At 49.4% G+C, this 238665-nt stretch overlaps 2 protein-coding genes and 1 long non-coding RNA gene across 11 annotated transcripts; 2 read left to right on the plus strand and 1 right to left on the minus strand.

The window, feature by feature from the left end:
* The first annotated feature begins 311 nt into the window (after positions 1–311).
* PSMB7 (proteasome 20S subunit beta 7) lies at positions 312–62730 on the plus strand. Its single transcript, XM_520247.9, has 8 exons — positions 312–865; positions 1294–1387; positions 2227–2324; positions 3741–3881; positions 10812–10927; positions 31617–31675; positions 59275–59426; positions 62486–62730. Exons 1-8 carry the CDS (start codon positions 804–806, stop codon positions 62595–62597), a joined length of 834 nt encoding a protein of 277 aa, XP_520247.2. The 5' UTR covers positions 312–803; the 3' UTR covers positions 62598–62730.
* LOC134807717 (uncharacterized) lies at positions 32065–32682 on the plus strand. The gene is made up of 2 exons (XR_010148857.1): positions 32065–32196; positions 32323–32682. It is a non-coding gene; the product is annotated as an uncharacterized LOC134807717 (long non-coding RNA).
* A 1030-nt stretch (positions 62731–63760) lies between the features above and the next one.
* Positions 63761–159475, minus strand: NEK6 (NIMA related kinase 6). 9 transcript variants are annotated; one of them, XM_016961628.4, is made up of 11 exons: positions 124084–130189; positions 123159–123323; positions 114118–114236; positions 103536–103676; positions 102202–102264; positions 94530–94640; positions 89668–89776; positions 88661–88768; positions 76465–76559; positions 68349–68462; positions 64741–65368 (listed from the first exon to the last, which is right to left on the minus strand). In XM_016961628.4, exons 2-11 carry the CDS (start codon positions 123229–123231, stop codon positions 65258–65260), a joined length of 1044 nt encoding a protein of 347 aa, XP_016817117.1. In that variant the 5' UTR covers positions 123232–123323; positions 124084–130189; the 3' UTR covers positions 64741–65257. The 9 variants fall into 9 exon arrangements, with proteins under 9 accessions (XP_024201644.1, XP_016817117.1, XP_063644407.1 ...); XM_063788337.1 differs by having other exon boundaries at positions 123633–124100; XM_024345876.3 differs by lacking the exons at positions 123159–123323; positions 124084–130189 and adding an exon at positions 158944–159132 and having other exon boundaries at positions 63761–65368.
* Positions 159476–238665: the final 79190 nt, after the last annotated feature.

A 238665-nucleotide genomic window follows, 5' to 3' on the forward strand; every position in this document is an offset into this window, starting at 1 on the left:
TTTTAGCTAGTCCTCAATTTGGTCAGGTATCTCAGCCCCATCTCTGAATGGAGGCCTGCCTTCTACCTCACCTTTGTAGAAGTTTTTGTGAATACATGTCTTCAACCCTCTCGGGTGCATATCTAAGAGGATACTACTTTTTGGGGAACTGCCAAATTGTTTTCCGGAGCAGCCGCACCGTTTTGCATTCTCACCAGCCGTGTATTCGGGTTCCAATTTCTCCACACTCTCGCAACCCTTGCGCTTTTCTGTCTTTTTGCTTATGGCCATCCTAGCGGGTGCGAAGTGGGATCTCACTGTGGTCGTGCTTTGCATTCACCCTATGACTAATCATGTTGAGCCTCTTTTCACAGACTTAATGGCCATTCTACAGCAGCCTTTTGAGCTAGGTTGTAATCTCCATCTGATAGTGGAGGAAACAGATTCAGAGAGTTGAAGAGACTTGCTTAACGCAAGGGGGTGGTGGGGCTGTGCCTGGGACTTGGGTGTGTCTGTCTCTGAAGCACCGCAGAACCAAATTAACGGTAGAAACAAGTCCAGTCTGAGCGGCAGGAGACCTGGTCGCTGGTGCGTTCACCTTGGACAAGTCTTTTCCCGGTTCCGGGTGTCACTTTCTCCTCCGTGCCACTTGGGGCGATATACTTCACACATCGCTGGCCTCTCTAGGAACCAGAATCTCTAAGATCAATCGTTCTAGTGCGGCGTTTGCCCCGCCCCTTCAGCCCCAGTTGCCAGCGACGCCGGAAGTGCTCGGCTTTTTTTGTTTGCACCCGCCTCCGGCCCGGAACTGTTTTCTGGGGAAGATGGCGGCTGTGTCGGTGTATGCTCCACCAGTTGGAGGCTTCTCTTTTGATAACTGCCGCAGGTGCCGCCTTGCTTGGGGCTTGGTTCAGGGAGGGAGAAGAGTGCGGTGCTCGGGTGGGAGCTGGGCCAAGGTGTGATACGAGAATTCTGAGGGAAGAGTGCATGGCGGGGCCTGTGGCCCGCGGCTAGTGTGACTCAGGGGAATCAGGGCCTGGGCGTGGGTTTCTCCTGAAGCCAGGTCTGCTCTCCCACCTTCCCAGCGCACTCGGCCACCGTTTATCTCCGTCTCCTAAGGCACGTCACGGCCCCTCTGTGAGACTGTCTTCGTTGGAAAACGGGAGAACAGTGCTGATGGTGGGAGGATTCATTAAACAGATGGGCGTGAAAACAAGTAGCAGCTTTCCTGAGTTCTTTGTTAGGCACTTTTCATGCCAGTGCTGTGCGATGTGGTCCTGCCCTTCAACACTTGATTCTCTCATTTGCTCTTAGGAATGCCGTCTTGGAAGCCGATTTTGCAAAGAGGGGATACAAGCTTCCAAAGGCCCGGAAAACTGGCACGACCATCGCTGGGGTGGTCTATAAGGTAAGCCGGGTTAGGCTAAGAGCAGCAGTGACTGAACCGGCAACAGGAATCAGAACACTTGGCTTCCTGTGTCTCTCCCGGCTCGGTCTGGAAAGGCAAATACTATAGAATACATCAGGAGACCGTCTTTCAGGAGCGACTGCTTTTGTCAGGTTTTGTGTGCTTCTTAACAGTTTATGTTCTTTCCTCACTTTGCTGAGGTTTTGTTTTTTCTTTCTTTCTTTTTTTTTTTAAACAGGTCAGTTAGCTTCTTAATTACTAGTTTAGGAAGCTGAAGTATGTGATGGGAGATCACGAGATTTGGGGTCAGACAGGTCTGTCTCACCTTTGAACTCTATAATGCTGATTCCAACTTCTGGCAGCTCACTTTCCTTCTCACAGGGACACCTTCAGATGCATCAAATGGAGATAACTCCTGCCTTAAATTGTTGCAAACGTCAAAAGGGATAATGATTACCGGTGCAACATGTTTTAAAGAAAAGCAACATGTTTTAAAAGGAAATTGATAGTGATGGCTAATTTAATGGAAAGATTCCTGAGTCTTAATCCAGGTTTTTTCCAGATTAGCTCTGATTTACAAGGAATTTACCCGACACCTGAGCCTCACTTGAAAATGGGAATAATTCTTAACTACTCAGGATTCAATTAGTAGCATTTACTAAGAAACCTTTTCTTAAATCCTGAAAGTGTAGCACAATATTTTTGCTATGAGTTTTGGCTGGCGTTTTGAGAATAGGGGAGCATGTGGTATGGCCAACATAGTATTCCCTAAAGTAGAATGGAGAGTTGTGGTTGGTTTATATTTGTAAAATTGTTTAAAAACTGGTTTTTTTAAATAGGATGGCATAGTTCTTGGAGCAGATACAAGAGCAACTGAAGGGATGGTTGTTGCTGACAAGAACTGTTCAAAAATACACTTCATATCTCCTAATATTTAGTAAGTATTGATTCGTTTGAATAACTCTTATATTTTCAAACATGTCAGGGCTAAAAATTGACCTTCCTGTGCTCCTTACTAAAACCTGTTTTTCAACCTGTATTTTCTATCTCCCTTAAATGGCATTTCCATCCACCTGTTACCTAAGCTAGTAACTTCAAGTCCTCTCTTTGCTTCAGTCTCCAGTTGAATTGGTAGCCAGTTTTGCCCTCTCTGTGCCTCTTGAATCCATTCCCTCCTATCCTTTCCTTTGCTAAGGCTCTAGTTTGGGTTCTTTTTTCTTTTTCTTTTTTTCAAACATTAACTTGAACCATAGAGGTTCTTTTTTCTTAGCTGGACTATTGCAGTTACCATTTAATTGGCCTTTCGTAGGCATCCTATTGTTCACTCTTCTGCCATATTGGATTTTGTAAAACATAGATCTGATGGCATCCCTTTCTTAAAAAGCTTTTCAAGAGACTTGTCACGTTTCCACATGGCTTTTAGGATAAAAATCAAAATTCTGTGGCCTTGCACAGTCTCATAGAAAGCCTACCCTTCAAGCGTCTTTTTCAGTTGCCATCACCCTGTGCTCCAGTTACGTCTGAACTGTCCCTATTTCCCTCATCTCCAAGCTATTCTACCGTTGCTTATGTGAGATTCTATTTAGAAACACTGCCTTCTCTGCTTGTAGAGTGTTTTTATTCCAGCTCATACATAACCTTTTCCTTTTTTTTAAACATTTTTTTCTTTTTCTTTTTCTTTTTTTTTTTTGGGAGAGATGCGGTCTCACTATGTTGCCCTGGCTGATCTTGATCTTCTGGCCTCAAGTGATCCTCCCGCCTGGGTCTCACAAAGTGCTGGGATTACAGGCATGAGCCGTCATGCCCAGCCTGAAACCTTTTCTTAATGATCAGAATCAATTACCTTCTCCTCCAGTTTCCCATAGGATTTTGTACCTATGCTATTACTGTGTATTAAATTATGTGTTATAATTTTTGTCTTCCTGTGTATCTTACACTCAACTTTGAGCACAAGGCCTCTCATATTTTCTTTATTCCCAGTGCTTAGTGTAATTACTGGTATCTGATAGTAAATACTTGGTAGATGTTGAATTGCAAGAGTTAACACACCTTGCACTTCTGTACAACTTGAATATATTTGTAGCATTAATGAAATGCACACTCTGTTATCACAGAAACCAATAATTTCATGTGTTCCATTGGGCCATAGATAATGTATTTGCATATAACTAGATGCATATTCTCAATTTTCTGTTTATTTAAGGTTGACTAAACAGAGAAGTTACAGCATAGATATACTCAAAACCATCTCTCTGTGTACCTGAACTTCATGGAAGTTATCCAAGAACCCACTACTTCTAATTGAGCCCTCTGGTAATTGGATTTCAGCTAAGTTTCTAATTGGATTTTTCAGTTGTTGTGGTGCTGGGACAGCTGCAGACACAGACATGACAACCCAGCTCATTTCTTCCAACCTGGAGCTCCACTCCCTCTCCACTGGCCGTCTTCCCAGAGTTGTGACAGCCAATCGGATGCTGAAGCAGATGCTTTTCAGGTAAGTTTCCAGAATGGGGATTCCTATTAGTATCTTCTTCTCATATCTTAGATTTTTTTCAGCCAAGAGAAGCCTGGAAAGTAGCAAAAACACATTCAGAAATACACATTTTGTTCCGGAAATCAGTTGTTATATTAAAGAGCCATTTTAAATGGTTTTTGATAGTGCATTTGAATTTCTGGGGTCTGATTTTTTTCATGAGTAAATCACATGTCACCAGTTGAGTCATTTCCTGGAGCATAGGGATATTACTGGATAAGAGAAACTTTTTTGTTCACAGTAAGAAAGTTATAGCTGGAGGAACTATGAATTTGTCTTGTGAAACTACTCTCTCCTCCCCATAAACACTAACCCAAATGATTGTCTCTCCTTCCCCCCACCCACTCCCTTTAGGGGCAAAATAACAGTGAATGAAAAGTGATATTTATAATTGGCTGTCAGTGGGTATGATAATATTAATATTAACCAACCTTTATCTACCTCTTACTCTGTTCCAGGACCTATGCTAAAGCACTTTATGCACGATCCCATCCTTTTAACTCTGAGATAGGGACTATTAGCGTCTCCTATTTGTAAGTGAAGAAATTGAGGTTTAAAGAGGTGCAGTAGCTTGCCTGACCTGACCTTCATTCTCTGCTGACTCACAGCTCATATTAGTAGTTTTGTTTCTCTTTCTCCTTTAATAATTGCATCATTACTTTATGTTCGTATGGGTCTTGGCAGTTTTCAAAGTGCGTTTTCTCATTTGCTTCTCATAAGAGAGGCAGTGATTATAGGAGAAGTAGCCTGGGCATTTAGTCTTGGGTTGGAATACTGGCTTCTCCTTTTGGGACTTGCCTTACCTTTAACAAATTCTTTGCCTTTTTCCTTCTGTGTAGAATGGATATCATAATACCTGCCCCTAGCGGGGTGGTTGTGAGAATTAAAGGGGAGCATGGGTAGACAGTAAAGATTTTAAACTGGTGGCTCATAGGCCATCAGCTTGTAGGGAAATTTGTTTGGGTCATATGGCCTTTTTTTTTTTTTTTAAATAGTGGCTAACAATTATAAATGGGGAGATTTGAATTAAAAGTCTAGATTTTGGCTTGGCACGGTGGCACACGCCTGTAATCCCAGCACTTTGGGAGGCCAAGGTTGGCAGATCACCTGAGGTAAGGAGTTCAAGACCAGCCTGGCCAACATGGTGAAACGTCTCTACTAAAAGTACAAAAATAGCCGGGCATGGTGGCGCTCGCCTGTAATCCCAGGTACTTGGGTGGCTGAGACAGGAGAATCGCTTGAACCTGGAAGGTGGAGGTTGCAGTGAGCCAAGATCACGCCACTGCACTCTAGCCTGGGTGACAGAAGAAGACTCCGTCTCAAAAAAAAAGAAAAAAAAAAAAGTCTAGATTTCTGTCTTTTGAAAACATTGGAAACATGTGGCCGTAATCTTCGGGACCTCATTGGTGGTTATTGCCTTAGAAGTGGGAGTGGGTGCTCTGTCACTTTCTCTGCCTAGCTCACTTCACTGTTCCCTTCAGGGCCCTGGCCTTCCTGATAATTTGCGGGTCCTCATATATGTGTCTAGCATGGCCTATGGGTTTTCAGTAGTGTATATGAAGTTGTAGCAAGGCCAGTAGTATAGTTCCCATTTTACAAATGAGACCAAAGCCTAGAGTCATATGGATAGGAAGCCTAGTCTATCCAATTGCTGCTTTATGTTTGTGTACGTATCATTATTCTAATCCAGGAGAATTATTGCCAACCAAATTCTTCCAGTACAGTGAGTAGAACTTGTTAAAGCACACCTATTGATCAGATTTCTGAAAAGATTTGTGGATTTTAATTTTAAATATAAAGCTCCCTCTGGTGGCTTGCTTGGTACATTATATATAAGGCTTTTTTGAAAACTTTTTTTCTACACAATGTGTCTATGTAATAAAGGCAATTTTTAAGCTTGTAAAATTGCTGCAAATAGGATGTTTCAAGATTCTTTGTAATGTCATTTAAAACAATTAGCAAAAATATCTAGCAAATGTTTCTGTTAATCACTTCAGAATGTTTTAAGAATCCTAACGTCTCGGCTGGGCGCGGTGGCTCATGCCTGTAGTCTCAGCACTTTGGGGGGCCGAGGCAGGCAGATCACGAGGTCTGGGATTGAGACCATCCTGGCTAACATGGTGAAACCCCATCTTTACTAAAATTACAAAAAATTAGCCGGGCGTGGTGGCGGGCGCCTGTAGTCCTAGCTACAGGAGAATGGCATGAACCCGGGAGGTGGAGCTTGACAGTGAGCCGAGATTGTGCCACTGTACTCCAGCCTGGGTGAAAGTGCGAGACTCCGTCTCAAAAAAAAAAAAAAAAATTCTAAATTCTCTTTTTTCAGTGTTTTGTCATTTTTTAGTTCAAGATACTTTGTAAAAGTTAAATTTTATCAAAATTTGAGGACCATTTAAAAATATAAACCAGCATAATTATAGTCTTTTATGTCCTCTTAACATTTTTGGTGAGTTACATAAAATGAGAGTGGTATAAGGAAAGAGTTTAGGACTTGATTTTAGAACTTTGGTTCATCTCCCACCTACAGCACTGACTGTCGTTTAAATTTGGGTGATTCTTTCTCAATAAAATGAGGATAATAGTTTCTTCTGTCTGACTTTTGAGGAGGACAGGAATAAAGAAGCTAGGCTCTGACCTTGCGTACTACAGAGCCTACTGTGTAGTTAGAGCCCCGTAAAATTCAGTCTGAAAAAGAGTACAAGGTGTTCTTGGTACTGCTGTACTTTTTTTTTCTGAACAGCCCATTTCCTTGTATGTGAGTCAGTGAGAAAATAAGGTTTGATAAGCAGAAGTGATGTCTTTTCCCTTACTTAAGCACTGCCTTTATCTCACACCTATCCTGGCTAGATGTAGTTGATGTAAGTAATGCTTGTTCTGTGAGCATGGAACCTCCTTGTTGAGTTTCATAAAAATGTTAGTGAAATGCTGTTCTGTGTTCTAGAAACTATTACTTCAATACGTAGAGGCTCTTATATTGTAACTTTTTTTCTTATAAACATAATGTACATTTATTGTAGGAAATTTAGAAAATACTGAAAAGCCCAAAGAACAAAATGAAAATGTTGCCATTCAGGGAGCATCACTCTTGGTTTGGTGTATGTTATTCCAGTCTTCTGTCTTTTAAGTTCTTCCCTTCATCTCTTCCTTTTATATTGCTAGTACATGTTCATGGTAAAAACAAAACAAAGCTGGAAGATATGAACAAAAAGAATGTAAAAAACTACCTGGATTCCTGCCATCCACAAGCAGTTAGTGCTAAGAGATTGTTACACACCCTTCAAGGTTTTAAAAATAAGTTCAGTAATATTTAAAAAATGGGATTATAGTTGTACTGACTATTTATAGTATAGCCTAGTCTTTTCACCTAACAGTGCATCTTGAATGGGTTCTATACTAGGGCATTTCAACATGAAAATAACTGTTTTTAAAATTATAAAAATAATATAATTGTAAAAAACGTAGACACTAGAAACCTGGATAGAAGGAAGTAAATGCCACCTGATGTTCTGCCACTTAGACACATACACTGTAAATTTTTGAAGATCTGTTTTTTCATACCTTTTGTTCTAGATATATATCCTTGTATGTGTTGTTTTGTAATTTCCCTTGTTTACATAATAGTATGTTACAAATATTGTTCCTGTCAGTAGATGAGTTTTTCTCTTGAGCCCATAGAGAAGTTCTGAATACTTGTAACTCTCCTGAAATCAGAAAAAATGTTTGTGTGTACTCTTATGGGGGAAAATTTCCACAATTTTAATCAATTTTTAAGAGGGCTCTGTGACCCATAAAAGCTTAAGAACCATTAATCATTATCATAATTTTTGGTGGTGTCATAGTATCCGTTTTGTGGCTATGTTACAACTTAACCAATTTTTAAACATTAATGATATTGCCCATTTTAAGGTATTTAAGGTATTATTAGGTATTCTATGAACCTTTGAAACATAGAAGCCTTGGGTACTCATGTGATTTAATTCCTTAGCCTGTATTCTAGAATAAATGCACATTTATTTACTTTTGCACATTTAACATTTTGAGAGATGTTGTCAAAGCTCTCCCTTGACAAACGTTGTACTACCATCAGTAGCGCAGGAGAAAATGCAGCATGGTTGTTAAATTTTATTTTAGTTTAGATAGGGTCTTTTTCTGTTGCCCAGGCTGGAGTGCAGTGGCATGATCATGGCTCACTTAAAGGCAGTGCATGGTGGATGACTTGAGCCTTAAAATTCTAGGCTCAAGTCATCTGCTCGCCTCAGCCTCCTGAGTAGCTGGGACTAAAGGCCCACGCCACCATGTTTGTCTAATTTTTTGTTGTGTTTGTTTTTTTAAACTTTTTGTAGACGATGTCTCACTGTGTTGCTCAGGCTGGTCTCAAACTCCTGGCCTCAAGTAATCCTCCTACCATGACCTCCCTACGTTTTGGGATTACAGGTGTGAGCCACCACACTTGGCTTAGCATGATTTTTAATGATTGTGTGATGTTCTGTTGTACAGTTGGATCAATTTAGCCATTTCTCCCTGGCTGTTTCCACTTTTTTAATCATCATAAACAATGCTGTTGTAAACATCCTTGTGCATTCATTTCTGTACATTTGGCTGTTTATATCCTTAGAATAGAGTCCTGGTAGTAGAATTTGTGGATCAATAAATTATTAAAATTTTAATGACTTCAATAATTTGCCAAAACATCTTGATTATTTTAAAGGCATCTAACAGTTGATATTTTAGCTTAGAAGGCAAGTAGCTGATTATTATTAACTTTATTTAAACACCCTGTTCAGTAGACAGTTGGTATAGTGGAATAGGCACTGGACTAGTTGGGGGTGGTGGGACTGGCGATTGTGGCTTCTCTTCCTGGAGCCCTTGGCCCTCGTCTGACCCTGCTGCTAGCTCACATGTGTGGCCTTGGACCAGTTTCTTCCCTTGTCTGGGGCTCTATTCTCTTTTTAGGCTACTTCTAAAATCTTTTCCTAGGAAGTTTTTGAAGTTTTTACTTATAAATGGAAGGTTCTTTTTGAAATAACAATTTGGTAATCAAGGAACAGGGCAAGTATTGGACCACTGTTCTGTTTACTTAGAGCACTTCTGGATGTGTGGCTATGTCTCAGACAGTCTAAAGTTATGACTTTGGTTCTCATGTTAATTTATTTGTATTTTAATGATTACATCGTTTGGCAAATTCAGTATGTGTCAGTTTTGTTTTCCTTCCCAAAGAGCTAAAGGCTCACAGTGGAGAATTTTAAATCCAGCATGTTTATCTAGCACAGCTAGATAAATTGAGAGCAATTTATGTTGACGAATGTAGATCTAATTCTTCTTTTGATTTTTATTTTTTTATTTTTTGAGACTAAGTGTCACTCTGTTGCCCAGGCTGGAGTGCAGTGTTGCGACCTCGGCTCCCTGCAACCTCGGCCACCCGGGTTCAAGCGATTCTCATGCCTCAGCCTCCCACATTAGGAGTAACATTGGCCTCCTAATGTTAAAAAGCGGTACCAAATACAGGGAAAGGAATCTATGGAAATGGAAAAAAAGGGTCCAAAAGAACAAATATGTGCACAATTAAGTGGAGATGGTGTGGGTGGAAAATATATTCCTGTGATGTTCCTGAGGAAGTGTAAGTTTATCCTATGTGTAGTAGCAGTGGTTTCTTAGGCTATCATGGAGTTATTTTAATATTCACTTTCCTGAATGATGAAATACTTTTTTTTTTGATACGAGTTCATATATGTAATTATAATATGGGTTAATTCAAAGGCAGAGGTGTTTCGACATGAGCCATTTTTCTGTTTGGGCTGTGGTGAGGTTGATGCTTTTTTTTTTTTTTGAGACAACTCTTGCTGTGTCCTGGCTGGAGTGCAGTGGCGTGTACATGGCTCACTGCAACCTCTGCCTCCCAGGCTCAAGGGATCCTCTCACCTTAGCCTCCCAAGTATCTGGGACTACAGGTACATGCCACCACGCCTTGCTAATTTTTTGTATTTTTTGTAGACAGGGTCTCACCATATTGCCCAGGCTGGTCTTGAACTCCTAGACTCAAGTGATTTGCCCACCTCGGCCTCCTAAAGTGCTGGGATTATAGGTGTGAGCCGCCATGCCTGGCCTTTGTGGCCAGGTTGATAATTTGAACAGTGGAACAGCTGAGCTTAGCACCTCCTCATTGTTAACTGTGGAGGTAGCTTATGTGCTGATTGCAGAGAGGTGTGATGGGAAAAGTGCTGATAATCTTTGGAGTCAGTCCAATTTGATTCTGAGACTGGGCAAGTTCTTAATGTCTCCAGGTTGGTTTTCTCTTTTCTAAAATGGGAATGATAATGTTGTCTTTTAAAGGGGACTGTGGGCTGGGTGTGGTGGCTCACACCTGTAATCCCAGCACTTTGGGAGGCCAAGGTGGGAGGATTGCTTGAGTCCAGGAGTTTGAGACCATCCTGGGCAATTTGGCGAGACCCCATCTCTCCAAAAAAAATACAAAAATTAGCCAGGTGTGGTGGTGCACACCTGTAGTCCCAGCTACTCAGGAGGCTGAGGTGGGAGGATTGCTTGAGCCTGGGGAGGTTGAGGCTGCAGTGAGCCATGATAATACCACTGTACTGCAGCCTGGGTGACAGAGTGAGACCCTGTCTCAAAAAAATAATAATAATGGGGGCTGTGAGGCTGAGCTGAAATGAGGTGTGTGGAGTGCCTCACATAATTTATAGTTTATACTGGCTGACAGTAGTTGTTCATCTAATGTTCCCTTCCCTTTTTTGTTCCCATCAAAACAATAACCCCTTAATGAAACAGTCTTAAGGAAAACTTTTTGTTATCTGACTTCTCATGCAACTTTTGGCTAAGTTACAGTGATGCTTTGTGGACTCATGTTTTTTTTCTTATGCATACTCTGATCACCAGGTATCAAGGTTACATTGGTGCAGCCCTAGTTTTAGGGGGAGTAGATGTTACTGGACCTCACCTCTACAGCATCTATCCTCATGGATCAACTGATAAGTTGCCTTATGTCACCATGGGTGAGTGTAATGTTTTCCTGATGTTTAAGAGTACTCTTACTTACCAAGATGGTCTCTTGAAGAGCTGGTCTGTTCTCTCTTAGAAGAGGAGGTGCAATACAATGCTTTGATTCATTCAGCAAATATATACTGAGTTCCTGCTATAGATTAGGCCGTGTTCTAGGTGCTTGCTATATAGCAGTCAACACAATTCTGATAGTGATTCCTGCTCTCGAGGATTTTGTATTTTAGTGAGGGTAAATAGACAATAAACAACTGTGAGAAGTATATTTATAATACACAGGTATTCTAAATTAATACACAGGTATTATAAATGTATATAAATATAATACACAGGTTATACAACCTGTGTATTATGAATATATTTTTTATAGTCTGAAATCTGAAAAGCTCCAAAATCCTAAAGTTTTTGAGTGCTAACATGATACTCATTGTAACATTTTTATTTTTATTATTTTTTCTTTTTTGAGATGGAGTTTTGCTCTGTTGCCCAGGCTGGAGTGCAGTGGCATGATCTCGGCTCACTGCAACCTCTGTCTCCCGGGTTCAAGTGATTCTTCTGCCTCAGCCTCCCAAGTAGCTGGAATGATAGGCACACGCCACCATGCCCGGCTAATTTTTTGTAGTTTTAGTAGAGATGGGGTTTCACCATGTTGGCCAGGCTGGTGTCAAACTCCTGACCTCAAGTAATCTGCCCACCTCGGCCTCCCAAAATGCTTGGATGGATTATAGGCATGAGCCACTCTGCCCAGCCTCATTGGAGCATTTTTGATTCTGGATTTTTGGATTAGGGATGCTGAATTGGGTGAGTATAATGTAGATATTCCAAAACCTGAAATCTGAAACACTTCGGGTCCTTGGCATTTTGGATAAGGGCTACTCAGCCTGTATTAGAAAGTGATACTAAGAAAAAAAGTAATACAGATGGTATTGTACTATAGTTACACAAGATACTATCTTTGAGAGAAACTGAGTCAACTTCATATGGAAATGCTCTATTTTTTACATCTGCATATGAATTTGCAATGATCGTAAAACAAAAAATTAAATTCACACATGATAAGGGGACTTGGGAGTTGTGGGCAGGGGCTGGGGTGGAGGCAGATGGCAGTGTTAAATAGAAAGATCAGGGCCAGGCACGGTGGCTCATGCCTGTAATCTAGTGCTTTAGGAGCCTGAGGTGGGAGGGTTGCTTGAGGCCAGGAGTTTAAGACCAGCCTAGGCAACATAGCAAGACCCGGTCTGTGCCATATATATATATAAGCTGAGTGTGGTGGTGTGTGCCTGTAGTCCCAGTTGCTCGGGAGCCTGAGGCAGAAGCATTGTATGAGCCCAGGAGTTTGAGGTTGCAATGAGCTGTGATCAAGCCATTGTACTACATCTTGGGCAACAGAGTGAGACCCTGTCTGTTTTAAAAAAAAAAAAAAAAAAAAAGTCAGGACAGGTCTTATGAAGAAGGTGAGATTTGAGTAGAATTCTAGAGTAGAAGCCTTACATTGAAACTTGGCAGGTACATTTTGACCTAGAGGAGTGATTGTGGTCCTTCTTTACTACTTAATCTCTGAGGGATTGGGGTATTTGATTTCTGTCTGAACCTCAATTTCCTTACCTGTGAAGTGGTATTGGTAACACCTACCACACCAAGTTGTAATGGTTGGAAATAACGTATATAAAGCATGTGCTCCAATGCCTGGCCTGTAAATAGTAGTTATTTTTTTGCCCCCCTCTCTTCCTCATTTGCTAACCAGCTTTTTGCATTTATGTTTTAGCTCTAGCTGCTAGATTAGGAGATTTTTTGACAGGTTCTCACTCTGCTGCACAGGCTGGAGTACAGTGGTGCAATCACAGCTCACTGCCACCTCGACTTCCCCGGGCTCAGGTGATCCACCCACCGCAGCCTCCTGAGTAGCTGTGACTACAGCCATATTCTGCCATACCCATCTAATTTTTGTATTTTTTGTAGAGATGGGATTTTGCCATGTTGCCCAGGTTGGTCTCGAACTCCTGGGCTCAGGTGATCTGCCTGCTCCAGCCTCCCAAAGTGCTGGGATTACAGGTGGCTGATAATTTTTTTTTTTTTAATGACTGCAAAAAATAGTGATAAAATTATATTTAGAAGAATTGGGATTTTCAAGTTCTAACATTTACATTATTGCTTCTGGGTCAAATTGCATAGGTCCAGAAATTCGAACAGGTTGTGTGTATCGTGTAGCTGGTGTTTTTCCAGCTGTCATTTACCTCTTAATATTTTCTGTCTTGGTGTCTTGGCTCCACATCTAGGAAAACTGCTGCCTTGAGTAGTTTGGAAATTGCCAGTTTGAGACTTTGCTATGCCATTGTGTTGTTATCTAGCCTCTTACAAGGTTTTTATATAACAGATGTTCACTGTTCGTTGGGGAGAATGATTTACCCCCAGATACCATACGGATGAATCTTTGCAGTTATTCTAAAATGAAGATACTTATGGTAATTTTAGAATTGTTCTGAATTGCTTTATTCAAAGGTATTAGGTATCTCCATCAAAGTATTGCTTTTATTTCTCCCCATCTGATACCTTTAAATGGTGGTAAAGGTGGAATAACCTTTTCTATTAAGTAGTTTTTATTTTTTCTTTTTTTTACTTAAATTTCAGACTTGCAGAAAAGTAACAGTAATGTTCAACAAACACTGATCTGTCCTTTACTCAGATGTGTCAGTTGTTAGCATTTTGACACATGTGTTCTGCCTCTCTCACACACATTGTTATTCCTATCATTGTTTCGTGTGCGTGGGGAACCATTTGAGGGTAAATAGCAGGCACCACAGCCTTTCACCTCTGAATCCTTCAAGATGTTCTCTTCTATCACCTTGATAAAGTCATCAAATTTAAGAAGTTTGACATTGATACAAAGCAGCTTCATTTGTAAAATGGGAAAATTGGTTTCTCTTGCCAGTGAACTGTGGTAATTTGTGTCATGAGCATAAAGCTGAATTAGGAAAAGTTGTTGAAAGTGAGTAGGTAAACAGCTTTGTGTCTGCCCATTTCACTTCTGCCGCCCACCTTTGTGCTTTTTCCTGGCCAAGAGTGACCTCCTGTCTGTCCAAGTCTCATTTGAGTTCCAGGTGATGGGTCCACAGCTCTTGAGTTTATAGAAGAATTCTGTTTAGAAACCACTGACTCCACACAGACTGGTTTTGCTGCCCTAAAATGCCAGATTAAGGAGAATGAGACATCAGTAACATCTGATTTTAATACCCAAGTAAATTGTTACTTTGAGGTCTTGTTTGTTCCTCCACTCATTTATCAGCTTTTTTTTTTTTTTTTTTTTTTTGAGACTGAGTCTCGCACTGTCACTCGGTCTGGTGTGCAGTGGCATGATCTCTGCTCGCTGCAACCCCTGCTTCCCGGGTTCAAGTGATTCTCCTGCCTCAGCCTCCCGAGTAGCTGGGACTATAGGCATGCAGCACCATGCTCAGCTAATTTTTGTATTTTTAGTAGAGAGGGGATTTCACTGTGTTGGCCAGGCTGATACGGAACTCCTGACCTCGTCATCTGCCGGCCTCTGCCTCCCAAAGTGCTAGGATTACAGGTGTGAGCCACTGCACCCGGCCTCATCAGCTCTTTAGTGAGTGCCTTCTGTGTAAAGGCACTATAGCAGGCAGCACAGATAGAAGTGAATATCAGGGTCTTTGTCCTCAGATACTCAGTCTAATGGGGGAGACAGATGTACACACTGAGGAGGGCAGGAGGGGACCCAAGGGAGAAAGGGTCACTTCCAAGCTGGGATAATTCAGGAAGAACTTCACTTGAGCTGAGTCTTAGAATGAGGATTGGATCTCTTCATTCATTTGTCTGATGTGTATTTAGCATCACTAGTGCCGAGCACTTTGCTAGGAGCTGGGAAGATTAGTGGTTAACACAGCGTCTGCCTCAGAGCCTATAGTCTTGTGAGGGAGACAGGTATTAGACAGGTAAATTCACATGAACCTAGAAGAATGCATTGTGATAAGTGCCCCAGAGGAAAAGAACAGTCATTAGAGAGGATAATAGGAAGGAGTGTGTGGCTGGTGGGTGTTGGGGAAGTCCTTTCTGAGCAAGTGACATTCAGGCATTTTCTACTGAACATAATTTATGAACATGACAGAACATTCAAGTGGGACAAAGAACTATAAGAAAAGTCTCCTTCACATCCCTCCAGAGTAACCACTGTTAAGAATTGTTTGTATTTTTTCCAGAAAATGTGTTATGATACACTTTCACGTATCTCCTTCTCTGTCATCTAGTTACCCCTTTAAAAAAAACACACAAATGAGCTCATGCTATACATAATATTCTTCCCTTACTATTAACTTGTTTTGAAGAAGTGTTTATATCACCTTACGTGGGCCTATAGAATTTCTGTAATAATAGCAAGCTGTACAGAATTGTATTATGTGGCTACACCATGCTTGCTGACCCATTCTTCTTCTGATGAATATCTTGTTTTTCATATTTTGGTAACAAATGTGTCTTGGTCTACTTGTATAAATACGTACTTCATTTAGATAAATTCTTAGCAGTGGAATTTCTGGATTAAGGTGTACACATGTTTCGGCCAGAATTCTCTGTTGCAAGCAGTTGAGTCACTGGATGATTTAAGGAAGAGAGGGATTTTTGAGAAAAGTATAGCAGGTGGCTCACAACGTAGTTGGGAGGGCAAGAACTGGGTTTGGGGCCAAGAACAGTGTCTCAGTCTATGCTGCGGGCACAGCCGGTGCCGGACCCTGGCTGCCGCAGAACTGAGCCTTCCTGCCATCCCTTCCACCACCAGAGAGTTCCTCATGGGGAAGGTGGGTGCTTCTGATTGGTGAAGCTCAGCCTCAGCTCAGATGGCAGTGGAATTCTCCGGACAGAGGCAGGAAATACAGCTGCTGGGCAGCCCAGAAAAGGGACAGTGCATTTTACCTTTTGAGAGCTATTGCCAAATTGCTGTCCAAAAAGCTGGCACGAGTTTATACTCCCACTAGAGAATACAAGGATGCTTGTCTCCCACCACCTCACGGATGCTGAGTATTTTTGCCAGTCTGATGGGTGAAAGTGGGAAGAAAGAACACTTAAATGCCTGAGGGATGAGTAGGAATTTGCAATGCACCCCTTACCCCCGAGGGATAGACCTCAGGCCTGTGGTGCACAAGGGCTCCGTGTGGTTAAGCACTGAAAGGCCAGAGTTTGCTGCATGGGTGCGGCAGGAGCAGTGAGTGGGGGTGGGGCAAGGGACCCATGCAGGGGGTGCAGCAGAAGCAAAGATGGGGAGGGTGGAAGAGGGATGGATGTTGGGAGTTTGGAGCAGAGGCAAGGCTGGAAAGCAGGCCTCGGGGGTCCAGACGCTGCAGGCAGAGCTGTTTTGATTTTGTCCTGGAGGTCTCCTGCTCTTTCAAGCCAGGGAACGAGAGGATTAGGTTCGCTTGTTAGAAGGAGCAGCTGACAGCTGTGGGGAGCAGTGGCGTGAGAGGCCTGGGGCAGGGAGGGAGCTTGCATCCTGGCCAGAAATGTTGAGGGTGAGGATGAATCCAGTGGTTGTGGCGGTAGGGATGGCCACTGTCATTACAGAGACCTCTCAGATAGCAGCTAACCCCTGGGCCACATCCTGGGTTTCTGTCATCATTCTCTCCTGGCGTTCCTCAGCGCCAGCTCCTTGCGGCTCTTGGCTGCAGTGTTGCAGTCACGCCTTCATTTGGGGCCATCTCCCTTTTCAGTTGGGCTCTAGGCCCTTTTTCTCATCTCATTTCCTGTTCTTCCTTCCCTTGTGCCCTGGGCTTCAGTGGCAGCAGCCCCCTCGCCCTCCTCTGAAGAGAGCCTAACAGCCGTTGCTGCCTCCTTTCAGAAACACATTTTCTGCCTGGAGTGTTCCTCCTCCTCATCCTGAGTGTGGCCCAGAAGCCATTCCCTCCTGGCTGCCCCTGGCGGAGTTAGCTAGCAAGTCCCTCCCAGGAGTGAAGCAGGATCCCAGGACTCCCGCCTTGGCCCCACTTTGCTTCCCCTAGGCATTGTCCCTCCTGCCCCTGCACAATTCTAGACCTCTGAGAGCAGCTTCTGTGCCTCACTCTCAGGGTCTCACGGAGCCCTGTGCAACTCAGTGAATATTTGATGGTGAATTGATTTTCTGATTCTCCAACTTGTTTATGCTAAAGAATGTCTGAAACTTAGTGTTAGAAACCTTAGCCGCTGTTCATTGTTTGTGAACTAGCAGTTTGCAGCACCGCTGGAATGCAGTTGGTTTAGATTGTGTTCCATTTGTGTGGTCCCAGTTTAGCTGTTAAGTGTTGTAAATGTGACAGGTCCTTTTACTTTTTTTTTTTTTTTTGTTAAAGCTTAGTATTATTTTGAATTTAAAGCATATTTATGGGAACGTCTCTGTGCCAGAGTCTGCTGGGTGCTGGCACATTATTTTCAGTTAAAATTCAGTGTAAGGGATGCTATTATTGCTATTTTACTGACGAGAAACCTGAAAGTTAGAGAGATTTAGCAACTTACCTAGTGTCACTCAGCCCCATAAGTGACAAAGCTGGGATTTGAACCCTTGTCTTCCATCTCTGGCAAGCCCCAGTACAACACAGCTGCTGTGATTTTATCATCCTACAGATGTGATTTCACTTAGCTATTAAGCCTTGCTTCTGAATACTAAAAATATTTATACAGATTCCCGAAGGGCACTTACTGGTTTTTGTATTTTTGACTGTTCTCTGCATAGGTTCTCTGTCCTGCATGTTGAAAACAGTATTTACTGAAACAGCCTTATTGCAGCAAAGGAAATTAAACTATATATATGCATATATATCTCCACAATTTTACTACCCAAAAACAACGTGATTTTTACTTTTTGTTTCTTTCCAATCCAAGTCCATTGTGAAGAGGAGCTCTTTACAGAGAACGTAAGATCACGGTTTTGTACTGGCCTGGGCTTTGTCTCTGTGGCTCTCTTAGTTTCTTTCAGCCATTGTTCCGTGGTCGTAGCTGTGCAGGGCTGGCTTTCTTCCTAATCTGAGTTTGATTTTTGTTATTTTGTCTCTTTTTTCTTTCCCTTCCCTTCCCTTCTTTCACCCCTCCCCTCCCTGCCTTCTTTACCCTTTCCTTTCGAGGGAGTGAGGAGTTGGATATTGAGAGAGAACTCAGAATTGCTAAAATTTGGTGGTTTTTTTTTTTTTTTTTTTTTGAGATGGAGTCTCACTCTGTTGCCCAGGCTGGAGTTAAGTGGCTCGATTTCGGCTCACTGCAGCCTCCACCTCCTGGGTTCAAGTGATCCTGCCTCCGCCTCCCAAGTAGCTGGGATTACAGGCGTGTGCCTATAATTAGCCACGCCCTGCTAATTTTTGTATTTTTAGTAGAGACGGGGTTTCACCGTGTTGGCCAGGCTGGTCTTGAACTCCTGACCTCAAGTGATCCACCCGCCTCGGCCTCCCAAAGTGCTGGGATTACAGGCATGAGCCACTGTGCCTGGCTGGATTTTGTTTTAATTCATGCTTATTATTTTGAGTGAGCTACAAACCAAACCTCACACTCCAGATAAAATAGAAGGTCCTCCTAAATGAAATGCCTCCATGGAACATTAGCATTCACTGTGGAATCAAGGCTTTCTGTAATTGTAGCTTAAGTGAGAAAATGAATATTTCATCTGAATTCTCATGTTTTAGTTAGATTGTGAGTTTTTTATTATGAAGAATAAAAGCAAAACTTTGTAATTAATCTTTTTTTTTCTTTTTTCTGAGTGATTTGACAGTAAGAGCTGGAAGCTATAAATTAACCGGAAGACAAGGGTGTCTAAATTTTGTCTACCCATGGGCCTGTATTGGCTACTAGCCAGGCGCCTGAAGGCTGCTCTTAATTTACATTGAATAGAAGACACCTGTCTTGTCTTGCGCATCTTTAACTTGAGGCACAGCTGATCTGCATTGAGCGTTGGGTCCAGGAGCCTCCTCTCTGAGGACTGGCCTTCCTGAGAGTTTATTTGGGAGACTAATATATCAGACTCCTGGTGGTGTGGCCCCTGGACAGCTTCTGCCCTAAAACCTTCTTTGTGAACATCACATTGACCACAATGAGAGCAGCGTTCATCCAGCTATAGCACCTACACCTATTGTGGGATGCTTTACTGATACAATCTTTGCACCACTGTGAGGTGGGTGCCATCATCCCTGTCTTAAAGATGAGGAAACTGAGGCTCAGAGAGGTTACTTGAACCACAAGTAAGGAAGTATGTGAGTGGGAATGGGAACCTCAGTTTCTGACTTTTTCCTGTTGGTACATGGCATGTGGCTTATTCTCCAAAAAGAAAAAGGATCCCTTCGGTTTCATTTACTTCTTTTTTAAGAGAGTAATTTGGAAGAGGCTACTGGTGATCGATTCATTTGATTGTTAAAAGCTAGGCAAGATTTTTTGACTTTATTAGGAAAGGGAAAGCATTTTAGTTATGTTTTTATAGACATAATGTGGATTCTTTTAATTCTCAGATTAATTAGCTTATTCTTTGAACTTGCCAGCTTTTCTTTATTAGGCAAGCTGAAGTAGTGTCAGAAGAAGCTTGGGGACCATCTTTTGCTATTAGCTTGGCAGTGTTCCTTGTAGCAGCATTGGCAAGGTATATAAAATTTTTGTTTTTGCCTGCTTATCCACATAGAGAATTAACATGAATAAAATTTCAAGCATGACATTCCTGAAAATGAGGTCCTTGGACAATTTAGGAATACTGACTTAAGGAATAAACATTGCTATGCACCATTAGGGAAGACTTGGGGTCACTGCCAGGGCCATCCAGGTAAAATTCTCTCTCCAGATAAACTGGTTATACAGTTTCCTAATTACTGGAATGCACCTACTAAGTCCCAGTTTACAGGGCCTCCGAGCAGTGAGGAAGATGTGGGACAGAGTAGTAAGCATGCTGGATGTCTCACCTTGTGGGCAGAAGAATCTTACAATTAAGTGAGAACTTAGGAACATGGATAGGGAGTTCAGATTTGCCATTGTTACGCTAAAGTACAGCCTTTTCTGTATTTTTACACTAAAGTACAACCTTTTCTGTATTTTTATGCTAAAGTACAACCTTTTCTGTATTTTTATACTCAAGTACAACCTTTGTATAGATATTTTGATACCTCCACGACTTGATTTTGAAAGTTGTCCTGCACTGGATCAAATTAGTGCACTTTAAGATGGCAAATGTTTCGTCAATATTCATTTTCAACTGCTAAATTGGGTGCAAATTTGGCAGCATGTTTACTTCATAAAAACCTCAGAGGGCATGTATATATGGACTTCATAGCCGTGTGTTGCTGGAAATTCTTCTGCCTGCTCTGGGGTCAGCCATGTGGTTGACTGTGTATAAGAGGCTTTAGAAGCATGTGTCTCCATAGGAACTGGATTGCCCCTGTGTCCCTGCTCTCCGTGGGCCAGGGGCTGGGCAAGGGAGGAGCTGTGCTGGTGTAGGAGACCCTATTCCAGCAGGAACTTTGTCCACACAGCCAGTGACTGCCTTTTCTGAAAACCCCTGAATGAAGTATCACTTAGGATTCTAGAAAAAGAGGTGGAAGCCCTCGCTTTGGTCCCAGCTCTGCTTGACCAGAGAGCCTAGTCACCTAACCTCTGGAACTTCATAACCCCTATTTCTAACATGAAGCTACTTTTTTTGACTTGGGAAGGTCACAGGGTTATTGGGGTGCTGAAGCGTTGCGTGTTATGTGTGCACGCTCTGTACATCACTGTGTGCTTTTTATGTGGATATGTTGCTTTTGGCCATTTTTTGAGGCAGTGTGGCTGCATGAAAACTGGTTTTTGAAGTCAAATAGGGTTCAGATCTTTTTAAAAAATAATAATTATTTGTTTTTATTTTTTAGGGGCAGGGTCTTGCTCTGTCGCCAGGCTGAAATGCAGTGGTGTGATTATAGCTCACTGTACCCTCAAACTCCTGAGCTCAAGTGATCCTCCTACCTCTGCCTCCCAAGTAGTTGGGACTATGGGCACACCACTACTGATTTTTTTTTTAAATTTCTTTCTTTTTTTGGTAGATATGGGGTCTCACTGTGTTTTTCGGGCTGGTCTGGAACTTCTGGTCTTAAGTGATCCTCCTGCCTTGGCTTCCCAGAGTGCTGGGATTATAGGCATGAGCCACTATGCTTAGCCTGGGTTCATATCTTAAGTCTAACATTCATTTAGCTGTTTGACTGTGAACATTGATTTCTTCTGTAATGCTTACTTCATGTGTGAGCATGAAGTGAGATACCAAACATAAAAGTCTTTTGTATGTAGCATGTAGTAGATGTTTGGTGCATAGTATTTTGATAGTTTTAGTGTCAATACATTTTTCTGTGTGTAGCTCTCTGTGTCAAGATTTCTCTGGCACTTTTTCCTGCTTTGATTAATATAAGATGCATTTTAGAAGATTTAAAATGTGCAGTGAATGGATTTTATATCTTAAAATTATGTTGCGGTGGAGTGCCAGGAATAAAACAGCTGGGAACCAAAAGCCTGTGAAAGTTGAATGAATGCATCTTGTTTCTTGGTTGCTGCAAAAGTGGTACTAAGCCAATAGATGGTGCCGTGATATCAGGAAATGAGAAAATATTTACTTCTAAAATTCATATTGTTACAGGAAATGTAATATAGTCAGTCCTTGCCAGTTCTTAATTTATTCTAATTAGATTGGATTTTGTTCTTGATTCTGTGTAAAAAAATATTAAACACCTTTTATAGACAAAATGGTGAGGTATTGAATTAATGTATGGGTGCTCTTCCTCCTTTTTTCCCTGCTCTGACATTTTACCACAAAGTCTCCTGATTTGAATTGTCCTCAGCCTACAACCAAGTAAAAGCCCTTGCCAGAGCACTTTTCAGAACAGTTAAAGGAAATGCTCAGTTTAAAGTTCTTTGCTTTAAACCCCACTGAGAGAGAGTGAGGTTAACCAGCTCATCTTTATCTGCTCTTGTTTCAGAATTGGACCAGAGTCGCCTCTGCTAAAGGAAAGTGCCTTTATATGCTTATGACCTAGTGCTTGATGCCTTTTACTTCCTCATTGGTCAGACTACGTGGAAAGTCATCTTAGCCATCGGAAGGCTTTTCACTGTGTAGTTCACAGAATGAGGGATTTGCTGTTAACCAGATCTGAGTTCATGTACCCATGCTGCCATTCCTGGCTGCATGACTTTGGGTAGCCTCCTTCCTTTCTGTGAACTTTAGCTTCTTCCATCCATACAATGAAAATAATACTGTCTAGTCCATCAATTAAAGTGGAATGCCCTGAAGTTTGGGAAGTTATTTTGAAATATGGACCTGAGTAAAGGGGACCTTTAAGAGACTTGCCAGCTCCCACTGCCCTGTGTTCCTGCGGCAGCAGGGCAGGGTGTATGCCTTGCACTCAGCTTCGGTTTCCCGGTGTGGCCTCGTGGTGCAGGGGACTGATTAAGATAGGTGCATTTTAGGGTCATTTTCGTCCTCCATTTTGTCCTCTAAACAGGGGTAGGTGACACCTATGTTTTAAGGAAAAAATGTTCTCTCTCCATATCTTGTGGCATTAATGAAATAAAACCTTTCACATTTTAGGTCCTGATGCTGTGATTGTTAGTCTTTTCTGAAGAATAAGTGTTTATAACCTGTCAGGTCAATGAGATGTTGCAGTTGCAATTATAAGAAAAATCCCTGTTCCCTTCAAGTGGTGTTTTAAATTATTAGGGTAAAATGTAACTCCTCTTTGACTGTATTACATTTAGAAAAGGAACTCCGTTTTTTGAGGAATTAGTTTTTGAGTGAAATTGTTGGATGCCTTACAAATATTTTTAGCAAATTAAATGGAATACTTTTTTTAATTCATTGGGAATAAAAGGTAGACTTTGACATTGAGGTACATTTGCTGATGAAAAGGAAGCATTCTTCTCCCTCATGAGGGGTTTAAATGTAATACTCAGTGCTTACTCAGGAGTGAAAACATCAAATTAAACTGTTTATGCTGACAAAGGACAAATCTGGATTTCAGCAAGCGATGCAAGATTGTCTGATTGCTTGGCTTGCCTCGCCAGGAAGCTTTTGGCCAGGACTTATAATGAAATGCATGCATACAATTAAACCATTTAAAGCCTGCGTCTGTTTTACCGAGCAGTGAGAGGTGCTCCACTGCTCTCTAGTGGCTGGATATGGTCCCCTGGTGCCCGCCTTATTTTATATTCATCAATCAGCTCTGCACACGTTGGCATTGTTAGCCTCCAGAGCAAGCACCAGTACTAGGAGATGAGGCCTTGGAGGCAGGAATGGAGTGAAAAATGATCCCAGTCTGTGGGTCTGTGGAAAGCACCAAATTTTACCCAGGATGAGTGGCCAGTTGACTAACAATGAGCAAGTGTGAGTAAGCGCTCTGTCAGGGAGAGCTGACACTGATGGATTAGAAAGTCCTGTGTGTGACTCTGTTATCGCCGCATACATCTTACACCTTGGCAGGCCATGGTGGCAAACAGGTCCTTGGCTGCTTAAAATGGACCGCTCTTTAGCAGAAGGAGCAGCTTTTTTTCCTGAGACGATCTGGTTAAATTGATTTGGGAAAAAGCAGTAGAAATCCATTTCCTGCTGCCTCTCATAACTTCATGACTTTGAGAAAGAAATTCTGAAGACCTCTGTTTCCATGAAAGCTGCCAACCCTGGGACTTGCTGAGAGTGATTGTATAAAATAGCTGCCTGGAGGACCAGGACCTTGTCGGGGAGGAATTTCATCAGCCAGCTTTTCTTGAACTTTCAGTGTCCCCAGCATTTTGCTTTACACGCGCCATCTTGTGTAACCCTCAGAGCCACCCTTTGAGGAAGGCACCTCCTGTCCCCTGCCTCTTGTGCGGGGAAGGAACCTAGTTCAGTAGGGCTGCTGTGCCCCTCGGTTTCCGGTTGCATCATTCACGTTGTGCTTGATGCAGTTGCTTGTGCCTCCTGGAGCAACTTTGGCAGCTTTGCAGAGCTCGGAGTGATGTGCCCAGCTAGGGAGCGCCAGGGCCGGGCCACCTCTTGTGCCTCTTGGTGTTCCCAGAGCCTGCTGCTGCTGCGTGGGCACCTGGGAATGGGTTGTTTGAAGAAAGAGTGGGAAGTTGCCCTTCTGAAGAGTGCATGAGCTTGAGAACCCATGCTTCAGAATAGGACCTAGATTTAAAGCTTGGCTCCGCTTCTCATTGACTCTTGCCATGGGCAAACTATTTGGAACCAATTGAGTCTCAATTTCCTTGTCTGTAAAAGGGCCAAATACTCCCAGTACTTGAGTTCAGGGTCCAGGACCTAAGACCGTCAATGAATGTTTTCCCCTTCTGCAGTTTGAGAGTTAGTGAGCACCTTATTAGAAAAAGTAGATTTCTACCTTTCAGGTCCTTCCTAGCTTTTGACTTAGAAGCAGCAGGTTTTAGGAAATTATTTCAGTCTTTTACTGTTTCTTTAGCATATCTAATAACATAGATTATAGAATTGCTAAATTTGTTGAGTATTTTAGTGAACTCTGACATAGAAAAATAACACGTTTAAATGTACAGAACAAGTAAAAGCAATATCTAGATTGTAAAATTTCAGATTTCATCCTGAATTGGATTGTTCGCTCAGAAAAAGTTAGTTTCAAAGTGAATTACTAATCCTGGTAAGCTAAGATCGAAACACCTTCAGAGGTTTTAGAAAATGGAGACTAATTTTAGGTTTTTTTTTTTTTTTGAATGAGGCTATTTTAAAATAAATGCTGTTATAACAGATACTTGAGTGGCATTGCTAAACAGTGAATGGCATATGTTTAATCATTTAAAACATTTAACTAAATTCCAGTCTCATTTGAATTTCCAAGCAAAACAACACAAATTAACTATATCCAGATGTGTGTGGTAATCGTTGAGCTGAAATCTAAAGAAGAAGCAAGTTTGAAAGCATGCTTTTTTGGGGTGGGGAGCTAAGAAAAGATAGCTCCATCTCCCAGGCTTACTTGCTAATCTTGATTTCAAGCATTTGGCTTTGCTATTTAAGAGGCAAACGTGGTGGAATGGAAAGAACATCGCACACTTTAAATTCAGAAAGATCTGGCTTCAGAATCCCAGATTTGCTTATCACTGGCTGTGTGATCTGGGCATGTTCCTTATCTTTGAGCTTTATTCTCCTTTTGTAAAATGGGACTACTACTACTTGCCATGCCTGAAGAGCAAACAAAACTGATGTGACTGTGCTGTGAAAGTTCTTAAGTACCGTGTGCATCTGTTGTAGTTTGTTCAGTGCTGTGTTTGCCAAGAGTACACTTCTGGATAAGTGGGGTCTAGCCCCATGCTGAAACGCTCAGAGGACTTCATTATTAAGATGATTGTATCTCTAAGACGGTCCTAAGGAAGCCCTCCTAAGGACGGTAGGCAGGAGAGACATGGTGTATTTGTTTGTGATGATTGATTGCTGTTGTTCTTTGGGTCTGTTGACTCATGCATGGATTGACCTTTAGGCCCTTGTATACAAATGTAAGGAATAAGCTGCCTGCTGCTGCTGTTACACGGAGACTGTGACAGCTAGCAAAGTCTTGGTCTTTTGCTTGTTTTTTCCCTCCCCTCACAATGTTGGATTTTCTCCAATTTTTTATACCTTAAAAAATTGCTATTAATGCCTGCACTTTGAAGAAAAATTTAAAAATACAAGTAAACAAAAAGAAAATAGCACCACCCAGAAATAGGCTTAATATTTTGATTTATGTGCTTCCAGGTTTGTATAATATATAGTGCATAAGCATGTCTGTTAATTTTGCTTTAGAACATGTTTTTCCCCCACTAAATACTATAGCATGGATATCTTCCCATTGCCAAAAAAATGTACTTCTACTTTGTCATGTTTAATGTCTGTGTGTACAGTATTTTATTGTTTATTTTCCCTGGCTCCTGATTGTTGAACCTTTACATTTACTTCCAGGTATTTTTTTTCCCCCCTTTAATCTAAACAATGATCTTTTAAGATACGTGACTTGGGTACTTGTCCATGTGTTTCTTTAGAATAAGCCCCTAAGAGATTTGCTGGTTTGGTGGGTATGTATAGCTGTATGATTTCCAATCGATGTTTCTACATTGCCCATTAGAAGAGTTCTATCCATTTCTGCTTCTCCAAGTGTGTCAGAGTACCCATTTGATCACACCTTTGTCAGCACTATTATTCTTTTTAATCTTTGCTAATTAAAAAGGCAAAAGGTAGTTATTTTACTTCAATTCATATTTCTTTGATTGCTAGTGAACTTGGTCAGTGTTGCTTAATGTATGTAGGCCTCTACCTTTTCTCTTTCGTAAACTACTGTCTTCTCTGTTGGAGTCTTGATGTATTTATCTGTGAGCTCTTTTTAGTTATTAATGTTCTGCATGTTGCATGTATTTTTCGGAGTTTCAGGGCTTTTATTTTACATTCTTAAAGGAGCTAGTAATTTTGTTTATAAGCCAGTGGGCCTGCTATTATAAGATGTTTCATTTTAACAGACTGGCTGGAGGTGTGGTCCTTGTGGAACTGGTGCTTGGGACTCCTTCTTCTGGGGCTCAGCAGATGTGGGTGACAAGAGGGTCTGTGGGTGAGTCCGGCCCTGACAGAGCTGGGAAGCAGGCCAGGTGCTCTTTCCAGGACTCCACAGGGCGTTGGTTGCAGGAGGAGCTTTGAATGAGGACCTAGCTGGAGCAGCTGTGGAGTGTCTGCAGTGGATGGGGGAGTGCCCTGCAGGTGAAAGGGAAAGAGACATTTGTCCTCCCTGCCTCCCTGTCTCTCCACAGCCCGGCTTCTTGGTGGGTTGGGGTGGCGGGTGTTGAGCAGGGTGTGTAGGTGGGCTTGGGGGAGGGCAGTGGATGCAGGAGGTCAGTCTGAGGGGACTAGGTAGCCATCATAGTGTCCTCACTTATATTCACCTAAGTGCTGGTCACTGAATTGCACCTTGTTTTTCTGTTTTAAAGAGCTTTGTTCTGGAAGCAATACTGGGTACTCAGTAACCGTGGGTGTGCTGAAAAGGCAGGCTTGGTGAAGGTTGCTAAGGAGCAGCTTCATGGAAACTACTGATGAGACCGAGAGCGTCAGTAGTATTAATATAGTGCAGAAATCCAGGAAAGGCCGTTCACTCCTGTGATATCACAGCGGTTTGGACTGGACTAGGACATATAACAGGACTTGGTTTTGCGGTTTTTAAGGCCCTTTTTCCTTTTTGAAAATTGAACTGGCTCTACACTTGAGTTTGTCTTATATTCAGCCTAGTATGGTAAACTAGGCGATAAATATTGCTTTACACCTTATCCAGGCATTTACTGCTATCCTCACGCCTTCAGGGGCAGCTTAGAGTTTTTTTTGGCTCCCTCATTTGGGTAGTTGGCCTCACTTTTAGTGCAGCTTAATTCAATAAGCGTCTCTCCTAATGCTGCCATGTGTCAGAGACTGTTGGGGATGGAGGCTGCAGATATGAAAGGATGGACAAGTTGCAGAGATGAGAGTGATAAACCCTGTGGAGGGGGGTGACCAAGGAAGGGTTCTAGGAAGAAGTGATCTCTCAGCTGGAGTTTGAAGGGTGACTGGGAGTTCTGTGGACTGCCATGTGCTCTGTGAGATAGGCTTGAACTGGCATGGGCATTTAGGAAATCATGGGCAGTGTGGTGTTGGTGGAGTATCAGGGGTGTGTATGGGAGATGGGAGGGAGCCGAAGGAGGTAGAAACCTGGTCATGGAAGGTCTTGCCTGTTCTCTCTCAACTGTATTGTAGCATATAGGACTTTTTGTATGAGAGCGCGACATAGGGTCAACAGCTGAGACAGGAATCCCACCCCTGTGCTTGTTTCCTGTAGTCCTAGACAAGGAGCTTTCTCACGTTAGTGGGTTGCTATGAGGATGATGAAATGACCTAAAATAGGCCGCGCGGCACCTGGCGGGTGCTCAGCAGAAGGCCCTTGTTCTTCTCTTTGGCTTCCTTCTCCTCCTGACTGGAGTAAGTTCTCTGAGGCCTCACCCTTGCTCATGGAGCATAGCCTGCATTTGTGGAGGGCACGTCCTCTCTGACATGGCTTTCCTTCACTGGCATACTCGAGTGTACAGCAGAGGCCCAGTCCTGGCCACGCTGTCCCCTGGCTTTTCTGTGTATCTGTTCTTTAATGGGAAACCAGACAGTTCTGATGTCTAAGATGTCTCTGCTTTTGGAATAAAAAATCAGAGCAAATGATCCTTCAAAAGATTTTCACCTTGGTTTTGTTTATGAAGAGAGTGCCAGCTTAGGTAGTTGATGCTGAAATAACAGAATGTCTCAGGGCATTATTAGTGGTTTATAGGGAAAAGAGGATATAATATATTAATGTTTTACAGGTCACATGGTGGCTGTACTAGAATGGCATTTGACTGGTGATTTATTGTATATAGTTTTGGATGTTGGACCAGTATCTAGGAAACTTGAATGAAATTATCTTTAAAGAATACTGGCCTGAGTTTACCATCTTTTTTTTTTTTTAAATGGCCAACTTCTTGTTCCTTGTGTCCCCCACTGCATTGCCTTGAAATTATGTTCTCTTGTCACTTCAGGCAATTGCAGTTGTATTTGAAATTCTCACCCCAGTTTTCTAAATGGCAGACACACATTCAGAGGTACCTACAAACCTGTTGACAGGTTTTCTATCTCCAAACACTTCTGTGTATTTCTGAAAAGGGGGCGCCAAAGTCCTCCTTTCCTGAAAAGCTGGGAGCAGGAGCTAATTTGCAAGTGATTTAGAAATTATTTTTAATGTTGAATTTCCCTTTCTTTTCAAGTTTATTTTGGGGCCCTCTTGTCTTTGATTTCATGGGAAGCAGAATCAGGTTGGGAAGCTCCTGCTTTTCAGAAATTTTCTCAAGAGAGAGAGAGAGAGTGTGTGTGTGTGTGTGTGTGTGTGTGTGTATGTATGTATTTTTTGAGGTATAAAAAGGGGAAGCCAGAAATACAGTGTAGTAAAAGCCCCAAGTCCTATGTTTACTTGTCTTACATGCCTGTCTGATAATGTAGAGAGCCTCCCCACATTGGAGAAACTCTTTCGTTCCAAGAGTCTGTGGGTTTAGTGTGTTATTTCCACTTACAGAAATTTTGTCTGTAATATTGTTTCTAGGCAGGAAAAAGGTTTTTTGTTTGTTTGTTTTTTTGTTTGAGACAGAGTCTTGCTCTGTCGCCCAGGCTGGAGTGCAGTGGCGCGATCTGGGCTCACTGCAAACTCTGCCTCCCGGGTTCATGCCATTCTCCTGCCTCAGCCTCCCGCGTAGCTGGGACTACAGGCGCCCGCCACCATGCTCGGCTAATGTTTTGTATTTTTAGTAGAGACAGGGTTTCACTGTGCTAGCCAGGATGGTCTCAATCTCCTCACCTCGTGATCCGCTCACCTCGGCCTCCCAAAGTTCTGGGATTACAGGCGTGAGCCACCGCGCCCGGCCAGGAAAAAGGTTTTAAAGAAATAATTATTTGGGGAGGGAAATATTTTTCATTTCTTAAATTATTGAGTGAAGCTGAGCAGAAGGAAATATATGTGCCTAGGAAAAAGAATAGAGCAAAAAAAAAAATTTACTGTGCAACTGCCAGGGAAAGGAATGGCCCCGGAGAAATAAACAGCTAGTGATTTTTAAGGAAAAATGCCTTTAAGGTAAGCTTGTTTTTCTTTTTTAACAATTCATTACAGTTTTCCACAAGTTGTTAGCTCCTAGCTAAATACCTGTCTTCTCCCTGTCCTTTTTTAAATGTTTATTTCTGGCCTCTGGTTGATTACCCTTGTGTTCTTCGTGGAGATATTCTTGGACTTTGTTGGAAGAGGCCAGTCTGCTCACCAGTGCTGTGCAGGATTGGTCTATATCTAGGAGTATTTTTTCCTGAGATTCTTCATTTGCAGTTGCCTCGTTCGTTCATGGCAGCTGTCTTTCGCTTTCCACACAAAACCAGCTTGCTTTTACTAGTAAGTCTGAGACTGGTTCTCACCTGGGCCTGAAAATAGCAACTTAGGTTAACTTTCCCCCTTGACCCCTGAATCTCAGAGTAAACGTGTGACTCACAGAACATTGGTGGAGTTTGACCCTGTTTCCACATCTTCAAGGACATGTTTACTTTGAAATTCAGAGGTTTGTTTTGCTGAATTTGCTCTCGCATATGTGCTAGTTTTATCTGAGTGTACTAGTTTTATATCTGTTTAATTTCTATCTTCTTTTCAGAGGGCTTTTAATGTCCCTTTAGATCACCATTTTAGTTTTTTTTTTTTTTTTTAAGGAGAAAAAAATTGTGAGGAGGGGAAAATGGGGTTGCCTTTTGCTCCCAAAGCCTAAATGAATAGTCATTGCTTGTAATGCTGGTTTACACTTGACGCTTCCTACGGCTTTAGATGTGATGTATCCAGTACTGTGAAGGTAATGATCCTCAACCGCAGCAATATTCCCTAACAGGAGTATCTGTCATATTCATCGGGATTACCATGTTCATTGATTTGTGTCTGTAAATCTGCTGTTTCTACCCTTTAAATTTGATCTATAATTGGACCTCCTTAAATGGTTCAGATAAGGTAGTCTGTATTTTCTCAATGCGGCGTTGCTGTCAGCTTCTCCTTTTTCATTATACATTCAGCAGACTTGATAAAATCAGCAGGACACCTCATTTGAAACTGTTTAATCGCTGCCTTTTTCCTTTGCTAAACCATTGAGGTGGTCAAGCGATGTACACAAATCATTTTAAATAGAAAATATGGTTTTCTCTGTGACCCAGCTAAATAGATAGTGTTATGCAAAACAAGTTAAAAAGTAATAAATGCCAAAAAAATCTTCTAATTGGAGTAAAAAATTGTGGGCAACTCTATCCTCTCTCCAAAAGTGGAGTATCCTGAAATATTGCCAGGACCTGTAAAGACAAGATGATGATTTTCTAAAGATTCTCTGGTTTTTGAACAAAGCAAATTTAAATTTTCAAGGAGTGCTTAGCTGCCTTTTGCATCCATTCAAAGGGAGCCCACGCTTATTTGTAATGGCTTTACATCCTACTTTTGTAGGGATAAATTTGCTATCCGTTAATACCTATGTGCATAACCTTTCAGCCATTTGCTATTGTGATAATAAATTTTTGTTTCTTTGTCTGTCATTTTGTCTATTCAGCTGTTACTCTTCAAAGTACAAACTAAAAATAATAGCTCCAAATAAATGCCACATAATAAAGTGTTTTACAGTTGTAGCTGGAATAACCTGGTGGCTGCTGCTCACAGTCCTATTAACCATTGCTGGTGCGGTAGTTTCTTCCCTGCGTGTCAAGGTGACTCTACCAGGGCCAGCTCATTAAAACAATCTTTTCTTTGGAACTGGCTTGGTATTTAGCGCTATACCCAGCAGCCTGCCAAGGCACAATATGGAGCACTAGACTCACAGCATAGAACACGGGAAATTATGTGGCAGTCACTGTTTGAAAAAAATCCAAATTCTCCATAACCTCATTTTCATGCTTCAGCATTTTATTGTGAATAATTTACAATTATACCTGTCAGTGGTGGAAGTAGGACCAGTTGCAGATTTACCTTAGATAGTGGTAAGTGTGACTCCAGGCTTTTGAAGAGCACTGTTTTTACCTGGTTTATGTGGCCCTGTAGAATTAATATTTACACTGTACTTGAATGAGACACTGGGCATGTTTTGCTGTTTTTCTTGCCCCTAGGTAAACTTGAGATGGATAAGCTGGGATATCATAAAATACACTAAAAGTGCACCTTTTTCTTGCAGGTTCTGGCTCCTTGGCAGCAATGGCTGTATTTGAAGATAAGTTTAGGCCAGACATGGAGGTATGTAAGTCCCTGCAGTTTTATTCTTTTTCAAATATTTTTCTGGTTTTATCTTGAATATTTACAAATTGATTGCTGATTCCTCCCGAGCTTGTACAGCACTGTTGTTAGTTGGAATGTTCTTTGGCACAGATGGTCTGTTTGCCGAAGAGACCAGCTTCCTTTTGTAGTGGCCCAGCTGTGCCCTTCCTTGGGCTTGAGGCGCCGGCGCTATCCAGCTTTTTGCTCTGGGCTTTGGGCTGTCTAGGAATCTTCTTGACTGTAAATGCGGTGGTAACGTGGAATGTTTTCTTGCGCACCAAGCTTTCTGTGTCACGATATCTCAAAATGACAGGTTTTTCTGTTCTTACTAAGAACAGAAAAACTGTGTATGTCTTTGCATGTTACAGAGACGTGACCTGAAAATGGAGGCAGTTTTAAAAATCCCTGTAGATGATTCTGCATCTGGCAGAAGATGGGGACAAGACCACACATGTGGGGGAATCATCTCAGAGCGTAATGATCTAGTGTCTCAGATACATGTATGAGAGATTCTTTTATTGTGTTTTCTTTGGTGGTGGGGGAAGGTGATATCTTCTGAATGATACTCCACTTAAGTCTACTTTAATGATAGATTGTCTCCACCCCGCCACCCCTTACATCTTCAGGACAAATGCACAGCTCTTCCATGGTCACTGTCGCAGGAATGTTGAATATGCCTGGATCCATCATGGTACCACGTTACTCCTCCACGGCACTACATCTGGCCGCTAAACCAGCATTCAGCACATAAGCTTTTTTGATGGTTGTTAATTTTTTGATGGGGAGTATCAACTTCTTTTCAACAATTAATAGGTAGTTTATGAGTGGTTTACCCTATTTCTTAGTATGTAGGTTTTTGCCATTTCTGACTTCGCAGTATTGTTTAGGGACCAGAGGGTGTCTCTGGGAATTGCTTTTTGACAGTGCCTTATGTCCAGTCATCTTTGGAAAAGATTGCTTATTAAAAATATTTTGTTCTTCCATCATCTCATTGTCATTGGAGCACCAAGTGTCACTGGAACTCTGAAGCTCTCTCTGCCCTTTAGGTTTGGACCAAGTGCTGTCAAAGCCAGAGAAAGTAGGATTAAAGATACTGATCAGCCAGGACAGACAGGGGTTTTCTGCTGGAAACTGCGATACCTACCCTTGGTACATGGGGATAGCTCATATAAGTGACTTGGTCACTTGGCAAGATTTCTTCGCTTCTCGGATAGCTGCAGGAATTAAAACATAGTGTATAGAATTTAGGTGTTTTACACTAAAAATGATAGTGTCTTGTTCCAATTAAGAATAGTAAACAGGTCCAAGTATAGACAATAAATGAGATTGGGATTCTGTTCTCATTTCTCAATGTGAACAGTTACTCCCATATCAGCATTATTTTCTATTTGGCCTTCTTAAATACAGAGAAAAAATAGGATATATTAATACTAGGTCACTTGAAAAAGAAGAAAAAAAGTTCCCCAGTTTTCTAACTATAGGAGAGGAGTTCCTAAGGTTCTACGCATCCATTAGAACTCACAGAGGTACAAGGAGGCGTACTCTTGAGTTTTGTTTAGAAAATCACCTCAGTAATGCCAAACCCTTCTTTAAAACACATTAATCTTTTCAAATCTTCCTGAAAGCTTTGTCTATTTCCAGTTGATTGGGACTTCCGTATGTTAAAGAAAAATGAGAATTGTAGGAAAAGTTGAGAGTATGAGGTACATTAGAAGTGACTTTAACACTCCACCAAAGTAATTTTACCTTATTTAGAGTTTGGATTTGAAATGGTTCAAAGGCTGTGAATTCAATATTTGATGTGATTTTGGGAAGTAAAGGGGAATGTCAGCATCCTTTCGATAAAATTGATATTATCAATCTGAAGAATGTTTCTTAGATCAGTTGTGTCCATAACTTGGGAGCATTAGCTGTGAGACCTTGAAACAGATTGGCCATATTCTTATTTCACATTGATTATTTAAATGGACAATTTTAGGTTACTGGTCTTTATTCACTTGTTATTGAAACCACATGCACACTGACAATCAGTGAAAATCTATTTATTTTAGAGACAGAGTCTCGACTGGGCGCAGCGGCTCATGCCTATAATCCCAACACTTTGGGAGGCTGAGGCGGGTGGATCACTTGAGGTCAGGAGTTCGAGACCAGCCTGACCAACATGGTGAAACCTGTCTCTACTAAAAATACAAAAAATTAGCCGGGCATGGTAGTGGGCGCCTGTAATCCCAGCTACTCGGGAGGCTGAGGAAGGAGAATCACTTGAACCTGTGAGGCAGAGGTTGCAGTGAGCCGAGATCATACCACTGCATTCCAGCCTGGGTGACAGAGCCAGACTTTGTCTCAAAAAAAAAAAAAAAAAAAAAGAGGGAGAGACAGAGTCTCACTCTGTCATCCAGGCTGGAGTGCAGTGGCATGATCTCGGCTCACTGCAACCTCTGCCTCCTGGGTTCAAGCAATTCTTGTAGAGACTGGGTTTCACCATGCTGCCCAGGTGGGTCTGGAACTCCTGAGCTCAAGCAGTCTGCCTACCTTGGCCTCCCAAAGGCTGGGATTACAGGTGTGAGCCGCCATGCCCGGCCGAAAATCACTTTATTAAGGTGAAGGTGATACCTTCTTCTTTAGTGGTTGAGTTTAAAAGTAAACAGAAGGCACATAATAGAATAACAGCTGTCAGCAGATTAATTGTTTAAAAATCTAAAGAAATGTTAATAGTAGGAAACATTTATTGTGAAGACCAAGCCACTAACTGTGCTAACCACACTGTTTGCTTTTGGTGAATATTAAATGAAGGCTGAGACTGCCTAGCAGAGTTAAGAGGACACCATTTTAGATTCAGCCAAAGTGTCTGTCATTTCTGGTTCTGCGTCTGTATAGAACTCATAACAACAAAGACAGTTTGGTTTAAAATTTCCAAACTTTTAATTTTCCTTCTTTCCAGGGAGACTTTCTTTCTGTGTCAAAAAGCCCTGGATAACTTTTCTTGCCTAATTAGAGACCACAGAATTGGGTGACTAAGCCTGCTGTTTCCTTTCAGTGTGGAAAGGCTTCTGGATGTGTCTCAGACAGAAAGCCAGGAGAATAGCACTGCTGCCTTTCACACCTCGAATGGGTTGCCAGGACAGTAACTGCCACTCACTCACAGAGAATTGCTTTGCAAAGTGGCAGTTTTAGGCTGTTGTAATAACAAATTGTTTAACCAACAGTAATTTTTAGGCCAGACTTATGAAATAAACTCTTGACTTTATCGTTAAAACAAATAACAAATTAGAGGAAGCCCAGAGTCTTTCTGTTTCCTGATCTCCAAACCTGTACTTTGGATAGTGCTGGGCCTTTGGACTATAGTATTTATGGAATACAAGTTCCTCCCTCCTTAAAAACCTGTCTTGTGTTCCCGTCATCTCTAGCTGCACTGTCCAGCGCTAACCTTATGTGGTTATCGAGCGTTTGAAATGTCAGTTGAGAGGGTCTGTAAGTGGAAAACGCACACCAGGTTTCAGAGACTTAATACAAGAAGCTTTTAAAACACCTCAATAACTTTTATACTGATTATATGTTAAATGGTACTGTTTCAAGTATATTGGCTAAATAAAAATATTAATAAAATATCATCTAATTCTGTTTTTTAAACTGTAACTACCAGAACATTTATTGGGCAGGGCCAGCCTATCACTGCGTTTTGAACTTGTCATTTACACGCTACATTTAAGGTTTCTGCCATATCCAGGTGCCACCTGCTCTATTAATTTTTTTGAAAATTAAAATTAACTCAAATTAAGGTATAATTTACATATAATAAAGTGCACAGATCTTGAGTGTAGAGTTCAGTGGGTTTTGGCACTCAAATGAAGATAGAGAACGTTTCCTTTACCCCTGAGGGCCCCTTTCCAGGCAGTTCCATTCTCCATGTTTCCAGCAACCACTTTGATTCACCTTTTTAACTTAAATTTATTTTTAAAATACAGTTTATATCTGAAATCCTGGGTTTGATGTACTGGTTCTATTTTTCTTTTCTTTTTCTTTTTTTAAGACAGGATCTTGCTCTGTTGCCCAGGCTGGAGTGCAGTGGCATGACCAGGGCTCACTGCAGCCTCGACTTCCCAGGCTCAAGTGATCTTCTCGCCTCTGCCTCCCAAGTAGCTGAGACTATAGTTGTGTACCACCACGCTTGGCAGATTTTTTTGAATTTTAGTAGAGATGAGGTCTCACTATGTTGCCCAGGATGGTCTCAAACTCCTGGGCTCAGATGAGCCACCATGGCCAGCCTATATTTTTCAAGACACATGAAAGTGGGTACATACTATTGATAGAAATAAAAATGGTTCATATATCACCATCACATGTAAGTCCAGGGATTAAACTTTGGGGGAACATAGTTCCCTTTGGCCATTCTTGTCTGCTCACCGTTCTTTGAATATAGGGTGCACTGGCTGGCCATGGACTCCTTACCACTGGTGCCCACCAGCAGTACCCTGTTGCTGCTTCATTTATTTGTGTCCCTGTGCTGCACTGTACACACCTGTCCTGTTGTTTTCTGGCTGTTTTCAGAGGCATCTCCTCCATGCCAGTGAGAGAGGGAGCTCCTTGAGGGCAGGGGCCATGAAGTCATCTCTGTTCTTAGCTCCTGAGGTTCAGTATGTGTGTGTTGCCTTGAGACAGTAGGATAACCCTGAGCTTAGTCTGAGTTATGAAAACCACCTGGGAAATGGAAGGGACCTTTTCTTCTTATCTAGAAAGTGCTGAACATCTTTTCAAGGTAACAGAGGACGATAACCAGTACACTTCTCAAATAGCGTGCAGTATTGGGGCACAGAGTCAGCCAACCAAACACCCCATTAAGGACACAGGGAAAATGAAGATGGGGCAAAGGGCAAATGCTCATTGGGAAATTATAGGCCGAAAAAGCAGAAGAGTGAAACCCAGCTGGGATTCGTAAACGCCCAAGATGGGCTTCTGCTGTTTTAAGTTATCTGAGCTATGACTTGCCTCAAGTAAAAGTCCTCAGTTCCTGAGTTTCAACTAACCATGTGAGTTTAGGGCACATTAAAAATCTTCAAAAAGTCTCACCCAGTTTTGGCCTAAACGCTACCTTGAGTGGTCTTCTAATTTTCATTTTTTTGTTTGTTCCCTTGCTGTGAGCCTGAATTCTTCTTGGGCAGGGACTGTGCGTACACCTGGTCGTTTCTATTCCCTTGCCCTAGCATGGTGACTGGGGCATAGTAGGTATTCAGCCAGTGTGTGTTGAATGGGTGGATAAAAAGGTGTTAAACACAACTTTACTTAGTGATTCTGAGAGTAACCTTCCTTTGAAACAGTTTGATAATTTCACCTTTAGCGTTCACAGTACTTAGCTGTGATGGAAATGAAGGCATAAAAAATTGTATTACTTACTGGTGATAAATCTCGTGCTTTATTTTTATCAGTGAAGGTGCTTATTCAGACACTGTACCAATGTATTACCAGAATAGGGGATTTTGAAATGTGTAAGTTGACCTGATGACAAGGGGTCAGTTATATGAGAGGTTTTTTTGGTGATGATGAATTGCTCAGAGCATTCCCCCAGATTTTTTCTTCTCTATTGTTAAGGCTGGTATAAGAATTCAGCTCCTGGTCCTGGTTCTTACCCACAGGCTAGCTTAGCTGGACAGGAAAACTAGTGATAACCATGCTGGGGCATTTTCAGTCCATTTTCCAGTTAAAAATAAGGAGTTTGATCATGATACCTGGAAATATGGCATTAGCTTGGCAGATATGTATCTTGAAAATTGCTAAAATTGCTAAAATGAAACATGGATTTTATTTAAGGGGGAGAGAGAATTAAATGAATCCGATAATGTAGGTTAGTTTTCCTTCTATTCTATTTCTTTGTAAGAAGGGATGTTTTCATTTGGCCTAGTGAGAAATTTAAACTCTTGGAGATTACAATTTATTAAAATGGGTAGAAGATTAATATTTAGTCTGTCAAGATCAATACTGCCCCCTCTTTGTACTAATTGTCAGAATATCTTGCGAGGGCTGCTGAAGGGTAGTGGTGTGCGCAGGACCCTCACATCACAGGGAGATGATTCAAAGGCAAACTGTCCTGCACCCTCTGGTATCGACTTGCAAATTAGCATCTGGAATCTAATTAAACAAGCTTAATGAAAGTAGCAGCTGAATGCTGCTGGAAAAGACAATCAGCTTTTTTCCCCCTTCTCTGATACATATTCTGTACTATTGAAGTTGGTCACCAAACACATCGTGTGAGCACAGTTAAAAAAAATTAGCATTTATTTGAAGAATAGAAACTGTTTTTCATTCTGTTATGCATTTGGCATGCTCTGGCGTCCCATGAGAGCCATGCCACAGCAGATAGTGCACAATATTTATAAATCCATGACAGGCAATAATAGCAACTTGAAAAATTCTTTTGCTAGAATCTCAAGTTGAGAGCTGCCAAAAGCTGAGAGGATCAGATCTGCAGTGGCAGCTGCTGTGCCCTACAGTTAGAATTCTAGACTTTGAAGATGCTCAACTTAAAGAAATGAAGACTGCAGGCTTAGCCAATTTTTGCAGGTTTCTAGAGCTCTGGCTCTCTGCCTTTTGAAGATGAGTTGCTGAAGCTTCTGCCACTGCCTGAGGCGTGCTAACACCAGCAGGATCTTTTTTTTCCCTAGTCTTAGTGTGTCTTCAGTTTTAAGTAGCACATGCTTAGTCAATGCCAACTGTGATGGTCCTTTCTCTGGTTGCAATACCGAGGGATGAGCTCCTACCCTATACCCTTCAGAGAGAAGCTATGAAGATAGGTGGTGACGTATACAAGCGCCACTTCAGCCATCTGATTTATGGAGTCATATTTCATCACTCGGCAAGTGTTGGCCTCTAGAGAAGCCCTTATAGATTGCTAAAGATGTGAGCAGCTATCGCCCTAAAGGCTTGTGGTTACCTCACAAACGTGATGCCAAACACCTAGCTACTGAGGAAACAGAATTAATCTGTCATTGCAGGCAGCTATAGATCCACTTTAAATAATGAGAGTTGATACCAATATGGTTTTCTGACAGCAAATCTTAGAAGTAACTGTGTGTGTGTGTTTTTTTTGTAAGTCCAGTATTAGGAAGACACTGAGTTGCAGGTTCATTTGTGTTTTGCAGATGGACAATAGTGTGAGAGATCTGCATTATTTTGATTAAAAAATTATGCTATTTGGCATATAGAATGGTCCCAAAAGAGAACATAGTATGAGTTCAATATGGTTGCATGGAAAGCGGGATGGGGCTTGGGAGCTAGAGGATTGGGCTGCAGGTCTGTTTCCTCTGTCCTTACAGCAGGACTCTGGGAAGAGGGGCATCCTTGTCTGTGCGATCGGAACAGAGACCTGCCTGCACGTTGCTGTGAGCGTTAGATGCGGCCTGTAAAAACACCTTAGATGGTGGCTCACACAAAATTGGCTCTAAAATATGGCAGCTGGTTTTATTTTTTTAGTTATTCAATAGTAGGATACAAACATCGCATAGCAACGAGTAATGTGATTATTTGTGCTGGCATCAGGCTTGGTGAATTTATAGCGTGATATAGATAGATAGAGGCCTTCTTATCTGAAAGCGTAATATTGGAGACAGGCATATGTGGTGGTCATAGACAGTGGTATATTATTTCATTTACTTTTCAGCAATTCCTTGAGGTCGGTACTTTGTTGTCTTCATTTTGTAGAGAAGAAAATTGGGCCGTAGGGAGATCAAATAACTGGCCAGAGGTCACACACTCAGTGGAAGACTCAGAGTCTGAACCCTGGTCAGCCTGACGTTAGAGCCCTCCGATGGGTTCAGCCACTGGGCTATATCTGCCTCTTTGTCATTCTTTCACAACAGGGGGGGAAAGACATCTTATTCCTTTAATTCTTTAACACTTTCTTATTCCTGTAATTCTTTAACAAGACTGGGAAAGACATCTTATTCCAGGTGAGCAGAGGTGTGGGCTGCTTGGGCTGTTTCTTTTCTCTGATGAGGTCTTGTGAAGACGGCAGAAAGCCAAGCAAGTGTCAGACAAGGTGTGTAAAGCTCTTTGGCAGCTCTGTGATTGGAGGGAACCCAGGAACAGAAAAGTTTAAGGAAGTCAGAGATAGAGATGTTAGTAAATGTAATAAAATCACTTGGCTGTGGAAGGTCATTTTTTTCTTTTAATTCTAGATTTTTTTTTCATTTTTAAACTGCCCTCCACCCTAAATAGCTTGTGATTGTTATATTCCCCTAAAATTTTCAAATATTATTTACAAGAGAGCTGTTTTACAGGAGAGCTGTTTTCTCCATATAGCTGATGTACAGGCAGCACAGCCCTCTTCAGATTTAGTAATGAGACCAAGAAGTCTTTAAATATTGGTGAATGGCATTTGTCCATTTGAGGTGAATCATGAATAGCTTGAACAAAAATAGAAAAAAATAAGCAAGACTATCATATTTGAATAATGAGGTGCTCTTTTTTTCCCAACTGCCAAAACTTTTTAATCTTCGTCAACGATTGTTCTGTCCTCCGTCTTATTTAGGTTGCATCTGTGCGACTCTGAGCTCAGGAGCCCTGACAAGCGGCATATGAATTCTGTATTCATTAGTGATCTTGATCCAAATGCCTCTGTCCCTGCCACGGGGGCTCAGGTGTGGAAGCTGCTGGCTAATCCCACCAGCTGACATTCAGAGGTTTAATGACTCCATAGGAAGGTGACCACTCGCTGGGAGGTTTGCTGGTGGAACCCACACAGCAGACAGTGGAGATCAAGGAAGACTATCCGTGTTTAGCCGAAGCACCTTCCTGTGCAACTTGAACCCTGTTGGCATCAAACACAGAGTTTTAAGTAAATGCAAAATTAAACCAAAAAAACCTCGACCTTCGATAACTATTATAAACAATGATTTTCTTATCTGTTTTGATGGTGTTTCAGGCTGTTTTTCTTATGGCGCTTTAATAGGTGTCAGCTTAATGAGCTGAACTTGACTCACTTCTCCAGATTTTTAGGTTTTAAGGTTATATTTGGTTGTTAATCTGTTTCGGTATCTCGTTTGTCTGGGGGGAAAAATGTGTATTTAGACCCCAAATTATTTTCTCATTAAATGCTTTTAAGGATTTATGCTAGGCCAGGCGCCGTGGCTCATGCCTGTAATCCCAGCATGCTGGGAGGCCAAGACGGGCAGATCGGTTGAGTTCAGGAGTTTGAGACCAGCCTGGGCAACATGACGAAACCCTGTCTCTACAAAAAAAAAACCAGAAAAAATTAGCCGGGTATGGTGGTACATCCCTATAGTCTCAGCTACTCAGGAGGCTGAGGCGAGAGAGGATTGCTTGAGCCAGGGCAGTCAAGGCTGCAGTGAGTTGTGCCATTGCACTTCAGCCTGGGGCGACAGAGTGAGACCCTGTCTCAAAAAGAAAAAAAGGATAAGGATTTATGCTGGTATTTTTGTTTATTGTGATCCCTAGCTTTTTTTTTTTTCTTTTGAGATGGAGTCTCACTCTGTTGCCTGCAACCTCCACTTCCTGGGTTCAAGTGATTCTCCTGGCTCAGCCTCCTAAGTAGCTGGGATTACAGGTGTGCGCCACCATGCCCGGCTGATTTTTGTATTTTTAATAGAGATGGTGTTTCGCCATATTGGCCAGGCTGGTCTCGAACTCCTGACTTCAGGTGATCTGCCGCCTCAGCCTCCTAAAGTGCTGGGATTACAGGCATGAGCCACCGTGCCTGGCCAATCCCTAGCTTTTATTTATTTATTTTTATTTTTTAGAGATGGGATCTTGCTGTGTTGCTAAGGCTGGAGTGCAGTGGCACACTTAAAACTCACTGTAGCCTTGAATGCCTGGGTTCAAGGGATCCTCCTGCCTGAGCCTCCCAAGTAGCTGGAATACAGGAGGGTGCTACCATGCTCAGCTAATTAAAAAAATTTTTTTAGATAAGTGGTCTCACTATGCTGTCCAGGCTAGTCTTGAACTCCTGGCCTCCAGTGATCTGACTGTCTCAGCCTCCTCAGTAGCTGGAATTACAGGCACAAGCCACGGTACTGGTGTCTTAGCTTTAAAAAAAATTAATATTAAAGTGTGAGTTTGTTGGTTGACTTGTAACTAATCAGATGTTTTGACTACTTTTTTAGGTCTACTGTTCTAAAAGTGTGGGATACCTAGTTCTATTACTATGTAATAACAGCTTATTGATAATTCACACCTATGCAGTTCACCTGTTCTAAGTGTGTAGTTCAGTGGTTTTTAGTGTATTCACAGAGATGTACAGCTATTACCACAGTCAATCTTAGGACATCTCCATCACCTTAAAAAAATAATAACTCCATTCTTATTAGCTATCACTCCCCATTTTCCCCCAACCTTCCCAGCCCTGGGCAATAACTAATCCACTATCTCTGTACACTTGCCTATTCTGGACATTTCATGTAAATGTAATCATATAATATGTGGTCTTTTGTGCCTAGCTTCTTTCACTTTGTGTAATATTTCACCCGTGTTGTAGCATATATCAGTATTTTATTTCTTTTTGATGGTCAAATAGTATTCTGTTGTATGGACATACCACATTTTACTTATTCATTAGTTGGACATTTGGATTGTTTTCACTATTTGACTATATTTATAATGCTGCTATGAACATTGGTGTACAAGTTTTTGTATGGACATATGTTATGATTTCTCTTGGGAAGAGAAATTCTAGGAGCAAGATTGCCAGGTCATATAGTTACTCTATGTTTAACCTTTTGTGGAACTACCAGAGTTTTCCAAAGCGTCTGTGCCACTAGCAGTGTGTGAAGGTTTCGATTTCTATATGTCCTCCTTTCCATATATCCTTCCATATATCCTCTATCCTTGGTTGTCACCAAGACTTATCATCCTTTGGATTGTAGTCATCCTGGTGGGTGTGTGTGACTTGGTATCTTATTGTGGTTTTGATGGATTTTTTGTTAAGAACTAGTGCAACTATGGAAACGTTTAGATGGGACAATTGAAACATTTGACGTGCTTCCTTTATACACTGGATTTGTGCCGTAATTGGGTTGATGATTGTACATTTGTTTAAATATTGAAAGGGCCTTTTCAGAGGCTCCCCCTGAGGCTATTTCTGTCATTTGCTTTTGGTCATAATTCCTGCTTATTGGCTTTCCTTAAGACCTGAAGCATTAGACATAATAAATTGTCTTTATTATTGGATCAAAAGATGTATCAGTTTTCCCCAATAATTTTCTCTCTGGCTTTATTTAGCATAAAACGTTAGGTTTTAGAGATGTCTGAACCCTAACATACAATCCCTGGGGTCCTGTATGGAATTATTCTAAGTAGTGATTTCTAATAGTGCTATTAACCAGTTAATTTTAGAAGTGAACAGTTATTGAAGTTGGCATTTATGGTTCAGTGGGTGATTCAGAAAATCACCCATTATGTCTTTAGAATAGATGATGATGAGAAGCTCTGTTGAAGGTGAAAGGTTCCCACCAGCACCAGATATTTTGAGTTGTCCCCCTTTTAAGAAGTGAGCTTGCTCTGTGCATTGGAGCCCACTGGTGGCCAGCTTTGGAGAGGTAGGAAGGGACTTCTTGAGTTAAGGCTGCCCTCTTCAGTCTTCTTGCTTTTTGAGTTTTGTGGCATCTTACAGAGCAGATAGAAATTCTATGCGGTCTTTCACCTGATTCAAGAGGAGGACTTTGCTTCCTACCATACAGGGTTTGGAATTTTAGAAGTAATTGCTTCTTTCTTTCTTGATTCTCTAGGATTCGTTAGTCTTCCTGGACTTAGAAGTGGCCACTGAATGTGTATTCTTCTGTTCAAGTCTGTGTCTTCCTCATCTCTCTATCTTCAGAACCCCAGTTAATGGTGGTGGCTGGTCCTCATTTCTACCCTTGCCATCGCATTCTGCCTTTATTAAAAGTCGAAGTTGAAAGTGGCATATTTTGGGGAAGGGTTGAAGGAAATTCTAGGAAGTGTGACTTATTCCCATTTAATTTCAGGAAATAAAAGGGGGTTAGATGGAAGGAAACAGAAAAGGAAAGGCATAGTTTACCAAAAATCTCTGTAAGCTTGGAATGGATTCTTCTTGGGGCCAGGTCTCTGGAATTCAAGAATCAACAAATCTTAGGAAAGTGACTATATACATTTTGAAGGTCTCTATTTCCAGTTCTTAGAGGAGTAATGAAAGGATATCAACAAATGGTATATTGGCTTTGTTATTGACTTTGTTGATTTTTCTCCCAAAAATATTTCTGAAAATTCTGTCATGTCTTCTGCCCTGCTGTGTAAACACCCAATTTCATATTCTCATGTAACCAGTATGTCATCAGCAGAATGTCATCAGGTTCCAAGTGATTACAAGCTGTTAGGCTTGGTGCTGTAATGCAGAGGCAGTACTGAGAGAGGCTGTTGTGGGAATTCCTTGTGCAGCTATTGGCAAAGTAGATAGAAAAGAAGGGATAGGTATTCTATTGTAGTTGATAGGTAATTATTTATGATGCATTTCTTTGGAGCAGGTGTTCCATTTGAAATGTTTTTGCTTTACGTATTTCCTAGAACTGAAATGTAGGGGGACATACACCATATAGGAGAAATATTTCATGAAGTATGTTGTCTGCTGGCACCTGTGGCAAAAGTCCAGCAGCAAAAAACTTCTGGTCTTGTGACCAGAGACGAATCAGAGAGAGAGGTGAGAGCTAGATTCAGAGATAGTGTTGAATTCATAAGTGTTTGGAGACTTTTAACTGTATAGGTGGAATTGAAAGGGAGATATTGCTAATGAAATGTTCTGTGTCGTGATATCAAAGAGAAAATGGGACTTCACCGCTCTCTTCAAATTGAATTGCCTTTGCTAACTTGGGTCTCAGGTACATAATAAGCACTAAAAATCCTTCCTTTATCTAGGTTGTCTTTTTTCGGTTACTTGAGCCAAGCCAAGATTTAGAATGGGAAGATTTTCATTGGGAAAAGAAATAAAAGATACTCTTTTGTTATTCACTGACTTTATTTCATTTTAGAATTCTATTTGGTAAAAATTTGGAATCATAACCACTTATTGAACAGTGGCTTTCAGGGGGAGAGGAGGAAACCAGCACGAATTTCACCATCAAAAGTGAGGCTCTGTTACAAATCCAAGAGGTCGTCTGTGGTTAGAGTTTCGCAAGCTCTTGGAACAATGGATTTCCACTTTCTTGTATATGGGTTAAAGAAATACAAGAAATGAAATATAGGACTGAGTGTTACTGGTTTGTAGCTTAGAATCTTATAAGTTTTGCCTTGGCAGGTAATTTGGCATAAATTGTTAATGTAAATCTGGTTTAGTGGTGAAGACATTATTTTAGTAAAAAAGATAAACTGCTGATTAATTCAGCATAGAACTCAATTACAAATTGAAAGTGTCTCTGCGGGACTCCCGGACCCTAAAGACAGCAGATGTTGAATTGATAATCCAGCATATTTCACAGCGGTATGAAATATTCACATGGTTTATTGTACTTGTGTGTTGTGCGATATCAGAAAGGGGGGTGGTGGGCTCATGGGTGTGCAAGACAGTCACACACTGCACATTTGCTAATATACACGGAAGCATGATGAAGAATTTTAGCAAAGATTCTTCTTCTTTTTATGAGCTCTGTGGAAAATTAAGTTTAAAATAATATTTGGGGCGAAATATTTAAATGTAGTACCTGTGTAGGTTTCCATGATATATGTAAATTAACCTAAACTATAAAATGGTAAACCTTCTAATGCAGGGCATTTAGGTGTTAATTGAGACCACTGCCTACAAGAATTGGGGGGCGTGAGGGCTTGGACCGTATTTCACTGAGTTAATTGTCAGCTTTCACAGGCTGGAAGGTTTTAAATTGCTACTGTACTGTTTTTACCTTCTGATCTAAAGCATATGGTAATTTAAAAATGCCCCTGTATTTTACACAGGCAGGCAGAGAAGTTTTGTTTCTAGCCAAGAAAAAAAAAAGCTTTGCAGTTTTTATGTATCTGTATCAACTCAAGGGGGGAAAAGTCAGCAAATTTTATATATCGGAAGATCTGAATAAATGGAACTGCCAATATTTGAAGGGATTGGCGATTCTCAAGAGGGATGAGAATAAAGTTGGCTTGGATGAGATATTTCAAAGCCATTACTACCTTTATGACAGGTTTTTTTTTTTTTTTTCCATGACAGCCTATATCAAGTGTAGGTTTTGCTAGCTGAAGTAAAAACAGTTCTAAAAATAGCCAAATGATTATGGTAGGAACAAATATACCCTGGATACCTTCTGCTATTGTGAAAGCTTTAAAAAAAAAAAAAAAGGTGCTCTTTCTCAAAAACTCCTAAGGCACATCAAAACTGGCAAAGGCAGAGTGTAATAGGGGAAGTTTCTTGGCATCTGCGCCACCAGAAGAGATCTGTGTTGCCACTGGAGTTGCCATTAAGCCCTCTGTAAACTGTTGATAGACGGTGGTCCTTCAGACATGTGAAGGGTGGGCTTGCATGCCATTCACCTTGAGTTTTGTTGATCAGGCCTGTGCCTGGTTTTAAGACATGGTCCCTTTCTTAGTGACTTTACAACCTAGAGAGGGGTGCACAGGCCCACAAGCAGGGACTATGTCATGAAAAGTCGAGAACGGTACCCATACAGTGGGCAGTAGGGGTACGGCGGAAGAGGAGCTGATGGACTCTATCTGGGGGACTATAAAGCCACCTCAAATTGCATGTGACTCCTCACATGAATTGTTTTTGGTCTTGGGGTGTGAGGAAAGGTGGGACAGGGAGGCAGAAGAGAAGGAGACCATTCTGGACAGGAATGTTAAGTCTAGAGGCACGGGGGCCCCTGCTCTGCCTCTCAGTCGTGCAGTCCTGGAAGTTGGGACAGCTGGGAAGGGAAATGGCAGACAGTGTCTAAAGTTGTCTGGGCGGTCATTTCCCGAGTCAGTGTGGCCTTTTAATTAGCATCCGCTCTTCAGTGTGAGATAAGGCCGGAGCTTAGCATCCCTGTCCCTGCATGTGAATATTTAGTTTAGAAAGCTGCCACGTTCCATTAGAGGTGCTTGTGTTTCAGCAGTGGGTGCAGGAGCTGTGTAGACTTTTCAGATGTCCTTTGAGATTTACGTTGCAGTGTAATTGGGAGATGCTGGTACTTAGTGTGTTGTGCATGGCGGAATATGAGATTACCTGCTGTAATGAGACCCCAGCAGCATACCTCAGGAAGGTAGTTAAAGTTTTAACCTTAACAGATAATGTTACTTGTGGGTGTCTGTTAGGTAATTTATACTACCCTCCCCTAACCCTGAAATTGTGCAGAAACCAAGAAATGATAGGAAGTTGTACTAAATAGATATTTTAAAATTCCACCTAGTGGTACAGATTTTTAAAAATATTTGCAGTGAATATTTTATCTGTAGAATGTGGTCATTCTCGCCGTCATTGTCACCCTGTCATGTTAGAATGTAGTTTTTCTAGAATCAGAACCTTGGTGATAACAGAATATTAAAAAGACATAAAGACTCATTAACTTTGGTTCCTTGACAAATACACTGGCTTTTAACTCAGCTGAATGGAATTAGGGGATAGAGCGGTAAGAATGGGCTGGGTGGAGCGTGCACACGTGGGCTCTGAAGAGGCCTGGGTTGGAAGATTGATTTTTGCCTCTTGTGTAACCCCTGTAGCCCCAGTTTGTAAGATGTAAAACTCACTCTCATGAAATGGCCTGAAGTTGGTACTTGAAGGGATCATTACGAGGACCGTGTTTGTAAAATGCTCATCAGGTGTAACGAGTTTACTCTCTGAGTCTCTGACTACCTCTTGTCCTGAAACTTTCAAAGAAAATTAAAGTGCTTTTGATTTCTTGGTCAGTTTCAGTTAAGATTTACAATCAACAAATGGCCAGATGGGAAAATTAAATGATATCTTTTTGATTGACATACGGGGTGGCCGAAAATAATTTGACTGATTCTGTTTGCTGAGAGTTTTATTACATGTATTTTAGGGAAATGTCAATGTTTGGATGTAGTTTTGATGCAGTGAATTTGATAGCTCTTTGCCATGGGATTCGATGACTAGATTCTGTAGTAGAGGAATTCATCAGGATGTGTTTAATTTTACCAAATGTAACAAGCCAGATGAGTGTTGGAATGTTAGGGTAGCATAATTTAAGCAATATATTTGCAACTATGAAATAATTTTAGAGGTAAAGTACTTTAAAAAGAGAAACCCGCAAGTGATTTATAAATTAAATTTACTTAAAGACTTGATGGTATCATTTGTATTTTTGGAGACTGGAGGTTTTGTTTTCTTGGGTGGAAAAAACCAAACCACCTTAAAGCGTTGTTTGGGTAAATGTGTGGAATTGGGTACTTGGCACAGAGCCTGCACGCAGTAAGTCTGCCTTCTTTTTCTGTGTCTTTTTAGAATATAATTTTTGGTGAAAGAGAAGAAATGAAAATGTGGTACTTACACTTCTCACCGAAACGGTGGTAATTCTACATGGAAGATGTGCACATGAACAAAGATTTTATGGCAATATGTTGAATTTCATTTGCAGTATGATGGCCGCTGTCATAATTGATTTGCTTTTAAATGGGGGTTGAGAAAAAGAAGTACTAAGTTCGTATCAGTTGCCTATCACATTGGTAGCCCTGAAGCCTTTTACCTTGGTAATTGTGTTTGTGAGCGTTGGAGATGGGTAGGATCAGGTGAAGTTAGCATTCATTGTAGATTTCCTGCACTGCAGGCACCGTAGCCCAGCATCTCCTGTGCATGACACTTCGTATCATCCTCATGACCATCCTGGTGCTTGGGGGTTTTAGGTCCTCCTTTGCAGATGGGGAAATTGGAACTTAAAAATGTGGAGTGACTTTTATCACTGAGGTCACACCGCTGGTAAGAAACAGGACTAGATTCATATCTTTATTCTGTCAAATTCTTTGCCTCTGTCAAGCATTGCCTCCCCCGCCCCCCATGACCACAGTCAATATAGTGACTATATTCATCAGTTCCAGAGCCCTGAAGCTTCCTTATGCCTTTTTGAGACCCCCTCCTCCCACCTAAGTAACAGAGAGTTTATCTGAATGCTGTGTGTGCCTGGAGGTCTCATGGAGAAGATCTGCGTTAGCTCCTCCTGGTGCAGTGGGGGGAAATAGAATCATTTCTATTTGGGTGGGTTGATGAGAAGTCAGCCATTGTCTTCTCATCAACCACCAGAAAAATAATTGCCAAGAAGTTATGAAAGGCCTTTGTGTAAAGGCTGTGTTTGTTCAGAGGGGTGGTCAGCACCTATGACTGAGGCTAGAAGTCCAGGTGGCACCCTCCACATCTTTCCATCCTGCACTTTCACCTGGCTGCTGCTTCCTCCTCACCCACATCTGCTCTGCTGCTGATCCTCCTCCCTGGCCCTGCTGCCCCGCCACCATCTCTCATTGAGAATATTATCATCAACTCCTCTCTGGTCTCCTGCCTTTGGCATTTCCTCCCCCACGGCTTCCCTGTCGTAGTTTCAAAAAGCACAAGTCGAACTATAGTTATGTGTTGCTTAACAACGGGGACACATTCTGAGAAATGCATCCTTAGGTGATTTTGTCATCACATGAATGTCATAGGATGTACTTACACAAACCTAGATGGTCTGGCCTTCCGCACACCTATACACTATGGTGCAACCTGTTGCTCCTGGGCTACAAGCCTGTACAGCATGTTAACTGCGCTGAATACTGTCAGCAGCTGTAACACAGCAGTAAGTATTTGTGTATCTAAACATATAAATGGAGAAAAGGTACTGTAAATGTATAGTATGAGATAAAAAATGGTGTATCTGTCTAGGGCACTTACCATGAATGGATCTTGCAAAACTAGAAATTGCTCTGGGTGAGTCAGTGAGTGGGTGGTGAGTGAAGGTGAAGGCCTAGGGTGTTACCGTACACTACTGTAGACTTTATCTACACTGGACACTTAGGCTACACTAAATTTACACACAGAAAAATTTCGGTAATTACCGTAACCTTTTTGCTTGTTTGTAAATTTTAAAAACTTTTTGACCCTTATAACGCTTAACTTAAAACACAAGCACATTGTACAGCTGTACAAAATATTTTTCTTTATATCCTTAGTCTATAAGCTCTTTTGTTATAGACTTTGTTTTTTGAGACAGAGTCTTGCCCAGGTTGGAGTGCAGGACATGATCTCAGCTCATTGCAACCTCCACCTCCAGGTTCAAGCGATTCTCCTGCCTCAGCAGCTGGGACAGCAGGCGCGCATCACCACGCCCAGCTAATTTTTGTATTTTTAGTAGAGATGGGGTTTCACCGTGTTGGCCAGGCTGATCTCAAACTCTTGACCTCAGGTGATGCTCCTGCTTTGGCCTCCCAAAGTGCTGGGATTACAGGCATGCACCATCATGCCCGGCCTATAAGCTTTTTTCTATTAAAAATTTTTTTTTTTAATTTTTTTACCTTTTAGACGTTTTGTTAAAAACTAAGAAACAAACACACACACATTGGTGTAGACCTTTGCAGGGCCAGGGCCATCAGTATCACCGTCTTCTGCGTCTACATCTTACCTCACTGGAAGGTAGAAAGTGATAGTAATCTCTCTCTCTTTCTCTCCTTTCTCTCTCGTTTTTTGAGACAAGGTTTTGCTCTGTCTCTCAGGCTGGAGTGCGGTGGCACGATCACAGCTCACTGCAACCTGAACCTCCCAGGCTCAAGTAATCCTCCTGCCTCAGCCTCCCAAGTAGCTGAGACTACAGGTGCACATCACCACACCTGGCTAATTTCTTTTATTTTATAGAGACAGGGTCTCACTATGTTGCCCAGGCTGGTCTCGAGCTTCTGAGCTCAGGACTCCCAACGTTACAGGGTCACAGGTGTGAGCCACTATAGCCAGCCTGCAGGAGTTTTTTTAGCTTCATGATAATTTTATGGGACCACTGTTGTATATGCAGTCCGTTGTTGTCCAAAATGTTACATGGTACATGACTGTACATCATTTTCCAGGTAGAAATTTTCGTGTCTCCCTGCTGCTTAGCATAAAGGGTGGGCTGTCTGTATAGCCTGTGAGGTTCTCTGGCAATCAGCCACACTGAACTACCTACTCGACCACACCTTTCTCCTTCCCATGTTCATGGCTCTCTTCCTGCCTACACGTCTGCCCTTTGACTTGGCTACCTTTAACTTGTATTACAAGACCCTGCCCAGTCTCCATCACCTGCACCCCACGAGACCCGTGTCCATCTGTGGCTCCTTTGTCAGGCCTGTCTCTAGCTAGCTCTTACCTCATTGTAATGAGATTATCTCCTTGTTTCCCCTTCTGGGCTCCACAATTCTCATGGGCAGGCTCTGTGTTCAGGCCTGTCTCCATTGTTCAGCACAGCGTGTGCGGTGTGTTCATAGCAGGCCACTCGTGATGCTTGCTGAGCTAAGCTAACCTGGCCGTTTTGCAGGAGTTTTGCATCATTTGAAATTTGCCTCATTTTGGCCATCTTTAAACTTCCTAGAACAAGGGCACTCTGTACTTCCTTGGATCTCCTTCTGGTTCTGCCTGGGCCTTGTCAGGCTGTGGAAGAAGGATCATGTCATATAACACAGTGCCTGTGATAGCCTTCTGACATGTGCCCAGCATCTAGCAGTGGTTTTGTCCTATCCAGATGTTGGAGGTGGGAACGCGGCTCTTCTGCTGGTCTCAGACCCTGATTTCAGTCTCTGCTTCTGACAGGACTGGATTTCTGTCATTGCTTACTCTCATCCTGAGAAATTCTAGTGCTGGCTGCTGCTTTGTTGTGACCCATGGAACAGATTCACTTCATTTCTCTGTGTTTTCAGGTGATAGCCCTTTCCGTGGCTCCAGGAGTTTATTGCCAGAGTTATCACTGGCCACGTTGTTTTTGCAGAAAGAGAGAAATGTGATGAGGATCTTATTAGTATCTGCCACAGCCTGGTTTTCATTCTGAGGATTGTTGAGCATATTTCTCACTTTTCTTTAAACCCAGGCTTTCTTGTTTTTTTTTTTTTTTTCTCTGATTACATTTGATTCAGTGTAGCCTTGGAAATATATATTTGTATACACATATGCTGTGAACATTGATTTCTTCTCCTTGTGGAAAGCAATATGTTCTTGTCTGTTTTGGTTCTTTTCCCTCTGGAAGCTTAGGTATTTTTCCTTCCATTCACTGTCACGGATTCCAGCAAAACCACTTGCCCGCCACAGATTTTCCTAATGGTGGGATAGGAAGACAGGCTTTGGTGGTGCCAGGCACTAACCTGGCATGCATCCCCGACTCTCCTGCTTGTACACAGCCTTGTGCCTTTGAATGCATCAGCCAGCCTTTCTGAGAGCCCCAGTTTCCTCATCTGTACCAGCAGTTGGGAATTCAATAAATAACGCAAGTGTTTGGCTCAGACCCGGGGGTGTGGCAGGTGCCTGGTGTTAGTTCTCTCATACCCTTGCCTGTTTTCTTCGACCCTAGGACATGCTGACCGTCCTGTTTGTGAAATTGCTGTGTTGGGGTCATTTCTCTCATTTTATTCCTTGGACAGAGGCATTATTCTCATACTTACGAAGGGCACTCTTTGGCTCAGAGAGTGACCCGCTGTCCAGGGCTGTCCTCATTCTGGGCTACCCTTTTCCAGCCCATTGTGGCCGTGCAGCCGCTGACATCTCTTCCTGGCTGCGAGTTCTGACAGGCATCACTCAGTGACCTAGGACAGACCTGGCTGGCAATTTCGTGAACATGAGCACCCCTTCCCATTCCCACTTAAAACCCCTAAAACTCCTGCACACACAGCAAGTTTTTCCTTTATTATTTGTGTCACCCAGATCCTGGTACCAAAAAAAAAGCTATCAAGGAAAGAAATGGCAACACCAGCTAGGCGTTAAAGATGCAGTCACTGGCTCACTCCCGGCTCTAAGCGTGCCCAGCACCAGCTGCAGCTCGGCTCTGCTGAATTCCTAGGTATTCACACAGGCAGGCGTATTCACCCAGAAAGCTCAGGCCAAACCCCAAACTCTAGACACCTTTGCTCTTGTCACACAGCCCAGTCCGGAAAAAAAAAGTTTTCTACCGTAAAATATGTGGCTATACATGGGATACGTCAAGTCTGTGACTCAGTGCAGGGAGCATGCTGCTTTCGCGGAGACTGTTTCAAACACTTTTTTGAGCTCTTTCAATTGTATTCAACCATCAACCATTAATGAGTCTTCAGGCCGCATCAGTGGCAGAGTCAGAGCCTTAGCCTGTCAGCAGGCCCCCAACAAACACATCGTGTTCAGACCTCCTCTCAAGCACTTGTCTTTGAATGGTCTCCAGTTGGGACTGGTGCAGTTTGGGAATTGCCCCATTTGGTAGGGGTCTCTCTCATGATTTCAGAGTCTTTTGAGTTTGGCAGAGCCATGCATGCATTTGAAGTGAACGTTTCGTTTTTTCATTTGTTGACCTACATGCCAAGCACCAGGCTAGTTCCCTGGGATACAAAGATGGAGAAGGTGTAGGGCGGACCCCTGATGTTCAGAATTTTCATCCTCTCTCTTTAGAGTCCAAATTCTCATCACACCCAGACTTTTATCTGTTCTGCTCTAGATCATCAGAGGAATGGAATTTTTTGCTATTTCAAATCAAAGTGACAAAAGATAAGATTTTCCAAGCTGCATTTGGATTGCCTTCTTTTTAAAAAAATTAATTATTTGGCTTGGCAATAAAATCTGTATATACTTACCATATGCAAATGATGTTTTGAAATTTGTGTACATTGTGGAATGGCAAAGTCAAGCTAATATATTAACATGCATTACCTCAAATTTTTTTTTTGTGGTGAGAACACTTAAATCTTTCTTAGCTGTTTTTCAAGAATACAATACATTGTTATTAACTATAACCACTATGTTGTGCAATATATCTCTTGAACTTACTCCTTCTGAGATGTTGTATCCTTTGGCCAGCATCTCCCCAACCCTCCCCTGCCTCACTTATGAGTTAAATCCTTAGTGGTTAATGAAGGAGCAAATGGTTGTGAACTAATGGAACTAAATATAGACTCAGCAAGACACAGGGAAATGGATGAAAGTTGTGAGGATTCCGCCGTGATGCCATCCGCATTCTTGCTTCCCTCAGCAAAGGCAGGAGAGCTGCACCCCTTCCTCCTGGCATGGAGGTGGCGCAGAAGGCAAGGGACACTTGGGTGCTGCCTTGAAAACCCTTGGAGCTGGGGGAGGCCTGTTCCTCAGGAAAAAGGCTGAGTATCTCTTTGTTTTCTGCCCCCCATGCCAGCTCTTCAGCTACATAAACAATATATTTGCTGGCAAATAACCAATTTTATTTCTTTTTAAATTATTTTAAAAATTTTAGTTACAAATCGGTTATGTCAGATGACTTGCCATATACATGAACTTTCACATTCCAAAGCTATGTATAAAATAGTCTGTTAGGTTTTCAGTCAAGTGCATATTTAATATTTTGCCTGCCTCCAGTGTAAGTAAAGCAGTGTTGAGATGCATAGCTGAACAGTCAAATGAAGAGGGTGTATTTAAAGAGTATTAATTTGATGCTGAACTGTCCAGAGTGCCCATTGGCTGGCACAGCTACATTTTTCTCTGGTGACATTCCCAATCTAAAAATCACTTAAGTGAGAAGAGAAATTCGATTGTAGCTGTAGACAAGAATAATGCGGAAAAAGTTTCTTGGCAGTACTATTTTGGACCTGCACTGTAGTGGATGCCGAGGTAATCTATCAGTTTGTGAGTGTCTACAAAATGCAACTCTCTAGATAACAGGTTTAAAGTAAAGATTTAATGCAGTCTCCATCTCCTATGATGTTGCAGTGACAGTTTAAAACTCATTCTCTAAATCTCAGCAGACTTTATAGCTAGCAGTGGGCCAATATAAAGTTTAATAGCATTACAACACATAAATCATCTTTTAAAGATGCTACTAGTAGCTCCAATATTAAATGCAGACAATCGCCCGTGTTATAAATAATTTATCAAACACCATTTCAGATTTGCCTTCCATGCTGAGTTATTTATTTCAGCCTTTTCTGTATGATTCCTAAGGCACTTTTTGAAAGATCCATTACTGGTCAGTTTAATGAACTTGGGGGTCTGTTTTGTCCCCTCAAGCACTCGGGTACAGCTGTGGTGACCATTACGTGGCCGATGTGGACCTCTTTGTGCCTTTTACAAGTGCTGCCCATTTGTCATGTAGCGGTAAATGGAACTGCACATTGGAGTCCAGGGACACATTGTGCGATGCGGTGATGGAGACAAACAGATAGCTCTATAAAGTGCTGCTTGTCACAGCTGACTTGTAGTACAGTACATCACTCTTATTGTAATCTCATTTAAGAAGCAGGGGTGGCCCGGGGGACTGATATTCCCAGTTAGTTTGGTCTTTGTAGCCATAAAGCAGGAAGTGTTCCTTTTATATTTTCTGAACTTTTAGGGAGTATGCTTTTTGCTTGGATTAATTATTATAGGAACTTCTCTGTGGCACTGTGTGAAGATTTGTCAGCAGGTTTGTTTGGCCCTCCTTGTCCTGGCCTGGGGTTTGGTATAGGCAGTTGCTGCTTAGAGATAAGTTGTGTTTTTAGGAGCCCTCTGGCTTGCTTTACTAAATAACTTACCATTTATTAAGCAGTAGCTATGTGCCAGAAACTATAGCAGGTGCTTTCTGTACCTTTATTTCTAATTTGTTAGTAATCTTGTGAAGTTGGATTTATTATCATTATATTACAGAGCGGGAGAGTAAACTCAGAGAGGTGTAGTGACTTGTCCAGGGTTGCCCAGCAGTAAGTAGTAGACTGGGGATTCAAACCCATTCTGTCTGCCTCCATGTCTCCTTGAACCTGGGTTCCCCAGCTGGTGTTTAATCATCAGGGTCATGGTGATCTTTTAGCTGAGCGTCTGAAAGCAAAAGGAAGCTGCTGTTGGCCTGGAGGGCCATTTTTTGGTAACGGGGGTAAGGCCTACTCGCCCATCTCCACACTGAGGTTCCCTTGTGACCTGCAACATAAATGCATAGGCAGCTGGTTGGGGGCAGATGCCTCCCTGGCTGTGGGAGAGAGCATCGCACCTGGGCCTGACCAGCTGGGGTCATGGGCTCTGCAGAGCCCTTGTCAAGGCCCCTCTGTAGCAGCTGTCCCCGGACAGATGCTGCCCAGGCCCTAGGTCACTCTGCATCTTCCAGAAAAGGGAGGTGCAGTTTCCCTACGAAGAACTAATCCTAAAGGAAGAGACAGTGCTTCTTGTGCTTATTGTGGGCTGGAGACAGATACAAATGTGGTGTTTTCCCCACCTCTTGCCTTTAGTTTGTGGTTTTTCTTGATAGTTTTCTTAAATATTTGGTAGCACATGTTAAAGACAAAAGTTGTTTAATTGTGAAATTCCACTGTAAAGAAAACACAGTATGAATATGCCCAGTAGCATATTTGCATACGTGTCTAGAATTCTGTGTATGGAAATACTGTAGTCAGAGACACAGTATTCAGCATTGAAGCAGTTCCTGGAACATAGTAGGTCCCTATAGGTGTGTGTTCAAGACATTAACTGTGTAAGTAGTGGGTGGACAGTAGAGCCTTTGGTCATTTCCACGCTGTTTCGATTATGAGGGTTTGGGGTGTTAAGGGAGGGATATGTTAAATAAGACCTTAGATCTTAATATTGATCTGGCGTGGCATTGTAGAGATGTTGCCCTAACTTGGTTGAGAATGAAGAAGGCCCTTGAAGTGGTAGTCTTGGGTATTTTGGGAAACACTGCCCTCCAACCCCCAATGGGAGTGACCATCAGAGGAGCTGCTGGTTGGCCCAGAGAGAAACTGGCAAACACCATCCTCCTTCTCTTAAATTTACCCAGGTCTTAAGGCTCTTTGGTGGTGGGGCGTGAATGACACAGCCTTGAGTCAGGGACTAGCTGAGGAGCCCCCGGCCCAAGGAAGGTTACTTGCGAGTTGGTGTGGTGCTGCGGCCTTGTGGCTCTGGGGCCTGATGGGCCTGTTTTACTATTTTTTGTTTACCTGCTGTGTGACCTTGTGTAAGTCATTGACTGTCAGCCAGAGTTTTTGACCATACCAACATCAAAAGATGGTTGGGGGCAGGGGTGAACATGATGATCATCAAAGTGCCCAACTCAGTGCTTGGCACGTTAGAGTGCTGGTAGATGTTGATTGATTGATTGATTGTTTTAGTGAGCATATAGGTGCTCCATAAATCTAAGTTTCATTCCATCTCCTGACGTCTTCAGCCATGTGTATATGAGACATGGAGTGGGACTGGGGGGAAAAAAGTGAGAGACTTGAGATTTTCTTCCTTAAGGAATGATCTTCCCTAGAATTGATGGGGAGGAAAGGAATTTAAAAGATGTATTTTCCCAATTTAAAAAAGCCTTTATTCATACTTAAATAACAGCATACATGATAATTTGATGAGTAAATCAAACTATATAATTTTAAAATTTGCATATTTTAAAGTTTTATCAGTTACTTACAGACTGTTTGCAAAATAGAGGGAGGATCACTCATAATCTTACATAGCACTGTCAGCAGTCTGCTGTCCTGTGCCCAGTCGAATGGATTGACACTAGATATGCATGTCTCCTGTCATTCGTATATTTCCGTTTCCCCAAGTCTTCACCTGTCCCCATCTACCCAGATCATTTGGGAAATGTAAATGTGCAGTCCTAAGCGCTGCCCGCAGGGTCGCGATGTCCGCTGGGTACTGCTGGCTGGCTCTAGACACCAGCAGCAGTGATGAGAAACAAAGCAGAGGAGATAGTTAAATGGTAGAGAAGGGGGAGCAGAGGTGGTAGGCCGGGAACAGGGGAATAAGTATGGTTCTCCCCGCATGTGCCCATGTGTGCACACACTGAAGGCCATTTAAAGGGAAGCGGTTAGGTATGAGGTTGTGTTTGCTGAATTAGTGGTTGGCTTTTGCTGTCTATCTAGATAGCAGCTGCTGCCAGCCCCTCGTCTAAGAGGCTTTCTTTGCTGCCACCTTCACTGGTTTGTGGAAAGCTTCTGGCCCCATAGACTGTTGAGAATTCCAGGAGAAAATTCCTAATTAGCGGATCCCGTTGGAATGCATTCTTACAGGACTGCATATGTACAAAAGAAGAATTGGCTTCATTGGCCCCACATAGATGTCACGTGAGAGTGAAAAAACCTGGGGTATAAATATCAAAGAAACCCCTATCTGCTGGTTTGCTGAGGAGCCCACTTCCAGCAGAACCTTCTCTGTCCTTCTGAGTCTGTAGAGGGCGCTTATGTCACTGGAATCCTAGTCTGGCATGGGGCAGGCAGAGGAGCAGGAGCCCCCAGTGGGTTCAGATCTTCTGAAAACTTGAGGTTAGCGGATCTGCCCTTTGAGGGTCTCAGGCTGGATTTGGGCCTGGAGTCCGTGTTTCTCCAAGGGTGTTGCTTGGGTGAGCGCTGGAGTGCACTTGCATGTGTATGTACTCTCACACCCTCGTGGACTGGGAAGGCGCCGTAGCACAGGTTAGATTCCCTGCTTTCAGGGAGCCTGGTTCATTTTTGTCCTCGTTGTATATAGAGCTTGAACTTGGTGTTCCCCAGGTCCAGTACCACTGCCGTTGCTGCCTGCCTTCTGTTTCACTGCTGTTTTCTGAGTGCCTCGTGTGCAGCCTGTCCTTCAGCCCTCCCTGAAGCTCTGCTGACCAGCTGTGTTCCCAGCTCCTTTTCACGTGCTCTTTAGCCAGCCTTACCCTGCATTGTACTTACTTGGGTCAGGTGCCCCTGCTAGACTCTTAAGCCCCTAGGGGGCAGGGATTTGGGGGCGTCATCCACCTCTGCAGCCCTAGCTCCTGGTATAGCATGTGATAGGACATAGCCTGTGATGGGGCTTCTTGGATAAGAAAGGGATGAGTCCATCTGTTCACCAGTAACTATTAGGGATGGGGATTTGTGTTTAAAGGTGGGGCAAAGGAGAGAGTGATTCAAAGTAATGGATTACTTCAGTGAACCTATAGGTTCCTTAGTAGGAGAGAGAGATTATTTTGGGCAAGAGGTCCCGCCCTTGGTCTGCCAGCATTTCCCCAGAACTACTGGCTTGTGTTTTGGTGTTAGTTTCTTCCCCCTACAGTGCTGACTTTCTCAAGTAACTTTCAGCTATTGTTGGACATTCTTGATCCAGGGGATAGTTAGTAAACTGCAGTCAGTGGGCCAGATCTGGCCCACTGCCTGTTGCTAATAGAGTTTTATTGGAACACAGTTGTACCCATTTTTTAATGTATTTGTGTGTGGCTGTTTTGTGCTAGCGTGACAGAGTTGAGTAGGTGTGGTAGAGACTTTTGGCCACAAAGCCTAAAATATTTACTACCTGGCCCTTTTAAAGATAAGTTACTAACCCTCTAGTAACTGTCAGCCCATCGTTTTGTGGTGATTGTCCGATGTGGTCAAGAGGCGGTGCATGCATAAAGAGTTTTAAAGGCCTGGGTCGGGAACTTTGGGTAAATCATCAAGGTACTTTGAGATCTTTTCCTCATCTGTGAGATGGGCATTAAAAACAACACCTGTCTCTCGGGAGGTCTTGCGCACTGCTGGTGGACGTACATTGCGGATGTCAGAGCAGGCCCTAGTTTGGCCGGGGACATTATTGCTGCCGTTCTGTTTCTCAGGAGGAGGAAGCCAAGAATCTAGTGAGCGAAGCCATCGCAGCCGGCATCTTCAATGACCTGGGCTCCGGAAGCAACATTGACCTCTGCGTCATCAGCAAGAACAAGCTGGATTTTCTCCGCCCATACACAGTGCCCAACAAGAAGGGGACCAGGTGAGTGAAGGAGACAAAGTTCTTCCTGGGTCCCCTGGCGTCGTGGCCACCCTTGGTATCTCCATGGCATCTGGACGGAGTTTTCCTGGTTCTTTCCACATTAAGTACATCCAGTGTTCCCGAATCAGCCTCCCACACAGACCTTCGGCTTGTTACTTGCTTTATGACAGTGGGCTGCTGTCAGATGTAGGAAAGTGATTTAATTTGATGGGAGAGGTGGAGGGTGGCCCAGGAAAGAGCCCTAGGCTGGGAGGTAGAGGGGAGAGGTTTGGATCATCTGCTGTCCTTTCTCAAGTGTCTTAAAGAATCCCCTGATTTCTGGGAGAAGGCGCATTTTTCAGGGCAGTCCCAGCACTTTCCCTCAGAGTGCCCCGAGATTCCTAACTGGGTGTAAGTCAGCAACGCTAACAGCCTCCCAGAGGTGGCCTTGGGAGCTAGTGTGTGTGCTGTGCTACAGGGAGTTGTGCCATTGAGCCTGAGCCTACATGCCGAGTGGGCCCCTCGGCTCAGTAGTGCAGCCCAGACTCAGAGCAGTGGGAGAAGGTTCTAGCTGATTTGCTGAGCAGAACTGGGAGGTTTCCAAACCTGGTGGCTAGCATGTGCCAGAGGAGCAGCTCGTTTGCAGTGTCTCGTGATTGTCTGGCTGCTTGACCGTCCTGTGGCTCCTGACCTCTTCTGGGAGCCCGGGCAGCTCAGGATGGGCTCCCTGAGTGCTGCTTCTAGTTGCAGCATCTGGGTGCAGCACAGGGCATTTATAAACTGCGGCTCCCACCCAGCTCCACGGCTAGCCCAGAGGAAGTGAGCACCACCTTCTGCAGGCTTGCTTCCATCTCCCACTGCACACACAACTCCACATCAGGAGTAATTCACAAGGAAGGAATGGAACGTTCAGAACCAGCAGGTATTCACTGTGGGCTGCACTCAACCTTGCGGAAGCTCAGTGGGCTCCTGATGGGGTGGGGCAGCACGGGGCCAGAGAGCTCTGGCACTGGGGTTGGGGAGTGTTGGTGGCTGGCTTGGTGGCTTCCAGCAAATCAGTCTGTCTTGGAAATGGAGCTAAACCAGATGACCTCTAATGAGCCCACGAAGTCCCTCGGGCCTTTAGCAGGAAGGCAAGCCACCTTTCAGGCCCAGAGCTGTGTTGGGGAACCGGGCTTTGCCGAGCTCCAGGTAGGCAGGAGCCAAGTACTCCATGTAGCCTGCTTCGCTGGTTATTTTGCAAGATGCGTGATTTCAGCAAGTCCGTGGTGAAGCGGTGATGGGGTAGGGAATGGTTACACCATTCAGGCTGGCCAGGGTCCTGGGCGAGGACTCTGAAAGCCACGTTTGGGCCAGTGAGAAGTGGTTGCCTAGGGAACCTGTGCTGAGCGCAGGAGTCCTCATCCACAGGGAGTGCAGCAGTGGCACATCCTACTTCCTGGGACGTGGGCTGCTCCGCTTGTAAACAGAGGCTCTAAACACCCAAGAACAAAAGAAAACCGCCTTGCGGCTGCTTGGGAAGAATCAGCAAGGCGACCCAGAAGCTGCTGGGCGTGTGGTGGGTGTGCAGTAACCTGCAGGGAGTCTGCTCCCCATCGGTGTCCTGGGGCCAAGGGCAGCAAGTGTCCAGGCTCCCTGGACTCTCCCTGTTGTCTTCTTTGCCAGTGACTGAAGATGGGGGCACTGCCTGAGTTAGGGGAGCCCTTCCCAGGGTGGATGCTAGGGTGCGGGCAGGGCGATAGGCCTGAGGAAGCATCCCGTGCCATGTGCCAGTGTGGGCCTTGCCTGGCAAGTCCCTGCTGCCTCTCTGCCCGCAGCCCTCCAGCACACGGTCTTGCAGTCCACTGGCACGTAAGGCGGAAGCTCGGAATGCGTGCCGCCAAAATCGGGCACTGTCACCACAGTGGTGAGGAGGCTCTTGTGTGTCCAAGCTTCCCGGAGACACTGAGGGGTGGTTCAGAGGAGTCAGGCACACAGAGGCCACGTGGGACTTTGGCTCTAAGACTGCACGCTGACACCAAGGTTCCAGCGTGTGAGGAATGAGAGGCATCCTCAAACTGATGGGGTGGGGACACATTGTTCAAAGGTACTTTTGCTTGGATTCTTTAAGAGGGTGGGGGTCGGGGGAGGCTTGGCAGAATAAAGGCAGGCCGCTCTGGGCTGACCGTGCTCCTGACCTGGATGCAGAACTGTGGAAGTTGCCCTCCTTGTTCTGCTTCCTGCTCCCTCTTTTAGCCCATGTGTCCAGGGGAGAGGATGGGTGTTCCTGGAGCACAAGGTCATGGCACAGCCAGCAGCCTTCTGGTAGTTTCTGAAGGACAGCAAGTTTGACAGAGATATTACCCCAGCTGGGGCTAGAGCAGAGGAACAGTTGGTTGTGTGCTGCCATTTGACAGTATCCTAATTCCTGACCCACTGTGAGCATTAACAGCCCAAATATGTATCTTCTAGACGGTCTGGTGCTCAAAGAAACCTCTGCCAGATTCACTCAAGGAAGAAGGTGTTGGGTGTGTCCTAGTGGGGACCCACTGTGTCCCTGAAAGGGACAGTTAACTTTTCTTGAGACTTGAGAGTGGTCTGAAATGACAAGCCCAGAGTCTGGCTGCACATTTTTTTACACTGTTTATGCTTCCAGATGTTTGTGCAGTGTCTAAGGTAACAGTTAAGTCATTCTTGTTGCTGCACGGAAGAGCAATCATGCCCTTCTCTTGTGTAATGATGGGATTTGCTTCCTGCTGTCCCTGAACAGTATTGTAGGGAGGTTGAAGATTGATGTCAAGGGACCAAGTGCTTCCCAGCACTTGCTGGGGATGGTGGGGGTGGGGGGAGAGTCACGTGTCCACCAAGGGCCAGGTGCCGTGTTCACTAATGACACTCTTTGCCTCCCAGGCACCCCCATTTTGCAGCACTTGAGAACTGAGGAAGTTGAATCCCCCAAGATCACAGAGCTGGGATCGGGAGAGCCAAGATTCCAGTCCAGCCTGCTCACTGCCTTGCCTGAATATTTATTTTCACTGTCTTCTGCCCTCTGGCACCTTCAGGAGAATCCTAACTCTGTGCTTTTGTTTTTCTCTTACTAGGCTTGGCCGGTACAGGTGTGAGAAAGGGACTACTGCAGTCCTCACTGAGAAAATCACTCCTCTGGAGATTGAGGTGCTGGAAGAAACAGTCCAAACAATGGACACTTCCTGAATGGCATCAGTGGGTGGCTGGCTGCGGTTCTGGAAGGTGGTGAGCATTGAGGCCCAGTAAGACACTCATGTGGCTAGTGTTTGCCGAATGAAACTCAACTCAATAAAAAACAAAAACCAAACTGGGCAGCTGAGGTCTGGGCACTGTGTGGTGTTTTTGGGGGCGGTAGGGCGCTGCTAAGGCCATTGGCCTGGCCCTTCAGGGTGCTGATCCTCCTTGAGCACTGGCCTAGGCTCAGAGGAGAGCGTAGGAGCCATGCGCCCCTCCTGGGGACAGATAGGTTCCGTCTGCTGTCAGAAGTCAGAGTGGACTCCCTTGAGGCTTCAGGTGACCATCGATACCTACCCTTTTTGCTGGCTGAATTTGTTTGGGGTGGCCTCAGGTTTGGTTTGGTTTTGAAACGAGGTGATAAGTGCAGCACAGCCTCCACCTCAGCAGCCAAGTAGGAAAGAAATGGCAAAGCCAAAGCTGTGTTCTCAAGCCCAGCTCAGTTCTGAGAACCAAGAGAAGGTGAGCAGGTGCACCGCCAGAGCTGTGTGAAGGTGGGTGGACCTCACTTTGGCCGGTTTCACAGAAATAAAAGGAATGTTTTGGGGTTACGGTTTTGTAATAAGTAGGACATGATCATTTCACAAACACTCCGGCCTGGTGAGTGGCTGAGATCGTGCGCCTCCAGAGGGTCCAGTTGGGCAGATTGTTCTCACAGTGTGGAAAGCGGGTGGCATGCACAAAGTAGGTTGATTGCGTGCTGGGGCTGGCAGTGTTGGGGAGACACGGCAGGGGCTCAGAGAGCTGGAAGCAGAATATTGGCAAAAAGTTGGTCTGGAATCAGAAAAATCTTCAGTGGTAAGCACTAGGCCGGTGACAGGGACTTGATTGTTCTGTGGAGAGAACATTCCAGGGTGAATCTGCTCTCAGGCCAGCTCGTGTGTTACAGCTGCCAGGAGCAGGCTGGGGAGAACCTGGGGAGAACGATGGAATTACCTCATGAGGGCAGAAACTCGGCTGATGAATTTCAAAATTATTTGGGGAGCTTAAAGAAATCCTGGGATTACTGAATGGGGCCTGGGAAGTTGTGTTTTTCAAGGTTCCTCAAGAAATTGTGCTGCAGACGCTGTTTAAGTTTCGAATCTACTAGTTTAAAAGCAAAATCTCCAAAGCCATTTTAAAATCTTCATGAATTCTAAGTAACTCCCAGTCACCCTGTTTTATTTCAACCATGGAGAAAAGTACAGAGGAAAGGCTGCATATGGAGAGACTGTCGGGCTGACGGTGTCACAGCAGATCCGAGTCCACGCGTGGAAACAGCAGCCGCCCGGCCCTGGGTGTTTCCTCCAGGAAAGGCCTGGTCAGTGAATGCCTGCAGGCAGCAGGTGTCAGGAATCACCTGCCCGATGCCAGCGCTGCTCTTGTCTGGAGGGCCAGACTGTCATGAAGTCAGTGACGACAGCTCAGACAACTGGAAGGTTAACTTTACGTACAAAAACAAAATTCAAATGATTTCCTTCAGAGCTGGAGTTTTCTTAGGTTCACATTTATAAATTAGTCTTCACAGTTAATCCTGTTTGGGAACAAGAAATAAGGAACACATTTCTGGTTTCCTACACATGATACAGGTGTACATTAATTCTCGACTTCCGTGGTCCATGGACTTCAGTTTGTGAAGCGTGAGTGGCTACCATTTTTGGATCATCTACTTTTTGTATTAGCTAACTTGCATATTTTATTTCAAATTCTGTCAGCAATCCTGAAGGTAGATGATAGGTACTATTAATCTCATTGTACAGATGAGGAAATGAAGGCTCAGAACAGCTAAGAAACTTGCCCAAGCCCAAAGTCACGCCAGGAAGTTGCAGAACCAGAATTTGTAAAGGACAGCCCTTCGCTTTTCTATATCCCATGCTTCCTTCCCATGGAGGAAAATGCTTAACACTGATCATGAAATGAACCGCCAGCATTCAAGGAGGTGACGAAGTTCCTGGTACACAGCAGGTGTCCAGGAGAAGATGGCCCAGCCTGGCTGCCAAGAAGATGCTCCTGCTTCCCGACGCCTTTTGCCTGTGACACTCTGGCCAGGTGTGGGGCTCTCATCGTCACTCACCAAGTTATAAAACGTAGATAAAAATGTTAGCAGAATCACCACTCCACGGAAAAAAATGATTTCCACTTTATCCCTTTACAACAGAGTAAATTAAGCACACAGCTTGATTGAAAAGATACTAAGAACTAAACTGAACTCGGTACTAACCATTTTCAAAGGCTCACTACACAAATCACACAGTCTCCTGCAAGTCTCCTGTTAGCATAAGCCTTGACAGGTCACTGGAGGAATTACCCTAAAGAAAGATTCACATTACAATCCAGATACAGGGGGCTGCCGTGGCTCGCTGAACCACCTGCCCTTATTGACCCAGCTGAGATTGTCCACAACAGTATAAAGAAAGGACTTTTTGGAATTTGACCATCAGTGACATGTGGCCAGCGCCCCTCCCTCAGCTGCTCTGCCTTCAGCATCTGCTGTAAGGCTGGGCAGCCTTTTGGGGAACCTGCTGAACCCTGTGGTCTTAGCTGTTCTAGGCTACCAGGTGGCCACTCGAAGAGAAGAAGACTCAAGTAAGGCAAAGTGGTGCTGGCTTTGATAAGGCACGGTGCATCCACGCTCAGGTGCTGGACATCCAGACGTGCATCTGCTTGGCCACCTGGTGCACGTATCCGATGTCAGGTCTCTGGTCGGGGTCAGGGTAGATGCACATGCTGACCAGTTCTCGTAACTGCAGGGGAGAGAATGGTGTGTTATTCTCAAGAAAGCAGTCTTACTGAGGCTCCGCACCCCACAGTCTGTCTGCATGAAGGCACTTCATCCTCAGAGCAACTAGACGGTCCTGTTGTCCCCGTTAGAGCTGAAGAACGGTGTTTAGCTGGGGCAAGTAAGGGGTGTGCAGCCACATGGCTCCCAGGGGCTAGCCAGTACCCCTCCCAGGCCTCTCTAGTCCCAAAGGCTGTGCTTTGAGACCCTAAGAATGGTTAACCTCCAAATTATTTTGAACTTGTAGCTGTCCACGCCATTGGGCAAATTGTGTGTGTGTGTGTGTCTCTGCTGGGCAAATTGTGTGTGTGTGCGTGTGCGTGTGTCTGCCGTCAGTCACGCAGATGCCCAAACCAGAGGACAAAACTCAAGGCAAGGGCTTATTGATCATAATAAACGCATTAACATGCAGCGGGGCTGCAGTCTGCCCACCCCTGGCCCCTTTATTGTGCTCATGAAAGATGGAGCTTTTAATTATACAGACACTGAAGGCTGCTCCCGCCCCGAGGTGGGGGAGGGGCGCCTTGCGCCTCTGATTGATAGCCGGAGTGCCAATTATTTTAATGGTAATTAAAATAATGACCTTAAAATGCCTACATCTTACCCTGCATCACGGGCTCACAGCCATTGGTTTTCATTTAAATACCTGCTGCTGGAGGGGTGGTCAGCCCCGCAGGCCACAGCAGCCGAAGCAGCAGCAGCAGCAGGAAGCTGGGTGGTCCTGAACCAGAGGGGGCTCTGGTGGTCTCAGTGGCCACACTCACTCAGGGACTGGGAAGGGCCCACGGGACGTTCTGGAGGCCCAGGGTCTACTGCGCAGGCCCCTTAGGCTGAGGGATGGGGCCTGGGCTTCCTGTAGACTAGGGCTCCTCTCAGCTGATGGGGCATTTTCTCCCTGGGCCACAGAGCCTTAGGGTATCCCCTCGCACCTGCGTGCATGCCTTACAACCGAGAAGCCCAGGTGACACAGGGCCTGCAGCCTGCTAGGCCACTCCCGGAGTCCGAAGTCGCCTGTGGACAAGACAGCTGTTTTCTGAACCTTACAATATTCGGGGGAAGGTACCTGTGGTTGGCCTCTGACAGGTTAAAATACCCAAGAAAACCAGATTCAGGTGAAGTGTCTGTGACCCGAACTAATTTATGAAGTAAACGCACAGTTGTCAATAAGTGCATGTTTGAAATTTTCAGAATTCAAGAGAAAAATAATAAAAGTGTCTTATTTTCATTTCTAAGCGGCGATATAACTTTAAAATAGGGTGTGCTGGGGGCTCCTGAGCACCACCTCTCACTCCTAAGCATGGGGCCCGGCGAGAGCCAGTGCTCCGGGGAGGTGGGGCTCGTGGCCAGGAAAGGGCTGACTTGGGACAGGGGCTTCAATGTTCATTTCAGCCTCATCACTGAAGTAGAGAGGGCGACTCCCATTTCTAGACTGACAGCCAAAGCACAGAGTTGTCACCAGCTCCCGTTGCACAGCTTCAAGCTTCTGAATCATACACAAGTCGGAACTCAGAAGATGAGAAAGGAAAAAAGCAAATGGCAACTATTAACTTTGTAAAGAGATGCAACTTGTTTTTCCTCCCACTGGGGAGCAGAAATACTTCCTCCAAAGGTGCAGGTCAGAACTTGGGAGCCAGGAGAGGAAGGGCACTGTGCAGCGCCCGACACTTGAGCTCCTCTAGCCCTGGAGTCTGCAACGCCAGCAAGCACAGGCTCAGCACAGGTGCCCCGCGAGGAGCCTCCCGCCTGGGCACAAGCGCAGCACCCAGGACCTGCCCTGTGCACTCCTTCCAGAGCCTCACCACCAGAGACATGCCATCAAGAAGCACGATGGCTCCGTGGCTGCGCATGTGGGTTCAGATCCTGCCTCACCGGTCTTTTTAACTTGCCTGTGTCTGTCTGTTCCTTATTGGTAAACGGGTGAGGGGAAGATTCAACACAGGAAGTCTGAACATGAGCTGTTATTATCGTGAGGTGATGGCCTGTGGTCCTATGGGGTGGGCCCAGGGAGGCCCCAGACTCACCCACTAGCGTTGACCTTGAACAGAAATAAGGGTCACATGATATTTAGTGAGCACTGACTGAGCCAGGCCCCATCCATTGGCCACTTTGGATGGTGGTGGCAGTGTTAGCCTGGTGCCTTACCTTAATCCTTATGCTGATCCTGTGTGGAAGATTTAATATTATCCCCATTGTATAGGTGAAGAAACTGAGACTCAGGGAGGTTAGGTGGCTCACCTAGGAACAGTGCAGAGTGTGTGAACATGCATCTACACTTTTGACCCTGCTGTGCCAGGAAACCTGTCCTTTCTTCCTCACGATTATCCACCAAGGAGATTATTAGTCCCATCTTCAAGGTGATGGAGCCGAGGAATAAGATATTCGCACATTCCTAGTAACTGGTACAGCCCCATGCCAGACCCATGGGAGCTGTGTCCATGGCTCCTGCAGCCAGTGTAAAATGTTGACAGTAGAAGCCCAGGGTGTTAAGTCTGTTATATAAGGAGGAAACTGACCAGTCCTCCTGCCGTAGTTTCCTGTCATGGGAGCAGAGTGGCCACCACTGGTGGTATGGGGACGCCAGGCCTGCCGCATCCTGCCCCTGTATCTGTTCCCATGTCTGGCACCGCACAGACCCTGTCCTGGGGACCTGCAGCAGAGGGCCTCCCACTGGAGCACCAAGTTGGAAGCTGAACAGGTGGAGATGTGCCAAGGGCCACGTCCCACTGGTTCCTACCTGGGGGTCCCACACTGGAGCTGCATGGTGAAACCCCTTCAGTGCAATCACCTACTTTCCCCTCTCCAAGTCACTTTTCCAGAAAGCTCCCTTTCTGCACCGTGTAAAGTGAGCCTAACCTCAGCCCCACAGCTGTGGTGTTTTGGAGCGGCCCTCATAAGCCTCGGTGGCCTCCTGGGGCTGGCGAGGCCTCTGGCTCCTGCAAACTCACCTTCTCGGAGTAGTGCTCCCCGGGGAGCGGGGGGTAGTCACACTGCTCAATCTTCTGGCACAGGGAGAAGAGATTCATCTTATCTCCATAGAAGGGGCTCTGGAGGGCTGCCATCTGCAAGGGACAGGAACAACGAAGATAAGCTTTCGGCCTCAAGGCTCAGAAGGACTAGAGAGGAGGAGGCTGCTCCAGATCCAGATTGGGGCATGGGTTATCTCTGGTCCCGACCGCGGCGAGTCCAGCAGGACTTCTCCCCCGAATCACCGAGCATGCTGGGGTTCAACAGAGGAGCAGGCGCAACACTACCCTGATTCTGTCACTGGATTAAATGGGCACGAGGGTTTCGGTGACAAAACTTTCAGGGCAATAAAGAAGGGCAGCTGGACGCTGCAAGCTAATTCCCACCTTGCTCCCACCTCAGCCCGGGGGACCCAGGCTCCATGTGGCAGGTTGCCGAGTGCCTGGTCTTATTTCCATAAAACGCGATTTCCAAGATGCCCGCAGGGGCAGGTCTCTGTGCCCCACATGTTCAGAGAGCTTTCCTTACCTATGGACTGACATTTTGGGGTGGGGTGGGCCGGAGAAGGGTGAGGCATTTCACTGTGGCTGTTCTTGCCAGCCCCTCGCAGAGCTGCTGCCTGTGGAAGCCAGCTGCCGGTATCAGGGCAGGGGGAGCAGGGTTCAGGAGGGAGGGAGGCAGCCTCCTGCCCCTGGATAGAGGTGCGCAGCAGCATGTTGGAGGGAACCTTCAGGGTGGGAGGGAAGCGCCTGGCTCCACAGCCAGCCCTAGCTCTGTCCCGGCCCCAGCTCTGCACTCGCTGTGTCTCTGGACTTCAGTTTCCTCATTTGTAAAATGTCCCCACCCACAGGCCTGTGGCGAGGTTTGGGCTGGCACACGGAGGAGGCACCACCAGCAGGGCCATGACCACCTTTGATGAGGTGAGGCCTGCGGCACCGGTTCTGCCCTGAAGGCCGGCCACAGCCACGGGGGATCGAAAGGCCTGTGGGGCGGTGGCCCCCTGTGAGTTCTCAGCTGTCAGGGTGCTGCCAGGCTGCCCCACCACTCAGGGCACTCACAGGGGACTCCTCAAGGGGGTGTGCAGGGGCCACAGTGGCCCTGAGCGGTGGCGCAGCAGCCCAGCGTGGCACCTGCTGGCCCCATTATGAACCCATAATGGGAAAGAGCTTCTCGTCACTCCAGCTCACTGTGGCTGCCTGCCTCCCGGACCGCCTCCCGAGGCCCAATGCCTCCGGCTAGTGAAGTGCCGTCGGGCGAGTGCCCTCCTGCTGTCTGGCCCCGGTTCCCCCTCGGAGGGTCCACCCTGCTCTGGCTCCTTGGCCAAGGGCTCCTGGGCGCCTACCGAGGGGCCCTGGGATACCTGGGGAACTGTCACCTGTCCTCGCGCCCCAGAGGCTGAGCGGGGAGGAGTCCTTGGTAGCAGGGTTTGAGGGTGCCCGTCAGCTTGGGTTTCCTGGTCTTGCCCCATTCTCTGTTCATCCATGAACAGGTCTGGTGACCCGAAGGGCCTGCCTCCTTCAGGAGGGCGTGGAGGAGCTTCAGAGCCTGGCACCATCCTTGGGTTTGCAGGTGGCCTTTGGGGAAGCTGCTGAGTGCAGCCTGGAGACTGTGGGCTTTCCTCAGCCCCAGGTTCAGCACCCTCGGGACCAGGAGCCCAGGCCAGGGAACCCATGTGGAGCCTGAAACCCACCCTTGGAGGAGGGCTGCAGGGAGGGTCTGGCCAGGCAGGGGAAGTGTGAGGATGCAGAGGCCCTGCCCATTTTGGGGTCTGCTGACCTGACCAGGAGCGGGCTGGGAGCCTGCCAAATGCACCACCCAGGTGACGCATGTCCAGGAATTAAAATGAGACTCTCGGGTGCAAAGGGTTAATCGGGCATTTTCAAAGGACATCTGTTGCCATAACAGAGAGCAGCTGAGACTCCAGGACAGTCACCTGGGGTGATCTGGGTGCCCCTGAGTTACAGCTGGAGGATTAAGGTGGATTTTCCTGGACTGTTACTGTGCAGCGTAGAAGGGACATTTTGAGTGTTGGTCCTGTGAACGCAGGCCCTGGTTTTTCACGTGGCTGACCCCGGAGAGGAATCAGCCGATCTTCAACTTCAGATCATGCCCATTTGATCTGAATTTTATAAACCTCGCTGCTGGGAACTCCAAAGGCCCCAGGACGCTGAGGGGAGCATTGAGCCCCCAAGCTGGCATCCACTTCCCATCATGTCTCTGCTCTTTCCAGCACTTTCTCCACATCGTTTCAGAAAAGCCTTTTGAATGGGGTCAGCAGTGAGCTATGCCAGAGGACCCCTCTCGGCCTTCCCCAGGAACAGGCCTCCTCCATCCGCCCCAGCCTGCCCCCACTCTGCTGCCGGCCATGGGCCTTCCACCCTCATCAGGGCAACGGGCTGTGAAGAAAGCTCTGGGCTGCGGGGATTAGAACGATTACCCTGGACGGCGAGATCTCCTTCTACCAGTGACCACCCAGCCTCTGACTGGTCGAAACAGAGAGGACTCACTGTCTGGGGCCTCGTTAGAACTGCCGAGGCCATGGCTCTCAGCGCTGCTCCTCAAATGCCAAGCCCTTCTCTCTGGTGTCATCAGGGTGACATATAGCCGAGGAAAAGGGGTTGGGTGGGCCCCGGCCCCCACCGGGAGGGCTCAGAGAAGCTGGTGTGTGATCTGAGATGTCAGAGGGACAAGGGGAATCTGACTCCTGCCTGTCAGGGCCTCAGACACCCATCTTGTCACCCAGTGTCTCTCGAGCACATCCCAGACTGAAGGGTGACTGGAGGCCAGGAGGTCTGCAGCCCTGCTCCTCCACCACGGAGGGGCGTCCAGGCCGCTCTGCCGTCCAAGCAGGATTCCAAAGCGGCGTCCCGGCCAAGGCTCCGCAGATCTTCCCCTTGAGTCCGCTGTCTCGCTGGGTCTCAGTCCCAGCTGGGCACCTCAAGGCTGCTGCGAGGAGGCCCCCCATGAGGATCCTGGGACTGGCACTGAATGAGCCAATTCCTCTAGCTCCATACTTGCAGCTGAGCTCCCACATAGATAAAAATCAATCCTGCAGAGCGGGCAGCCCGCTGGGCACCTCCATGGGCATCTGGGTAACGAGAACAGAGCCCAGCCTTCCGATATCCCAAGCTCGGGCATTGTTGCTCCCAGCTCCCACCGGGGGCTCCCCACCGCCTGGCCTGCGAGTCATGATTCACTCCATGTTCGGGCCAGCGCTCCTGATTCCAGCCTCTTCAAGACATCCGCTGGGGCCCCACCCGAGGGCCAGGTGCGGGGCTTTGTGGTGGCTCCCACTAGCTGGGGTCAGCGCCAGCAACTCCGGTGGCCACAGGAGGTCCTCGGTAATAGCTGATGCCCAAGTGTGAGAGAGGGTATGGGGGACTCAATGGTGGGCCCCAAAGACATCCATCACCGAATTTTTGGGACTTGTAAATGACACTTTATAGGGCAAACAGGATTTTGCAGCTGTGATGAAATGTTGGCTCCTGAGATGGGGGCATTATCCAGGTGGGCCCCAACGTACCCACAAGAGCCCTCATGACAGGGAGCCCGAGAGAGAAGGGCACAGAAGAGGGGAAGACGCCAGGCTGACGCACACCAGAGGCTGTGGTGACACGAGGCGGGGACCGAGGACCGCGGGTGGCCTCTCCATTTTCCATGGAAAACACAAGGAAACAGATTCGCCCCCAGAACGTCCAGAAGGCGCCTGCCCGCTGACACCTTGACTTAGCCCAGCGAGACTGATTTTGGACATCTGGCCTCCAGAATCCACGAGATCTAAGAGAGTAAACTTATGTTGCTTGAAGCCATCGGCGTGGTGGCATCTGTCACTGCAGCCACAGGGATGAGCACAGGGGCTTTTGAGCCTTCCAGGCTGCGCTGGGGCTTGGGGAAGGGCAGTTTTTCTCCGGCTGTGTCTGTCACCAGGGCCCAGGTGACCTGGGTATGTGCCCTGTGCAGGATCCTCAGCTGTTGTCCAGAGAGGGCAGGGGGCTTTGTCACAGCTCTTCAGGCTGGTGCCCCTGGAAGACACCACAGGCTGTGGGGTGGGAGGCTCCGGGCGTGACTGCGGGAGGCCTCTTTCCAATTACATGGCCGTGGGCTCAGATGTGGCTCTCCTCCCTGTCTGCTGGGGAAATGCCTGCTTCACCTTCCCCTTTAGGGGCTGCAGGAGTGGGGAGGGGGTCACCTGGCACACAGCCCCCTGCCCCGTTACCCTTGGATGGGCCGGCTATGGGTGGCCACAGCAGCCTGCTGCTGTGTGAGGCCGGGGCTGCTAGGGATAGGTCAGCGCCTGACGTCCCTGAGGACGCCAATCCCCTCAGGGCTTGACTGCTGTGTTTCATTCACTTCCTACTGCTGACTGGTATCCACCCCTGGCTGCGATCTGTCCCCCCACACCACCCCTCGCTGGGATCGGTACCTCCCCAGCTGCGATCCATCCCGCCGTACCACCCCCCGGCTGCGATCCGTCCCCTCACCGCCCCCCGGCTGTGGTCCAGCCCCGCCAGCTGCGAGCCGCACAGCCCCACTCACTCCAACAAATGAGTCAGCTCGGCATAACCCGAGCCTCAATGCCAGGGAGTCACGAAGGCGGGACTGCCTTGTGAGATGCACATTTAGGTGCCCACAAATGAGGACTCGGAGGAGGACTGCCTGACCCAGAATTCAGTGAGGCCTGGCACAGGATGGGCTGTGCCTGCCTCTGCAGAGCCGAGACAAAGACTGAGGCAGGGAACGGGGCTGGGAACCACAGGGCCGGTTCTCAAGTGGAGGGCCTGGCACAGGCAGAGGGAGCCAGCTGCTGGCCTCCCGGCCCCAGCCCCGGGGAAGTGGGCACAGCTCTGTCAGCCTGGCCAGCCTGTGTGTGTGTTCATATGCTGTGTGTGTGTTTATGTGTGGAGAGCCCATGGTTCATGGGAGACAGGAAGCAGCTTACAAAAACACAAAGCAGAATGGAAAAAGAAAGGAAAAGCCATCTGACCCAGGGACAAGACACATGAGGAAAGGAGGACAAAGTGGAGCCTCCTCGGGGCCTGAGGCTGGGCTGCACTTTGGCTTCCCGCTGGCCAAAGCAAAAAGGGAAATGTGGCAAGCTGCAGGAGCCTCGTGCCGGAGGCGGGCAGAAGTGCCCGTGCTTGGCCTGCGGCTGGTGGACAGGCCCGAGGGCCTTCTCTGACTCGGGCACCTCACCCCTAGGGCCTCATTCCTTCCTCACTATGACAAGGTGGGCTGGCAACTCATTCTACATATGGGACACGTGAAGCCCACCCGGGAGGGGCTGACTTGCCTGGATCCTTCCGTGGGTGGGCCCTGGAGCTGGGATTTGGATGAAAGTGAGTTGGTAAGTGAGCTGCCTACACACAGACACGTGCTCTAATTCAAAATTGTGCTCCCCGACCGTCCACTATGCTGCGGGCATTAGCCCGGGCCTTGGGAGACCTAGAACGCCTGTCTCTGCCCCTCAGGATCTGACACCGGGTGAACGATGCCCACTTACAGGTGGGTTTGCATCCCCTCCTCAGACCTTAGGGCAGGTGGGGGCAGGGCGGTGACGCTGGAGCCCTGAGCCCAGGGACAGCCGGGTTAGCAGGTGACATGGGCGTGACTCTACTGCTAGCCTCAGCGACCTTGGTGGCCAGAGTGGCCACCTGCCTGGACTTAGAGGAGTCCTGGAGAGACTGGAACTCACGACTCCTCCTGGGGGACACACACCGCAGCACAGTGGCTCTGCAGCACTCAACAACTCTCCACACCCGGGGCTTTCCCCACCTGGATTTAACGTCTTCTCCGCAAAATAACAGGCACGCACCCTCCCCGGGGCTGTTCGGAATGTGCAGGCACACAGGGCCCTACACCAGCAGGTTTCCTCCTGTCTCTTAGAAGAGTTTGGACTTAACATGTCTTATCTCCTATGGCTAAAGACACTGACTTCCCTCCAAATTCTCTCCTACATCCACTGCCCTCCCCCGAGCCCACCCACACACCCTGCTCAACACTCGCCGCCCCAACCCACCCAGGAGCCGGGCTGTGGAGAGACAGGGAGGCAGGGAGGACAAATGGCTCATCCCCCTTTCACCCGCAGGGCCCTTCCCCATCCACTACACACTCGCCACGGCTGCTCCAGCTAGGTCCTCATTCAAAGAGCTCCTCCTGCAACCGATGCCCTGTGGAGTCCTGGAAAGAGCACCCGGCCTGCTTCCCAGCTCTGTCAGGGCCAGACTCACCCACAGACCCTCTTGTCACCCACATCTGCTGAGCCCCGGGAGAACGGGTCCCACCCTCTTGTCACCTGCATCTGCTGAGCCCTGGGAGAAGGGGTCCCACCCTCTTGTCACCCGCATCTGCTGAGCCCTGGGAGAAGGGGTCCCACCCTCTTGTCACCCGCATCTGCTGAGCCCCAGGAGAAGGGGTCCCAAGCACCAGTTCCACAAGGACCACACCTCCAGCCAGTCTGTTAAAATGAAATATGGCAGGTCACTGGCTTATAAAGAAAGATGCTGCCAGCCTGGCTAACATGGAGAAACCCCGTCTCTATCAAAAAATACGAAAATTTGCCGGGTGGGGTGGCGGGCATCTGTAATCCCAGCTACTTGGGAGGCTAAGGCAGGATAATTGCTTGAACCTGGGAGGTGGAGGTTGCAGTGAGCCGAGATTGCGCCACTGCCCTCCAGCCCGGGCGACAAGAGTGAGACTCTGTCTCAAAAAAACAAAAGAAAGATGCTGTGAAGTTTAAACCTTGCAAACAGATCAGAGTTTTGAACTCATAGTCTCAATCTGTAATGTGGGGAGGGGAAATCTCACCGCCAAAAGACCCTGGCCACAAGACCCCCTGGCCATGAGAGCGGCCGCGGGTCCCACGTGGCCCAGCGGTGGGCAGCGTAGCCCTCAAGTTCATGCACAAGGGCTGTGAGGTCAGCCTCAGAGTCGACAGTCCCAAGGGGACAGAGCAATTAGGCTCTGTGGACAACTGCGCAGCACTCGAGGCAGGCCCTGGACATGCTGTCCTGAGCGTCACTGCTGTGGGCTGTCACCGGACACAGCAGCTGAGACTGAAGTTCTTTCAGTGCGTCAGCTCCAAGCCAGACCCCACATCTGCTCAAGTCAGCTCCAGGGAAAGGAGAAAAACAATCAGGGTTCCAACTGTAAAACCAAGCCGGGCTTGGTGTCTAACAGCCTGGGGGGGTTTCCAGAGCCCTTTCCTGTCTGTCATTTATCAGGACTGAGGACAATGCAAGACAGGTGGTCCTGTTCCCATCTTATAGATGCGGAGGGGCTCAGCCAGGTGGATGGAATCCCGGAGCCACCCAGCCTTTGGTGGTCTAGGGACAGTGGGGAACTTGTGTGGCTGCCAACCTGGACACCGGAGAACTTAGGCCTCCCTCCTGCCGGTGGCTGCAAGAGCTTCATGGCCAAGAGTGGCTCACGCTCCCCACACCTCTCATCACCTGGGGCCCCAGTGTGGCTGGACAAAATGGGTGGGGGGCTTCCATTTATTCTTATTGTCTCACGTCTGGGCTCACTGAAACTCAGAAATGTTCCTGTCCCTTTGTCCAGGCAGGCCACCAGGTCTGAAAGTGGCCATCCCCTAGCTCCATTTCACAGCTCAGGGGAGAGGTGGTGGTCTTTAGGGAGACCCACATTTCTGGGCCTGGAGGGGGTGGCCACCTGTCAGTGGAGAGCGATTCAGGGGCATGAGGCAAGTCTGACTCCTCTCCTGACCCCAGGTGCCCTGCACCGGGCCTGACCCATAATAAACGATGAACAGAATCGCCAGTGTGTTAATGTGGTTACCAGGGTGACGGGGGCAGGGGCAGCTGGGGATCAGATGCCTGGCCTGTGCTCCCTCTGTCTTCCCTTCCCGGACCCCACCCACTGCTGTCCACCCCCTAACAGCCTCCACCAGCCTGGCCCTGCAGAGCAGGCCCCACGTGGGGCTGAGGAGGGTGAAGGACAGGGCCCTGGTGGTACCGATGCCTCAGGCAGACGTGACATTCCTGGGTTCCAACCCTGAGCTGGTAGGGTGAGCCCTGTCCTAACTGGGCACCCCCCATGCATGTCCCACCAAATGCTGCTGAGCCATGGACAGAGACTCACCTCGTACAGCAGACAGCCCAGCGACCAGATGTCGGACTTGAAGTTGTAGCCGTTCTCATGGATCCTCTCCGGTGACATGTAGTAGGGCGTCCCCACTGCAACACAGCAAGGGGGGAGCTGCTTATGCTCCATGTAGGGCAGGGGCAGGGCACAGAGGTGAGGTTGGAGGGAGGGCACACGGGAGCAGGGGAGAGACTGTGCCTTGGTCTCTGAGCAGCCCTTCTCCCTCTCTGGGCCTGTGCCTTCCTCTGTCAGATGAGCAGTTGGATCAGATTAGAGGTTCCCATGCTAGCAGGGCACTAAACACCTGGGGTGCCGGGGACTTGAAGCAGATTCCCTGGACCCACTGAGACCAAGAATCAGGCTGGGAGGCTGGGCGCCATGGCTCACGCCTGTAATCCCAACACTCTGGGAGGCCAAGGTGGGTGGACAACAGGGCAAAACCCCGCCTCTACTAAAAATGCAAAAATTAGCTGGGCATAGTGGCAGACACCTATAATCCAAGCTACTCAGGAGGCTGAGGCAGGAGAATCACTTAAACCAGGGAGGCAGAGGCTGCAGAGAGCCAAGATCGCGCCACTGCACTCCAGCCTGGGCAACAGAGTGAGATTCGGGCTCAAAAAAAAAAAAAAAGATTCAGGATGGGGCTGGAGAGCTGGGGGTTGGTGTTTCTGCCAGCTGCCCAGGGGAAGGGGATGCCTCGGCCCGGCTGGGGGAAGCAACTGACCACATGTCCTTTAAGGGGACTGTCTGAATCTGCAAGAGTCAGGATCAGGCTCTGAACAGTGAAAAAACCATCACTGTGGAGGCTGACCAAGATCTTCCATGTGTCAGCTCATTTCTGTTCCCAACAGTGCTATGAGGCAGTATCTCCATTTTCCAGATGGAGAAACTGAGGCTCAGATGGGTGAAGAGGTTTGCACGAGAGTGGCAGGAATTAGTTCAAACCCAGACCCTCAGGCTCCAGAAACTGAGCACTTAGCTCTGCCCATGGCCACCCGCCAATTAGCCGGTCCAGACTCGGGTTGGCCGAAATCTCTTCAACAGGATGGAAAAGGCACTAACCAAAAAGGAAACGTGTGCAAGGCATTAAAACTAGGAACTTCAGTTCATCAAACCACACCAGAGTTAAAAGGCAAGTCACAGACTGGGAGAAAATCATCCCAACACATACACCTGACAATGGACTCTTCACAGAACATATTTCAAAGCTTCTGCAAATCAGTACATAAGAGACAAACTACCCCCTTATTCAAATGAGCAAAAGCCCCGAACAGGCACGTCACAAAAGAGAATATCCCAGTGGCCAAGAAGCACACGAAGTGAGGCTACTTTTCTTACTACTCATCAGGGAAGGGCAAATTAAAACACAATGAATGGCATGGTGGCTCACGCCTGTAAACCCACCACTCTGGGAGGCCGAGGTGTGTGAATTACCTGAGGTCAGGAGTTTGAGACCAGCATGGCCAACATGGTGAAACCCCGTCTCTACTAAAAACACAAAAATTAGCCAGGCATGGTGGTACACACCTGTCATCCCAGCTACTCAGGAGGCTGAGGCAGAAGAAACCCTTGAACCCAGGAGGTGGAGGCTGCAGTGAGCCGAGATCATGCCACTGCACTCCAGCCCAGGTGAGAGAGTGAGTGAGACTCTGTCTCAAAACAAAAACAAAAACAAAAACAAAAAAACACAATGAGGTAAAATTACGCACCCATCTGAATGTTTAAAGTCATAAAAACCAAAGTTAAAGAAAAACAAGGTCGATGATGTGTGGAGCACCTGGAATGTCCATGCTTTGCTGATGAGAAGGTAAAATGGTACAACTACTTTGGAAGACCATCGGCTGGTTTCTACCATGGCCAAACACTGCCAACACTATAACCCAGCAATTCCACTCCTAGGTAGATGCCCAAATGAGTGCTTCCGTCCATCAAAAGACACAATCAAGAATGTGCAGAGTGGTTTTGTTTGTAACAGCAAAAACTGGAAACAAATGTTGGATCAATTGATAAACTGCGGTCTGTTCACCCAGTGGGATACTGTACAGCACTGCAAAAGAACAAACCTCAGTTATACACGACAAAATGAATGCAGCTCGTGGACATAATGCTGGGTAAAAGAAACCAGGCACAAAACAGCACATTATTGTATTTCATTTATGTGAAGTTCAAGAACAGGAAAAGCTACTCTATAGGAGTGGTGACCAGGAAAGGGCTCCAGGAGCTTCACTGTATGTATATTATAACTCAGTTAAAAAGTGAAAGAGGAAAAAGGTGTTAATGGTGAAGATAGGGCTCTGCTGCCAAGAGGGAAGCCAGAGGGCTTCAGGGCCTGTCCTCAGGGTCCCTCTTCTCCCCGCAGGAAATGCCAACACTGAGGAAATTGTGGAGGGCTGTGCCCTGACCTCCCAGCACCTGTAGGGTTATCTCTGGGCAGCAGGGCACATATTGGATGAGCTGGAACCGTGCAAAGATGGGAGGATTTCCTGAGGCAGTGAGCTCTCCATCACCAGAGGCATGAAAACCTCAGCAAAGAGGCTGATTTAGCAGGTCTGGAGTGGAGCCCAGGAATCTGGTCCTGTAACCTGACATTCTCCTATCAGACCATTGAGTGGATGGCTATTCTGGAGGCACAGGCCCGGAATTCATTTTTTTTTTTTTTTGAGACAGAGTCTCGCTTTGTCACCCAGGCTGCAGTGCAGTGGCGCGATCACCTCTGCCTTCCGGGTTGAAGTGAATCTCATTCCTCAGCCTCCTGAGTAGCTGGGATTACAGGCACGTGCCATCACGCCCAGCTAATTTTTATATTTTTAGTAGAGACGGAGTTTCACCACGTTGGCCAGGCTGGTCTTGAACTCCTGACCTCAGGTGATCCGTCTGCCTCGGCCTCCCAAAGTGCTGGGATTATAGGTGTGAGCCACTGCACCCAGCCTGGCCTGGATTTTTAAGGTTGCTAAACTGAGAACATTTTCACTGGCCTGGAGACACCATGTCATGTGACAGAGGCTGCTGCTGTACTAACCAGTCTCTGTGGTGAGCTGGAGTCCCAGCGTGGCAAAGGCTGGCTGAGATGTGGCCTGTGACACGAGGAAGAGGGGATCCAGGACCCTGGGAGGAGAATGGACCATTCAGGGGCTGGACTCAGAAGGCACCGGGCCCAGGCCTCAGGGTTTCACGGGTCAGGAGATTTCGGGAAAAACACAGGTAACTTTTAATTTCATGAAGGAAGCATTTAAAAAACACAAAGCCCCCAGCTACCATTTAGTGTCAGTCACTATGATTTTTAAAGAAAAGACAGCTTGGCATGATTGAGAAAACCCATTTCTCAAAACTGAGGACAGTTCTTTACAAAACTGAACAAGTTTAACATTTTGAACTTGATTATATTCGTTTTTTCTTTCTTCTTCTTCTTTTTTTTTTTTTTAAGACAGGGTCTCACTCTGTTGCCCAGGCTGAAGTGCAGTGGCGCGATCTTGGCTCACTGCAACCTCTGCCTCCTGGGTTCAAGCGATTCTCCTGCCTCAGCCTCTCTAGTAGCTGGGACCACAGGTGCACACCACCATGCCTGGCTAATTTTTGTATTTTTAGTAAAGATGGGTTTTACCATGTTGGCCAGGCTGGTCTCAAACTCTTGACCTTGGGTATCTGCCCGCTTTGGCCTCCCAAATTGCTGGAATTACAGGCATGAGCCACCATGCCCCACCTAAAATTCTTTGTAGAGAGAGGTTCTCACTATGTTGCCCAGGCTGGTCTCAAACTCCTGGCCTCAAGCGATCCTCCCACATTGGTCTCCTAAAGTGTTTGGATTACAGGCCTGAGCCACTGCATCCGGCCTTGTTTTTCTTATCTTAATGGAGATGGATGAAGAACTACCTCGCAGTTTTTGGAGAGGCTGTAATGGTGTTGGAAATCTCTCCTCTGGGCTGTGAACCCCCAGGGGCAGGACCTTGTTTGTTGCCGCATCCCAGTACCCTGTGCAGGACGGCTCATAGTGGGTGCCTTGTGGGCGTCCGCTCACTGGATGAATGAATCCGCCTGCCTGTGAGCTATGTGGCGGCGCGTGCCACTGCCCACAATTCTTCCTTGCAGCTGAACACACTGCTTATTTAACTGATGGCTGCCCGGAGCTCAACTGTCTGAAATGTGATTATTGCTTTATCAGGATACCAAGCTCCTTTTCATGGCAATAATCCCCAAACAAGCGCAGCAGCCCTCACTTAAAGCCCTGCTTATGAGAAAGGTGTCATCCTCTATGCATACTTGATGAGCGGAGCCAGGGGCTAACCGCTACTCAGCAGAAAGGGCTGTCAGTCAACATATGAATACGTGTGGGGTTCTTTTGGGACAGCAAATCGCAACTTCCAGTAGCAACACCTTGTATATTTTGGTCACGAGGGAGCAAAAGTAAAGGAACAGCCCAGTGTGAAATGGATGGCTTGTCGTAGCCAACCATGGGATGAAACACACAGTTCTCGGTGAACAGTGGGAACCTCAGGACAAATGTAAGTGGATTCCAGCACCTGGGTGCTATGGATGGATGTGCCTACAGGTTGGACAATGATGTAGGGCTGATGGGGTGCACACAGAGATGGCAGGGGACAGATGCAGGCAGGGAGTCTTGTCCCCAGTGAGAGACCCCACTGTGCACTGTCTGGCTAACACTGAACCCTTCAGACCCCTGGCCAAGCCCCTTCCTGTCTGACCTTACAGGCTCTTCCCACCCTGAGTCTCCTCTGCTCACTGTGGATCTGCCTGGGCCTCTACAGGAGGGATGCTGTGGGGAGAGGTCACCTACACTGGGGCCGGGGTGTGGCCTGGCGCTGCCTTGGCCAGGACCATCGGAAAGCAAGGGCTTGGAATGCCTGGCCCTCAGCCCGGGTCCTCCCACAGCGGCCACTCCAGCCCCAGCCCCAGCCCGCTTTTCCACTCGCCTCTGTGCCTTCGCACGTGCTGTTCCCTTTGCCACCTTGCGGGCTCCCTGGCCAGGGAGAGCCGGCTGCTCAGCAGGACCCAAATGTTAGGTTTGTCCCTTTGTTCTGTCACCACCTCCTCCCTCTGCTGGAGCTCCAAGGCAGGCCGAGAGATCCCTGTCTCAGCCTGGCTTTATATTGAAAGCCTGGGCACGGGGGCAGAGAGAGGTTGGGGGCACCAGCCCTCCGTCCCCTCCTCTCTTCACCTCATTCCTCTGCCACCTCACTGCTCTCTCTGCTTACCCCATTTCCACTGGTGTACGGAGAAAAGGCAAACATCCAAATGCAATTTGGAGCTTTCTTCTAAGATGCTAGTGTTGCAAATTGCCATCCATTCATCATCCACCCAACTGTCCAACCATCCATAATTGTCTATCGTCCATCCATCCATCCATCCAACCCCCATTCATTCATCCATCAGTCTGTCCATCACCCATCCATCCAGCCAGCCACCTGCCCACCTCCAACTAAGATTAACTGAGCCTTGACCCTGCTGGGACCTTGCAGGAGTGGGCCCATCAGGAGGCAGGGAGTTAGTTGCCTGTCCCAGGAAGTATTCAGAAACAGCCAGTAGACCGTGTCTATCAAGAATGGACTTGGGCCGGGCGCGGTGGCTCACGCCTGTAATGCCAGCACTTTGGGAGGCCAAGGCGGGCGGATCACGAGGTCAGGAGATCGAGACCATCCTGGCTAACATGGTGAAACCCCATCTCTACTAAAAATTAAAAAAATCAGCCGGGTGTGGTGGCACGCGCCTGTAGTCCCAGCTACTTGGGAGGGCAAGACAGGAGAATCTCTTGAACCCGGGAGGTGGAGGTTGTAGTGAGCCGAGATCGCACCACTGCACTCCAGCTTGGGCAACAGAGCGAAACTCAGTCTCAAAAAAAAAAAAAAAAAAAAAAAAAAAAGGACTGAACTGATCCATGCTGCAGCTGAATTGCCTGGAGAGGCTGGTTAGAAATCTGGATCTCCAGTCCAACTCCAGACCTGGGGGCCACAATCTCCAGGGGTGGAACCTGGACCCTGTATCTCTTACAAGAGATGTTACTGTTAGTTCCCGTCTAAAAGGAGCTGCCAAAAGGCCTCACTCACCCACCTCACTTTTCAGACGCTTGGTGAGCATCTGTGCAACGGAAAGGTAAAGAAAGTGAAGGAACTAGTGAAGCCTTAACTGAGAGAGGCTTGGCCCATCCTGAGCCGGGCAGCACAGGGTCCTCAGGTCCCTGCCTCCCGGCAAGTTCCCCGACCCCCTGACCCAGGGGAGGGGCTGCTCCCCCTTCTATCTTAAAGTCAGGGTGCTGTGTCTCACTGGGGGCAGGGTGTCCTGGACTGCAGCTAGGGCTGTGTGAAGCTACAGGAGCAGATACAACACCTCTTCCTGTGATGGCAACTTGTCTGGGAATAAGTCACGTAAAGCCTGGTGTCTACGCTGACAATAGCCACTCAGACACTACAGAGCACAATGCCCAACTCGCATGAGTTTTGAAGATAAAACAAGAGATTTCAAAGAAACCCCCAGCTTGCAGCGGGCCACTGGAGGATGCATCCCCAGACGCCAGGGGAGCTGGGATTCTGAGGAGGAGTCGGGGAAGCTGGCAGGAGGAGGGGCCTCCACAGACAGCGGGGGTCCTGCCCAGGGCGACCTCTGTGTGCAGCGCAGCCCGGGCCTTATCCCAGCCCATCTCCTGGCGATGCCGAGACACAGAGGCAGAGCCCTGTGCAGCCTGGGTTTCCATGCCCCTCCCTGAGACTCCCACCACCCCCTCCTCTTGGTGGCGGACGGAGCTGTGTGTATGAAAGAAGAGCCTGACAAACCCTGACCTTCCCGGAATCTTTACCTAGAACTCCCGATTTCAAACCCAGCAGATATCAGAGGAGAATGCGGGATCTGAAAGAGGGAGGCTGATTAAAGGGGCCCCGCTTCCCCAAGATGCGCCGGTCCTGTCAAAACAAACTTTGCCGTGTTTTGAAATGCTCTCGGTGTTTGAAACATGTTCATTAGCTACGAAAAAGGCAGATTTCACAGGAAGGGGAGGCTGGTGTCTGCAAGCTGCCCCTCTTCCCCAGATGGTGGATTGGAAAGCAGCTGGAGAAATGCGGTCTCCTTGCTGACATCTGTCCAGCCGGCGGGACATTGGGCTGGGCGGCTGGGCCTTGGCACTGAATCCTCCATGGGACAGACAGGGGCAGGTGGGGACAGCAGTGACATGGAGCTGGAGCTGGCTGGGCTGCACCTGCTTCCTCCACTCCCTGGCTGAGAGCAGAAACTCTCTCTCAGCCTCGGTCTCCCCATCAGGAAAACAGAGGGTCCCCCTCTGACCTCTGCAGACTTGGTTTCCCTCTCTGGAAAATGAGAAGCAATTGTTGGAGGAGTGTTTGGTTCATGGTGAAGACTAAATGGATTCTCCTACCAGGCTGTATCTTCCACAAAGGCAGGGGCCAAGCCAGCCTTCCCGGGGAACGGCCCAGGCCCAGCACAGATCCTTGTCGAATGGATGAATGAATGAATGAACCAAAGAGCTGGAGTTTACATCCCAGGTCCAGATTGACTCCTCACTTGCTGGCCCCTTAAGGCCCTTCCCTCTCCTTCCCTCCCCTCTTGGCATCAGCTCATCTCTTCCTAACAGTCTGTGCCCCTGAAAATGCCAGGAACGTGGCAGACCTGTGACTGCCACCCAGGGGTTAGTGCTCAGAACCTCGGCTGAAACTCAGGCCTGAGATCCATCTGCTGAGGCAGGGAATCTGGGCCCGAGGGACTGACAGGATCATTCCCAGGCATCCTGCACTGTTGGGATGGGACGCAGGGTGGGGCTGGGGCAGGAGGCGGCCTGGGATGCATCTGCATGGCCCTCTGCACCTGCACTGACAGGTGTCCCCAGGGATGCCTGGCCATGAAGGTCGTCCATCCACTCAGCAAATGTTCCACAAGGGCTCCCATGCCAGGCCTGGGCACAGACACATCACAGCATGGTGTGATCCCCTGCAAGGCAGCGCTGACACACACCATGAGAGGAGGCTCTGTCCTTCTCTGTGGGGCCCAGGATGAGCTCCAGGTCCTCCACCAACACCTGCTGCTGGCGAGGTCAGGTGGGCTTTTCCTCAGGGATGGAGCGCTCAGAGCCCTAGGTGTTCCTTGTACCTGAGGTCTTGCTGGGCATCCTCTCTCGACCCCTTCCCTGGGCACCCACAACCCAAACCCTCCCTGGGCCATGCTGCAGGCTGATGCCTCGAGAAGGGCTCTTCAACTTGAGCTGATTTCCCGTGGGGCTCTGGTATCTGGCTGCTGGGTGACCACAGGGATGTGGTCTCTCTTACTTCCCTGGGCCTCAGTTTCCTAATCTGTAAAATGGGATAATAATAAGCCTTGTGATGATTTACAAAAAAGCAAAATGAGCAAAATGTTTTTTTTTTTAAGACAGAGTTGCTCGCCCAGGCTGAAGTGCAATGGCACCATCTCAGCTCACTGCAACCTTCGCCTGCCGGGTTCAAGCAATTCTCCTGCCTCAGCCTCCCAAGTAGCTGGGATTACAGGCGTGCACCACCACGCCTGGCTAATTTTTTTGCTATTTTTAGTAGAGACGAGGTTTCACCATATTGGCCAGGCTGGTCTCAAACTCCCGAACTCAACTGATCTGCCTGCCTCGGCTTCCCAAAGTGCTGAGATCACAGGCGAGAGCCACCACGCCTGGCCAACGAAAAAGCAAAATGTTTTTTGAACTCTTTTTTCTCCGTCTTTAACTCATCTTTTCAGTGAGTTCAGTGGCTACAGAGTAATGAAGTGAGGGCGGCTCTGGGAGGGGTGGAGCCACCCTGGGCTCCCTGGGGCTCTGTATAGAATCACAGAGCCCCACGCCTGCCCTGCCTGCCCACAGTGGGCCCCAAGAGGCAGTCCCACCTGTCCCCTCACCATGCCACCTGGCATGGACTGTGTCTGTCCCCTCGAAAGCTGCATAATCGCATATCCCCAGCACACAGCCCAGGGCCAGGCAGTTTGCTCAAGGAAGAAGAAGGAAGGGGTTTGCGCCTCAGGGCCAGGCTAAGCCCTGGGAGACCCAGCGGGGCCCTGACCTCGAGTACCTGATGGGGTCACCCCCAACTAGACTTGCTCCCCCAGCCCCCAAGAGGCAGCACGGGCCCTGCATGGGCCTGGGTGTGACCAGCCGCCCTTCCTGCCCTGTCACCCGTGGCTGCCTGTCACCGAGACTGTCCTGTCACTACAGTCGAGGAGCCAGGCCTGCCCGCCCGCTCTCCCAGCCCCGTGATTTGTCTTGCAGCTGCTGCCGTTGCTCGGAGCGAGACACTTGCTTGTAGCTTGTGAGCTGTGTATAGGCAAATCTTTCATTTTTCCTGCATTACGCCGGCGTGTACTGTCACTTAATTTTTATGTATGCAATCCTTCCTGACAAATATGATCTGCTGCCTGGTAATTCGTCTGACGCTCATTCTGTTCCGCGCTCTAATTACGGCTCCTATTTCTGACACCGAGGCAGCCACTCTGCCACCGCTGGGTACCGCACCTGTCAGCCCGACCATGGCACTGACTAATGCCCTTTCATGCCAGCCTCGTGTTAGCAAATACAGAGGCGGGGAGGGGGCCCAGGGAGGGGGGAAGTGGGAGGAGACCAGATTTGCATAAGCCCAGCTCTTGGGTCAGCAGCCTTAGGAGATGAGGTGGTTGCTGGGGCAACGTGGCTGCCACCACAGCATCCCCACATAGTAGGTGCACATGAGATGCGGCAGATGCATAATTCATCCCCACGCACAGGGCGTGAAGTGTCCCTGGCCCCTGTGCCCCTCCTGAGTCACGATGCAATGGTAATTAGTTCAATCTCTTGCCCAACGAAACGTGTGTGCAAGACTTAGCTGTTTGCAGAACCTCTTGGTGGAAGGGGTCTTTCCCCTGGGTCTTGGAGATACAGGTCCTGGGCTTTAGCTTGGCACTGTCACCATCCTAGAACCTGGTGGGTGCAGGCCCTTGGTTCTGGGAGCTTGTCCTGCTGGCAGGGACTTGCTCAGCTCCCTGCAGGCCTCAGCTCATTGGGCATCTCTCCTGGATGCCGGGCACAGAGCCCAGAGTGGGGACAGGCCCCAGGAGGGCTCCTTCCACCCATCATGTGGCCTGGTCGGCGCTCGGAGGGCTTGGGAAGAGCCTGGCTTATGAGGGCGGCCTTCTCCCAAGTTCCAATTCCTTCTCATTAATATTATAAGTGCACCAGTCCAAGTCAATAAAATCATACTGTCGGATGAGACGCATCTCTGCCCATTCCTAATGATGCGATCCTAACCTGCTCTGACGGAGCGCCGCAGTCTTTTTTCTGCAGTGGGACAGAGAAGGGCTCGGTGCTGACTGACAGGGGACAGGAGGCAGCGGTTCTAACTCTTCTCTTTGACAGCTTCCCTTGAATTTCCTGGTCTTTTCGAAGCCCTTCAACCACACAGGTAAACAGTCCCAAACTGACCGAAACACTTGGTTTTTCACAAGGGAAGTAAATGTTTGAGGGGACAAGGAAAGATGAGGCTTCCTTCCAGCAACGGAGAGTCAGTGGCCCGGGTCCCCAAAGGGGGACTCCAACGGTATCTGCTGAGGCCCCCGGCCCTCGTTTCCTGGAAGCAGCATGGGTTCTGAAGGAGAGGCCTGCTGCCATGTGACCTCGGAAAAATCTCTCGAGCGCCTGGATTTCTGATTCTTCCTCTGCTAAAGGGAAGGATGGCTGGATGCCTGGGGCTGTCAGGGGCATGAGTGGAACGTCCCATACTCCCTGGGGGGTGGGTCCCTACACATCTTCCCTTTGGGGCTAAAGGAAGAGCTCCTGAGGCCTGGCCAGGTGGGGACAAGAGTTTCAAAACAACCCCCTCCCCGCCAGCCCCGCTGGCTCCATCAGCTGCTGGGAGTCGCTGGTCTCTAGGCTCGTACATTTCTCCTAAGTGTGTGTGATGCGCTGAGAGTCTCTCTGGAACCTGTATGAACAGTGACACTTTCCACAGGACACTGTGACTTCCAGAAAGTGCCTCCGCCCAGACAATGCTGCTGTCTGTCACACCCTGCTTGCCGCAGGCACTCGGGGGTCTGGGGATAGGAGACGTCCTGGCTTGAGCCACGGAGTGGGGTGGAAATGAGCTGGAATGGGGCGGTGTTCAAGGAGGCGGCGGGCAGCTCCTGGGGCCCAGCTCCCTCCTGGGGAAGTGGATGCTGGTGGGCGCAGCACACAGGGGGTGGGCCTGGGGGCACCTTCCACTGCAAACACACCTCAAAGAGCCAGGAAATAGCCCTGAGAAAGCAGGGGCCCTCGCCCACTCCATGGGCCTCTGGGAAATGTTCCCACAGATGGGCGTGGTGAAACCCAGACAGCCTTGTAGTAACGCACAGGAGACCCTGCTCCTGTGTTCCACTGGTGGGGAAGCGGGGGCTTTCTTGGTTCCTTTGTTCTCACTAAATGAAAAATCCCCCATCGTACAGCATTCCAAGTTTCACATTTGGTTACATACCCAGTATGTGGATACTGAAGCTTGCCATTGCTTCACCTGTCCCCAAAACACATCTGACCAAGTCTCTTCCCAAGTCCAGCCCTTCAGCACCCCCCGACCCATAGGGTGGTGTCCAGCCCACTGAGCTCAGAGTTCAAGGCCCTGCCCGCTTTTCATGCCGCTCCTGCAAGGACCCTGGTCTGTGGCGAAGCCAAGCTCAGCCGCACACCGAGGCTCACCCACTCTTTCCTGGAATGCTGCTCCCTCCCCTTCCCTGTCCCAACAGCATCTGGTCTCCCTTTATGGTCCAGCTACAATGTCACCTCCTCCCTGGCAGGCACCTGGTCCCCACAGCCTCAAAACCGCCAGTTGAAAAGCCAAAAACTAGGAACAGTGCAAATGTCCACCCCCTAGGAGGGATGGACCAAGGGTGCTGCCCGTGAACGGGACACTCACAGCAGTGGAAAGATGACCGCCCTGTGCCACAGACACGCCCCCTGCTCCAAGCAACCGGCTCAGTCAGCTTCTCCTGCAAGGGCTGGGAGGTGATCAGAGGGTGTGGGAAGCCCCAGCTGGGCTCCTCTGGCCACAGCTGATTCCCTTCTGGGTCACTATTCTGAACAGATGAGAAAACTCTGGGGCTTAAAAAAGGCATCTTCCTGCACTAACTGACCAAACACACGTGGGGAGAATGTTTGCGTCTCCCTGCATGGTCACCAGGACCGCTGGGGGCTGCTGGGGCACAGACAGGTCCCCCTTACCTAGGGAGTGGGCTGCGGTGGTCTCAGAGCTGAAGAAGCGGCCCAGACCAAGGTCACCGAGCTTCACGACGCCCGTGGCTGTGATGAACACGTTGGCAGGCTTGATGTCTGCAGGGCGAGGAGAAGGAGATTGGTGTGGGGTAGGAGGCTTGGGGTAGGTGGGGCAGGACGAGAGGAAGGGGGAGGAAGGTGAGGCCTAGCCCAGGTCCTGCTCCCTCAGGGCAAGGCCCTGTCCTGGCTCTGGCTGTGGGACCTCGGGAAATTGACCATTTCTGAGCCTCAGTTTCTTCATATGAAAAATGGGTCTCCCTCCACCAACTTGACAGAGCTGCTGTGAGGGTTAAGACAGCAGGGGTTTCTGTGCTCCTGTTTCCTGCTCTAGAGCTGTATCCTCCATGCCTAGAACAGTGCCTCGCACACAGGAGGCCCTCAGGGAAAATCTGCGTAATGAATGAACGGAGTGCTCAGTGGAGCACCCAGTGCCATACCCCCCGGTGAGGGCGGGGCCTCCAATACAGCAGACACCGAGAGATACAGGTAGAGTGAAGGAACGGAGGTGTCCATGAAGCAGCCTACGTAAAGGACCTCGTGCCCTGCCAGGCACCCAGCAGGCTCCTTTCTCACAACTCGGAGTGATGTCAACTGTGGAAACACCCCTCTCAGGTGCCTCCCCTTCTCAGCCCAGCCCGCTGAGACGGCAAAGCCCCCATGAAAGTCCCTTCTGTGCGAGGCTTCCCCTGACCTCCCTCTCAGGCTGCTGTGGGGAACTGGAAGTGGTGTGCCAAGCGGGGCCCCTGCCCCCTGGGGCTCATGTCACTTTCCACCTCGGGAGGTTCCTGACCCGGGCGCGTGTGTATGCGCGGTTGCTGGGCAGCCCCCCTGCCTGGGGAATACAGAGCGGTCCAACTTCCTCAAGGGGCTGCCCCTGAGGACCCTGGAGGAGCCATAAGGAAGTGTCTTCCTGGGCTCCAGGTGGCTCCAGGCGGCTCCTGGCGGGTGGCACGTACCTCGGTGCATCACCCGGCGGGAATGCATGTGCTCCACGGCGCTGCACAGCTGCACGAAGTACTTCCATACTGTCCTCTCCGGGATGAGCCGCTTCTGCTTCTTAAAGTACTGCAGTGGGGGAGACAAGCAGAGGGATAGGCCCGGGTGAGCAGGCTTGGAGGTGGGTGGCCACAGGGCACTGCCTCTGTCCTTTCCCCAGTGGGTAACTGGTGCCTGGCGGGGGCGGGGGGGGATTGAGCCACTGAGCAAACAATAAGCCCAGAACCAAGAGTGCTGTGTCCACGCCTCTACTTCTGCCTGAATGGCACTCTGCGGCCACCCTGTCCCCACCCAGCAAGCTCCGTGAGGGCCAGGCAGGCCTGGCATGTCCGGATGGCTTTGCTGCATGGACACGCAGCTCAAACATGCTGAAAGTGGCCCTCAACTGCATTTTTCCAGAACCTCCTGGACACCCCCTCCACAGGGCACTCCTTGCAGGACTGAAATGGGTGTGGACTCTCCCTGTCCCCAGCCCCAGCCTGGCCCAGGAGGGTGGCACCCAGGACACACGTGGTGGTTAAATCACAGCTGCCCCCATCTCCTCGGAACCAGCAGATCTCAGTGCACTGGAATTCTTAAACGCGGCGAGAACCTTGAGGAAATGGGCTTGACGCACTCAAAAGGAACCCCAGTTCCAACGGGCATCAGTCTGCTTCACTGCCTGGGAAAACATATTTAGTGCTCCAGGAAGAAAACAAAAACTAAAGGTCCCCGGCCGCACTGAGTGAGCTGTAAGTAACAGAAGGTCCTGGAGAGGGCAGGCCCAGAGCATGTGACAGCCACGGCTCAGCTAGAGACGGGGGTGGCTCTCAGGTGCCAGGCCCATGCCTGTGGGGCAGGACTTCTTCACCAGCTACCTGCATACCAGCTTTTTGTGCAGGGGCTTTTTGCTTCAAAGCAACCACCTTTCCCCAAAGCAGGCAGAGGCGGCGCTGTGGGCCTGCTGGTCAGGGCAGCTGCTCTGGTGCTGGGAAGCTGGGAACTGACCAGGACACACTGGCCTGGAAAGGGGCATGGGTGGAGGAAAGGACCTGGGCTGGCACTTTCAGACCACCTGCAGGGTGTGGCCACCATGCCGGGCCTATGACGGAGGGCTAGGCCCATCTTACAGACAGGGAAACGAAACTGAGGGCCACGTAGAAAGAGGCAGAAACACAGCTCAGCCCCAGGCCTCCCACCTAGAAAGCCCAAGTCCTTAGCCCACTTCTTTTTTTTTTTGAGATGGAGTCTCCCTCTGTCGCCCAGGCTGGAGTGCAGTGGCGTGATCTCAGCTCACTGCAACCTCCACCTCCTGGGTTCAAGCAATTCTCCTGCCTCAGTCTCCCGAGTAGCTGGGATTACAGGTGTGCACCACCACGCCCAGCTATTTTTTGTATTTTTAGTAGAGATGGGGTTTCACCATGTTAGCCAGGCTGGTCTTGAACTCCTCACCTCAGGTGATCTGCCTGCCTCGGCCTCCCAAAGTGCTGGGATTACAGGCGTGAGCCACCACGCCTGGCCCCCTTAGCCCACTTCTAATAACACCAGTAACCATTGATATGGGAGACTGAGCTCAGAGGTTCAGGAGCATGCCCAAGGTCACCCAGCACCCAGCTGGGACCCAGGTCTGGGTGCTTCCCATGGTGGGACAGTCGCAGTGGGGAGCCCCTGACCTCGCCGTAAATCCCCTCGAGGCTGTTCTGAGGTACAATTCTGGGAGGCCCTCTCAGGTGAGCCGTCCCAGGTCTCAGCACAGACCCCACCCCCAGGCTACCTCCAGGCCTGTGGCGGGCCAGGCCGGGATGTTATTCACGCTGTGATGTGAGTGAATCCTCATTACAGCATTTAAGCAGGGACGCGCGTGGCCGAGAGTGGTGATTTTCTAAATGTCACGTCCTATAAGCGCTGTCTGACATTTAGCGGGGAGGCGCAGAGTCTCTGGTGGGTTCTGGGGCTACGGCAGCTCCTAGCTTCACTCTTCCTCGTAAATAACTCGGGCACCATGGCTGTGATGGCGCAGCTCAGCCCTTGAGGCTACAGGCTCTCGGGACACAAGCCCTGCTGCCTGACAGCCTCTGAGGCCAGTGGGGCGACCATGGGGTATCCCCTGTTCCTCTGGAAACCCACAGGTGGCCTGAGAGCAGGCGGAACCAGGGGAACCGAGCTCCCACCAAACCCCAGGCATTGTGCTGGTATGTTACAGATGAGGCAACTGAGGCACAGGGACCCGCCTGAGGCCATCCAGGGGACGTGTCTTACTCGAGTGGGTCTCTGCACTGCCAGGCCTCCCCTGCTGGCGGCTGTACCGAGCCAGCTCTGCAGGTGAGGGCCCCTGAGCTGGGTTGGAGGGAACGGGAGCAGGCAGGGACAGTGGGGGGAGAGAGGTGGGGACTGTGGGAGGGGGAACCATGCCAGGTGAGGAGGAAGGACCCGAGGCGTGGGGGGCCAGGTGGCTGCTCAGAAACTGAGGCCACACCCATCCTAGACTCAATCCTGCTGGGTTCATGACTGACTTGAACCCTGAGCCAGTGTTGGCTCTGGTGAAGCCAAGGAAGGGGTGCACGGGGAAGGAGACACCCCATCCCAGGCCTGGCACAGAGAAGGGATGCTGGATAGAATGCCCCCATGTCTCCTCTTCTCTCTCAGCTGACGGAGACTGCACCTGGCCTGGGTTTCCCGCAATGCTCCCTCCAAGAGGTTCCCGGGGACAGGGTGGAAACTGAGGTTCAGGGAAGAGGGATTTGCCCAGCCCTAGCCCCCCATCTGCCTGTCTGACTGCAGCCGCACTCCATGGACTGAGAGGCCACAGTATCTGGGCTCCACTGGGGCTGAGAGGGTGAGTCGTCCTCTCCACGGGCTGCGTTCCCATGTGGCAGCAGGGAGAGGCCTCTCCTTCACCTCCTGCTCCTCCTCCGTCCCTGCCCTCACCTCTCCTTCCACCCGGCCTCCAGTCTTTCTTCTAGAACACAGAGCTGACCACGTTTGTTCACCGCCATGAATCTTAGGAAGCTTCTCTGACCTTAGGGCCTGGTCCTGGACCCCGAGCCTGGAGCAACAGGCCCTCCGTGATCCAGTGGTCTCCATCTCAGCTCCCTTCCCTTTCCCATCCCTGTTGGACCGTTTCTGCTTCTGGACAGCCCACCTCCCCTAACAGCTCAGCTCAGTGTCACCTCCTCCAGGAAGTCTTCCCTGACTCCCACAGGCCCTGCACATGGCTTGTTCACACTGGCTCCTAACTACTCATTCGAGGGTCTGTTTTCCTGTTAGAATCCGGGATCCCTGAGGGCAGTAGCCATGCTGGCGGCATCCCTAGTTCTTGGCATGAGGGCTGGCACACAGTGGATGCACGATGCTTGTATGTTCAGCAAGGGAACGTGTGAAGGAGAAACAAGTAAAGCGGGGGTGGGGGAGAGGAAGAGCTAAGACATGATCTAGCACATCTGTTCCCACCAGGGATCTGTGTGCAGATTAACATCCCTGCAAAGGCATTAATATGTCAACGGAAATGTAAGAGCAGGTGATAACAGCTCAAGTAATGCCACTTCCCAGTGACGCCTGTATTCCTAGGAGCCAAATTTCAGAAGAGCACCAAGCAATTGCTCAATCCCCAGTGCCTGATGGGAAAGACAGAGAACCCACATCCGGCCCCGTTTCCAAGTGCGGCTGTGAGCAGGGTGGGGGCTTGAGTGGGGCCCAGCCTCACTTGCGAGCAGGCAGGCTGCATCCAGGGGAGAGAGGTGATGGGGCCACAGCAGGGCCCTGGGGACAGAGGTCCAAGCCAGTAGGGACGTGAGGACCTCCACTAAGGAGCAGTGGGGTAGGGGCTGAGGGTTTGGGCCTGGGGGTCAGGCAGGCCTGGGGGCCTCCACCTAGAGGCTGAGGTGCCTTGGGCAGGAGACTAGACCTCTCTGAGCTTTGCTATTTGAGAACGGCGGGGACTCAGTGAGGGACACATGAGCGTACTGGGCTGGGTGGAGGCTGGCAGGAGGTGCTGCTGTTTCACTGAAGCTGCAGTGGTCCTGGACACCAGACTCATGGTGAACCCCGCCCTGTGCCCTGGGTGGTGGGATGAGGCAGGTGAAGATGTATGTAGGGGTGTGGAGCATGAGCCAGTCCTGGCGCTGAGCCTGCCCATGTGACTCGAACAGTCACTCAATCTCTTGAAGACCCCAGGCCTGGGTGTCAGCCATAACATGGAAATGAAGTTCCCCCTCTAGGGCTGGGGAGAGCATCTTGGGACCATGTCCACCAAAGGGTCCCAGGCCAGGAAAAGAGACCTGGGCCACAGGCATGGCTCTGTACCCACAATGCTGGGTATCCTCAGGCAAGTCTCTTAACCTCTCTGGGCTCAGTTTTCCCCTTCTTTAAAATGAGGTAGTGGATCTACAAGATGCTTTCCCAAGAGCTGGGGTCTGACCAAACGGGGTGCTGCCCCTGCTCCTTCTGTGAGGCAGGAGAAGTGGCTCATGTGCCTGTGGTAGGCTGGGGCACTGGGGGTGGCCAGAGGGGTTCCTTCTGCCCATGGCTGGCCCCCTCCCAGCCACCATCCTGTCTTGGCGCCACCTTCGCCTTGCTTTTGCATATGGGCTCTTTTGAGCTGAGCTTCCCTGAGGCCAATGGAAAGAAAGAGGCCTCCAGCAACAGCAGCTGGGGACGGACCCTAAGAGGCCCTCACCAGACCGCAGCTGAGGCCTGTGGGCATCTGCAGGGGGGGCGCCCAGGGTCCCCGGGTGGCCGCCTCTGGCTAAAGGCAGAGCACTGTGGGACTGGGCTAAAGGCAGACTGCCACCTTTGGCTCCAGATCTGCGCAGCCCCCAGCACCCCCACCCCGCCAGGCGCTCACCTTGATCATCTGCGAGAGGTCCCCTGCGTCAGCCAACTCCAGCACAATGTTCAGCTCGTTGTCTTCGATAAACGAGTCCAAATACTTGATGATATTTGGGTGGTTCAGTTGCTGCATGAGGAGAGAAAGAGGGGAGGGGGCACCAGTGAAGACGGGACAGACCCAGTGCCTGCCTGCCACCGGCACCCTGCTGGCACCCGGTCACTGAGGCCCTGGCATTTGCTAGAGAAGTGGGTCCCAGGGAAAGAAAGGCCTGTGCTGGGGAGTCAGGAAGGCCTGGGTGACACTGGGAAAGCCACTTTGCATCCCCAAGTCTCAGATTCCTCATCTGTAAAACTGGCATAATGTTTTGAAGCATAGTTGTGAAGACGACATGGGTCAATACTCTTGAAATGTGTAACAGGGCAGCCGCACAGAGCTACGTGAGACTCAGCATGGACTTGTGGAAAGGACCCTCCCCCTTCTCCTCACCACCCAGACCCTGAGGGCGGCATTGGGCCCCACCTCTCTGTCCCTGTGCCCAGACACGGCCAGCCTGCAGGTGCTCCTCAGAAGGATCATCTCCTGCCTTCATCCTTCCTACTCTTTCTCAATCCCTGACCTATCTCTTGTAAAATCATTTTTTTAAAAAAAATATTTTTTTGTAGAGATAGGATCTCACTATGTTGCCCTGATTGAAACTGAACTTCTAGGTTCAAGCGATCCTCCCACCTCACCCTCCTGAGCAGTTGGGACTACGGCTGCATGCCACCATGCCTGGCCCTTGTGAAATCTTGAAAAAAATCCCTGAAGGCATGAGAGCTGCCCGGCTGATTTGCTCATGCTGAGACCCTGCCTCTGTCCTTCGCACCACCGCCTGCATGTTTGCTGCAGTGGAGCATGGAGCTGGACAGAACAGTGCCCCCCTGGCTGGAAGTCAGGCCCTCCAGGCTAAGAGGAGCCCCTGGCATCTGTTCATAACAAAGCTGACTGTTTATATCAAAGAGACTCCAGGATCTGGGAAAGCAGAGGGGACTCGAATATCCTGCCCTGGTGTGGGTGTGGTCAGCCTAGTCCAGACACCAGGCAACCACCAGAGGCCGATAGTGAGCACATTTCCCAAAAGGCCCGGAAGTCGTTGGGAGAAGGATGCACTGTGCCCATCCGTGGATTCTAAAATGAGGGGAGCCTGGGCAGATGTTACAGAGCCATGCAAGCCCCTATTCATTCATTCATTCATTCCCCAAGCCAGCCCCCCATGTGTGGGCCCTGGGGGCCAGAGCAGGCTCAGCCACTGGCCCCAGCTCCTCCCCATGTGTCCGTCCTCTCACCAGGTCCCCCCAGAGACTGATCCCTGTCTGCTATGGCGCCCACTGCCTGTCCAAGTCCTCAAACCCCTACTCTGGACCAAGGTCTGGCCCTGAGGTGGGTGTGCTGGCCCCTGCCTGCCCCTCAGCCAGCAGTGCTGTGGCTCAGTGAATATCCAGACACCACTCCGAGGAACCAGGCACCCTGCACAGCTGAGGACGCAGGTGCAGCACATTCAATCCTGGTTCCCAGGGGTGGCTGGGAGGGAGCCCTGTTGCCATCTTAGCAGCAGGCTACCCTGTGGAAGAACCTTGGTCAGTAACAAATGTAGGTAATTTACACAGGGTGACTACACTTCAGAAGGCAGCACACAAAGCAATCCTAAGCAAAAAGAACAAACCTGGAGGCATCACGTTACTGGACTTCAAACTATACTACAAGCCTATGGTAACCAAAACAGCATGGTACTGGTACAAAAATAGATACATAGACCAATGGAAGAGAATATGGAACCCAGAAATAAAGCAGCATACCTACAACCACCTGATCTGCAACAAAGTTGACAAAAATAAGCAATGGGGAAAGGACTCCCTACTCAATTAACTGGCTAGCTATATGCAGAAGAATGAAACGGAACCCCTACTTTTCACCATGTGTAAAAATTAAATCAAGATTGATTGAAGACTTAAATGTAAGACCTCAAACTATAAAAATCCTAGAAGAAAACCTAGGAAATACCTTTCTCAGCGTTAGCCTTGACAAAGAATTTATGACCAAGTCCTTAAAAACCATTGCAACAAAACCAAAAACTGACAAGTGGGACATAATTAAATGAAAGAGCTTCTGCATGGCAAAAGAAATGATCAACAGAGTAAACAGACAATTGACAGAATGGGAGAAAACATTCATAAACTATGCATCTGACAAAGGACTAATGTCCAGAATCTATAAGGAACTTAAATCAATAAATAAAAAAACAAACATTAAAAAGTGAGCAGAGGAGGCTGGACATGGTGGCTCACGCCTGTAATCCCAGCACTTTGGGAGGCTGAGGTGGGCGGATCATTGAGATCAGGAGTTCGAGACCAGCCTGGCCAACATGGCAAAACCCCATTTCTACTAAAAATACGAAAATTAGCCAGGCATGGTGGCAGGTGCCTGTAGTCACAGCTACTCGAGAGGTTGGGGCAGGAGAATCGCTTGAACCTGGGAGGCGGAGGTTGCAGTGAGCTGAGATTGTGCCACTGCACTCCAGTTTGGGTGACAGAGTGAGATTCTAAAAATAATAAAAATAAAAATAAAAAATAAGTAAATAGGCTGGGGGCAGTGGCTCACGCCTGTAATCCTAGCACTTTGGGAGGCCAAGGTGGGCGGATCACCTGAAGTCAGGAGTTCAAGACCAGCCTGGCCAACATGGTGAAACTCCGTCTCTACTAAAATACAAAAATTAGCCGAGCATGATGGTGGGTGCCTGTAATCCCAGCTACTCAGGAGGCTGAGATGGGAGAATTGCTTGAACCCGGGAGACGGTGGTTGCAGTGAGCCAAGATCATGCCACTGCACTCCAGCCTGGGTGGCTGAGCAAGACTCTGTCTCAAAATAAAAAATAAATAAAATAAAATAAAATAAAGAGTAGGAAGAGGACATGAACAGTGATTCTTCAAAAGAAGACATACAAGCAACTAACAAACAGGAAAAAAATGCCCAACATCACTAATCATCAGAGAAATGTAAATCAAAACCACAATAGGCTGGGTGCAGGGGCTCATGCCTATAATGCCAGCACTTCATGAGGCTGAAGTGGGAGGGCTGCTTGAGCCCAGGAGTTTGAGAACAGCCTGGGCAACAGAGTGAGACCTTGTCACTACAAAAAAAAATTAGCTGGGCTTCGTGGTGCAGGCCTGTAGCCCAAGCTACTTGGGAAGTTAAGGTGGGAAGATCACTTGATTCTGGGAGGTCGATGCTGCAGTGAGCCATGATCACACCACTGCACTCCAGCTTAGATGATAGGGTGTGACCCAGTCTCAAAAAAAAAAAAAAATTACAATGAGATACCATTTCACACCAGTCAGAATGGCAATTATTACGAAGTCAAAAAATAACAGATGTTGGTGAGGCTGCGAAGAAAAGGGAACACTTCTATGCTTTTGGTAGGAATGTAAATTTGTTCAGACACCGTGGAACAAAGTCTGGAAATTTCTCAAAGAACTAAAAATAGAACTACCATTTGACCCAGCAGTCCCATTACTGGGTATATACCCAAAGGAATATAAATGGTTCTACCAAAAAGACACATGGGTTTGTATGTCCATCACAGCGCTATTCATAAAAGCAAAGACACCGAATCAATCTAGGTGCGCAGAAATGGTGGGCCGGATAAAGAAAATGTGGTACATGTATACAATAGAATATTATGCAGCCACAAAAAAGAATAAAAGTCATGTCCTTTGCAGCAACACGGATGCAGCAGGAGACCATTATCCTAACAGAAATAACACAGAAACATATCTATACTGCAGGTTCTCACTTTTATAAGTGGGAGCTAAATCCTGGGTACACACAAACATAAAGATGGAAACAGTAGACACACTGGGCTCTACAAGAGGGGGCGGGAGTGGGGCAAGGGCTGAAAAACTTCCCATTGGGTATGATGTTCACTATCTGCGTGACGGGATCAGAAGCCCAAATCTCAGCATCACACAATATACTCTTGTAACAAACCTGCATGTGTACCCTCTGAATCTAAAATAAAAATGGAAATTTAAAAAAGAAGGTGGGCCAGACGTGGTGGCTCATGTCTGTAATGCCAGCACTTTGGGAGGCCGAGGCGGGTGGATCACCTGAGGTCAGGCGTTCAAGACCAGCCTGGCCAACATGGTGAAACCCCGTCTCCACAAAAATACAAAAATTAGCTGGGTGTGGTGATGCACACCTGTTATTCCAGCTACTCGGAGGTTGTAGTGAGCCGAGATCGCACCACGGCACTCCAGCCTGGGTGACAGAGTGAGACCCTGTTATCAAAAAAAGAAAGAAAGAAAAGAAAATCCTCTTGCCCAGATTTTGTGTTGAAAAGGACGTCCTGCGCGAACACTGGCCATCACATCGCTGCCCTCAGCACACATCATGCTCCATAGACATGTTTTTCAGTTACCAAAAAAAGTGTCAAAGCAAGTGAATGGCAAGTTGAAAGTGCCTTCAAATCTCTGAGACATGACCTACGGCGTGGGCAAGCTGCTATGAGGATAAATGGGAACACCCTGCTCCTTCACCCTCCTCTTGAACTTCACCTCATTATGTCACCAGGAAATCTCACACCCTCTCAGGGAGGACTCCCCAAAAACTGCCCAGGTCATCAGCAGTCCAGGCATGACACAGTTTCTCCAACAAGGGAGAAATTAGAGGGGTTGGGTAGGAAGTAAAGCCCCATCAAGGAGGCGCTGGTTCCTGGGGAGGGGAGGAGGGAGACTCCTCCCCCATTTCCCTGCACGTCTGAGGGCAGGGGGTTAAGGAAGGGCTCCCTTAAATGCCCAGGCAGTCTACACAGGCACAGGCAGAAAGGGGCTCCAGACGTCCATTGGGCTAAATCCCCAAGGTCCAGAGAGGGGAAGGGATCAGCCACGGGTCCACAGCAAGCAGGGGCCGAGCTGAGTCTAGAACTGGGTCCACATGGAGTCCACTTCACAGCCTGTGGCCTCTTGGTGGGCCCAGGTGGGTCTGGAAGGGGACACACTTGGGTCAGGGACAGGGAAGGTGCTGCAAAGACGCAATGTGGTTGGGCTTTGTCTGGCTGTGGTGGTGGCCAGAGGGAAGGGAGGGAGAGCTGAGAGTAAGGGTCCCTGTCCTTTGAATCTCTGCCATCAGGGGCTCTGCTCCCAAGCTCCAGGCCCTCCCGGATGTAACACAGAGTGTCTATGATCTGTCTTCTCCACTGGGCTGCACCCTGGTGTCCAGCATTCAGTGGTGATCAGAAATTGCACAGAATGAATGAACACACGCCTGCGTTCCAACAGGACCCACCTTCTTGTCCCACGCCTGGCAGCTGCCGACCCCACCAGCCCCTGCACTTGAGAGGTTTTGGGTTTGGGTTCTTTGCATGAATGATGTGATATGTCAACAGTCACCCCTCCGAGAACCACGTTTCCTTTTGTTTTGTAGGAAGCACCTTGTGCCCTGGCACATCCTGTTGACTTCCCATGGGCTACCTGTGGAGTGGGACCCGTGTTCTGGAAGGCGGCTGGCATTGGCGGGCAGAGGTGGCAACCATGATGACTGGGCTGCCTTGGGCGGCGAGCGTACCACACACCAGCGCTGCCCTGAGCTCGTCAGACATGCTTCCTCACTGACTCCTCCAGCATCCCTGTTGTCATCATGCCCCCTTTACAGATGAGGAAACTGAGGTCCTGAGAGGCCCATGGCTGGCCTGCAGCCACACAGCTAGTGAGCGAGGGGTGTGTCCTCTGAAACCCGGGCTTGGTGCCCTTGGCTGCATGGCAGCCCTGGAGAAGGGACCAAATCCCCTCTGCAGCCATGTGGGCTTACGCCAGGCTCAGGCTCCTGCAAGGCAGGGGCTGCGGTGGCACATCTGTGTGACCAGGGACCAGACCAGGCTGTGCTCAGCATGCTCACCTGTGGGTTCCTTCACTCGGGGAGAAGGGCACATGAGGTGGGGAGGGGGCAATGGGTGATCAGGACAAACATTCCTCAGGGCTGGGTAAGTGGCAGCAAGCTGACCATTACTTAAACATTTAAACAATGTTTTCGAGGGATATTTTTTGACCTATAATAGTTAGTGGTAAGGACACCTCCTGCCTCCAGCCTTGACTCCCTCACCCACTGTGGCCGGGGGCCACCAGAGCAGGCACTCACAACTCACACCCAGCCATGGCCCCCTGACTTGCAGCCACTTCAGGGGCTCCCCTTTTGTTCTGAGTGTGTATCTGGCCCTGCTGCCATGTCCAGCCTTCTGTCTCCCCAACCTCCCATAATCCACGGTGCTGCGGTGCCTGGAAGAAGGCTCACTTCGGCCTTCCAGATTCTGGGATGGTGCCCTGCCCTCTGTGAGGCCTGCCCAAGAAGCGGGTTTCCCTGGGGCTCCTGGCCCACCAGTCAATCTGCATCACCCTGGAAGGTCACCATCTGCTTCCTACCTGCTTCCCCACCAGCCTGGAAGTCCCCAAGAGCAGGGCCAAGGCCTGAGAACACAGGGCAGGGTGTGGCAGAAAAAATTGCTAATCTGAAATTCTGCAGCTGTGGCTTCAGCGGGCATCACTGCCACCAGCAGTCCCACTTTGCTGGAAACTGCCGAGCAAATCCAATATGTTTCATGGGGGGCCGGGTGCGGTGGCTCCCGCCTGTAATCCCAGCACTTTGGGAGGCTGAGGTGGATGGATCACCTGAGGTCAGGAGGTTGAGACCAGGGTGGCCAACATGGTGAAACGCTGTCTCTACTAAAAATATGAAAATTAGCTGGGTGTGGTGGTGGGTGCCTGTAATCCCAGGAGACTGAGACAGAACTGCTTGAACCGAGAAGGTGGGGATTGCAGTGAGCAGAGATTGTGCCACTGCACTCGAGCCTGGGCAACAAGAGCAAAACTCTGTCTCAAAAAACAAACAAAAAAAAAACAAAACCAAGAAATAAAAAATAAAAATCAGGTGTGGTGGCATGCGCCTGTGGTCCCAGCTACTTGGGAGACTGAGGCGGGAGGATTGCTTGAGCCCAGGAGTTTGAGGCTGCAGTGAGCTATGATCATGCTACTTGGGAGACTGAGGCGGGAGGATTGCTTGAGCCCAGGAGTTTGAGGCTGCAGTGAGCTATGATCATGCCACTGCACTACAGTCCAGGCAACAGACTTTGCCTCTAAAATAAAAAAAAAAACACCACCACCACCACCACCACCACCAAGAAAACCAAAGAAAAAGGCTGAGAGGAGAGATGGAAAGAGGATGAGAAAGAGAAAAACAGGGAGACAGACATAGAGACAGAGGCAGAGCCAGACAGGCTGCAGTCTGGATGTGGCCCCCACAATGAACTCCTCCCCTAGCCAAGCCTGGTCCATAGGCCACTGCGAGGCAGGGTCAGGGCTGCCCTGGGGGGAAGGACTTCTATGCCAGGTACTGCCATGTACAAGCAGGAGGGGCGTGCAGCAAGGAGGAAAGGCTGTAGGCAGCGACGCAGAGGGCTGGGCAGAGCAATGAGGCAGGGGCCGCTCCTGCCTGGCCAGGAGAAAACTCACCAGCCACTGCCCCTAGAAAGCTATCGTCTGTTAACTTAGCAGGGGCTATGGATTCCTGGCACCCAAGGGCTGTGACGGACATGATGTGGCCCAGCCGCGGCCCCAGAACCTCCCCGAGGAGGCAAGGCTCCCGCTCGGCCCAGGGCGCTCACCTTCAAGAGGCCGATCTCCTTGACGCAGTCCTGCCTCGCCTTGGCGTCCATCATCTCAAAGATCTTGGGCGGGAGGAAAAAGAGAAATAGAGTGGTTACAATCTGTGTCCAGTGCCCCAAAGGGGGCCACGGGGTCTGCTTTCCAGTCCCGGCTCTCCCACCTCCTCACCGAGGGACTCCGTGACCCCCCTGCACCCCCAGCCCCTGTAGGGCTTGCTTACTGTGGGTCCCCCCAGCACTGTCCCACCACAAAACCCATCGTGGCACTAAAGAACCAAGACAGAGAGCCCAGGTGAGCCCCTCCCCAGAAGATGGAGAGGGCGGGCCAGGCACAGTGGCTCACACCTGTAATCCCAGCGAGGCTGAGGTGGGTGGATCACTTGAGGTCAGGAGTTGGAGACCAGCCTGGCCAACATGGTGAAACCCCGTCTCTACTAAAAATATAAAAATTAGCTGGGTGTGGTGGTGCACGCCTGTAGTCCCAGCTACTCAAGAGACCTAGGCAGGAGAATCGCTTGAACCCGGGAGGCAGAGGTTGCAGTGAGCTGATCACGCCACTGCACTCCAGCCTGGGTGATAGACTGAGACTCTATCTAAAAAAAAAAACAAGATCAAGAGAGAAACTGGTCCTTTTTTGGACAGAGAGGACCCTGCTACTCCTCCAGCGCCCTGAAGCTGCGGGTGTTCTCTCCCCATTTCCCCAACGCCATTCTCTCTCCCGGGCCTCTTCTGCCCAGGCTCTCAATCTTGTTCTTTAAGGACAAGTAAGCAAATCAAGGGGCTTGGGAAGCTTTGCTGGAGGATTTAAAGCCATTTCCTCCAGCAAAGCTGTGTTCTGATGGGCCCAGCGGCTCTCATGGACATGGCTCCTGTCCTGACTTTGCCGCTTGACCTACTTCCTCCATTTAGGAGGGACGCAGAAGGCAGGAAGCCCAGAACTGTGGAGCAACCGCAGGCGCAAGGATGGGTGGACATGGTATGAACCTCAGCTCCCCCAAGACTCACGCTAGGGCCCTGGCAGTTATGAGATTTTCCTCATCTGAGAGACGAAATGACAATCCCCACCCACGGGACTGTTGAGAGGCTCCATGTGCTCCTTGCATGACCCAGTACACAGCAGGCGCTCAATGCATGCTCGTTTTTCTTTTCCTTTGCAGTTCACAGTGAACTTTCATCAATAGGAGTCCACCTGGTTCTCTCTGTAACCCAGTGAGTTGAGTGCTGTTTCCCTCGTTCACAGAGGAGGGGAGAGAAGGGACTGGCCCGGGCACCCCGTCCAGATGCAGAGACCGCCTCCCGAGATGCAGGTTTGACCCCACGGGTCGTCAGCTCACCTGCACCTTCTTCAGAGCCACTGTCTTCCTGTCCAGCAGGCAGGTGGCCTTGTACACCTCGCTGAACTGTCCTCGGCCTATCTTCTTTTCAATCTGGAAGTCCGCCAGCGAGCAGCGAAAAGACAGCGTGTTGGGATGCCTCTGGAACGGGGGACAGAGGGCCTCCGTGAGCAGCCAGGCTGGAGCAGAGGCCTGGGGACGACCCCTAGAGGCCCAGCACCCCAACAGCACCCTCTAAGGTGAAGGAGGGACTCTGCTGCCAACCCTGCTCTGGGAGCCTCCCAGGCACCCCCCCAGGGGGCTTTCTGCACAGGGTCCCCTGGGTCCCCTCAAGGACCCCCAGTGCAGGTGAAAAACTGAGGCTGTTCACGCTCCCCACTGCCCTCATCACCACCTTCATTGTCTGACCGTGTTTGTTTGCTGTCTCTGAGTCCCATCCCCGGGGGCTAGCTCCTTGGGACCACGGGCGTTGCCCATCTCATCCTCTCCTGAATCCTTGATGCCCAAACTGGGGTCCGGTAAGCCGGGTGCAGCTCATGTATCCCCAGCCCGTGGCCACCATGCAAAATGCCCCAGGTCATCATAAGAAATGGCAAGTTCCCTTCCTGGGGCAGCCACTCCCCATCTCAGACAAGAAAACCAAGGTTAATATTCATAGCCTTGGCCAGGTGTGGTGGCTCACGCCTGTAATCCCAGCATTTTGGGAGCTGAGGCGGGAGTTCGAGAGGTCAGGAGTTCGAGACCAGCCTGGCCAACATGGCGAAACCCTTTCTCCACTAAAAATATAAAAATTAGCTGGGTGTGGTGGCCCATGCCTATAATTCCAGCTACTCAGGAGGCTGAGGCATGAGAATCGCTTGAACCCAGGAGGCAGAGGTTGCAGTGAGCAGAGATCATGCCACTGCACTCCAGCCTGGGTGATGGAGACTCTGTCCCCCTCTCAAAAAAATGTGCAGCCTTACACTCTGAGCCCATCCTTTAGATAAACTGCCTTTTTTAGGGTGTCGTGAAGAAACCAGAGCTCCACAAAGACTCTGCAGGGGCCAGCATTGGAACACATGATCCTGCGCTAGGACCTGCCCAGGGATGGAGCCTCCAGGTGAGACTACAGTGGCCAGGAGGGCCCCAGGACACCTGTGCAGTGAGCTCTCAGGAAAAGGCAGGAGGGGGCGCCAACAGTGGGCCAGGGAAGGAGGAGACAGACAAGGGGAGAGGATGCCACATCTCTGGCCTGCCCTATGGTGAGATGGGCCCGGCTGTGTCTCCATTTGCCTGATGAGGAAACTGAGGCCCAGATGGAGCCATGCCCACATCACCGGCTCCATGCCACCGCCCCTAGTGAAGCCAGAACAAGCAGTTCAACTTTCTAGCATGAAGTGGGTCTTTGGTGAGGGTCACACTGAGCCGGGCACCGTACCGAGGCGTCTTTAGGAGCCAGCACCCTGGCGGAAGGCATCAAGACCAAACCGAGAACTACAGGACTGGCCCTTCTGACAGCTGCTTCCCCCACCTGGAAACACCAGGAACTGCTGGCCGGACCAGCTGCGTCTCAGCCTGAGATGCCTGCGGAGCAGGGGCACGTCTCCTGGGCAGGTCTAAGCTGGGTCCATCGACTTCTCCTCTGTCCTTCTCCCAGAGTGCCTGAGGGGAACCTGGTTATGTGGTGATCCCTACTCTGGGACTCTGAATCATGACTTAATGAATAATAGAAACTCACTGGAAAAGCAGGGAAAAAAGTAAAGTGAAAATGTCTCTTCTAGGCCAGGCGCGGTGGCTCACGCCTGTAATCCCAGCACTTTGGGAGGCCGAGGCGGGCGATCACTTAAGGTCAGGAGTTTGAGACCAGCCTGGCCAAAAAATTTTTGTAAAAACACAAAAATTAGCCGGGTGTGGTGGTGGGTGCCTGTAAATCCCAGCCATTTGGGAGGCCGAGGCAGGAGAATTGCTTGAACCTGGGAGGCAGAGGTTGCAGTTGGCCTAGATCGTGCTACAGCACTCCAGCCTGGGTGACGGTGAGACTCCATCTCAAAAAAAACAAAATGTCTCTTCCAGATTTGGCTGAGGGAACTCTACAGAACACCCTCCTGCGGGAGTGAGTGATGGGAGTCCAGGCCTCACAGCACACAGCAAGGTGAGGGCTGGGCCAACCTTGACTTTGAAGCCTCGAGGCCTAATTACCTCTCATGGTGGGTCCTGCCAGAGGACCCGATCTGGAGGGCTGCTGGAGGAGGAAGATGATGATTTTATCCACCATGTGCCAATGTCTGTCGGGTAAATACACCTGTACACAGAGCACCCACCTAAGAAGAGCAGGCATCCCGAGTGTCTACTGCATGCTGGGTTCTGTGCAGACACCGCCCACGTGCCCACTCTTTGGGTCCTCAGAACAACCCTGTGAGTGGGCCTCACTGCTGTCCCCATTTCAGGAATCTGAGGCTTGGAGGGGTAGCAGTGACCTGTTCTGATCAGGCAGCAAAGAACAGCAGAGCTGGGGTGTGACCCCAGGACTGGGGACTGTGGTGCCCAAGCTCTTGCTCCGTATCGGGTGGGCTCTCAGCTCAGATCCCTCCTCGGCTTTTCGCTCAAGACCCCCTGACCGGCCAGGCCTGCCACTTCCTGCTCCAGCCTCCATTCTTTCAGTCACCTGAGCCCTGCCCCAGGCCCCGCCCCAGGACCCGCCACCGGCCTCTTCAAAAGGGGGCCCCTGTCTAGTCCCCTCCACGTCCTCTGCACTGAGGCTCTGACCCCAGAGCAACTGCTTGGAGCATGTTTGTGGAATGACACATGGAATGTGCCTGACACGACCTGGCGCACAGTGGGACTCTGTGACTCAGACGCCGTCACCTCTAGGAATGCAGCCAAAATCACATACCCTCATAAACAGCCAGGGCGGCTTTCTGGGCACTTAGAGGAATCGCACGTACTCATAAAAATAACCATGAGGTGTTGTACGTTAGACACCTACTATGTCCTAGTTTCCAGCTGCTTAGACAGCTCTATGTCTCCAAACTCCTAAGAGCTTCATGAAGCAAGGGTTATGAATCCCATCTCGCAAATCAGGAAACAGGCTAGAACTCCCTGTCAGATCTAGAGCCAGCTGCACTGCTGGTGATGGGGGTGGGCTCCCTCCCCTCTTGGGCCTCAGTTTCCCCCAGGCACAGTGAAGGGTTTGGAGGAAGTGGTCCCTGAGGGTCTTTGCCCTGGAAGACCAGGCTTCTTACTGTGACTAGTGGGAGTCTGGCCGGGGTTCCCAACACTGCCCGTCCTGGGAGGCTACACTGTGCAGCTCCACAGTGGGGCCGAAGCTCCTGGTGGATGTGGGTGGAGGTGGCTGGGGCTCCAGCTGCTCACACGCATATGGATGACCCAGATTTGCATTTCTTGTCACAGTACATCCGACCCAATTAGAGGCCAGCTCCTCTGGTGGGGCAGCTTCCTAGACGGAGCACGTGTGCTGGGGACATGGTCCAGCAGGCTCTGGGGCACCACTGCACTCCCAGGGCTGCCACAGGACGCTGTCCCCAGGGTGGCCTCTGCTCAGGTGTGGGGCACGTTGAGACACCAGGCTCCTGGGGGCAGCTGCCTGGGCCAGCAGAGTCCTGGCCCTGGTGCACCTGGGGGCTCTCAGCAGAAGGGAAAGGGTGAACTGTGTCCTTGGCCTGGAAGGCCTGGCTGCTCCGTCGCCACCTCCAAGACCTCCCCCGCTCCTGGGTCAGCTCCCCGCAAGTTCCACTTTTGCCCCTGCAGCCAAGTGACCCTGGGCTGGTCGTCCACACACAGGCACAGTAACACTGGCTCCAGGATTTCTCTGAGGACTCTGGGAGATGATGTTGGTGATTAGTGTCTGTGTGGCTCTAAACTGCAAGACGGGCGTGGGGCTGGCCCCAGAACAGTGCGCCCAGGGTGGCCCCAAATGTGATCACTGCTGACTAATGACCGACCACCCCGATGGCCTTTCAGAAAACTGGTTTTTTTTTTTTTTTTGAGATAGAGTTTTGCTCTTGTCACCCAGGCTGGAGCGCTGTGGTGCGATCTCGGCTCATTGCAATCTCCGCCTCCCGGGTTCAAGCGATTCTCCTGCCTCAGCCTCCTGAGTAGCTGGGGAGTAGCAGGCGCCCACCACCACACTGGGCTAAATTTTTTGTATTTTTAGTAGAGATGGGGTTTCACCATGTTGGCCAGGCTGGTCTTGAACACCTGACCTCAGGTGATCCACCTGCCTCGGCCTCCCAAAGTGCTGGGATTACAGGTGTGAGCTACCTCACCCAGCCCAGAAAACTGGTTTCTGTTGCTCACTGTCCCTGCTTTGTGTGAAACCCTGTTGTGGCTCCTGGGGAAAATAACACTCCCAACCCCACCCCAGGGCACAAGTTGGCAGAGGGGTAACCACTGCTCTGGCTCTGATGTTGAGACTCCAATGCTGGAGCCTGGAGGCTGGGGCTCAAACCTCAATTCTGCCACTTCCCAGCTGTGGGCCTTGGGCAAGCCTTCTGGGCCTCAGTTTCCTCTTTGGAAACTGAGGAGATCATAACAGTACCCCCTTCAGGGGGCTGCTGGGGGTTAAATGGATAAGCAAATGCAAGCCCTTGGAAGAGGGCCTGGCACTAGGTGCTGGGACATGTCATTCTCCAGTCGTGGTGACGGTGATTGTGCTGCTATCTGTCGAATGGGCCTAGTGGTGGACCTGCTTCCCCGGGGGCTGGGACGGCCTGAGCAGTGGACAAGCCCAGGGGGTTCTTGGCTGTTGATATCATCACCCTGCCGTTCCCACCCCTCGGCGGCTGGCGGTAACCTTGGGGGCTGCAGTGAGGTGGTGGGGCTGACGACGTGCACCCGCGGGCAGGTAAGAGACACAACCTTGCGACTTTGTCACCCAGGACCATTTGTCAAGGGACCATGCTAGGCAAGAGCTGCCCTCAGCCTCCCTTCCAGGGCTGCGCTGTGGGGCAACACCATAGGAGGCCACCTCTGACTCCTCAGGCTCCTCTGCCAGGGCGCGGAGGCCCTCAGCTCTCCCCAAAGGCAGAGGAGACTGATCGAGGGGCCGGGGGACAGGGAGGCTGACCCTGCGGTGTCACCACTCGCTGTGCTGCCTGTCACCGTGGGCACGAGGGAGGAGGCCTGGGCTGCCTGGGGCAGGCACATGGGATTTGAGAGGAGGAGGGTGGAGGAACCGCTGGAACAAGGGCCCTGGGGAGCAGCAGGAAACTGGCGAGCAGGAGCCAATGAGATGGCCAAGGTCCCCGAGCCACCGCCATCCCAATCCCACCTCCCAAGAAATGTCGCTGGCCTTCTCAGGAAGGGGCAGGGCATGACTGGGAGACTGGGGGGCAGGGAGGATGCCTCAGACCACTATAGCTACCCCCACCCAGAAAGCTCTGAGAAACCCACGCTGTCTTCTCCAAGTCAGATCAAATTAGGCCACAAACACCCCCCACCCTGCGCTAATTTGAGTTTAAAATGTTTGAACCACAATCAGCCTCAGCCATAGACGAATCTTTTTTTTTTTAAACAGGAGCATAAAATTACATGCTAAAAGAATAAAAATGCATTCGCCCAATTAATTTTCTGAAATCTCATTAAAAAATTTAGCCTGACTAAGTCAGACTTCTGACCTGAATTTTAATCATCTTTACACTGGATGGGTCTTTTTTCCCTGATATTTGCAATGCATCATTAATTTTAAGGCAACCGTTTCTATGATTTTAAAAAGCACACTTCATCAGGATGACATTTCTTATAAACGAATTTCACCTTTAAAGACATCTGACACTGTGGGTAGGGAAACTCTAATGGATTTGGTAGATGTGTATATAGCGATATATTTTAAATCTGTGTTGCACAAAAGGGCACGATTTACAAAGAGTTCACATTGTCAGACTTATTCTGAGGCCAGCCCAGCTCAGCTCCTCACGATCTGCCTAACTTCAGACCCAAAGCCCATCTTCCCTTTCGAAGACCTAGCTGCCCAAAGCGGCACTGTGGGGTCCCACGGGCCTGGACCCAATCCCAACTCTGCCCCTTGACGGTGCGATGGCAGATTATGACATCAGCTTCCTTCCCTGCAAAATGGAGCATTGAGTAAGCAACTCCTCTGAGTCAGCAGGAGTACTAAGTGAGATGAGTCCCAGGCACTGGGCTGTTGGTACAAACACCACCATTACTGGCTCAGCTAAGACGTCTGTACCGCACTCCGTGGGCCACTGGCTCATGGGATCAGTGAGCCAATGCCCATCGCATGGAAGACTCCTAATAACAAAACCCAAAACGATCTAAATCATTATGGTTCTCCCAGGACAATTCTCATTAACAGAGTCTGGAAAAAGCTAAGCTTACACATACAAAAGATGATCTGGAACCAGCTCCGACGACTCACAAGCAGAGACATAAAGGGCGAAACCACAAAGAGTTCCAGCTGCCACTCCTGACAACCCCTCTCCCTCATCCCTTCCACTACCAAGTGAGGCTGCTTTCCCCTGGAAGTCTCTGGAACCCTCTCTCCCCATGTCCAGCCCCCAGTGCTGTAGCCCCATGAGGCATCATCTCACCTGGTGAAGAAGGGGCCTCCTCACCTCCCTATTTTCACCTTCCCTGAGCCTTGAGCACGAGCCACCAGTGATCTATCTAGAACCCAACCCAAGTACCCCCTTGCCACCTGAAAACCCATAATGGGCTCCTCATTTGCTACAGATTCAATTTCAAATGAGATAGTATGGATTTGAGACCTTCATAAACACCATACATTCTTTTACCTTCTCTAAGCATAGGTATTTCAACACCTTCTCTAACCTGATTGGCCATGCACCTTCAGGTCTGGGGCCTCTCCCTGTCCCACCCCAAATTCCCGATCATCTATCTAGCAGAACTGGCCTCCCCATTCTCTGGGCTCTCCCAGCATCTGTCCATCCCTCCCGGGGAGCTTCCACCTCTCTGCAACATGCAGAGCTTCTCAGCAGACTGGGAGCCCCCAAAGGCAGGCACTGGGCACTTCCCATGGCAGGAAAAAAACCCCAAAAAAACAGTTGCTGAATTGACAGCAGTTAGCAGACACTGAATTTCTTTTCTTTTTCTTTTTTTTTTTTTTGAGATGGGGTCTCACTCTGTTGCCCAGGCTGGAGTGCAATGGTGCAATCTCGGCTCACTGCAACCTCTGCCTCCCAGGTTGAAGCGATTCTCATGCCTTGGCCTCCCGAGTAGCTGAGATTACAGGTGAACACCACCACACCCAGCTAATTTTTATATTTTTAGTAGAGACAGGGTTTCACCATGTTGCCCAGGTTGGTCTTGAACTCCAGACTCAGGTGATCCATCCACCTTGGCCTCCCGAAGTGCTGGGATTACAGGTGTGAGCCACCGTGCCCGGCCCACTAACTGAATTTTAATAGCCATTGATATTTGGTCATTAAACCTTAACCAACTAGCATCACTGCTTTGGGAAGATTCTGATAAAGATTTTGGCCTGTGCAATGCACACCTAGAAAGAGCTGACCCAATCCCCTGCAAAGTTCTCTCGGAAGAGCACCCAAATATAACTGAACTTGGCACATCCCAACCGGCTTTGCAAAGACTTTCCAGATGGAAGACACATTAGCCGGGGCTTTCTCAGGCAAGAATATCTTTCCCCTTCTTGGAAATTCACGTGGTTCTTAGTGTGTCAGGTGAGGCTTACACTTCATTCCCAATGAAAGCTCTCTGTAGCACATTGGTAAAATTTAAAAAGCATGAGGCATTTTAAGCTTCTTTCCTCAATTCCATTCATTCATTCATTAGAAACCTCTATAAAAGCAAGTACGTTCAGCTTTCCTAAGTATATATGAATTTCATATATAGTTCTGCCGGTTTCAGCAAATATTTTTTCGTGTGCTGCTGGCTCTCAAGGCTAGAAAGCTTCCTGAAATGAACAAGCCACTAGCCTTGGGCATAGGAGGTTAACAAAAACCACAGTTCAGGTGGTTGTAGTCTCTTTCTTTCTACACTGGGGGTATTATCCAGCTCGGAGGTTTTTAGCTATGAAAACAGAAATGGTTTTTAAAATATAAGATCCATGACATACCATTTCCTCAGTACTCACGATGTGAGGTGCTGTGTTGGATGTTTACAGTAACTATCTCACTTAGTCTTCACAGCCGCCTCATGAGGGAAGTGGCATTATTATCCCATTTTATAGATGAGGAAACTGAGGCTCAGAGAGGTTGCTTTCCTAGTCTCACCCGGCTAATGAGAGACGGAGAGCTGGGTGCGGAAACAGCCTGGCCCACATCAAAGCATTCTTAGCCTGGCTCCTTCCTCTGAGGATGGTTTCAGGGAAGCAGTGGTGCCTCCTGCTATTACGGAAAATGCCTGGCCCATTAATTCCAGGTGCTTCTATGTCCTGAAACAGGCGAGACACGGCTGGGATGTCTCCCCAGACAGTGTTTAAATCCCCAAGGCTTCAGGAGCCGAGGAGAAAGTCCCCCTTTCCCATCCCAACCTGGAGCCGGCGCGGTACATGGGTGGCCTTGCGCCCCCATTCTGCAAACCCAGCCAGATGCTGGTGGGACTGGGGGCATCGTTGCCCGACAGCCGCTGCCCAGAGCAGCCCAGCTCCGAGTAATCGTAACTAATTACACTTAACTATGTCATTACCCTCTCCAACATGTGCGACGAGACGTTGTGAACGCTGCCACCGCAGCCCACCGCCTCTTCGCCTTGCTCGTGAAATAATTACGGGGCCCTCTCCTCTGCCAAATGAGGTTGTAATTAACCCTAATTGCTCAAAATGCAACTGGCTAATTCTGGGAGATTAATCAAGGGGGATTCAATTGTTAGTGAATGACTTAATATGACAAATTGCTACATTACCCGAGGAGGCCCTGCTGCCCCCAGCCATCAGCACCATGTCCTGGTAGACTCTGGACCCACAGTGTCCTGGGGCTTCCCAGCTTTCTGGGATCTGCCTCCCCAAATTCTACCTAGGAAATGGGCCCCTGCATGAGTACAAATAGCATAGATGCCCCATGGACCCTCTGCATGCTTGTGTGTATGCATATACACACACCCCCACCAGATACGCACACAAACATAGTGTCCACTAGCTCAACGTGTTGCCTCTGTGTCAATCTGCGGCATCACCGCCCTCCTTGGGCTGATGCAGCTGTCCACCAGGGAGCATGGCTTGGTGATAATGCAAGCACAGGAGAAGGATTTCAGACCTGCCTGCCTCCTTAGCCCAGAAGCTTTGTGCAGTGCATAACCTGTACAACTGTACATGGCAACCTTGCCATTGAGGTCAAACATCAGCCAATCTGAAGTCTTCCAAGAGGGATTAGGCAGTTAGAAGCTGTAATCAAGCCCTCCATGGCTCAGGAGGGTGGCTATCTCTGAGCCTCCCCTGAATTTAGGTCTCACATCCTTTGGAGAAAAAGCCAACACCATATAAGAGAACTTTTCATCATTCTAAGCTGGCCACAGGACCCTACAGGATCTAGCTGTGCTCAACCTGCCCAGACAAGCTCTCTGTCCCCTCCAGGCCTTTGCATGCCACTTCCATGAGGAAGCCTCTCTGGCCCCGGATCAGGTGCCTTGCTGGGCTCCCTAGGCCCGCAAGGTTCTTCTGCTCAGCTCCTTATCTTTCTCTCCCATGAGGCTGTGTGCTCCCTAAGAGCAGACCTGAGTGTCTTCCACACAGCCCCGTCCCAAGTGGGTACACAGCACACACACCCACAGTTCCTTAACTCAGCGAGCACGCGGGGCCCCTCTGTGCCCGGTGTGGGATTGTCCCACCAGCAAAGCCCTGCTCCAGGGGAGCTCTCCATCTAGAAAGTGAGGCAGACCCAGGAACTAGTGCCCCAGTGAGATGTGATCACGGGCATCACCCAGGTGTGTGGACACAGGTGTGCGGGCAGCCCAGAGCAGAGAGCAGGGTGGAAGTGGAGGTCTCCCCAGAGGGAGCAGCATTTGCACTGACTTGGAAGAGGGGTCAGAGAGGGCGTGCCAGGCCCGGGCAGCATGGGGTACATAAGGCAGTTCAGAAACCTAGAAGTCACCTTCAGAAAAGCTGCTGAAGGCTGCCTGGCTCTCCAAGGTATCTAGAGAGAGCGAGAGGCAGGCGTTAATAAGCCAGTGTTCTCCCAAACTCTGCTGGTTCTAGAAGAGGCTGAAGGGGGCTGAAACACAGTTAAGACCAAAATGGGAGGCAATGTTGGCTCACTGTAAGAAAGAATTTTCTGACCCACAGTACAGTCAGCCCATTCCTCTGAGTCCCTCGCTGTTCTCAGGGCCTCCACAGCACCCTCTGTACCTTTCCAACCATGCTGATCCCTGAGATAAAGCTGTTCCATCCACTTGGAACACTCCAGGGGCAGGATCAGGGTGCAGGGTCCCAGCCTAGAGCTTGGCAGAGGAGGCTTCTCTGAGTATTACTGAATTCAACGATGAGCTCACTAGATTTGGTAGCGAGCTCCCCATCACTGGAAGCATTCAAGAGGTTCTGTTTCAGGGAGCTGAAGGGTTTCCACCAGTAGGAGTTTGGACAAAGGAGGCTCAGGGATCCGTATTCCTTGGGAACTCTTCAGTGTGCTGCAGACAAAGGTAAGGGGCTTACCTGTGGGTCAGGAGGATGCACAGGCCCCAGGGTGTGGCAGAGGTTGTTGGAACTCCCTCCATGGGGCATGTGGCCGGGCTGTCCTGCCATCCTGCATGCCAGCCTCACGAGGGCACGAACTGCAACAGAAAACAGCGGCCTGTTCACTTTCTCTTTGAGACCCTCAGAAGCAGGAGGGACTTTCGCTCACCCCATTTTACAGATGCGTGAGCTGAGGTGCAAAGCCGTTCAGTAATTTGCCCACGGTCATCCAGCTCCGAAGTGGCAGGGCTACAACTTGACACCCCCGGGTGACACAGTCTCCTTCTGTTAGACTGTCCTAAGTCACTAGGATTATCCCCACTGGAAGAGGCTCCAGGCAGGGAAACGTCCATCAGCAGCCCCCAAGGCCAGGAAGGAAGACACCGGATTCAACCCGACATTTGCTGGAGTCCAAAGACTTGTTCTTTCCACAGCACTGCCCCTGCTTCTTGGGGAGCAGTTCTGTACCCCATCCCCCATTGTCACCCCCACCTAAACCCATGCTGGCAGCCTGGGTGCTCAGAAGAGAACGGCCTGGGTCAGGCTGCAGACAGCTGCTGTGGGAAGGAACCTACGTCCTTGTCCTGGCTGGACCCTGGCGCACCACACGTGTGACACAGGGAAGGCCAGGGCCAAGAGGTCCTGTTTGCCGTCCTACTTAGACCTCTGTGCAAAGGAACAGCCCCCCTCAGCCTCCAGGGCTTGGGCTGCCCTGGGAGAGTCAGAGATGCTGGTCATAGGTAGTCACAGCAGCCACAGGTCCCTGGTTAAGCACCCACTGTGTGCCCAGTCCTGAGCTCAAGGCCATCTGGGCATCTCCCCCAATATTTTAGCCTCTGGCCTCCCCCATCAGACAAGTGCTTCTGGGGCAGGGTCTGAGGTTATGTGCATAGAACCTGTGTGACCCAGCCACCGGGATGCTTCCTGATGCCAGGGGAAAAGCCCTCCTCCTCCCCAGAAGGAGAGACCTGCGCTCACCCCACAAGCATTTCTGCAGCACCTCCTGTGTGCCAGGGCTCCCACATGGTGTGCATGGAAGGGACTAGATCACACATGTGATGGGGCCCCTGTTTCTGGCTGCTGCTCCTTCTCCCAGACAAGCCCTGGATGTCCCGAGGGGCAACTCTCATGTGACCACATCCTAGGCAGAACCCCTTGAGGCCTGGCCTAGGCTCCTGGAGCAGTTCAGCTGTACCCCTGGAGAGCCAGAAGTCCTGAGGAATGGAGGGCCCCCCTGCGGTGGCCCTTATTCAACAGCTGAGGGGGCGAGAATGAAAGCCAGTCCCGTCTCAGGTCGGGGCCCTCCGAGATGTGACTCGTATCCTAGAGCCCCCGGCGCGGTCAGCGGGTTTTGTCTGAGAAGGAACCTCTGGTCCGTCTCCTGCCCATTCCTGGCCTTGCCCTCCCTCCTCCCTGAGTGGTTCTCCCAGGGGCACTTCATAAATCCCATGCCTACATATCCCCATCTCAAGTTTGGCTTCTGGAGGACCCAGCCAAAGACGTCATCTCTCTCCAGACAGACCCCGCCTCCTGCTGTCTCACCTGGTCACCTATGCCCCAGTCAAATTCCAAACCAAGAGTCTTCCCCCGGTCTGCTGGGCCAGCAGCCCTGCCACTCCCTCCCAGGTAGACCCACGCCCCCATTAACACGGGGGTGTTTCAGGAGGTGGGAAAGGCATCAACACCCTCCGGGCTGTCACAGCCAGCTCCTAGAGGTCCGGTCACTGTGTCTCAGGGTGCAAGTCACTCTTCCTTCCTCCCCACTGTAGTCTGTTTCCAGCCACAGTGGTTGGCCAACCAGACCTCTCAGGCTCCAGGGATGTCTGTGACACCCTTTGACATGTCAAAGGATGTCCACCAAACCCTAACTCGCCCGCTGAGCTTGGCCTCCCAAGCTGTGCCCTCCAAGGCACCCTGAGGCTCCCCAGAACTTGCAGGCTGGCTCCCAGCACCCTTCTCCCTCTGTGTCCTCAGGGCGGCCCAGCTCTCCTCCCTGCCCCACACCTTCCACAGACTGTTCTGGGGTAAACCTGCTCTCTCAAAATAGATGACAGGATGTGAGACTGCAGGGAAGTGGATGGTATGGACTGCAGAACACGCCCAACTCAGGGTCAGGGGGGCCCTCGCTGGCTGCAAGTCCTGCCAAGCCTGGCTCATGCAGTCTCCTGCTTGGGAAGCTGCAGAAACTCAACCAACTTTGACCCACAGACTTGGCCATTTGATGTGGTTCATCCTAGTGTGGACAGATCAGTCAGTAGGTCTCTTGCTGTCTTTTTAGTCTGTGCACACAGAGCACTGTCAGATCAGTGTCACACGAGGGGCATTATGGGTGCACCTGCCTCTTCCCTCCCCACCCCTGCCTCTGCCTCAGCACAGGCCTCATCTCCCCACCTGGGTCTCCCAGCGCTCAGTGCTCTCCCTGCCAAGCCCTCAAATGCAGATGGGAAAATGGCACCCTCGGTGTCTCCACCATTTGTGCCGAGTTCTTGCACTGGAGCGCAGGTGACATCCCAAGGTGACACAGGGGAAGACCCAGGGTATAAAGAGCCCCAGGATAAACAGATAAACACGAGCACCTTCCCCAGGCATCTTTGTTAGGGGGAATATGAGAGGGAGCAGAATGTAAAATGCGCATGATTTTGAAGATAAAACTGAGCCTCCTGCAGGCTCTGCAGCTGCTTCCAGCTGCACCCCTAGACCCCTCAGGGTGACATGCTCACTGTCCTCTGCCCTTAGGGAGACCTCCAGGGAAAGAGTGGAGAACTGTCTTCAGTGAGAAGGTTCCATCTTTATCTCAGAAGGCACCAGCCTTGGCTCGCAGGGTCACCCCTGCGAGACCCATGCACACATCGGCTTACCCGCCCACCTGCCCTGGGGCCTCCCATGTACTGGAAACTGTGGCAGTGGAATCTAGACCCTGTCACTCACCAGCTGAGACCGTGGGCAAATCCCACTGGGGAGGAGCCTAGCGGGTGCTTGGGAATGTCATTCCTGCCCTCCCCACGTGGCGCTGACCGCATTCTCCAACAGCTGCAGCCAAAGGCCATGGTCTGCACACTCTCAGGAGCTCACCTGTGGCCTCACATGGGCAGGGCTCCAGGAGCAGTGCAAGGGGGACCGGGAATAAGAGCTAATAATTGCAGGGCCCTGATCATGCTGGGCCCTGCCCTACGCTCTTCACCTCTATTAGCCCATCTCATTTTGTCAACAACTCCATGAGGTAAGGTCTATTATGGTCCCATTTCACAGATGAGAAAACTGAGGCATGAAGAGGTTAAGAGATCTGCCCGGGTCCCAAGGATCACAGACAAAAGGAGCCAGGATTTGAACCAACAACTGCATATTTGTCCAAAATTACGGTACTGCACTCCCCACAGGTTCTTACACAGCAACACCATCATCTCTCCAGCTGGCTCCACCCCGAATGGGCCCTCTCTCCACTTGAGAATGGGGCCTGTGCTGCTGATGCACAGGGGTGATCTCAGGGCTGGCAGACCACAAGGGCCCATTTCCTCCACAGGGTCCCCAGGGGCAGGAGCCCCCGGAGACTCTGCCCCACTGACCACAGCAAGCTGATGCAGCACCACTGTCTACCCCAGTGGTGCCTTTGCTGCCAAACCCCAGTCATTACGAGCTGCTCTGTTCAGAACCTAATGGAACCTGCGGCACCATTAGCCTCCAGGGAGGAGCCGGCAGGTGTTGATGTTCCCTGTTCTAGGAAAGCAGCAGCCACGGAGGACTCTGCAAGCCCCTACCCACCGAGAGCCAGAGAGGGTCCCTGCTGAGGGGAAGGAGGTGGGGAGGCGCGAGGGGGAAGGAGGAAGGGAGAAAGGAAGGGATGAGGGTTCCTGTGGGCCAGGTCTTTCCCATTCACCCTCGGGGCTATTGGTAGACCCATTTTATAGATGGGGAAACCGAGGCTCAGAGGAAAAGAGGCTCGATGCCATTAGGCTGATAAGCTGCAGAGAAAGGATTCAAATCCAGATCTCAGTGACTCTAAACTCCCTCTTTGTTCCAAGGAATCTACTGCCTCTTGGGGCTCTCCATGGGTATTGGATTTTAGGGCATTTTGTTCTATTGCTCCACACCCCAACAGAAACCCAAGCCCTGTGCTCCGGAAATTCCTGCCAGAAACTGCTTCTTAGGGGGTTCAGATGCAGAAAGGCCAAGGCAAAGGGGACGTGGAAGGACGAGCCACACGGAGCAGGGAAAAGACCCTTAGCACATGCGTGCAGGCACCTCGGGGTAACACTGAGGACTGCCCGTCCCCGGGATCCCGCGGCTCCTGCCAAGTTGCAGAACAATGAGGTAGTAGCTGCCAAGCCCAAGTCAGGGGCCAAAAATCCATGGAATGCAAGACCCAGAGCTGCAGGCCACACTGAACACCACCTCAAAGAGGGCTTTTCTTCTGCCTCAAGCAAGGGCCCTACATTTGCAAAACACTGTGGATAGCTGCACAGTGAGGCTTCCCAGCTCAGGTTCCTGGCTTTAGGCTGCCGTGTGCTGTGTGTCCCCAGGCACTGAGGGACCAGATTGCGAGAAGCCTCAGGGTTCAGTGAGGCTGGCGGGGAGCTGGACTGCAGGAGTCCAGGTCCTGGCCCGGTTTCATCTAACCATGCTGCGTCTCAGTTTCTTCATCTGGAAAATGGGCTAACAGTCAGATCTTCCTCTTAGGGTCACTGTAAACTCCTTAGCACAGAGCCTGGCACACGGGAAGGGACCTCTGAGGCTTTAGCTATGAGGCTATTTAGCTATTGAAGCTAACCCTCACTTGTACAATGGAGGAGTGATCACCTCCATGTGACAGACATGGGGCCTGAGGCAGGGACTTGCCCAGGGTCATCCCTGCCCCAGGTAACACAGCTGGTAAATGACACAGCTGGGGCTGTTGGACCCAAGATTGCTGCTCTATGTCCTACGCAGCATGGCCTCTTTAGGACTGCTCTGGAGCAAACGTCTTCATCATCTACGTGAGCCGTGGCTGCCTCTGCAAAGCCAGCTGCTGTGCCGCACCCTGCCCGGCCATGGATGAGGCTCTCACTAATGTGGGCTGTGACCCTAGGGAGATATGAGCACTTGGGTTTAATCCAGGCACCTGCTGGAAGGGATCGGCTGCTGTAATGGGCTGGCTCTGAGGTTCCAAGTGGCCTTTCTGACCAAGGCTGTCATTGGGCCCTTGCCTCTGAATTTTTGGAAACTTCACCTAGGGGGAAGTCATTCCTGTGCCTCCTGTCAAATGCCACACTTCATGGAGACTGGTGGCTCATCGTGGCCCAGCCAGTGAAGCACGACCTCAGACACCAGGAGGGCTCTGTCCAAGGACCCTGCTTGGAGCAGGTTTGGGGGCATGAGCTTGCAAGGGTCCATGTGTACTGGGGTCCATGCATGGAAGTGCATTCATATACTGGATCTTACACCTCTCCTTGCTCTGAACCCTGGAGGTGGTAACGGTGTGTGTCCTGCCTGCCTCTTCTGCTGCTGTGTGTGCATGTGCACAGGCATGATCAGGGGTCATCTAATGTCCACCAGGCTCGTTCTGTCCACTGAAGCAGAGGGTAGACGTGGCAAAGGCAGTTGTGGCTCCCAGACTGACAGGTGTTGCCAAGCCCAGGGAGAACCCACTCCTGGCCTTGGAGGTCAGCCTTGGCCAGACACTGTACTCCCCTCTCCAGTTTCCCTGAGCAAGGCCCCTCCTCTGTGCCTCCAGCCGAGGGCACAGCTTCACAGGTTGTTTTCCCTAAAGCAGGAAGCCGTCCCTGTGGCTTCACACTCAGGCACACACAGCTTTCTCTCCGCCCCGAGCGAATGGTACTGGCAGCACCAGTGCCAGCACCAGGGGTGATGTCTGTTGGTCCAGCTGGCTCCTGGTGGCAGAAGCCTAGGATGGATGCCCACTGCCTGGGGCCTTCAGCCAGCCTGCAGAGGCTCCACTGCCCGACACATGCCCCAGGGAGCTGAAGATCGGAGGCCCGGCAAGGACAGCTCACTGCACTGGCCACTGGCTGGGTCAAGGCTGGACCAACTTCAACATCAGCCAACATCCACGGGTGAAACGGCATCTCCCAAGAAACCTGCAAAGTACCATCACCCTTGTTTTGTTGATGAGGAAACTAAGGCTCCATGGAGAAACATGGCTTGCCAAAGTTGAGTCCACACAGTGGAGAGAGCTGCCATTTGAACCTGCTTCTCAGACCAGCCAGACTGAGCAATTACAGAAAGAAACTCAGCGCAAGCCCAGGGGCTGTAAGGAATGCCACGCCCAGGCACACTGGCTGGCAGGGAGCACCAGAATAACAGCCCCCGCCAACAGAGCATGCACCACACATGCGCCAGGCAGATGCCCAGTGCCGCTCATACCTCGTTCACACTTACAGACCCCTAGACGGGCGCCGCTATGATCCACACTGTTCAGAAGAGAAACCAAAGTTCAGACAGGTTGAGTGACGGGCGCCAGGTCACACAGCAGGCGGCAGGCAGAACTGACACTCGAAACCAAGTCTGCCTTGGTCCAAACTGCCTTGGAAGAGGGTGTGAATAAATGACTGACTGAATGAATTCTGGCCCAGAGCTGTGGCTCTGGCTGCTGGGCCCTTCCCCAGCCCCAGCCCCTCTTCTTGTCTGGTCTCAGGATAATCAGACGTTGCCCATTCATCACTTGACAGGAAGCAGCCCGATCTCAGGCCAGAGTCATGGGGGCCTGTCAAGCTGGAGGGGACAAGCCACAGATGGAGTCTGGTTTCCGGCCGGGTCCTGTGTTCCCTCACGCTCGCCCCAGCTCTCCACCTGCAAAGCCATGCATCCTGCCCGGATTCTGCAGCTCCATGACGGCGGAAGCCTGGCTGCTCTAAGGTGCAGGGATGCAGGACCATGAGCCACTGCTGGACGGTGGCCATGCAGACAGGTTCCCCGCTGCCCCCTTCCTCAGGGTGGTGGGGCCTCCCCCAGAGTGGGCCTGCAGCATCAGGAGGCCAGGTGATTGGGGGCCACACGGTGCCCACCCAGAAACAGGGCTGCTGTAGCCTCCGGATGCCTCGCCCTCCCCCAGGACCCACACCTGGTCTTCATCCAGTCCCAACCATTCTTCCTCCAAATGTCTTCACTCACCCCAGGGCCTCCACCCTGTGCTGGCCTTGTCCCTTCTCATTGGGTCCCTACAGTTACCTTCAGCCTCCACACTCCCCTGCAGCCCAGCCTCCAGCCCACCATGGAAAGGTTTTCCTAACACACAAGCCTGAACCTGCCAATCTCTCCCGAAACTCCACAGCAAAAGGTCCGCACACCGGAGCAAGCCATTCCCTGACCACCTGACACGAGCCTGCCCTCATGCATTTGCCCCCAACATCCCCCAGGCCTTGCGTGCAGCCGTATTAAATGAGCGGTCCCCATCCCCAGCAACACAGCACCCTGGTCCTTCCACATCATTCCATGCACCAGCCTTGGACTAAAGACCCACCGGTGCCTCTCAATGGGCAAAGTCCCACTTGTCTGCCAGGACCAGATCTCTTGACCCTCCTTCATCTCGGCACTTTTTTTTTTTTTTTGAGATGGAGTCTTGCTTTGTCGCCCAGGCTTGAGTGCAATGGCGCGATCTCTGCTCACTGCAACCTCCGCCTCCTGGGTTCAAGTGATTCTCCTGCCATTTGAACCTGCTTCTCAGACCAGCCAGATGGAGCAATTACAGAAAGAAACTTAGCACAAGCCCAGGGGCTGGAAGGACTACCACGCCCAGGCAGACTGGCTGGCAGGGAGGAACTGACACACTACTCAGGATCCCGAGTAGCTGAGATTATAAGCACACACCATCACGCCCAGCTAATTTTTGTATTTTTAGTAGAGACGGGGTTTCGCCATGTTGGTCAGGCTGGTCTTGAACTACTGACCTCAGGTGATCCTCCCACCTTGGCCTCTCAAGGTGCTGGGATTACAGGTGTGAGCCACCATGCCCAGCCACAGTCTTGGCACTTCTTGTGGGACCTTGGGGAAGTCCCGTCCCCTCCCTGAGCCATAAACGTCCCCATCCACAAAAAGGAACAGCCCAAGCTTGCAGGGAGGCTGCAAGGACTCTGTGAGCACACAGTGGGCAGCCAGGGGGCACCAAGGCCCCTTCTTCCCTTTCCCATCTGGTGGCATCTACACAGGTTTCTCCCTGAAGGTGGGCTGTTGAGGACACAAACTGCTTCCTTTGTCACCATGTCTGCCTCCTCTGCCAGCCTTTAAGGGCAGGGACTGACCTTTGCGGTCATCTGTAAACCTCCAGTGCCTCACCTAGGGCCCGGTGAAAAGTGGGCCACCCAGGGGGCGTTGGCAGAATGAATCTCTGACTAGTAGGTGGAGGGGGCTCTTCCCACCCTCCTGCAACCCCAAGAAACCTCTGCTGAGGGCTCAGCATCCCTGTGGTCACAGATCAGACAAAAGTCACTGGAGATTCAAAACCAACTGGGCCGCACACTGCAGGGTTCCCAGGGCCTTTTTGAAAATCGAGGAGCATCCCAATCACCTTTCACTTCCTCCTCGGGTAATAAAACCCAATTCTGGAAGAAAAAAAATGCAGAAGCTGTAAACATCTTGTCTCTCAGTTAAAGGAGCAACAAAGCATTTGGCTTCTGCCCAGAAGATTCTTGACTCTGGGACCTGGTCAAGGCTGGGTCCGCTCCCAGCCTCCCTGAAGATGAAGCTGAGATCTGCTGAGTGCTTCCTCTGTGTCGGGCACTGCAGGCAGCAGCTCAGCACATCCCTGCTGTGAGGTCTGCAAGCCCTTCACTTTTACAGATGAAGAAACTGAGGTGCAGAGAAGTTAAATGACTTGTCGAGCTCATGCAGCTGATAAGCAGCATGGCCTGTTTTTGAACTCAGATCCAACCCTCTCCAAAGTCTGCATTTTAATCATTTGCCTGAGGTGATCCTTGGTGACCACAATGCAGCTGGGGAAAGCTGCGGTCTCACTCTAGGAGTCCCAGGCCCGCTAGCAGGCCCACCATCCCAGAGACCCCTGCCTGCCTGGGAAATGATCTTGCTCTCACCTCGAGGCCTTGGCAGGCTCTGCTCCTCCTGCCTGAAATGAGCTGCCTCCCAGCAAACTTCTCTCCTGGGCATCTCCTCCAGGCAGCCTTCCTGGACTCACCCCGTCACTCCCAGCTCCACAGCCTGCTCCCCCGTGCTGTCTCTAATTCATGTGTCTTCTTCTCCTTGAACATGGAAATGTCCTTGAGGGTAGAGACTAAACCACTCTCTCCACGGCCCCAGCGGGTGGCAGAGAAGAGGCTGGGTAACTGGTTGCTGACTCAGTACAGAAACACCTGAGGCCAGGAGGGAGAAGCCTGGCCCCCCCAGACCAACTCATGCCAGGGGGACCACTGGGGAGAGGCTGGGGCTTAAGGGAAGGGATGGATTTCAGAGCAGAACCGCAGCTACTACCCTGCTGACTGACAGTGGAAGAAGGACCAAGTGGAACAGCCCCGGGGGCTGGAGGGCTTCGGTGTTTGTAAAAAACTCACCCTGGGTCCCAGGCGAGCATCTAGAATCCCATCCAGTGGCCTCCATGCAGGGAAAGCTTTCAAGCCCGTGGCCTCCCCTAATTTTCTCTCCTTCCTACAGGCAGGAAGGGGCAGACAAAACCCACCCTAGAGAAAGAATTGCTTTTTCTGCTTCCCTGGAAACTCAGAAGTTCTGGCCAAGCCCGGGGATTACTCAATGTGAAAGCAGCCGTCAGCAGCCACCCCTGTCCCAGGCTAGTGGCAAAGGTCCTGTCAGGTTGGTGGGACTGGCTGAATGGGCAGCCCCACCAGCAGGTGGCTGAGCCAGCGGTGGGTGGCAGAGGTGCAGCCAGGTCAAGGTCCCTGGAGCTCCAGCCCTGGAGGTCCCTGGGGCCTGGTTCCCCATCCCTCGCTGGACACACCCCTAAGAGCAAGCGGTTCCCATAGCAGGAGGCAGAGAAAGTCAGGGTACCTTTTGAAGTGGCTCCTGAGAAGCTCCAGGGAAGGTCTGCTCCACTCTGGGTTGAGGGCAGACATGAGGTGCCTGGGCCTCCAGGGAGCTGGGTCGCCTCTCTGGGCTGGGGTGGGTGCAGGAAGAAGGGCCTCTGTCTCCGCATGGGACTTCCCCTTCCCAAGACTCCGGTCCCCAGACACCGCCAAAAGGAAACTCCCCCACCACGTGCTGCTCTAAAAATAGCTCCGGCTGCCACCTCCAAAGCGAATGGAACTTGTCACAGCCGCCACGGAGCCCCCTGCTTACCAGGGACTGGAATCTGATGGCAGCGCCACCCGATTAGACCAGTGTAGGCTCAGGGAGGGACAAGGGTCCTTTCCTTTGGTCCTTGTGCTCGCTCCCCACCTATCCACACTGGGGCCCAGCAAAATGCTGAAAAGCATAACTGTTCTTGCTGTTTGTTTATTTATTTATTTGAGATGGAGTTTCGCTCTTGTTGCCCAGGCTGGAGTACAGCAGCATGATCTTGGCTCACCGCAACCTCCACCTCCGAGGTTCAAGCGATTCTCCTGCCTCAGACTCCCAAGCAGTTGGGATTACAGACACCCACCACCACGCCCGGCTAATTTTGTATTTTTAGTAGAGATGGGGTTTCTCCATGTTGGTCAGGCTGGTCTCGAACTCCTGACCTCAGGTGATCTGCTGACCTCGGCCTCCCAAAGTGGTAAGATTACAGGCGTGAGCCACCGTGACCGGCCCTTGCTGTTCCTTTAAAAGCTTAACCCTTTCTATTCTCTCCTTTGTAAACTGGGCCCAAATCCTTGGTTGCCCATGAGATGAGAGCCCTGGCAGGCGGCAGTCCTGGTTCAAGTTCTGGCTTAGCCACGTCCCAGTTGTGTGCACCTGCATTCTCACGGGTAAAACAGGGACAAGGGTAGTATCTACTGCCCGGGGTGCTGGTGGGTTACATGACATTGCACGAGTTGAAAGAGCTTAGGGCCAGGCGGGGCACAAGGCAGATACCCCATCAGTGGGGTTGTTATTTGATTGTTATTGCATCCTTATTCGGGCCCTGCATTCTCCAAAACAAGGGTGCGGATCCAGGATCAGAGGATGAGGAGTGTTCGTCTTCCCTTCGGGACCCTGCAATGACTCAGACACAGTTCCTGTTCTTACAGGTCCCCAGGAGCAGGCCCTGGAACTGCTACCCACAAGCTAAAAAGAGCATGAAGCTGCTCAGGAAAAGGACCCATGGCTGCTGCTTCTGGCTGGGCCAGGTCACGGGGAGCTTTGGACAACAGGTAGAAAACCTGAGGTGGCCCAGAAGGACCAGCAGGGTTTGGACTAAAGGGGAAGGGGATTCTCAGTAGAGGACACCGTGGGATCAAGGGCACAGAGGCCAGACAGACCCCCCGCCACCCAGTCTGTGAGAGGAATCTGGGCTCTGCAGGCCAGCCCCGGCCCCTGGTCCCCAAGAGGGGCTCTCCGTGGCCAGCACCTGCTTCCTTTTTCAGAACGAGCCACTTCTGCCCTGGGCAAACCACCCCTGTGCCCCATCTGCAGCTCATCGCCACTGGGACTGACACAGGCATACGGCAGCTGAGGCCCTGGAGGACGCGTGAGTGAGATCCTGGCACTGAGGCTCTGCCACCTGACACACACCTTCCCACCAGCCGGCCCCAACTGTCGGGCACATGCTAGGTGCCAGCACCCTTGGGGGCGGAGGCTGGGCCCAGGCCAGCCATCCACAGGCCCTGGGGGCTGGACTCCCAGTCAGGACCTGGTGCGTGTGGCACCCCTTGAGGAGGTGGCCACAGATCCATGTCCCCTACAACCCTGCTAGTGGGCGTTACCAGCCTCATTTCACAGAGAAGGCTCCAGATAGGCCAGGCCAGGGCCTCCTGAGAGTCACCGCGAGCCCCCAGCATCATCTCCACGCGGCTGTGCACACCTCAGTGCATCCAGGTGGCGGCGTCTTCTTTGCCCAGTCCTACCACCCATACGGTGTGACGGGGCTGGCGCATAATCACAGCATCTGGGGCCACACCATGGCAACCCCTGCACCTTCCTGTGTTGCTCTCCTGACCAGGATCCTCACTGAACCCTGGAGTTGGGCTTAGGAAGTATGTGGCCATTTTTAGCTTCGCAGGAGTGGCTTGTGCTCTGAGCTGTGCTGTGTGTGGTCTGGTGGCCCAGGACTCATACAGCCCAGACTCCCATAGGGCTGCATGGTCTTGGGAAAGTCACAGGCTATCTTTGGGCCTCAGTTTCCCCACCTGCAACATGAGTGGGTTGGACTTCACAGTCTAGAAGCGCCCCTCTTGTGCAGATGCTTCTTATATGGCTGACAAAGGATCTGTGATTCACTGGGTTGCTCTGGAATTAAACTGGGGATCCTGTATTTAATCACGTGCTCATTTCTGGGCACTAGAAAACCAGACCTTTTCGGTCTGGAATTGCTAAGGGAATTTGTTCTTGGACCCTGGATCACTTCTGAGCCCTCCAGCACCTGCACACTGCCTTCCTCACGCATAGTAGCCATAGTGACGTGGGGCTGTGGCTTGGATGCCTCCTGGGCTCCCCAACACACAGCCATGGAGGCGTGTATATGGAGGCATGCATCCAGGGCACCCATCAGTGTCGGGTGCTGGGCCAGATCCTTCAGGGATAGTGCCAGGCTGTGTGCTCACAAAACAACCCTGGAAGGCAGACAGTGTATCCATTTGACAGATGAGGAAACTGAGACTCAGGGAGTCCTAGCTGCAGAGGCAGAGCTTGGATGGGAATGCAGGCCTGAGTCCTGACCTGGACATCCTCAGCAGTGTGTCCAGAGCACCCTCCCCTCAGCGAAGGAGCAGATGGAGTGTGTGTGGGGGGGGGGGGGCGGGGGGGGTGTCCAATCAAAGTCTTAACTAGGTCAGGCGTGGTGGCTCACACCTGTAATCCTAGCACTTTGGAAGGCTGAGATGGAAGGATCACTTAAGCCCAGGAGTTCAAGGCTGTGGAGAGCTAGTATTGGGCCACTGCATTCCACCTGGGTGAAAGAGCAAGACCCTCTTTCTAAAAAAACAAAAAACAAAACACCAACCAAAAAACCCCAATGTACTTAACTGCGTTGCTGAATCACAGAAGGGGCCGTTAATTTCAACGTGGGGCAATGAAGGGGGCTGCAGGGAGGCAGTGTCCTGGATCTGAGAAGAGCAGGCCAGGCTGTGGGGAGGTGGAGAGGCAGCAGGCTCAGGGGTCTGAGAGCCCCGAGTACAAATTCGGTGCTGCCTCCATCCGCCCATGTGAGCCTGGGCCAGTCCCAGGGTCATCCCTTTGCAGTTCCCTCTTTTATAAACTAGGAGCCACAGTAGGACCCATCTTGTAGGGTTGCCGTGAGGACCAAGTGAGGTATTTTACATGCAGGTAAAATACCAGCCCAGGATTATCAGGGCCCGGGTATGCAGAAGAGCTTAATAAATGTGGGTACTGGGCCGAGCAGGGTGGCTCACGCCTGTAATCCCAGCACTTTGGGAGGCTGAGGTGAGTGGATCACTTGAGGTCAAGAGTTCGAGACCAGCCTGGCCAACATGGCAAAACCTCATTTTTACTAAAAATACAAAAAATTAGCTGGGTGTGGGGGCGGGTACCTGTAATCCCAGCTGCTCAGGAGGCTGAGCACTGAATCACTTGATTCAGGAGAATCACTTGAACCCAGGAGGCAGAGGTTGCAGTGAATTGAGGTCACGCCACTGCACTCCAGCCTGGGTGATGGAGTGAGACTCTGTCTCAATCAATCAATCAATCAATGTGGGTACTGCCACTGTTATGATTCCTGTTATCATAAACAACCAGCCCTCACGCAACAGCGATATCCCTGCAACAAGTATTTCCAGAAACCCACTTTCCAGGGAACCCCAGCCTTATGGACACCAGGCCTTTGGGCCTGTGGACCTGGAAGGAGGTGTCCAGGGCCTCTGGGGATCCCCCTTTTGGGAGGGCGAGAGAGGCTGCACAGCTCCTGCTGCATCCTCCCAGGAGCTGGGAAGTGATGGCAAAGCATTTTACAAAGTTACCAGGACAATGAAACTGAGCTGGCCCCCTCCCCCACTGTCTCCATAAAATAAATCTTGGCCCGTGGCTGGTGAGAGACCCTATATATTTACATGACGATTGTGCCTCATGATCACAGGGCTCATGGTTCCAGCAGCAGCATGTGGCAGAGACGACAGGGGTCCTAGGAGAGTCACTATTTTCCGGCGACTTTTATTGTCTATTATATTCCAGCGTTTACAGGGCTCTGCTCCAGGCCTGGCAGGAATATCGCACACCGTGGGGCTGGCAGGACTTAATATTCCAGTCTCGGTCCTGCAGATCCATCCTCCGGTCTCATCCATCCAACCAAGTCTTTGTGTGATTTTGAAATCCCAGGGAGCTCCATAGCCTCTGGTGGACAGGGCTGGGGTCTACAGGCACAGGTACTCCCACCCAAGCCATTGGTTTAGTTCTGGTCTGTTGTTTCAGCCTTGAGGAACACTCTTAACTCTGTGGCTGTCCTTGGGTGAGCAAGGGGCTGTGCAAATGAGAGAGCTATGGGGGTGCACTAAGCTGGCTTCTGGCTCGTGGGGGCAGCTTGTTACATCCTAGGGATTTTGTGAGACAGCTGATATCACACTGGTTGCTTGAAATCAGCCATGGTGAGAATCTTTACACTATGGGAACTGGCAAATGCTAGAAGTCAGGGGTGTGTACAAATCTCCCTCGTCCTGGAACTGTTTGTTGAACACTCACCAGTGTACCTCAGGGAAGGAATAACCCAGTGGGCACCTGAGAACCTGAAAGGACGTGGACTCAAGAGACAGGTGTGAATCCTGACTTCCTTAGCCACTTGCAGTGTGACCTTCAGTAAGTAATTTCACTTTCTGAGCCTCAGCTTCCTTATCTGTAAAATGGGCCATACCTAAACTCCTGGGGTTGCTGTGAAGATGAGGACACTTTATGGAAATTTCCCTGGGTGACACTCGGTATGTAATAGGTAACTTTTATCATTCATTTATTCAACACTTACTGAGCACCTACTCCATACCAGACTGTCTTGGTGACAGGGATACAGAAATGCCCCAGAGGGTGAAATGACACATTTCTTCTGGGCGGTTTTTTTTCTTTTTTGAGACAGTGTCACTCTGTCACCTAGGCTGGAGTGCAATGGTGCAATCTTGGCTCACTGTAACCTCCACCTCCCAGGTTCAAGAGATTCTCCTGCCTCACCCTCCCAAGTATCCAGGGTTATACCTGCATGCCACTACACCCAGCAAATCTTTCTATTTTTAGTAAAGATGGGGTTTCACCATGTTGGCCAGGCTAGTTTCAAACTCCTGACCTCAGGTGATCCACCCACCTCAGCCTCCCAAAGTGTTGGGATTACAGGCATGAGCCACCACATCTGGCCTGGTCAGTTCTTGATGGTCTACAGAGTGACTTTTGTCCACACTATCATAGGGAGCCTCATGACAACCTTGAAAGGTGGGAAGAGTGGGAATGATGTTCATTTTTGAGATGAGGAGATGGGGGCTCAGGAGTGGCCACGACTTGCCCAAGGCCCCTTACCAGCGGGTAGCAAGGTGGGGCTCGGCCCCGTGTCTGCCTACGTCGTGCTCCAGGCCCACCTTGGCACCCATCTCTGAATTCCCAGGCCCAACCAGGCTGGCCCCTGCTGGTGCCAGGGTAACCTGAAAGTGAGCCTACACAAAGGACAGGAGGACCTGGGGGCCCCAATCCTGGGTTCGAGTCTTGTCTCCATGACCTCCTGGCCCCTAGGTCTTTCCCCTAGGGATCCCCATCACTAGGCCAAGAGGGCTGCACCCTGTACGCTCCTGACCCTGATGTCCCAGGGTCTGTCCCCAGGCTTCCCGGTCTGGCCAGCTGTCCCTCTGTCCCCCGCAGCCAGGGGGGCATATCACAGCCGGGGGGCAGCAGGTGGACATATCAACACCTGCTGTGCCCCAGCTGGATCCCAGGTGAGCCAGGGCCTTTCGGGCAGGAAGGAAGAGGGGAGTGAAGTAGGATAGGGCTTGTGTACCTCATCTCACCCTGTCAGGCAGGGCTCATGCACCCATTTCACAGATAAGAAAACTAAAGCTTAGAGAGGGGAAGTCCCTACTCGTGTCAGCAGCTTCGGAGACAGATTCACACCCTAGGCTGGCAGCCTCTGGAGCTCATGGCTGGGGTGCCCAGCAGAAATCAGAAGGTGACCAGGCCCCTCAGGTCTAACGCCCTGGGGCCTGCAGATGGGACACAACTGGCCCCCGGGCCTCAGCCCCGAGTGGCTCAGGAGCCCAGGAGCACTGCAAGGAAACAGGAGAGCGAGAAAAGTGCAGGCCAGGCTGATGACTCAAATCACCTTTGACACGAGGAGGTGGGCAGAAGCACGCAGCATCTCTGGTGGGTTCACCTCGCTTCTTAGAAGGATGCGTCACCAGATTTTGTTTAATCAGCACTCACCCGACCTTCGTCCAGGGTGGCACTTCTCGGCTGGCTTGTCTCTGTGGCAATCACAGACTGGCAGGTGGGGCCACCTCCCTGTCAACAGAGGACACCTTCTCATTTCACAGCCGGGGAACCTGAGGCTGGGGGATTGGTTCCGGGACACACAGCAGGGACTCAAGTCTTCCAACTCCTTTGTCAAGAGGTTAATTTTTCTATTTGTGGAGAAGGGAAAGGAGGATCCTATAGAGCTTTAAAAGAAAGAAAGGGGAAAAAAAGAACTAACAGCTGAATAGAATTGCAACAAGGCCCCCAGCCAGCCCGAAGAGGTTTCAGACATTCTGTGCAGTCGGAATTCTTGTGGGCTGAAGGGTCACGCGATTTCCTCTGCAAAAGGCAGTGTTTAAAAAGTCTGACTGCGGGGGAGGGCAGGGAGGGGGGAACCGTTCACGAGACTAGGAGTCATGAGTTTCAGCCTTGGCTGCCCCAGTGACTTGCTGAGTGACCACAGCGAAGTCCCTTGCCCTCTCTGGGCCTCAGTTTATCTGTATTTATTTAGTATGTACCCAGCATCGTTCTATGCACTTGAGTGATGTTAACTTACTTTAATCCTCATAACAGCCTTGTGAGACAGGTAAATTATTATCTCCGTTTTACAGAAGGGGAAAACTGAGGCTTACAGTATGCTGCCCAATAGAGGTGGGAAAACTGGGATCTGAACCCAGGTTGTGTGGCTCCAGAACCCACACTCCTAACTGCTGGTGGCCCGGCCCTCCTGCCTGCGGCCGGCCCTGGCTGCTGTCTCGTGTCCTTCCTGTCCTAACAGGCTTTGCATCTGTGGCTTGGACACAGTGGAGCCAGCGGGCCTGTGTTTGGAGATCCTGAACCATCCTCCTCGATCTCGGCTGTTGCTCCGATCTGCTGCCTCTTCCATGAACTCTGATTTCTTCAGTTCACTCAGTAGCCTTCAGAAACTATAGCCTGGGAGACTCTCGGGAGGCTCCCTGGGTCATGGTGGCCATCGACCCAGCTCTTTGAGCCTTGCTGAGAGCCTCAAGTCCAAGCAGGAACAGACGACCCCACTCTGATGTCCGCTTGGAGTTTTACATGCAGGTCGGCCTCTGAGACTGCAGGAGGGGAGCCTGCCATTCAGGCATCCAAGAAAAGAGTGAGAAAAACATCTATTCATAGCCAAACAGAGCCTGCTCTGTGGAAACGGTGCTACCAACGCGACAAGCAGACCAGCTGTGTGAGGGCTTCCCGAAAAGTCTGACCTCAGAGCACCCGCATGGAGGGCTCAAAGGCTTGAGCGGTCACCAAGCCTGTAAAATATGCCTCGACGTTCAACCGTGCCGTGCCTGAGGGAATACGGTTCTGACCCAAAACCTGGGCTTGCCTTCCAAAACGAAATTCTTCAAACAACAGACATTTTTTGGCTTAAACAATCTGCTGATGTGTTTTCCTCTGCTCTCTAAAGTAAGGAATACTCACACTAACAGCCACAAAATCACGTGCCACCACTCCGTGGCACCTACTGCACCACGTATTTGGGTCCACTGGCTCACCCCATGAGGTGGGCATTCCTGCCTTCATTTTGCAGATAGGGAAACTGAGAGTCAGAGTGGTGCAAATTTGAAGACCTGGGAGACAGCAGAGGCAGGGGCTTGAACACTGGTGCCAGCCTGGAGTTGGGGATGAATCTCGGCAGATCCTGTGTCATTAAGGGAAGCTCCCACCAGACATGCAAGAGCAGAGAAAGTTCCACCAGGTGGTGCATGTGGTCTCGGACCCCAGACACACACATTCTTCCCTCCACAGGCGTCCGGAGAATTCCTGCAGGGGCAGGTGTGGAAGGACAGGGCCCAGCTGCAGTCAGAACAACTCCATAGAGACCGCCTCAGTCCTGCCTTTTTAAGACACTGGAACCCATTAACTGGGAATTTTGTGCTGAACGCCCAGAAAATCCCCGAAGCTTTGCTCATAGTTTTGGGTCAACATTGGATAATCATTAAACAAACGTGTGCGTGGTCGCTGCCACGCTCCCATTCCACTCCTGGGAGCAGGAAAGACCCGAGTCCGTTCACTTGAGGCCTCATGTTTCACCAGATCCCCAAGGACTCCATCAGTCCACATCCAGTATTTTATTTTATTTATTTACTTAGAGACAGAGTCTCGCTCTTCGCCCAGTATGGAGTGCAGTGGTGCCATCTTGGATCACTGCAACCTCCGCCTCCCTAGTTCAAGCAATTATCATGTCTCAGCCTCCCAAGTAGCTGGGATTACAGACATGCACCACCACACCTGGCTAATTTTTGTATTTTTAGTAGAGACAGGGTTTCAACATGTTGGCCAGGCTGGTCTCGAACTCCCAACCTCAGGTGATCCTCCCGCCTCAGCCTCCCAAAGTGCTGGGATTATAGGCGAGAGCCACTGCGCCTGGCCCACATCTGGTATTTTAAAGATGGGGAAACCAAGCCACACAGCAGAGGCATCACATGCCTCCAGACATTCCATTATTTGCTCACTCAATGGACACACAAGTGCTGGGCACCAAGCGTGTGCCAGGCAAGGGGGACCAATCTCCATCCTCAATGGGGCTCTCAGGCGTCCCTTAAACTACAACCAGGGTGCCCACTGCTCTGCAAAGCAGGGTGTGGAAACACAGGAAAATGTGCGTGCAGTCTACCTGGGGCATGGGATTTTTCCTCAGAACGGGAAGCAGCTCTGAGTGGAGGAATGGGGGCAGGGCACTCCAGGCAGAGGGCATGGCACGTGCAAAGGCCTAGAGGTGAGGCAAGCCCCGTGCGAGTTGTGGGATAGAGGCCGAAATGACAGCAGTGGCATCAAGCCTGCAGAGGGGAGGCTCAGGAAGTAGGATCCACAGGGCACTGCCATGACCTGCACATGGCTGGTAAGGGGTGCAGAGCCAGGGCTGGCACCCAGCTCTCCAGGCTCCCTTCCAGGGCTCCCTGCACACGACCCTCCCTCCCGCGATACCAAGTCTAGGTGGGTTTTCCTCAATGCCAATCAATGCCTGAGATGCAGCTTAACAGCCTCTGCCCTCTGTCCAGTGCTACACGCGTGCACTCAACTTCCCCACCCCTGCCCGGTCGTCTCAGCTAACTGTGTCCTAGGACGTGGGGAAGGAAATGCCTATAGATTCTCCTTCCCAAGAGGCCCCACTGAGGCTCCGTCGCAGGAGTGGCATGAAATTTACGTTCTGGGCTCCAAGATGCTCTCTCTCATTCAGTATTGACTGAGCACCTACTATGTGCCAGGCCCTGGGCTAGGCACGGGAAGGGTTTGCCTTGTCATCCCCAGCATTCCTGAGAGGGACAGGGCTGGAACTGTGCCTCCTACTTCACAGGAGAGAAGTGGGGCTCAGCAGGGCTCTGGGACTCCCTTGCTTGAGATCACTTGGCAGGGAGTTGTCAGGGTGGAAACGTCTGATCACAGGGCCTTTGCCAAAATAGATAAAGGCCTCTGGGGAACAGGGGAGGCTGGATTCCCTCCTTCCTGCCCCACAGGCTGCCCTTTGTCCACAAAGCGGGGGAGGCTGTGCTGGTGGGCGCTGCCGGGAATGGCGGGGCCCTGTCATTACTGGGAGGGGCCGCTCTCTAACCCAAAAGAGCAGAGCCAGGGCTGGCGGCCTATGCTGGGCGCTGAGACGTCCTCAGCCCTCAGTGGTCCTGGCTGGTGCCACCAAAGGACCAAACGCTGCAAGCCTGTTTTTAAAAAACATCGTGCTGAAGACCAAGATCTACTCAGCACTTGTCTTTGGGTCCTGTATGAAAGCGCAGGAATGAATCTGGGATGCAGAGAGTCAGGGGGATCCCGGCCCTCCCGTGCCCCTGAGTATTCAGTGGGCGTGTCTGACCCACCCCCTGTGGCCCCAGCCTGGCCCTTGCTGTGGTGACAGCGTTCCCCCGCCAGACTCTGCTCCTTGGTCTTCTGTCTCCTCCTGGGAATGAGGGCAGGCTCCCTGGACCTGCCCTCCTCATCCCTTACGCCCCCAGAGTAATGTTCCCCCCAAACCCTTGTCTATCTGGAACTGGGGCATAGGCCCTTACTTGGAGATACTAATCAAGTTAAGCTGGGGTCACATGGGATTAGGGTGGCCCAAATTCAATGACGGGTGTCTTTCTATGAGGGATGGACACAGAGACAGACGCACAAGGAAGAAGGCCATGTGGCGACAGAGGCGAGCACTGGAGAGATGTGTAGACGAGCCACGGAACGCGGAACAAGGAACAAGGAGGGTGGCTAGCGCATGCCAGAAGCCAGAAAAAGGCACGGCAGGTGCTTTGTCAGAGCCTCCACGGGAACTGAGCCTACCACCAGCCTGATTTCAGGCATCGCGCCTCCAGGATTCTCCATGAGAGAATGAATTTCTATTGTTTTCAAGCACCCAGTTTGCAGTAATTTGTTATAATATCCCTAGGAAACCAATACGCCCCACCGCACACCAGGGCAGAGCCGGGGGCTCACGTGTGGCCATGACTCAGAGGTTCTTGAGGCATCAAAGTCTGCCCCGGGCTCCACTTCTGTGTCTGGGGTACAGAAGTACATCAATGGCTTCCGGGCCTGGAGGTGTCACAGGCCTGGAGAGCCTCTCCCACATTTTGAAGATAGACATAGGTTGCCAGATTTTTCTGGCATCTAAAATAAAACGTCCACCTAGTATCACCATCTTTCATAAAAGAAAGGACAGGCCGGGTGTGGTGGCTCACGCCTGTAATCCCAGCACTTTGGGAGGCTGAGGTAGGCAGATCACCTGAGGTCGGGAGTTCGAGATCAGCCTGGCTAGCATGGTAAAACCCTGTCTCTACTAAAATACAAAATTAGCTGGGTGTGGTGGCAGGCACCTGTAATCCCAGCTACTCAGGAGGCTGAAGCAGGAGAATCACTTCAACCCTGGAGGTGGAGCTTGCAGTGAGCTGGGATCGCACCACTGCACTCCAGTCTGGGCGACAGAGTGAGACTCCACCTCCAAAAAAAAAAAAAAAAAAAAAGAAAAGAAAAAACAGCTGACATGGAAAGTAGCTATGCCAAGCCAGGCCTTCCTTTTCTTATTTCACCGTGGGTCCGCGGAAGACTTCACACGGCCCTAGGCCTGGCCTGGGTCTGGGATTTGGGAACCAGTGGACTCAGGCCACTGTGCTAGGTGACTTTTTCAATCGTGGCTGAGGAGAAGCATGGCCGGCCTCCTCCACTCTCCTATGAGTACAAAAAGGGGGTCTCCCTCTCAGAAATGTGACCAGTATATTCCAGTGAACATGAGGGTAATTCTAGTGAACACTCTCGGAGTACTGGGTGATTTCCTGGTCTGAGGGAAGAGGCCCCCAGGCCAGTCACCAGGCAGCCTGCTGGTAAGGAAGAAAAGAAAACACAAGCGAAAAGTGGGAGATGCAGCAGGGAAGCTCTGATCTTTCTCAAGAAAAACAAAAGCGCTTTGTGAGGCTGAGGTGGGTGGATCACCTGAGGTCAGGAGTTCGAGACCAGCCTGGCCAACATGTGGAGAAACCCCAATTCCACAAAAAATACAAAAATTAGCTGTGGTGGCATGCACCTGTAGCACCAGCTGCTTGGGAGGCTGAGGTGGGAGGATCCCTTGAGCCCAGGAAGTCAAGGCTGCAGTGAGCCGAGATCACGACACTACCCTCCAGCCTGGGCAACAGAGCAAGACCCTGTCTCAAAAAAAGAAAAAAATGAAGAGAAAAAAGCAAAGCAAAGCGTGAAATTATACACAATGTGCAAATGTCAAGGCTGAGGACCCCAGCTCTCTGCAGGGTCCCCTCATAAACCCGTGCCTAGCCACAGAGCGAGGTGCCAGATGCCTGGTGCTCCAGGAATAGCTTTCCAAACATGTGGCCCTGGAGGCCTGATGACCCAATGGACGCTGGTCACCTCGTGCTTGGAAAACGTCACACCCATGTCTGCCCCACGGTACCCAGTGCTGGGACAGCAGCCCAGGGAAACATTCGCATGAGCGTGAGGAATGTTTCTTCTCCAGCAACTCCAGGCGCTGCTGCCATCTCTAAGGACGCTCCAATGGTGGGGATACCCTCTCCTGGAGTGCTCGGCTGGGACAGTCTTGGCGTGAGCGGCAAGCCTCACTCAGATGATAAGGTCTGACGCCGTACCCTTCCAGGCCCCGATTTCAACTCCCCTCCCTCCTGTTCTGCACGCCTAGACCGGGGGCAGGGTGGGCCCCAGTTCTCAGGAAGCCAGGAAACACACTCTTTTCTGGGCTAAATGCCCAGATTCCTCGAGCAGTCACAGGACACACTTTTTCTGAGCTGATCCAAAGCCACAAGTGTGGACTGGAAGTTTCTTTGGGCGGTGTGAACCTGCAAGGACACAGCCAGGCACACCTGGAATTCCAGGCTCAAAGCTGGTCAGTGAGAGAGGCCCCAGCTGACCCTGGACAGGCAGGGGCTCCAATCCTGCCCTGGCGGTGTGACCCAGGGATGGGCCTGCCCTCTGTGGGCCTCCATTCCCTTTTTGAGAACACCAGGGTTAACCCACTCTGCCATCATTTGCCAAGCATTTCTTGAGAAGCTTGTGAAGCCATGTGCTGTCCGAGGGGTTGGGGACGCAGGAGTGGACAAGACAGAAAAGGCCTTCCCCTCCCACAGGTTTTGCGTGGTTGGGAGGTAGACACAGACATGAGAGTGAACAGACATGGTCATTTCAGACAGCGATACGTGCCTTGAGGGAAACGCAGCCAGGGAGTGACTGGGTGGTGCCAATAAGGGGCCGGGTTTCAAAGAGTCACTGGGGCCATCAGATCAGATCATGCAGCAAATTCCTTGGCACATAATCAGCACTCAACAGACAAAGGGGTTCTCCTGTCCTCCCACTGCACAGGTGGGGCAAGTGAAGTCAGAAAGAGAAAGGCTGGGCCAGGCGCGTGGCTCACGCATGTAATCCCAGCACTTTGGGAGGCCGAGGCAGGCAAATCACTTGAGGTCAGGAGTTCGAGACCAGCCTGGCCAACATGGTGAAACCCCTGCCTCTACTAAAAATACAAAAATTAGCCAGGCGTCGTGGTGTGTGCCTGCAGTCCCAGCTACTCGGGTGGCTGAGGCAGGAGAATCGCTTGAACCCGGGGAGCAGAGGTTGCAGTGAGCCGAGATCGTGCCACTGCACTCCAGCCTGGGTGACAGAGTGAGACTCCGTCTCAAAAAAAAAAAAAAAAAAAAAGAGAAGAGAAAGGCTGGAGTAGGCTGCAAAGGGACTGGGCTGGTGTCGGGCCCAATCTAGCCCCATGTTTCCCAGGGGTCCGAGGGGGAGCTCCCTGCCCTGTTTGCCCCCATAAAGACCCTCCTGCTCTTTCTTGGTGAGAAAGTGATGCCTCCGGTATCACAGCCCAGGCTATCCCACCAAGACAGGTTGAAGCCCCCCATCCTCTCCAGGCCAGGCCAGAATTGAAATATGGGACACTCCACCTATTTGCTGGGAAACTTCGCCCAAATTGGTCACCTCTCTAAGCCTCACTTTTGTGATCAGAAAACCAGGAAAGAGATCTACTGAAGATGAGATTGTGTAGGCAAAGTGCCCCGGTACACAGGAGGTCTGAGATCGTGCTTGGTCCCCCCACCCTGGTCTCCACTGATCCTCCCCAGCACTGTGGCAGGGGCTGGGGCGGGTGCTCTAGGTGACGGGAATTCTCAAGGGAGTGGGGAGTCAGATGTGGTACGAAGACTTCTTTGCTGGGCATCTTAGCCAAGACCCTCAGCCTCTCTGAGTCTCAGTCTCCCCAGCTGTATAATGTGTCAACCAACATACATGAAGTCATCCAGCCGGTATCTGACGCATGCGTCTCCCCACCCTCATGCGCCCATTCAACCTAAAAATATTCTGACCGCATCCCAAGTGGGCACTAAGTCCTATGGTGGGCCAGGGGTGGGGGGGTGTGGCTGAGCCCCTTGTTGGCGGGCAGAACCCAGTCTCCTCTAGAATCCTCCTGCAGCCACCTGGGTCTGCGAGGGGGTGAGGGCTTGTGGGCTAGCCTGGGCTCATCTTCTTGAGCAACTTCTCCTCCACGGAAAACGACACCCAGACAGACCTGGAAACAGCCCTCCTCAATGCCTGGGACACTACTGCTCACCTAGGGGAACCTACAAACCCAGCCCATGCCCCCAACACCTACAAAGTACCACAGATATAAACAGTCACACATTGCTTAGCGACAGGGACACACTCTGAGAAATGCATGATGAGGCGATTTTGTCACTGTGTGAACGTCTTGGAGTTGACTTATACAAACCCAGATGGTCTCGCCTCCCCCACACCTAGGCGATAGGGTGTCGCCTGTCACTCCTGGGCTACACACCTGTACCGCATGGTCCTGTACCGAGTACTGCAGTCGACAGTAATTAAATGGTCAGTATTTGTGTGTTTACACGTGGAAAAGGTACAGTCAAAAGATGGCATTATAATCTTATGGGACCAACGTCACATACGCAGTCTGCTGTTGACCAAAGTGTCCTTATATGATGGTGCATCCTGTATTAAAACTCAAAGCCGCCCCTTCTCACAGCTTCACCTTGGACTTCTCAGACCCAAATAAACAAATAAATGCAGGGAGGATCAGAAATCAGTCACAGGGACAACACGATGCACTCTCCACAGCACATGAGGAGCAGGGCTCTTGCAGATTCACGAGGCAGCCTGGAAATTGGGGATACAAATGAATTCCGTGGCCGCCGACCTGCCTGGATGGGGCCTGCGGGTGCGCTCCCGTGAACGCGGGCCTCTCTTGTCCCCAGGAAGCAAAACAGCTTCTCTGACAGGGAAGAGAATAAACGACACGCAGAAATAGGAATTTAGGGAAGACAACACTTTCCTTCCTCTCCCCAGGCAGCGCTGGGAGCGTCACAGATTTTATCATTTATTCTCACAAGTCGGCAGGCATTGGCCTGGTTTTTCACAGGAAAGCCGAGAGAGGCTGAGGGTGCCAAGGTGAGAGCCCTCCGCCGCCCCAACACCCAGCAGGAAAGGGTAGGAGAAGGTGGTGGGATGGGAGAAAGAGCTGAGGATTCTTTGTTTTGTTTCTGAGATGGAGCCTCACTCTCTTGCCCAGGCTGGAGTGCAATGGCACAAGCTCGGCTCACTGCAACCTCCGCCTCCCATGTTCAAGAGATTCTCCTGCCTCAGCCTCCCAAGTAGCTGGGATTACAGGCATGTGCCACCATGCCTGGCTAATTTTTGTTATTTTTAGTAGAGGTGGGATTTCACCATGTTGGCCAGGCTGGTTTCGAGCTCCTGGCCTCAAGCAATCCACCTGCCTTGGCCTCCCAAAGTGCTGGAATTACAGGTGTGAGCCACCACACCCGGCCCAGCCAAGGACTCTTTTTGGGTGGAAGTGCGGCCTCAGGTAGCTGAGAGGCTCAGGAATGTCCACAGTGGCATCAGCACCTGGGCCTCCCCACTGGCCTCTAAGTCCTCCCAGCCTTAGCACCGTCATTTTCCACACGCGCCACCAGACACATATCCCTAAGACCCCATCTCCCCTTCCTTATCCACCTTCAAGGTTTCTGGGTTGCCATCCCTCCTGAGCTTAGCACCTAAGACCCCTTGACCCATCAAGCCCAAGCCCAGGTGACGTCTGTCCTCCACCACGTCAGCTCCACGGAGCCACTTATGGTTCCTGCAACTGCTGTTTCCCACCTCTGCACCTGCTCACGCAGTCTCCCCATGCTCTAACTGCAGGCCTTCGCCACCTGGCCAACCCCTACTGATCTGAAGGGTGCTCTGATGAACAAGCCACAATAGCAATAGGAGGAGGAATTATTGTTTAAAAAGCTAATAGCTAATATTTACATATCAATAATACTGTTAGGATTTGCATGTATGGAGGAGGGGCTGTGAAGATTCAGGCTCAAGCACTGGCCCCTCTGCACACACTCCAGCCACACATAGACAACCACTGTTCCAGCCACTGTCGTCCCGAGTCCACGGGGATTCAACGGCCCCTTCGATGTACCACGGGCTCATTATTGCTTCATGATTTTTCTTTTTCCACTCTTGCTCTTAGGCTGACCCTATGGCTTCTGTGGGCCTCGGCCTCACCCTGCTCCCAAGCCAGATCCAGGTATGAAGGGCCAGGGTCAGAGGAAAGTTAAGGGCAAAAAGCACATTGCCCTCCTTGACTGGTGAGGAGACTAAGACCAGGGCCCCAGCCCACCCTTGCCCCAGTCACCCATCCAGAGATGATTCCTGAGACTCTGGAGCCACTGAAGCCCCTGGGGAGCATTTCTTCTGACTTGCAGCCCAGAATTCTTTACTCCCTGATCCAGGGGTCTCCAGGTAGGAGCTCAGGCTGTGGACACCAGGTGCCCGGCACTGTTCCAGGCTGCTCCCCACTTCTCCCCACTCTCCCCAGGACAGCCCCGTTCCCCCTCCTCTCTCCTGAAGTTCACAGCCCCCTCCCAGCCCCCCAGCCTCCACGGGCCACACTCTGCTTCAGGGGGGCCACTCCCCTGCTCAAAACGTTTCCAAACACCCACCTCCTGCAGGATCAAACCTAACTGTCGTTTAAAGGATCACCGCAGCAGGCACAATGGGTATGTGAGTCACAGAGCTGGTTCCATCCGTCCCGCTGACCTATCTGTCCCCAGAAAAGGCCTGGGCTTTGGACACAGTGGTCTCAGCATCTCAGCTGTCCCCATGGCCACAGGCCTGAGGAACAAACGAAGGGTGCATTGCTCCCTCCCCTCATTACCGTCACCGAGGCCTTTGCCAGGCCAGGCCCTGGGCTGAGCACTGGGACCACAGAGGAAAGTGGCTCAGTCCTAGCCCTGGAGGGGATCCTGGGGCAGGGGACTGGCCATTAGTGGGCCTCACAGGGTGGGGGGCCATGTTGGGGAAGATGCAGAAGGGGCTATGGAGGCACCAAGCAGGGGTTTCTAAGCAGTGTGCTGAGGTCAGAGGAGACTCCCCAGAAGCAGTGATGTCTGAGAAGTGAGAAGGAAAGCATTACAGACCCAGAGAACCAGGAGCTCCGCCTGGCAGAGGACAGGGCCTGGCAGGCGGGGGCAGGCAGCTGGAGCTGACACTTCTGAATGCTGACCCCGTTACCCATGGGTTCTGGGCTCCATGACCGTCACCAACCAGGTCACCCCTCCACAGTGCTGGGAGTGAAGATGAGGAAACCGAGGCTCAGGCAGGTGAAACCATGACTCAAAGACATCCGGCAAGTTAGTGACGTGGATGAAATGGCCCTGGTTTAAATAAGTGGGCACCTACATCTCATCCCTAGAAGTTTAAAATTACGTTTTTAAAAACATTCACTGTAGGATTCCAACTGTTGGCTCTTTGGGGGCTGCAGAGCCTTCATCAATCCTTCCTTCTGTTATCTGTGGAATTCCCACTGTGTGCTGTGCACAGTCTCACCCTCCTGGAGTTTACTGGGATGGAAGTGTGGTGAGGCACACGATGAACTAATCACAAGAACTAAGCAGAGCTCGTGCCCCTGGGGTCCCTGCTCAGGTTAAGAATTGTACTAAGTTAGGTCTGGTCCTTTTCACACCCATCTTTTCATTCCTGTGCACACAGCAGACATTGCTAATCAATGCCAGTCTCCAAAGCCTTCTCAACATGGCATCTCAGGCAGCCCCTATCAATCTATCAGAGCCGGCACTGGAGAGGACAATGATTGCCAGCCTTGCTACAAATGGACATGCAGAATGGCAAGCACAGTGCGTCAGACCGGTCAGCTCCCAACCTCCCTCCCTCATTCTCAGGATCCCAGACCCCTGAAATTCTATCAGATGTCCAGGTGGAATACATGATATTCAGCATTGTCCTCGATCAGCATTCTTACATGAAAGCAAAAACCCTCCAGATGTCTGCTCACTTTCTTGGGGAATTGGGAGGTGATGCTGGGACAGGCTGTTGACAGGTACCCGGACTGTGAGTCCACATTCTGCTGCTTCTGGAGCCTCAAGGAGGGGCACTGCTGGTCCTCCATGAAAATGGACAGACTGAGGTTCAAACTTCAGTGCTACTGCTCATGAGCTGTGTGACTCAAAGCAAGTGTCTACACTCTCTGGGACTCTGCTGTTTCATCTAAAAAAGAGGACAGAGATACCACTTCCCAAATTTTGGCCAGCACAGTGCCAGGCATCTGTCAGCAGCCCATAAATGCTGGGTCCCTCCTTCCCTTCTTCTGAAGTCAAGGGGCTGTGGTACACAGGTGTCAAGCCCCGTTCACATCTGCCACTGGGGCCATCACATGCCCTGCCACAGCGAGGCTCACACGGGACATGCGCAGGAAGCAGATTGGATGGACCCTGCGGCCTCTGTCCTCCATGGCCAAGGATCTTTACCACCCAAGGAAGCATCCATTTGTAAGAGTTTTCTCTCCCTCTCTTTCTTTCCCTTCCCTTCTAAGCAAAACTGCCTGGCGGCCAATCCTGCCTCTGTCCCCAAGACAGTTCCAAAGGGCCCATCTCATCCCACAGAAGTGATGGCGGTAATTCCATTAATGGGAAGCAAGATGAATGGTACCCTGTGCCCAAAGTGTATGAGGCAAGACGGAATGGGGGGGCCATGTGGGGAAGGAAAGTGTTGCTGGAATTCACCCTCCGTTGGGGCCTTATTAGGTCCTGGAAGAGCCGCCGCACTCGCTAAAACCTGCTTTTGCCAGCAGAAGCCTCATTTTACAAATATACAACAACAACAAAAAAACCCGTAAATGGGAAGAAAACCCTGAAGATTACGCTCCCCTGCTGCAGCGAGGCTGCGAGCCGCCGCTCAGAACTGAAGTCTTTAGCCTCCTCAACTCCCGCTTTAAATAAATGGCCTAAATGCCAGCTCACCATTTCGTGAATGCGGAGCACGGCTGTTTCTTTGCCGTTTAAGGACTGCTTGCCAACGGTGGGACGGGACAACTTTGGAAACATTTTCTTATAAAAGGCTTGCCTGTTCCAGATGCTATAAAACCCCATCACCCTGGCTGTCGGTCCCAGGAAGGGTGGATACGGGCCCCTCTGCTGTCACAGACACACGTGCCCTGACTGCCCGCTGTCATTTCTTAAGTCTTCTCCAGCCCTGAGAATCAGTGGCATTTTGAAGGCAGTTTCGCTGTGGAATGAGTGTCCATTTCCACAAGCATGCAAAGGGTTCCGTCCCCTCCCCCGTTCGGGATCAAGCCCTGAATTGTTCTTTAGGCCTCAGTTTATCCAAATGCAGGATGTTGGGGAGGCCCAAGCTAGTCTGGAGACCACCATGGATAATGGCAGACAGAGCAGGTGGATGTGGAATAAGGCCACCCGGGGCTGTGTGACCTCGGCAAGCCACACAGCCTCTCTGAGCCTCCACTTCCTCATCTGTCTCATGAACCTAACCCCACACACCTCACAGCCTTGGAGCAAGGAGTCAACACAACCCTGGCTCACGCGGAAATGGTCATTTTTCAGGCCAATTTTAGCACCAACAGTCTTTCTCTATTCTTCTCTGCAGAGCTCTCCTGCAGCACCCAGCACAGCCCTGACACATGGGCCGCTGAGAGTCTACTGCTTTGAGCAGAATCTTTGGTTTTTCTGCTGCCAAGAATTAAAAAAACATCCATTCACACTAGGGCAGAGTGGTTCCGATAGTGTGGTCTGGAAGCCACGGGCGTGGGTTCAAATCCTGACTTGGCAGTGGGCACACTGTGCTCCTCAGCAAATGATGCAGCCTCACTCAGCCTCCCTTTCCTCATCTGTAAAATGAATTAATAGGACCTGACTCTCAAGGTCACGAAGAGAAGTCGATGCGATCACATGTGACCAGGGCCTGGCCCAGGTGGGTCTCCATGACCAGCAGCGTTAGGGGGAGCGGTTGTGAGTCTCAGGAGAGCCTGGGGAAAACTCCCACATTGCAACTGGAAAAACTGATTTCTCAAAGACACCTTGAAGCAAAGCAAAGCCCGATGAGGCCTTCCCAGGACGCTGGGAGTGCTGGGACCTCACACGAAAGGCAGCATGTTAAATCCCCAGGGATTGCCCTTTAATGGAAGAAAGAGATTGAAGGAACTCCATTCTTTGTGGCAGCCATGGGCCACCACGCTGTCCCAGCTACCTCTCCCCAGCACTGCCTGGCCAGGAACCCTGCATCGGTTTCTTGTTTAGGAACCACACCACCAGCCCTGTGCAGGCAGGGACTTCATGCCTGGGGCTCATTACTGTATCTCAGCAGAGCGCCTGGATCTGTGGGATGAAATGAATGAACAAAGAAAACAAGGAAGGGATGAATTCCTTAGGGAGGGCAGCTCTGGACTGAGAGCCTGCCCTGTGGCCTGGGGAAGCGCTCCCCAGAGCGTCACAGGGGCCACCAAGCTCCGATCTCACCCCATACCATGTCGTTTACCATCAACACAGAGTATCAAAGGCCTCTTCTGGGCCTGGCGTGGAACTGAGGACTATACACCCTTACCACAATAGACTGGGAAAACTGCCCCAGAGACAGGAACTGCTATTACCCCTTGCTCCACAAATGGGAAAACAGAGGCCTGAGTGGGCGGTGACAAGCCCAAGAGACACGGGGAGCACAAGGTGGGTGTGACTCACGGCCAGGTGTGCCTAACTCTGCCGCTGCCACCTGTCTCTATGGGCCTAAGTACAGCCACAGAGCTGGCCAGGCCTTGCAGGAGAAAAGCTGGAGCTGTGGCCCTGAGATCTGCTCCCTGCCAAGAACAAGGATGGACTGCTCAGGGGCAGGAGTGGACAGGCAGCAGCGCTGAGGTCTGGCCCCTGTCCTGCAGATGCAGATGCAGCAGACAGTGGGGGCAAGAGGCCCAGCCGGGGAGGGACCTCAGCCAGCCAGTGTGCCTGGGATTCATGTGCAGAGAGCACTAACTCTGGGGCCAGCCGGGCCTGGGTTCAAATCTCAGTTTCCAAAGTGTGTGGTTTATGGCTTTGGACTGGCAGCTTCATTCTCTGAGCCTCAGTTAACTTCATCTGAAAAACAGGATCAGCTCAAAGTTGTCACGAGGATTAACGAAGGCAACACACGGAAAGTACTTGGCCGGGTCTCCGGTGCACAGTGGGTACTAAGTAAGTACCCCTCACCTGAGCCTCCTTGTCCATGTTTTCAGAGTAACCAGACATCACTCCCTGTGGGTGCTGAGCCTCCCCATTATGGGGCTGGGAACAGCGTGACGGCTGGTGGAATCCAAGCTCCTCACCCTCTCTGATCTCTGGGGCACCACGTGTTTGGCGCTGTTCCTGAGTGAGAAGGTTGGCAACCACGCCACTTGATTTCTGACCCTTGTCACTCAAGGAGTGGAAGTCAGAGGGGTTGGGTTTGTTAGTGCAACAATCTCTGGCAATGGTGTGAGAGATTAAGTCAGGGAGGGCTGACCACGGTGTGTCTTTGGCACCAGAGGCTCCGGATGAAGAGGGAGAGCCCCTGGCTGGCCGACTAACCTGCTGGGCCAGCAGTCTGCAGACAGTGCTTAATACAGAACTTTCCCTTCAAATCAGATCTGGCCCCAGCTCTGTGGAGAGAACCAACATAAGGCCCTTGCTCTGTGTGAAATGTGTGTGTGGGTGCCATGGCCCCTCCCATCAGGCTGGCTTCATGTCCAGGTGACCTGGCCCTGCCCTAAGAAGGGAGCCCCAAGCGTAGGGCTTCATGCTGTGCTTTCACTGTCCTGAAATGCTTCATGTCATCTTTGAATCTGTGTTAAGTGGAGTCTGGTGGAATAATGGAGCACATGCTGGCAGCACAGAGTCTCAGCTGCCTCCCCAGGACAGGTATTCAGCTGCCTGCTCCCGCACCCAGCAACCTCTGCCACCCGCTACCTGCAGCAGGGGCCTGGATGCAGGCAGGAGGGTCGGGGGCAGGTGTGCCCACACCTGTGAGGTCTGCACTCACCCTGAAAGTATCTTGTGTCCAGGGAGTGAGACATTAAATAGCAAACAAAAAACATCATGACAGATGGAAAGAGATTGCAAAGGAAAGGAAAAAACTTTTTTGTTTTTTTTTTTTACTGCTTTTTGAACAAGGGAACTTGCAGTTTCATTTTGCACTGGGCCCCACAAATTTTGTAGCTGGCCCTGTGTTTTATTTCCATGGACTTCTGACCCTTCCCCTCCCACTCTGGGGACCTGGGGACATCCCTAGGCCCCTGCAGAATGGGAAGACACCACTAGGTCTAAGACCATCCCTTCCCAAGAGGCTTCTTGGACACTCAGCCCCCGCCCTGCAGGTCTTGTGGGTTGAACTTCTAGGGTTGGCTGTTCATTGCCGTCTTGTGTGCCAGGCCCCACTCCAGGTGCTGAGGATGTCTGATCAACCTTTCGAGGCCTCTGTGCTTGAGGGGCTCCAGGGCACAGAGAAGTAATGCAACAGGCAGGACCAATGGCAGCAGATGCCGGGGGATGGAGCACATGGGGAGATGGAGCACTCAGTGGCAAGCCCCACAGACAGCATGGTGGGGGGCGTGGAAGGAACGGCTACTGCAGCTGGCACATTCCAGGTGGCTCCCAAAGGCAGGGATGCTGCGGTTGGCTCTAGGAGACTCCTCTATAAAAGGGGAACACCTTCATTTAACTGGCTGGACTGTGGGAGACTGAAAGGGCTGTCAGTTGATTCCTCCCAGGGCACTGCAGGGAGAGAGAGAGGCTGAGGCAAAGGCTCAGGGGCCACAGGACACTTATATGGGGGACAGTCTGCAGTAAACTCCCTTAACGACTCTGCAAAACCAACAACAAAGAGAAGGGCAGAGGCTCAAGAACCACATTTCCTGAGCACCTACTATGTGCCAGGCACCGGGCTGCAGTGGCCCTTCCACACGACTCCCTGCCCCTCCTAAGCTATTCATTCCTTGTGCCTTCCAATCCCATCCGACATTTTACAGACATCGCCTTCCTTTCCTGTGATTTAGAAAGTCCACCGAGGCAGGCGGATCACTTGAGGTCAGGAGTTCGAGACCAGCCTGGCCAACATGGTGAAACCCATCTCTACTAAAAATACAAAAAAAAATTAGCTGGGCGTGGTGGTGGGTGCCCGTAATCTCAGCTACTTGGGAGGCTGCGGCAGGAGAATTGCTTGAACCCGGGAGGCAGAGGTTGCGGTAAGCCAAGATCGTGCCATTGCACTCCAGCCTGGGTGACAAGAGTGAAACTCCATCTCAAAAAAAAAAAAGTCCAGTTAGCACCAAGCAAGGGGTCACCCAGGCAGGGGTGGGGGGTTTTCGGATATGACCTGTCACCCCTAGAGTAGCACGGCACAGTAATTAAGAGCTAGAATGCAGAATGGGGTCAGCCTGGATTTGCTCCTGGGCCACTCACTAGCTGTGGGGTCTGGGGTGGACCACTGACTTGCCCTGGGCTTCAGTTTCCCCTCTGTAACTTGGGGTTAATAAGAGCCCCACCATCTGGGGATGCTGTGATGATTCAATGACATGGTATCAGTGAAGGGTACAGCGCTTGGCAAGCGCTCAATAAATGTCAGCCACTGTTTTTGTCATAAAACCCCAAAACATCACATCAGAAACTCAGGTGTCCTGTGACGCTTCTCGGGATCACAGGAATCTGCTCCCTCCTTCCCGCATCTGCCGAGACTCTGCTCCGAGCCTCCTCTCTCCCCATTGTCATGTCGCATCAGTCCATAAATATTTAAACAACATGTCATCAGATTATTATAACATATGATCTATAGCACTGATGTGCTGCAGTTCTGTGCATTTGGGCTTCATTTTCAGAATATCGAGACATAAAATATTTATGTATTTAGCCAACCACGCGATCTCACATTCTGTCTCAAAATGCTGGGTGGTGGCAAGACGCTGAACTGAGACACAACGTGTGAAGGGGATGCCTTGTTCTCACGTCGGTTCCTGGGGCATCTGGATTGTTTCTGGTTCATTCTGGGGACGTCACCACGTGGCCTGTGAACAGTGGCTGACTGGGTATATCACAGCAAGCAGAGAGAGAGCCAGGACTAAAGACCCCATCAAAACACCACAAGTGTCCAAACCACTACGGACTGTGCCATTTGCATTTCTGCATCTCCATGAGTCTGCACACAGTAGGTGGCTGTTAAATGTCCACTGGGAAGTGAATGCATTCACCTGTGGCACACAGCACACCCTATGGGCTGGCACACAGTAGGGACTCAGTCATATTTGTTCTGTTTCATTCCGCCCCTAGTACCCAGCACCAGGCCAGGTACATCAGCAAACAGTGCTGGATGAATGGCAATTGAAGGAGTAAATGTGTGACCAGATAAACCACTTAATTAGCTAATAAATGAATGAGGGATAATGACTCCCTATCTGCTGGTCCAAATTACACTGTGTAAGACCCTCCTCCTGAGAAATAAAGGCTCTCCAGTAACCTGCACTGGGTAGGAAAAGGGGTTTTTCTGGGTCATTAAATATCTCAATTGCTAACATTAGCACATCACAGTGACCATATGTCCTGAAATTTTCAGGACTGGGTAATTTCAAAGATGCCACCCCATAAGCCATTTGAGCATCCAGAGACTTCGCACAGCAGACAGCATCTTCCAAACCATCTCTCCTGTCCCTGAATGGCACTAAATACTTCTACAGATCACAGCCCGTTTGGGAGTTTGGAAAGTGGGGCCATGATGTGTCTCACCTACAGGTGATCAATGTCTGAAGACACAGAACACCAAAAAGGTCTGTGCGAGTGAAAGGTGTTAGCTCAGAGTACAAGTACTTTCTCTGCATGTTTCCCCAGGAAGACGGGGCAGGGACCTCATCTGATTCCTGTGTGTTTCCCCAGGGGCCAAGAAGGCGTGTGGTGCTCAGCTGTCCCTTGCTGGATGGCATCATGAAACCTGGTCACGGGGCTTCCTCATTTCAGGGTCCCAGTGGCCAGCTCAGGGGCGGCCCAGCACCTGGTGTGCCCATCACCCCTTGGAGAAAACCACAGAATGTTTTCCAAATGCCACGCTGTCACCACTAGGCTGGCTCCAAGAGCAGGCGGCTCCCACACTTGTCCCAGCGTCTGCACAGACAAAAACCCAGTCCTCATTTCCTCTTGGGTTAGGTAAGGAGGCTGGCATTTAAAATACACACAAAAGGCCACTACATTCCTGGAGGAGACGAACAAAGGAAATGTACACACACTGACTCAGTCCGGCACGCCGTGCCCACTCGAGGTCCTGGTGTAACTGAATCCAGGCGGACTCGACCGGACCCGCCAAGCCCAGGGGCGGTCTCCCTCTCCTTTGCTCTCTTCTGTGTGCCATGTGGTGCCCAGTGATCCTGCCATCTGGGCACCCACCCTGGTGGCCCGCCAAGGCCACATCAGCTACGGAATCTTTCCTCTTTCAATGCTGGCTTTCCTACTTTCTAAGATGGGGTGGAATCTGGGGTCCTGCTCATTTGCCGAAAAGTCATGTCTGTGCTCAGAGGTGGCTTGGTTAGCCTTTCCTCAAAGCAACCCCAAAAGATATGCCCTCTAAACAAAGTGTGTGCTTGGTAGAAAATGCAGCTTTAAGACACAGCACTGACCCATTCCAACCCAAAGCCCTCCTATGCAGACATGTGGGAGCTGCCTCGGCAGGGAAGGGGCATAGGAAGGAGAGCCTGTAACTCTGGGAGGTAGAGCCCTTCTGGGCTTAGGTTCCTCCTCATTGGAATAATTCGAGGATGAGCATTTCTCTAAGAAAACTCTTCTCCCAGGGAAAGGCCAGCTCAGCTCAACACAGCCCTGCACAGCCCACTGAGGGGAGTGAGGAATGTTTGCTAACAGATTCGTTCACTCCATATAAACATTCTCCAAGGATCCGGCCGCGTGCCTACTTAAAACTTCCCATTCACTCAACAAATATTAATTGAGCTCCTCCTACATGCCAGGCACAATGCTGGCCATGGAGAACACTGTTGTGGTCCACAGACCAAGTCCCACCCCCTTCTAGAGTGCATGTTCAGTCTGTGAGGCAGGTTACAACTATGCGATGACAAGACGGATGCTCAGGGGCCCTGGCATGGTACCTGGGTGCACACTGTTCCTTCCAGCTGCCTGGGGGCCCTCACACAGGTCCTGAGCTGGGCAGCTGGTCACTTCCTGAGGGCACATCCTGGTCACTTCCGGAGGGCAGCCTCTGTCCTCCGATTTTCAGCTCAGACCCCCATGCTGTGGGTGTCCTCACAGCACTCAGGCTGATGCTCGTCAAGCACCACAGATCCTGGACTCTCTGGGTCTCTGTTTCCTCATCTATAAAATGGGCATAACGATACCCACATCACGGCATCACTGGGAGGATGAAGTGAGTTCCCTCAGGTTAAGGGTTAGATTAGAACATGGCCCACAGTAAGTGCCTGGTAAGGCCATCTACCGACAGGAGCAAAGGCCAAGGAAGCAGGAGGAAGTTCCACAGCCCCACCTCTCACCCCCCGGCCCCACCTGCCTCTCCACCTTGGGGTCTACCTGCCCTTCACCCCAGCCCTCTCAGCCCTCTGGCAAACCCCACGTCTCCCTCCAGGTGGGTTCAAACACCCCTCACTGCCGGAAGCTCTCCTACTTCCCCAGAGACTACATCCCAAAGGATGCCACCTGCAAATTGATCAAGAGCACCTAAGAAGGGGTTGTGACAGCCTCTGTCCCCACCAGGTGGTGAGAGGCCAATGGGTGGGGCTGTTAGAGGGTCTTTGCGTGGGCTCCCAGCACAATGCCTGACCCAGGACTTCCATCCGGACATACGTCATGAAAGAATGAGATAACGTGCCACACACCAGCCAGCACAAGCATCTCTGGTTAGCAGAAGGGAGTCCACTTAGCCCATAAGACAATGGACGGTCTGTGTTTTTGCATCAAAACTTTTCACCCGCAGTCCAGGCCCAGGTGTCACAACCAGAGCCTTGACCTGAAAGCTGGGACAGTGATCTGATTTAGGCTACAGAGCAGCAGGCTGCATGTGGGACCTGAGGCTGGTCATGATGTCTCTCTGGGCCTCAGTGTCGCCATCTGTAAAAGGAGAGGTATTTTTTTTTTTAAAGCAAGACAAACTTGTCTTTTTTTTTTTTGAGACGGAGTCTCACTCTATTGCCCAAGCTGGAGTGCAGTGGCGCCATCTCGGCTCACTGCAACCTCCGCCTCCTGGGTTCAAGTGATTCTCCTGCCTCAGCCTCCTGAGTAGCTGGGATTACAGGCACACGCCACCACGCCCAGCTAATTTTTGTATTTTTAGTAGAGATGGGGTTTCACCACATTGGTCAGGCTGGTCTCAAACTCCTGAGCTCGTGATCCCCCTGCCTCGGCCTCCCAAACTGCTGGGATTACAGGCGTGAGCCACCGTGCCTGGCCAAAACTTTTATGTTTAACATTTTTCTCAGATATATTTAACCATTTTAAAGCAAACCGCTGGATGGGATGTATTACAATCACAATGTTGTGCAACCACCACCTTCATCCGGTTCCAAAACATCTGCGTCACCCCAATAAAAACCCATGTCCCTTAATCAGTCGCTCTCCAGTCTCCCCTCCCCAAAGGCCCTGGAAACCACCAATCTGCTTTAGGTCTATGTGGATTTATCTATTCTGGCTATTTCATGTATCTTAAAATGACTCCTATGCAAAACCTCCTTATGTAAAACAGGCAACAGGCAGGTGGCTTTGCCCCCTTCGCCTCCCCGGAGCTCACGTTCCTCATCCTTAGTGGCCTTTCAGGGAAAGCTCTGATGCCAGGTGCCATTCTTTGCAGAACTCTTTTTTTTTTTTTTTTTGATACAGAGTCTCGCTCTGTTGCCTAGGCTGGAGTGCAGTGGCACAATCTCAGCTCACTGCAGCCTCTGTCTCCCAGGTTCAAGTGATTCTCACGCCTCAGGCTCCTCAGGCTCCCGAGTAGCTGGGATTAAAGGTGTCCACCACCACGCCCAGCTAATTTTTCGTATTTTTAGTAGCGACGGGGTTTTGCCATGTTGGCTGGGCTGGTCTCAAACTCCTGACCTCAAGTGATCTGCCCGCCTCGGCCTCTCAAAGTGCTGGGATTACAGGCATGAGCCTGTCCTGGTCTTTGTGATTTTTACACTACCTTTTTTGTCACATGGTACCTCTTAGCAGAATTCTAATCCTAAAGTTGAATTTCTAAGGCAGATCACCCCCAAGGGTGCCTGAGGATCACGGGGCTGGTGCCTGGTGTTACTGGCCCGTTTTCCGGATGAGGGAGTAGAGGCTGGGCCCCTGTGAAGCCCTCCTTGCATGAGGTGACTACAGAGGAGTGGACCTCCAGAGCCTGGTGACACCCTCTCCCACCACACAGACTACAGCTGGGTCTAGGGTGTGACGAGCTGGCAGAGAAGCCGCCCCAGAGCGATAGCCACTTCCGGAGGACAAGGATCTCTCCACCGGCTCAGGAAAACAAGCCAGTTTAAGGGAAACCCAAATGGCTTTGGGGGGCGGGGGCACAAAATATGCAGGACTCCCTCAGGCCTTGCCATGCAGACCTTTTCAGGAGGACTGCCAGGGGAAGAGGGCTGCTCACTTCTGCCCCACGGCCAGGCCTGTGACAGCCGCTTCTGTCAGCGTGGTCCTCTGCGGGGCCAACGCTGTGTAAATAATTAACAAAACATCTGCCTTGCTTCATAACACACCGTGGCTGACACAGCTCTCAGGGCCTTCAGAGACCCTCCAATGCCACGCCGAGGACTTATGGCCTCGCCTTGTGGGGACAGGTGGGAACGAGAGCAGATACTGACAGGCAAACGTTTTCCTGAGGCGCCACAGGGCCACCCTGGTGCTTAAATCCTGCCTCTTTGCAAACTGCGCTGTCTCCTTCCCTTCCGTTTTGGGAGCCATGATCCTAGGAAGGTGCTCTGGTGGAATCCAGAGGGGTCCCCGGCACCTGCTTCTGGCCTTGTTTAGGGCCTCAATGCAGGGGCACTGGAGACACTCTGGGCCACGGACCAAGAGTCCCGGCTGAGTGACCCTGGGTGGGTCCTTGGTCATTAAAGATTTTCCATGTCTCTCATGTAATCTTGGGGAATGAGCATCAAGCACTTAAAAGGCGCTGAGCATCTGAAATGCATTATTTCACTTAGTTCCTCCCCCGAAGCTTCTGAGGTCATAATATCATCCCTGTTTTCCAGATGATGACGCTGAGGCTCAGTGGGCGACATGCTCATGAGAGGCAGGTCTGGGACTCCAGCCTCATTCACTCCATCGGGTGCCCAGGCTCAGGCTCTCAATGCGGCTGTGGGGGAGCGCCTTGCTCCCTCTGAGCCTCAGGTTCTGTTCCGTGAAACAGATGGGTGGCAAGAGTCCTTCAGACTCCAAAAGTCCACAATAAATAAACCCAGTGCTCGTCTCAACCCCAGTGGGTGTGTGCGAAGCTCTCTGGATTGGGAGCCCAGTGAATTCCTCATCAGTAGCTTGATTCATTAGAGCTGAAGGTCATGTGCATCCATCCTTTTGCAGGTGTCTTCCCAACAAGCCCAAGTTTCAAAGACGTTGAGGACAAGGAACAAGAGAGGGCAGGCATTCGAGAAGGGGCCTGTGGACTAATTTCCATACTGCCACTCACCTGCAGTAAGAACGCGCCTCTGGAACATGGAGAAGTTCTTCTTAAAGGGATCTCTGTTCACCCAGGTCAACAAGACCCACCCCGCAAACCTCAGCCTAATTCTGAAGCATGAGGGTTAAACAATTCGGGGAAAATGCAGGCACTGCAGGCTCTGAATGGCAACTTCCCTCCCCCTTCCCCTGTCCAAATTCCTTCACACTCTATGGAATTCCTACATAAAGCCCCTTTTTTCTTTTCTATGAGGTCACCACCACGCAGATGTCTAAGAGAAAGAAAGAACGGCTCCGTGCAGATCCAGGCCATTGCAACTGAATGCATTTCAGATCTCGGCCACCCCATCTTTCAATTCCCATGGCCCCCCCCACTCGCCCAGCCACAGCTACAGTGGCGGTGGCCAGTCAGGTCTGATGGGGTGCTGTGATCCTGCCCTTGCTGGAGGCCAAGAAGGCCTGGCTAGAAGACCTGTGCCTTTACCACCAGACCACCCGAGAAGTCATCTGTGGAAAAATCCAGAATTGGAGACAATGGCGCAGCCGTGTATGTGGGGGTCTGTTTCCACACAAGCAAGTCCTGTTAGAGGGACAGATGTCAAAATGCTAGCTCCCACTCCAAGTTCAAGTTCCCAAAGTTAACGTCACAGGAAATTACACCACCAACTGATTTGCCCCAATGTCGGCTCCTCTGTCTGGAAGTCGAGTCTGAGAAGGCCATTGGTTTAGTTCAGCTTTGGCCAAAGGAAGGGACCAGCTCAGACAGGAATGAGTGAAAGTGCTGGCCTGATTTTTTTTCTTTTTAAACTAACATTTTCCCCAAAAGTTATCTTGCCATTACCCAAGAGTCATAAGTGAAAAGACAGCCAAATACCAAAAAGCCACTGAGGCCCTCAACAGTGCCTGCTCATTTCAAAGCCATCTCACAGACAGCCAGGGGGTGCCTGGGCCACCGCAGACCACCCCTCACTCCAAGAGCACTCCTGCTCCCCAAAGCTCCATGTTCCATGTAAAGTTCCACGGCATGTGCACACCACTTCCTAAGAATGATGTCAGCAAAAAAAAAAAAAAGATAAAAATGTGGAAAAAAGGACTATTTTTACCTCCCCAAATCACAGGCCAGACGGGAGAAAAATCCATCAATGCCAGAAATGTGGCTGAGCCTTCGCACAAGATCTATTATTTCACACCTTAAATTAACGCATCTCAAAGCAATTTGCAAATGTTCATCAATTTGCAGAACATACATGGAAGGGAGAGAAATACCTTTTCCTTTCAACACCGAAGGACACTGGCAGGGGGGCACAACATGGCCCAAACCACACAGGTCCTCACACACAACATTCATTTCAAGCACATGTAGTAGAAGCCGTGATCGAAATGGAAATGAGCAGGGAAAAAAGGCAGGCAGGGGACTTAAATGACAAGTGACAAGAAGCCTACCTACAAGTGATCTCGCTGTCAGATATTTAGGACTGTGAGTCAGGCCCGTGAAGGTGACATCAGGGGGCCAGAACACCGGACTCTTCCTGCGAACAGTGTCCCAGCCTCATCTCCACACAAGCCTGGCAGTGCCTGCCCGTATTTAATCTTGGATGATTCACCAGGTCCCTCCACTCTCCACCCTCCAACTCCCTTGCTTGGTCTAGCCTGAGAAGAGGAAGGAAATATTCTTCTCCTTTTGACAATTGTTTTGACACTTCCCTTATGAAAAGTATCTGGGGCACTTAAAGAAAAGAAAAAATGTGAACGGCAGCCCTTTCTCTCCAGTAGCTCTGGCCCTGGGCGAGGAAGGCCAGCAGTGCCTTCTGGAAGACCTCTCCCAGGTCTCGGGCAACCCAGCCCTGCAGGAACCTAGCCTGTCTTAACCTACTTGGCTTTGCAGCATGCAACAGGAGCAAAGCACGACAAAGGCAGCCAGATGTGGTTTAAGGTGAGGAACTCTGGAATCAGAGACATGGGTTCGAATCCCGACTCTGCCATTTGTGGGTTTATGACCCTTCCCAAGTTACTTAACCTCCCTCTCTGTAAGATCAGGAAAACGACACTGAACCTCAGCACAGGCCAGGCATCCAGCCCACAGTGCCTGCTACCTTCCTAGTACAGTGGGGAGACCATGGGCTCTGCTCAGACAAGCCTGGGTTCAAATCCAGCTCTGCTGCGTATTAGCACATGGTCTTTGGCGCATTCTCTCATCTCTCTGTGCCCCAGTTTCCTCATCTGTAAATGGGCATCGTGACAGCTTCCATCTTAGTGTTGGTGAGTGGACTGGGTAAAATACAGCACCAGACCTAGCACACAGTATATCCTCAGTAAATGGGGACATGGCCGGGCATGGTGGCTCATGCATGTAATTCCAGCACTTTGGGAGGCCAAGGCGGGCGGATCACCTGAGGTCAGGAGTTCGAGACCAGCCTGCCTGGCCAACACAGTGAAACCCCATCTCTACTAAAAATACAAAAATTATCTGGGCGTGGTGGCACCTGCCTATAATCCCAGCTACTCAGGAGGAGGCTGAGGCAGGAGGCTCACTTGAACCCAGGAGGCAGAGGGTGCAGGGAGCTGAGATTGCGCCACTGTACTCCAGCCTGGGCAACAGAGTGAGACTCTGTCTCAAAAATAAATAAATAAATAAATAAAAATAAATGGGGACCATCTATCGTGGTGCTACTTTAACGAAATTATGCAAGTCATGTCTCTGAACCTCAGTTTTATCATTTGTGAAATGGGGATAATAAACCCTATCTACGATGAGCAGAAAATGAACGGATGTGTGCTAAAGTACTCAGCACTAGGTCTGTGCACCTTAGCCAGTCAAATACCATATCCCAAGTGCATGGAAAGAGGAAAGGCTGTGAGGCTGGGCAGGTGACTTCGGATTCTGCCCCCACCTCCTCTCAGCTGCCCCAGGACACAGGCTTGACCCCCGTGTGCCTCAGTTTCCTTGTGCACAAAACCAAAAGCATTTTCTGTCACAGAAGACCAACGGGAGATTCACACCCCCTAGAACGGCTCCCAGCACACAGCCCCTTCTGCTCCGCAAAAGGGAACTTCCTCCCCATTTCCCTCCTCTGCCCTTGTTCAAACCCACCAGAAATGCCACCAGTTAAAGCCAGGCGCTCCATTTCTGGAAACCCAAACAGCTCTAAATCCAGACCAACCTGGGTCTAAGGCCTTCAGTCTGAGACTTTATTTTGTGGAGATACAAACTACTTTTTAGTCATTTCCGAAGCAGACGGGACAGCAGAGGCTGACAAACCACAGGGACCATTTTAAATCCTGGGCCTTTTCTTCTGGGAAGTTAGGCAAGAACCTTCCCAAATGTTTGCCCGTCAGGCTCTCTGCCAGGGAGTGACTCATTCCACGGCTCCCCACAGGCATATTTTATTTGGGGGTGGGGGACGCAGGGAGGGCTTGGCCTTGATGGGGGAAGGAGAGGGGGCATTTCCAGCAAACCCAGAAGGTGTTTTCTTTTTTTCATTTTCAGGAGAAAAAAGAAAAAGAATGTGGGTCTTTTTTGCTTCCTTCCAGGTTTTGTTTGCTAAAAGAAGACGTCCAAAGTTCATTCGGTAAGCTCAAACTCGCTGAGTCCAAACTCGCTGAGTCCGGGGCAGGCGCTTCCAGAAGGCTCTGTGTCCCTTTCAATGAAATTCTTCTTCCATTAACGACAGGGTTTTTAAACGTGCCTCCAAGACCTGCCTGCACGTACTGTACACCAAACTAAGGCGACATTTTCCCCCAAAAAAGGCAAGCTGAATTGGGAAAAGTCAGAGCAACTAGGGAGCTCTGGAATTTCTAAAGTTTGCCTTAAAGCAATTAAGACTTTCAGCTGCAAAGATTTTCAACAGTTAGAGAGCGCGCACACACACAAAAGCCTGTCAGTAAAAACTGCAAGGACAGACCTCGGAAGCTGGTGTCCCAAGCCCGCTGTGATCAATTTGTTACTGTCCTGGGATTCACACTTGGAGCCTAGGAGAGGTATAAATAAATCAAAAGATCCGTCTACTTAGCAGGGCAGGCAGAGAGGCCCCCACATACACAGGCAAGTCTAGGGTCAGCCCCCCAGGCCTGGCTGGAGAGAGACAAGAACAAAGACAGGAGAGCCCGGAGGATATTTAGGAAAACACACGTTCTCGGGTGCCCGGCCGAGGGGCCCACCACAGCCTCCGCTCGCCCAGCCTGTGTGTGCAGAGAGGGTCCTGCCAGTGGCCCTGCCGCAGCCTGGCTCTAAGACCTTTGCCTCTGTCAGGCCCAGCCAGGCTCTGAGTCTGCCCTCCCGGCCCCTGGTTCCCCGGATCAGGCCCAGCCCCGACCCCCAGCCCATGCCAGGCCGCTTCTCTCTCCACGGGCTCCCTGGCTCGGGGGCCATCACTGTGCAAAGGCCTGGTGGGCGCGAAGGGGGCCGGCCCCTCAACCTCAGTAATAAACACGCTCGCACGGTCCTGCACACTCGTTATACTCACACCCACACAGGCACACTTTCGCCCTTCTAGGCTCACGCATGTGCTTGCACACAAATCACTTTGGAATGCACACACACACTCCCTGAGACCCGCACGTACTCCCTGCGGCGCCCGGCACACTCCTCCGCCCGTCGTCCCCACTCGGAAAGTGGGTAGCGGGGAGCCATGCCCGCGTCCCCGCACGCACTCACCCCAACAACGCCACCAGACGCTCCGGGGTGCACACGCACACCCGCCGGGGACGCGCACACCCCGGGACACGCGGACACGCCGCCCCCGCCCGCCCGGCCGCCGACACGCTCAGCCCCGCGCGGCCACACTCGCGCCCGCCTCCCGCTCTCCCCCGCGGAGCCGTGGGCGCGCGCCCGCCCTCGGCCCGGCTGGGGGTGACGGCCCCGCCGCCCGGCCCCCGCCCTTCTCCGGGCCGCGGGGCCCCACCGGCCCGGCCCCAGCCCCAGGCCACTCACCGGCGCGCGGGCGGGCTCGGCTGCCGCTGGGGGACCGGTGCGCTGGCCCGCGGGCGGCTGGAGCGGTGCGTCCCACACGAGTTTGCGGCGCAGCGGCCGCACGCCCGTCAGCTCGGTTCCGCCGCCGCCGCCGCCTGCGCGGACCCGCCCGCGCGCGCGCCCGCCCCTCCCCGCCGCGGGGCCGCGCCGCCCCCAGCGCTCGTGCGCGCTGCCGCCACGCAAGCTTGAGGGGCGGGGGGCGCCCCGGCGGCGTCCTTCCTGGGCCTGGACCCCTCGACTCCGCCGAGTTCTGCGGCCGATCCGCTCGGCCGAGGAACCCCTTCCCCATTTCAGAGATGGGAAGACTGAGGCCCAGACTCACAGGGCGCAGGCCGGCGTCTCCCCATCTTCTCCGGCTCTAGACTTACGATGAGGGTCTGCAGTCAGCCAACCCTTGGACTCCTCCTGTGCGTCTTCGGATTCCCCATCGCCTAGCATTGCTCCTGCCACAGCCCTAGTCATACTGAAATTGGCACAGTAACAAGCACTTATTGTGCACCAGCTGAATGCAGGCACTGAAGTAGGCTCCAAGAGTATTCCGATGAGGGGAAGGCCCTGCCCCCTGCCCTCAAAGTGCCAGGGACTCTTCATCTGGAGCTCCCACTTCCTGTGGCCCCCGGGGGACCAGCAAGAGCCAATGTGCAGAGGTTTCTGGAAGTAGTAAAAGTCCCCACTAAAGAATGTTGAACGCCCCCTCTGGAAGTCAGAGCCTCCCTGAGACCCAAGCAGCTCAGTTCTCACTTCACCTCCTCCCGGCACCGAGAGCGGCCGCTCCTGGCTGGGCTGTTTCCACCCCTGCTGCCTCCCCTCCACATTCAAAACTGTGCTGCACCCCAGGAGGGCTGGAGCCAGGGACACTGACTGCCTGCTTGGGCGCAGCACTGTACTGGGCACAGGGTGAATGCCCGTCTGGCTTCTGTTTGCCAAATGAGTGGAAGTGCTTCAACTGGCCGTGATCTGTAATAATGACACCAACTGAGCGTCCACCACGTGTGCCAACGTTACCCTTGTGCCCATTTTACAGATGGGCTTTGAGGCTTAGAAATGAAATTTCAGGCTGGGTGCGGTGGCTCACACCTGTAATCCCAGTACTATGGGAGGCTGAGGTGGGAGGATGCCTTGAGGCTGGGAGTTTGAGGCCAGCCTGGGCAATATAGCAAAACCCCATGTCTACAGAAAAAGGTAAGAATTAGCTGGGTGTGGTAGTGCCTGCCTGCAGTCCCAGCTACTCGGGACGCTGAGGCGGGAGGGTCTCTTGAGCATAGGAGTTAGCAGCTGCAGTGAGCTATGATCGCACCACTGCACTCCAACCTGGACAACAACAATAAAAAGCAAATTCTTTTGTTCAAAGTCACACAGATGGTAAGTGGTTGAGCTGGAAAGTGGACGGCAGATTGTCTAATTCCAGTGCCTGTGTGGCCAATCACTAGGCAGCCCTGCCTCAGGAACAGCATAGCCCTGGGCTTCTGGAACAAGAGGGCAGACGAGGCAGCAGCTGGCCCACAGGAGCGGGCCTGGTCCCAGCTCTTGTGGATGAAAATGCAGACATCACAAACCAATGGGGAGGAAATGGATTGTTCTGCAAATTGTTTAGCCGTTTAGCTGGAGATCTGTTTACAGCCTTGCCTCCCATGATATACACCACGATAAATGTCAGACAGATTGAAAAGTTAAATAGAAGAAATAAACACTGCAACAAATAATAGAAAGAAATCGAAGTTCTGAGACAGCGTATTGCAGTGTTACTAGAGGATTTGTGATACTGGCCATATTCGTGCAGTAAACATTAGTTCAGTCATTGGTTCACCCGACACATCTATGAGCACCTTCCATGGGCCAGGTACTTTTCTAGGCACTGGGATAAAGGAGTGAACAAAATATGGGCCTTTCTTGGGGCTTCAGTCAAGGGGGAGGGATGGGGTGGGAGGAAGACACTGAATATCTGCCATTTCAAGGATAAGAAGTTTGGGCCGGGCGCGGTGGCTCACGCCTGTAATCCCAGCACTTTGGGAGGCCGAGGAGGGTGGATCACGAGGTCAGGAGATCGAGACCATCCTGGATAACACGGTGAAACCCTGTCTCTACTAAAAATACAAAAACATAGCCGGGCGTGGTGGCAGGTGCCTGTAGTCCCAGCTACTTGGGAGGCTGAGGCAGGAGAATGGCGTGAACCCGGGAGGCGGAGTTTGCAGTGAGCCGAGATCGCGCCACTACACTCCAGCCTCAGTGACAGAGCGAGACTCTGTCTCAAAAAAAAAAAAAAAAAAAAAAAAAAAGAAGTTTGGTGGAGAAATAACTCGGAAGGGTAGGAGGACCCAAGGGTGCTTTTTTATAGGGGGTGCTGGAAGAAGGCCTTTCTGATGAGGTGACGTCTGAGCAGAGGCCTGAATGAGGGAGTGGGAGAAGTCAGTAGGGGCCCACTGTGTGGAGGGCAGGTCCCATGTTCTGGCAGCTATTCAGTTAAGCTACAGAGCAAGAACCAGAAACTCCCTTTTGAAGGAAACTTTGAGAGCCGCACCAGGCCACTGGGAGGAAAGGACTGCCCCCACCCCCAACACACAATATCTATGTAAGACTTTACTGCTTGCAAAGCCCTTCCCCAGCTTCACAGAACCTGTATGACAGACACTTGTGATGTCCTCATTTTCCAGTTAGGAAACCGAGGCTCAGAGAGGTCAAGCAATCTGTCCCAGGTCACACAGCCAGTGATAATCAACAGAGGTAGGTCTGGCTGCAGGCAGGCTGAGTGTTAGGGGAATAAAGAAGCCTTGTCCTGGGATACAGGAGTGAACAAAATCTAGCTCTGACTCTCTTGGGGCTTCAGCCAAGGTGGGAGAGTGGGATGGGAGGAAGACACTGTGAATGTCTGGCATTTCAAAGATAAGAAGTTTGGTGGAGACCGGGCGCAGTGGCTCAGCCTGTAATCCCAGCACTTTGGGAGGCCGAGGTGGTGGATCACCTGAGGTCAGGACTTTAAGACCAGCCTGGCCAACATGGCGAAACCCCATCTCTACTAAAAATAAAAAAATTAGCTGGGCATGGTGGCACGTGCCTATAATCCCAGCTGCTCGGGAGGCTGAGGCTGGAGAATTGCTTGACCCCAGGAGGCTGAGGTTGCAGCGAACTGAGATCATGTCACTGCATTCCAGCCTGGACAACAGAGCAAGACTCTGTTTCAAAAAAAAAAAAAAAAAAGTTTGATGGAGAAATAAAGCAGGGATGGGTAGGAGGACCCAGGAGTGCTTTTGCATTGGGGGTCCCCCTCCCCCTTGGATGGGAGCAGGGTGGGGGAGGCCCATGCACCCCATTTTCCTGGCCTTCCTCCTCCTCCATCCCTCATGGCCACTTCTTTCCCTCTGTCCTGGGCCCTGTGCAGATGGTCCCAGCTCCTGGTGACACTATGGGGCAAATATCAGGGTTAGCCTGCTCAGAGATTCTTGAATTCCCTGCAGTACTCTGCTACACTGACGAGGGCACAGTAGAGTGATAAGGTACAATGCAAGCTGAATCCCACTCAACTTTTGTTTTTAACTCAAAGGAGTTTTTAGGGAGTCCCAAAATGAGTCATCGTGAAGCAGTGCTTTGCAAAATGACACCCAGAATTAGGATGAGCGTCTCCCTGCACACGTTGCCTCACACTTCTGCCCACTGAGGCGTTGTTCAACTGGTCTGGGAGAAAGTCTGTCTCCATTCACCCCCAAAGAGTTTCAGGATTCAGTATGTGTTGTTTCATTATTTCTCTGCACGAAGGGAAGAGAAACTACCGCTTGCCGGGCACCTTCTCTGCATCTGGCTCTGTAAGAGACAGTTAATTCTTACAGCATCCCTTGAGATAGGGGTCATGATTTATGTTTTATAGATGAAGAAACCGAGGCTCAGAAAATAGCCAGGATTTGAATCCAGGTTAACTCAAGTCCTTTATTGTTGTTAGTATTGGGGGAGGGGGTAATGGGGGAGAGAGGAGAGGCAAGAAGAACTTAGAATCAGGCCATGTTCCTTTGAAGTCCCTTTGTTACAAAATATCTTCTTGCCATCTTCCCGGTGATGGGGTTTTTTGTAGGGGGAGAGTTCCAGTTTTCCCAGAAGGATTCATTCGCTCTCGTCATCCGGGTGCGATTATTAACAGCAACCCTTTTCCCTCTGCAAGTGTCTTGTTTTGGATGATCAACTTTAGGGTCACCTTGGTTGTCTGCAAAGGCCACTGCATTGGGGGATTCATATTTTACATTATACAAAATGGGGGTGTCTTGTCTGCTGGGCTCTTCGCCACATACTGATGTCTGGGTGTCCCGCCAAGAACTTCCAGGAGAGTTTAAGCAGTTAAGTCACATTTTTAGGAGCAGCAAACCCTGCTGGCTGCAGAAGGAGTTGGGACCCTCTCCACCTCCTCCCCAGCCCTGCCACCACTCCCTGTGTGACCCCGGGCCAGTTCCTGCCTAGCACAATGTGGGGATGGGTCTCCAAGAGTCCTGTCAACCTTGACCTTCTAAGATTTCCTGTTACCCGATGACCCTGGGGAATTTCGGTCAGGATAGGGATGTAGGAGTCATCACATCATCATATGGCTCACTTTATAAAGTAGCCGGCTCATTTTTTGTTATTTAACTTAAAAAATGTTTAATTTGTTTCTTGAATAGATAATACTTGCCCATAATTCAAAATTCAAAAGGCACAGAAGGAGACAAAGTGAAAAGTGTCCTTTCTACCCCTACCTCCCAGCCACCTGGTTCTTATCCCTGGAGGGAGCCAATGTTGCCAAATATATGCTGTCCTAGACAGTGTGTTTTGTGTGGGCGTGTATATATGTATGCACGTATATATGGTCGTGTGTATGTGAATGTATATGTATTTCTTCTTATTTTTTGCTCATATAATAGCGTACAATCTACACTATTGTGTATCTTATGTTTTCTTCACTTCTTGGAGACCATTTCCTGTTGGCTCCAGAAAAACGGCTTCCTTTTATATGACTGCATAGTATTCCAAACGATTTGCATTTAATTCACATAGAGGCCGGGCGAGGGGGCTCACGCCTGTAATCCCAGCACGTTGAGAGGCCAGGGCGGGTGGATCACCTGAGGTCAGGAGTTCAAGACCAGCCTGGCCAACATAGTGAAACCTTGTCTCTACTAAAAATACAAAAATTAGCTGGGGGTGGTGGCGGGCACCTGTAATCCCAGCTACTCGGGAGGCTGAGACAGAAGAATCGCTTGAACCCAGGAGGCAGAGGTTGCAGTGAGCCCGAGACTGCACCGTTGCACTCCAGCCTGGGCGACAGAGTGAGACTCTGTCTCACACACACACACAAAAATTCCACATACAGCAAGCATCTGCTCTGTTTAATCCGCATAGAGCAAACACTCTGTGTACTGTTCTAAGTATTGTGGGAGAGAACAGAAGTTTCAGCCACGGCCCCTGCCCTCAAGATTTTATGGTCTGTTTGGGGACAGGAACATTGGAGAGGAAGAGAAGAGTACTCTCTCCACGGGTCCCCATGCCTGTATATGAGGTTAGCTTTGGAGCTAATTTTTAAAACTCTCTGCTCCAGGCATCTGTAGAGTTGTTTTAAGAGTCCAGACATAGGTTCTTTTGAGACTTGAAAACTCAGTCTGCCTCTTCTTTGCAGTTCAAGTTCCTGCCATCCATTTCCCCACTGTGGGCCTCAGTTTCCTCATCTGTCAAAGGGGGGCAGGCAGCCTCTCTTGCAGGATTGGGGTAGTCGCCTGAGATTGTACTCCTGAAAATGCTCAGTGAGGGGTTGTGCTCCAAAGCTAGAGGATCCGGGAAGAATGAGGCGGGGCTTGGAGGAATACTTTAAGTGCAGTGTGTCATCGGCTCTTCCTGCTGCAGGGAAGCGTCGGCTCTTCCTGCCGCAGGGAAGCATTATGTCTTTCATGTGTTGCTGATCTTGTGACAGGGCCTGCTAACTGGTTATCTCCTCCTGCCTTTGGCAGTGACTGCTGCCAACTCTGAGTCCTCGCCCGACACGGTTGGAGACCCCACACCCCAGGTGGTTTCTGGAATGTGGAAAAAAAAGAAGTTATCAAGGATTATCATTCCCACCCTCACTTTACAGATGGAACTTGCTCAAGGCCACACAGCCATCAAGAGGCAGAAATGTACTCTCTGATTTCCCACCTCCCCGCACCTCCCTGAACTTCCCTCTACCACCCGCTCTAATATCTGCTGTTTCAACTAGCAGACTCAAATCCTACGGCCTGCAGGGAGCACCATGAACTGCATTTCTTGTCTGTTCCCTTACCTGACACTCTCAACTGCACTTTGAGGTAGAGATTGTTGCCCATTGTACAGATGAGGAGACAGACTCAGAGACCACGAATACTAAAATCACAAAGGAGTTGGTGCGATGTCAGTCGCCCGGAGAAACCCTCAAAATCATTGTGCTCCTCAGGAAGAGAGTAGGAGTTTCTGGCTGCTGAGAGGCAACAGACATGGCAATGGGGTATTAGGGGAATGTGATTTTGGCCTTTGAAGGTGTTTTGCAAGCTCACAGTACACTGGGACTCTATCCCCGCTTGCTTTCTGGCACCTGTTCTCTCCTGATGCTGAGTTGAATAGGCCGATCTGTTGCTGGCTTCGTCTCTCTCCTCCCATGAAGCAGGAGTGTTGATGGATATGCCTTGGCTTCCAGCAGCTGCCCAGAGCCTGGCACAGGAAAGACCTAGGATTCATGGTGTGACCAGTGAGCCATATGATGGTGTGATGTTTCTTGCATCCCAATTTTTACTGAAATTCCCCAGGGTCATCGAGTAACAGGAAATCTTAGAAGGTCAAGGTTGACAGGACTCTTGGAGACCCATCCCCACATTGTGCTAGGCAGGAACTGGCCTGGGGTCACACAGGGAGTGGTGGCAGGGCTGGGGAGGAGGTGGAGAGGGTCCCAACTCCTTCTGCAGCCAGCAGGGTTTGCTGCTCCTAAAAATGTGACTTAACTGCTTAAACTCTCCTGGAAGTTCTTGGCGGGACACCCAGACATTCGTATGTGGCGAAGGGCCCAGCAGACAAGACGCCCTCTTTTTGTATAATGTAAAAAATGAATCCCCCAATGCAGTGGCCTTTGCAGACAACCAAGGTGACCCTAAAGTTGATCATCCAAAGCAAGACACTTGCAGAGGGAAAGGGGTTGCTGTTAATAATCACACCTGGATAATGAGAGCAAATGAATCCTTCTGGGAAAACTGGAACTCTCTCCCAACAAAGAATCACCTGTGCCTGCAGGATGGCCCTGGGTGATGCCTACTGTCCTGGCATAATTAATAATAGTACCCCCTGGCTGGGTGTGGTGGCTCACACCTGTAATCCCAGGACTTTGGGAGGCCAAGTCAGGTGGATCACCTGAGGTTAGGAGTTCAAGACCAGCCTGGCCAACAAGGTGAAACCCCGTCTCTACTAAAAATACAAAAATTATCTGGGCGTGGTGGCACGTGCCTGTCATCCCAGCTACTCAGGAGGCTGAGGCAGGAGAATCGCTTGAACCCAGGAGGCAGAGGTCACAGTGAACTGAGATCATGCCACGGCACTCCAGCCTGGGTGACAGAGCGAGACTCCATCTCAAAAAAAAAAAAAAAAAAACCCAAAACAACAAACAAACAAAAAAAACAGTGCCCCTTTTCACACCCACAAGTGGCCCGGATCAGATAATAAATCATATGGCCACCCTGAATTTCATGTCACATGAAACAATAACAGGCAGGTGACTAAATACAGGAACAAACAGCCTCTCACTCATTCAGGCACTGAGTCCTGCATGTAGGTAGCACCAGCACCAGCTCTCTGATGTTAGTATCCGTGTCTCAGGTGAGAAAACATGCACAGGAGAAAACTGATGCTCAGAGAGATTAACCAGTTTGTCTCAAACACACTTTGTTGTTTTGTTTTGTTTGTTTGTTTTCTGAGACAGGGTCTCACTCTATTGCCAGGCTGGAGTGCAGTGGTGTGATCATAGCTCACTGCAGCCTCAACCTCTCAGGCTCAAGCAATCCTCCCACCTCAGCCTCCCAAGTAGCTGGGACTACAGGCATGTACCAGCACACCCAGCTAATTTTTTTTTTTAAGACAGAGTCTTGCTCTGTTGTCCAGGTTGGAGTGCAGTGGCATGATCTTGGCTCACTGCAACCTCTGCCTCCCGGGTTCAAGTGATCCTCCTGCCTCAGCCTCCCAAGTAGCTGGGATTACAGGTGTGTGCCACCACACCCAGCCAATTTTTGTATTTTTAGTAGAAACAGGGTTTTGCTACATTGGCCAGGCTGGTCTCAAACTCCCAACCTCAGGTGATCCACCCGCTTCAGCCTCCCAAAGTCTGCGATTACAGATGTGAGCACCACGCCTGGTATATTTTGGTATATTTTGTAGAGATAAGGCTTTGCCATGTTGCCAGGCTGGTCTCTAACTCCTGAGCTCAAGCAATCCACCTACCTCAGCCTCCCAAAGTGTTGGGATTACAGGCATGAGCCACTGCAGCTGGCTTGAGCACACTTTGTAGCAGGATGTCTGACAGGCTCAGAATCTGTGTTCCTATTTTCTCTGTGCTACCAAGCATGACGGTATAGGGGAATAAATGAACTGAGTCCACTGGGTCCCACCCTGGCCACATTTCTTCTCCAGGTGTCCAGGTAACCCCTTGGCTTTGGAGATGAGTGAGGGGGCCCAGACACCCTTCCTGAAACTCCTGGCTGATGTGGCTGGAGTGAGTCTGTCTTGTGAGCTTGAGGCCTCCTCTGCATGCCCGTTAGGGCTGGCTGCTCTCAGAGCAGATGGAGGCAAGAGGCCCCTTGGATTTGGGGCCGATGACATCATCTGTCCATCAACCCCAAATCCCAAATGTGAAGCAACTGTTCTGAAGGAAGAGGCAGGCATTTGGTTGTGGGTTTCTCAGCCCTGGCCCTGGTTGGCTGGGAATGGGTGTAATTTTTCCAGGCATCAGGACATGCCAGGCTTGTCTTGGGGGGTGGAATGGGGAGAAGGAACCAGAGGAGAAACCTGGCAAAACAGGGATGGGAGCGGGTAGGAAGAGGGCAGGGGCAGGGAATCAGAGAAGATTCTTCAAGAAGGGGCTTGCCAGGGTCTGGGTACTGCTACTCCCTCCCCTCAGCCCCAAACCTGCCCTCCATACCAGGACTGTAAGTGGCCAGGGTCTAACCCATCATCAAGAAAGAAAATTAGGGCTGGCATGGTGGCTTATGGCTGAAATCCCATTGCTCTGGGGAGCCGAGGTGGGAGGGTGGCTTGCGGCCAGGAGTTTGAGACCAGCCTAGGCAACATATTAAGGCCCCGTCTCTACAAAAAAAAAAAAAGAGAAAAACAAAAGAAAAAAAATAAATTAGCTGTGCATAGTGGCACGTGCCCATGGTTCCAGCTACTCGGGAGGCTGAGGTATGGGGATCACTTGAGCTTAGGAGTTTGAGGTGGCAGTGAGCTATGATTTCGCCTCTGCTCTCCAGCCTGGGCGACACAGTGAGACCCTGTTTCAAAAAAAAAGAAAGTCCCCTTCCACCATTCAAATGGTATTCTGAGGGACCTGGTTGGGGGTGGTGCTTGCTGTTTTGGGGTGATTCCCCTGAAACAGGATGAGTGGCTAGAGAGGCACACTGGAGGAAAGGCAGTAAATCTGGGGCTCCGGAGCCCTCAAAGAAGGAGGCATGTGTGAGCCGCATGGCTCAAAGCTGCAGACTTCAGGATCTGAGACGAGTTGCTCAGGCAGGCCCCTGGGATAGGTGGCCATTTGACCATATACATTCTGCCTGCAGCCTGTGGCCAAATACCACAACCCCTGCTCTGCAGTCAGCCCCCCAGAGCTGGACTGAGGCCAGGGAGTCTTGGCAGAGCCCCAGCCTTGGAGCCAATCAGACCAGGGTTCAAAGCTTGGCTCTGCCACCTTCTAGCACTATGGCCTTGAACAAGTCACTTTACTTCTCAGAGCCTTGGAGCCTCATTAGGAAACTGTAGGTGTTAACATCTTTCTCACCAGGTTACAGTTCTGTATGGGAGGACACTGAACCAGCATGTGGCTGAAATAATATCAATACCAATTGTTCATCGAGCTCAGAGCCTAGCACTTCACATTTTCCATACATCATCTCATTTCATTATTCCAACAAGCCTATGAGGCGAGTGTCAGGGTTATCCTTTATAGATACATATATAGCTGGGAATTTGCCTCAGTTTCCCCACCACACACACAGAAAAGGTTCAGAGAGGTAAAGTGACTCGCCCAAGGTCACACAGTTGGGACGTAGGAAAGCTGCAATTCATAGCAGACATGCAGATATATTTGGCTAGCACAGCAAGCCCCAGAGTCACTTATTTATTTATTTATTTATTTATTTTTTGAGACAGAGTCTTGATCTGTTGCCCAGGCTAGAGTGCAATGGTGTGATCTCGGCTCACTGCAACCTCTGCCTCAGGGTCAAGTGATTCTTATGCCTCAGCCTCCCACGTAGCTGAGATTAGAGGTGTGAGCCACCACATCCGGCTAATTTTTGTATTTTTGGTAGAGGCAGGGTTTCGCCATGTTGCCCAGGCTGGTCTTGAACTCCTAGCCTCAAGTGATCTGTCCACCTTAGCCTCCCAAAGTGCTTGGATTACAGACAGGTGTGAGCCACCCTGTCCCACCTCCAACATTAATGTTAAAATAGAGATCATTAAGACTGACAAAACAGACTCTTAGTAACAACAAAATACCAAATTATAGGCCCAGTGTGGTGGCTCACCCCTGTAATCCCAGCACTTTGGGAGGTCAAGGTGGGTAGATCCCTTGAGGTCAGGAGTTTGAGACCAGCCTGGCCAACATGGTAAAATCCCGTTTCTACTCAAACTACAAAAAGTAGCTGGGTGTGGTGGCACGTGCCTGTAGTCCCAGCTACTTGGGAAGCTGAGGCAGGAGAATTGCTTGAACCAGGAGGCGGAGGTTGCAGTGAGCCAAGATTATGCCACTGCACTCCAGCCTGGGCAAAAGAGTGAGACCCTATTAAAAAAAAAAAAATTATAAACAAGACTTAAGGCCATCCCAGGCTCGGGTTAAGTCAAATACCCTACAGTTCAAAAATAAACTGTGTTTTAACTGCCACAAGCTTTGTCTTTTTCTCTGACAACTAAACAAACACCGGCCTCAAAATAATATTAATATTAAAACAATTGCAATTCATCCAACTCACAAATACTGACTTACTGGTCCACCAACCACAACTACAACTTTCACTAGACAAGAGACTAACTTCAGTAACTTTCTCCTGATAAAAAGACCACCGACTGTAGACGGGCCCTGGTAGGATTATGGAGATGGTGCACTTGTGTGCCTTGTGTCCCGAAAAGACCTTTTGACTTATAGGGCCTAATTATAATACATTTAACTGTTAAGTCTCCATCCCGAAATGAACATGGGTCCTATGTTACATACCTGTTTGTTCAATTCACATGTGTCATGACCAGCTTCATAAATATTCTTTTGTAACCTGTTAAATATATGTGTTGTTAGGCAACCTGTTTAGCATCAGGCTTCTATCTCAACCCCTCCTCCTTCGAAGTAACAGTCTCTGGTCTTATCCAAAGACACATTTCCCTGCTTGTGGGATGGCCCCTTTGCAGGCTGTAACTCTTTATAAGAAACAAAGTCTCCTCTCCTTTTCCAAATTTATACATTGTAATTTTTTTTTTTTTGGTTGACTACCATAATGATCCCCTCTATCACTTCTTACCACTGAAAAATTCCATACAATAGGCCAGGCACGGTGGCTTATACCTGTAATCCCAGCATTTTGGGAGGTCGAGGCGGGCGGATCATGAAGTCAGGAGATCGAGACCATCCTGGCTAACACGGTGAAACCCCGTCTCTACTAAAAATACAAAAAATTAGCTGGGTATGGTGGCAGGCGCCTGTAGTCCCAGCTACTCCGGAGGCTGAGGCAGGAGAATGGCATGAACCTGGGAGGTGGAGCTTGCAGTGAGCCGAGATCGTACCACTGCACCCCAGCCTGGGTGACAGAGCAAGACTCCGTCTCAAAAAATAAATAAATAAAATAAAAATTCCACACTATAGGCTTTTATGTATTTATTTATTTTTATTTATTTTGAGATACTCTTACTCCATCACCCAGGCTGGAGTGCACTGGCACAATCTCAGCTCACTGATCCATCTCTTGGGTTCAAGTGATTCTCTTGCTTCAGCCTCCCTAGTGGCTGGAATTACAGGCATGCACCACCACACTCAGCTAATTTTTATAGTTTTAGTAGAGACGAGGTTTTGCCATGTTGGCCAGGCTGGTCTCAAACTGCTGGCCTCAAGTGATCCACCCGCCTTGGCCTCCCAAACTGTTGGTATGACAGGCGTGAGCCACCGTGCTCGGCCATATAGGCCTTTATTTAAAAAAAAAAAAAACTGTCACTTGAGGTCAGGAGTTCAAGACCAGCCTGGCCAATATGGTGAAACCCCATCTCCACTGAAAAAAATATATATGTACAAAAATTAGCTGGGTGTGGTGGCACATGCTTGTAATCCCAGCTACTTGGGAGGCCGAGGAAGGAGAATCACTTGAATCTGGGAAGTGGAGGTTGCAGTAAGCTGAGATTGTACCACTGTACTCCAGCCTGGGCAGCAGAGACTCCATCTTAAAAACAGATAAATAAATAAATAAAATAAATACAAAATAAAAAATAAAATCCTTCATTTGTAGAGTTTGCTGATTTCTGTGGTGTAAAATACTCCTACCATGGCTGGTATAAAGCTCCCAAAAACAACTCCCAAATATTTAATAAGCAGCTCTTATTTAGTAATCAGCTCCTGCCCACCAATGCACACCAGTTCTAGCATACCACTCACTGGTCCTATCTATCCCCCTCTCAGGCTCCATAAAGGAATGACCCTGGTCTCAGAGCCTTAAGATTTCATTTTCCTTTGCTGGGGAGAAGGAAGGCTGCCTGCACTGAGCACTTACTGCGTGCCAGGAATGAGGCTGCTGCATCCCAACCTGGGACCTCTTTGAATATTTACAACAACCCGTCAGTGAAGGTATTATGATCTCCACTTAATAGATGAGGAAACTGAGGCTCAAAAAAGTAGCATAGGCCAGGCGCAGTGGCTCATACCTCTAATCTCAGCACTTTGGGAGACCGAGGCGGGTGGATCGCCTGAGGCCAGAAGTTAGAGACCAGCCTGGCCAACATGGCAAAACCCCATCCCTATTAAAAATACAACAATTAGCTGGACACGGTGGCGGGTGCCTGTAATCCCAGCTACTTGTGAAGCTGAGGCAGGAGAACAACTTGAACCTGGGAGGCGGAGGTTGCCATGAGCCGAGGTTTTGCCACTGCCCTCCAGTCTGGGCAACAGAGTGAGACTCCATCAAAAATAAATAAATAAATAAATAATAAAAATTAAAAAGTGACTTTGACTGGGCGTGGTGGCTCACACCTGTAATCCCAGCACTTTGGGAGGAGGCTGAGGTGGGAGAATTGCTTGAGCCCAGGGGTTTGAGACCAGCCTGGGCAACATAATGAGGCCCCATCTCTACGAAAAACATAAAAATCAGCCAGGCATGGGGGTGCACACCTATAGTTCCTGCTACTCGGGAGGCTGAGGTGGAAGGATTGCTTGAGCCCAGGAGGTAGAGGCTGCAGTGAGCTGTGATCATGCCACTGCACTCCAGCCTGGGTGACAGAACAAGACCTTGTCTCAAAAAAAAACCACAAAGAACAACAACAGCAAAGTAATGTCTGCTAGCCAAGGTGGCCCAGAAAGTAAATGTCAGAGTCAGGACTCGAGGCCAGGTCTGTCTGATAAGACCCTTTGCAATGAAGCACTCTGCCTCAGGAGATCTAGGGCTGATACAAGCAAGTTTTGTCTTCTTTCTGAACCTTGGTTTCCCCATCCATAGGGAAAAGAATTGGACAAATTAATTTCTAAAGATCCTTTTGGGCCTAGTGAGCCATAATTTTAAGACTGCAAGAGTGTAGTGAGGTGGGGACGGCCTTACATCAATGGAATGAATAAAATCCCCAAGGGAAGAATTTCACTAGTTAACCAGGGAGAAGGGTGCAGGAGTGGCGATGCTTCCAACTGTACATGGCCATATACACTTGGGAGGCGATGTGATACTGTGAAACCAACCTGGGTTTGAACCTCTACTTCATGGCTGTGTGGCCAGGATTCTTTTTTTTTTTTTTTTTTTTTGAGACGGAGTCTTGCTCTGTCGCCCAGGCCGGAGTGCAATGGCACGATCTTGGCTCATTGCAACCTCCGCCTCCCGGGTTCAAGGGATTCTCCTGCCTCAGCCTCCTGAGTAGCTGGGATTACAGACGCCCGCCATCACTCCCAGCTAATTTTGTATTTTTAGTAGAGACAGGGTTTCACCATGTTGGCCAGGCTGGTCTCAAACTCCCTACCTCAGGTGATCAGGGCCTGAGAGGGGGATAGATAGGACCAGTGGTATGCTAGAGCTGGGGTACATTGGCTGGCAGGAGCTGATTATTAAATAAGAGCTGCTTATTAAATATTTGGGAGTTGCAAGGCAGTTGTTGGGAGCCATTACTTAATCCTAGTTCACCTCTCTGTTTTTGGTTCTGCTAGTAGTCTGCCCTATTGTTCTAGAAGCCTAAAGGGACGGTAAAGGGTCCCCAATATGAAAACCTTTGTACCTGGTGTATGTGACAAAAGATCTTCCACCTTTACAAACTATTGTGCCATCTTTCCTTTTCCATCTCCCTAAGTGGGTTTGGCAAGAGCCAGTGCTTTTTGCTCCCTGGTCTAGAAGTCCCATAAGCTGAAAGGAGAGGGGGAGGCCTGCGGTTTCTCTTTTCAGCAAAGGCAGAAGTCAAGCCCCTCACTCTCCCCCTCACCGTCTGGGCCCTTCTCCCTCTGGCCTGCACCGGCTGGTTGGTCATCTCAGGTTTCTGGAAGCCTGTGTTCCCAGAGGAGGCATTAAGGTTGGAGGAATGCAGGCCCTGTGAGTGACGCGTTAAAGGGGCTGTGCAGAGAAGAAGTCTGGGAGAGAACCCCACCCCCCCAACTCCGCCAGCTGCGTCCCAGCCCTCACCGGAGAGGAAGAGAAAGGAAGCGGAAAGGAAACTGATCCAGCAGGCTCTCAGAGGACTTCCTGCACTCCTTGGTTCAGCATTCGTGTGTGGGAGGGGTGGGAGGCAGGAGGGCTTAGACCATCTGGAGGAGTATGAAGGCAGCGGTTCCTCTGGGGGCTTGAAGCAACCGTGGACCAGGGTCCCAGAGCAAAGGCGCTTGCTGGTTAAGATGGCAGGGGATGAAAGTTTACTAAGCAGCTACTGCCTTCTAGGCATCGTAAAAGCGCCTTTACTTTCCTAACCCAACTCTAAGAGTGCCTTCCTGCTCCCAGCCGAAGACCAGTCTCTGCAGGAAGTTATAACCAAGAAAAAAGTGAAGCAGCCAACCAGCGTGCAGAGGCATAAGGTTACAAAACGTATCCAGCCCCAATCCAGCTCCCAAACTGCTGCAAAGCAAAGCTGCTCTTTCCTGAAGTTCACCTGGGACCCAGAAGAGGGGAGCGAATCGGTACCTCCCGCAGAAAAGCCTCCCAAAGCCTGCTTGGGCACCACACCCTCTCTCCAAAGGTTGCGCCTCCTGGCACCTGCTCACATCCCTCCTCAATCGTGTCCCGCTTCCGCCTCTCCATTTCAATTTCTGAATCTCCACTCATCACCAGGGGCGTCGTAAACTCTGGTTTCCTTAGGACAGCCCAGGTTTATGGCTGTTTATTACTAACGGTGCCCCCTTTCATGCTCAAAGTGTCCTGGGAGAACAATCAATGATACAGCCTTCCTCCTCACTCACCACTGACCTGCAGCTTCTGCAAAAGTCCCGCTGCTGAGAGATTCTGCAAGTAGAGGGCACCTCATAGGAGGTGAGGGGGGAAGCAAGGCTCTCTACCACCTCCTTTTACTATTTTGTCTCCAGTCCCCAGAGTTTTTTCTTTTTCTTTTTCTTTTCTTTCTTTTTTATTATTTTTTTATTTTCGAGAGGCGTTTCACTCTTGTCACACAGGCTGAAGTGCAATGGCACGATCTCGGCTCACTGCAGCCTCCGCCTCCTGGGTTCAAGTGATTCTCCTGGTTCAGCCTCCTGAGTAGCTGAGATTACAGACATGCACCACCATGCCCAGCTAATTTTTGTATTTTTAGTAGAGACGGGGTTTTTCCGTGTTGCCCACGCTGGTCTTGGACTCCTGACCTCAGGTGATCCACCCACCTCGACCTCCCAAAGTGCTGGGATTACAGGCACGAGTCACTGTGCCCAGCTGCCCCCCTCCACCAGAGTTTTTCATTTATTCCATTCAACGCTAATCTCACCAATCAATTCCTTGTTTTGTAGATGAGGAAATAAAGGCCCAGAGCTTAGCACTTGGTCCAAGTCAAACACCCAGTCCATTTCCAAAGCAGAGATTCAAACTCAGCTCTGCCTGAATCCGAAGCCCTCACATTCTCCATGATGCCAGGTCAGGGAGGCTGGCAGAACAGGATCAGCCTGGGACATCTTCCATTTCCAAGGAAGCAATCAACAGGGTCCCCATGCCCAGAGGGGTCTGTGCCTTGCTCAAGGTCACAGCTCATCAGCAGCAGAGCTGGTGCTAGAACTTGACCCTTAAAACATCCCTGAGTTTTTCCTGAGCTAATAGGAGGCCTCAGTGCCACTCTAGGGGGAGGACTCAAAGCCAGGAAGCTCAGGGAAGCTCAGGTCACCAGTGTCTCCACCTCCCACTGATTTGATCCCACTCATACATCTGAGCATTGGCCTCAGTTTCCCCACTCAAAAGGCTCTCTAGAGCCCCTTGGCTGAGCCTCTCTTCCTGACCCACCTTGCCAGCCCCTCTCCCAAGAGAATGGAGCCTGAGCCTGGACCCCTAGTAAGAGCTCTGCCCCATGTAGATGTCGTGGACCTGGGAGAGGAGGCGTGTCCAGACCCTGAAAACTCTCACTGCAGTGCCTGTTCAACTGGGTCACCAGTGTGGAGTGCCACATCAGAGAAGTCCTAACCGTGTCTCCCAAATGTAGTGGCATTCGAGACCCTCTCTGCTCTCATGCCCCACCTTCCCCCAACACATCTTATGCTCCAGCTGTGGTTTTTCCTGTCACCAGGATTGAGCACATAGTGCTCCCTTTGCCTGGGGTGCCCTTTCTTCCCACTTGTCGAAAGAACTCTTATTCATCCGCCAGCACCCCAATCAATGCCCCTTCCCAGGGCATTCATCATCAGCTGGTAGACACTGGTGGGTGCTGTGGATTGTTTACAGCCAGTGTCCTTTCTGATTGGTCAGTGGCTGTGACAAACAGGTTATTAAAGATTTAAACTCTCGCCCCCAGTCTCTGTCCCTGTGGAGTCTTCCCTGACCCCAGGCAGGATCCTCCTTCCCTTTTGGGGCCCCTGTGTGTCCCTTTGCTGCAGCCCTATCCCACGTGTGGCTCTGCCTGCTTAGGCTCTGTCCTCCTCCCTAGACTTTGTGCTCCGGAAGGGCAGGGACCATAACTGGTCCACCATGGTAGCTCCCCAGGGCCAAGCCAGTGCCTAGGCCAGAGCACTAGCACTTTAGGCACAGGTTTTACTCCTTGGAAGGGGGCTCCTAGAAGCTGGAGGAATGCTGAGAAACCTCCTAACAGCTCCCACTCCCTGATGAGAGGTGTTTCCTGTGGACTGGCCCCTTCCATAGGATGATGGTTGATCCCACTTTACAGATGGAGAAACCAAGGTGCAGAGAAGTGAGGGACATTGGCCAAGGTCACACAGCAAGTAAGGGATGGAACCAGGATTTGAACCCAGGTGTGAATCTGAAGTTCCTCCTCTTCCCATGCAGTCTCTTTGAATCCCAGGCAGCTATTTTTGGGCAAGGAAGATCAGTCTTAGCTCAGGGGGCTTTCCCAGGGCCTCCAGTACCCCTGCTCAGGATAAGGATAGGGGAACGATGGCCACTGATTTCCTCCATCAACTCACAGGGGCCCAGGCCGGGAAGGCTGCACAGGATGGACTGACCCTTTTCTCTGATCCCCACTCCTCAGGCCTCTAAGCCAATCTTGGCCTTTGGCTGTCCTTGGTGTAAATTCCAGATAGGGATACCAGGAAGCAGTTCTGCAAAAGATGTGGGACTTTCCAAGACAAACCAAAAAGAGAAGACAGGAATGTCCCTCCCACAGGGTCACATTAGCACTGCCCACTGAGAACATCCTCTCTAGCCCTGTTACCCACCACATGCCTGGCTCTTGGTTGCTCTCAGGGGGACTTCACAGTGGCTTGGTGGAACCGGCCTCAAGACTTGAGCCATGAGATCTGGGTTCCAATCCTAGCCCCAGGGCTTGACTTGCTTGTGGCCTTGGTCAGCCACTTTACCTTGTTGATAATTGCAGGCTTTGCCTGTGAGTGAAGGGATTGCTGGGGAAATTAAATGGAATAATAAGTACCAAGTGCCAAGTGTGTGACACAGGGTTAATGTTCCCTCCATACATGGGGATTGAGTGACACTCTAGAACATCTCTGGTCCTCCTCCCCTTCCCTGCCAATCTTGGTAACCTACAAATTCCCCAGGGAAGAGTACCAAGTCTTCTTGCTTTAACGTGATCTGGTCTGACCTTCAGTCTCTGTGGGCGGGGAAAACACAGTTTCCCCTTTTCTCTGTAGTCTGGAGCCTGCTCTCTACAAGCCCACGTGGGAGGCCCTGGGCTTCTCTTAGATGAGATTATTGCCCAGGAGAAAGTCCCTGTACCCTTAAAACCATAGAAACTTGAGTCCTGCCACCTTCACCTCTATGCGGTTTGGACTCACACTTTTCAGAACTTGGTTGAGCTGCAAACCCAATCTATAAAAATTCCAATTTATTCAACACAAAGGCACACCAAAGGATTCACTGCTGGCTTCTTTTCAATAGTCAGCTCCCTTGCGTGTATTGTAAATGGGTCTCCTTTTATAGAACTTCAAATTCTGGACAACTTTTTAGATGCCTCTGTAGGGCCAACTAAGGCATAGTCTACCTGAAGTCCAGCCACATTCCAGCAGCCACCTGAGCAGACGTTTCAAATGGAAGCTTCTCCCCTCAGCTCCGCAGATCACAAAGCCAGCTCACACCTGGAACCATACTTGTGACTAAAGGGTTTTCTTTTAGGGTAATGAAAATGTCTTGCGGCTGGGTGCAGTGGCTCATGCCTGTAATCCCAGCACTTTAAGAGGCCAAGGCAGACACATCAGTTGAGCCCAGGAGTTTGAGAGCAGCCTGGGCAACACAGTGAGGCTTCGTCTCTACAGATAATTTAAACATTAGCAGGGTGTGGTGGCACACACCTGTGGTTTCAGCTATTCCGGAAGCTGAGGTGGGAGGATTACCTGTGCCTGGGAGGTTGAGGCTGCAGTGAGCCGCGATTGCACCACTATACTCCAGCCTGAGTGACAGAGTGAGAACTTGTCTCAAAACAAAACAAAACAAAAACCAAGAGGAAAAGAAAAGAAAAAAAGAAAATATATTTTAATTAGACAATGTTGTGCTGGTTCCACGCATTGCGAATGTACTGAAAACCACTGATTGTACACTTTAAAATGATCGAACCAGCCCAGCGCGGTGGCTGACGCCTGTAATCCGAGCACTTTGGGAGGCCAAGGTGGGAGATCACAAGGTCAAGAGATTGAGATCATCCTGGTCAACATGGTGAAACCCCATCTCTACCCAAAATACAAAAAATTAGCTGGGCATGATAGAGCACTCGAGTCCCATTTACTCGGGAGGCTGAGGCAGGAGGATCGCTTGAACCCTGGAGGCGGAGGTTGCAGTGAGCTGAGATCACGCCATTGCACTCCAGGCCCTGGCGACAGAGCGAGACCCGTCTCAAACAACAACAGCAACAACAACAACATCAACAACAAAAAACAAAAACAACAACAAAACAAAAAAAATGATTGAACTGGTAAATTTTCTGTTATGTGTGTTTTACTACAAAAAAAAAAAGATGTAAGGATGCATCCATTCTCAGGAGCCGACCTTCACTTACATGCCCTGGGTGAGCACCTCTTTTTATCTTGGGTCCTGGATACCTCACTCGCCTTACCTAATCCTGGTCCTGGGGCTCAAGGCCTGCCCCATGGAGAACGAGAATTCTGTGTTTGCCTTGTAGCTTCTCTTGCACCCACCACTCCCCAGGAGAATCCTTTCTTTGGCCATTCAGGTTATGGGCTGATGCAGGAACATTTGAGGGGGGAAAAGGAAGAGAGAGAACTGGAAACATGAATTGCTTGGGAGCAGCCAAGAAATACTTGTTGGAAAAAAGAAAAACTATGGAGATAGGAAATGGAGAGTGGGAGAAATGTGAAGATTCACCTAGCTCAATATTTTTATTAAAAAAAAACAGCTTTATTGAGATATAATTAGCACACAATCCACTTCATCCATTTAAAAAGTACAATTCAGTGTTTGTTGTATAGTCACAGATATGTGCAACCATCGCCACAGTCAATTTTAAGATGTTTTCGTCACCAAAAGAGAAATCATCCCTTCCCCCACGGAGCATCAAGCAACCACTAATCAACTGTCTATCTCTCTGGATTTACCCATTCTGGAAATTTCAGAAAATGGAATCAGATAATATATCTTTTGTGACTGGCTTCTTCCACTTAGTGTAATGTTTTCAAGGTTCATCTATTAACGAAATAAAAAACCTGTCAAACTATTTCCCAGTATGGTTGTACAGTTTTGCATCCCTGACAGTAATATATATTCTAGCTGCTCTACATCCTCACCAGCACTTTGTATTGTTAGTATTAAAAATGTTAGCCATTCTATAAGTGTGTAGCACTTGGTCATTGTGGCTTTATTTTGCATTTACCTAATGAATAATGATGTTGAATTTTTTTATGCACTTATTTGCCGTCCATATGTCTTTGAAGAAGTGCCTCTTCAAAGCACTTGACTATTTTATTGTTGGTTAGTTTGTCTTCTAACGATTGAGTTATGAGTTATTTTAAAATTGTGGAGACCAGTTACTTATCAGATATTTTCTCCCAGTCTTTGGTTTGTCTTTTTATTTTCCCAACGGTGACTTTCATAAAGGAAAAGTTTTTAATTTTGAAGGCTAATTTTTCAATTTTTGACTTTTATGGTTTATGTTATTTGCATCCTGTTTAAATAATCTTTATCAAGGTCACAAAGATATTTTCCTTTATTATCTCTTTGAAGGTTTATATTCTATTTAAGTCTATGATCCATTTGAAGTTTTTCATGGTGTGAGAGGTAAGGGTTGAGGTTCTTTTTTTTGGATATGGATGTCTAATTGTTTCTTCACCATTTGTTGAGAAGACTATTCTTTCTCCATCGAAATTACCTTGGTTCCTTTGTCAAAAATCAACTGACCAAATGGATATTGGTCTATTTCTGGACTCATTTCTGTTCCACTGATCCATAGGTCTAAGCTTACGCTATCACCATGCTGTCTTGCGTATAGTAGCTTTATAGTAAGTCTTGAAGTAAAGTAATGTGCGTTCTCCAACTTCTTCCTTCTTTTTCAGAATTGTTTTGGCTATTCTAGGTCCTTTGCACTTCCATATATAATTTAGAAACAGCTTGTCGATATCTACCAAAAAAAAAAAAAAAAGCCTGCCGGGATTTTGATTGAAATTGCAATATCAATTAGGAAAGTACTAACATAATTCTTCAGAATTGTTAATATTTTGTTAAAGTAGTAAGTCTTCTCATCATGAACATGGTATATCTCTCCTTTTATTTAGATTTTTTTATTTCTCTTGGTAATGATTTTCCGTTTTCAATGTACAAATCCTATTTCATGATATTTGTCCCTTAACTTTTCGTGTTTTTAATGCTATTGTAAGTGGTATCGGTTTTTAATTTCTTCTTCTTTTTTTTTTCGAGACACAGTCTTGCTCTGGCCCCCAGGCTGGAATGCAGTGGCGCAATCTTGGCTCACTGCAAGCTCCACTTCCCGGGTTCATGCTATTCTCCTGCCTCAGCCTCCCAAGTAGCTGGGACTACAGGTGCCTGCCACCACACCTGGCTAATTTTTTTTTATATTTTTAATAGAGACGGGGTTTCAACATCCAGTTTCAGCCGGATGGTCTTGATATCCTGACCTCGTAATTCACCCACCTCAGCCTCCGAAAGTGCTGGATTACAGGCGTGAGCCACCGTGCCCAGCTGATTTTTAATTTCAATGTTAAATTTTAAAATTACTGTTATGTAGAAATACAATAGACTTTTGCATATTGGCCCTGTATCTTACAACCTTGCTAAATTCACATATTTCTATTAGCTTTGTAGTATATTTTTCTATGTAGATACCATGTTCTCTACAAACACAGTTTCACTTAATCCTTTCCAATCTGCCATTTATTTACATATTTATTTATTTGCTTGTTTGTTGTACTATCTAGGACATCTAGTACAATGCTGAATAAAATTGGCAACAGTAGAGATCCTTACATTGTTCCCAATCTTAGTGGGAAAGCAATCTTTCATTATTAAGTATAGCATTAGCTGTAGGTCTTATTGTAGATGTTATTTATCTGATTGTGAAATTTCCCTTCTATTTCCAGTTTGCTGAAAATTTCTTTTGTAAAAATCATGAGTAAATTTTTATCAAATGTTTTTTCTGCCTCTATTAAGATGATCATATAGTTTTTCTCATGCCACTGCACTCCAGCCTGGGTGACAGAGCGATATTCTGTCTCAAAAAAAAAAAAAAAAAGATGACTATATAGTTTTTCTTTTTATGTCTATTGATATGTTGAGTTACATTGATTTATTTTTGAATGTTGGACCAACCTTGCATTCCTGAGATAAACCCTACTTGGTCTTCATATATTATCCTTTCTGTATGTTACTAGATTTGATTTGCTAATGTTTTGTTGAAGATTTTTGTATCTGTATTCATTAGGGATATAGGCCTATAGCTTTCTTTTCTTGTATCTTTGCCGGGCTTTAGTATCAGGGTAATTCTGAGTTCATAGAATTAGGAGTTTTGCTCTCTCCTTCTACGTTCTGGAAGAGTTTCTGTAGAATTAATATTTCTTTTAAAATAAATTTAACTGATAAAATTCACCAGTGAAGCCATCTGGGCTGGGAAATTTTTTCATGAGAAAGTTTTTACTATGAATTTCTATTCCTTAATTGATGTATAGGACTATTTGGGTTTTCTGTTTCTTCTTTTTTTATGTATATCAAAAATAGACTTTATTTGGCAATGGCATATTTCAAGCATGAACACCATATTTTGGAAAACAATAGATTTGAGGCATATTTGTTACCTCATATTTTCACAGCAGAAGGCTAGAACAAAATTTGACTTGCTTTCCGAAGCTTTTAGAAATTTTTAACTGAGAATATCACTAAACAGCATGAAAGACATTTTCTTGGTGAGGCACTACTTTGCCAATCTTTTTTCACTCCTTTTTTTTTTTTCCTTTCCATGTTTCTTTCTCAGCTTTTCTTACTATTTTTGCTTGGTTTTTAATACTTCAGCCTATTTCATAGACCTCCCAGTGACACCCTTAGGTGTTGCTTTATTTAAACAGTGTACTCAAAGCCAAACATATTATGGCTGGGCACAGTGGCTCACGCCTGTCATCCTGGCACTTTGGGAGGCCGAGGAGGAAAGATCACTTGAGGTCAGGAGTTTAAGACCAGCCCGACCAACATGGTAAAACCCCATCTCTACTAAAAATACAAAAATTAGCTGGGTGGGTGTGGTGTCATGCACCTGTAATCCCAGCTACTCGGGATGCTGAGCCAGGAGAATCACTTGAACCCAGGAATTGGAGGTTGCAGTGAGCCAAGATTGCTTCACTGCACTCCAGCCTGGGCCACAGAATGAAACCCTGTCTTACAAAAAACAAACAAACAAACAAACACCTGGTGTGGTGGTTTATGCCTGTAATCCCAGCACTTTGGGAGGCTGAGGTGAGTGGATCACTTGAGGTCAGGAGCTCCAGACCAGGCTGCCCAATATGGCAAAACTCTGTCTCTTCTAAAAATACAAAAATCAGCTGGGCGTGGTGGCACACACCTGCAATCCCAGGTACTCGGGAGGCTGAGGCATGAGAATGGCTTGAACTGGTGAGGTAAAGGTTGCAGTGAGCTGAGATCGTGCCACTGCATTCCAGCCTGGGCAACAGAGCTAGACTCTGTCTCAAAAAAAAAAAAAAAAAGCCAACACATTTTATTATTTCAATGCTGATGACAGTTTTATTGGTTTTGCTACATATATGCTAACATGAAATAACTAACATACATATTCACATAATAAAATTTTAGGCCAGGCGTGGTGGCTCACGCCTGTAATCCCAGCACTTTGGGAGGCTGAGGCAGGAGGATCACAAGGTCAGGAGATTGAGACCATCGTGGCTAACATGGTGAAACCCCGTCTCTACTAAAAATACAAAAAATTAGCCAGGCGTCGTGGTGGGTGCCTGTAGTCCCAGCTGCCGGGGAGGCTGAGGCAGGAGAATGGCGTGAACCTGGGAGGTGGAGCTTGCAGTGAGCCAAGATGGCGCCACTGTACTCCAGCCTGGGCGACAGAGTGAGACTCCGTCTCAAAAAAAAAAAAAAAAAAAAAATTAACTGCTAGTTTCTCAAACTAAAAGAGAGAAAAAGTAATGTTTTCCCTCTTTTTTTAAACTTGTATTTTAGGTTTGGGGGTACATGTGAAGGTTTGTTACATAGGTAAACATGTGTCATGGGGGTTTGTTGTACAGGTTATTTCATCACCCAGCTATGAAGCCCAGTACCCAATAATTATCTTTTCCGCTTCCCTTTGTTTCTTCTTGAGAACTTTGCTAGTTTGTGTCTTTCAAGGAATGTGTCCACTTCATCTAAGTTGTCAAATTTGTGGTCATAACTTTGGGCACAATACTTCCTTATTATCTTTTTAATGGTCACAGGATGTGTAGGGATGCCCTATCTTTCTTTCTTTCTTTCTTTCTTTTTTTTTTGAGACAAGGTCTTGCTCTGTCACCCAGGCTGGAGAGTAATGGCGCTATCATAGCTCACTGCAGCCTTGACCTCCTAGACTCAAGGGATTCTCCCACCTCAGCCTCCCAAGTAGCTAAGACTACAAACATGAGCCACCACACCCAGCGAATTTTTTTATTTTTTGTAGAGACAGGGTCTCGCTGTGTTGCCCAGGCTGGTTTTGAATTCCTGGCTTTAAGCAATCCTCCTGCCTCAGCCTCCCAAAGTGTCGGGATTACAGGCAGAGCCACTGCACCCAGGCTTTCATTTTTCTTGTTGGTAATTTGTGTCTTTTTTTTTTTCTTTGAGACGGAGTCTTGCTCTGTCGCCCAGGCTGGAGTGCAGTGGCATTGTCTCGGCTCACTGCAAACTCCACCTCCTGGGTTCAAGCAATTCTCCTGCCTCAGCCTCCCGAGTAGCTGGGACTTCAGGCACACGCCACCACATCTGGCTAATTTTTTGTATTTTTAGTAGAGACGGGGTTTCACTATGTTAGACAGGATGGTCTCCATCTCCTCCCCTCGTGATCCTCCTACCTCGGCCTCCCAAAGTGCTGGGATTACAGGCATGAGCTACTGCACCTGGCCCGTGTCTTTGTCTTTTCTACTGATTGAAGATGAAGTTTATCAATGTTGTTGATGTTTTCAAAGAGGCAGCTTGTGGTTTCATTTATTTTCTCTCTTGTTTTTCTGTTTTGTAGTCATTGATTTCTACTCTTATTATTTCTTTCTTTCTACCTGCTTTGGGTTTAATTTGCTCTTCTTTATCTAGTTCCTAAAGATGGAAGCTTAGCAAATGTATTTATTTTGGGACTTTCTTCCTTTCGAATAAAGCCATTTAATATTATAACTTTCCCTTTATTGTATTGTTTTATCTGTATCACATAGGCTTAGATATGTTACATTTTCATTGTTATTCAGCTCAAAATATTTTCTAGTTTTCTTTGTGATTTCTTTGTATATATACATATACATATATATATACTTTTTTTTTTTTTGAGACTGAGTCTTGCTCTGTCAATCAGGCTGGAATGCATTGGCATGATCTTGGCTCACTGCAACCTCCGCTTCCTGGGTTCAAGCAATTCTCGTGCCTCAGCCTCCCCAGTAGCTGGGATTACAGGCATGTGCCATCACACCTGGCTAATTTTTGTATTTTTTGTAGAGACAGGGTTTCACCAGGTGGGCCAGGCTGATCTCAAACTCCTGACGTCAAGCGATCTGCCTGCCTCAGCCTCCCAAAGTGCTGGGATTACAGGCATGAGCCACCGCACCTGGCAGATTTCTTTCTATATATTCTTTGTTGATGTATACAGGCATACTAAAAGTTTTTTAAAATCCACAGGTGAAAATGATGTATAACAACTTCTAGATGGGTCTTATTGCTGGGAGTGAAGGGTAGATGGAAATGGGATAAGAAAAGCGGTAGATATTAACAATGCTCACCACCATGTCAGTTCTCTTCTGAGCACATGAGAGGATTATACTTCACTTCCCCTTCGAAGCTGGACATGGACACATGACTTGCTTTAGCCAATGAAATGTGAGGAGAACTGACACATGCCGCTTCCAAATGGAAACATCTAAGAGCCAGCACCTGAGTATTCTTGCTCCCTTCCTTACCTGGTGAATCTTGAAGCCTTTTGCTGAGATCACAGCATCATAAATAGTGGAGCATCCCTCAGACTGGGTTCCTAAGAGACTACAATGAACATAGCCCAATGTAGTCAACCCTCACTGGATCGAGAATGCGATAGAAACAGACCATTGTTGTTTAAAGCAACTGAAATTTGGGGTTTGTTTGTTACTACAGCATAACCTAGCCTTTCCTGGCTAACATGGGGACCTTTGATTATATTTGTAAGTTGGTTTTTTTGTTTGTTTGTTTGTTTGTTTTTTGAGACAGAGTCTCGCTCTGTTGCCCAGGCTGGAGTGCAGTGGCGTGATCTTGGCTCACTGCAACCTCTGCCTCCCAGTTCAAGCAATTCTCCTGCCTCAGCCTCTTGAGTAGCTAGGATTACAGGCACATGCCACCACACCCAGCTAATTTTTGCCTTTTTAGTAGAGACGGGGTTTCGCCATGTTGGTCAGGCTGGTCTCGAACTCCTGACCTCTTGATTTGCCCACCTCGGCCTCCCAAAGTGCCGTGATTACAGGTATGAGCCACCACGCCCAGCCAGTTTTTATTTTTTTACAAGGCTAAAGTTTCATTTTTTAACACGGGTAGCGGGTACATGAGTATTTGTCATATAATTTTCTATACCTCCCGTATGTTTTAAGTAACTTTTAAAAAAAATTTATTTGTATATTTTTTGAAGACAGAATCTCTCTCTGTCACCCAGGCTGGAGTGCCATGACCTGATCACCACTCACTGCAACCTCCGCCTCCCAGGATCAAGCGATTATTGTGCCTTAGCCTCCCAAATAGCTGGGATTACAGGTGCACACCACTATGCCTGGATAATTTTTGTATTTTTCATAAAGATAGGGTTTTGCCATGTTGGCCAGGCTGGTCTCAAACTCTTGGCCTTAAGTGATCCTCCCACCTCGGCCTACCAAAGTGCTGGGATTACAGACGTGAGCCACTGAGCCTGGTCTGTTTTAAGTAACTTTTAAAGGAAAAACAACATTAGAGGAGAGGGAGAAGAGGAGAAGGAGGAGGAGGCACCTGGGGAGGTGGGTCCTTTTTTCTATTCCCCAAGTCGTTTCTCCATCTATCCTCTGGGTTTGGGAAGTCAGTGGGGAAAGGTTTGACTGTTTCTCCAGCCAGATAATCATCTATGAGCAGTGGCCCCTCACCCTCACTCTGCTTGTCACCATCTGGTACATTACATATTTAGTGTATGGTTATTGTCTCTCTCCCCTTGAGAAGAGGGACTTTATTTTATAACCCCAATGCCTAGGACAATGCCTGGCACACAGAAGTCACTCAATACCTGCTTTTTTTTTTTTTTCTTTTTTTTGAGATGGAGTCTCGCTCTGTCCAGGCTGGAGTGAAGTGGCCCAATCTAGGCTCACTGCAACCTCCGCCTCCCAGGTTCAAGCCATTCTCTGCCTCAGCCTTCTGAGTAGCTGGGATTACAGGCGCCCGCCACCACGCATGGCTAATTTTTATATTTTTAGTAGAGTTGGGGTTTCACCATCTTGGCCAGGCTTGTCTTGAATGCCTGACCTTGTGATCCACCCGCCTTGACCTCCCAAAGTGCTGGGATTACACGCATGAGCCACCATGACCGGCCAATACCTGCTTATTAAATGAGCATGTGCAAAAGATCGCCTCCCTCACCCACGTCTGCCTAGGGAGGACAATGACCACGTTCTGTCCCTATTCCATGTTCCTTCTCACTTGCCTTTCCCCCAGAGTGAACACCCAGTGGAAGTGATGAAAGTGTAAGCAGCTCTTTACTCAAAGGTCCAGATATTTGGCTGGGCATGGTGGCTCATGCCTGTAATCCAGCACTTTGGGAGGCCGAGGTGGGTGGATCACCTGAGGTCAGAAGTTAGACCAGCCTGGCCAACATGGTGAAACCTCGTCTCTACTAAAAATACAAAAATTAGTTGGGTGTGGTGGTGGGCTCCTTTAATCCCAGCTACTTGGGAGGCTGAGGCAGGAGAATCGCTTGAACCCGGCAGGGGGCAGAGGTTGCAGTGAGCCAAGATCATGCCATTGCACTCCAGCCTGGATGACAGAGCAGATTCATCTACCGAAAAAAAAAAGTCCAGATATTTGTTCCAACACCATGTTTCTGTGTTTTGTGTGTGCATATGCATGTGTGAGTCTGTCTGTCTGTGGCTGGGATGAGGGGACTAGGGGCTGTGCCCCTCATGCAGCCATTTCCTTCTACTCTATTCCCTGCCCAGGTAGGAGTCCGGTTAAGTGCACCCCGAGAAGCATGGAGAGACCCCAACTCCCCATCGGGGCCACCCTTCAGCCTCTGGGAGGGGCCTGGAACTCGGCTTTCTCCAGGAGATTTGGGGAACACGTTACCGGGGTCTTTCAGCGGCCTCTCATCCACTTCTTGGCTGCAGAAATTCCCTGGCCACCTGGGCACAGAGACACTCTGGCTCCACCAGCCCACGCAGAAGCCTGAACTCATGTAATTAGACATAATGACACATGGCGGGAGCTTCCAGAATCTCACACTCTAATGACACACCCACCTCCCAACCCACCCCAGGGGCCAGCAAAGCTCCTAATTAGGTCTGGCGCCAGCAGGTGGGAGATCCAAGGGTTGGGGGAGCAAGGAGAGAATCCTGGCCTTGGGGTTTGTCAACCTGTGCGCCAAGTCCGGTTTGATTACTTTTTGACTATGAGGCGCTGGGCAAGTCAATTCACTTCTTCAAGCCTCCATTTTCTCATCTGTAAAATGGGGTTTTGTATTTACACCACAAAGTGCTGTTGTGAGGAGTGAGAGTTCCCTCCTGCTGGGAGGCTGCCAGTGGGTGGGTCTGGGGGAGACTGGCCTGCCATGCCCAAGGCCAGGGCCTGTGTCCTGGGGTGGGACCTCCTTCAGGTGTAGGGGAAGCTGCCACACCTTCAAAGGCCGATTGGACAAAAGGCAGTTCTCCGAAAGCTCATTGAAGGACCACTGCCTCATATTACCGAATTGACTGGTTTTTCAAAAACTTGTTTAAGAAATATTCTTTTTGGCTGGCGTGGTGGCTCACTCCTGTGATCCCAGCACTTTGGGAGGCCGAGGAGGGTGATTCACCTGAGGTCAGGAGTTCGAGATCAGCTTGGCCAACATGGCGAACAAAACCCCATCTCTACGGGTGTGGTGGCACACACCTCTAATCCCAGCTACTCAGGAGACTGAGGCAGGAGAATCACTTGAACCCGGGAGGCGGAGGTTGCAGTGAGCCCAGACTGCGCCATTGCACTCCAGCCTGGGTGACAAGAGTGAAACTGCGTCTCAAAAAAAAAAAAAAAAAGAAAAATTTTAAAATTATGTTTAATGTACATTCTTCCAATGGATATATTCCATTTTAAGAACTATTTAATTTGTCCAAAGTTCATAATACATTTGCTCTTCTAGTGCTCCTCCTCCTCCTCCTCTTCTTCTTCTTCTTCTTCTTCTTCTCCTTCTCCTTCTCCTCCTCCTCCTTCTTCTTTTAGATGGAGTCTCGCTCTGTCACCAGACTGGAGTGCAGTGGCACGATCTCAGCTCACTGCAACCTCTGCCTCCTGGGTTCAAGTGATTCTCCTGCCTTAGCTTCCTGAGTAGCTGGAACTACAGGCATGTGCCACCACATCCAGCTAATTTTTGTATTTTTAGTAGAGACAGGGTTTCACCATGTTAGCCAGGATAGTCTCAATCTCTTGACCTCATGATCTGCCCACCTCAGGCTCCCAAAGTGCTGGGATTATAGGCATGAGCCACTGTACCCAGTCTATTCTTCTTAAATAATATCCTATGAATATGTTTTTCACAGTATCACATGGGAACTTTAGCTTTTAGGCTGGTTGTTTTTAAAAACCTCTGAAAAAAAGTAATTTTCTGTCTTATCAGAACTTTAGCATCTGAAGGATCCTTTGAAGATTTTGTTAAATGGTCAACTCAACCAATTATCCAAATTTACTGCTTATCTCAAAATGTATTTCTCTTTTTTTTTTTTTTTTTTTTTTTGAGATGGAGTCTTGTTCTGCCCCCCCGGCTGGGGTGCAGTGGCATGATCTCGGCTCACTGCAACGTCTGCCTCCTGGGCTCAAGTGATTCTCCTGCCTCAGCCTCCTGAGTAGCTGGGACTATAGGAGTGTGCCCCCAAGCCCGGCTAATTTTTGTATTTTTGGTAGATATGGGGTTTCACCGTGTTGGCCAGGCTGGTCTCGAACTCCTGACCGCAAGTGATCCACCCACCTTGGCCCCGCAAAGTGTTGGGATTACAGGCATGAGCCACTGTGCCTGGCCTAAACATGTATTTCTTTTAATTATATTTTTATATTTTGATTTCACTTTCAAAAAATTTTACATGCATTTTGTTCTGCAAGACTTAACAATGAAAAACAGCTGTCTCCTGTCTAATCCATCTTTGCTCCCAGTTCCCAACCATCAGAGGTAACTGCTTTTTAACAAGAAACAAGTTTCTTTTTTATTTGCCTTTATGCTTCCACTGTTATCACGTGTCTATACCGTTATTTCTGGACTTTCAGTTTTATGTATAATCTACTCTCTTCTTACTTTGGAATATTAGAATTTGCTTCCCATACCACCCTGTCCCTACTTCCCCTGGTACCATCTTCCTTATATGATCATCTCATCTCATAATTTTTGGTTAGATAAATATTGGGGGTTTATTTTGTGGCCATGTGAACAGTGTTGATAGCCCAGCAATGTAGAGTACTGTGATTGCATTTATTCTCTTGTGCAGCTTTCTGTTTTTCCTAGAATTGTTCATTTTCTGTCTATTTATTTATTTAGAGATAGGCTCTAGCTATATTGCCCAGGCTGAACTGGAACTCCCGGGCTCCAGTGCTAAGCTAATATCCTGTTCTTCACTCCATTTACATCCCTAGTTTTAACCTGGTTCCATTGATGTTTCTTACCTGAAATAATAATTATGATCATATTTGCCAAAGGTGGTTTTCCTTCTTTCTGTATGATTTGACATTCTACTGTCAGGAAAAGCTTTCTCTTCTGTCCGGTTACTTATTCGTTTTTTTGTTTATAGCAGTTGGAGTCAGGGGTTTCTATTTTATTCAGTGGGTTATCATTCATTGCTATCATTATTAATTTTGATTTTTCAATTACACCAGATTTGGTGCGGCCCCATCCAGTTGGCCCCTGTGTCCCTTTGACATGTCCACACTATGCTTTGAATGCTTAGTGACTTTTTGCCACAACAAGGTGTTCCAGGTTCATCTTGTTCTTCCTGTCTCCCAGCCAGGACTCAGCCTTCCTCCAAATGGCATTTTGAAAACAAGATCTTGGCACTGGGTATGTTCATTGCTACCAGAGCATTGCTGCTCCCATACCTTCTTGGTGAACAGAGCTGAAAAATACACACACACACAAACACACATCAAATATGCATATATGTATACACATATGCATGCAGGTGCATATACATGTATATATATAGACACACCTTTCTGTCTATATTCTCTCTCTCTCCACATAAACACAGATTCTCACCATGTGTTCTCACTGAGAGCTCCAACTCCAGCCCAACACTATGGGCTTCTTCAGTTTCCTCCTTTTTTTTTTTTTTTCCTGAGATGGAGTCTTACCCTGTCACCCAGGCTGGAGTGCAGTGGTGTGATCTCGACTTACTGTAACCTCTGCCTCCTGGGTTCAAGTGATTCTCCTGCCTCAGCCTCCTGAGTATCTGGGATTATAGGCACACACCACCACGCATGGCTAATTTTTGTATTTTTTAGTAGAGATGAGGTTTCACCATGCTGGCCAGGCTGGTCTTGAACTCCTGACGTCAAGTGATCCGCCCGCCTCGGCTTCCCAAAGTGCTTGGATTACAGGTGTGAGCCATTGCACCTGGCTTTTTGTTGTTGTTGTTGTTGTTGTTTTGTTTTTTTTGAGACAGAGTCTCACTGTTGTTGTCTAGCCTGGAGTACAGTGTCACAATCTCGGCTCACTGCAACCTCTGCCTCCCAGGTTCAAGCAATTCTTCTGCCTCAGCCTCCTGTGTAGCTGGGACTACAGGTGCACACCACCATGTCTGGCTAATTTTTGTATTTTTTAGTAGAGACGGGGTTTCACCATGTTGGCCAGGCTGGTCTTGAACTCCTGACCTCAGGTGGTCCGCCTGCCTCCGCCTCCCAAAGTGCTGAGATTACTCGTGTGAGCCATCTCACCCAGCTGGTTTCCTCCTTTCTGCATCTGTGCCTCCCTGCCTCATCAAGGAGAAACCTGAATCCTCTTGTCCATGCTAAGCTATACCTCTGCTCTGCCCTGGTGCATACCCATCTTTGATTGCAGCAGGCTGCCGCCCAGGTCCAGCCTCACAAGGGCCACTGTGACTGTCATCCTCGAGCCTCATGATTTTGACTGGATGCACTGAGAAAGGTAGGCAGGCAGGAGGAAGAAAGGAAAGAAGGGAGAGATACAGAAAGGCAGCGAAGGGGAGAGGGAAAAGACAGGCAGGCACGGGATGGGTTTTTAAAGCTTTAGAAGATTTCTTGGATTTTCAGGAATGTTCAGTTTGTCTCTACCCCATGTCCCTGATGCTGCCACTGGAGGGGAACAGAATAGAGATGTAAGCCCAGTCTGGGCTGCAGGTCCCAGAGGTGAGAGGGATCTGAAGGCCCCAGATCCTGACCCCCCGTAGCCATGATGGCCTTGCTAATTCATTTCATGCACACAGTGGGAACTTTTACAAATTAAAACAAAATGAAAAAAAGCTCACTGGGGTGGCTCATGCCTGTAGTCCTAGCACTTCAGGAGGCCAAGGTGAGCAGATCGCTTCAGACCAACAGTTTGAGACCAGCCTGGGCAACATGGCGAAACCCCATCTCTACAAAACATACAAAAATTAGCCGGGTGTGGTGGTGCATGCCTGTGGTCCCAGCTACCTGGGAGACTGAGGCAGGAGGATGGGTGGAGTCCGGGAAGTTGAGGCTGCAGTGAGTTGAGATTGCACCACTGCATTCCAGCCTGGGTGACAAGAGCAAGGCCCTGTTTCAAAAATAAATAAATAAATAAAATGTTTTAAGTTGGGACAGATTTGTTAAGCTCAATGATCTGGTGATATGGCACAGCGATCCTTTGACTAACTGAGTTAGCCACGCTAGGTGTGGAAAGGGAAAGTGGTCTCTATTCACGGGCTCTGGGGTCCCTTCCTTTTGCACCCACGGTAGCTCTGCTCATTTGCATTAGTACTGTCTGGCTTTGGATTATATTTCTTTTGATAAAGGGTTTGAAAGAAAACTGAGCTGGGTGCGGTAGCTCACACCTGTAATCCCAGGACTTTGAGGAGCCGAGGCGGGCGGATCACCTGAGGTCAGGAGTTTGAGACCAGACTGGCTAACATGGTGAAACCCTGCCTCTACTAAAAATATAAAAAAAATTAGCTGGGTGTGGTGGCACGTGCCTATAATCCCAGCTACTCAGGAAGCTGAGGCAGGAGAATCGCTTGAACCCAGGAGGTAGAGGTTGCAGTGAGCTAAGATCACTCCACTACACTCGAGCCTGGGCCACAGAGTGAGACTCCATCTTAAAAAAAAAAAGAAAAGAAAAGAAAGGAAACTGAGCCTGAGTTCCAGTCCTCCTCGGCCTCCTTGCTGGGTGACCCTGGGCAAGCCTTTCCTTCCCTGAGCTTCAGTTTCCTATCTGGGAAAGGACAGGTTGGATGCTGAGTTCTGTGCATCTCAGTGTCAGGTGTGTCACACACATAGCTGGGGACCAGCCACCAGTGCCCAGGGAGGGCCACCAGTTCCCCAGGCAGGGGAGGGAGGAACCACCTTCCCCACCCTCTTCCAGAGAAACAGGTCACTGGCTGGGCTTGGGCCTGCAGCCAAGGGGAACTCAGAGACAATAAGCCCAAGTCACCCAGCTGGCAGGTTGTGCAATTTCCACCAGCACCTGCAAACAAGATGTTGGCCCCTGAACTTTGGACTCTGGGCAGCCTTCTCCCCACCCCTCAGACCTAAACCACCCAGTTTAGGGGACAAGGCTGGGGGTGGGCAGGGTGCTCACTTAGTTCCAAGGACAGCCAGGTGGCTCTGGGCCCCTTGAAGAGAGAGGGTCCCACCAAGGAGGGTGTCAGAGCACCTGGCTGTGGGGAGTCAGTGGAGGAGGCTGGCCAATGGGGAACTGTCAGAGTGTGTGTGTGTGTGTATGTGTGTGTGTGTCTGTGTCTGCATGTGGACAGGCGGCACCTGTGAGCTGAGTTGCCTCTGCCTATGCATGGAGCCATGGTTACTCTCAGGGGAGTGACACCAGCAGATTGTCGGATGCTGGATGCTGCTTTGTGACTGCAGGGTGGTCCATGCACGAGTCTGTGGGGGTATGATGTGTGTCCTCGTGTGTGAGTCATCCTGGCGATTGATATGCGTGTGTGTTATCAGTTTGCATGCATGTATGTAATGGGGCCCATGGCAGAGTGCAGATAGGTGAGACTGCACACACATGTGATTCTGTGGGGGCACGTGCAGGTGTGTGGCTCTGATTGTGTGCCGATGAGTGTGCATGTGGGTGTAAATACACATATGTGTGCACAATGGTGGGTGGGCATGTTTACCATCAAGGATACGTGTGTGTGTGTGCATGCCTGTGTGAGCCCCATTTGCTGGGCCTGTGGTCTCTGTGGTGGTACTATGGTTTGTAAACACGCATGACCTCTTTACTACACATGAGTGCAGGTAACATGGATGTCCACGCAAGTGCCAGTGTAGGACCCGTGTCCCTGGAGCTTTGGCCCAGCTTGTCACATGCTTCACCCCCTGTGCCCCTACCAACCTGTCAATTACTTTCATGCTTCCAGCAAGTCTCTATTCTGAACCTCAGTTTTCCCATCTGAACTGCATAGGAGGAGGTTGGACTGGATGAGCCCTCAGGCTCCTCCTACCTGTGCAGCGACTTGGATACCACATCACAAAGAACATGCAAACATGAGGAAAGTGAGAGCCCAGAACACCTAGAATTTACATCAGTCCCTGGCTGAGGGACAGGAAGCTTTGAAGTGACAGATGAAGCTAGGGACCCAGATCCTGGGATAGGGCAGGCCCAGCAAGGGCCTGAGGGACCTACTGTCTTCCGTCTGGCGAGCCACCACCATGGGCTGGAGGGAGGGGACTGACTGATTGACTGATGGGACCTCTGCCCGGGAACCTGGAAGAGCAGATGGGAGTGGGGAGGCCAAGGTGCGAGGACATCTGTGAGCAGCCTCCAAAAGGAATCCCAGAGACACTAGGTGGGAGGCAGTACCACCCCTCTACTCACAGAAAGGAGTCTGTCCCCACTCCTTTGTTCCTTAAGGAGTGGGACCCTGGGGCAGCTGTCTTGACACAAAACGAGCCTTCATTCCCCTTAGGGCTGGTTCCAATATCTGAGGCTCCAGCCTGATTTTCAACAGATGCTGAAGGGGAAGGAATGGATACCCTGCTGAATGCCTCCCCTGTACTAGGCACTTTGCTAGTGTGCCAGGAAGGGCTTCTTTGCCCCCTTCACTACTTTCTTCTCTCCCCTGGTTCTCAACAGCTCCACCCACCCTTTGTGCAATAAGTCTTCAGGAAGGTGAAGTAGAGAGACAGCACAGTAGCGCAATGCTACTCCACCTATGTCACAAGAGACAGTCAGTGGTAGCATGAGAAAGCTTTGCTGTCTTGTAGTAAGTTTACTGCAAAGAGCTAGAAGGAGCTAGAGCCTCTTCCATTAGTCCTGCCTGTGACATGACCTCAGGGGTCTGATGCTGCCCCTCTAGGATAAAAACTCTGTAAGTGGAGAAGAGAGAGACAATTCTTGGGCCGAAGATGCCCACTGTAAAATTCAAGGCCAGTCAGAAAAACAGAAACCACTCTAGGTATTTCCAACAGAGGAAATTTAATATAGAGAATTGGTTACCTGGAAGAGGGAAGAGCTGAAAAGCCAAACAGCAAATGGTGAGGCAAGTGCTTGTTCCACCATGGCAAAAGGTGCTACCACTTAGGGGTGGAGAGACAAAAGGAAGAGGCAGTGATACTGCCCAGGAGTAACTTGAATCATCAGAGCCACCTGGAGACTTGGAACTGCAGATGACCGGGTGGTTCTAGAGAAGCCAAAGACACAGAGGAGAGCAGCCTGTGCTGGGGAAAGGCCACTCCCACTCCCTCCCTAAGCAGAGGGAGGGAGAAATACCCAGATTGTCCCCTCTCCCATGCTCCAATCTCCTGCCAGTGCTTCCCCTTGGCCCAACCTAACAGGAAGCCAGTTGGCAAAGGAAACTGGGAAAAGCAGTTTGCAGGAGAGGGGCAAGCACACAGGACTGCCCAGCACACTTGCCCACGATGCACACTGCAGGGGCTGAGAACGTGTTGGGAAAAGCAAAGAAATACTTGGCAGTGTCCCCAGGACCCTGGGGATATGATTAACTGTTGATCATAATTTCATGGACTGAACACACATACGCTTCCAGGGAACACACTGAACACACATACAGTTCCAGTGTGACCTGCTCCGTGAGTGTGGCTTCAAATTGTCTCCACCACAGGCCAACAAATTTAGGACAAGCCTCCCTCCCCATGCTGCAGTGGAGGAAATGGAAGCTTTAGGAAGAGAAGTGCCTTCTACAAGCTCCACGGCTGGAAAATGGGCAGAGTCAGGACTCAAACCCTGGTGACTCCAGGGCCCCAGGCCTGGGAAAAAGGTGAGAAGTCAGGTGTCAGGTGTTACCCTTGGGAGCAGATGCTGGTTATTGATCTGAGTTGGAGGCCCTGGGTAAAATTCTGAGAAGGAGAGCGGCGTTGAGCTTGAGTGAGGCTGACTGGGGAGAGAGCTGTTGATGGTGAAATGGGAAGGGGGCATAGTGTAATGGTTAAGGGTGGGACTTAGGAGCCCAATAGTTTGGTTCAGATCAGCTCTGCCACTTACTAGTTGCGTGACTTGATCTCTCCATGCCTCAGTTTTCTCTTCTGTTAAATGGGAGTCATAGTGACCACGGTACTTGCTTCATAGAACTGTCATGAGAACTAGTGTGTTACATAAGCGATTGCTAGGATCATTGTTGAGTCCTTACACTGAGCCAGTACTCTACCAAACACTCTACCTACATTATCCTATTTCATTCTTAAAAACAAAATATCGGCCGGGCACTGTGGCTCACGCCTGTAATCCCAGCACTTTGGGAGGCCGAGGCGGGTGGATAACGAGGTCAGGAGATCGAGACCGTCCTGGCTAACACAGTGAAACCCCGTCTCTACTAAAAATACAAAAAATTAGCTGGGCGTGCTTGCAGGTGCCTGTAGTCCCAGTTACTTGGGAGGCTGAGGCAGGAAAATGGCCTGAACCCGGGAAGCGGAGCTTGCAGTGAGCCGAGATCGCGCCACTGCACTCCAGCCTGGAAGACAGAGTGAGATTCCGTCTCAAATAAAAATATCAGCCGGGCGCGGTGGCTCACACCTGTAATCTCAGCACTTTGGGAGGCCAAAGTGGGCAGATCACCTGAGGTCAGAAGTTGGAGACCAGCCTGGCCAACATGGCGAAACCTCGTCTCTACTAAAAATACAAAAATTAGCCGGGTGCGGTAGCACATGCCTGTAATCCCAGCTACTAGGGAGGCTGAGGCAGGAGAATTGTTTGAACCCAGGGGGCGGAGGTTGCAGCGAATCGAGATCACGCCACTGCACTCCAGCCTGGGCGACAGAGCGAGATTCCATCTAAAAAAATAGAAAAAAAAGTTAAAAAAGGTCCTTTTTATTCCCATTTTTACATGTGAAAATATTGAAGCTCTGAGACATAAAGCAACTAGATTGAGGATGAGCATCAGTAGGAAGTAGAATACGACTGGGAGACTCCATCTAAAAAAATAAAAAACACTAAAAAAATTTTTTAAAAGTCATTTTTATTCCCATTTTTACATGTAAAAATATTGAAGCTCTGAGACATAAAGCAACTAGGTTGAGGATGAGCAACAGTAGGAAGTAGAATATGACTGCAAAGTCCTATCCCTGGGCAGCTGCACCATTCCCTGTTTTGTTTCTCAGTCCTTCCATTGGAAGACAAGCCACTGTATTAAATCCCTTCTGTTCAAACCCTAGGGCATTTCAGGCTTCCTGATGAGATGCTGCCTGATACAATAGCTACTGTTTATTGTGGGTTTCCTGGGAACGGACACTCTTCTATGCACTTTACATACAGTAATGTATCTAATCATGCCCTGCTCATCCTATGCATTAAGTGCTATGATCTCACTCGACAGCAGAGGAAGGAGAGGGGAAGCCACTTGCCTGGGATTCTGCAGCTCATGAGGGGCAGAGCTGGGGTTTGAGGACATGAGGTTCAAATCCAGAATCCACATCCTGACCCATGGCAGGAGACCACCCTACTTGCTGTTGGCCATCATTACTGCCAGGCAGCAGCCAGCCAACCAGAGCCTGGCTCTGGTGGCAACCAGTTAGCCTCTGTGACCTCCCCATCTGACTCCATCTTCCCCCTCTGCTGTGGACTGTGTCTAATTTCTACCCACTTCAGAGACTAGGACAAAGATGGCATCTCCAAGGCATTCTCTTCTCCAAGCTGAAGACCTCAGCGTCTGGGAGGGGCCGGGAGGTGAGGTGGGGCCTTCCTGGAGGATACTAAAAGGGCTCCTAACCCTGGTGTCTCTTCCCTCCCAGCCTGTCCCCCTTATGCCACTCATGGCATCAATCCGTCCAGAGGGACACTCCGATGACTCACCCACCACAGCACTTTCACTTCCTTCTTCTCCAGAGGAGGCGTCTGACCTGCTGCAGCTGCACTGAAGGGCCTCTTCTCAGGGGCTTCCAAGGCTATAGCGGGCGGCCAGGGGCCCTGCTGCAGCCTTGAGGTCCAGGCCTGGGGCCTAGAGTGCTGCCTCTGTAGGAAGCAGAGTGACCGGAGGGGCTTTGGGCCTCCTTGCTAGAGACTGGCTTCAGCTGAACCCTGTCCAAATTGTCAGTCACCCTCAACACCCATGCAGGGTTGGCACACAGGGAGATGGACCTTGAGTTTTTTTTGAGACAGAGTCTCACTCTGTCGCCTAGGCTGCAGTGCAGTGCAGTGGTGCGATCACAGTTCACTGCAGTCTCCACTAACGGGGCTCAAGCAATTCTCCCACGTCAGCCTCTTGAGTAGCTGGGGTGACAGGTGCATGCCACAACGCCCAGTTAATTTTTGTAGAGATGGGGTTTTACCATGTTGCCCAGGCTGGTCTTGAACTCCTGGGCCCAAGCGATCCGCCCACCTCAGCCTCCAAAAGTATTGGGATTACAAGGGTGAGCCATCATGCCCAGCTGACCTGGAGTTTTAAAGCTGGAGTTGTATCTCTCATACTTCCTGATGGCATTGAAGGGACCCATATTCATTCATTCACTCATTCATTTATTCCTTTATTCCCTCATGTAACAAATCTATCCTGGGCTTCTATATACCAAGCAGTCCCTAGGGTACCAAGAAACCAGGGCTCGCCTTCTGCCCATGAGGAGCTCATGGCCCATCTATGGGTGGGGGTTGTGGGAGTGGCGGGTAGCAGGGCAGATCCATAAATAGAAAACCCGGGTATAGTGAAAGCGGGCCTTGGAGAGGGCTGGGGGGGCCCAGGCAGTGCAGTGGTTAAGTCACAGGGCACTGCAGGGTGGACCTAGGATTTGTGAAGTCTGAAGCTTTTCAGTTTTGGAAGCCCCATCTGTAGAAACAGAATACAAAATTAGATTCAAAAGCATTTATTTAGAAAGAGAAAACAAAACCCAAGACAGTATCAAGGGCTTGGAGATACTTCTGAGATCTCTTCACACAGTTTACCAGAAATGTTTACATGGAAATGCTTCTTCATTACAAGCTGGTTTCCCTCTCTCCCTAGAGTACTCTATAGCTCCCAGCTACTCCAGGGGTGCTGGGAAGGGCAAGGCTGAAAATGAAGCTTTGCTAGGGTCACAATGCAGCCTCCTTGGAGCAGGCAAGTTGCACAACACTGATCCCATCCCAGTCTAAGAGGATAGTGCATGGTTCAATGACCTAGCTGTGGAGTCAGACCTGGGTCACACTCCCCACTCAGCCATTTTCTGACTACGCCACCTTGGGGAAGTTGCTCATCTCTGAGCCTTGGTTCACTCGTCTGTAACATGAAGCTATTGATAGAACCACACATTGTGTTTTTGTAAACATTCAATGAGATCATCCATGCAGAGAAGTTCATAAACATGAAGCACTGGATGAACGCCACTGTCACAGTGAATGCCACTATTCATGATGAAGGTCTGTGGCTGTCTTGTCCTGCCTCTCTCTCTCTCTCTCTCTCTGTGTGTGTGTGTGTGTGTGTGTGGTGGGTGGTCAGGGAAGGCTTCCCAGAAGAGGTGACATTGGTGTTGGGCCCTAAAGGAAAATGTAGAGAAGGGCATTCCAGGCAAAGAGAATGGTGCATGAAGTGACTGGTGTCTTCAGGAAGGGAAGAAGCCCAGCCAGCCAGGAGCAACCTAGAGGGATTCTCTAGCCTCTGGGTGGCCATATTAGGGCTGGGCCTGAGCTTCCCAGGCCCTCCTGGTTGCAGCCCCAAGGCTGCAGCCTGGCAGAGGCCAAGTGTTGTGTCTGGGTGGGTGGGGGGTGCCCAGCTTGGTCTCTGCTATGCTGGCAGAAGTTTCAGCCTCTCACCTCTCTGCCTCCCCTGTTTCCGGTCCTCCACTTCCTTCCCCTCCACAGACCACAGAGGCGTTTCAGAGGAAGCCGCTACTTATTTTAGCAGCAATCCCCGGACACCCCCACCCACAGCTGCCCCTGGCCCCCTTACAAGGCACCAATTCACCCTCTGAGCCCCAGCCCATGGCACTCATAAGTGAGGAACAGGCCCTGTCCCCGGGCCAGCCCTGTGCACCCCTTCCCCACAGCACAATAGGGAACCTTGAAGCTGGGAGATGTGGCTCCAAGTCCAGCTGTGACACTAACTTACTGTATGATCTCCTGAAGTCCCTTCGCCCTGCCAGTCCCCCATGTCCCCGTCTGTGACATGAGGCCCAACAGTGGACAGGCCCCGACCTCTGGGCAGAGTATGGGAGTGGGGTAAACATGGGTGCTCTGCCACCCTGCCCCTGGTCTTTCATCCCGGCTAGAAGGATCTGAGAGAGAGTCTTGGGGTAGACTGGAGTGGGGAGCCTGAAGACAAAAGAATCAAATTCAAACTTACCTATGAAAGTGAATTTGTATTCCAAAAGGGCCTGCGCAAGTGAGGAGCCCCAAAGCCGACGCTTTTGTGGTGCTGTGGCAAACCTGCCTTTAGACAGTGTCCTCAAGTCCTCAGGAGACGGTGGAGAAACTGAGGCTCAGGGAGCAGGTGCTGTGGCCCAACACGGTCACATAGCTGGTGAATGGCAGACCAGGATTTGAACCCACGTTTGTTAAAAATCAATGTCCGACTGGGCGCAGTGGCTCATTTCTGGAATCCCAGCACTTTGGGAGGCTGAGGCGGGTGAATCATGAGGTCAGGAGTTCGAGACCAGCCTGGCAAACATGGTGAAACCCCGTCTTTATAAAAATACAAAAATTAGCCGGCATGGTGGCGGGCCCTGTAATCCCAGCTACTCGGGAGACTGAGGCAGGAGAATCGCTTGAACCTGGGAGGCAAAGTTTGCAGTGAGGCAAGATCGCACCACGGCACTCTGTCTTAAGAAAAAAAAAAAAAGGTCCATGTTTCATCCACTACCTGCGACAGCCTCTGGAGAGCTACACCTGGGTGGGGAGAACGTCAGGGAGGCGGAAAGAGAGACAGAGAGAGACAGAGAGACAGAGAGGGCCTGCAGCAGCATGGTGCAGGAGAGGACACAGCACTGTGGCCACAGACCTGGACTCAGGTCCTGGCTGTGCCCTGTCTAGCTGTGTGACCCTTCCCGGGCCTCAGTGTCCTCATCTGTAAAACAGGGTGACACAGGGCAGTTGTAGGTGCCCCATAGAAGCTGGCACTGCTTTCATTTGGGTCTTCCAAGTCCATTCAGAACCATATTGATGAGAATAACATGTGTCCGATGCTTCCCTAGTGCCAGGCATTGCTCCAAGTATAGCAGTCTAAACACATTCACTCATCAGACCCTCCCCAGGACAGGACGAAGTGGATGCCATTATCCCCCCATGATTCATGTGAGGAAACTGAGGCACCACATCCACGCTGGGCTCTGTGTTGGGCACTGGGGGTACAGCTGTGACACAGACATGCTCTTTGTACTTGAGGAGCCCATGGCTGGTGGGGGACAGATGTGTCAGCATCTATGTTGTTGTAACACCAGATGGCTGCCAGTAAGGGTCATGTTTGGGGTTCAAGGGAAGCCCCCAGGGACTGGGGGGAGGAAGGGATTCCTTTTGACTGGAAGGCTTGGTGCACAAGATGGTATTTGAGTGGAGCCCAAACAGGCACTTAAAGGAATTTTTCAGGTTGGTTGTAGCTGAAGGCCTTTCCAGGCAGGAGGAGCAGCACATGCAGAATCAAGGAGGTTGGGGGATGTTTGTGGGGAAGGGAAAGGAGCCCTGAGTTTGTGAATCTGGCATGTGGCCAGGAGTAGTACACGTGTCCGCCGTCCACAGGCAGATGTGTCCACCCTCGGGTCTGTCTGTGGGTCTGGATGTTCAACATGGCCCTGTAGCAGCTTCTGTTGATGCACCGCCCATATCTCCTTGGAGCACCTTTGAGTTCCCTGCCCTGCAGTGGACTGTCCCCACTACATGTTCTCACCCCTAGTCCCCTGCCTGGGCTTTCTCCGGCACCACAGGAGCTCCCAGCGATCAAGTTCATGCAGGGTAACCCAGAAATGTCAGGGCTGCAAAAGTCCCCAGGGGAGGCCCTCCCTCAAGGAGGGGTGGCGGGCAGTGAAGACCCTTGGCGGGGCCCCACTGGAACTGAGCCCCGTGTGCCCACACAGGGAACTGCTCATTTGCACAGAAAGACCCTTATTGGCTTTTCTGTCTTCCCTGCCCCACTGTCCCCACTCTCTCTCTCCTACTTCCTGTGATCACCATCTCCCAAATAAGCCACCGACACCCATCTTCTACCCCATCTCCCCTCCCATTCACATGTTCACATTTTTGTCCAGATGGCAAATGCCCATGGTGCCCACTCTGCCGTACCCTGTGCTGGGGCCAGGGGAGCAGAGATGAACTGGGCACAGCCTTGCCCTCGAGCATCCACAAACTCGCGTAGCTGAGTGCTCACCCTCCCTCCGCCACGGCTCTCCTCCCACCAGATGAGCTGGGGCAGGAGGAGGGTAGGTGCTGAGCTAGGCCACTGCCTCACAGGGTCGTGGCTTCCCCACCCTTGGCTCTCTCTAGCATGTAACTTCCCAAGGAAGCGTGTGCTATGTCCAACAGGAAGGAGGAAGTGCTTTGTGCTCACTACACATCCGGCACTTTCTGTGTATTAAACCCATTCATCTTCCCAGCAGCCCTATGAGGTAACTACTCTTCATATGAACCCCATTTTATAGATGGGTAAACTGAGGCACCAGATGCTTTGCTTGAGATTATATAGCTCATAAGAGGCAGAGCTGAGATTTGAACCCAGTCAGTCTGACCTCAGAGCCTCTGGCTTAACCTCAGTGCTTCACTGTTTGGGGAAGGAGGGAAGACAGAAGGGGAGGTGGTTCAATGCAGAAGAAAAGATTCAAAGGCACACAAAGGTCTGCAAGAAGGCAGATCAGCCTAGAAAAATGTGCCCGAACACATACGTCCACACTAGTGTGCTCTGACACGCACAAATCCATGCACGCTATGTGTACGGTGCACACAGGTCTACACAAAAATGCGTGTTTAGCTAATGCACATATATCCACGTAAATGTGCTCATACGTGCATGCCCCATACAGTCAGGGATCTTTTCATACTCCTGGGCATCCACACGTGTGGCTCATATCCGGGCATCCACAAGCTGCCCCCCTACACTTGCACATGTAAACATGCATGCATATTTGCAGACATGCTCACACACGCACATTACATTGGTTTGCAATCACACATGTCTCACTGCCCAAGGGTACACACACAGATACTCACATACGTATGTCTTCCCAGGCACCGGCACGCACAAATACAAATTAGTGCCCGGTTCGAATTCTTTGCTTAAAGAAAACTTGTGACTGTATTAAAAATGTAGGACACATCAGCCAAATAATTAAAGCGAGGAGGGAGGCAGTGGGACTTCTCGCCGCTCTCTCGGGGCTGCCTGTGCTGGGCTGTGCTCAACGTGCCTTCCTCCTATATATTTGAGGAAGAGGCACTTTATTACAGTAATTTATCACCCCCATAAATGTGGATCCTCGGTAACGTGGAATAATTTGGGAAGAAATATGTTTTAAAAATTAAAAATGCAGTTGGCATGCACCCCGTCAGGTCTGCAGGGAGACATCGCTGCAACTCCAGTAACTGCCCGTGTAGCTCTAATACCTACAACTTCCATTATTTAAAGTGTGATTATATTTTTCCTGCTTGGAGCTTTGTCAGCTATAAATAAAAGATAAGGGTGATTGTTGCGGGGCCTGGTAAGCACTTCCATTATTGGTACTTAAGGGGGCTTGGAGATGGAGGGAATGGGCCAGGATGGGGAAGGAAGGGGAGGCCACTGGGGGGTACTGACTGGGCCTGGCTGAGCTGTTGGCATGGGTGGGCCCCGTCTCTTTTCTGGTTGTGTTTTCCTTTGGATCCAGGGTGGCGTGACCCTGTGAACTTCAGCTCTATTGCCCACGAACACGGTGGACCATAAAGAAAACCACCCACGGTGGTTGCTGCCTGCAACACATCCCGATGTGCCTGCCCTGATCCTGGGTCTCCCCAGGGACCCCACAATCACAGGACACACACATGGGAGAAGGTCTCACAAGATAAAGGGATTTATCCACTTGAAGATGTTTGTTTCTCCACAACCAGGAGCTGTTTCCAAGTGAGTCCAGGGATGCGAATGGATGAGGAAGGGGACTCACAGGACAGTGTTTGTGGGGGTGGAGAGGTTTCTTTATTAGCCAAAAGTAGGTCATTCCTGAGTCAGAGGACTATTCCAATTAAACCGAGAGTAACCGAGAAGGAAAGGACATTCCTTTGAGAACAATCAGATCGGAAAACAAACTGGTTTGTTATGTCAAAAGGAGAAAAGGAGCAACAAAAAAAACGATTAGAAAAGAAAGCCGGAAATAATCTCTCTGCCCCAACTCTCAGTCATGCACATTTCTGTAAATCTGAAAGCTTGGATTGGCATCCTGGCCATGCCAGTTCACAGATATGTGACCATGGGCAAGTTTTTTTTCACCTCCTTGAGCCTCAGTTTGCTCCTCAGTAATTTGGGGATAACAGCGTCTGTTTTCAGGGTTATTGTGGGTTTGTTTGTTTGTTTGTTTGTTTGAGTCAGAGTCTTGCTCTGTCACCCAGGCTGGAGTGCAGTGGCATGATCTTGGCTCACTGCAACCTCCGTCACCTGGGTTCAAGCGATTCTCCTGCCTCAGCCTCCGGTGTAGCTGGAACTACAAGTGTACACCACCATGCCTGGGTAATTTTTTTGTATTTTCAGTAGAGACAGGGTTTCATTATGTTGGCCAGGCTGGTCTCGAACTCCTGACCTCATGTGATCCACCCGCCTCGGCCTCCCAAAGTGCTGAGATTACAGGCATGAGCCACTGTGCCTGGCTGTATTGTGGGCTGTTATTAAATAAGGTAACAGACATAGAGTGTTGGGCCTGGCTCCTGCCACACTCCAGGTGCTTGATGCGGTTGATGAAATAAAGTCAGACAGAGGCCCGGCAATTACACTCCTTGTGTTTACCCAAATGACTTGAAAACTTATGTGCACACAAAAACCTGCACACAAATATTTATAGCAGCTTCATTTATAATTGGCAAGATGTGGGAAGAACCATGATGTCCTTCAATAGGTGAGTGGATAAACAAACTGTGGCCCATCCAGACAATGGAATATTATCCCGTAATGAAAAGAAACAGACTGTAGGAATGAGGAGTTACGGTTTAATGGTTATGGATTTCGGTTTGGGTGATGGATGGTGGCGCGACAATTTGAATGTACTTCATGCCACTTCAAAATGGTTAAAATGAAGCCAGGTGTGGTGGCTCACGCCTGTAATCCCAGCACTTTGGGAGGCCAAGGCAAGTGGATCACTTGAGGTCAGGAGTTTGAGAGCAGCCTGGCTAACATGGTGAAACCCCGTCTCTATAAAAAATACAAAAATTAGCTGGGCATGGAGGTGGGCACCTGTAATCCCAGCTACTTGGCAGGAGAATCATTTGAACCTGGTAGGCAGATTTTGCAGTGAGTCGAGATCACGCCATTGCACTCCAGCCTGGGCCACAGAGTTAGACTCTGTCTCAGTGAAAAATTTTGTGTTTTGTATATTTTACCACAATAAAAAAAAAGAAGTGAACTATTAAGTCATGAAAGAGCATGGAGGAGCTTTAAATGCATATTACTGGGTGAAAGAAGCCAGTCTGATAAGGCAACATACTGTATGATTCCAACTATATGGCACTCTGGAAAAGGCAAAACTATTAAAACAGTAAGAAAAAAAAAAGACTGGTGATTGCCAGAAGCTGGGGGTGGAGGAAGGGAGGGGAGATGACGAGGTGGAATACAGGGGATTTTGGGGCAATGAATCTATTTTGCATGATGCTGTTACGGTGGGTGCTTGTCATTATATGTTAGTCATTGTACATTAAATGTGTATACATGAGTCATCATGCATTATACATTTGTGTTGTGCATTCTATAGTGAATCCCAGTGTGAACTATGGACTTTAGTCAATAATAATGTGTTAATACTGCTCACCAATTGTAACAGATGTACTACAGTAATTCAAGATGTTCATCATAGGTGAAATAATGGGGTTGGAGGTGGTGGGGTATATGGGAATTTTCTGTGCTTTCTGCTTCTTTTGCTGTAAACAAAAAAACTGCTCTAAAAAAAGTAAAGTGTTTAAAAATAAAAATTAAAGTGAAAAAATGAAAAATGAAAGCTCTAAAACTTAATAAAAAATAAATAAAATGGGCCAGGCACAATGGCTCACATCTGGAATCCCAGCACTTTGGGAGGCCAAGGCAGGTAGATCACCTGAGGTCAGGAGTTGGAGATCAGCCTGGCCAACATGGTGAAACCCCATCTCTACTAAAAATACAAAAATTAGCTGGGTGTAGTGGCGGGCACCTGTAATCCCAACTGCTCGGGAAGCTGAGGCAGAATTGCTTGAACCTGGGAGGCGGAGGTTGCAGTGAGCTGGGATCACGCCACTGCACTCCAGCCTGGGCGACAGAGTGGGACTCCATCTCAGAAAATAAAATTAAAAATAAAATGGACATCAACACTGGCCTTCCCTTAGCATTTAAAACCATAGAGAGCAGGGCTGGACATCTTAGTAATTATTCCCCCAGTGGTTTCCAAACACTTTGAAATTTTTTTCCAAGCGTAAATTTATGGTGTTCCCCTCCACCCCCAAGACACTTCAAAAGCTCACTATGACCAGAGCAAACTAGATGAAACCAGCAAACAGGTTTGGAAGTGACTCCAGCTCCATCCTGTCATGGGGTCTCTCTAACTGGGCCCGTTCTCAACTCTCTGGGTTGGCCTGATTTTAGCCACAATGGATCACTGAAATCCATCTGAGCTCAGTGAACTGGTCAACTGATCTAGCTGATTCAAACCATTTGAAGCTGGCAGTGGCTGGTTGTATTTGTCCTAATTCAGCTCAAACCAGTTTGAACTGGCTGAAATTAGGCCCAAACTAAGAATCAAGAAGTGCATCCCCAAAACAAAGCCTCATAAGGAAGACAGGCTGAGATTCCATTTGGAGTGATGGAACAGGTGGTCTCGGTGGCTGGGGCTGGAATAGCCTAGTTTGAACAGATGAGTGTTCTGCTGCTGAGGCTGGAGAGAAGTGGAGGGCCTGGAGCCCCTTACCTCCTGCCTTTACTCCTACAGGGCCTCCCGGGAGCCCTAGGACTCCGTTCAGAGGAATAGAGGCAATAGGGTTGGGCTAACGAAAGGAAGATAGGAGGTGAGGAGTCAGAGGCAGCTCTACAAAGATAATGGGAGGAGGAAGGGAGGGGAAGGGCCCAAGGTGGGAGGAGTTTTCAAGATGCAACACCCCGGAGCAGGTCTGTGGGCTAACAGGAGAGGGAGGTACTGATAAGGAACACACAATAGGATTCAAGCCCTTAAAAAGGCAAGAAGCGGGGTGGATGCAGCGGCTCACTCCTGTAATCCCAGCACTTCAGGAAGCTGAGGTGGGCGGATCAGGTGGTCAGGAGTTCAAGACTGGTAGAGACAGTCTCTACCAAAAATACAAAAATTGTCCAGACGTGGTGGCATGCGCTCGTAGTCCCAGTTACTTGGGAGGCTGAGGTAGGAGAATCGCTTGAACCCAGGAGGCAGAGGTTGCAGCGAGCCGAGATGGCACCACTGCATGACACAGGCGTGGGCTACAGAGTGACTGTGTCTCAAACAAACAAACAAACAAAAAACAAAAGGCGAGAAGGAATGGGATTCAGAGCACAAGTCATGGCATTGGCCTCTGGGAAGAGAAAGGACACGGCCTCTGGATGCCAGGAAGGAGGACGCAAAGACCAAGGCAGATGTGATAGGTTCACAGGGATGGGGCAAGACCAAGAAGGCAGTCACGCCTCTTGAGCATCTGTTCCATCAGTGGTGTTTGGGGCATGGTTACCTATTGAGAGAGATGGGGTGGCAAGGGGGTGATACATTTGAAAAGTGAAAAGATAGGAAATGCTTACTCCAGAAAAGAGAAACACAGGAGGCTCTGTGGGGCAGCTTGAGGTGCCCATTTGAGGTCTGTGGTCATGAATTTAGAGTGAAACCCGGAAGCTTAGCTGTGTGATTTTCTCCAGTGATACTCACTTGGGTGGGGTGGCACAGGCACATAGAGTCAGGAAGTCACCGGGTGTAGTAAATTGAATGGTGCCCTCAAAGAGATATGTCCATAGCCAAACCCCCCAGAACCTGTGAATGTAGCTTTATTTAGAAAAAGGGTCTTTGGGCCGGGCGTGGTGGCTCACATCTGTAATCCCAGCACTTTGGGGGGCCAAGGCAGGTGGATCACTTGAGGTCAGGAGTTCAAGACCAGCCTGGCCAACATGGCAAAACCCCGTCTCTACTAAAAATACACACAAAAAAATTAGCCAGGCGTGGTGGTGTGCACCTGTAATCCCAATTACTCGGGAGGTTGAGGCAGGAGAATCACTTGAACCTGGGAGGTGGAATTGCAGTGAGCCAGGATGGCACCACCACTCTCCAGCCTGGGTGACAGAGCAAGACTCTGTCTCAAAAAAAAAAAAAAAAAAGAGGGAGTGGGGGTCTTTGGAGATGTAATTGAATTATGGAGATGTAATTAAAGATCTCAGGATGAGATCATCCTGGATTATTCCTGTAGACCCTGAATCCAATGACAGTGTCCTTATAAAGATAGAAGACAGCCGAGCGAGGTGGCTCAAGTCTGTAATCCCAGCACTTTGGGAGGCCAAGACAGGTGGGTCCACTTGAGGTCCGGTGTTCAAGACCAGCCTGGCCAACTTGACGAAACCCCGACTCTACTAAAAAATACAAAAAATTAGCTGGGTGTGGTGGTGGGTGCTTGTAATCCCAGAGACTCAGGAGGCCGAGGCACGAGAATTGCTTGAACCCAGGAGGCAGAGTTTGCAGTAAGCCGAGATGGCACCACTGCACTGTAGCCTGAGCAACAGAGAGAGACTCCCTCTAAACAAAACAAAACAAAACAAAAACAACAACCACAAAAAAAAAAAAAAAAAAAAAAAAAGAAGAAGACAAGACACAGAGGAAGAAAAGATCATGTAAAGATGGAGGAAAGACTGTAGTTATGCAGCCCCAGGCCGAGGTACACCTGGAGCCAGAAGTTGGAAGAGATGAGGAAGGTTCTCCTCTAGAGACTTCACAGGGAGTTCGGCCCTGCTGCCGCCTTGATTTCAGACTTCTGGCCTCCAGAACAGTGAGAGAATAGACTCTTTTGCTTGAAGCCATGCAGTTTCTGGTAATTTGTTACATCTGCCGTAGGAAACTCACACACCACGGGAAGATGATGGGGTGAAATTGAATCACTCAAGTAGAGGAAGGAAGCCAGGAGGGGACCAATGGATAGTGAGAAGAGGTGGGGCCAATGGACTGGCAGTGCCAATGAGAGTCCAAGAATTATGGCAGTGGTGGTACTTGAGCAAGGGTCTGCAAGGGTACGAGGCAAGTGTGGTGTGGCGTGTTTCTAGAGTGGGGAACTGAAGCCAAGCCAGGGAGGTGACTTAGCCAAGCTCCCACAGTTATTTGTGGCAGAGGAAGAGACTTCCAGTTCTCAGCCTCTACCTAAGTCATTCACTCATTTATTCAATAAATTCTCATTGAGTGCTAGGTGCTCTGAATACCAAGACCAAAAGATCCAGTTCTGGTCCTCGAGGAGCTCATTGCATACATACGAGATAATCTCATCATTCATTTAATCTATTAAATATACATTGTAAATATACATTTTACATAGCAAAGATACATTAAATGTCTATTATACATTGGTGAACAAAATCACCAAATACACATCGGTGAACAGTCAACAGCCCTCATGGAGCTTGAAGAATAGTGATTTACTTGCCGTGGGATGTTGGGCAAGTATCTCCATGTCTTAGTACCTCCTTGTCTCAGTTTCCTCACCTGTAAAATGTGGATCCTAATAGTAGTCAACTAACAGGGTTATTGTGAAGATGAAAGGAGTTAACAGCATGTAAAATGCTTAAACATAGTAAGCTTTCAGTAACTTCGCTCTTTTTATTCTTTAATAATTGCAATGCATGTATATCTTGTACTCTCAATAGACCTGTTGCTGCAGTCAGTGCCCCACCCAGATCCCCTGGGTACTTGATTTTCTGGTACATGCAGATGGTGTCCTGCACAAGCACCTGTGATTGATTTTCTGCCTGAGTGCTTCCTCTTCACCATATTGCAGAGTTGGTTGGCTGAGGCCAGAAGCGTGGGGTTGTTAACACCCTCAGGAATAGCATTCAGCCAAGGGTGCACAGGAGTGGAAGGATAAATATACCAGCTTCCTTTCCCCTTGAGTAGGACAGCTCTACGGCATGTTCTACTCTGACAGTTCCCTGGTGACATGGAGCCTTAGTTGCCCATAGTGGGAGCCTCCTTATTAACACATATACTTTATTGCTTTTCCTTCTTTGTGTTGCTTCCCCATTTCCCTATTGTTATTTCCTGAGATCAGCTCTAAAATAAACTAGCTGCTTACACTTAATCCTCGTCTCAGGATCTGCTTCTAGGGGAACATAACCTGAGACAGTTGGTATTGCAAATGGTCCTGGGAAGTAGATTCTCAAGATAGGCTTCTTGGACGCAATCACTCACAGTCAAGATGGCAATAAAAACCACATTTCTGGTGGTAAGTGAAGTGGTGGTAACCCCTGGTGTGCTGTAGCCTCAGTCTTGCTAAGGCTCTCACCTGATCGGATTGGGAAGATTTGTAGGTGGAAGGAAACACAGTGGTATATCTCTAGCACTTGAGAGATAGGGGGGCAATGGTAACTGTAAGGATTGCAGAGTTGTTTGGCTGAAGTTAACTGCAATTAAAGCCCTAAACAAAGAAAATGGCAGGCTCAGATTAGCCAACTATCAATTTATGTCCCAGTGTGAAAGCTGGAAGGCTTACAGGGTGGTGCTGAAATAGACCATTAACTCCTGAAGCCAGAAGGCAGACTGTGCTGAAAATCAGACCTAAGATCTGATTGAAAGAGTAGTGGCAGTACACAGGGGGCTAAATTCACTACTCCAGAAAGACTTCTATGCTGAAATCAGAGAGCCAATAGGGAAAGACTGGGACCCTGAAACCTAGGAGGGGAACATTTGTGTGGGTATTCCTGTTAAACTGGACCCTCAGATTCCCCTGAAAGTCTGGACTGGTAGAAGTGGTCTCCCATCCTCTTTGCTAGAGAAGAGCAGCCTCCCCTTGGTGGGAGACAATGCAAAGCCTCAGCTGAGGTGGATGATTTGCTTCTCAAGATAATGTGGATTCTTCTACAACATCCTCAATTTTTCCCAACTGCTATTCAGACCAATAACTAGGGTCAGGTCTTGGCATGGTCTAAAGTTTCTTTAGTAGGAGATGAATGGTGCAGGAGCTGGCTCATGTGTACTTGTAGGAACTAGGAGAACACCCCTGGGAGTGATCATGCTATATTAGAGGACAGAGGATATAAGGTGATATGGATATGAGGATATATGGGACACTCTCCTGTGACTCCGGAGCCCTGGTCCCATTTTATAATGCTGCTGGGATGGCTACTTGGGGCTTGGACATGAAATGAGCCTACAGCAAATGAGATGGAGATGACGAAACTGCCATGGCAAAGTTTCAAGGAAGGAATAAAAAAGCTGGCCAGGCACAGTGGCATATGCCTGCAATCCCAGCGCCTTGGGAGGCTGAAGTGAGAGGGTTGCTTGAATCCAGTTCAAGACAAGCCTGGGCAACATAGTGAGACCTCATCTCTTCAAAAAATAGAAAAGTTAGCCAGGTGTGGTGGTATACACCTGGAGTCCCAGCTACTTAGGAGGCTGAGGTGGGAAGACTGCTTGAGGCCAGGAGGTTGAGGCTGCAGCGAACCGTGACTGTGCCTCTATACTCCAGACTGGATAACAGAGTGAGACTCTGTCAAAAAAAAAAAAAAAAAAGGGCTCCTAGAGGTGGATATGTCAGAATGGACTGCCCCAGCCTGGCTAAGATAGTAAATCAGAAGTGATACTGCATATTAGAAGCAATTGCAGAGATGAGAGCCACCCTGAAAGACTTAAAGGATGCAGGAGTGGTGGTCCCTATCATACCCCCATTTAGGTCACCAAGAGGGCCTTTGTAAAAACCTGGTGGTAGCCGGGCATGGTGGCTCACACCTGTAATCTCAGCACTTTGGGAGGCTGAGGCGGGTGGATCACCTGAGGTCAGGAGTTCAAGACCAGCCTGACCAACATGGAGAAACCCTATTTCTACTAAAAATACAAAATTAGCTGGGTGTGGTGGTGCATGGCTGTAATCCCAGCTACTCGGGAGGCTGAGGCAGGAAAATCACTTGAACCCAGGAGGCGGGGGTTGCGGTGAGCCAAGATCACGCCACTGCACTCCAGCCTGGGCAACCAGAGCAAAACTCTATCCAAAAAAAAAAAAAAAAAAAAAAAAACCTGGTGGATCACGGCAGAAGATGGTAAATCACTGCAAATATAACTAAGTGGCAGGACCAATCACAGCTGCTGTGCCAGATGTGGCATCTTAATTGAACAGATTGTCATCACCTCTGGCTCTTAGTATGTGGCTATTGATCTGGAGAGTGTATTCTTTTCTATCCCCATCGGAAAGGTGGATGAAAGCAGTGCGTATTCACTTCGGGCAGACATCAGTCCACAGTCACTGTCTAAACCCAAGATTATGTTAACTAACGTTCCTGCTCTCTGTCACGGTACAATCTGAAGGCATCTTGATGATCTGAACTGAGGTGGCTTTGTATTGTGACAACTTGACTGAACTGAAACTATGTTTCCCAGATTCCCTTCCCTGCATAGCTCTGGGGTAGTGTCGGTCATAAGACATTTTGAGGCCAGGCACGGTGGCTCACGCCTGTAATCCCGGCACTTTGGGAGGCCAAGGTGGGCGGATCATCTGAGGTCAGGTGTTCAAGACCAGCCTGGCCAACATGGCAAAACCCCATCTCTACTAAAAATACAAAAATTAGCCAGGCATGGTGGCGGGCACCTGTAATCCTAGCTACTCATGAGGCTAAGGCAGGAGAATCCCTTGAACCCAGGAGGCAGAGGTTGCTGTAAGCTGAGATCGTGCCACTGCACTCCAGCCTGGGTGACAGAGCAAGACTCTGTTTCAAAAAAAAAAAATACGTTTTGAGTGAGATTTGGAAGACAGAAGTGAAGCAGCAGACATGTGCATTTTGCGCTTGGAAACCGGGTACCAGGTGCTATTGTCCAGTACCTGCCGGCTTACCTTGCAGTCAAGGGGCAGCAGCCAGGTCTCTAGCTTCTCTGCCTCCTGACGTTCCTCTGTTCAGGTGCCTGTGTGCCAGGCACAAGCCCAGGTGCTAGGGGTATCGTGCTGGGGAAGACAGGCAGAATTCCTGCCTTGTTGGGTTTATGTTCTCTTGGAGATCAGTGAAGGAGATAGAAAATTCTTCAAAGCCAAGTTCTTCAGAGCAGAGCCCGCACTCTTCCCCCTGTCCCCACCATCCAGCGCAGCATGAGCCCACCACTGTGTGTAGAGTCAGCTGCTCTGTGCCCATGTACCTACTTTCCATCTCAATTCCCATCTTCATCTCTGTCTCTTCTGGATTGGTATCTGCAACCCTGAACCACTAGCGGCAGTTACTTCTGAGAAGTGAAATTGGGAAGGAGGGCTTTCCTGTTTATTTGATGTACAACTGAGGCAAAGAGAGATGACGGAATGTGTCCAAGGTCACACAACTGATAAGTGGCAAGCTGAGATCTTGCCCGCCCCCACCCCCCTCCCCACCTTTGCACATCATGTTTCCAACCATGACAAGGACGGTCCCCTTCCTCCCTCACCCCTTCCAGCACTGCCCAGCCTCTGTACATCAAACCCAGACTTTCCCCTGAAAGCCTCTTGTGTCTTCACTGCCTTCCTCCTGACTGTGGTTGAAGGACAGAATTAGAACTCATCTTGCAGTGGGAGGTGGTAGCAATGGCAGCAGAAGAGAAGTGACTTCTCTTCAACTTCTAGGAATTGACTTTGACAATCAGATAGGGCCAGGGGCTGAGTCACTGGCGGGGGCCCACTCTGGCTGGGTTTCAATTAGTTCAGAAGGTGGCAGTGTGTGACGGCGGAGAGGGGGTGGAAGAAGGCAGAGGCCTCCAGTTTCACTTCCTCTCTGGGAGGCCCAGGCCCTTCAATGCTGTTCCTGCCTCCTCACTGTGGGAGGGCTCACCCAGCAGCTATCAATCCAGGCCAACTGGAGTGGGCTAAATTTAGGTCCTAAGATGTCACAGATGTAAGGACCCAACATCTCATTTTGCAGATAAGGAAACCGAGATTGAAAGAGGTGAAGAGACTCGCCCAAGGCCGCATAGCAATTTATATTCACTGCTGGAGCTCAAACCCGGGCCTCTCCCAAATCACCCACCACAAGGCTCCAGAATGGGCGCTGTTTCCAAAACGCCCAGCCTGGGGACCGTCCCAAGGCCAGCCCTTAGCTGGGTTGAGGGTCACTGCTCTGTGACTGAGACCAAAAATGGGTTTTGGAGGCAGGCATCTGGTTTCTTTTTCTCTTTTTCTTTCTTTCTTTTTTTTTTTTAAGATGGAGTCTCTCTCTGTCGCCCAGGCTGGAGTGCAGTGGCACCATCTCGGCTCACTGCAAGCTCCACCTCCCGGGTTCACGCCTCAGCCTCCCAAGTAGCTGGGACTACAGGCGCTCACCACCTCGCCTGGCTAACTTTTTGTATTTTTAGTAGAGATGGGGTTTCACCGTGTTAGCCAGGATGGTCTCAATCTCCCGACCTCGTGATTTGCCTGTCTCGGCCTCCCAAAGTGCTGGGATTACAGGTGTGAGCCACCACGCCCAACCCAGTCATCTGGTTTTAAATCCTGGCTCTACTGCTATGGTAGGGCCTCAGACAATGATTCATTTCTTCTTAAAATGAGCATAAAGGATATTTTCCAAGCAAATCTATGCCCAATTGCCTAGAATGTAGTAGATACTCAGTAAATGTGAGCTCTGTTTCTGCTTTCCATTAATTTCCTAACTGACTTTGACAGAATCCTGGTTTTTTTGACAGTGTCTCTTGGGGTCCTCAGTAGGAGGGAGTGAAGAGGAAGGCAGAGAAAATCGGGCTTCTACTCCCCCACTCCCCTCTCCACCAATATCCCCTAGGAACCAGAGTATCTCTGACTTTATCCATTTTATATGTTGTTTTTCAAAATGGTCCCATAAGGCCGGGCACAGTGGCTCATGCCTGTAATCCCAGTACTTTGGGAGGCTGAGGCAGGTGGATCACCTGAGGTCAGGAGTTCAAGACCAACATGGCCAACATGTTGAAACCCCATCTCTACTAATAATACAAAAATTACCCAGGCATGGTGGTGTGCGCCTGTAATCCCAGCTACTCGGGAGACTGAGGCAGGAGGCTTGAACCTGGGAGCTGGAGGTTGCAGTGAGCTGAGATCACACTACTGCACTCCAGCCTGGGTGACAGAGCGAGACTCCATCTCAAAAAAAAAGGGGGGGGGCCTGTGAATGACAACCTGGCAGTCCCCCACTGCCTTAGAGATGTAAATGCAGGGAGGACCTACTGGAATTGCAGGAAACAAGACCCGCAGTGCTGTTTTTCCACTGATGCATTTGACATATGCTTCACACATCTAACATTTGATCACTGGTTTCCTGGGGCAGCAGGAGTCAGTGGCCAGCCCTGTGGGTTCCCACTCAATTGCCCTGCTCCACTTCCGTCCTAACTGACGGAAATCTGATTTGGGTTGACCACTGGGTGCCCCTGTGATTCACGGGCTCCCTTTCTGGCCACAAGGAGGGAGGAAATGGGCACCAAGGTGAACCTATTGGGATGATTTCATCCCTCTTGCGAGTGATCGATCAGGGCCTGGGCGACAGGACTCTGCTCCTTAGACAGGAGGTGATGCCTACTGGGGAGAGGGAAACATTCCCTTTGATCAAAAACGAAAAGTTAGGACTGAATTTAAGGAAGAGAAGGGCTGGGCGTGGTGGCTCATGCCTGTAATCCCAGTACTTTGGGAGGCTGAGGCAGGTGGATCACTTGAGGTCAGGTGTTCGAGACGAGCCTGGCCAACATGGTGAAACCCCGTCTCTACTAAAAACTACAAAAATTAGCTGGGCAGTAGTGGCTCGCACCTGTAATCCCAGCTACAGGGGAGGCTGAGGCAGGAGAATTGCTTGAGCCTGGGAAGCAGAGCTTGCAGTGAGCTGAGATCGTGCCACTGCACTCCAGCACTCCAGTCTAAAAATAAAACAAACAAAAAGATACATGGCAAGAGGAAAAGCTGCCCCCTTCGCTTGCCTCTCTGTATGACTGAAGACATAACTCCCGGCCCTGCAGCAGCCATCCATGACCTTTGGGGACAGGCTTGAGGACAAAGTGAACCTGCCATGAACACATGAACTACTCAGCTGTTGCTACAGTAATGCTGCAAACAGCCCTCCCCAAACTCAGTGACCGATGCAGTCTTGTCTCAGGCTCCCAGGTCATAGGCGAGCAAGTTGATGTGGTTTAGCTAACCTAGAATGGGCTGGCCCCCGCTGCGTCAGGCTGCAGGCTGGGCTCTGGTCTTCCCCCGATGTATTTATTCTGGGAACCAGGCTGAAGGGATGCTGCAGGCTGGGCTCTGGTCTTCCCCCGATGTATTTATTCTGGGAACCAGGCTGAAGGGATGCTACAGCTGGGATGAATTCTTCTCATGGCAGGTCTCAGGAGTGCGAGGGGCTGAGTCAACTCACATGAGCACATGTAAGGCCTTGGATGACCAGTCATGGTTGCTCATGCCTTTAATCCCAGCACTTTGGGAGGCCTAGGCAAGTGTATTGCTTAAGCCCAAGAGTCTGGGGCCAGCCTGGGCAACATAGTGAGACCCCCGTCTCTACAAAAAATTTAAAAATTTGCTGGGCATGGTGGTGGGCACCTGTATTCCCGGCTACTTGGGAGGCTGAGGCAGGAGGATCACTTGAGCCTAGGAGTTTGAGGCTACAGTGAACTATCATTGTCCCACTGCACACCAGCCAGGGCAACAGATAAAGTCCCTTTCTCAAAAAAGCAAAAAAAAAAAAAAAAAAAAAAAAAAGAACTTGACTCACATTCCAATTGCTGATGAGAGTCACATGACCAAGTCCAGCACACCATTCAGGACGTATACTCACCCAGGGCAGGTGGAGGCCTGTGAATATTTACGGACCAGTACCCCAACCTATCATACAGCCATGGACATAACTGACCCAGGAACAGCCCTGCTGGCCTTCAGTTTTCCCCTCTGTGAGACAGGAGTGTCTACCAGTCGAGTTAGAGTTTTTCTACTTGTAGCCGAGATGGAAGCTGGGTCGTGGGGTGGGGTGGGTGGCTGCAGGGACTCCTAGGGGGAATGTACCATGAGAAAATATGGATTCTGGAGTAAGCAATAGGGCCTGAACAAAAAGGAGAGTTCCAGACTTGAGGTGGTGGCTGGGACTTGAACCCCCAACCCCATCCTCCTGCCGAGGTGTGTGCTGCACCCAAGGGAAAAGCTAGCTGTAGGTTTTTGAACTTAGAAAGCAGCTTCATCAACTTCTGCATTGGGGCTTAAGCACCTCCAGGTAGAGACCTCCTGAGTGAGCATAAAGCTTTCCATCACAGACCCAGGAGCTGCCCGGGTCTTAGGGGCTGGAGCTGTCAGGAAGGGTCTGGCGCTGGGTCAAGGCACAGGCAAGGTCTGTGTGGAACAGAGGCTGGTGCAGCAAAGGCTCAGAGGCCAGGGCCTGGGTGCGGTGGCTCATGCCTGTAATCCCAGTACTTTGGGAGGCCAAGGCAGGCGGGTCACCAGGAGTTCAAGACCAGCCTGGCCAACGTGGTGAAACCCCAGCTCTACTAAAAATACAAAAATTAGCTGGGTATGGTGGTGGGCACATGTAATCCCAGTTACTTGGAGGCTGACCTGGGAGAAACGCTTGAACCTGGGAGGCAGTGGTTGCAGTGAGCCGAGATCATGCCACTGCACTCCAGCCTGGGCAACAGAGCAAGACTCTGTCTCAAAAAGAAAACAAAAAGCAAAAAACATGCTCAGAGGCCAGCCCAGCTGAGGTGCCCTGGTCAGATTCATAGGTCCACGGAAGACTCCATTTGGGAACAACCCGTACTCTCTTGTTGGGGCAGAAGGTGGGAGGTTTGTGGTAGACTAGGGTTCTGGGACAAGGAGGTGGGCCTTGGGGCTGGGTGCTGGATGTGCCTCTCCACGTGATCTTCTTGCACCCAAAGGACATGGTGAGGCTTGTTCAGCCTTACATCATGGCCTGAGGTTCCCAAGTTCAACACCCACATCTTCCATAGATACAGAAGTCCCCAGTGGTCAGCCTCCAGTAAGAAGAGAGTAGGCAGCGGGGAACGCTGGCTTAATAAATAAGAAAATAACAAAAATAAGAAGAAACGGGCCAGGTGTGGTGTCTCATTCCTGTAATCCCAGCAATTTGGGAGGCTGAGGTGGGCAGATGACTTGAGGTCGGGAGTTTGAGACCAGCCTTGCCAACATGGTGAAACCCCATCTACCAAAAACACAAAAATTAGCCAGGTATGGTGGTGCATGCCTGTAGTCCCAGCTACTTGAGAGACTGAGGCAGGAGAATCACTTGAACCTGGGAGGTGGAGGTTGTAGTGAGCCGAGATCATGCCACTGCACTCCAGCCTGGGCGACAGAGCGAGACGCCATCTCAAATTAAAAAAAAAAAAAGAAATGACATCAACAGTTGCATCTGTCCATAGTGTGTAGGGCAGCATTCCAGGAGATCCCTGGGGCATCTGGGGTGTCTGATATCCTATAGGCACTAACACTTCATTAATGCTGCCTGGTGTCCCCCACCTGATTTTAGAGTGGGGACCGCAGAACAATGTCTGGTCCACAAAGAGCTCAGCCAGGCTGACCACGGAGGCTCAGTGGACTGAGAAGATGGTCAGAATGTGTGGTTTCAACAGCTAAACCCAGGCACCCTGGTGTGTGTTTCTCAAATTAGCGATATGTGGGTGGTGGTAGAGGGAGGTAGATCTCACTGGTTGTAACCACAAGCATCCTGGGGCCGTACTGGCAGTGGGGGAAGATGGTGGAGGTAGGGGAAGAAGGGAGGAGTGGGGCAGGTAGGCAAGGACCACGGGAACTGTAGGACTTCAGGGAATTCAGATGTGTCATGGTCACTGTGGCCAGCAGGGCCTTGGGTCCTCTGCCCACACAACTTCATGTCGTCTTGCAGCCACCCCACTGGGAGGGGCTGTTACTATCATTTCACAAATGAGGAAGCAGAGACTCAGAGAAGGGAAGTACCATGTGCAGAGATGAAGGGAATGGAGCTCAGCTAGCAGTCTACATGACCGTGGCCAAGGGGCCAAGAGGACCAAAGCTCAATTCAGGTCAAAACCCATCTCTGAGAGGGTCCAACTGGGCAGGCAGGTGTGGTGGGCATCTGTGCTCCTGGCCAGCCCTCCAGCTCCCTTCTCTTATATCCTCCTCTCCCCTAGGTGGAACCTCAGGGGCCATATTTGTGCCTCTCTGCTCCCCTAGCGACAGCTGATTAGACCAGAGGTGCAGGCTGATTTGAGCTGAGCCAATCAGCTTCTTTCTCCTGTGACTTTGGCTTTGAGAATCAGGGATACTGGGTTGCCTTCCTGGCTGGTTATTTGAAAGGAGGCATAAAGCTGGGCTGGACTGGCTGTGTTTGGCCACTTGCTCATAGAATGGCAGAGAGAAGACTCAATCATGGAAAGGTTGAAATGCAGTTATGGGAGGGAGAGACAGAGACAGGCAGAGACAAGATATAAAGAGGTAGTCATGCAGGAGAGATACTGAGACAAGGCGGGGAGCGGGAGAGGGAGAGAGAAAGGAAGGAAAATAAGAAGGAAGACTGAGATAAACAGAGAGCGAGTCACAAGGAGCCTAAGACACTACCTCCAGATCTCCTGACAACTTTCTGGGTCCTTACTCCTGCCTTCCTGAAGCTGCTCCATGTCCAGCCTTGGATCTCTGGGACCCTCCTGTTTTAATAAATCCCCTTCTCTTCTTGGGCTGTTTTGAAGAAGCTGTCTTTCTTTTTTTTTTTTTACTTGCAATTAAACCCCCTGACCTCATTGCATTCAATCTGTACATTGTTTTGGGTGTACAGATTAATAATACAGATTGTTTTGGGTGTACAGATATTAATAATATTAATTCTTCTCATCCATGAGCATGAAATAGCTTTCCACTTATTTAGATCTTCAATTTCTTTATCAATGTTTTCTAGTTTTCAGTATACAAATATTACACCTCCTTGGTTAAATTTATTCCTCAGTATTTTTTTAATGCTGTTGTAAATAAGATTGCTTTCTTGATTTGTTTTTCACCTAGGCTGTTGTTTTTGTATAGATCTGCTATTGACTTTTGTGTGTTGATTTTGCGTCCTATGACTTTGCTGAATTTATTTATTAGATATAACAGGGTTTTTTGTGTGGAATCTTTGGGATTTTCTGTATATAGAATCATGTCATCTGCAAATAGAGATCATTTTACTTCTTCCTTTCTGATTTAGATGACTTTTATTTCTTTTTCTTGTCTGATTGCTCTTGCTCATACTTCCAGTACCATGTTGAATAGAAGTGGAGAGAGTGGGCATCCTTGCCTTGTTCTAGATTTCAGTAGGAAAGTTTTTGATTGTTCCCCATTAATTATGGTGTTAGCTGTGGTTTTTTCATAAATGGCCTCTATTATGTTGAGAAACTTTCTTTCTATGCCAAAACTGTTAAGAGTTTTTATCCAGAAAGGATGCTGAACTTGGTCAAGTGCTTTTTCTGTTTCAACTGAGATGATTGTGTGGTTTTTATCTTTCATTCTGTTAATGTAACGTACCACATCGATTGATTTGTGCACATTAAACCAGTCTTGCCTGTCAGAAATAGACCCTACTTGGTTATGACGTGTAGTCTTTTTTGTGTGTTCTTGATTTTGGCTTGCTTATATTTTATTAGGATTTTTGCATTGATGTTCATTATAGAGATTGGCCTGTAGCTTCATTTTTTTGTGTGGTATCTTTGTCCGGCTTAGGTATTAAGGTGATTCTGGCCTCATAACATGTGTTTGGAAATATTTCCTCTAGCTCTATTTTTTTGGTAGAGTTTAAGAAGAACTGGTAATAATTCTTCGAATGGCTGGCCGAATTCAGCTATGAAGCCATCTGGTCCTAGGCTTTTCTTGGTTGGAAGATTTTAAATTACTTTTTTGATACAGTTTGGATGTTGTCCCCACCCAAATCTCATATTGAAATGTAATCCCCAGTGTTGGAGGTGTGGCCCGGTGGGAGATGATGGGATCATGAGGGCGGATTTCTCATGAATGGCTTAGTACCATCCCCTTGGTGCTGCCCTCACCATAGTGAGTGAGCTCTCCTGAGATCTGGTCATTTTAAACTCTGTGGCACCTCCCCCTCTCTCTCTTGCTCCTGCTCCCACCATGTGAGAGGCCTGGCTCCCCCTACACCTTCCGCATGATTGTAAGTTTCCTGAGGCCTCCCCAGAAGCAGATGCCAATATTATGCTTCCTGTATGGCCTGCAGAACCATGAGCCAACGGAACCTCTTTTCTTACAAATTACCCAGTCTCAGATATTTCTTCACAGCAATGTGAAAATGGCTTAATACACTTGTTCAATCCCTTTGTTATTAGTGTGTTCAAGCTTTCTATTTCCTCCAATTCAATCTTGGTAGGTTACATTTTTCTAGGAGTTTATCCGTTTCCTCTAGGTTATCCAAAATGTCCATACCCAAAGCAATGTACAGGTTTAATGCAATGTCTATCAAAATTCCAATGGCATTTTCACAGAAATAGAAGAAACAATTTTAAAATTCAGGTGGAACCACAAAAAAAACCTGAATAGACAAAGAAATACTGAGAAAGAAAAATAAAGAGACATCATACTTCCTGATTTTTTTTTTTTGAGATGGAGTTTTGCTCTTGTTTGTTGCCCAGGCTGGAGTGCAGTAGCACAATCTTGGCTCACTGCAACCTCTGCCTCCCAGGTTCAAGAGATTCTCCTGCTTCAGCCTCCTGAGTAGCTGGGACTATGGGTGCGCACCACCACGACCAGCTAATTTTTTGTATTTTTAGTAGACAAGGTTTCACCATGTTGGCCAGGCTGGTCTCTAACTCCTGACCTCAGGTGATCCACCCACCTCGGCCTCTCAAAGTGCTGGGATTACAGGTGTGGGACACTGTACCTGGCCTGATTTAAATTATATTACAAAGCTACAATGATTAAAACAGTATGTTACTAACATAAAAACAGAAACATAGACTGATGGAACAAAACAGAGAGCCCAGAAATAAATCCAAACATGTATGGTCAATCAATTATTGATAAGAGCACCAAGAGGACACAATGGGGAACAGATAGTCTCTTCAATAAATGGAAATCCAAATGGAAGTTTGGGTTTCCATATGCAAAAGAATGAAATTGGACCCTTGTCTTATACCATATGCAAACATCAATCCAAAATGGATCAAAGACCTAAATGTAAGACCTAAAACCATAAAGCTCCCAGACTCTCCTAGACTCTTCCTGAAACCATAAAGTCTCCTAGACACAGGGGAAAAGCTCCTCAGCACTGGCCTTGGCAATAATTTTTTGGACATCACACAAAAATCTCAGGCTATAAGAACAAAAATAAGTTAATAAGACTACATTAAAAAAAAACTTCTGCACAACAAAGGAAGCAATCAACAAAATGAAAAGACAACTAATGGACGGGGAAAAATCATTGTCAACCACATATGTGATAAGGGATTGACATCCAACACTTATAAAGAACTCTTACCACTCAATAGGAGAAAAACAAATAATCCAATTTTAAAATTGGGCAAATGACCTGAACAGATATTTCTCCAAAGAAGATATAAAAATGGCCAATAGGTATATGAAAAGGTGCTCAAAATCATTATCATAAGGAAACGCAAATTAAAATTACCAAGAGATAGCACCTTATAGTAAGGATAGCTGTTATCGCAAAGACAAGTGACAGCAAATGTTAGAGTGTGGAAAAAAGGGAACCCCAGTACAATGTTTGTGGAAATATAGATTAGCACAGCCACTATGGAGAACAGTGTGGAAGTTCCTAAAGAAATCAAAAATGGAACTACCACGGGACCAAGCAATCCCTCTTCTGGGTATATACCCAAAGGAGATTGTATTAGTCCATTTTTGCATTGCAATAAAGAAATACCTGAGACTGGGTAATTTATAAGGAAAAGAGGTGTCATTGGATCACAATTCTGTAGTCTGTACAGGAAGCATGGTGGCATCTTCTCCTGGGGAGGCTTAGGGAACTTTTACTCATGGTGGAGGGACAAAGCCAGAGCTGGCATCTTACATGGCAGGAGCAGGAGGAAGAGAGAAAGAGAGAGAGGGAGGAGGTGCCGCACACTTTTAAACAACCAGATCTCGTGAGAACTCACTCACTATACAGTACCAAGGGTGCTAAGCCATTCATGAGAACTCTGCCCCCATGATCCAATCACCTCCCACCAGGCCCTTCCTCCAACACTGGGGATTACAGTTCGACATGAGATTTAGGTGGGAACACAGATCCAAACCATATCAGAGATGAAGTCACCTTGGAAAGACGTCTGCACTCCCATGTTCATTGCCACATTATTCACAATAGCCAAGATATGGAGACAATCTCAATGCCCATTGATAGATGAATGGATAAAGAAAATGTGATATATATGTACAATGGAATATAATTCAGCTTTAAAAAAGGAGATTCTGTCATTTGCCACAACACGAAGGGACCTGCAGGACGTTACGCAGGTGAAATAAGCCAGACACAGGAGGGAAAATGTTGCATGATCTCGCTGATATGTGGAACATTTTTTCAAAAGATTCTCTGTCTCAATACACAGAGAATGAAGCAGTGGTTGCAGGGGTGGGGTGGGAGGAGGAAATGGGGAGATGTGGGTCAAAACGATACAAAATAGCAGGTATAAAGGATGAAGGAGCCAAGAGATCTAACATGGGCTGTGAGGACTAAAGTTCATAAAATTGTATTGTATTGGGGATTTCTGTTAAACCAGCAGATTTTAGCTGTTCTCATCATGCATTTTAAAGAAGTAACTGTGAGATGATAGGTATGTTCATCTGCCTCGCTACAGTAACCACTGGACTCTCTCTCTATATAGCATCGTGTTGTCAACATCACATATACACAGTAAAAATTATGTTTTAAAAAACCAACAGGCTGGCCATGGTGGCTCACACCTGTAATCCCAGCCCTTTGGGAGGCCGAGGTGGGTAGATCACCTAAGATCAGGAGTTCGAGACCAGCCTGACCAATATGGTGAAACGCTGTCTGTACTAAAAATACAAAAATTAGCCAGGTGTGGTGGCCGGTGCCTGTAATCCCAGCTACTTGGGAAGCTGAGGCAAGAGAATCACTTGAACCTGGGAGATGGAGCTTGCATTGAGCCGAGATCGCGCCACTGCTCTCCAGCCTGGGCCATAGAGCAAGACTCCTTCTCAAAAAGAAAAAAAAAAAGAAAGGAAGAAAAACCAACAATCTTGACCTGAGACATAGCAGGGGTGGCCCCTGTGATCAGATTTGCCAGGGCTGCCCCACCAGAAACCTCTGAGTCACCCTGGCTCTGTCTCCCACTTCCCTACTTCCCTGATGCCTCCTTCCGCAAGTCCACAGGTTTTGTCCTCACCCATCTCTCCATCTGCCTTCTTTGCAGCCCCCGAGGCCACTGCCCCAGCCCAGGCCTCTACCCTTTCTCTTGGCCCCTGCTCAGCCTCCTCTCTGTCATCCTGTCCCTAGCCTCAGCTCCTGCAGAGGGGCCTGGCTCACTCATGTGTTCAGCAAATGTAAAAGCAACCCTACCCAATGCTAGGCCTGCTCCTTGCTGGAACAACATAGTCCATTGGGAAGCCAATGGGTCAGGTCATTAAGAGCAAAACCCACATTCTCACTGTAGCCCACAGGCTCTTCCCAGCCTGGCCAGTCTCTCCAGACTCACTTTCCTGGGAATCCCTGCTTTCCAGCCCCACTGGCGGCCTCCTGCTGCCTCAGGCCCTTGACACAAGCTGTGCCCTCTGCCTGAACAGCTCTTCCTGAGACTGGCTCCTTCTCATGCTTCAGGTCCAATTCAGAGAGCCAGCTCTGATTCCTCCTCCAATATCTATATCTATATCTAGATCTAGATAGATTTTTTTTTTTTTTGAGATGGAGTCTCGGTCTGTCACCCAGGCTGGAGTGCAGTGGCATGATCTGGGCTCACTAAAACCTCTGCCTTCAGGGTTCAAGTGATTCTCCTGCCTCAGCTTCCTGAGTAGCTGGGATTACCGGCACACATCACCACACCCAGCTAATTTTTTATATTTCTGGTAGAGACGGGGGTTTCACCATGTTGGCCAGGCTGGTCTTGAACTCCTGACCTCAGGTGAACTGCCTGCCTCAGCCTCCAAAAGTGCTGGGATTACAGGCGTGAGCCACTACACCTGGCCTCCTCCTCCAATCTAATGCAAGTCTCCTTTCTTCTACATCTTGGCACCGTGTTTATTTCCCTTAGAGAACTTACCATATTTTGTAGTCATTTTTGTTTCTTGACCTGATTTTTGTCTGCCACTAACATCAGACTTTAATCTCCATGAGTACAGGGGCCTTGACCGTTTTGTTCACCACCGAATCTCCTGTACCTAGGACAGGGTCTGTGGCGATAAAGAATGAATGAGTGAATGAACAAATGACTGAGGCTCCGCAGCCAGGAGTGGGATGGGGCCGAGAGCAATCCTTGAAGCCTCCAGCTTTAGCTCTGCCCCTGGACACACACAGCCTCCTCTTGTGATGAAACTGCCCACAAGGGCGACAGCCTTCGTCAGCGTTCTGTGGGTCCCTTTAGTGTCTCTTTGTGTAGCTTATTCATTCCAGAACACAGGAGCTTTGTGTGAGCAAAAGGCCGTCAGTGTGTGTGCAACTGCCCCCTTTCCCAGGACGAGGCTGAGAACTGTTGACCACTTGGAAAGAAGGGTAGAATCTTAAAATTACTGGGGTCGGCTCTTAAAGCTCCCTTTACTTACGTATGTGTGTATGTGGATACACTTTGCTTTTGTTATGAGGGTGGGATGATAATTAAAAATAACCAAGCAATAGTAATTACTTATTTTTATTTATTTATTTTTGAGACAGAGTGTCACTCTTTTTTTTTTTTTTTGCCCAGGCTGGAGTACATTGGCGTGATCTCAGTTCACTGCAAACTCTGCCTCCCTGGTTCAAGTGATTCTCCTGCCTCAGCCTCCTGAGTAGCTGGGATTACAGGCATGTGCCACCACACCCAGCTAATTTTATATTTTTAGTAGAGATGGGGTTTCACCACGTTGGCCAGGCTGGTCTCAAACTCCTGACCGCAGGTGATCCGCCTGCCTCGGCCTCCCAAAGTGTTGGGATTACAGGTATGAGCCACCTCGCCCGGCCTCAGTAATTACTTATTAAGTATTAATTCATTTTAATTAAATATTAATTATGAATACAACTATAGTTGACCCTTGAACAAGATGGGTTTTGAGCTGTGTGGGTCCCCTTATATGTGGATTTTTTTCTTTTCTCTTTTTTCTTTCTTTTTTTTTTTTTTGAGACGGAGTCTCGCTCTGTCACCCAGGCTGGAGTGCAGTGGCGCGATCTCGGCTCACTGCCAGCTCCGCCTCCCGGGTTCATGCCATTCTCCTGCCTCAGCCTCCCGAGTAGCTGGGACTACAGGCGCCCACCACCACCCCCGGCTAATTTTTTGTATTTTTAGTAGAGACGGAGTTTCACCGTATTAGCCAGGATGGTCTCGATCTCCTGGCCTTGCGATTTGCCTGCCTTGGCCTCCCAAAGTGTTGGGATTACAGGCGTGAACCACTGCGTCCGGCCTTTTTTTTTTTTTTTCTGAGACAGAGTCTCACTCTGTCACCCAGGCTGGAGTGCAGTGGTACGAGATCTGAGCTCACTGCAACCTCTGCCTCCCAGGCTCAAGTGATCCTCCCACTTCAGCCTCCCCAGTAGCTGGGACTACAGGTGTGTGCCTTCATGCCTGGCTAATTTTTTTTGTAATTTTTTGTAGAGATGGGGTTTCACCATGTTGCCCAGGCTGATCTCAACCTCCTGGGCTCAAGCAATCCCCTTACCTTGGCCTCCAAAAGTGCTGGGATAACAGGCATGAGCCACTGTGCCCTGCCAATATGTGAATTTTTTCAAATAAAAGTTACACCAAGTTTACCTGCTCTCCCGCCTCCCCTTCTGCCTCCTCCACCTTTTCCATTTCTTTCACCCAAGTCAGCAAGACCAACCCCTCCTCCTCCTCCCCAGCCTACTCAGGGTGAAGATGATAAGGATGAAGGCCTTTATGATGATCCACTTCGACTTAATGAATAGTACATATATATTCTCTGCTTTATGGTTTCCCTAATAACATTTTCTTTTCTCAAGCTTACTTTATTGTAAGAATTCGGTCTATAACACATAACATAAAAGATATGCGCTAATCAACTGTTATCAGTAAGGCTTCTGGTCAACAGTAGGCTATCAGTAGTTAAGTTTGAGGACAGTCAAAAGGTATACATGGATTTTCAAGTATGCAGGGGGTTAGTGTCCCTAATTCCTGCATTGTTCAGGAGCCAACTGTGTTAAAATAATGGGTAAAATAATCAATAAGCCAATAGTCATACTGTAAAAAGAGAAAGCAAGGTCTCTGGGTGCCAGGCAGTCTGGCTGGGTGGCCCAGTAGGACAGAGAGAGGTGGTATGCACATGTGGCTAGAGCATGGAGAGGCCATGAGAAAAAGGGGTCCCCTGGGTGACATCCACGCCAGAGGTGCAGCTTGACAGTAAGAGCTGGGGAGGTGCCCTAAGAGGTGGGCAGAGGCCAGAAGTGCCCATCTCAAAGACGGTTTCTGAGCTAGGTGGGCTGAGGGGGTCTATGGTTGTTCCTTCTGCTAGTCTTCCAGCAGACCAGGCTCTGGGGAAGGCTCATGGTCTTGTCCTTTACCTGCTGTCTGGTGGGTGGGATTGGGGGCCAATGTAACTGGATTCTATCTGAAGGAGAGAAGCCTGGTCAAGCTGGGTCCAGAGTAGAGCTGTCAAAGCCCAAGGGGTCTGAACGAGTGTTGGATCTGCAGTCAGAGTGGAACCCAGTGGAGTGCTGGTAGACCAGCTCTTCAACAGCAAGGCCCTAATTTTTAGCATTTGCCAGTTTCCATGGTGTAAATATTCACACCATGGCTGATTTCAAGCCACCAATGGGTTGTCACTGAAAGCAGAGTTGGGAAAACAGCCAGCTCCAGGACAACCAGCCAGGGCAATGGGGATGGGGAGCTGATCACAATGGCTACACTGGCAGGTGGCCTGGAGGGCCCTGAGGAATGAGGCCACAGCCCCAAAGGATCACTAGAGGGATTGGCACAGGTAGGCAGCTCTCACCAAAGGGACCAGAAGAGACAGCAGGTTTCTTGGCTGCTCATGGGACTGTGTTTATGTCCCTAGCACTATCCCCATGGGTGCGTGGCAGGTGACTACTGTAGTGAGGCCCCAGCCTGGGGAATCAGAGAATGGCCCATTGCTCAGGACTCTGGCCTATGAGCAGAGCTAGAGGAGCAGCAAAGGCTGGGGGGATTCACTCGTTCACTCACTCATTCAACAAAGACTGAATAAGCTCTGACTGTGTCCTAGGAGCAGTGCTAGTGATCAGGGATACAAATGAACAGGAAAGACATGGCCCTTCCTTTCAGGGAAATTAGAGTCTAGCAGAGGCTATGGGCATGAAAGCAAGTAATCAAAATGCATTGCGTGTGAAAAGTTCTGGGCCCCGCGCGGTGGCTCACACCTGTAATCCCAGCACTTTGAGATGCCGATGTGGGCGGATCACTTGAGGTGAGGAGTTCGAGACCAGCCTGGCCAACATGGTGAAACCTTGTCTCTACTAAAAATACAAAAAATTAGCGGAGCGTGGTGGTGTGCACCTGTAATCCTAGCTACTTGGGAGGCTGAGGCAGGAGAATCACTTGAACCTGGGAGGCAGAGGTTGCAGTGAGCCAAGATCGCGCCACTGCACTCCAGCAACAGAGTGAGACCCTGTCTCAAAAATAAGAAAATGAAAATAGAAAAGTTCTGAATGGGGATCCCCAGGGCCCAGGGGAGCTCAGGGTACAACCAGCCCCAAGTGGGAAGGGGTGTCAGGGAAGGCTGTCCAGGGGAAGGGCTGTGGGAAGCTTGGAAGTCAGCCCTGTGGGGGATGGAGGGTGTGGATGGGGGAAGGGAGAGTGTTCCAAGCAGGGGAACAGCCTGTGCAAAGACCCCAGAGGAAAGCACCAAAGGACCCTCACTCTAGCTGGAGGGTGGGGTGCAAGAGGAGGGAGTGGTAGGGAGGAAGGAAACGAGTAAGCAGGGGCTGCAGGGAGGAAGCCATTGGAGGTGTTCGCTGAGGAATGCTGAGATCCGACCCCCTCCTCCCCCATTCCCACCAAGGGCCATTCTGGCTGCTCTGGAGGCAAGAGGAGGCAGGGGAACCCGTTGCAAGTGCCCCAGCAAGAGACAAGGAGGGCTTGAGCTGCAGAGGAAGGGGACAGGGTCAAAATGTATTTCAGAGGTTGACGGATACATGTGGACTTGAGCAAACAGTGATCAAGGATTGTTGGCTTGAAAAGCAGAATATTGGGGGTGCCATTTGCCAAAAAGGGGTAAGCCTGGAAGAGGAATAAGTTGGGGTGGGGGAAGCTCATGGTGGGCATGTTGTGCCGTTTTTTGACTCCAAGCTTCTTTGCTCCTTCAGGGAGCTCCCCACTCCTGGGAGTCTTGTTAGAGCAGAGGTCAGGACAAGCAACATCATTTGCAGGGCAAATTATGCAAATTGCAAATGCAAATCCCACGCAAAATGGAAATGCACAGCCCCTTGTTCAAAAATACTTGCAAATTTCAAGACGGTGACCACAGAGCATGGAACCAAATGAGAGGCTGCACAGGCCACCTGTCCCTGAAGTCGGCCCTGACACAGGTACTTATTTTCCCAACACTACTCATGGCTCAGGAGCCACAAAATGACACTGAAATAGATGGTATCGAAAACCATGGAATCAGGTGAGGACACCCAAGGATAGAACGCGACAGCAAAGAAGAGGACCCAACACCGACCTTGGGCATTCAAGCATTTACAGGTCAATAGAGGAGAAGAATCAAGGAAAAAATTGCAAAGGAGCCAGAAATGTATAAAACCAGAAGGGTGTGGTGTCCTGAAAGCCAAGAGAGGAACGTGATCAAAAAATTGCTCGACGCTGGGCACGGTGGCTGATGCCTGTAATCCCAGCACTTTGGGAGGCCGAGGCAGGTGGATCACGAGGTCAGGAGATGGAGACCATCCTGGCTAACATGGTGAAACCCTGTCTGTACTAAAATTACAAAGAAATTAGCTGGGCATGGTGGTACGCGCCTATAATCCCAGCTATTCGGGAGGCTGAGGCAGGAGAATTGCTTGAACCTGGGAGGCCGAGGTATCAGTGAGCTGAGATCGTGCCACTGCACTCCAGCCTGGGCAACAGAGCAAGACTCCATCTCAAAAAAAAAAAAAAAAGAGAAAAGAAAAGAAAAGGAAAGAAAAGAGAAAAGAAGAAAAGAGAAAAGAAAAGAAAAGAAAAACTGCTCGACATGGAGAGCTGCTGAGAGGCTGAGGAACACAACCACTGGGCATGGGCGGGGGAGGTGGGCTGGGGGTGGGTGATGAGGTGCCTGGGGCAGTGCTGCTAAGATGTTGTTATAATAATTATTATTATTTGGAAGAGTATCCCTCTGTTGCCCAGGCTGGAGTGCAGTGGCGGGATCACAGCTCACTGCAGCCTCGACCTCCTGGGTTCAAGCAATCCTCCTGCCTCAGCCTCCTGAGTAGCTGCAACTACAGGCATGTGCCACCATGCCTGGCTAATTTTATTTTTATTTTTGTAGATATGGGGCCTCCCTATGTTGCCCAGGCTGGCCTCAAACTCCCAGGCTCAAGCAATCCTCCCACCTCAGCTTCCCGAGTAGCTGGGACTACAGGTGCGCACCACCAACCCCTGGCTATTTTTTTTTTCTTGTAGAGACAGGCTTTCACCACGATGCCCTGGGCTCAAGCAATCCACCCACTTTGGCATCACAAAGTGCTGGGATTACAGGCTTGAGCCACCACATTCGGCCATTGCTCAGATTTTAATGTGCACAAAATCACCTAGGGGTCTTGCGAAACTGCAAATTCTAATTCCTCAGGTCCAAGGAGGAGCCTGAGACTATACATTTCTAACAAGCTCCCAGGTGCTGCTGCTGTGGCTGGTGGGAGGACCACACCTTGAGTAGTGAGCTCCAAGGCCATGGGTTTCAAATTTGGCTGCACAGAGGAAACACCTAGAGAACATGACTAGCATGGACCATATCCCAGACTAATTAACCCAGAATCCCGAGGGGTGGGAACAAGACACTGGGAATTTCTTAAGTTCCACAGGTAATTCCAATGTGTAGCCAAGGTCAAGGACTATTACTAAGGTGTTCAGAGCTTAAATTAGTGTGTGTTTGTTGCTGCAGATAGCTCTTCCTGTTTAATCCTTACATGGATATTACTATTATGATATATTTCTATTATGCATTTTATTCTGATCATTATTGTAATGTAATATGATGTTCTTAGAGTTTACCATTTATTGCAATGCATTGAGCTGCGCACTTTATACTCATTATCATCATTACTATCGTTGTTATTTTAAAAATAGGAAGAGCTCTTGGAGGGATGGATAGGTAGAGCACAGAGGATTTTTAGGGCAGTAGAAACACTCTGTACGATACCATAATGGTGGATAAATGTCATTATACATTTGTCCAGAGCCATAGAATGTACAACCCCAAGACTGAACCCTGAACTAAACTATGGACTCTGAGTGATAATGATGTCTCAATACAGGTTCGTCAATTGTAACAAATGGACCACTCTTGTGGGGATGTGGCTGATGGGAGAGGCTGTGCCCACATAGGGGCAGAGGGCATATGGGAACTCTTTATACTTTCTGCTCATTTTTTCTGTTAACCTGAAGCAGCTTTTAAAAAATAAGATCTTTTAAAAAATAGAGCTCATGTTTATGGAAGGCTTGCCTTGTACCAGACACTGCGCTATGTGCTTTGTGTGCATTATCTTATTCCACAAATGAAGAAACTGAGAATCAGAGAGATTTTTTAAACTGTCCCATGATTACATAGCTAATATGTGGTGGAGACAGTTTGCAATTTCACATCTATTTCAAAGCCCAGGTGCCTATCCACTATTCTCTAAAACCATGTTTTTCAAACGTTTCTAATGATAAAGATGATCTGGCCGGGCACGGTGGCTCACACCTGTAATTCTAGCAGTTTGGGAGACTGAGGTGGGTGGATCACCTGAGGTCAGGAGTTTGAGACCAGCCTGGCCAACATGGTGAAACTCTGTCTCTGCTAAAAACACAAAAATTAGCTGGGCAGGTGGTGGGTTCCTGGAATCCTAGCTATTTGGCTGAGATGGGAGAATCACTTGAAACTGGGAGGCAGCAGAGAGACTCTGTCTCAAGAAAAAAAAAAAAGATAATCTGATACTTGTTAAAAAATACAGATTCCTAGGACCCTTCCCTGGGGAAACTGACTTAGTAGGTGAGACTCAGTCTCTATATTTTTCCTCCTCCCTCCCCCTGAGATCCTTATCATCAGGCAAGCTTGGGAAACACTGTTATAATACCTAATGATAGGGTTGTGGTATATGGTTTTATTGTTGACAATAAAATTCATTCCCTTCTTTGTAAGAGGATTATCCAGCCCCAATCTTGCCCTGCCTCCTGGTAGGCAGGAGTACAGCTCTCTGCACCTTTGCAGTGAGTTCCTCTGACCATTGGGAAGGGAGCGACATGACCTGTGCATGTCTAGCACAAGCTTTAATTGCAGTTGCATGGTCCAGCTTGCTCTCCTGCACTTCTGCTCTCTGTCCTGAGAGTGACGTGTCCCAGAGTGGGGCTGTGCCTTCAGTCTGGGTCCCAGAACAATAAAACACATGGGACGGAGCTAACCTATAGTCCTTGTGAGAAATAAAGGTTTGTTGCTATAAGCCATTGAGATTTGGTGGGGGAGATGTTGTTTGTTACACAGCACAGCTGACTAATACAACATTTAGTTATAATATTATTAACAATGGTAACATCTCTTGAGTACTTATGTATGAAGCACTTTATACATATATATGTATAAAGTCTCTAATCTTAGCAAAAATAAACTGCAAGCTTGGGATTATTATTGCCATTTTGGAGATGAGGAAACTGAGGCTCCAAGAGAGCTTGCCCAAAGTCACCCTGCCAGGAATTGCACAGCCACCGTCTGATCCCAAAACTCTTAATCTCACAACTGAGCTTTCCTGTCCCCTCCTTCCCTCTTTTTCCCACCTCTCCCCTCCGTTTTCTGCTAGTATCAGTCTCAAGTGCAACCTGTTGGCAGAAACAGACATATGCAATATTTAATTCACTTTAATTAAAATATATTTTAGTGGATTTTTTTTCTGGGACATAACTCATTTTGATGGGAACCCATTGGATTTTAATGGGAAACTTATTAGAGGAACATATTGTGATCTTTAATGAAGCTGGGCTGCGTGGAGAACCACCTACAGGTAATTAGAAGCCCTCCAGGCCCTTGGGGAATAAGGTGAAATGAACTTCGGTTTGTTTAAGACAATTAGTGCAGACAATGATCTAGGAACGAATTAAATGGTCCTTGATTAGGAGCAGCTGTGCAGGTGGCGTCCTCAGGAAAATGGGATGCACAAGTGGGGCTCTTAAGAAAGAGTGATTATTAGTGCTTATCTGTTTATATTGGCAGCCAGCACTTCTGCAGGCTGGAGGTTTGATCAAGTGGCTCCTCCCCACCTCACCCCTCCCTGCTGCCCTTCCTCATTGATACAGGCTCCTTCTGGGTCTGCCAGGTGTCTCAAGGGGCCTTCTGGGTTCTGATAGCAGATGGATGTATCTATAATGGCAGAGCTGGAAGCGTCTATACTCCCACTAGTACATGGCTCCATATTGATGGACACTTCTATGCTGGTGGGATTGGCAACCTCTATGTTCTTAAGGATGCGTGGTTTTTTTTTTTTTTTTTTTTTTTTTGAGACAGTGTTTCACACTTGTTGCCCAGGCTGGAGTGCAATGGCATGGTCTCGGCTCACTGCAGCCTCCACCTCCCAAGTTCAAGCGATTCTCCTGCCTCAGCCTCCCAAGTAACTGGGATTACCGGCGCCCTCCACCACACCCAGCTATTTTTTTGTATTTTTAGCAGAGACGAGGTTTCACCATGTTGGCCAGGCTGGTCTTGAACTCCTGACCTCAGGTGATCTGCCTGCCTTGGCCTCCCAAAGTGCTGGGATTACAGGTGTGAGCCACTGTGCCTGGCCAAGGATGGGTGTTTCTATACTAGTTAAAATGACTACTTCTATGCTTACACATATGCATGTGCTTATGTTTGCTACTCTAGGAGCCACTGTACTCCTAAAAGACGCATTGCCCCCATTCTGGCATGGGCTTATTCTATTCGTGCTGGACCACTGGGCGCATTCACACCAGGAGGAATACTAAATAGTGCAGCAACCATGCCAGCCGCTTCTATACTGTAGAGATAAGCGTGCTTCTCCTTTGCCCTGAATGAGTCTCTGCATATGCAGGGAATAGGAATCTTCCCCAGAAGATGGGAAGACTGCCTGGGAGAAGGGACATCTAGAGAGAATCCTGGTGGGAGTTAGCAAGGGGGCACTCCTAGAGTGATAGAAATAGACCTCACACGTGTGGCTGCTTCTACACTGATGGGAACAAAGGAATCTACAGTGGTTGAGCTGGGAGTGTCCACAGGGACAGGAATGATTCTTCTGAAGGAACTGGTGAGTCTACACTGGCAGGGAAGCATGCTCTACGCAGATAGAGATGGGCACTTTTCTACACTCGCATAAATGAAAATCCTGGCATTTGCTAGAATGAGTGTTTCTGTAGATGGGCATGTCCACGTTGGCAAGGATGGGCATATCTATACTGCCAGGGGTAAGTCCTAGAAAAATATGGAGCTTTTGCACCGAAAGGGATGGGCATTCCCTCATCGGTGAAGATGTGTGCTTCCACACCAGTCTCTGACATTTACTAACTCTTTTTTTTCTTTTTTTTGAGACAGTCTTACTGTGTTGCCCAGGCTGGAGTACAGTGGCATGATCTTGGCTCACTGCAACCTCTGCCTCCTGGGTTCAAGCAATTCTCGTGCCTCAGCCTCCCAAGTAGCTGGGATTACAGGCGTGTGCCACCACGCCTGGCTAATTTTGTATTTTTAGTAGAGACAGGGTTTCACCATGTTGGCCAGGCTGATCTCAAACTCCTGACCTCAGGTGATCCGCCCGCCTTGGCCTCCCAAAGTGCTGGGATTACAGGCGTGAACCACCGTGCCTGGCACATTTCCTAACTCTTGACCAGTAAACCAGAGTGATCCCACTGACGTGTCCTCTGTTTCAGACCATTCCCTGTGCTCAGGGATGCTTGGCTCAGAGCACAGAGCCATCCTGACTGTGGATGGAAAAGGCAGCTACTCTGTGGGTGGCGTGGGGACGGGGAGAGACAATGATGAAAGAAGCAGGACCACTGGTGACCTATACCTGCCCAGGAGGGGACTATACGGGAAGCCCCGATTCTGGGGAGAACCCAGAGGAATTCAGCTCAGCCCAGAGCCCAGAGTGGATTCCAGGCAAACTTTCTGGTACCTAGAACCAGGGAGGCCAGGGAGGGAGGCATCCGGGACCCCCCATCACCACCCAGCAGCCCAGAGTCCCTTCCCTAATCCCCTCTCAGCTCCAGTTCCTGGCAGGGGCTGCTGCGAGATTCCCCGTGCAACCCTGACACGGGGCTGTAGCTAAAACATTGGTCTGGCAGTTTTCCCTCTTTAAGTTGAAGTGTGATGTTGGCAGGCAGCAAGCTGTGGTGGCAGGCTGCCAGGGGGAGCATGTGTTGGAAATCCTTGTTCCATGTTGCAGCAATCTGGGGCTCCCCCACCCACAAACTGCTCCAGAGCCAGCCAGCCCTGGGGACCAGAGCCTCACGCTGATGGGGAGCAGCCACCGAGATGAGGGGCCTGATGAGGCAGAGGGACTCAGGACCAGGAAGAGGGAGAGAAGCGTGAGTAGAGATCATCAGAACTGAGATGGAGCCACAGAGAGACATGGAAATAGAACAGCCAGAGACAGAGACCCAGAGAGACACACACAGCCAGAGAGAAACCGAGAGACCCACGGTCAGAGACATCCAATGAAGACTGAATTTAAGGAAGATAAGGGCCGAGCACAGTGGCTCACGCCTGTAATCCAAGCACTTTGGGAGGCTGAGGCGGGTGGATCACTTAAGGTCAGGACTTCGAGACCAGCCTGGTGAAACCCCGTCTCTACTAAAAATACAAAACTTAGCTGGGCATAGTGGCACACGCCTGCAATCCCAGATACTCAGGAGGCTGAGGCAGAAGAATAGCTTGAACTCGGGAAGCGGAGGTTGCAGTGAGCCGAGATCGCACCACTGCACTCCAGCCTGGGTGACAAGAGCAAGACACCGTCTCAAATAAATAAATAAATATAAGGAAGATAAGAAGCACAGAAGAGTGAGCAAAAGGGACAGAATGGGCATACAGTTCTGTCTCCAAATCTCCTGTTGTCAGAAAAATACATATATATTCAAATAAATGTATACTATCTATAACAGTTGTAGAAAACAAGAAAGAGAATCCTCAGTGGACCGTAACTTTGGAGTTCCTGAAAGATGGAAAGTAGACAGGCTTGGATTGACAGAGGGGCTCACAGTGTCTCTGCCATAGGAGGAGAGATCCACTGTGCAAGTCAGGGCTGGCTCCAGGAGTGCTCCAAGCTCAGTCAACAGAACCCAGGAATACTCAGACCAGTGAGACAGCCTGGGGCGGTCATGAGAGTTAGCAGTTGAGGGGTTTAGAGCAGCCAAGCTGGCCAGCCCCTCACTGCCCAACTGCCCCCATCACTCATGCTGAACACCCAGCAGCAGTGGAGTTTGCCCACAAGCCAGAGGTGTGCGAGGGAATATTTAGGTCTCAGAGTCAGAACATGCCCTAAAGCAGCCACCCCCAATCTTTTTGACACCAGGGACCGGTTTCATGGAAGACAGCTTTTCCACGGAGCGGGTGGGGGGATGGAATGGTTTTGGGGTGAAACTGTTCCACCTCAGATTATCAGGCATTAGATTCTCATAAGGAGCATGCAACCTAGATCCTTGCATGCTCAGTTCACAATAGGGTTTGTGCTCTTATGGGAATCTAATGCCACCGCTGACCTAACAGGAGGTGGAGCTCAGGTGGTAATGCTTGCTCGCCCGCCACTCACCTCCCACTGTGCTGGCCAGGTAGGACAGGCCACAAACCAGTACGGGTCCCTTGGCCTGGGGGTTGGGGACCACTGCCCTAGAGTATCTAGTCGCACCCTAGGAAATAGGAAAAACGTCAACTTCCATGACAGACCACTAGTAGCATGCCTTCATGGTGAGTATCAGAGGAAAACCCTTGTGGTCAACACCGTCCTTCAGAGGCAGGCAGATCAGAATTCCCAAAGCAAAGGTGAGCAGAAAACCAAGAATGCCCAAGTATTTGAGCAAAGTCAACCCCGCAAGAGAGCATCAGACTTAACAAAGAGAAGACCTGAGACCCGAGGGAAAAGACTTCAAGAGCAAACACAAACCAAGGAAGACCTTTTTTTTTTTTTTGAGACGGAGTCTCGCTCTGTCGCCCAGGCTGGAGTGCAGTGGCGCGATCTCGGCTCACTGCAAGCTCCGCCTCCCGGGTTCATGCCATTCTCCTGCCTCAGCCTCCCGAGTAGCTGGGACTACAGGCACCTGCTACCACACCTGGCTAATTTTTTTTTGTATTTTTAGTAGAGACGGGGTTTCCCCATGTTAGCCAGGATGGTCTCGATCTCCTGACCTCGTGATCCGCCCACCTCAGCCTCCCAAAGTGCTGGGATTACAGGCGTGCGCCACCGCGCCCCGTGAAGACCTTAAAGTGTGCAGTTACTATCCCGACGGAGATGGGAGAAGATAACATATTCATGAATTGAGGACAGGCTGTTACTAAAATGAATCACTAAAAGATCTTGGAAATTTAAAATAATTGTTCAAATTTAAAACTCAGTAGGCTGGCTGAATAGTAGCATAAATACAGCTAAAGAGAAAATTGGAATCAATTTAAAGATATGCAGCCCCTATGCCTCTTCTAGGTGTTTGCTTAGAGAAGCTCTTATGTGTGTACGGAAAT

The sequence above is a fragment of the Pan troglodytes genome, chromosome 11 (assembly GCF_028858775.2).
Source record: "Pan troglodytes isolate AG18354 chromosome 11, NHGRI_mPanTro3-v2.0_pri, whole genome shotgun sequence".
Lineage (NCBI taxonomy): Eukaryota > Metazoa > Chordata > Mammalia > Primates > Hominidae > Pan > Pan troglodytes.

Bases quoted from the DNA above. Each gene is read 5' to 3' on its own strand.
- NEK6 (XM_003312275.7), bottom strand. From the start codon at position 124,228: ATGCGGAGACAGAGGCCCTTCTTCCTGCACCCACCCCAGCCCAGAGAG. The intron at 94,641-102,201 runs GTGAGCGCCCTG...CTCCTCATGCAG, and splicing joins AGGAGATCGGCCTCTTGAAG to CAACTGAACCACCCAAATAT. The intron at 89,777-94,529 runs GTGAGCGCCTGG...CCCCCACTGCAG, and splicing joins ACCTCTCGCAGATGATCAAG to TACTTTAAGAAGCAGAAGCG.
- PSMB7 (XM_520247.9), top strand. From the start codon at position 804: ATGGCGGCTGTGTCGGTGTATGCTCCACCAGTTGGAGGCTTCTCTTTT. The intron at 1,388-2,226 runs GTAAGCCGGGTT...TTTTTTAAATAG, and splicing joins TCGCTGGGGTGGTCTATAAG to GATGGCATAGTTCTTGGAGC. The intron at 3,882-10,811 runs GTAAGTTTCCAG...TCTGATCACCAG, and splicing joins CTGAAGCAGATGCTTTTCAG to GTATCAAGGTTACATTGGTG.